General features: G+C 37.9%; 1 protein-coding gene across 3 annotated transcripts; it reads right to left on the bottom strand.

Moving 5' to 3' along the window:
- Positions 1 to 77,008: 77,008 nt before the first annotated feature.
- On the bottom strand, positions 77,009 to 197,024 carry SPRED1 (sprouty related EVH1 domain containing 1). Of its 3 annotated transcripts, none has more exons than XM_082841246.1 (7): positions 196,777 to 197,024; positions 147,586 to 147,760; positions 125,468 to 125,636; positions 123,060 to 123,109; positions 107,731 to 107,883; positions 84,972 to 85,073; positions 77,009 to 82,856 (listed from the first exon to the last, which is right to left on the bottom strand). In XM_082841246.1, exons 2-7 carry the CDS (start codon positions 147,727 to 147,729, stop codon positions 82,206 to 82,208), a joined length of 1,269 nt encoding a protein of 422 aa, XP_082697372.1. In that variant the 5' UTR covers positions 147,730 to 147,760; positions 196,777 to 197,024; the 3' UTR covers positions 77,009 to 82,205. The 3 variants fall into 3 exon arrangements, with proteins under 3 accessions (XP_082697372.1, XP_082697371.1, XP_082697370.1); XM_082841245.1 differs by lacking the exon at positions 196,777 to 197,024 and adding an exon at positions 195,903 to 196,613; XM_082841244.1 differs by lacking the exon at positions 196,777 to 197,024 and having other exon boundaries at positions 147,586 to 148,086.
- Positions 197,025 to 287,662: the final 90,638 nt, after the last annotated feature.

Here is a 287,662-nt window from a genome sequence, read left to right as displayed (position 1 = left end):
AAAAAAAAAAAAAAAAAAGAAAGAAAGAAATCAACAGACATACACAAGACTTGGAAAACATGATTTACAAATGTGATATAAGAATCACTGCTCCCCAAACCTTCAGAATATGAATTTTTTCAAGTTCATATATGTAATTTATAAAATTGACTTTATACTGTAACTGAAAGTAAGTTTCATCACTTTCAAAGACCGAAATCATAAAAAGTATGTTCTCTGACCACATTAGAATTAAACGAGGAATCAATAAGAAAAAAAGAAAACTAAAAAAGTCCCCAAATATTTGATGTTCAGAATTTAAGCAATGCACTTCTAAATAATCAGATTAAACTAGAATTAAACTAGGGATTAAATTAAACAACAAATGGATATAAGAAAATATTTTTGAACTGAATGGTGATAAAAAATACCACATCAACATGTGAAAGATGCAGGTAGACCCATTCTTAAAAGAAAATATATAGCATTAAATGCAAATATTAGAAATGATAAAAGATTGAAAATTAATTATCTAAGTATCAATCTCAAGAAGCCAAAAAGCAAACCAATTCAATTCAAAGAAACAAAAAGATAGAAATAGTAAAGAGTAGACATCAACGAAATGAGGGAAAATACAATAAAGAAATGAAGCCAAATTTGAGTCTTTTTGCAAGGATAATAGTATTGACAAACCTTTAGCCAAACTGATCAAGAAAAAATAAGTACAAAAGAAGAAGCAAATAACCAATATGAGGAATGAAAAGGGGGACATTGGTACTGGTCAGTACCAATGGACAGTAAGAGGATGTTATGAATAATTTTATGCCAATAAATTTGAAAATTTAGATGAAATTGATAAATTCCTTGAGAAACACAATTTAACAAAAATGATACAAGGAAAATTTTAAAATATGAAAAGTTCTACATCTATTAAAGAAATTGAATGACAAATTAGACATCACCCACAAAGAACACTCCAAGCCCAAAGTGTTTTCCTGATGAATTTCCCCAAACCCTTAAGAAAGAGATAACACCAACCTTATACAAACATTTCCAGAAACTAGAAAAACATGTAGTAGTTTGCAATGCTTTTTAAGAGAACATTACCTTAAAATGAACATCAATAAGGACATTATTAAAAAGAATTTATTGACCAATTCCTCTCATGAACAGATAGCTGCACTTACACAGTCACTCGAGTATGACAAAATCACCATTGTAGTTCAGTTCTTTACAATACATGGTGCTGGGTCAATGGGATATCCAATTCGTGCTACCTCATGCTATTATCAACACAAATAATCAATAAATAATCTATATTAAGGAATAGAAGAGAGTTTTATTCAAGCCAAGCTGAGGACTATAGCCAGGGAGCACAGATTCAAGAAGCACTTGAACTGTGTTCTGCCTGACTGCAAAACGGGGGAGGCTTATATAGGCAAAAACCACAAAGTTACAGAAGTTGTTTGTCAAGAAATAGTATTGGAGCTGGCAAGAAGTAAGGATGCTTGTTAAGCAAGGTTAGTTGATGTCCAAAATAGTTGCACAGTCACAGAGGGAGACCTTGAGACCATAAGGTTGCAGCTGGCAGCCTCTGGCAGATACTGTTTTGAAAATGAATGGTGGTATCCTTGAGTCTGATACAGCTCAGAAAATTCAAGTTCTCAGGGATGTAGGAACATGTCTGAAACCACATCCACAATGGCCACCAGGCTCCATTTTGGATGTCTGAACCCCAGTTACTCCATCTTAATTTTTAATTGATCTTAAATATGTCATCATTGAAATCTTTCCTTTAGAAAGCACTGATGATCAATTTTGGTCTCATGTCCCTTTCATTGCCAGAATGGCTAATAACCTGCTCCAAATCCATTGAGTTCCTCAGAGCTGGGGTAGATTTGCCCCCAGGAAATTCACATTGCAAGGAGGAAAAAGAAGAGTCTGTTACAAGCTTGGGTCACATTTGAGCCCAGATAGACTTCAGGGGTATGGTCTCAGGCAGGTCGCGTTTTGATTACAATCGAGGTTAGTTGATCCCTCAGGGATATAATTGAAACTGCACATCTCAGATTCGGACTCGAACCCATTTGCACTTCAGATGGGACTTGAATCCACAATCTCTGGCTTAGGAGGGGACTCAAACCCACAACCTCCCAGCTGAAATCACATACCTGGTCTCAGGACTTAATGAAGCTCAGGTTCTTTATGTCTCAGCACAGAAGGAATTCTCCAAGAGGCAAAGAAGACAGGCAAGAAGTAGATTAATATAGGATGCTTGTGAAGGATACAAGCGGACAGGCAAGGGGGCTCTAAGTGGGAAAGCAGGTTTATTTAGAGAGATACACGTTCCTTATGTGTCTGTCTCAAAAGTGGAAAGCAGCCCTGGGAGATACACACTCCACAGACAGAGTGTGGGCCCTCTCAAAGGTGTGGAGGTGGTTAGTTTTTATAGGGTGGGTAATTTCATAGGCTCATAATTGGGAGGATTATTCCAGCTATTTTGGGGAAGGGGCAGGGATTTCCAGGAATTGGGCCACCACCCACTTTTTGGCCTTTTATGGTTGGCCTCAGAACTGTCATGGCACCTCTGGGTGCGTCATTTAGATGCCCATATTTATATTACAATGAGCATAAAATGAGGCTCAAGGTCTACTGGAAGTCGAATCTTCCTCCATGTTGGGCCTAATTGGCTCTAACCAGTTTTTGTCATATCCTCAACAGCTGTGTCATTCTTTTCATGTGCCCTGCCCCTTCCCCCCAACCCTCATTCCCCCTTCAGAGATTTTACTCCTATAATTGTATGGGAAGCAGAGGGGCGATAGATGATCTGTTTCCTGTAGCTGCTTCAGTGTTGAGTAGGGGCATTGACCCTGCCTGTCAGGGAGTAAAAATCTCTGGATGCCTTATTTAGGGGCTCTAGCTGCAGGACAGCTCCTTGTTTTAAGTCAGTGTGGGCTAGAATCCTCACACAGCCATCCTCTTGATGTGGAACTGTTAACTGCTTCCATAGGCTTCTTATGAATCGTCTTGAAGATGAAGCACTTTTGCAACAGCATCAGAGTACAGTAATAACTGTCTATAAATAAGACTTAAAAGGCATGGTTAAATATCTGGTTACAGAGTAATCAATAAAGAAACTTGGTTACAATAACCAGAATTACACCTGATTATTTAATTTAATTACTTTTAATTTAACAGAGTTTGGGCTTGGTATAGTAACTTAAAGATATAATATTTGTTTATATAGGATTCTTGGCCTGAATTTCCTATCTCTGGTGATAAGGGTGTCCTTCTACTTCCAGATGCAGGGGGTGCACTTTTCACATGGGAGATATATTTCCTGCTTTCAGGGAGACAGAAAGGAGGGTGAGAGTGTCCCCCTTGCATTGGCTGTTTCTTAAGTAACTTTAATTCAAATAATCAATATGCCATTGAGGCACATTTTGTGGTTGCCTACCTAGGGGCCCAATAGTTTCCTCTTCTGAAACATCCCTGGAAGTTTCACGTATTAAAAGCTGAGCTGGTAACTGTGAAAAGAATGGGTTAGTAGAGTCTTCCATTTCTTTGAACCAGTTTTTAGTTCTGAAAACAGCTCAGTTTAGTTAAAGAGTTATATCTCATTTTAGGAGGTGGTGATACAGGTGTGTTCCCAAAGCTGGGACTATGGGGCAAGCAATCTGGTATTTAATAAGAGGACTTTCATAGAAATGAAAGAAAAACAAAGGTTAATCATTAAAGCAACTTATAAACCAGTTTCTGGGCCCAAGAGGCAGTCAATCAAGATTTCTAGATGTCAGGGTCAAAGCATCTTTTGCAGTTTGAAATGTCTCTAATGATGTCACCAGGTGTTCAAGTAAACTTTCTGAGTGGCTCATACAGAAACAAACATGAGGATTATTTAAATATGAGTTGTTGTGGCAATTTCTCTGAAGTTTGTATCAAGTCATTTAGCTTCAGGAAAAGGGCTTAGTTTGAGAATTCTGGAGAAATCAGGGAGAAAAAGATAAGTGTTTCAATTCTGCTTAAAAATGTTTAATTTACCAAATTGTTTTAAATCTTTAAAATTTTTTCCTTTTATCTGGAAAACAAATTATTAAAAATCAGTAGTATTTTAGACAAAATGATAAAAAAATTATAATCATATTTATCAGTTCATTCAATCCTATGTAATTCTTTTTTCATTTTATTTTTTATACAGGTTATTAGTTATCTATTTTATACATATTAGCGTATGTACGTCAATCCCAATCTCCCAATTCATCCCACTACCACCAGCCCCCCGCCATGTAATTAATTCTTTTTTAAAGGATTTTTTTTGTTTTTAAATATTTGTTTGTTTGGCTGCACCAGGTCTTAGTTGCAGCATACAGGATCTTCACTGCAGCATGTGGGTCTTTAGTTGTGGCTTGTAGCATCTCTAGTTGTGGCATGCGGGATCTAGTTCCCTGACCAGGGAACGAACCCCGGGCCCCTGCATTGGGAGCGTGGAGTCTTAACCACTGGACCACCAGGGAAGTCCCCCATGTAATTAATTCTTGCTCTGCTTGAGTCCAGTTTTTCCATTAGTTCCACTGACCTTGCCTGATGATTGAAGGTGTTAGGGGCAGTGATAATTTCAAGAGGTTTGCAAGGTTTGTTTTTCTCTTTTGGCCACACCGCATGGCATGTGGGATCTTAGTTCCCTGACCACGGAACAAACCCACGCCCCCTGCAGTGGAAGCGCAGAGTCCAAACCACTGGACCACCAGGGATGCCTCCACAAGGTTTTTCTTAACACTTTCACGATTCACCTCGTGAAGTGGGTGCCTTCCTCACTAGACATTATGAAAGGTATACCCCAAGTGGAAAACACATTTTTTAAACAGTTTTTTTGCTATTGTGAGGGCATCAGCCTCATGGCAAGAGGAGGCTTTCACACATCACATGAAAAAGGTGGTTTGCCAGGGAGCTGGGAAGAACCAAACAACCATCTTGGGTTTCCCACTGCGCTGTTTGTTTCCTTTATAGCTGTTGTTTACTCATCTTAAATTCTCTGATTCAGGAGCAGACTGTTGCCATGTTACAAGGACATCAGGATGGCAAAAGTCTGGCAATGAGAGATCAAATTTTTGCAGAAGCAGAATGGGCTTTATCCACATGTGTCACAATCTTTACAGATTCTTTTGTTTCTGCCTTTGTATGAAAGTCAGTTTGGGCATTTCCCTGATACTTGGGTTCAGTCCTCTTAGTGTGAGCTTCAATTTTGATGACAGATAACATTTTACCTCAGGACATACAAGGCTTCTAGAAATTTCACATAATATTCTGGAACATTTATATCTGTACAGACACAACATAAAGAAAGCTTAACATTGCTTCTTATCTGATAATGCTTCTTATGTAATTTAACAAATCAAATATACATGATTAGTTAAATGTCTCTCTTTTTGTAAGGAGAGAGGACATCCAAAGTTGTAAGTCAAAAGACTATTAGAATTTGATTTGGAGGAAGTTTGTCAAAAATACCAAAAAGATCTTAAAACACTTACTCAAATGGGGTCATAGGTCACTGCGAAACAATACTTATTCTCTAAACCAAGGTAATGAAAACGATTTCAAAGGCAAATACAGAAAGTTGCAACAGATTCCTTAAAAGGTTAAAGAAACTTTACAATCTTTTATCAAAGCCAGATAATTATTCCAAGAAGACTTTATCTTCTTAATAGACAGAGAAAATCAGATTCTAGTTTTGTACCACCCTTACATTTAATATTAAAACTCATTTACTTAATTAAATTCATTCCAATCTTAGCCAGTCCTGATCACATACAAAATTTTTTCTTAGGATTTCTTTTCCACAAGCTTTCTATAACTTCTTTTTTTACCTTCAGATTTTGTCCTATACTTTCCCTCTTTCTCTTTTCTCTTTTTTTCCTACCTCTCCTAGGACAAAATTATTTTCTTTTCCTTTAACAAGATGCATTTCCATTCCTTATGCTTTCTCTTACTGACAACATATATCCTACTTTACACATACAGTCATTTTTTAATCTTATTATTTCTAATAATTTTAGTACAATATTTCAATAAAGCACAAAATATATTTATTAATAGTCTCAAACATATTTAGTCTCTATAATAAGGGGTCAAAAGTAGATAAAAATAGACTTCTTAAGCAATTAATGTTTCAGTATTTTATCTCATTTAAAAATTATCTAGACATTCAATGAATTTCCATTATTTAATTTAACTTAACAAAACTCTAAGGTTTAAGTTACCAAAAGTTTTGAGGAAACTATTTTTAAATAGACATACCCCAAAACATAATTTTTCTTTTAGCTAAAAACTCTCATATCATTTGTATCTATTTCATTACTTATAAAAATTTTTATCATACCAAGTCATTTTTCTTGTTGACAAAATTTTGTAACAGAAATAAGATGAGGAAAGGTTTCCACACACTGTAAGTCCCCTCACTGGCAGGGAGATAGCCGAGACAAAGGGGAAGCTTTGGAGCCTCAGAGGAGAGCACAGCAACTGGTTTGCTTTGAGGAGGGCAAAGCACAGAGGGACCTGCACAATTGGTACCACCACCTGGCACTCCCCAACCTGAAATGTCCCTCCACTGGGATGGGCAGGGGCTGGGGGCTGAGGCTCAGGCTTCGGAGGTCAGACCTGGGGAAAGGACTGGGGTTGGCTGTGTGGAGACAGCCTGAGGGGGCAAGGGTGTGGTGTACCATAACCCAGGGAATACAGGAAGAAGCCTGGGCCCGCCAAAAAGGCAAGGCGCCATTGTTGGGAGGGGGTGTGAAAAGAGGGGAGGAACTGCCATAGGAACGTCTCTCTCCACTCAAGCTCTCAGGTGGCAGGGCACTGCCTACATGAACTTCAGGGGCGGAAGTGAGCTGCCACTACCATCTCAGACTCCAGAGGTGGGCGCAGACCGCTGCCACCACTGAGGGTCCCACAAAAGGGTGCCAACCGCTGCCCCTGCCTTCCTGGGAGTGTGTGTGGGCTGCGCACCTGCACACACCCTATCAAGGGGATAAAGGCCAGCACACACTGAGGAAAGAGATGGCAAGCATTCAAACCAAAAACAGCCTTCACACCAAAAACATATTATACCCACACAAGCTACACAGGGCCACTCCCACATATAAATAGCCCTCCAAGACTACAGTAGATAATTGTTTTTCCTTAGAGAAATATAAGCAAAGTGAAGAAGCAGAGGAACCACTCCCAGTTAAAAGACTGACAGAATTCCCCTGAAGGAACAAACAGTGAAACAGACCTCTTCAGTCTAATAGACACTGCGTTCAAAAGGAGGTAATGAAAATACTGAAGGAATTAAGAAAGGCTATCAACAGAAAAGCAGATTACTGTAAAAAGGAATTAGAAATTTTAAGGAGGAGTCAAGAAAAATTAGAAAATTAATTTGCCAAGACAATAACTGAGCTAAAGGCAATGAATAGTAGAATGAATAATACAGAAGAAAGAATAAGTATCTGGAAGAAAGAATAATGGAAATTACCCAGTCAAAATGGCAGACAGAAAACCAAATTAAAAAAATGAAAGCAATATAAAAGACCTATGGGCTAATATAAACTGGGTCAATCTATGCATAATAGGGAGTCCAGAAGGAGAAGAAAGAGAAAAGAGGACTGAAAATGTATTTGAAGAAATTATGGCTGAAAACTTCCCAAACCTAAAGAAGGAAACAGATATCCAGATACAGGAGGCACAAAGGGTCCCAAAAAAGATGAACCCAAACAGACCTATATCAAGACATATTATAATAAAAGGCAAAAGTTAAAGAGGATTCTGAAGGCAGCAAGAGAAAAACAAAGAGTTAATTACAAGGGAACCCCCATAAGGCTATCAGCTGATTTCTCTACAGGCAAGAAGGGAATGGCAAAATATACTCAAAGTCTTGAAAGGAAAAGGAAACTTCAACCTAGAATACTCTACCCAGCAAGATTACCATTTAGAATAAGAGAAGAAATAAAGAATTTCTCAGACAAGCAAAAATGAAAAGAATACAGCAATACTAAACCTATCCTAAAAGAAATATTGAAAGTGTTCTCTAAATAGTAAAGAAGATGATACAGGAAGGAGGAAATCATAATTGGAAAGTAAATCACTTAAATTAGCTAGTAAACAGATCAGGAAGAAAGAAAAAAAACTATTTATGAGTGATGATAAACATAAGGAACAGCAAAAGGACAAACATGAAGAAGTGAAATAGGACATCGAAATCATAAAAGGTGGGGAAGGAGAGTAAGAAAATGTAGAATTTTTTTTTTAGAATGTACCTGAGCCTATATTACTATCAGTCTAAAGTAAGCAGATATAGGAAGGGGTTAACATACTTGAAAAACAGGGCAACCACAAATCAAAAACATACAGTAGATTCACAAAGACCAAAAATAAGAGAACACAAGCATAAAATAGAAGGAAATCATCAAACCACAAAAAAAAAAAAAAAGAAAAAGGAACAAAGAAGAAACATCAAATCATCTGGAAAACAAGGTTTAAAATGGCAATAAATACATATGTATCAATAATTACCTTAAATGTCAATGGACTGAATACTCCAATCAAAAGACAGAGTGGGGACTTCCCTGGTGGGGCAGTGGTTAAGAATCCGCTGGCCAAGGCAGGAGACACGGGTTCAAGCCCTGGTCCAGGAAGATCCCACATGCCACAGAGCAACTAAGCCCATGTGCCACAACTACTGAGCCTGCGCTCTAGAGCCCATGAGCCACAACTACTGAGCCCACGTGCCACAACAACTGAAGCCCACGTGCCTAGAGCCCGTGCTGCCAACAAGAGAAGTCACCACAATGAGAAGCTTATGCACCGCAACGAGGAGTAGCCCCCGCTCACTGCAACCAGAGAAAAGACCGCGTGCAGCAACAAAGACCCAACGCAGCCAAAAATAAAATAAATAAATTTATATATTTTAAAAAAAGACATAGAGTGGCAGACAGGATAAAAAAACAAGAACCTACAATATGCTGCCTTCAAGAGATCCATCTTAGGGCAAAGGACACACATAGATTGAAAGTGAGGGGATGGAAAAAGATATTTCATGCAAACGGAAATGACAAGAAAGCAAGAGTTGCAGTACTCATATCAGACAAAAATAGACTTTAAAACAAAGGCCATAGGGCTTCCCTGGTGGCGCAGTGGTTGAGAGTCCGCCTGCCAATGCAGGGGACACAGGTTCGTGCCCCAGTCCGGGAGGATCCCACATGCCGCGGAGCAGCTGGGCCCATGAGCCATGGCTGCTGAGCCTGCACGTCTGGAGCCTGTGCTCTGCAATGGGAGAGGCCACAACAGTGAGAGGCCCGCATACCGCAAAAAAAAAAAAAAAAAAAAAGGCCATAAAGAAAGATAAAGTAGGACACTATGTAATGGTAAAAGGATCAATACAAGAGGATTTTACACCCATCAACATATATGCACCTAATATAGGAGCACCCAAATACATAAAACAAATGCTAACAGACATAAAGGGAGAAATTGATGGGAATACAATAATATTAGGACACTTTAACACCCCACTCACGTCAGTGGATAGATCTTCTAGACAGAAAATCAGTAAGGCAAAAGATCCTAAATGATACAATGGAACAGTTAGACTTAATTGATATTTTCAGGACATTACATCCAAAAGACCCAGAATACACATTCTTTTCAAGTGTACATGGAACATTCTCTAGGATTGACCACATACTAGGGCATAAGACTAACCTCAACAAATTTAAGAGTATAGAAATTATTTCAAGCATCTTCTCTGACCACAATGGCATGAAACTAGAAATCAACCACAGGAAAAGAAATGAGAAAAAAATGATGACATGGAGCCTAAACGACATGCTACTAAAAGAACGATGGGTCAACAAGGAAATAAAAAAGAAAATTTAAAAATACCTTGATAAAAATTACAATGAAGACTAAACCATACAAAATCTATGGGGTACAGCAAAAGCAGGTCTTCAAGGGATGTTCATAGCAATACAGGCCTTCCTCAAAAAACAAGAAAAATCTCAAATAAACAACCTAACATACCACCTAAAAGAATTACAAAAAGAAGAACAAACAAAACCTAAAGTCAGAAAAAGGAAAAAATAATAATAAAGATCAGGGAGGAAATACATAAAATAGAGATTAGAAAACAATAGAAAGAAAATCAATAAAACCGAGAGCTGGTTCTTTGAAAGTGTAAACAAAATTGACAAACCTCTGGCCAGGCTCACCAAGAAGAAAAGAGAGGGAACCCAAACAAACAAAATAAGAAATGAAAAAGGAGAAATCTCAACCGATACCACAGCAATACTAAAAAACCATAAGAGAATACTATGAACAACTATATGCCAAAAAATTTGACAACCTAGAAGAAATGGACAACTTTCTAGAAACATACAGCCCACCAAAACTGAATCAAGAAGGAATAGATAATTTGAACACCTTGATCACTAGAAGGGAAATATAATCTGTAATTAAAAAAAAAAAAAAACTCCCTACAAACAAAAGTCCAGGACCAGATGGCTTCACAGGCAAATTCTACCAAACATACAAAGAAGAACCTATACTGATCCTTCTCAAACTCTTCCAAAAGACTGAAGAGGAGGGAACACTCCCAAAGACATTCTATGAAGCCACCATCACCCTGATACCAAAACCAGACAAAGACACCATCAAAAAAAGAAAATTACAGGCCAACATCTTTGATGAATATAGATGCAAAAATTCTCAACAAAATATTAGCAAACTGAATCCAACAACACATAAAAAGATCATACACAATGACCAAGTGAGATTCATCACAAGTTCACAAGGATGGTTCAACATATGCAAATCAATCAATGCAATACACCACATCAACAAAGAAAAGTCAAAAATCACGTGATCATCTCAATAGATGCAGAAAAAGCATTTGACAAAATGTGACATCCATTCATGATAAAAACTCTTACCACAGTGGGTATCGAGGGAACATATCTCAACAGAATAAAAGCCATTTATGACAAACTCATAGCCAATATAATACGCAGCGATGAAAAGCTAAAAGCCTTCCCACTAAAATCTGCAATAAGACAAGGATGCCCACTCTCGGCACTTCTATTCAACATACCACTGGAAGTCCTAGCTCCAGCAATCAGACAAGAAAAAGAAATAAAAGTATCCAAATTGTAAGGGAAGAGGTAAAACTCTATATGCAAATGACATGATACTACTGATATATATATAGAAACCCTAAGGACTCCACACAAAACTACTAGATCTAATAAATGAATTCAGCAAAGTAGCAGGATACAAGATTGACATTCAGAAATCAGTTTCATTTCTTTACACTAACAATGAAATAACCGTAAAGAAATGTAAACAAACAATCCCTTTTAAAATCACACCAAAAAAAAAAATACCTAGGAATAAATCTGACCAAGGAGGTGAAAGACTTATACACTGAGAACTATAAAATATTAATAAAGGAAACTGAAGAGGATCCAAAGAAATGGAAAAATATCCCATGATCTTAGATTGGAATAATTCATATTGTTAAAATGGCAATACTACCCAAAGCAATCTACAGATTTAATGCAATCCCTATCAAATTACCCATGACATTTTCCACAGAACTAGAACAAATAATCCAAAAATTTATATGGAACCATAGAAGACCCAGAATTGCCAAAGCAATCCTGACAAAAAAAAACAAAGCAGGAGGCATAACTCTCCCAGACTTCAGACAATCCTACAAAATCTACAGTAATCAAAACAGCGTGGTATTGGTACAAAAACAGACATACGGATCAATGGAACAGAATAGCGAGCCCAGAAGTAAACCCACACACCTATGGTCAATTAATGTTCAATAAAGGAGGCAAAAATATAAAATCAGAAAAAGTCTCTTAAACAAGTGGTTCTGGGAAAGTTGGACAGCTGAATGTAAATCAATGAAATTTGAACACACCTCTCACCATGCACAAAAATAAACTCAAAAAGGCTTAAAGACTTAAACATAAGACATGGCACCGTAAAACTTCTAGAAGAGAGCATAGGCAAAACATTCTCTGACATAAATCATACCAGTGTTTTCTTAGGTCTCCCAAGGCAATAGAAATAAAAACAAAACTAAACAAAGGGGACCTAATCAAACTTACAAGCTTTTGCATAGCAAAGGAAGCATTAAAGAAAAATTAAAAGACAACCTATGGAATGGGAGAAAATATTTGCAAACAATGCAACCAACAAGGGCTTAATCTCCAAAATATACAAACAGCTCATACAACTCAACAACAAAAAAACAAACAACCCAATCGAAAAATGTGCAGAAGACCTTGATAGACATTTCTCCAAAGAAGACATACAAATGGCCAATAGACACATGAAAAGATGCTCAACATAACTAATTATTCAAAAATTGCAAATCAAAACTACCTCACACCAGTAAAAAGTCTACAAGTGGGACTTTCCTGGTGGTTCAGTGGTTAAGAATCCACCTGCCAATGCAGGGACATGGGTTCAATCCCTGGTCCGGGAGGATCCCACATGCTGCAGAGCAACTAAGCCCATGTGCCACAATTACTGAGCCCACATGTCACAACTACTGAAGCCCACATGCCTAGAGCCCATGCTCCACAGCAAGAGAAACCACCACAATGAGAAGCCCGCACACCACAATGAAGAGTAGCCACCGCTTGCCGCAACTGGAGAAAGCCCCCATGCAGCAACAAAGACCCAACACAACCAAGATAAAAAAATAAATAAATAAAATAAATTAATTTAAAAAGGCTACAAGTAACAAATGCTGGAGAGCGTGTGGAGAAAAGGGAACCCTCCTACACTTTTGGTGGGAATATAAATTGGTACTGCCACTATGGAGAACAGTATGGAGGTTCCTCAAAAAACTAAAAATACAATTACCCTATGATCCAGCAATCCCATTCCTGGGCATCTACCTGGACAAAACTACAATTCAAAAATATATATGCACCCCTATGTTCACAACAGCACTATTCACCATAGCCAAGACATGGAAACCACCTAAGTGTCCACTTACAGATGAATGGATAAAGAAGATGTGGTACATATATACAATGGAATACTACTCAGCCATAAAAAAGAATGAAATAATGCCATTTGCAGTGACATGGATAGACCTAGACATTATCATACTAAGTGAAGTAAGTCAGAAAGAGAAAGGCAAATACCATATCACTTATATGTGGAATCCAACATATGGCACAAATGAACCTACCTACAAAACAGAAACAGACTCGCAGACATAGAGAACAGACTTGTGGTTGCCAAGGATCGGGGGAGGGAGAGGGATGGAGTAGGAGTTTGGGGTTAGTAGATGCAAACTATTACATTTAGAATGGATAAACAAAAGGTCCTACTGTATAGCACAGGGAACTATATCCATTCTCCTGGGATAAACCATAATGGAAAAGAATATAAAAAAAGAATGTATATATGTGTATAAATGAGTCATTTTGCAGTACAGCAGAAATTAGGACAACATTGTAAATCAACTATATTTCAATAAAAAGTAAAAATAAAATCAATATTAATTTAATATTGAATATTTCCCAGATCATGTGAACCTGAAATTCCTTTGGGTAGTTTCCATTATATTTCTGAGAGAATTTATATAAGTGTTTAATTTTCTTTAAGCCAATTAAATATAGCCCTTTTACAAGTTAATTTTGGTAATGCCATCTGAAGGTAGAAACATAATATACATACATAGACATACATACATCCAGAAAGACACAGAGGTCTCAGTTTTCATTTTAAGACGTAGTCATGAATCAGGTATTACAATATAAAACTCACTAGTCTATACATAACAGATGGAATAAGTTAACTTTACTCATTTGAGTTTAAAAAGGCTTCGTTTCCTTTTTTTTTTTTCCTTTTAGTTTTAGGTTCCTCTGATTGAGCCAAGGTTGTAGTGTCAGGCAATATGGGCTGTGTTTACATTTCAAAGACATAAGATTTATAACTTTAAGGGAGAAAGAAAGAAAATGTAAGCTTTCTCTAGAAGGACTTTTGTTCCCTTAGGATCAGAATTTTGAAAAGACTTTTCATCAAGCTGGCTTTCTCACTGTGTATGCAAAAAACCAATTTTGGAATGTCAAAAGAGCCCCATTTTGGCCATTTAAGATCTAAGTTATTTTTTGGTAAATCTTCCCATTTGTCAAGTACTTGCAATTATTGGCTCCCCACATGTTGTACATAAAACCAGCCAGAGTTCCAGTGGGTGCCTGCCCATCCTGGAGCTGGTAGGCTTTAAAAGCACAAGTTTGCATTTTGTTTTAGTTTCATTTTACTACAAAGTCTGAACAATTTCTAAGGACAGTGTATTGGGTCAGAAGTGTGCTGCTTGTGAGCTTACCTTCTCAGGGTGGCACCTTTGGTTCACCTCTTTCGTGTCTTGGTTTTTCCTTCTGGCAGTCTAAAGCCACCATGTGGGCTTGAAGCACTGGATGACCAATCCTTATGTGTGTGTCCCTTGGTAAGCCATCAATTACTTAAGGTGTCATGATGGGGTTCCCTATAGGACCACTACACATCACAAGGATCAATCCTCAGACTCTTCTGCTAGGTTCTCAGTCACCTAAGAACACCTTGAGGCTGGAAGGAGCTAGTGTCCCTTCTCTTTGAAGCTGAATGAACTCAGTTTCTCATTTTGCTGTCAAACAGTTTAAGACGATATATAGATATAGATAAGTATTTCCAGTTTTAATCCAAATTAAAAAGAGGTCAGGGGCTTCCCCGGTGGCGCAGTGGTTGAGAGTCCGCCTGCCGATGCAGGGGACATGGGTTCGTGCCCCGGTCTGGGAGGATCCCACATGCTGCAGAGTGGCTGGGCCTATGGGCCGTAGCCGCTGGGCCTAAGCATCCGGAGCCTGTGCTCCGCAACGGGAGAGGCCACAGCAGTGAGGGGCCCGTGTACCGCAAAAAAAAAAAAAAAAAAAAAGAGGTCAGCCAGCCCAGTTCATTCCAAAATTCCCCCTAGGCTTTCCTTGCCTAGGAAATTCCCCCTAGGTCCCTTTCACCTAGGAAATGTACCAATAACCCTGACCCCTTAAGACTCCTAATCTTAAGATCTTAACAGCTTGAATAAAAGTCAGGGCCAACAACTTAAAATAAGGAGGTCCTGATATCAGGGGAGGAACTCACTGAATCACATGAACAGTTCTGTAAAGCCAGGGGGCTCAGGGCCCCAGGCTTGGTACCATATGCCAGTTCAAAGTAGATTCCAGGTAACCTCAGGTGGGTTTCTCTAATATCCTGCAGACTACACCAAGCAATATTGATGTAAATAATTAACAATCAATCTATATCACGGAATAAAAGACAGCTTCATGTGAGCCAGGCTGAGGACTATAGCCTGGGAGACACAGATTCAAGAAGCACTTGAATTGTGTTCCGCCTGACTACAAAACGGGGGAGGCCTATATAGGAAAAACCACAAAGTTATAGAAGTTGTTTGTCAAGAACTAGGGTTGGGGCTGGCAAGAAGTAAGGATGCTTGTTAAGCAAGGTTAGTTGGTGTCCAAAATGGTTGCACATTACAATGGGAGACCTTGAGACCATAAGGTTGCAGCTGGCAGCCTCTGGCAGATACTGTTTTGAAAATGAATGGTGGTATCCTTGAGTTTGATACAGTTCAGAAAATTCTCGTTCTCAGTGATGCAGGACCATGTCTGAAACCACATCCACAATGGCCCCCAGGCTCCATTTTGGATGTCTGAACCCCCGTTACTCCATTTTAATTTTTAATTGATCTTAAATACATCATCACTATACACAAAAATCAATTCCAGAAGGACTGTAGATGTAAATTACAAGATTAAACAAAGTTTCTAGAAGATAATATAAAATATATTCATGAAATCGGGATAGGCAGATATTACTTAGTCTATTAGTTAGGGCTTTTCTGTCCTATTTAAGAAAATTTTGCCTATTCCACAGGACATATAGATACTTTATATTATATTGACAACTTGGTCTTTATTAAAATTAAGTTCATAAAAAGATCCCATTAAGAAATTGAGAAGGCAAGCTAAACAAGTGACAGAAAATATCTACAATACATATATCTGACAAGGATTCATATTCAGATTATGTAAAGAAATCCTTCAAATCAATAAGAAAAAGTCAGACAAGTCAAAGGGGGAAAAACTGGACAAAAGACTTAAATAGCCACTTCACAAAAGAGTGGTAAATAACTATATGAAAGTGTTCAACCTCACTGCCATTAGAGAAATGCAAATTAAAATACTACTGAAGACTTCCCTCGTGGCACAGTGGTTAAGAATCCGCCTGCCAATGCAGGGTACATGGGTTCAATCCCTGGTCCAGGAAGATCCAACATGCTGCGGAGCAGCTAAGCCCATGCGCCACAACTACTGAGCCCATGTGCCACAACTATTGAAGACTGCGTGTCTAGAGCCCACGCTCCACAACAACAGAAGCCACCACAGTGAGAAGCCCGCACACCACAGCAAAGAGTAGCCCCTGCTCACCACAACTAGAGAAAGCCCAAGCGCAGCAAGGAAGACCCAACACAGCCAAAAATAAATAATAATAATAATACTGAGATACCACTGTATATATATATATATATAGACACACACACAGAGAATGGCTAAAATTACAAAAGAACACAATATCTAACATCACCAAGAATGTAAAACTAGATCTCTTACACGCTATCAATGGGAACATAAATTTAGGGGGAAAACTTAAGCATTGTTAATTAAAGCTGAACCTATACAATCCCTATGGCTCAGCACCAAAAGCCATGTACAAGAATGTTTACAGCAGCATTATTCATATCAGCCAAAGACTGGAAAGAATCCAAGTGTCTGTTTACAGTAGAATGGATAAATAAATTAAAGAGTAATCATGCAATGGAATGTTATATGCAATGAAAATGGACAAACCACTGCCACATACAACATTAATGAACCATAGAAACACATCATTAAGCAAAAGCATCCAGGCATAAAAGAGTTCTTTCTACCGCAAGAGTTCTTTAAATCTTTTAAAAAGACTTAAAAGCAGACAAATGGTGATAGAAGTCAAAATTGTGATCTTCTTTGGGAAGGGATAATGACTGGCAGAGGTACGAGGGAGGGGCTCTCTGGTGTTGGTAATGTTCTGTATCTTGAACAGATGTGTTCAATTTACAGACATTCATTGAGCTGTATACTTAGGAATTCTGTACTTGTCTGTATATATGTTTTACTTTATTTTTTTAAGTTTACTTTAGAAATAAATTAATAATGTACACTTAAAAATGGTTAAAATGGCAAATCTTTTATGTTGTACATATATATTGTCACAATAAAAAAATGAATAATGTAAAGTACTCAAAATAGTGTCTGTACACAGTAAGCACATAATAAATTGTATCAATTAGCTTGGGTTCAGTAGAGAACAGAGTTTGTGGAAAAGCTCAGGTGGTAAGACATTATTGGTAGGTCCAACCCTAGAGAAGCAAGAAGGATAGAAGAAGCAAGCGAGGCAGGAAAGTGGAGCGAATATAGGGTAGTGCATCACCAAGCTGGCCACAGCTTGGTAACAACAATTGCATTGCTCTGCCTTTTCACTGATGTGCTATGAAGCTACTGAATTTCTCAATCAGCCCTCTGGGTAAAAGATGAAGACTTTATCAGCTAGCTCATGTTTGTCTGTCAAAGTTTGCTCCAAGAGGAGGATGACTCCCCCACACATCCAGGTGTGCACCTCAGCAGCTATACTGAGTCCCCAGGGCAGAAAAATGCCAGGCACATGACATGGAAATAACACTACAGTGTGCCCACAAGTGGCCTGAAGATTTCAGAGCAGGCAAGGCAATGAGGCCTTCAGTCTGTAGGAGCAAGGGAGGCCACTTAAACAGCACAAGCTATTGCTAGGGCCACTCCGGTCAGAGCACAATGTACATGCATGGCTCTGGGTGATGCCTAAACTAAGTCCAATCAGTTGAGCACTTGCTTCACTCAGAGCCACTTGCACTCACTTGTAATGTATTAAATATCCTCCCTTCTTCCTTGACAGGAGAGATACAAGACTAATCTGTCAAGGTGGTAGACTCTGTAACTTCCTCAAAAGACTTTTAAATGATCAGCAAACCTGAGTATCCAATAGGCCATTTCAGCATCCTATCAGGACAGCTGCTTCTCAGAGGGCACATGGTAGGTAGCACCTCTAAACATTTTTGTGTTTCATCCATTGTCTCACCATCTTTGTCATAAAACGGATAACTTATTTCAAGACAATATTGTCATCGGTAAAACATTCTGTGAGCCCTCAGTTGGTGATGACAGCAGAGAAACTGTAGCCAGAAAAGGCAAAGTCTGATCCAGAAACAAAACCCTCTCTAAGTTGGAATATAACCAACCTTCCACCAGGTGCCTGGGTGGAATCCTTAAGGAAAAAACCATCTACAAGCCTTAGCTTCCTGCATGTTAGCATTCAGTAGTGCAATAAGGTACTCTATATATCTTCTCTCCTTTTCTACCTTACCTTCCTCTTCAATTATTCTTGCTTCCCTAGGATTGAACTTACTAATAACGTGTTAGTACCTAAGCTTTTGCCTCCAGCTGTGTTTTCTAGGGAACCCACACTAAGACAATTGATAGCATTAAGTGCTTCCTATGTACCTGCCACTGCTTTAAACACTTTACCAATTTACTAATTTTTAAAGTAAACTTTTAAAAGAAATTGAAAGCAAAACACATACATAATAAAGTACTGAATTCCTCAGCCTTGATGAAGGGAAACCCAAGTTGTTGGGTCAATGCATAACTCATCCTTGCTACCAGAGCTGCTCCATTCGTGGGCTCTTTAGGAAAGCACTGCGGTGGCTGAGGATAGGGTCTGGTTGACATCCATGGGATGGAACATCCTGTCCTCCTGATTGTTGAGTGTATCTTTGGTGCTAGACATGTTCCTATCAACCTTAAGATGAGACACAAAGATCCATTTCCATTGGGCCCACTCCCTTAGATCTAAACATTATCTCTCCCCCAGACCTCCTTTATCCCTAATTTTCCAGTCAAGACATTTGCTTTCCCAGGAGTCAATACCCATACCTCCAACATGCTGGACTGCAAGGAAAAACTGTTCTAAGACAGTCCCTGAGCTAGAGGAAAAGGAGGGTATTTACCAGATCATCTCCTTCTGTATCTTTCTCACTGGCCCCAAATTTCCTGCACGTAAGGTTGCATCATTTTTCCCCTTTGACACTCTATCTAGGTGCCAAATCCCATGTCCTGTGGTCTGGGTTTCCTCCAAGTGCAGAAGTACAGAAGGAGCCAGAAACTCCAGATGTTCATGGCTGGCTGGCCAAGAAACATGACAATGGCAAAGGAAGAGAACCTAGAACTCTAAGGGCAAGAAACATAGTTGGCCTCAGACAGAGGCCCAAGAGGAGTCATGCAGATGCAGTGGTAGCTGAGGTAAAGCAGGTAGCTACTAGTCCAGGAGGAAAGCCAAGAAGGCACATAAAATGTGTGTCCAACATACACATGGCCTAAAAGGCCATGCCTGATCTGGTTCTTGCTTACCTCTCCACGTTGTTCACTTCACTGGCCTCTGATCACTTTCTCTGTTGAGCTGCATCCCTCATTCCCAGAGTGTACTCAGTAACTATTTGTGGAATAGAAAGAAGAGAACAGAATAGAACCGAACCATGGTATCCACAGATACATTGTTTTGGATTCTGTGAATATTGTAAAATTTCTGGCCTTAATATAATCTATTATCAGGAGGTATTAACTTCTGTGGCAATTCCTAGATTTCATTCAGGTTAATTTTACCTTCAAGGCATCAGTAATAGTGCAGGAACATCATTAGACAGATTGGTTTGATTAGAGGAATGATGGTCCTTTACCCAGGGCCAACCATATAATGTGCATGTCCCAGTGCAAAATGAAAAAGTTAAAAAATTATGAATAATTTCAAGATGGTGGGAATTCCCTGGTGGTCCAGAGGTTAGGACTCCATGCTCTCACTGCCGAAGGCCTGGGTTCAATCCCTCGTTGGGGAACAAAGATCCCACAAGCTGCGTAGTGTGGCATTAAACCAAGCATGGAGCTCTGCTAAAAGTAGGTTCTGTGCAACTGCACAGGTCACATGCCCATGAAGCTGGCCCTCCTGAACCCACCAAAAGGCAGAGGAGTTTATGAATTCTAGTATTGAACTATCAGAGGCTGTACAGTAAAACTGTACTCTTCTGCATCAACCCCAAGATCCTGTCTGACTGGTCTTAGTACATACTGATATATTCATAAATGGTCTGTGTTCAAACTTATCTTCTTGACTAAGGGAACTATGTCTACCTTACTAGTTGCCAAGAATGGGTGGGTCCTCCCAGACTATATTACATGTGTAGGAAATCCAAGGCGAGTTTCTACTGGCATCATACAAACTGGAAAAAAACAGTCAGTAGCCATACACTCTTTTTTTTTTAATCAGCTCTTATACAAAGAGTTTTATGGTAAGATCTAGAAGAAAGCTCATCACTTTCTGCCCACATTGGACAGATTAAAATTCAGTCACATTAACCCCAACCTATCTTCAGGGAAGCTGGGAAATATAGTCTTCCCAAGTGCAAAGAAGAAAAAATAAATGGTTGGTGAAGCCACTGAATTTTTTCTATCACAATATTCTTCTAAAAGACTTATTACTCCAATTAGGAACATCTGGCTGGGAGTATCTGAATCCCCTTGATCCCACTTGCTGAATAGACATAACTCTCTCATTATTGTCTCTTGTCTGAAAGTTCTATTTTTTCTAGCATTGGAGACTGTAATACTGGACTTTGCTTTGCATCACCCTCTAGGTCTCAGAATTCTGTTGTTTAGAAATGTACTAAAAATAAAAATAAATCAGCAACAAAAACTCAACTCAGTTTGGCTTAACTAATTAGGTACATAATTCATTGGTTTACGTATCTAAAGTATCCAAAATCCACATAGTGTAGTCAGGGCTCCAGATCTACTTATCCATTTCTCTATGAATCCCTGAGTTCTGGCCCCATGGTTGGCTTCATCCTCGAGAAGACTCCCCTCATGGTCACAAGATGGGTGCCAGTAGCAATCAAAACTACATACTTCTTCATTTACATTCAAAGGCAAAGAAATGCTTGCTTCCTAACACCACTGGAAATAAAACTAGAACTTCATCTGATTGGTCATCCTCCAATTAATCAGGTATATTAGAGGTGGTTGCCTCCCTGACATCCATTCTCCATTCACTCTTCCTAACAAAACTTCAACTCAGTAGACATGCAAAGCCTTCCCCCATGCAACCATACACTTTAAAGTTAGCTGGTTACAGTCTTGGTCCAGAGGCAGGGTTATTTGTTTTAATTTTATCACATTCTCCTTGTGAGAATAAAAATGTGACCTAAATTCATCAATAAGACACAGCAGGGGGGATCTATCCAACAAGAGGATATGACATTTGTAAATATTTATGCACCCAATATAGGAGCACCTAAGTAGATAAGCAAATGTTAGCAATCCTAAAGGGAGAAATAGACAGCAATATAATAACATTAGGGGATTTTAATATCCCACTTTTATCAATGGATAGGTCATCCAAACAGAAAATCAATAAGGAAACTTTGGCCTTAAATGACACATTAGACCAGACATGTTAACAGACATGTATAGGACATTCCATCCAAAAGCAACAGAAAACACATTTTGCTCAAGCACACACGGAACATTCTCCAGGATAAATTATGTTAGGCCATAAAACAAGTCTTAATAAATATAAAAGATTGAAATCATATCAAGCATCTTTTCCAATCACAACAGTATGAAGCTAGAAATCACTTACAAGAAGAAAACTAAAAAAAACTCCCAGGTACGTGGAGATAAAATAACATGGTACTGAACAACAATGGGTCAAAGAAGAACTCAAAAGAGAAATCAAAGAATACCTTGAGACAAAGGAAGATGGAAATGCAACGTGCCAAAACTTAAGGGATGCAGCAAAAGCAGTTCTGAGAGGGAAACACATAGTGGTAAATGTCTAAATTAAGAAACAAGGTAGGTCTCAAATAAACAACCTAACTTTATACCTCAAGAAGCTAAGAAAAGAAGAACAAATGAAGCCCAAAGTTAGTCGAAGGAAGGAAATAATAAAGATCAGAAGAGATCAATGAAACAGAGACTAAAAGACAACAGAAAAGATCAAAGAAACTAAGAGCTTATTTTTTGAAAAGATAAACAAAATTTAGCTAGACTCACCAAGAAGAAAAGAGAGGACTCAAATAAAATCAGAAATGAAAGAGGAGAAACTACAACTGACACTACAGAAATACAAAGGAACACAAGAGACTACTACAAACAATTTTAATTATATGCCAACAAATTGGACAACCTAGAAGAAATGGATAAACTCCTAGAAATATACAACCTACGAATACTGAATTAGGAAGAAACAGAAAATCTGAACAGACTGATTACTAGTGATGAAACTGAACCAGTAATCAAAAACCTCCCAACAAACAAAAGTTCAGGATCAGATGGCTACACTGGTGAATTCAACCAAATATTTGAAGAGGAATTAATACCAATCCTTCCCAAACTCTTCCAAAAAATAAAAGAGGAGGGAACACTTCCAAACTCATTTTACAAGACCAGCATTACCCTGATACCAAAATCAGACAAGGACACTACCAAAAGGGAAAACAGGCCAATATCCCTGTTGAACAGAAATGCAAAAATCCTCAACAAGATATTAGCAAACCTAAATCAGCAATACTTTAAAAGAATCCTCTACCACAATCAAGTGGGATTTATTGCAGGAATGCAAGGCTTGTTTAACACCTGCAAATCAATCGATGTGATACACCACATTAACAAAATGAAGGATAAAAATCATATAATCATTTCAATAGATGCAGAAAAAGCATTTGACATATTTCAATATCTATTTATGATAAAAAAAAACTCAATAAAGTGGATATAGCTGGAATATACCTCAACATAATAAAGACCATATAAGACAAGCCCACAGTTGACATCACACTCAACAGTGAAAAGCTGAAAGCTTTTCCTCTAAGATCAGAAACAAGACAAGGTTGCCCATTCTCACCCCTTTTTTTCAACAAAGTATTAGAAGTCCTAGCCAGAGCACTTAGGCAAAAGAAATAAAAAGTATCCAAATCAGAAACAAAGAAGTAAAACTGTCTCTATTTACAGATGACTTAATATATGCAGAAAGCCCCAAAGACTCTACCAAAAAAAAAAAAAAAAAACTGTTAGAATAAATGAATTCAGTAAACTTGCAGGATACAAAATCTATATACAAAAGTCTGTTGTGTTTCTATACACTAATAACAAACTGGCAGTAAGAGAAATTAAGAAAACAATCCCATTTACAACTGCATTAAAAAGAAAAAAATACTTGAGAATAAATTTAATCAAGAAGATGAAAAACTTGTACACTGAAAACTATAAGACATTGATGAAAGAAATTGAAGAAGATGTCAATAATGGAAAGATATTCTGTGCTAATGGATTGGAAGAATTAATATTGTGAAAATGTCCATATTACCTAAATCAATCTACAGAGTCAATACAATCTCTTCCAAAATTCCAATGACATTTTTCACAAAAATAGAACAAACAATCCTAAGATTTGTATGGAACCACAAAAGATCCCAAATAGGCAAAGTAATCTTGAGAAAGAAAAACAAAGCTAAATTCATCACACTTCCTGATTTGAAACTTTACTACAAAGGTATATTAATCAAAACAGTATGGTATTGGCATAAAAACAAACACATAGATCAATGTAACAAAATAGAGACCCCACATATAAACCCACACAGCTATTATCAATTAATTTATGACAAAGGAACCAAGAATACACAATGGGGAAAGGATAGTCTCTTCAATAACTGTTGTTGGAAAAACTGGACAGCCACATGCAAAAGCATAAAAATGGACTCCTAACTTACACCATACACAAATATCAACACAAAACGGAACAAGAACTTTAACATAAAACTTGAAACGATAAAAATCCTAGAAGAAAAAATAGACGGTAAGCTCCTTAATGTCCTTGACACCTTGGCAATACTATAGATAGATACTTTTTATTGTATCTATCTTGACACAAAAAGCAAGAGCAAAAAAAGCAAGAATAAACAACAGGACTACATCAAACTAAAAATCTTCTGCATAGCAAAGCAAACCATCAACAAAATGAAAAGGCAACCTATGGAATGGGAGAAAATATTTGCAAATTGTGTAACTAATAAGGGGTTAATATCCTATATACACACACACACACACACACACACACACACACACATATATATATATATATATATATATATATAAGAGCTCTTACAACTCAGTAGCAAAAAACAATCCAATTAAAAAAATGGGCAGAGGATCTGGATATTTTTCAAAGAAGACATACAGATGGCCAACAGGCACATGAAAAGGTGCTAAACATCAATAATCATCAGAGAAGTGCAAATCAAACCACAATGAGATATCACTGCACCTACTAGAATGGTTGTCATTAAAAAGACAAGCAATAACAAGTGTTGGTAAGGATGTGGAGAAAAGGGAACCTTTGTGCACTGCTGGTGGGGTTGTAAATTGGTATGGCCACTGTAGAAAACAGTTTGGAGGTTCTTCAAATATTAAAAATAGAACAACCATATGATCCAACAATTCCACTTCTGGGTACTTATAAAGAAAACAAAAATACTAACTTGAAAAAATATCTGTATTCTGCACCGTCATGTTCATAACAGCATTATTTACAATAGCCTAGACATGGAAACAACATAAGTGTCCATCGATGGATGAAAAGATGAAGAAGTTGTGAGATATATATCTTGCAACAACATGGTTGGTTCTTGAAGTCATCATGTTAAGTGAAATAAGTCAGAGAGAGAAAGACAAATACTGTATGATCTCACTTATATGTGGAATCTAAAACAACAACAAAACCCCACCAAACTGAGAGAAAAATAGATCTGATTTGTAGTTACTAGAGGCAGGGGGTGGGGGTGGGGGAACTGGAGGAAGGTGGTCAAAAGATACAGACTTCCAGTTTAAGATAGATAAGCACTAGGTATGCAATGTACCACATGATAACTACAATACTGACGTATGATATACAGGATAGTTGTTAGGAGAGTAAATCCTCAGAGTTTTCCTCAAAAGGAGAATTTTTTTTCTTTTCTTTTTATTGTATCTATATGAGATGATGGATGTTAACTAAACCTACTGTGGTAATCATTTCACAATGCATGTAAATCAAACCATCATGTTGTCTACCTTAAACCTATATAGTAATATATGTCAATTATATAAATAAAACTGGAAAATTACGAAGAACAGAGTTGAAGAATTAACATTACTTTATTTCAAGATTTTCCATAAAGGTACAGTAATTAAGATAGCATTTTTTTAAACATTTTTATTTGAGTATAATTGCTTTCCAATGGTGTGCCAGTTTCTGCTGTACGACAAAGTGAATCAGCTACATGTATATATATATATATATATATCTCACAATATCCCTTCCCTCTTGCGCCTCCCTCTCACTCTCCCTATCCCACTCCTCTAGGTGGTCACAAAGCACCGAGCTGATCTCCCTGTGCTATGTGGCTGCTTCCCACTAGCTATCTATTTTACATTTGGTAGCATATATATGTCAGTGTTACTCTCTCACTTCCTCCCAGCTTACACGTCCCCCTCCCCATGTCCTCAAGTCCATTCTCTACATCTGCATCTTTATTCTTGTCCTGCCCCTAGGTTCTTCAGAACCTTTTTCTTTTCTTTAGATTCCATATATATGTTAATATAAGGTATTTTTCTCTTTCTCACTTCACTCTGTATGACAGACTCTAGGTCCATCCACCTCACTACAAAGAACTCAGTTTCGCTTCCTTTTATGAAGACAGCATGGTTTTATTGTAAAGACAGACAGATATATCAGTAGAACAGAGAAGAGTGTACATAAATAAACCTAAACACATATGGACATTTGCCTTTTGACCGAGGTACAAAGGCAATTCAATGGAGAAAGGATAGATTGATTTTACAAATGGTGCTGGAAAATTTAAATAATCATATGAAAAAGAAAAAAATAACTGATCTATATCTTTTATCATATACAAAATTTACTTTAAAATGGGTCAGAGGTCTAAATATAAATCCTAACAATATAAAGCTTTAGAAGTAAACATAGGAGAAAATCTTCATGACTTTAGTTTAGGCCAAGATTTCTGAGATATGATGCCAAATACATAATCCAAAAAGCGAAAATTTGATAAATTGCACTTCATCAAAATGAAAAATTTTGCTCTTCAAAACACACCATTAAGAGAATGAAAAGCAAGCCACAGACCGAGAAAATATTTTAAAGTCATACATGTAATAAAGGAATCCAGAATATGTAAAGAATTCAACTCAAAAAAAAACACAAAACCCATTTTTTTTGTGGGGAGGGCCACACTGCATGGCTTGCAGAATCATAGTTCCCCGACCAGGGATTGAACCCAGGCCCCCAGCAGTGGAAGAGCCAAGTTCTAACCACTGGACAGCCAGGGAAGCCCCCTCCATTTTTAAAAATAGACAAAAGATTTGAACAGATACCTCACCAAAGAAGACATATGGATTGCAAATAAGTACATAAAACTATGCTCAATATCATTTGTCATAAATGCAAATTAAAATCACAATGAAATACCACTACATACCTATGAGAATGGCTAATATTAATAAGATTGGCCATACCAAACATGGGGAAGATGTGGAGCAACTAGAAATCTCACATACCACCATTAGAAATATAAAATTGTTATAATCACTTTGGACTACAGTGTGACAGCTTCTTAAAATGTTAAATGTATACCCGCCATCTGATCCTCCATTCCACAACTAGGCATTTATTCAAGAGAAAAGCAAGCATATGTACTGACAAACATGCTAATATTTGTATGCTAATTATTTGTAATAGTCCCAAACTGGAAATAATCCAAATGTCTGTCAACATTTCAATGGAATGGATAAATGCATTGTGGTATTTCCATAAAATAGAATACTACTCAACAATAAAACAGATGGACTGCTAATACACACAACAATATGGATGAATCTCAAAATAATTATGAAGAGTAAAAGAAGCCAGACAAAAAAGAAATACATAGTATATTATTCCATGAAATTCTAGAAAATGAAAAGTAATCTATAGTGATTAAAAAGCATATGAGTGGTTGCCTGGAGACTGGTAAGGGTATTAGGGTGGGGTGAGATGGAGGATTACAAAGGATCAAAAGGAAATATTTAAAGGTTATAGATGTTTGTTACCTTGATTGCAATGTTGGTTTCACATAGGTCAACACTGATTAAATTGTACACCTTAAATATGTACCGTTTGTTATATGTCAATTATACACCAATCAAACTGTTTTTAAAAATGAATTTAAGTGACACAGGTATAGCATTACAGTCATCACCACCTCCCTTGTGCACCTGTAGACTTTTATAATATGGATAATCACCAACTCTTCTAAGCCTAGTCTAGATCTCATCATTCTTCTTAACATTGCTCCTTTTCTGAGCTCTGTCAGACTATCAGAAGAAACAGGGCATGTGAGATGGGAGAAAGAAGAGCTACTTATGTAATATTACAAATTCTCTTATGAAGCTTTATATGTAAGTAAGATGATCAATTCAGCTAAATAGTTTGCTCTTCCTTTTACTGAATAGTTTAGCCTATGTCACATTTAGAACTCTGTGCTGCAAGAAACAGAAACCCCAATCCAAACTGACTTAAGCTAAAATGGAGATGTGTTGGCTTAAGTAAAGTTATAGTTGAAGATTTTTGGGAATGGTTTTAACCAGAGGCTTCATAATGTTAACAAGGCCTTGGTTCTATTTCTCTACAATTCTCTCATCTCTACTCTCTCAGATGTAGGCTTTGTCCTCAGTCTGGTTTTTTGTATTTGGGTTGTATTTTGTGTTGTTGTTGGTTTTTTTTTGCTTCTTTGAACTACAAAGGAGGATTTCTTTCCATGATGCTCTCAGAAAAGGGAAAGTACCTGGAAGAGAACCTCTCAGCCATATCTCCTTGCTTCTCATCGGCCCAAACTGGGTTCTGTGCCCATCTGTGTACTAATCCCTGAGGCCAGATGAAGAGGGTGTGCTGAGTTAAGCTTATCAGAACCCAGCCCTGAAGCTGACAGTAAGGTGAGCATCCTTTGAGCACATGGGCTTTGGGGAGGTAGAAAGGGGTACCCAAACAACAACTGGGGAAGTGTTAGAGGAAGGTGAATAAATGTTGGGCAAACCAAACAGCAAAGATTCACCTTAATGGTGTCATATTTACTGTTCTATGTTAAATTATATTGCAAATATAGGATACACATATTAATACATGAAGGTCAGCATTACATGAGTAATATCATGTAAGCAATCGTGGATTTTTCCCCAGCTTTAGTGAGATATAATTGACATACAACATTGTGCAAGGTGTAACATTTAAGGTATACAATGTGTTGATTTAGTACGCTTAGATATTGAAAAATAATGACCAACACAGCTTTAATAAATGCCTGCATCACATCTCCTAATTACTATTTTTTCTTTGTGGTGAGAACATTTAAGATCTACTCTCAGAGGTGACATCACCAAGATAGTGACATAGGTCATTCCCAACTTCACTACCCCTCACAGGAAGAACAACTAAAAACTATTCATGGACTAGACACCACTGAGAAAAATCCTAGAACATGAAAGCACCCCCTGCACCACAGAGGCCAAGACAGACGGTATTAGAGGAGTAAAAGGAGCTGCTACACAAGGACCTCATTGCCCCTCCTGCAGCACTCCCCAAGAGGTCTCCACTGAGCCTCCCGGGAGAAAAGAGAGCCCAAGGTGGACATCCACCTTCCCCAGCATCGTAAGTCACTTCTTGGGAGTCCCGCTCCAGTCTCCCTTCAGGGAGATGGCAGGGGAACGCGCAGGGCTTGACTATGGGGAATCTGATTGTGATAAAGAAAGGGGATGGGGCTTGCAACAAACAGCAAACACTTGGATCTTGGCGGGCCAGCAGTAGTCCCAGCCAGCAGCTTTGCTCATCTGCAAAGCCAAGACAGTGGCACAGTCTGATCAGGGAACTCAGCAGGGTGAAGGTCTGCCTGATTTGGGATCTCAAACAGAGAGCCTTGCTGGTCCTGGAGCCTGGTCCTCCCCACAACAACCTGCCCAGGCAAGGGAGATGAGTTAGAGACTGGCCTGACCAGGAAGTCTGGTCAGAACACCTGGAAGCTACACAGCCCAGCAACACTAAAACAGATCCCTACAGGCAGAGCTGATCATCTGCAGAGCAAAGGCAATGGCACTGTTCAGCCAGGGAACTTGGAGAATGGGTCAGCTTCCGTCAAGACCACAAACAAAGAGCCTGGCCAAGCTTGGAGCCAGTTCCCCTACTCTCCCCAGGCAGGTGTGCTAATTCATAGCCCTGTCTACTGCTGAGTCCATTCCTGACCTCATTCGACCACAAACCCTGACTAGGAACTCCTGAGAAGCTGCTTGTATCAGTGAATTCTCAACAGAAACTTTTCAGGCCAGGAAAGAAGGGGATGATATATACAAAATATTGAAAAAAATGTGTCTGCCAAGAATTCTATATGCAAAAAAGCTATCCTTCAGAAATGAAGGAGGCAGAGAGACGTTCCCAAATAAACAAAAGTTGAGGGAGTTCATCACTACTAGACCTGCCTTACAAAAAATTGCTAAAGGGAGTTATTTGAGTGGAAGTTAAAGGACACTAATGAACATCACAAAAACACAAAAAGGTAGTATAAAACTCACTAGTGGGCTTCCCTGGTGGCGCAGTGGTTGAGAGTCCGCCTGCCGATTCAGGGGACACGGGTTCATGCCCCAGTCCGGGAAGATCCCACATGCCGCGGAGCAGCTAGGCCTGTGAGTCATGGCCGCAGAGCCTGTGCTCCGCAGCGGGAGAGGCCTGCATACCTCAAAAACAAACAAACAAAAAAAAAAACTACAAATCAATCAGTGTGATACATCACATTAACAAACTGAAGAATAAAAACCATATGATCATCTCAATAGATGCAGTAAAAGCTTTTGACAAAATTCAACATCCAGTTATGATAAAAACTCTCCAGAAAGTGGGCATAGAGGGAACCTACCTCAACATAATAAAGGCCATGTATGACAAACCCACAGCAAACATGATTCTCAATGATGAAAAACTGAAAACATTTCCTCTAAGATCAGGAGCAGGACAAGGATGTCCACTCTTGCCACTTTTATTCAACATAGTTTTGGAAGTCCTAGCTGCAGCAATCAGAGAAGAAAAAGAAATAAAAGAAATCCAGATTGGAAAAGAAGTAAAACTGTCACTGTTTGCAGATGACATGTTACTATATATAGACAATCCTAAAGATGCTACCAGAAAACTACTAGAGCTCATCAATGAATTTGGTAAAGTTGCAGGATATAAATTTAATACACAGGGACTTCCCTGGTGGTGCAGTGGTTAAGAACCCACCTGCCAATGCAGGGGACCCGGGTTTGATCCCTGGTCCAGAAGATCCCACATGCCGCGGAGTGACTAAACTCTTGTGCCACAACTACTGAGCCTGCACTCTAGAGCCCACGAGCCACAACTACTGAAGCCCGTGCGCCTACGGCCTGTGCTCCACAACAAGAGAAGCCAACGCAATGAGAAGTCTGTGCACTGCAAAGAGTAGCCCCCACTCGCTGCAACTAGAGAAAACCTGTGCAGCAATGAGGACCCAACATAGCCAAAAATAAATAAATAAATGTATTTTTAAACCCCCCCCAAATTAACACACAGAAATCTCTTGCATTTCTATACACTAAAATGAAAGATCAGAAAGAGAAATTAAGGAAGCAATCCCATTTACCATCTCATCAAAAAGAATAAAATACCTAGGAATAAACCTACCTAAGGAGGCAAAAGACCTGTACTCTGAAAACTGTAAGATGTTGATGAAAGAAATTGAAGATAACAAACAGATGGAAAGATGTACTATGTTCTTGGCTTGGAAGAATCAATATTGTCAAAATGACTATACTACACAAGGCAGTCTACAGATTCAATGCAATCTCTATCAAATTACCAATGGCATTTTTCACAGAACTAGAACAAAAAATTTTTGAATTTGTATGGAAACACAAAAGACCCCAAATAGCCAAAGCAATTCTGAAAAAGAAAAATGGAGCTTGAGGAATCAGGCTCCCTGACTTCAGACTATACTAAAAAGCTACAATAATAAAAACAGTATGATTGTGGCACAAATACAGAAATATAGATCAATGGAACAGGATAGAAAACCCAGAGATAAACCCATGCACTTATGGTCAATTATTTTATAACAAAGGAGGCAAGACTGTACAATGGAGGAGAGACAGTCTCTTCAATAAATAGTGCTGAGAAAACTGGACAGCTACAAGTAAAAAAATGAAATTAGAACATTCTTTAACACCATACACAAAAGTAAACTCAAAATGGATTAAAGACCTAAATGTAAGACCAGATACTATAAAACTCTTAGAGGAAAACATAGGTAGAATACTCTTTGACATAAATTGCAGCAATATCTTTTTTGATCCACCTCCTAGAGTAATGAAAATAAAAACAAACGAATGGGACCTAATTAAATTTAAAAGCTTTTGCACAGCAAAGGAAACCATAAACAAAATGAAAAGGCAATCCACAGAATGGGAGAAAGTATTTGCAAATAAAGTGACTGACAAGGGATTAATCTCCAAAATATACAAAAAACTCATGTAGCTCTCTCTATATATATATAGTAAAGAAAAAAAAAACCCAATCAAAAAATGGGCAGAAGATCTAGACAGACATTTCTCCAATACAAACATACAGATGGCCAAAAAGCATATGCAAAGATGCTCAACATCACTAATTATTAGAGAAATGCAAATGAAAACTATAATGAGGTATCACCTCACATTGGTCAGAATGGCCATCATTAGAAAGCGCACAAATGATAAATGCTGGAGAGGGTGTGGGGAAAAGGGAACCCTCCTACACTGTTGGTGGGAATGTAAATTGGTACAACTACTATGGAGAACAGTATGCAAGTCCCTTTAAAAACTAACTATAGAACAACCATATGATCCAGCAATCCCACTCCTGGGCATATATCTGGAGAAAACCATAATTCGAAAAGATACATGCACCCCAATGTTCATTGCAGCTCTATTAACAATAGTCAAGACATGGAAGCAACCTATATCTCCATTGAGAGAGGAGTGGATAAAGAAGATCTGGTACATATATACAATGGAATATTACTCAGCCATAAAACAAGAATGAAATAACACCATTTGTAGCAACACGGATGGACCTAGAGATTATCATACTAAGTGAAGTAAGTCAGACTAAGGCAAATATCATATGGTATCATTCATATGTGGGAGCTAAAAAAATGATACAAATGAACTTATTTACTAAACAGAAACAGACTCACAGACTTTGAAAACAAATGTATGGTTACCAAAGGAGAAACATGGGGGGAGGGATAAATTAGGAGTTGGATTAACATATACACACTACTATATGTAACATAGATAATCAACAAGGACCTACTGTATAGCACAGGTAACTCTACTCAGTATTCTGTAATAACCTATATGGGAAAAGAATCTGAAAAAGAATGGATATATGTATAACTGAGTCACTTAGCTGTACACCTGAAACAAATACAACATTGTAAATCAACTATATTCCAACATAAAATAAAAATTAAATTTAAAAAAAAGGATCTAGTTACTGTTCTTTTATTTCTTATATGATCAGAGCCTGAAATCCCACCTTTGAATAATCTTCTCCCACTGTCCGGAGATTCAAACACACAGTTACTGATAGGTAAGTGCCTTTTCTCGTTAATTAGTGCTTTTCTAACAGCAAAGATAGACTTTCCTCTTCTCTCTCACAACAGAAGCCAACGCCATTACACAAATTGCTCTATAGGACACAACTTTGTTTTTCAATCCCCAGTTAAACTAGTATAAATTAAACTCAACTCTCTGACAGAATATTTTTCTCAGCCTTATCAAGTTTAATTTTATCCAAATGTAAAAACGTCCACAAATATAGTTGTATGTCCAAGAGAGAGAAGTGGGTTCCAGAGAAAAATTCCTGGAGAGACATCCCTACACCATTATAATTTATATAGTGTATTTAACATGGTAGATATCACTGGGATGCATATAAAGACATGGGGGTGGGGGCAGAAGAGAATTATCTGAGTCATTAATTGTGGTGGTTTAAAACCTTGCCCACAGATTCTTTGACACCACTTCCACAGAGAGGTGGAGGCTGTACCTTTCCCTGCATGTGGGAGGGTGTGTGACTGCTGGACCAGTAGTGCACAGTGGAAGTGATGCTATAACTTAGGCTAGATCAAAGGCCACACAATTCATGACTCTTTTATTTGACAGTGGCCTTTGGTTCTCTGGTCTGCCATGTAAAAAGTTGAAGGCCAACATGCTATGAGAAAGCATAGTCTACCTGAAGAGGCCCTTGTGGGTGTTCTGGTCCCAAGCCTCAGCAGATATCCAGCAGACAGCCAGCATCAACTCCCAGCTTCTGAGTCATCTTAGCGGAGGCCCCAAATATTATAAGCAGAGATAAACCATCCGACTGTATTCTTTCTGAATTCTTTTTTTTGGCCGCGCTATGGCTTGTGGGATCTTAGTTCCCCAACCAAGGATCGAACCCGGGCCCTCAGCAGTAAAAGCACGGAGTCCTAACCACTGGACTGCCAGGGAATTCCCTCTTTCTGAATTCTTCACCCACAGAATCCATAAAAATGATGAAATATTTTAAGCTGCTAAGTTAGTTTGATAAACAGGATGGTAAAGGAATAAGCTTCTAAAGGGAAGATGTTTTCGGCTGGGGAAGAGAACGGGGAACACTGGATGCTGTTGCTGTTGTCTAGACATAAGGTGATAAAGCTGTGAATGAGTCTTGGGGCAGAAGGAATGAAGGTCAGGGACAGCTGGTGTACTTACTGAAAGGGGGGAAAAGATGCTCTTACCGCTGATAAAATATGAGGAAAAGGAAGAAAGAAGAATCACAGATCAAGTCATAACATTTTCTTAAACTAAAGAGCCCTTGGGATGACCTAATTACATCCATTTTCCAGGTGAACTGTCAGTCCCAGAGCAGCTGAGTGACTTGCCCAGTCTCAAGTGTGATTCCAGTCACTACCAGAGCTGAGCAGCTGTCATAAAATCCAAGCCTCTCCTCCTTGCTCCCACCTCCTCTGGGTGAAGACATGGTGATCACCATGGTGATCATGGTGTCCTCCACCATAGGCCAGAGTGATGGAGAAGGCCAAGAAGGCCCCAGAGCACAGCAGTATGGATAATAATCACTGATACACTAAAAGTAGATGAGATAATAGCCCAGGGAGGAGGGGAGGATGCAGGAAGTTCTATCTAACCACTCCACCCCTATCTCTAAGATAAAACCATCAGGATATTAGGGAGTGGAGCCTCTAATGGGAGGAGTGAAGGGACTATAAATATCCGAGAACTGGTAGGATTGGGGCCTCTGAGCCATCTGCTTGAAGAAAAGACATTCAGAGGCGCCTTGGAAGAGGATGAGGCCTGGCGAGGCTTGAACCATCAACCTGCCTTCTAGTTTGTCCAGCTTCATTCACCAGGAAAGATCAGGAGTTAAAAATCCAAGCTGGGGGGCTTCCCTGGTGGCGCAGTGGTTGAGAGTCCGCCTGCCGATGCAGGGTACGTGGGGTCGTGCTCCCGTCCGGGAGGATCCCACGTGCCGCGGAGCGGCTGCGCGTCCAGAGCCTGTGCTCCGCAACGGGAGAGGCCGCAACAGTGAGAGGCCCGCGTACCGTAAAAAAAAAAAAAAAAAAAAAAAAAAAAAAAAAATCCAAGCTGGGGCCTGTTGTCTGGGAACAAAGACAATGTCTAGAGCACCACGGGCTTTATATCCTGAGAAACAATGAAGGAGAAAAGGTAGAGACTGTAGGGGTCCCCTAATAGGCAGCCTCCTGACTCCGGGGCTTCTGACTCCTGAGAACAAGAAGGATGGTGATATTAACAAAAACTGGGAAATTTCCAGTGGGCAAGGCAGAGGGAAAGAAATAAAATGAAAGCCAAATTTGTATAGGCTCCCTTAAGAGCCTTGGGGGTCCCTGCCAGTTCCCTTCAAGCCAAGGGGAGAATGCAGCTAATCTCAGCCACCTGTGCCCCTATACCACCCCCAGCTGGAGTAATTCCAGCTTATCTACTTGCTGTTCTCACAGTTTACAGACCAAGCTAACATTTCTTTGAACAAAGATTTCTAACTTAAACATTTTTTGAGAACTACTACTGCGAGGCATCATCCCAGCTGCATTTTGGTTCCTAGCTTTTCTGTGTTCTACGATTAAAAATATGAAAACACAGGTATTTGACTTAATTCACCTGTGCTGGCCCAGAAAGCCTGCCACTCAGAACCATGTGGAGAGCTTGCTCCACAAAGACTTATCCAGACTCCATCCTCAGAGATTCTGATTCAGCAAAAGAGGTGGGACCTAGAAATATATATGCAAGGTTTTCAGATGATTCTACGGAAGAGTAAGGTTTGGAAACCACTCTTGTACTAAATATTTACGTATATTTTGAATTTAAACAATAGCATAAACCAGTTAACTTCCCCTTTTTCAGTTGTACTTTTAAAAATATTAATAAAAATGTTAAATATATTCCAAACGTGTGAGGGGAGGAGGGGAAGGTAAGGAGATTCAATGAGGTACCTTGCATTACGTGTCGGTTTTTTTCAGTTCTCCTCAAAATGTGCACGTATAAATCCTTCTCTTACCAATTGGTCATCACGTGCAACTTCTAACATCCACTGTTCCTGTAAGCCACCATTCACAGGGCAGGTATCTGTCATGTCTCCAGTCCTTTGCCTCCTCTGTTTTCTTCCAGTCTGAGCCACTGTTCCAGCAACCACGCCATCATGGAGCCTCATCCTTGCTACCGAAGCCAGTAACTGCGCCCGCGTGAGCCCGGCTTTTATAGGCTTTTCAGGTGTTGCAGATGATCAGCCAGATTGGGAACAGCCACCTAAGTGGTATTTTCAATAGCCTACCTTGCTTTTCTAAACAGTGGTGTGTCCCTTCCAGGTGAATGATATTAAAGGAAATAAACCTTATTCCTTTGGAAGACTTTGAAACAAATCGAGAAAAAACATCAATTTTACAATCTGAAATACATTTCTTCACACTGATATCAATGAAGACCTGCAAACATCTAAGCCGTGAATAAGTGCATCAGTTAAAATCTATTTCCCCATGCATAAAATAAGTGATAAGACCTTCTTATAGGTGGGTTTGTGAGGAAAGAGGGATTTGAGTTATGAGGTTTCCTACCCTGAGTTAGGAATCATGTGAACTCAATTCAAATTGATTAAAAGCACTTTGTTTAAATTTCACTGGATAGTTCTAATCTGTAACTGTAAAGCCGGCAGTGTCTGAGTTCAAAGTATTGTTTAAAAACAAAGACAAGCAAATGCTATCATGTACCGATTTAAATTCTGCCCAGGGAGCAGTAACTTCTGAAAATACCTTTTGGGAGGAGGAATGTTTCACACTTTATAGAGCAAAGTGAAACTTCTGGTTGGAAAGATATCATTAAGGGAATTTTTGTGTTCTTGGAGGCTTAACGTATCCAAACAAACATTTCTTATCCAGTTAGTGAGATGAAGAAGAAAAGACTGACTTTAGCAATAAATACACAATTTGACTCTCTCAACTGAAATAGCCACTGAATTCAGGAAGAGAAGAAAAGTGCAAGGATTTTTTTTTTAATATTTATTTATTTATGGCTGCATTGGGTCTTCGTTGCTGCGCGCGGGCTTTCTCTAGTCGCAGTGCGCAGGCTTCTCATTGTGGTGGCTTCTCTTGTTGCGGAGCACGGGCTCTAGGCACGCGGGCTTAGTACTTGTGGCTTGCGGGCTCTAGAGCACAGGCTTAGTAGTTGTGGCACACGGCCTTAGTTGCTCCACGGCATGTGGGATCTTCCCGGACCGGGGCTTGAACCCGTGTCCCCTGCATTGGCAGGTGGATTCTTAACCACTGCGCCACCAGGGAAGCCCGCAAGGATTTTTTTTTTTTAAGTTTCAGACTAGATAAAAAATATTTGGAGCCTGTGCTAGTGATGGGAAGGGTCTGATAGAATTTAGAGTAAGTTATAAAGATACATACTAATCAAACTCTAGAACTAAGACATGAATCAGATTACAGTATAACTGATAGTTGGTCATGATTAGCTACAGATTTAAAGCTGCAATCAGCTTTATTAGGAAATAAAGGTGCTTTTTCAGTCTTCATTTTAATAAATCCTATATATACCTCTCACCTGTTCCCAAACTCTGACGAGAAAGAAGGGGGTATTATATATGACCCTTAAAACTTCAGCATAGTATTTCAGCTTTTCCTTCAATTCCATGGACTACCCCCAATTCTCTAATAATTTATTTTTAGCTTAAGTTAGGTTCTGCTACTTGCAACCAACCAAAGCAAATGGAAACATCATTCCATAAATATTTATCTGAAACTTAATAAAATCAACGTTAAATTTAGGAGTATATGTTATAGAATAATATTTAGCTGCATTTAAAAGGAAAGAATGCCTCTATCCTGAGTCCTTTAGCTCCTACCTATGACTTCCAATACCCTTTAGCCCAAGTTTTATGGAAATCACACTGTTGACAGCAGGACTAATTTTCATCCCATTCTCATAAATCCTATTATTATTAACTTGGGATGCCAGGTTTTTCCTAAATTATAGCCAGTTCTATTCACTAGTGTTTCGTGGTTTATTTCAAATTGATTACAAGACAAATCTAATGATCATTAAACTAGAAGGGAACATAATAAAAATTTCTAAAAGTAGGTTAATTTTATCTGAAGTCTGAATGTGATATTTAAAGATGTACTTTTTTCTTTCCCCAAAGACATAGTATCAAATTATTCCTTGCTCTAATAAATTATTATGTAAAGCTATTTTTTAAGAACCAAGTAATTTTCATGTCATTCTAAAGTGCTTGCTAAAAAAATCAGATAACATTTAGTACTGTTGGAAATGAAGTAATCTCTCAAAACAGAATTAGTATCTTTATACCTGAAATAAGCAAAAGCATAAGTATGTCACAGGTGTCTCCTTAGTCCATTCTTTTTGTACAATTTGTGACAAATTTTCAAGGATTATATTTTCTTGAAATGATGAGATAGATGTTGGCCCTATTGCTTGGAACGATGAGGTCATACGATGTTGTTTGCTGCAAAGCAGGAGTCAGAAATAAGATGAAGAAGCATTGAAAGGACGTGGGTGTGAGATCACAGAAGAATTTGGGAGAGGTTTTTCAGTCATGTTATATACAGACTCTGTCAAGCTCAATTTTTCACCAGCAGAGAATGTTAAATTGCTGATTACCCGTGTAGATTTAGGAAGCACCAGGCAGACCCCATTATTCCAGCCCCCCCACCCAAAATCATCCTCACCCATTTGCTGATTTCTGGAATCCCACCAGACATCCTGTGTCAGTCATTAAGACACAGATGCCGCTCAGCTCTGGGATTCATAATGGTTTAGGAACTTGGTGTGGTTTTAATCCTAGCTCAGTCACATGCTAGGCTGCAGAGACTCCGCCTGCAGAAGTACACACCACACTCCTGATTATTTCATAAGGGCTCTTTGAAAGAGGAAGATCTTCCCAGCATTCTGCTCCATGGAGAAAGCTCAGACTCTCACAGGCCTCTTTGAGACCAGCCCTTTCAGATCACAACTTGGCCGCTCCCAGGAGGTCTGGGACCATCTCAAAGCCCTGGATCATGTCATTCCTAAACCAGTGTCAGATTTGTCCACTAATTCCACCCTCCTGATGCTTTAGGGCAACTTTATTTCAAAGGACCCTTAGCCAGGGTCCATCTCAACAGGGCTCCCTAACTTTGACTCTTTCAGGCTATAGAATTTAAGCTATCAGTTCCTTTCGCCCCAGGAGACCCTGGTCTCCTTATGCCAATTGTTCCACCTTCTTTCCTGGGGCTTTGCTTTCTAGTTCAGTCTGCTTCCCAGTTTTTGAGGAGCAACAACAGACTACATTATCTGGCCAAATGAGAGAACTGTATCAGAAGACAGACTCAGGGAGGGCTGTGTTACGACCTGGTTACAGAGTTTACTAGATAGTAGGGGATATGCTTTCTATTGTCACCACTGTCCTCCCTCTTTGGCAAGGTAGCAGTCAGAGTGGAACAGAAGATCAGGACAATGCAGGGCAACAGATGGTGGGTGCGGGAGGAGGGGGTCTTGGGGAATCGTGCCAACCTAGGCGTGGGGCATCTTGTCTAGGAAAAGCAGTGCCTGGCAATGATCTGAGAGCCACATGATGGACTAGAAGAGGAAAGAAACCCAAGGGGTGGTAGGAGGATGCTGGATATGTAGGAGCATGCCTGAGATATTCTAGCTCAAGGAGGGAACCATTTCCTCAGTGAGACTGGGCCAGAGACTACTGCTTAGTTGCAATGATTCATAGTCCTCCATTTAATTTTTTTTAAAAAAAAAAAACAAAAGCTAAGATGATTGGCTTATAAGACCAGAATGTTTTAAAATTTAGAGGAAGAATCACAGACTCCTATAGCAGAGCTGGCAGGGACTTTAGAGTTTACCTATTCTCCAGTAACTTCCTGTGTTAAACTTTTCTTTATACCATCCCTGACAGAGGCTCACATGGCCCCTCCTTGGAAGTCACTCCCTCCAACAGCAGCACATTTTGATTGTTAGATCAAATTGTCAGGCTAGTAGGCTCTCTATACGACTCCAAATGGATGGACTCCATGTCCCCACATCACTACTAATCACAGGTCTGCCCTCTAGATTGAAACAGTGTTACAGTCTAGGAGCAGGCATGGTCTATACCTACAGATTTATCCCCCAAGAAGGGGTGAAAAACAGAAATACTTTGTCATTAGACACAGTGTTTATCTCTTCAGGGATGATTTTCAAGTATTCAATGATTCTGAAGGGAGAGTATGCCAGGGGAAATAATATATTTTCCCTTTGAAACCAGGGTTGAGACAGGGTGTTATATACACAGAAGTACCTATTCATTATTTTATTCAATCAACACATATGAAGCACATGCGATGTGCAAGACTCTATGCTCAGATACAAAGGGGTCCAGCACTCGGGGGCTAGTCTACAAGTCGGAAAAATGTCTAGGGCCCCGGGGCCTCTAAGATACGTCCAAATTGCCTCAAGAGGTGAAAAGAAATCCTTAGTCCTCTTGCAGCATAAGGGCCTTGGAGCACAGATCAACAGAGATGTGCTCAGAAAGAGCTGGGGTTCTCAGGAGTGGACCACTGAGGTGGACCGTGTGCCCTGAATCCACACCTTTAATGTCTCTGTTCACCTGACCGCACTTGTGTTTTTTGGGGCAGAACATGGGAAGGATTAATCTAAAGAGAGCTGGCAACTAACATAAAAGAAAATGAAGAATGTCAATTACCTACTGTTTCCACGTTTCAGGGACGCTTTTTCATGTAAAGCCATGCAACATGGAACAAAAAGCCCTGAATGCAACTGATTTCAAAGAGATGCAGAACTTGCTGTGATTCTCTAACTCACACAAACACTCGGGAGCCACCAGCTGGCACGCGGCGCAGCCTCGCTGAACAAGAAGCAGAAATCGCTGCGGAGCCGCTAGGGGGTACCTCAGCTCCAGCGAGCAGAGAGAGACTCCCGCACACCCGACGAAGCCACAGCGATGTTGCCTCTTGCCTTAATTTTGTCCTTTAAAATTTTTAACCACGGATTTCTGCCTCTTCTCTTGAACATCCACTAACAGGAGAGCACTCAGTGCTGCGTTTATACATTAGAAACAACCATCGAAAATAAAAGGATATTAAATGAAACGAGCTAACTGAGGCCTCTGTGAAGGGAGGAAGTTTAGGGTCTCATCTCAATCTGTCCTTTTAATTGTCGTAATTTCCCATGAGCACGAAGTAAGAGATAAATGGGGCATAGACTATTCTGCATGTCGTTAGGGGGTGGAGATGCTCAGGCGGGGTGACGGGATCGTGGTGGAGGCAGTCACCGCCCAGCCCTGCTTCCCCACCCCGCCCAGAAGATGCCTTAAACGCAGCAAACTCCTCAGCCTGGCCAAGGGAATGTTTAGAGCTGAGAGCTGTTTCTATTAGCTGCGTCTCCATCAGTCCAAGAATGAGACCTGCCTCTCCTGTGTGGGACAAGTACTTAGCCGAGGACACCCAATACACAATGGACCCAACTTTTAGAAAATTCAAAATAAATGTGAGATCAGATGGAACCTATAAAACAACAAAATACAGACCTCTAGTCACATTGTAAAAGGGCTAACATTACAAAAGCACTATCACCTTTTAAAAGGATGACCTTGTTGTGGAATTTCATTTGAAAGAAATCTTAGTGCATTTAAAATAGGTGAAATTACAAAAATTTTAAAGCATACCTTTCACATACCTTATGGCATACTGAATTATCCTAGTAACAGGGAAAAAAGCATTATCTTTATAAGAAATCAGTGCCATTACCATTAATTTTTATTCTAAGTTTAGTTTTATGTGCTATGTAATTATCTTATAATGGTGGTATTCAAATATGAGATGTAAGACAATTTAAATTTAAGGAGGAAAATGCCAATCAGTTGTTTAAAAAATACGATGGACACGTTAAGGTCAGACTTAAAAGCAATGGGAACAAAATTCCTACTCAAACTGTTTTCTCCTTTGTTCCTAAATATTTAGCACTGCAACCATTTAGCTATTGAAATGCAAAGATTTCGATTGTATTGCTGAAGTGGAACTGAGATCTTTAAAAATATCATTTATGAAGGAAAAAAGAATTTGCATGAACCCTGCACTAATGAAAGCTATGGATATACACTTTTCAGGGAATGTTTGAGCCCCGGGTTAACAATCTCTGCTTTAGACTGGAGGTGACATGGACTTTGAGAAAAGATGAAATATATGGAAGCTGAAGGGCCCATCACCCCCCAAATTGCATCTGTTCCTCGTGGCCCCAAGCAGCCAGAGTGCCAAGCAGAGAATGCCTTTGGCAGAGAATCTGTAGGGTCCAAGCTTTGCACAGGAATGACCTAGAGAAGCGTCTTCACACAGGCTAAGCATCCAGCAGATGGGACTGCTTGTCTATCGTGGGCAGCGAGGGTCAAGTTGAGCAGCTGGGCCCCAAGTCTCCCGCCTCCTCTCCAACCCAAGCAGCTTCATCTGTTTCCATATTGGGCTTCTGAATATGATTGTATTTGAAGGAAAGTTTTCGCTGCTAAAAAATATGGATAAGAGGATTTAAAAGATTTTTTTTTTTTTGGATCATCAGTGGTTATTTTCCTATTTTTGCTTTCTGCATCTTCCAAATTTTCAACAATGAAAAAGTATTACGTGTGTAATTAAAATACACCAAATTTATATTAAAATAAAAGAATAAGCTTTGCCTACTTCTCCAAAAAAAAAAAAAAGTGCTGAAAACAGGCTTTCCGCCAGGATTGTAGCATTTTGAATGTGAGTTGCAGTTTTCAAACATAAAGCACAGCTGTTTTGTCTCTAACCCTGAAGCTGTGAAAAAGGGGAATGATTTTGAAAGCAGGAACAGGAAAAGACTATTGAGAAAAGTGGCTGCTATTTCTAGGCTGAAGTCTCCCTGGCAACACTGTTCTCAGAAGCTGTGCCTTCCTACGTGGTCTTATCGGGATTCATGAGTGATGAATCCAGAGGATTCACAAGACCCTAAGTCAGCAGAGACCAGGAGAGATTTGAGACAAAGCAGAGAGTCACGGCAGGCCAGAGAGATGTGACAGACAGACGGTGTACTGCAGTGGGTGCCTCTCGTGGTTACTGCAGCCCCGTGGTCCACAGAGATCTGCAAGAAGTTGGGAACAGAGAGGTTGCTGAGTTAGCAGCCAGGAAGGTAAGGATGAGGTTCCTGAGATGTGAGAGGGCTGAAGACAACAAGAACTATGGCTGAATAAAGAGTGTAGCTTCAAGCTACAAAGAGCAGCATGTGAGCTTAGTCAGCAATTGACCAGTACAGGAAAACTGCAGCATTACCAAAAAAAAAAAAAAAGAGAAAAAGGTAGGGAATGATTTAGAGGTGAGAAACTCTAAAGCAACCACCATCAAAGAAAAACTAAGCCCAGTGCAATTTTAGAACAAAGTACAAGAGGTAAAAAGAATAACCATAATTTTCCTGACTAGATCCAGAGATACCCCATTCAGTTGGATACAGCAATTCATGACTGTATGAATGCAATGAAACAGAGATACATTAGAGATTTAAAAAACAAAAACAAAAAACCTGCATCAGAAAAGGTCTAAAAACATGTATAATGGAAAATGGACAGAGCCAGTACAGAGAGATCCTGAGTCAGCTTCTCCATCAGCATACATCTAAAGCAATGGTTCTCCAAGTATGGTACCCAGCCCAGCAGCACCAACAGTACCTGGGAGCTTGTTGCAAATGCAAATTCCCAGATTCCACCTCAGACCTACTGAATCACAGGCTCTAGAAGTGAGGGCCAAGAATCTGTGCCTTAGCAAGCCCACAATGTTTTGATGCACACTAAATTTTGAGAACCATCGATACAGAGGCCTTGAAATCACCAGGAAAAGCTACCTATCGAACATAGTAAGGCAAAGCAAGGAACATCAAGAGAGGATGATGCCAGATGTAGCCAATCAGGAACTGAGATTCATCCTTAAGCTGCCCACCCGCCCCCACCCCATGGCCATAATGCTTATCAATCTCCCCACCCTCGTTCAAGTCACCACTGTCTGCTGCCTGGACTACTATCATAGCACCTGTCCAGATTTGGCCAGGGAAGTCCTGGCTTGAACCTGTGGTCCTGCTGTAATGAGAAGTCTCCCTTTCACTCTCAAAATCGTCCAGATTTTGAATTATGTGGTTTCCCCTGTAATTGTCTCCTGACCATTTTCCCTGTCTCCACTCTTGCCCAGCTCCAGTAGGTTCTCTTCCCAGAAGCTAAAAAATGTAAATCGTTCCTGTTACTCCTCTTTTACAAAACCCTTCAATGACTTTTCGCTGCTCTGAGATAAAATGCGAACGCCTCCCAGTGGCCCACAGCACCGATCCTGCCATCTTCGCCTCATTCCGTGTCCCTGCTTGCTTTCTTTGTGCCAGGTACAGTAGCCTCCCATCAATACCTTTACAAGCCAAGTTCATCGGCCCTCAAGGCCTCTGCTGGTCCTTCGTCCTGCATTGCTCTCAATCTCCATCCCTCTGCCAATGTCAGGTACTCTCCTGTTCTTATTTAATATCCCAAATGAGTTCTCAAATATTCTTTGAAGGTTTTGTTTTAATGACTACAATTTCCCATAGTATGGATGCAGCATAATTTATTTAACCATTCCCTAAAATTGTGGATTAAGATTGTTCCCCATTTTGTTGTTATTGTTAGTAAAGCTGTTATATGAATTAGTCACTGTTCTTGGTTGCAACCAACTCAAAACTACCTCAGGCCAAAAGGGAAATTTATTGGAATGATACTGGAGTTTCTCCACAAATAACATAAGGGTTAAACAATGAAACTGCAGAAAAGGCAGGATTAGCGGAAATAACTGGGACCAAGGACATAATTGTAATCAGAACACCATTGATAGATATAGAATGTACATGTATATGTCCACACAAACATATACATGTACATATATACACACATATGTATATTAAAACTTCCATTCATCTCTCCTTCCCTCTGTGTGCAGTATTACCCTTTCTCACTAGGAAAGACTCACTCCCCTTGGTGGGTAACACGGCTGCCAGTGTTCTCAAATCATGACTCTCAGCACCAGAGACAGATGTGGATTCATACTCCCAAAGTCAAAATTCTCCAAGGAAAGATTCTAATTGGCTCAACTTGGGTCAAGTGCCCTCCCTTGGGTCAATCAGCTATAAGAGCTTTTGTACAAACCCCATGGCTGCCGAGGAGGATGACACCCAGCAAAAGGGGGCTGTTTTTCTCAGAACAAGGGCAGAAAGATGCTAAGCAAACACAATTACAGACATCTACTGTAGATAAGCTATTTGTTTGTAAGGATAAGGGGGGTGGAATCTTTTCAATCACATGATATTTCTAAATTACTTAATGTGGACATAAAAGGAAATGGTTTTTAAAGCCCATAATTTCAATCTCTTAAAAGTCTTTCTTTTTTTATATTTCTTCCAAATATTTTCCCACATGTATAAATGTAACTGAGCAGGACCCCATGGGGCCTTCCCAGGACAGTCGGTCCCATGTCCTCTGCCTGCTTCTTGTTTGTAGAAAAGCTTTAACCTCCTAGGTCTTCCCCAAGTCCCAAAGAGCAAATTTATCAAAGAAGCGAGAAAATGCCAAAACAAAGGAAAACAGTCAAGCAAGACAAAACAATAATTGTTTAGCCATTAAACAACAGCAAGCACCTTTAGTTCCTCCTCAAGGGCTATAGATGATATTCTGAGCCATACCTTGAGCTGTTCTGCAGATACTGAAACCTCCACCAGGTGGAAGAAGTTAACACAAGCACGTAGACTCCCAGACCAGCTGGAACCAGAAGGTTGATTATGTTGACTCCTGATTACCTCACTTCTAACTAATCAGAAGAATGTCCTCGAGCTGATCACACACCCTGCAACCCTCTCCCTTAACCCTGTCATGAAAAACCTTTCCCTGAAAGCCACTGGGGAGTTCTGGTCTTTTGAGCCTGAGCCGCCCTTACTCTTTGCTTGGACTTGCAATAAATGCTGTACTTTCCTTCACCACAACCTGGTGTCAGTAGGTTGGATTTACTGTGTGCAGGTGACCAGACCTAAATTTGGTTGAGTAACATACATAGTTTTATATAATTGCATTCAAATTAAACGTAAAATCATAATTAAGGCTCGGGCCACTTACAATTTTGTCAAATATTTTTCTCATATTTCTGCATTGTCTTTCCTGTTTTTTCTTATCTCATTATAAAAATAATATTTGCTCACTGTACTACTACTACTACTACCATTAATAATAATGGCTAAAACTTGTATGGGACTTCCTGTGTGCCAGACACTGTCCTACACACATTATATATGTTAATGCATTGAATTTTGGCCCATCTGCCTGAGTCCTGACCTTATGAGGTAGGTGCAGTTATTATCATCATTTCTTTGGAAAAGGAAACTGAGGCACAGAGAGGTTGACATGTGCTAGCAAGTGGCAGAGCTGGGCTTCAATCCCAGGGAAACCAGCTCTAGACCCCCAATAGCAATACTTAGAGGAAGCAGGAAAAACAGCACTCGTGATCCTGACTCCCTGAGGCCACATCTACTTACATTTTGGTGTATCTTCCTCTCTTTTTTTTTTTTTTTTTTTTTTTGCGGTACGCGGGCCTCTCACTGTTGTGGCCTCTCCCGTTGCGGAGCATAGGCTCTGGACGCGCAGGCTCAGCGGCCATGGCTCACGGGCCCAGCTGCTCCGCGGCATGTGGGATCTTCCTGGACCGGGGCACAAACCCGTGTACCCTGCATCGGCAGGCGGACTCTCAACCACTGCGCCACCAGGGAAGCCCTCATCTTTTTTTTAAATTTGCATTTTGCTTCTGACACAGTTGAAATTATACCATAAAATGGATGGTAAATATTTGGCAGGTATCACACCATTCCCTACCCTGACCCCCATCCCACCCCAAACAACAACATCCCATGTCCACTTTTGTTCACACCATTCTTTCCCACTCAGCCCAGATGTGGCCTCAAAGTTTATCTGGAAAAAAACCACGAAAACAAAAACAGCCACTCACAATCAGTTCAAGTTGACACACAGCATAAAACTACATACAATTTCTATACTATTCATCCTTATGACTCCTACATTTCGCCAGGTTGTTAAAAACCTTTTAAAACATTAGTTTTAAGACAGAGTAACTTTTCCATTTCCTAAAGATAATCATTTAAGTTATTTACAATATTTTACTATAATGAATAGTACAGAGCTATTTTTATATAGTAGATAATGCTGTAATAACATAAATTTTATCCTTTTTTCCCTTAATATAGATTCCAATAGAGAGCATACATGTCAGACCATTTATATCACAACTTCCCCAATATGCAGTTTTTTCGTTTTCACTTATTTCTCAGACAGCTGCATTTGTTGTCGAGGGGTATGCAGGAAGGAGAGGTCTGGACTGATGTAATGGGGAGGGCAGATGCCTCTCCCTTACTCCTGATGTCACAGGTGGAACACTCCTGGCTCCTTTCCCATCCCTTCACTCACTTCCCCCGGGTGAGTGGAGCAGTGACTTATCTGTTCAGCAAGTTGAGCCTAAAAACCAGTCATGTTTGGGATTGTCTCATCCTTTCTGAGCCAAGCCTGCCTTCAGGAAGCGTCTGTTCTGCTCAGCCCCTCCAGGCTGGATGTTTACAAGACAGATACTGATGTCGGGGAGACATCTGTGGGTACAGCTATCTAGTCCTAGGGTTCAGTTAGGAAAGCCAGTAGTCCATAGAGATAAGGCACATCCTCCAATATGAACTATAGCAACAACATAAAGGAATATTTTGGCCCATCTCCCCAAGTTCTGATTATTTCTAAATCAGTGCAGAACTTGGGCAGATAAGATGTGTGCTATTTACCCCCAACCCTCAATAAGCTGCAATAGTTATAGGAATTTTCATGATATTTTCCAAACTCTAACATATTTTAAACTATTTTTGCACTTTTATATACAGTTGTGCTTTGTATAAGCTTACTCATTTACAACCATTTAGCTTCAAAATGTTGGCAGTTTTGCTACATTTTCATCGGGTATTTTGTTTTACAAGTGAAAATTCTGCAGCCAGCCTGGGTGCTGTTTCTCTGTAGGTAATTTTTCCCCTGCATAAACATTTTTAAATCATTGTTAAGCTTTTTAAGAGTTTTTTAAAATGTGGACCAATTTTAAAGTCTTTATTGAGTTTGTTACAATATTGCTTCTGTTTTATGTTTTGGCTTTTTGCCCGCAAGGCATGTGGGATCTTAGCTCCCTGACCAGGAATCACACCCAGACCCCCCTGCATTGGAAGGCGAAGTCTTAATCACTGGACTGCCAGGGAAGTTCTGTATTGTTAGTTTTTTTTAAAACATTCAGGTTATGCCTAAAGATGATTCTCTTTTCACTGATTTTGCCTGGAATGTGGTAAACTAGTTCCATGTACATATATTTATTTGTTTTTAATTTTTAAGCTTAGGAAATTTATCTTTGATCAAGTTTGTACTCCAATTGTCCTTGTTTTTTAATCTTTGTTTTTGTTTTGTGACCAGAAGCCTCTATTACTGCAGGAATAGATCTCTACTCCTGTCCTGTCAATCATCTTCTCTCTCATTTTCGTCTCTTTGTCCTCCCTTCATTTTCAAGAATCTTCTCAAATTTGTTTTCCATGCCTCTGATCCAACTTTTACCATGTTAACCCTGCTCCATCCTGCTTCTATTTTTGTGCTGGGCACATATGTGAACAGTAAATGTTTCCTGAGTAAATAACGAATGATTACTATGGAATTTTTACTTTCTCTGTTTGTTCTCTTTTCTCCTTTCATGTACTTCTTTTCATTTAGTGCCAGTGTTTTTTCATGTCAGCTACATTCTCTCTCTAGTTTTTGTTCCCATTTCATAGAGGCATGTCTTTCTGCAGTCTAGGGGCACACCAAATGATTTTCTCCTGGTTCGTATGATAAACCATTTTTCAGAGGTTTGTCCTTTCTCTGAATCTTGAGAATGATGCTTTCTTCCTCCCATTTTTCAGAGGTTTGTCCTTTCTCTGAATCTTTCTTCCTCTTATCGATACTTGGCAATACTTTTCTCCATGGGCCCACGTTACTCTCTCTTCTCATCCTAGAGTGAGGTGAGCTCCATTCAAATCTTGTGTTGGCTAATACATACATAGAATGCATGCTTTCCACCTGACCCCGCTCCAAGTGGGATGGTTTGAGTCACCTTCTCAGCTCTGATGTCCGTGTATGAGTTGATGCACACAGTTTTCAGCTAGTTCCCAGTTTCTAGCATTCACTTTAGATTTCATCTAATAGGGATATGCTGGAATGAAACAGGCTCTTGCCCTGCCCCATTGCATGACTCTCAGATGCTCTGAACAGATGGAGTTTATAAAGCACGACAGTCCCCATGCGCCGACAATGCTTCCTGACTGCTCCCACCGCAGCACTTTACTTGTGGGAATCAAACCTCCCAGGATGAAATTCGGTCCTCTCTTACTTCCTGCCCAGTTGTTTCCTGAAAGTGTTTTATTCTGCTGAATACAGAAAAAAGAGGTACAGATGGGAAACCGGGACAACACTGGCTGCTTCAAGGGAAAGTGCCAACACAGGAGAGGGAAGACTCCATTTTTTTTCATTTGGTTCAAATCGTCTAATTCTGAATGACAGACAAAAAGGTGGGTCCACCCATGTTTGTTCTGGTTGGGACAGCACGGACTAGATCACCAGTCATTTTTTCCAAATCAGCTTCTTGGGCTTTATAATTGTTGTAAAAATCTTTCAGATTCTGGCCCTGGGTTGACTAGTGGTCAACCAATGTTTGGGGATGGTTTTCAAAGTAGGCTTCTAAAGTCAGAAAGGCTTCCGTCTGCCCCCCGCTTCTCTACTCACCAGCTCTTTGACCTTTGGAAAGATGCTTTGTATCTCCAAGCCTGCTATCCTCATGTGTAAAATGGGGATGATATAGTATCCACTCTATCAGTATGTTGTCAGAAATAATTGGGTTAAGCATCTGTCATAGAGTAAATGCAGATACTCCTAGCACTGTTGTTTTTAGTGCTATTTTAAGTTTTCATTTTTATCTGCATAGGTATTAACAAATAATTTTTTTATTATGTAATTATTGAGTATTCATTTTATAACATTTGGAAAATATTGTCAAGCAAAAAGAAAAACAAAATTAAATCACCTAGACTCCTACCATCCAGAAGAACCACCTGGACATTTTGCATGTTTTTTCCATTTTCTTACCATGAGTGTGTGGTTGGGGGAGGTATGGGTGTGTGTGAAGAAAAGCAAGCTAATACTATTTTCTAACCTATTCTTTCACTGTTTTCCACAAACATGCTCCATGTTGCAAACTATTCTCTGACATTACTTCTGATGGCTGCATAATATGCCACTGTATGGATATGTCAAAATTTATTTTATTTAACCCATCATTGGACATTCAGAACTCTGAAAATTATTTTATTACTATCAACACAGAGATGGACATTCTAATAAATAAACTTTTTCTCTTCATCTATGTTCATTTTCTTAAATAAATTCCTGGAAGTGGAAGTGTTAGGTCAAATGATATTTCTTACATATTGCCAAATTGCCTGCTACAAAGTTCACAGCATTTGCCAGTTTGTACCACCTTCAACAGCACAAAAATGATAACTTTTTAAATGTAATTATTAGTGAGAAGGAACGTTTTAGTCAGTTTATTGGTAATTTAAGTTTCTTTTTCTTTTTTCTATGTGTTACCTACTTGTGATTTTCAAGTTTTTTAATGAAGCATTTGTTTCACTGACTTTTAAGGGAGCTCTTTATTTAATAAGCATTTTAATCCTTTATCAGTATTTCTTTATCTATGAAGAAATATATTTCTTTATTAAATGTTTAGTATAATTCACTGGTGATGTTATATTGACCTGTAGTTTTCTTTGTGGAAATATTTATAATTATGGATTCAATTTCCTCACTAGATATAGATTTTTAGATCTTCTCATTCTTTTTTTATCAGTTTTGGTAAATTATGTTTTTCTAGCAATTTGTGCACTTCATCTAAAATTTCAAATTATTTGCCAGAAAAACATTTATAATATCCTCTTTTATCTTTTTAATTTACATGTATTGATGTTCCTTTTTTTTTCATTCCTACCATTAGTAACTTGTGATATCTCTCTTTTTCCCTTGATTGCCAGGAGACTATCCATTTTCTTAGTCTCTTTGCTTTTACATGTGTGTGTTTGTATTGGTAGCGTACTGATTTACAAAAATTTTATTGTTATGTAAATCTATCTTTCTTTCTCTGTGATTACTCTTCCCTCTCATAATCAGATAAATATTATATGTATTTTCTTTCAGTTATTTTTAATTTCTTCGGTGGTTGTTATTATGTTAACATTTTTAAATAAAAATAATATAGGCACATATTTAAAGAAAATGTACCAAACAGTTAATTCAGAAAGGTATAATATGAAAAGTTCAGTTCTCTCTCTCTTCACCCCCATTCCCAGTCTCACTTCTCAGCGCTCCTATAATAAGTTCTATGCATACCTCCAGAATATATTTCTGCATGGGCCAGCATGTGTGTGTATGCACTACATATAATTATTTTAACACATTTTGGAACAGACAGTTCTAAACACTATACATATATTCCAAACATTCTATACATGTATTCACGTGTTGTTATTGTTAGATATTTGCTTTCAAGAATAATGATTAGGGCTTCCCTGGTGGCGCAGTAGTTGAGAGTCCGCCTGCCGATGCAGGGGACACGGATTCGTGCCCGGGTCCGGGAAGATCCCACATGCCGCGGAGCGGCTGGGCCCGTGAGCCATGGCCGCTGAGCCTGCGCGAACGGAGCATGTGCTCCGCAATGGCAGAGGCCACAACAGTGAAAGGGGCCTGCGTACCACTAAAAATAAAAAATAAATAATAATAATAATGATTATGTCCTTCTAAATTTGTGATTTTCAAACTTTAACATGTATCAGAATCACCTGCCAGGTTTATTAAAACACAGACTGCTGGTGCTACTCCCAGTTTCTGACTCACTAAGTTCTGGGGAGGGGCCCAATATTTTGCATTTTAACAAGTTCCTTAGTGTTGCTGATCTTGCTGGTCTGAGACCACTCTTTAAGGATCACTGCTCTCATTGATTGTTTCAAAGTCCCAGAGTAAAGCCCTCCATTCAAGCGTATTTAATGAAGAAGAATGGAACCCCATGAATGGGAGCAGTCACTGGTATGGCAGGACCCACTCAGGAATTCCGTCTTCTGGGGCTGCCAGCCAGCCCCTTTTCCACACAGACACCACTTTCAAAATTGACATCCTGTTGATTAATCAAGTGCTAATACGTTTCCAGAGAGACCTGAATTTAAGCCATTATTGTATGTGACCACATGTGTGTGGCTCACAGGACACGTGGCCCATCTTTAGAGGCTGCCTGTGTGCCAAGTGCAGTCCTCAGCCCTGCACCAGCATCACGCTTATTTGAGACATGGATTCCCGCTCCAGCCCTGAGAATCTGGAGCTCCTGGGATCTGCATTTTTAAAAAGCACCCAAGGCAATTTTTATGCACCCTTGCATTTTCTAACTCTGGTCTGGGGAATGGAGCAGATGTCAAGACCACTAGGGAAAAAGTTGTTAAGGAAGCCTCTGGAAGCAGGGCATGGCACAACAAAAAGGAAAAAAAAAACTGAAACAGGAGTGCCTCCCAGCGCCGAATGCCATTTATTAGTCACCTCCTGTATACCCAGCACTCTAACACTTCATCTGCATCGCCTCCTTTTAAAAGCTCACAATACTACAGTAAGAATGAGGATGCAGAGTTGAAGGAAGAAGAACAAGGAAGTGGTGGCACTGAGATTTGAACCCAATGCCTGTGTTCTTTTTCTATTCCATACCATACCCTTCACCATTTCACCTGAGTGAAGCAGGAGGTAGGTGAGGGTGCTCCCACACAGGTAGTGTCCTTTGAGTGGGGATGTGAGGATAGTGGCAGAATTTTTGCTGCTCCTTACATGGATGTGCCCGGTGATAAAGAGGATGGGAATGGCTGAGTCACTGGTGAATCTGGGGATACAGAGAGCCACCGTGAATGATAAGAGCTCAAGTAGAGTTTTCAGTCTGAAATGCTCAATTTGGCCATTGGCAATGCCTCATTTCTCAGACAACTATTCAGTCAACCATCCTGTGAGTCACCATCCCCAAAAAATGAGTGTGATTATGGAAACCCACCAGGCACCGAGAACAGGAAAGCACTGGGAGTCTGGGAAGGCCCCAGACTAACATTGCCAAGATCTCCTTCCTTCTGATTTTTAAATCCATGTGTGCTTCTTGGAAAATTTAATCCACATGTTTTGGGATCATTTACACTTAGCCCATCAAAATGTAGTTTTATTAGAGCCATTTGATGTCTAAGAAGCTCGATGTGCTTTCTCCTTCTTACTTTCTTGAATATAAAACTCTAAAAGCATTCTTTCCCACCCCTAGCCCCAACTTCTAAAGCTGGAATTTATATTTTGTCAATAAAAACTAGCCTAGAACCTGAAAACAGGCAACCTCAGGCCTAACCTAGCCTATGAAAAGTTACAAATATGTTCTCTCATTTCCCAGAAAAGGCCCCTAGCAGCTGTGGGAAGAAAGCCTACCATCCTGCAGATTCCACCTCCTCCACAGACAGCCTTCTGCCTGGCAGGGGAACACAAGATGTATTCCAGACCCTTGCTTTTAATTCAAAGAGAGCTTTGCCCACTTTTCTCAGGGTAGCATTCTGGAAGCCCAGTTTAGTGATTCATTCCAGTGAAATCCACAGGATACCAAACCATGGTGAAGAGACTCTAAACTGTTTCCATCTCACTCCCATGGAAGTATTTCTCTGAAAAGAGCATCCCAGCCTCTGCCAAATGCTAATCACCCAGAGCCTCTTCAGGGACACCTGAAATAGAAAATAGTGAGCATTATCCACAGCACAGTTCCAAGTAGGGAAAGAATAATTATATCCAAATCCATTGTTTGTTATTTATTTCATATGCTCTATTCCCCTTTTGCTTTGCTAGGTTGGTTGCAATTTGATACAGTTTTTCCAACTTGGGGCTACCATTAAATTACTTACTAGCTTCTAGACTTTGTTTTCTGTAGTCCTTCAGAAGCAAACCCCAATCCATCCAGGGTGAATTGCTCCCTGGCATGAGATTTCTTTTTTACTTTTCTTTTCTTTTTTTTTTTTTGGCCATGCTGTGCAGCATGCGCAATCTTAGTTCCCCCACCAGGGATCAAACTTGTGCCCCCTGCCGTGGAAGCATGGCGTCTTATCCACTGGACCACCAGGGAAGTCCCGAGATTTCATTTTAAGTTAAGAGGCATAAATTGATATAAAACAGTATGGCAATTCCTCAAGAAATTAAACATGGAATTACCATGCAATCTAGCCATTCTATTTCTGGATATATGTCCAAAAAATTACAGAGTCTTGAAAAGATATTTGTACATCAATGTTTACAGCTGCATTATTCACAGAAGCCAAATGGTGGAAGCAACTCCAAGTATCCATTGACAGATAAATAGATAAACAAAATATGGTATATATACACTTACAATGGAATGCTACAACACAGATGAACTTGAGGACATCATGCTAAGTGAAATAAACCATCCACAAAGGGGACAATTACTGTCTAATATCACTTACATGAGGTACCTAGAGTAGACAAATTCATACACACAGAAAGTAGAATGAGGTTGCCAGAGGCTGGAGGCGAAGGCGAAGGCGAATGGGGAGTTATTCTTTAATGGATAGAGAGTTTCAGTTTTGCAAGATGCAAAGAGTTCTGGAGATGGACAGTGCTGATGGTTGCACAATAATGTGAATGGACTTAATGCCACTGAATTATACTCTTTAAAATGGTTAGGATGGTAAATTTTATGTTATGTCTATTTTACCATGATTAAAAAAAAAAGGAATAGGTTGACCCCAAGCATGTGAAAAGTGGTAGACTTGAGGCTATTTTGCAACTCATCAGCATCCACCTTGGGAAGTTTAATCTTGTTTTGTCCTTGACCTTGGAATCGTTTTTGATTGGCTAAAAACACTAATGGATTCCATGGTCTTTTATTGTCTCTTAATTGCTATTATCTCTGCTTCTTAGCTTTAATATTAATGCAGAACTGGTAAGGTCTTATTGAGACACTGACTTTGAGAAGTAATCAGTTGAATAGTTCATTATTTCTCCCAAAGCCTGAGGGATAATAAAGCCTTCTAGAATAGGGTGACAGGGTGAAGCTAAGTATTAAATTATATCCCTCAAAACCCAAGAAAAATGGTCCAAAAATAAGTAAAATCAAGTGATAAATATAGGAATACAAACTCATGCTATACTCTTTAAAAGTGGTGACCAGAAAAGATATCCCATGCTCTTAGATTGGAAGAATTATTATTCTTAAGAAGGCAATACTACCCAAAGCAGTCTACAGAGTTAATGCAATCCCTACCAAATTACCCATGACATTTTTCACAGAACTAGAACAAATAATCCTAAAATTCAGAATTCTGATGTAGTGATTACAGTTTTAGCAATCAGTTAGGGCCATAGGACCACTGAGAATGGAAGGCATTCATAGTGGAGCAACAGAACAGGAGCCCAGGTCTCTGACACTGTGCAGTCCCCAAACTGTCCTGGATTGACAACCTCTACATTTCAACATATATGCAAATCCAACCATCATGCTGTACACCTTAAAGTTATACAGTGATCTATGTCAATTATTTCTCAATAAAACTGGAGAAAAAGGAAGGTAGCCGTAGACAATATGTAAAGAAACAAACATGCCTCTGTTCCAATAAAATTTTATTTACTTACTACATAATTTATGACTTTATGTATGTATTTACAGGTGGTGGGTGGGCCTGATTTGTTTGGCTTACAAGCTATAGTTTGCCAACCTCTGGTCTAGAAGAATTGAATTCTCTAGACTCTAAATCCTGTCCTCTGTTCTCTGGGCTAAGTTACAAATAAATTAAAAAAAAAAATGAACTCTGGAAGTCTCCACACTAATTGGCTTGTGATCAAAAATGGGATTCAAAAGGAAGAAATGCACCATCCATGAACCAGAGTCTGTCTGCCCCATCCATCTCTATCTGGATCTACAAATGATAGGGGTGGTGTTTTCAGATCACTCTGTTCTGTGACATAGATACCATTAACATAGCACATCCTAACTGTAAATACACATGACCTCTAAGTCAAGTTGGAAAGGGGGCAGGGGGAGGAAGGAAAGATGTTTCTCGGAAACTCTTTTCTTTTTTTTTTTTTTAAATTCAAACAGAAAGTCACAAAAATTATAATCATCCTCATCAGTTCACTCAGTCCCATGTAATTAATTTCTTTTTCATCTTGATCTTTTGTTGGCACTTGTATGAATTCATCAGTTTTCCATTAGAGTTCTGAAAATTCTTATTCATTCAGTTCAGCAGCATAGTCAGTTACCAGAAACCTGTACTTGTCAGAGTCTTTTCCATGAATTTGGAAACTCTTTTCAAAAGAAGACATTATCACACATTGTCCTGGACAGAATTGTTTTTAAGTCAGTCTTTTGGTTTTACATACTTCAGAAGAAATTTGATGCTCCAATTAATCTTGGTTAGTACATTAATCAACCAATATAAATAAAAGTTAGTAAAGATAATAATATCTAACATTTCATGAGCCTTAAGTTCCAGACAGGCATCCTGATACAACATGTAGTATCATATTGAATCTTGGCAAAATCTCAGTCTCCCAGAATGTATGGAGCAGCTATTTGAGGACCCTGGAAGGTAAATGGTAGCAGGTGGGATGAGGAAGAAAACCAGATTAAAATGACCACCATACTGGCGATGTTTACCACGTTTTTCCCTCTCTGGTATCCCCAGGGCCTGAACTCAAGGCAGTCTGGAACTCAGAAGTGGACATTGGTGTGAACAGAGTTCCAGGAAAAGACCTCTAGATCTGGATTTGGAGCAGAAAGGGAACTCCTAAAGCTCAGAGAGGATGCAGAGGTCCCCCTCCCTCTATTTCCCTTCTATTTTCCTATGTCTGCAATCCCACGGCAGCACCGCAGAGGCTGCAATTCAACTGGAGCCAGACTTTGAGAGATGGGAGCCTTCCTGTCCAGTGGGTGGAGCTGTGATCCCAAGACAGTGGGGCGAACCTGGCTGCCTGTGTTTTTATCTCTCTCTCCAATCTTCCACCTCTTGGCCCTGTGGACAACACAGTGGTGCAACTAAAGCCACAGCATTCTGGCCAGAGGACCAAAGAGGGGAGCCCAGGGAACCAAAAACTACAGGAAAATTGCAGAGAGGAATAAGCTCAGGAAAGTGAACCCATAAAGTTTTTTTGTGAACTACCGGGCTCACCTTCTTGTTCTTATGTGGGTCTGATCCTAATGGGCATACCAAAAGCTTGGAAAACTGAACTAACAATAGACCACTGCCCAGGTTGCAGACTGACTACTAGGTGGTGCACATGCCGGCAAGTGGGCAGGCCTGCCCATAAAGAAATAGCAGGAGGGAGTTTTTCCCATTATGGAACTGTTCTGTATCCTGACTGTGGTGGTAACACAAATCTGTGGCAGTATTAACATTCATAACACTGTACACCAAAAAGAAAGCCAACAACAACAAAAAGCAATTTTGCATGATAATTTAAAAAATAGAATCAACAACAACAAAGTAAGTCACAGTGAGACAGTGTACCTCTCACATTTCTTAGATGTGTCAGAATTGACTCACGCTAACTTAGGCAGAAAAGGGTTAAATCTGAAGACTATTGATTGGCTCACAGAATTGACAGGAAGGGCAAAGAACAAGGACTGGAAAAGTGATACTACAGAAGTCTCTGGTAGCACTGGGTGTTCAGTTCTGCCACAGACACTCATGTCTACCTGCTCCTTTGGCTGCCATAGAGATTCCCAGGATGGGCAGGGGGGCAACTGTAAACAGGAGAGGTGGTCAGATGTCAGGTGGCAAAAATAATTAAATAAAATACTATTGTTAGCCCCTTCTGCAGATAACTAGTTGAGCACAGTTTCTACAACTTCCTTGAGTTCATGCAATTTTACCAGGACTCAAAACTTGTGCTGCTAAAAACCACACAACAATGGCTGAGAATCTCTCCAACTGCAGGAGAGCTTTGTGGAAACAATGTTGCCTGCCTAAAAGCAAAGAGGAGAAGTAATTTGAAGCAGAAATTCCAACTTCCTCCTGGCTCTGCAATTCAAGGGAATGCTAACCCAGCTGTTTGTTTTTCTTTTTAACAGTTTGTTTTGTCTTTGAAATATAAACACTGAATTTTTTAGTATGTGCACTGCCTCTGATATATTCCCTAGAGCAGTAGCATTCGAGCTTTTTTGTTCACATACCCATCAGCAAATATTTTTGAGCATTGCCCCTAATAATATATGTAAGTTTATTTATAAGTTATATATACTACCATATTTATATATTGTGTGCATTCTAACCAACATCTTAAAAAACATGAAATAATATTTTAAAATAACATTTATTAAAACAATACAAAATCATTTTGTATTTCATTAAGACATTATTAATGTGAGCAATGGTACTGAATATACTTCGAATATCTGATCCTAAAGTCAGCTTTTATACTTGATTTAACGGAAGCTATATTTACAAAGATATGTAAATCCAAATGAAAGAAGTACATTATTGGCTATGTTTATTAAACTATGGTTCGTATTATTTAAACTTCATCTACCAGTTTACAAAAGGGTTTTTTTGGGGGGAGAGGAGGGAAATCTGGTTAGTAAATTTCCATTTCTCCTGCTGTTGGGCAAACAATTGGAAAATGTTGCATTTTTAACAAATGACTTCAAGACTCACTGAAAATTTTTTTTTAGCGAGAAAAATTTTAATAGGTTAGAAAACCATAAGAATTCTAGTTTTTAATGGCTGTGCAACTGCGAGATTTTAGAAGTGTTGACCTGATATCATTTGCAACAACAAAATCTTGAGATGATGGAAATATTTTTCAAACATTCCTTTTCAAAATTCTCCATAGCACAAATTTCTTTTGAAAGGTGGTTCTTTGCTTACTGTTAAATATCACCTTTTACCTTGTAGGAATAGATCAAGAATGCTAATTTAAAAAAATATATGCTAGCGAGCATGCTATCAGTATGGCATCAGAGAAAACATCAGCAAATTTTGTACACTTCACCTTTCATAAAGCAAATCTCATACTTCATATTTCCCTTTCAATGGAATTCTGCTTCCAGTTTTGGTGGACTAGGTTGTTTCAGAACTACTTCCCCATTTATAACAACTAGAAAAATTAAACAAAAAAATTTTTAAATGTGTTTGCTACACTGTTGATGGGAATGTAAGTTGGTGCAGCCACTATGGAAAACAGTATGGAGGTTCCTCAGAAAACTAAAAATAAAACTACCATATGACCCAGCAATCCCACTTCTGGGCATATATCCAGACAAAACTCTAATCCAAAAAGATAAATGCACCCCCATGTTCAGAGCAGCACTATTCACAATAGCCAAGACACGGAAACAACCTAAACGTCTATAGACAGATGAATGGATAAAGAAGATGTGGTACATATATACAATGGAATACTACTCAGCCATAAAAAAGTACAAAATAATGCCATTTGCAGCAACATGGATGCAACTAGAGATTATCATACTAAGTGAAGTAAGTCAGAAAGAGAAAGACAAATACCATATGATATCACTTATATGTGGAATCTAAAATATGACACAAAGGAACCTATCTACAAAACAGAAACAGACTCATGGTCACAGAGAACAGACTTGTGGTTGCCAAGGGGAAAGAGGCTGGTGGAGGGATGGAGTGGGAGGTTGGTGTTAGCAGATGTAAGCTCTTATATATAGAAGGGCTAAACAACAACAAGGTCCTACTATATAGCATGGAGAACTATATTCAGTATCCTATGATAAACCATAATGGAAAAGAATATTACGAAAAAGAATGTATTATATATAACTGAATCACTTTGTTGTACAGCAGAAATGAACACAACATTGTAAATCAACTATACTTCAATTAAAAAAAAATGTGTTTGGAAGTATTAGAGAGCTACTAAGGTGGTGGGAAATTGTGGACCAAGATCCAAGAGCGAGGTGAGCCCAGAGAGGTAAGCCCAGCATTTAGTGCTGCCTTTCCCCTCTAGGCAATTGCCAGTCTAAAAAATAATGGCTGAAAGCCTAAATAAGCTTTTAACAGATTTACAGGACTAGGGAAACAAAAATCAGAGAAGGAGCCCTGGTAGGTAGATAGATAACCAGATACAGAAATATAGATGTAAATGTATATCTCCGTATGCATATAGCTGTCCACTAGCTGTCCTGAGGCTGTCCACTGAGAAGGTCTGTGAGCAACACCTCAATAACAGTGAAGCACTTACTGCCTAGATCTTGATCTCTAAGTACCATCCTCCACTAATAGGTACTACAGCTTAGTGGAGAAATGGCAGGTTACAGGGAAAGTACAAGATGAGCCTGGAACATCTGTTGTGCCAGAAAGTAAAAAAGTGCTCAGAAATTGATGGGGACATGTCAAAGGCACAGAAGGTGGTGTGAAAGGGCTGACACTGGCCAAATCTGGGACAATAGAGTATCAAAATAAATGATGATAAGGTGTCATAACTCTTTGAAAAACCATGAGTCCACACTTAACATAATGAAATAAACAATAAACAAATGTGGGGAAGAGAAAGCTTCACCTTACGGTGGAATGTCAACAATGTAGAAAGGGATGTTAAAACCAGTGGGGGAAAGTCCGATGACTTTGATGAATGAATAAATAAATGGTAGTATACCACCACCACCACCAACACCAACAACAACAGAAGGACAATATTGGGGAAGCCAAACTACTTGAGTTCCTACTGACCAAGAACAGGACAATGGGAACATCAATAAAGATAATGATGTGTAAAGGATTAAAACATGTCAAATATGTTAAATCCAGGAGTCCCTGGATTTAAAAAATACTCAAAAAAATCTCATTCACTGCTTCTGAAGGATTCTAGAAACCACCTCACTATTTTGAAAACTGATAAGTGAAATGAAAGAATCAAGCATTTATCTTGCCTGTCCTGTATGACCTAGCTACCAAATAGTTGCTAAGAGAACTTCCCTTTTATGGAGAATCTCACTTCACAAATGAAGAAGGAACAAAGGAGTTAGAAAAGCATCATTTTGCGCCCCGCTAATGAATTAATGGTACCAGATAGAACACTGTTGGCTGATAATATCACAAAAAGAAAGAAAAACAACCACACATTACACATCTCCTAGCAGAAGCGTAACCCACCACCCATGAAGTCATCTCACCAAAAACAAACAGCAAAACAAAACCCTGCCTCTGACCAAGACTCTTGACTCAATTTCCAATTTACAGAAAATACCAAGAATAATATATACTGGGATATCTTACATCACCACAAAGATGTGATCAGTAAAATCCAGACTGTGGAAAAATACAAAACAACATTTCTTCAACAAAAAATTGCAAGGCAGAAAAAAGAAAAGAAATTAAAAGAAACTTAAGAGACATATCAACTAATCACAACACATGGACTTTATTTGGGTCCTGATTCAAACAAGCAAACTTAAAATTATGACACAAACAAGAAGACATGAACATCAACTTGGATATTTGTTGGTATTAAGGAATTACTATTAACTGTTTTTAACTGTTTGTGATAATAGTATTTCTTATATTTTTATAGGAGTCCTTATCTTTTAGAGACACATACTGAAACGTTTACAGATGAAATGATACAGATTCAACCCAATCCTTTTAGAATTTCCTTTAGAATACTTGATGTGGGGGAGAAAGTTAAGGTATATATAGGTAAGATTAGCTCTGAGCTGAAAATTGTTGAAGATGGGTATTTTGTATATTGAATGTTTATCTTATTCTTCTTATTCCGTCTACTTTGTATAGGTTTGAAATTTTTCATAAGAAAACTTTTTTTTCAAAATTAGCGTGCTGTCTCAAATACAAGGCCTCCACATATGCTGTTCGTGGGGCATCGACCAGGCTAAGAGGACAAATGGGGACAGAAGTTCAGCCCTGGCCTTTCTTGCCAAGCCATTTGCCTTGGAGGGCAGGGGCATCAGCAGGAAGAAGGAACGTGTATTTTTTTAATGTTTCACTTAGAAGCCATTTTGTATTCATAATGAGAAATCTTTTTTTTTTTTTTGGTCGCACTGCACCACATGTGGGATCTTAGTTCCCCAACCAGGGATCTAACAGGCGCCCCCTGCATTGGAAGAGCAAAGTCTTATTAACCACTGGACCACCAGGGAAGTCCCGAGAAATCATCCTTTTAAAAATTTGCATAAAGGCGACTATCAGAGGATTCTTGTTGGGGGTTGCATTCAAGAGCTAGGATCACTGAGCATAACCTCTAATTTGGAGAACTGCAATGGAGCTGTAAGAGCAGCTCAGATACCACCAGCAGAAGCAGGAAAAACCAGATGAGAGAGAACAGCACCAACCCCATTTTTCCAAGGAGCAGCAGCTGCATCAGGAGGAAAAGGGGACCTAGTTTGCACAAACTCACAGCCACTAGGAGGTGCAGAAGACTCACTGCAGCCTCAGTGACAGGAGGAGATAAAAGGCATTTAGTTCCAGTAAGTGCTTTGGATGAGGCTCAAAGCATCCACCTTGCAATTATCTTCAAGCCTGTGTCCCTAAGGTGCGGGTAGCCTCAGGAAACACAGGCCTACAGAACACAAGCGCACACACCACCCTGCCCCAAAGCATTCATAAATTCTTACAGTCCCAGGATGCTGGCTAATATCCCACGGGTGACTATTCATCGATTCTGGCCAGCTGTGTGAACCTGTATATCCCGAGGTTATTAGGCAACTAAACATGAGGAGTCCCTTTCAAAATGGTGATTGGCTTTGCTTCAGTCACTATGATTTCAATGGCTAAAAAATGTATTTAAATTGCAGGTGATCAGGTGCTTGGAAGGCAGCCTCATCACGTTGCAGCACACGCAGCATCCTTCTCCCCGCCCCCGCTTCCACTCAAGCACAGCCCTCGGCCTCCCACACATTCCCACAGCCGCGCGTGCACAGAGAGAAGAAATGCCGGTTCTCAGACGAGCCGCATGGGGAGGCTGACTCCTGGGTTTCCTCCCTGGTGATTTCCCGACTTGGCTTCTGCAGGAAGCAGAGCTGCTTTTCTCCCAGAGGAGGCCAAATGTCATAAGAGAGGAAAAGGCTGCTGGCAACAAAGGGGCCCCCGAATGAGAGAGCAGGGGAAAGGTTGGACCTAAGATCCTGCACAGATCATTTTACCGGAATGGAGAGAGAAAAATGAAGGTTTTTCTAAAGCTGATTCATGTACTCCAGACCCTTCTTGTCCTCATGCCTCTGCATTCCTTCCTGGATTCTGCCCCCCCGCCCCCGTGTATATCCCTTCATTGCTAGTTCTGGAAATCAGTGATAGGTTAGCATGGTGCTCATCCCATGTTGTCACCTAGCAACGTGATGTTCATAAATAGCCACAATCAGCTCTTCTCCAAAAACGGCTAAAACTTCTTTTAAAGACATCAGGAAAAATGCTTAGCTCTTTCCGAGCTGGTGTGAAATAGTCCCTTGTCTCAGCCCTCCTATTCCCAGTCTTCCTCTTCCCATTCTCAGTTTGACCTCCCAGCATGTTTACTGTTTATACTGTTTTTTTTTTCAAATGCACATTTCCTTCTACAGGGTCACATAACATCTGTTCATGTAAAAGCCTCCCAGTAGTTCTGTGGACTTTATTCGGCTCAAAAACAACCCAAAAGCCAAAAACATTCCTGCTTAATCCGCATCCCTTGCACTTTAGAATAATTCAAACTAAAAGTCGTAGCATACTAAGGCTGAGAAAGAACTACTTCAGGTAAGTTAAGATCTTACTAATCAGAAAAGAGTTTTACACTTTTATTTAAAAGTTTAAATATACAAGAACAAAAAGTGTCCCTTTAACTAGGCCAACATCTAGCAAACATTAATTAACTCAAAAATCCAACATACATATTTCGGTCATCTACTATAGTTCAAATACTGTTCCGGGTGATGACACAAAGATGAATAAGGTTATGTCATTTAAGGGTTCACAAGGTAGTGGGAAATGGTATGAAATTCTCATTGCAAATGGACTAAACAGCATTCAGGACAAGCCCCAGACTTTGAAGTGTTACCACTACAATTGTAGTTGTTAAAGACGGAGAGTCACAGATGAACAACCTTCATATAGAAATCATGAGGACCGAGCAAAATGCCAGCATTTTTTAGTAGAATGGAGTCTCAGGGTCATGGCTGGAGCAAGGGGATGCATGCTGGTGCCATGCACTGTACTGTGATGGGAGAACTGTGAAGTTTAGGAGGGAGAGGAGTCTTATTGGGGCTATGTTAAGTTTGAGATGTCTAGTAGATGTCCATTTCCATCAGTCAGGCAAAAAGCAGACACACACTCAAACTGGAGCACTGAGGAGAGTTGACTAAAGGGACTATTATAAGAGCAGGGGCAAGGAGACCAACAAGTGGTGGGGAAACTCCCTGGACAAGCCACAGCACAGAACAGTGACTGTGACCAGCTCCAGGACTAACAGGACAAGGGGAGGAAGGGCGGGCTTATCAGAAGCCAGAAAAGATAGTGGTAGCTGGTGAGCAGGCAAAGAGGAAGACAAGGCAATGCCTGCCCCACCTCCTCTCCTTCCTATCTATCACTGATGCCTCCCACTGGGAAAGACAGCTTGGTGATGCTGTGCATAATGGTCAGCCTTGCAGGGCTCAGTACAGATGGGAGGAGAGTGAAGCTGGAAGGGGAAATGGAAAATATCCAGCACCACATCCAAATGGAGAGGTTGACTTTTTTTTTTTTTTGGTTATGCAAGTTTGGGAGTTAGGGGAGAGGTTGAAATCAGAGATACAAATTTGGGAGCCCTTCAGTTAACAGATGGTAACTAGAGCCATGTTTCCGGCTGAGATCACTCAGAGAAGATAAAAGGGCCAAGGTCCAAGCCCAGGGACACAATTTAGTCGCTTAGCAGAGGAGGAGGATCTAGCAAAGGAGCCTGAAAAGGAGAACCAAGAGTCTACTCCTTTCTGCAATAACCAGAAAGGAGTATTCCTAGAGCTAAAGGAAAAAAGTTTCAAGAAAGAAGGAACGGTCGGTCTAGTGTCCTGAATGAAGCTGAGAGGTTGAGGAGTCTCTTTCATATAGAGATAAAAGGACAAGCACAAGTGTAATCATTCTGTTGAATAAGCAGGACTTTAAAGGTACAGCAAAAACAAACTTTAATCTCTTTCTCACAGTTGCCTTGATAATTCTTTTGAGTGGGCTGATTTTGTTTCACCAACATAGATGCAATTTAAGCCAGGCCCATGCTTTTTCTGGTCACTCTCAGATTAATGACTTATTCATGGCTTCCTGAATTTTCTTTCTGTTGGTTTTCAGACCTGGAAGGGCCCTTAGAGCTCAGGGACCAATGGGTGGATGCCCTCTGTCCATGTAGGACCTCCATACACAAACATGCAGAACCACTCCTGGGCACCAGGGGACACAGGTGTGTCTTATCTCATCTACAGCACTTCTCATTTCCCCTCCCAGTGTTCACTCTGCACTCGAGTTACCTGCAATGCCAAGTATGAAATGATCTCAGTGCCCCTCTAGGTGGTTATTGTCTACAAGGAAAACAGATCTAATAACTTGGAGTGTTCTGGTCCGGGGGTACTTGGGCCTCAGGGGAGGACCAGGGGAAGAGGGCAATGCTTAATACTATTCATTTATTTCAAAAATATTTATCGAGCTCTCACCTTGCTAGGTGCTAGAAATTCAAATGATGAACAAAAATAAACACAGCTCCTGATCTCATGGGAATTACAGTTTATGATTTATCAAACAATCGCACAAATAAATGTCAAGTGCGTGCAGGAAGCCACGAGAGAGTGTAACCAGTCAGGGAGTCCGGGGAAAGCTTTCCTGAGGAAATGATGCCAGGGCTTCTTGAAAGATGAATAGGAATTCATCAGGGGAGGAGACTTGTGGGAGCTGTCAGGTTTAGGAATGCCTGAGCAAAGGTCTTGTGGCGAGAGGGAGCTTGATCTGAAAGAAAGCCTGAATGTCTGGAGCCCTAGAGGCTAAGGGGGCTGTAGAGTGCACATGGCAGTATTAAGGGGCTGTGCTTTTGTCTTAGGGCCAATGGGGAGCCATGGAAGGGATCTGAGCAGGGGAGGCCCTCCCTCTGACTTGAAGAGTAGGGAAGGGACTGGGGGAGATGGGCCAGGGCACAGATGGATATGGGTGGAACAGACTAATGGTGATGAGAGGCAATGGCAGCTTGGACCAAGGAGGTGGTGCTGAGCAGTGGCCCTGGCAGGGGGAATGCAGGAGAGGGTGGGTCCAGAAGAGTGCTGAGTTTCTAGCTTGCAGACTGGTCAGATGGTGACGATGATCACTGATTCATGAAGCAAAGAAAGGGCAGAAGACCATAAACAATGTGAGGATCATTCTGTTCTTTATACCACCTCTCAATAGAACCTGCTATCAGCCATTTCTCTCCTTTGTGGACTATCATTAGTATGAAATAATCACCAATTCTGTTAAGGAGATAGCAAGCTACTGAATGCAGTGTTTCACTCTTCAATGTGGGCCACACTTCTCACAAAATGCATAGACATTTCCAAAGCACATTCACATCCAGCATTTTATTTTATCCTCACCAAAATCTCATCAGTTCCCCTACTCATCCTTATTTAAAGATCAGCGCTTTCACAATCTTGATCCAATTGTGGTGTGTATTTCTGGGCACATCATCAAAAACCTGCAGCTGCTAAATCCATTATGAAATCTTAGAATCTCAGAGGTTTAAGGGAACATTAGCTCTCAGTTACTTCTAAACCACTCATTTTGCTGAGGCTCAAAGAGCTAGCTAGAGGCAGAGTCAGGGTTATAGTCAAATAAAACAAACACAAAACAAGTAATACTCCCAATCACTGATAGTTACATTATTACTTTCTTATAGGGTTTTTATACACGGGAAACTCAAGACTCACCTAAAAGTGTCCCCATCACGCTCATGGGACAACCCAGTTCTGCTGACAAGCAGTCCTCATCAATCAGCGAAAGGTGTCGTGCTCCATACTATGTGATAGACTTTCTCAACTGCCTTCTCTCAGAAAGCTGCCCCAGCTCTGACAGAGGCCCCCAAAGCGGGAGACGGTGAATCAGAAATGCCTGCTCTAGCAGAGGCCCAGGGTAGTTCTTTGAAGGCGCACTAGGATATTGTCAGTTGGGTGGTTGCCTGGAACTCACTGGTTGGGGGATTTGAGGACAAGAGGACTGCTAAAGGGAGAGGAGATAATGAGTGGTGTGGTGGTACTAAAATAAACAAACCAGCAAACAAACCAAGCTTCACATATATAAAATCAACCCCCAAACTTTTCTATGAGTCTTTTCCCCTTCAAGCTTGCTCTTGATGTTTATTTGAATCTGATTTGTTCAGCAGGAAAATGCTGAAGGCAAGAAATGAGAGATTTCCAAACAGAGGGTTTGCCCCAAACTTAAATCCAGTCCCTCACCCTCAGGACTGCCTGCCTCTGTCTTGGGTCACTCTTCAACAAATGTCCCTTAAGAACTCTCAGTGCTAGGCATTGTGCGAGGGTCTGGGGACTTGATACAAACATGGAAAAGATACTCTCCCTCTGCTTAAGGGGATGACAGTCTAGCAGGGGGCAAAGACTCAGAACTAGATATCACCATACAAAGATAAGTGCTGGAGAAGTTACTAGGAAAGATTGTTGGGGAATGTTGGGGGAACCATCACAAAGGAGATGACATGAAGTTTTGAGGAGTACATATAATTTGAAAGGCACCCAAGGGCATTCCAGGAAGAGGAAATAGAGTGTGCAAAGGGCATAGAAACATGGAAGCGCTAGGGAGAAATTGTCAGGTGATGGCAGGAGATAAGGGACCAGAAGCAATCCACTGCAATGTAGTCTATATATGCTCAGGGTCTTGGCACATAGTAGAAGCTCATTTTGCTACAGTCACACTGAGGAAGAAGAAACTTCAAATTCTCAGTGGTTTGCAACAATGAAGGTGATTTGTCATTCATGTTACATATCAGCAATGAACCAGCTGGGGTTCAGCAGCTCTGTGGCTCTGAGGTTCTATCCCAGGTTGCAGGTGGACTGTGTGCAAACTCCACATCTTCCCATTCTAGGACTCAGGTAGAGCAGCAGCCCCTCTAGGAGGTGCACTATTCTCATGGCAGAGGGCATATCTCTAAAAGCTTCTGTTTAGAACCCACACTCACATCTCCATTGGCCCAAGCAAGCCAGGTGGCCAAGCCAAAGGAATGGGAAAGTATAATAGGAAGGCAATAACAAGGATGATGATGTAAAATTCTCTTCCAGGGGAGGGAACAGATGATTGGAAATGATACTGCAATGATTGAGAGGGAGCAAAGAAGAGGCTATTATAGTAATAGAAAGTAATGGCAGTGGTTCAGTTACGTACTGCTGCATAATAAATCATCCCCAAATGTAGTGGTTTAGGCACAACAGTCATTTTAGTATTGCTCATGGTTTCTGTGGGTCTAGAATTCAAGAAGGGCTCAGCTGGACGGTTCTGGTTTGGAAGTTTATAATGCACTTGCAATGGGAGTTTGGGGACGGAGGGATGGCTGGGACGGGAGACTGGATCTGTGCTCTCCCAAGGACTCTCCATGTCAGTTGGTTTGTGCATTCTCACAACATGGTGACTCCAGGGCACCCAGATTGCTTATATGATAACAGAAGGCTTCAAAGTTGAGTATTCCAGTCAACAGTTCAAAAGCTGCATCATCTTTTTTGATCTAGCTTGGGGAATCACACCAGAGTAGAGATCAACAAACCTTCTCTATAAAGGCCCAGAGAGGAAATGTTTTAGGCTTTGTGAGCCACACGGTCTCTGCCACAACTACTCATAACCACTCAACTTGGCCATTGTAGCATGAAAGCAGCTACAGTCAATTAAATGAGCATGGCTATGTTCCAAGAACACTTAATTTATGGACAATGAAATCTGAATTTCACATAATTTTCACGTGTTGTGAAATATTGCTCTCTTGATTTTTTTTTCAACCATTTAAAAATGTAAAGAACACTCTTAGCTTGCAGGCTGTATGAGAACAGGCATCAGGGCAGACTTGCACAGGCTACGGTTTACCAACCCCTGCTCTACCAGAGAGATATCTAGTTGGGTATGTCCACTGGCAGTCGGAAACACAAGTTTTATACTCATGAGAAATGTCTGAGCCAGAGTTATAGAGTTGGGTGTCACCTGCACAAGGGTGGCAGCTGAAGCCCCCCCAAACCAATGGGATTTCCCCAGAAATGGGCAGAGTGGGAAGTCAAGTTATCTCAGGGTGGAATCTTTGGGACTACAGCAATCATGGGGTGATTTGAGGAGACAATGAAGAAAGGCCAGAGGAGGATCAGAGCCCAGACGCCATTTCACCTTTTACCTCGACTCTAAATTTCAATCTTCTTGTCCTCACCTCCCTTCCCTTTTCCCAACCCTAATCCCCACCCCCAGGCACTACTCTCAAAGTCAGAGGTAGAGAACAAGGTATATAACACTTGAAATTGGAGATTTTTTCACCCTCCTTTCTGTCCATTCATTCATGCACAAAACAAAATAACTTTGTGAAATCATACGTCATTTAAATACTAGGTGTCATTACTGCATTTTAAAGATTTTCTTAAAGAAAGCTGGCATAATAGATTTTTATGAACCATAATAATTTACCAAATAGAGAAACAGACCAACAAATTTAACCATATGGGTTAGTATTTGAAAACATTATTATCTGCATCTTACTGACTGAGAAGGAAAATAAATTTCTCTAAAGGAGACACTAAATTGAAGCCTTTTGTAAAGAGACTGAAAGTTGCTTAACTACATTTTCTCCACTTCTTTAGTCTTTCAAGAATCTGTTTAGAATTTCTTCGGAGAAGAGACCCTAACCCTGGGTAAATAATTGAAGTAATGAATGTATTTTTTATTCAATGTTGGGGGGCGGGGAATGATAGATCTCTTGGCACATGAAAGGTCTGTGCAGGACGCGCAATAATATTCGATGAGCAAGGTATTAGAAGTGAGTTCAGATAATTTTGTGAATTGAGGCCAGGTTAAAAGTGACAGAAAAGCAGAAGTAGCATTGTCATGATGCAGCTCAAAAGAAGCAAGGCAAAAGCAACCCGATCACATGACAAGCTCTGAGAGGACAGATTTCTAACCGTGGTGAGGTGGGAACGTGTGGGTTGGTGGGGGGACCCTCAGGGACCTTTCTGTGATTCATTTATACAGTTTCCACATAGCCAATCATTCATTTATTTAGCAAATACTGAGCGAACTTCTAAGCAGAGATACAAGTCAAAATGAAGAGTACTCTGTAGGGCTGAAGTATAAACAACATTTAAATAGCATTCAGTCTTTGCCCAGTGGAAATTATACTTTGTTAGTGAAGATTCCTCATGTGCTTGAAAGGATGGCTCTGGGTTGCAAACATAAAATTTTCTATTGACCCCCCCTTCCTTTGAGATTAGTGAAGCTAGAAGCCCAGCCTAAGGAAACTGTAATTTCAAAGCCCTTTGCTTGTGGTGCCGACAGCCAATGATCAGGAGGTTGTCACCTTTATTTAAGAAAACAACTTAATGGGGTTTCCCTGGTGGCTCAGTGGTTGAGAGTCCGCCTGCCGATGCAGGGGACACAGGTTCATGTCCCAGTCCGGGAAGATCCCACATGCCACGGAGCGGCTGTGCCCGTGAGCCATGGCCGCTGAGCCTGCACGTCTGGAGTCTGTGCTCCACAACAGTGAGAGGCTCGTGTACCACAAAAAAAAAAAAAAAAAAAAGAAAGAAAACAACTTAATGAGTGTTTCTGTTTTGTAAATTAGGTCCTGGGGCCCAGTGTGGAGAACTATAGCTTCCAGTCTAATAATGTAAGGCTATCTCCTTGAAGGATAGGGGAAATCTTTGCATAATTCTGTTCTGCTATTTCAGAGGTTATCTTAGAATTTGTAGTATAAATATTTATGTCTGTCTTCATGTGATAACATTTCACGTATAATCTAAGGACTTTGCAATTCCATTTCTCTCCTCCTAACTTTTGTGCTATTGTCATACATTTTATTTCTACATCTGTTATATACCACACACTACATTGTTTTTATTATTAGTTACACCGTCAATATTCTTGTAAAAAGAATTAAATATGAGTAAAGCATTTATTTGATCATGTAGTTACTACTTCTGGTGCTCTTCATTCCTTTGTTTATACCCAGATTTCCATCTGGTATCATTTTCATTCTGGCTGAAAGACTTTTTGCATTTATTACAGTGTAGGTCTGCTAGTAATGAATTCTTTCAGCTTTCATATAACTGAACTCTCTTTATTTCAGCTTTGCTTTTGAAATATACTTTTGTTGGATATAGAATGCTGATCTTGTTTATTTGTCCTTGGTTATTGGATCCAATTTTGCCAAAAGTTTATCGACTTTATTAGCTTTTTCAAAACTAACTTTTGGCTCTATTTATCTTCTATATTGCATGTTTTCTAGTTTATTAAATTCCAACCTTATCTTCTGTAAAAATTTTATTAAACAGAAACCTCAGTTAAAGAGAGTCAGGAGACCAGAAGGGGGCACTCTCATGTCCTGTGGTGAGAGCAGAGCCCAACAAGAAGAATGAACCCTCTTCTTTCCAATGAAAAGGCATGGACTCTACCTCTTTCAACTTCCTTTTCCTCTCTGTAACATTGTTCTCCTTCCCTTGCCATGCAGGACATGCACGTGGCCAACCATCGTTCCAGACCCTGAATTACAATTCTCGGCTGATCCCAAATCAACTCATTTTTGCTGGAGAAATATCTGGCAGTCTATTTATCTCAGGTCAACTCTTCTTGTTCTCTTCCTTTATAAACTTTCTTCATCTTTATTATACTATTTTTCTAACTTTTCATATTGGCTTTTTAGTAGCTCATTAGTTTTAACACTTTCTTCTTTTCTAATATTAGAATTTAAAGCTATAAATTTCTCTCCAAGTATTGCTTTAGCTGCATCTTTCATGCTTTGATATTTATTTTTATTTTTGTTCTGGTCTAAAGAATCTTAAATTTTTATTTTAAGTAACCACAAGCTATTTAGAAGTGTGATTTTAATGTTCCTTATATATATTTTTTTCTAATTATCTTTCTGTTTCCTAACTTCATTGAGATCAGAGATCTGTTTTTGACCGAATTTGTTTTCTGGCCCAATATATAGTCAATTTTTATAAATTTTCTAAATGTGTTTGAAAACAAAGTATGTTCTGCAATTTGGGGGTACAATATGTATTCATTAGATGAAGCTTATTTATTATGTAATTAATCCTATGAGCCTCATAAAAGGTCAGGGCAAAATAATTTATATACTAATTTTATATCTCTAAACTTGATTGCTCCTCAAATCTATATTCATATATTTAAGTCCCTAGTCAACTTCTCCACTGCAAATAGTCACTGCAAATGTGATACAGCCACCCCACCCCCACCCCCAAGACTTGCTCCTTTCCCAGGCTTGTCTATATCAACATTTCTCCAGATTTAAGCCCCCAAATTATTCTCTTCTACTGATTCCCTTCTCCCACCCACCCCATTTAATCTATTAGGAAATCCTTTTGATGTCTCCTCCAAAACATATGTAAATTTTGTCCACTTCTTTTCATCCTTGCTATCTCCACCCTGATCCAAACAAGAGTAACTCACAAAGACTAACAGTCTCTCAGTTGGCCTTCCTCCTTTCTGTTTTGCCTCCCTCCTCCCCAATCAGTTCTCCGTACAGTTCTCAGAGTAATCTTTTAGAATTGTAAATTATAAAATGTCATCCCCCACTTAAAACCCTTCAATTATTTCCTCTCATACTTAAAATAAAAACTCCTTACCTTGGTTTAAAAAGCCTATGTGATCTGGCTTCTGACATTCTCCCCATGCTCACTCTGTTCCTGTTCTGCTCTTCTAGCTCATCCTGTAACCCATAAAGCTTGTTCCCAGCTCAGGGCCTGCATTAGACAGGATGGGGATAGGTTATGCTACTGTAAGACACAATCCCCAAATCACACAAAGTAACCCGAGGGGCTAGGTCATTCTCTAAGACAACTGTTGTCCATGAGAAGACTCAATAATTCAGGCTGCCTCAGTCTAGAGGTTCTACCATCTCAATATGTGGCCTTACCCATGATTGTTATGGTAGAGGAAGAGGGTACTAGAGGGTCTTCTATCAGCTTGGAAATTATTTATATTACTTCGTCTCACAGTTTGTTTTCCAGAACTTGTCCATAAGCCCACCCACCTGCAAGATAGTGGGGAAGTGTGTACTCCTGTGTGCCAAGAAGAAACAAGTCAGATATGAATACCAAAGTCTCTACCACAGGACTGTTCCCTCTTCCTGGGATGCGCTTTCCTCTAATTTTCACATGGCTGGCTCCCTATTGACACTTGGATTTCATCTCAAAAGCCACTTTCTTAGGCTGTCATTGGCCACCCAGGTACATAACTTTCAACTCTCTGATTTAGTTGTTTGTTCATTGAATACACTCTCTCCGACCTAGAATATAGGCTCCATGAAAGCTGGTAACTTGTCTGTCTTGCTCATCCTGGAATTGCCTTAATAAATATTTGTTGAATAATTTAATAATTACTCAAAAAAGTAAATCTGATCATGGCATCCTCCTCCCGTTAATGGATTTTTATAATCATCAGGATAAAGTTTAAACTTTCTGGTAAGACATATGAGTCTTCATAATATAATGTCTGATTACCTTTCATTCATCCCCAGGGACTGCCACTGGGGATATGGCAGTAAACTTAGAATCTTTAGCTTCATATCTTGGCGTGACTTTTTCCTGTACTCAGTGTTAGACAAAGTCACATAAACAGCCTAAGACAGCTAACAAAGTTCTGCTTCTTCAGATAGATACTTTTTTAAAGTTTAGGATTTATTTAGTGAGGATGGGGACAGATTAATGGTCTACTGATACAAACTGTACACAGAAAGTGATTCACTTTGTAATTGCTTTCACTGGCTAAAGTTGAATCGACACTAAAATGATTCAGGAAAATGCTTATCACTTAGCTAAATTATGCTTATCATTTAAATACTAAATTATGTCGCTGAAACAAAATAAAACAAAACAAACAACCCCAAAGCACCATGGACTTAAAGGTTTATTCCTTACTTGGGTGAAGTCCAGAGAAGTTCAGGTGGTCCTCCTCCATCATGTTACACCAGCTATACATGACTTCCAAGAAATCCTTAGCAGGGCAAGAGAAAAACGAGGCCCACTGGTCTTAATTGCCTTGCCCCAACACTTCACTACCCCTCAATTCATCTGGCTAGAATTAGTCTTATGGCCTCAACCCATCCCCAGGGGAAGCCTGGAGATGTAGAGAAGCACATGGATACTGGATCAGCACTAACAATCTCTGCTTTAATCAGTTCATCAGTTATTCCTTTGATCCTTTCTATCCACACTAAGAACACAATCAATCCATTCCCAAGTGAGACAACATAAAGTACCTTCTTAGTGTTGTATCCAGCTTAATGTCCTGGATCTCCAAATGACCTATGTATTTCTCTTCTTTGAGACATGTTTCTTCTCCATATATCTAGTAGTCAATTGATCTGCTCCTCCCTCTAACACATCCAATATACAATGCTGAAGCAAGAATGGGCTAATTAAAATAAAAACTCTCATTTGACAAGAGAAAGGAATAGTAGACATAAAGCAATAAATAAATCTATTAATCATTAAAAAAAATAGGCCACAGAGCAGCCAGATCATGAAATGTCTCTGTTCAGAACCTTCCAGTGGATTTTTATCACCCTCAGAATAAAATCTGAACTCCTCCCCCTGCCTTACAAGGCCCTGAGATCTGGTGCCTGGTACTCTGTGACTTTCCCTCCTTTCATGAGCTTCCTCACTCTGCCACCTCTAGTCACACTAGCCTCTTTGCTGTTACAAGCCAAACTCCTTCCTCTTCAGACCCTTTGCATTTGCTCTTCCTTCAACCTGGATAGTTCTTTTCCTACTTAAAATTTACATGGCCTTCCCTTACTACTCTACGTGAAATGGCACCTCCCAAACATCCTTTACATAGTTGGCATTGCCTGGAGATGTAACATTCAAAAGAGGAAGAAATCTGTACCACGATGGCTATTTCTGACATTGCTTTAGGGAAAAATGAGGTGTAAAAAGAAAACCTTTTGACTATGGGCTCACCTGATTATGGATTCCAAAGGTATCCACTAACAGACTTCTCTTTCGCCCAAACTCTCAGAAAACCACCATCACAAGAAACAATAGACAACAAGCTTATATTACTGAAAAAAAGGGAATGGGTGTAAGGAAAGGGGAATATAGTTTAAATTTATCATTTCTCTATGTTTGCACTCGATAGTTCAAGTTGCTCTTAACTCCCTCGTTGGTTCTAGGTGCTGAAGTATTCTTTCAAGTCACCACCATTCGATTCCTCAATCCCACACAGACCACTTCTTTTGTCTTAATCTGGGGATATCTCAACCTGAAGATCTCAATTTATCACCATTTTGTTGCAGTCTAGAGTACTTTCACCTTCCAGTCATATTTACCATCTTTTGTTAAAAATAAAGATGTTCAAGTGATTCAATGCCTAAGCCTCAACATCAGTAGTGTGAGATGACTTAAGGGAAAATGAGAAACTAAGATAATAACCAGGTTGCTGGCTTAGACTACTGGATGTACAGTGGTATCACCATCTAACAAGGCAGAGAAGAGAAAAAAGGTTTAAGGAATGGGGGAAATAAGTTTTGGACTTACTGAATTTGAGATGCATGCAAGAGATGCACTGTAGGAAGTTGGATGTATGGGTTTAAAGTACAGGCTGTGTTTCTATATAAGTTAATGACCTTAACACTAATATCTTAACCTCTTTGGACCTGTTTCTACATTTGTAAAATAAGGGTGTTATACTGATCTCTAAGGGGCCTTCCAGTCCTAAAATGTCAGTAAACTCAATTTTTTCAGTAATCTTAAATAATTTGGTTTGGATTCCTATTTCTTTCTTAGAACTTTGGGGTTTCATGCTATCCGTATATTTTACTTCGATAATTTAACAAGAACTATTAACTAGCTGGGAGCTTATACATTCATACAACCTTGTTTTCTCTTAAATTTTAAGAGAGAGTGAAACACTGTGGATTCCTCTACTGATGAAAGACACACATTTAAGCTTGCTGGTCATTCTTGGTAAGAATATAAAAATGAATTATAATACACTATTGAAATTTCTTCTCCATGAATTCTTCTCTTCATAGATTTGGAGAAGTTGGAGACATTATTCCTATAACAGGGGAGAAAAAAAAATTGAGAGCACAAAAGGGGTTTATGTTTGACAAGTAATATCCATAAGATCTCCTGTATCACATTTTTAAAAGAAAGTATCTTACAATTTGACAATGCAAAATTAGTAAGTAATGGAAATGAAAGCTAAACAGGTCTCAGTTTTATCATCCAGAAAGAATCTTACTTCAGTATTAGAAATTCTGGAATTCTTCCTGTCCTACTTCTTTCCAAACTGTACACAGACTCTTGGTTATTGTATTATTTCTAAGTTTGAGAAGTGGGGACAGTAAACTCATCAATCTGACACGTGTGTAAGTAGCAGCCCTGATACTAAATGCAACTCTGGTTTAAAGACAGGCTTTGTCTTTAAAGGCTTTGTACTTCACAGAATAATCATACTGTTCAACTTAAATAAAATTTCATTTTAACAGAACAATGATTATTCTATGAAGTACATCTGTGACTCTTATAACGAAACACAAAACTGCATTGTGACTAAAAGCATGGGCTTTGGAGTAAGACAATTTGGTTCAATCCCGATACCTCTAATGTGATCTTGGGGATAGTTTTTAACCTCTTGAAACCTAAACCTCTTCTTTAAGTAAAATGAGGATAATACTTACATTATATGGTTATTTGAGGACTGTAAGTGATCATTTAAAAACATAAAATAAAGACTGCTAGACAAAAGAAAACACCATTTCAACTATGATTTTGTTAGACTTTTATTATACATTTTTTTAGCCATTATTTTAAGGATACCTCTAAAACTGCAAATCTTAGAGTAGTTGGTTTTAAAGTTGACTCCAACTTCCATATTATTAATGCTGATGTTTTTTAAGGACTACTGTGTGCATGACACTATATTGACAGCCAAGCAGAAACCCTAGTTTCAATTTCTCTCGTGTAAAAACTATTCTACTTACTGTGGGTATTAACTTGATGTGAAGAACATAAAGTAAATTTCTGAAAACCTGTAAATAAACACATAAGACTAACATTTCATAATTCATGGTAAAGGTATAAACAGTTAATTCTTGATTTTTCAAATAAATACAACTGTAATATAAGTAATTCAAAAGTTATTCTGGTGTTGAAATACATTATGATTTTTGAGTACTGTCCTAATAATTTTTCATTTAGATTAATTTTGCTTATATTACAAGTTAAGTGAAACTCTGAAACTCTGACACCAAAAAAAAAAAAAAAAAGAGTAAGAGTAGTGGGTTAAAAATTTCCCACACATCATTTAAGGCAGTTAATCCAGACTTCGTTGTAACATGTTCCCAAACCAAATAATGTATCAGGTAACAAACTATAAAAAAAAATCTGGATACAATCAAGGGTGAATAAATAAGTCATTAAAATGAACTATACATGACCTTTTGGTTAAAAATACACCTTAAAAAATTATGATCAAAAGCTTCCATTTCTACTACTGCTGCCTTAGTAATTATTATCTCTTATGTGATAGTCTGTTATCTCTAGAAGAGTAAGAAAAAGTCCTTTTATATTTCATGATAGGTTTAATCAGGTAATTAAAACAAATTCTTATGATATCATCTGATATGTCCAATTACATGGGTATGATGTAACAAAAACAGTTACAAACTTATATATGCGTATTTACATTATATATCCAAAACTATCAAGCTAGTCAACTATATCTAAGGAGATACATTATGACATGAGTTAAACAATTTTTCATTGCTTATTGGAAAGAATGCAGTCAAGCTTTTAATGGAAATAATATACAAGTGAGGCACTTTTGAGGTCAAAAATAGAAAGCAAATGATACTACATACTGGCAATGTTCACAAAAAATCTCTATGTGTATCTTTAATACAAAGGCTTTTCAACTAGATTATTCTTGAAAAATTTCAAAACTAGCAACTTATGCAATTTAAGGAGCTTTCAGGAACAATGGCTAACATCAGTGTTTCAAAGCATATCAAAGTTTTATAACCACCTGGCTGCTAGGCAAACAGTACCTTAATAACTTAAAGCCTCCCCCACCTTATTTTTTGGTTTATATAAATTATCTCAGGTTGTGATTTCTTTGTTTTGACTTACTGCAAAACACCTTACGGTGCTATTATTGTGGAGTACAGACCAATTTTTTTTTTTTAAGTGTAACAATGATGCAAGTTTCTAGTGCTTCCCCTTATACTTAGAAATGTGATCTTGGAAATCAAATTAAGAATAAGAATATTTAGTTAAGAATCTATGTTTTCCAGGTAACTAAAGTTTTCAAAGTTTCATGTAGAAAAATGTTATACTTGTTTAATATATCTTTAGGCTAAAATAAAAAACCCAATCTTAAACACATATTCCAAAGTGTATCACAAAACCTAAAGTAAATTTCAACAAAATAAACATCCTTAAGATTCTTTAAATCTGGAGGAAAGTACGTATTTCCTGTATTTCTGAGACCTATAGGTATTAAGAAACATCTCTGTAGTGTTCCTTTAAGGGGGGGCTGGGGAGAGAAAAAGAAAAGACAAGACTTACCCAAGATATCAGATGGCACTATACACATGAATTGAAAGTGCATTTGTATTACTTCAAAAGTTCATTTTAGGCACTGCTGAATAACCAATGAAAATAGGTAGTTTTAAGTTTCCCCCTTTAAATTTTAACCCCTGCCCAACATTATCCCAGAGACACACACACTCTCTGAAGTTGTCATGATGAAATACAGTGATGTTTATTTTTTCTAAAAAATTCTCCCTGACTGGTAATGGGAGGAAAAGTAAGAATACCATTTTGGTAATGGCTTTTGCAAGTTGAAAGAATTGGTTCTATAAATGCTTCGGCACATTAAGTTTGATTGCCAGTTCCAAATATCGATAAATATTTTAAAACAGGATATGTAAGAAAAAAGTGCTTAAAATCTTTCAACAAGACACATTAGGGAAAAGATTGGTTTTACAGTTCCTTTGAGATATTTCTTATTCCTGCTTTCTCCATTTGGAGGTGGCCACCACTTAAATAGCCCTTTACTGGTAGTAATGATGAATGAATCCTGTCAGATCCCAATTGCCACCTCACGTATGGTCTATAAATCATCCAGTAGGTGGTGCTGAAGTTACATACCTCATATTTCTTCCGAAATCAAATGACTCCCCTGTCAACTCAGGAGACAAATCATTTAAGGATTATCAATTCTGAACAAGCCATCAGATGAAAAGTCTTTCTTGTCATGCCATCTAGATGATTTCATTTTCAATATTTACTATTACTTAAGCAGTTTTGTTTAGCCATTTGCTTCTACTACCAGATTAAAACCAAAGAGAAAGGTTTTAGAGGACAAGCCAATTGGCAGTGCCAAATCTGTATGCAGAACAAGAAAATGTTCCTGAATATACCTATAAACGTTTAAGAATGAGAAATTTAACCTAAGAATTCACATAAGAATTCTAATTTACTCAAGAGAAAATTTCCACATAGGGATTCAGGTAACATTATATTATCAGTTAGTCTTCTAGACTGATTTGGAACCTGGGTGTGTTAAACTATAAAGATCCAAGGTAAAATAAAAACCATTTCATGACCATAGCTTTTAATGAAGAAACTTGTTTAAAACTGTAAAGGAAAAATGGGGATGGGACGGAAAAATCTTAGCAGCAAAGTGGTTAAACAAATTGAAAATATTAATGCACAAACATTAAAATATTAAAGCATATATGTTGCATATAAAATACAGTACAGGACCAGGAGTTGCACTATACTGATTAGTGCTCAACAGAAGAAATGATTAAATTTGTTCTTCCCAGAAGTATATACACAGTTCATTTCCACAGCATTTTCCTATATAGCCAGCAAGTTATTTTCTTCAGTTGTTCACACCTGATCAAACCTGAATTATAAACTCAGCACTTACAAATACGAAAATTATTCACAAGGAAAACCAGTATTTCCATTTTACCAATAAAAAGTAATTTTGAAAGTTAACAGTCTATTCTAGGAAACCAAGTTTAGCTGAAAACTTCAGGGATGAAGATCATCTGGTGTAGCAGCTTCCAAATATATAAACAGTAAAAATAAGACTTAAAACTGCTGCTACGGTATCATGTTTTGGACTTAGCTCATCCAATTAATTTTTAGTACAAAACTAGAAATAACCTCTTCTTCATAACATCTATAGTTATCAATATATTTTTCTTCTTTTCAATGTGAAATAATACTTTAAGATGATCTATATACACAATGTTGTCAGTTCAAGCTGTCATATAAATATAAATGCTTTCTTAAAAAAAGTATTTTACAGACAGATAGTGTTATATACATTGTTCAGTTTGATCTGGGGCAAAAGAAGAAAGCTAACACAAGCTTAAGTGTGATATGTAAAAAGAATGATTACATAAATGACATTTAAAAACCTGCATAGAAAATGAGCTTCTAACAGTAGTGTGATTTTAATTTTTATCACTTCTGAAACTTCAAGCCATTAAAAAAAGGCACACTTCTCAACTTTTCCCTTTAAGGGAATGTTCTTAAGGAACCCCTTACTTGGTTAGAGTTTTAATGTAACACTTAAAAAAAAAAAAAAAAAAAAGACAATTTGACCCCAAAGTACTTCAAACAATTTGCTAGAACATTTATCCAACTACTTTGTAAATAAAACATCCAGTAAGACGATGCTCTGCAAAAGAAATAAATTTATACGTACAAGATATTTCATTCACAATACTGGATTAAATACTTTCTTGGGATAGTTTAGCACATCCTTTACATAAAATAATTTTGCTTTTGGCCAGTTTAAATAAAATAAAATGCAACTGAGAAAAGTTATCATTGTTATGTGATAATAAGCACTGAGAATTAAGCTAAAAAGTTAGTAACACAGCTGAACATATTCTGGTTTAGCAGAATGATAAGTGGAAATCTCAGGAGGAAACTGTTTTACTTACTCTAACTATCCAGTTACACTTTTCACCTTGTAAAACATTTGTAAATGCAATATAATTTTTTGAAGGAGGAAACTCTGAAAGAAAACAACTTGCTGGTTGAATACCACAAAAAACAAAACAACAACCCAAAACCTTACTTTTTTCTATAATGTTTACTCAGTCTCTTTTTATATAAAAATAAGTGTTATGTTCCCATCATAACATTAGACAATTACATCTGTGCTTTAAAAAAAAGTTGGTCACTCAAGGCTATTAGAATATTTTTTAAGGATTTTAGATTACCAGAATGTACAGATATAACTCAATATAAACTGTAGCCAAAGGGAAATGACAATGAAAATATCAAATCATTCACATGGAACCAAAATGTTATTAACTAGATAAGTAAAATATTCAAAATATAATGGAATGTGACAGTAGATATATGTACATCTACTTCAGAACTAGGAAGGGGAGGAAAAGTTTAATATGTAATAACTCGTACCTTATATTTAGTTAAATATAAACATTTGTTATTTATACATAAAACTGCTTTCAAAAAACAACTAATAAATGATTTAGTTGCACTTGTTTTACTTCTTACAGTTCCCAAGTGTTAACTTTTTTTAGATTGAAATCAACTGTCCCCTAGTGCACTTTAAGTTTATATCTTAATGAATTCAAACCTTTAAAAGTCCCATCACATAATGCATAAATATACAAAAATGCCAAAAAATTAACCCCTTTTAGTTGGATCATATTTATGCTCACTTTATATAGCCAATAACCAGAAATGGTTTCCTTTTGCAAATATTCTTTAGAACCTGCAACAAAACATGCCATGCACTCCAGGGAAAAAGTTAGGCATGGCTAGCATTTGTGAAATGCCAAGAACTGATGAGTTCTGCTTCCTCCACGTGTGGCCCCAATGATACCAGGCAAGATTTCATAATGCTTGCCAAAAGCTTCCACAAATCCAAGTTAGCTAATTCCTGGACACAAAGATTTTAAGCTCATTTTGGCACTGGATGCTTTCATCCAGCAGCTTTATGTTTCCCACCACAGCACCCACACGCCTCACCACAACGATGGCACATTCTCAAAGGGACGTAGCAGCACATACATGGTACAATGAAAGACAAAGCTACTAGGGCTAACCATCGTAAGCAGAACTTGTCATCGCTAGTGTCACATGAACAGGGATCAGAAAAATCTCCCTCTGAGTCTGACATACAATGATACAACATGCTCTCTGCACAGAGCATGCAACTAACTTGATATATGCATCTTTTAATAGGGTCTGGAGCATCCTGACATTTTCCCCTGCCATTTTCTTCATGATTAAACCTTTCTTGGCAGTATACGCAGCGAGAACGTTCACCATCTTCTTTTCTTCGTTTTGACTTCTTAAATTTTAATGAGGAAGGCTGTGTCTTAAATACCACAGAGTCTTTGAGTGAACTTAACTTAGTCTCATCCCCACAAGAGTACAGATAGTCTGATTTTTTACTGTCTGGTTTAGAAAACTGAATACTGGAGTCAGTATCATCTCTCTCCAAGTCACTTTTCCACATGTCAGGATGTCTGTAGTCTGCATAGCGACGTATTAAGATATCGCGAGGGTTTATTCTGACAATCTCATCCTCATCTTGAAAGCTGACATGTCGGATTGATTTCAAAGGGACCTAAAAAGGAAAGAGATGAAAATTGCAATAATGACTGTGAAGGTTAATTTTATGTGCCAACTTGGCTGGGCCACAGTGCCCAGATATTTGGCTAACATTATTTTACATGTTTAAGTGAAGATGTTTCTTGGACGAGATAAACATTTCAATGGGTAGACCATAAGTGTAGTAGATTATCCTCCATGATGTAGGTGGCTTTCATCCAATCAGTTGAAGGCTTTATTAGTACAAAGACTGACCTTGCTGGAACAAGAAAGAATTCTACCAGCAGTCTGCCTTTGGATACAGACTACAGCTCTTCCCTAGGTCTCAAGCCTGACAGCCTACCCTGCAGATTTTGAATATGTACCTCTACCATCACATGAGCCAATTCCTTAAAATAAGTCTCTTTCTCTTTATATATATATCTCTCTCTTGTTGGTTCTGTTTCTCTGGAGAACCCTGACTCATACAGATTTTAGCACCAAGGTGTAGGATGTTGTGCTAACAAACATCTAAAAATGTGGCAGTGCCTTTGGAACTGGGTAATGGGTAGGGGCTGAAAGAGTTTTGAGGTGCATGTTATAAAAAGGCTAGGTAGCTTTGAAGAGACTTGGTAGAAATAAGAACATTAAAGGTGCTTCTGGTGAGGGCTTGGATGGAAATGAGGAACATACTGTTGACACCAGAGGAAAGTTGATCCTTGTTATAAAGTGGCAAAGAATGCGGGTGAATTGTATTCTAGTCTCTTGTGGAAGGTAGAATTTGCGAGTGATGGACTTGGATATTTAGCACAAATTTACAAGCAAAGTGCTGAGGGTGCAGCCTAGTTCCTCCTTGCTGCTTATACTACAATATGAGAAGGAAGTGATTAATTGAAATAGTAATTTTTAAAACAAAAATGAACCAGAAGTTGAAGAGCAAGAAAATTCTCAGGAAGATGCTATCACTGATGGCCAAGGGGATGGGGCCACCTCCCTCATGAGCCCAGAGGAATTCTGCCTCAGGATGAATCAAACTTTGAGTTCACTTACACTTGAGTTAGATGAGACTTGGGACCTAGAGGTGATGTTAGAAAGGGTTAAGTTTTTTGGGGTGTTGTGATGGGGTGAATGTATTTTGCATGTGAGAAGAGGGACCAGAGGGTGGAACGTTATAGGCTGAATTGCGTCCCCCCAAATCCATATGTTGATGCCCCAATCCCAGTATGTCAGAATATGACTGCATTTGGAAATAGGGCCTTTTAAAAAGGTGATTAAAATATAAGGCCCTTAGGGTAGGCCTTAATCCAATTTGATTGGTATCCTTATAAGAAGAAGAAATTTGGACAGAAAGAGAGAGAGAGAGACCAGAGATGTGGGTGCACAGAGGAAAAAAAACACAGCCAGAAGGTGACCATTGGCAAGCCAAGGAGAAAGGCCACAGAAGAAACCAAATGCATCAACACCTTGAACTGGGACTTCCAGTTTCCAGAACTGTGAGCAAATAAATGTTTGTTGTTTAAGCCACTCTGTCTGTGGTATTTTGTTATGACAGCCCTGGCAAACTAATACAAAGACATACGTGTTCATAGGTTGGCTATACAAGTCTCTGAAAATGACTTAAAACACATCACACTCTCTCATCCTTCTGGGTAGCCTGTTTCCTTGAGGCCAGGGAGAAAAGTAAATTTTTCAGGCATAAATCAAAATGACGCTTCCCTTCACCCATATAAGTGGGCTTCTAGTAGTCACATTTATATCTTCTAGTGCCAGTCCCTGGACACAGTGACTACTTTATAAGTAAGCACATGAATCCACGTTGGGGCAGACTTCTATTCCCCATATATTTGGAATTGTGGCTAAAAAAACTCCACGTCTGGACTAAAGGTGGAGTGATGGATGCAGACCATTATATTACAACATACGATTCCTACTGGTGATAAGTATACTGACAATCCCCCAGACTCAAACCAGAAATTTGGAGGGAATTTAAGTAATGGGGTTTAGAAGTATATATAAACAAATGGAAAATTTATACACTAAAAAACAATTCTAGTACAACTCAACTATATGGAGAATTAGAAAGAATGGAAAATTTCACTTACATGTTAATTAGTTACATTCCAAATCAGAAGATAAAACTAAGATTACTTACCTTATTTTGGGACTTTAGGCTTCCACATTCCTTGGGTATTTGCCGCTGTACGTATTCTATACTTCTGCCCTGAATGTCTAGGCCTGGATGACTGAACATTATCTAAAATACAAACAATTTCTACTTAAGTGACAAAAGAATGCATTCCTTATTTTTAATAAAACTATATATAATGTGTATTCCAAAACTTCATAATCTATTAGCAGTAAGGGTTTTCAAAATGGTTTTAACAAAAAGCATTACTTGAGTCATCCTACTTATTATTTAAACTTAGGTCTTTCCTTATACATTTAAAATTTAATTTAAAAAGTAATACAGACTTCTGGTTTCTGTTTTGGCATATAAGGAGCTTGGAAGCTGCCATTCTGTTGTAACAACAAGTAAAAAAGCTGAACAACAACAAAAAATATCCACAACTCCTCTTAGGTCTATGGGAGAGGAGGACACAGGGCAAACCCCACCCCTAAGACTGCAGAGAGAGAGCAAAAAAAAGGGAGTCACTGCTTAGCAGAGCAGAGACTCATGAGTGAAAATCACCATGGAAACCAGTGCCAGGGTGGGGGGAAAAAAAAAAAAATCTCAACTGTAATTGACAAATTGCTGGAGGCTCAGGATGGACAACTCTGACAGTTAAAAAAACTCCTGGTTGGGGGTGGGGACAGTCATTGTGATGCCCCCAAACTCTTGTGAGTTTACCTCTAGGAGATCAACCAGGTTCCCACAATAAGTATCAGAAAAAGCCGTACATGCTTCCAGCAGGGGAATGGAGAAGGAACCATTACGAAATGTGCCAGAACACTCTGTTCTTAACAAGGCCTGTCCTCAGGAGAAACTAGTTAAGGAGGGTCTGACCTACTGCGGTATTATCAGAGTCTATTTGATCTGGAGGAGGGGATATACCCAACATTAGTCAACTCTAACCATCTGACACACCTAAAGGGAGAGAAAAAACGGATAAATAATTGTGATATTCACAATCCTGAGGGAAAGGCTCAGACTAAAAGACTGAGACCTAATCACAACCATAGAATACTTCCTCTTCCTATACACTTTACCACTACATCACTAAAGGCTTATTTACAGCAGTTCCTTTTACCCAGCACATCATGTCTAGCAATCAAGAAAAATGAGAAAAAAACATACCAAAAGACAAAAATACATTTTGAAATGACAGAACAAGCATCAGAACCAGATATGGCAGGGATATTGGAATCAGCAGACTAGGAATTTAAAACAACTATGATTAATATGCTAAGACTCCAATGTTTAAAGTAGATAGCATACAAGAACAAAAGTGCAATGCAAGCAGAGAAATAGAAATCCTAATGAAGAATAACTCCCCCTGCAAAAAAATCTAGAGATCAAAAGTACTAAGAATACCTGTGATGAGCTTAGTAGACTGGACACGGCTGAGGGAAAAAACCTCTGAGCTTGAGGATTAAGCAACAGAAATCTCCAAAATTGAAAGGAAAGATAACAAAGACTGAAAAAAAAAAAAAAAAAAAAAAGACTATTCAAGAACTGTGGGACAACTACAAAAGGTGTAACATACACAAAACAGAAAGAACAGATGAAGAAAGAGCGAAAGGAACAAAAGAAATATATGAAATAATAATGACTGAGAATTTACCCAAATTAATGTCAGATGTCCAATCACACATCCAAGAAGCTCAGAAAACAGCAAGCAGGAAAATGGAGGGAAGGAAAAAGGAGGGGAAAAAAAAAAAAAGCACCTAAGCATATCATTTTCAAACTATAAAAAATCAAAGATAAAAAAGTCCTGAAAGATGCCAGAGGAAAAAATATTTTACTTATAAAGGGTAATTACATCTGACTTCTTTGCAGAAACCATGCAAGCAAGAAGAGTGAAGTGAAATAGTTAAAGTGGTAAGAGAAAAAGTCTGCCAACCTAGAATTATGTACCCTGCAAAATTATCCTTCAGAAGTGAAGGAGACTGGTGGGAATGTATTGGTGCAACCACTGTGGAAAAGAGTATGGAGGTTTCTCAAAATACTAAAAATAGAACTACCATATGACCCAGCAATTCCACTTCTGGGTATATATCTGAAAGAAACATGAACACTAATTTGAAAAGATACATGCACCCCATTGCTTATAGCAGCATTATTTACAATTGCCAAGATATGGAAGCAACCTAAGTGTCCATCAACAGATGAATGGATAAGACGTGGTGTGTATAAACACACACACGCACACACACATACACAATGGAATATTACTCATCCATAAAAAGAATGAAATTTTCACATTTCCAACAACACAGATGGACTTGGAGGGTATTTCACTAAGTGAAGTCAGAGAAAGAAAAATACTCTATGATACCGCTTGCATGTGAAATCTAAAAAATACAACAAACTATTGAATATAACAAAAAAGAAACAGACTCTCAGATACAGAGAACAAATTAGTGGTTATCAGTGGGTAGAGGGAAGAGGGGAGGGGCAACATGGGGGTAGGGGATTAAGAGAGACAAGCTATCATGTAAAAGAAAAATTAAATCTAAAAATAAACATTAAAAAATGTGAAAGAAACATAAAGACTTTCTTAAGCAAAAAGAAAATGGAGGAAATTTGTTGCTGGTAGACCTGCCTTATAAGAAATGTTAACAGAGGTTCTTTAGAGAGAAGGAAAATAATATAGGTCAGAAACTTGGATCTACATGAGAATGCAAGAGCAGTTAAGAAGAAATAAGTGAAAATAAAATAAAACTTTTAATTTTCTCATTCTTAACTGAGCTAACAGAAGTTTGTTCAAAAAAATAGCAACAGTGGGGGACCTCCCCGGCGGTCCAGTGGTTAAGAATCCATGCTTCCGGACTTCCCTGGTGGCGCAGTGGTTGAGAGTCTGCCTGCCGATGCAGGGGACACGGGTTGGTGCCCCAGTCCGGGAGGATCCCACATGCCGTGGAGCGGCTGGGCCCGTGAGCCATGGTCAGGGAACTAAGGTCCTGCATGCCAAGCAGCGTGGCCAAAAACAAAAACAAACAGCAACAGTGTACTTGATCATGTATGATTATGTACATATTTACATACATATGCATATATATGTATATAAAATAAGATGACTGACAGCAATGATGCAAGTGGAAGGAGGAATTAGGATTATGGTTATTATAAAGTACTCCCACTCACTGTAAAGTGGTTTAGTGTTGTTAGAGTAAAAGTAAATGGCTGGAGAAAAACACAACACACTAATACTAACCAAAAGAAAGCAGGAGTTCCTATATTAATTTCAGACAGAGCAGACTTCAAAACAAGGAAAGTTATCAGTGATAAAGAAGGCATTATATAATGATAAAGGGGTTAATTCCCCAAGAAGACATAACAATCCTCATTGTGTATGTGTTTAACAACACAGCATCAAATTATGTGAGGCAAAAACTGATAGAACCTGAAGGAAATGGATACACCCATTATCATAGCTGGAGACTTCAACATCCCTCTCTATCAGAAATGAACAGACTGATGTCTTGAGAACCAAAAGTAACTTTACAATCTCTGCATCATACCTGGAATCCATCCTTCTTGGCTTCTTCTGGCTCACTACTGGATCTTCCGCATGAAGCAGACCCAATTTTCTGTGGGTCTGAAATTTCACCAGGGGTTTGCTTTACCATGTGTCCTAGGGTTCTGTCTGTTCATTTTTCTGGTGGTTGTTGTTTTTCTTTCTTCCTTTTTTTTCTGAGTTATGTGGCTGGGAGGGTCTTGGTACTCTGGCTGGGTGTTGGGCCTGAGCCTCCATGGTGGGAGTACTGAGTCCAGGACACTGGACAACCAGAAACCTCCCGGCCCCACATAATATCAATCAACAAGAGCTCTCTCAGAGATCTTCATCTCAACACTAAGACCCAGCTCCACCCAATGGCCAGCAAGCTCCAGTGCTGGATGCCCCATGCCAAACAACTAGCAAGACAGGAACACAACCCCACCCATGAGCAGAGAGGCTGCCTAAAGTCATACTAAGTTCATGGACACTCCAAAACACACAACGAGCTGCAGCCCTGCCCACCAGAAGGACAAGAAACAGCTCCACCCACCAGAACACAGGCACCAGTCCCCTCCACCAGGAAGCCTACACAAGCCACTGAACCAACCTCACCCACTGGGGCATACAGCAAAAAATAACAGGAAATATGAACCTGCAGCCTGTGAAAAGGAGACCCCAAACACAATAAATTAAACAAAATGAGAAAACAGAGAAATATGCAGCAGATGAAGGAGCAAGGTAAAAACCCACCAGACCAAACAACTGAAGAGGAAATAGGCAGCCTACCTGAAAAAAATTCAGAATAATGATAGTAAAGATGATTCAAAATCTTGGAAATAGAATAGAGAAAATACAAGAAATGTTTAACAAGGACCTAGAAGAACTAAAAAGCAAACAAAGAATGATGAACAACACAATAAGTAAAATTAAAAATACTCTAGAAGGAATCAATACCAGAATAACTGAGGCAGAAGAACGGATAAGTGACCTGGAATAGTGGAAATAACTACCACAGAGCAGAATAAAGAAAAAAGAATGAAAAGAATTGAGGACAGTCTCAGAGACCTCTGGGACAACAGTAAATGAACCAGTATTTGATTACAGGGGTCTCAGAAGAAGAGAAAAAGAAAGGGTCTGAGAAAATATTTGAAGACATTATAGTTGAAAACTTCAAACATGGGAAAGGAAAGAGTCAATCAAGTACAGGAAGTGCAGAGAGTCCCATACAGGATAAAGCCAAGGAGAAACATGAAAAGACACATATTAATCAAACTACCAAAAAATAAATTCAAAGAAAAAATATTAAAAGCAGCAAGGGAAAAGCAACAAATAACATACAAGGGAATCTCCATAAGATTAACAGCTGATCTTTCAGCAGAAACTCTCCAAGCCAGAAGGGAGTGGTAGGACATATTAAAGTGATGAAAGGGAAAAACCTACAACAAAGATTACTCTACACAGCAAGGATCTCATTCAGGTTCAACAGAGAAATTAAAACCTTTACAGACAAGCAAAAGTTAGGAGAATTCAGCACCACAAAACCAGCTTTACAAAAAATGCTAAAGGAACTTCTCTAGGCAGGAAACACAAGAGAAGGAAAAGACCTACAAAAACAAACCCAAAACAATTAAGAAAACGGTAACAGGAACATACATATTGATAATTAACTTCAATGTAAAGGATTAAATGTTCCCACCAAAAGACACAGACTAGCTGAATGAATACAAAAATAAGACCCACATGTATGCTGTCTACAAGAGACCACTTCAGACCTAGGGACACATACAGACTGAAAGTGAGGGGATGGAAAAAGGTATTCCATGCAAATGGAAATCAAAAGAAAGCTGACGTAGCAATACTCATATCAGACAAAACAGACTTTAAAATAAAGACTATTACAAGAGACAAAGAAGGACACTACATAATGATCAAGGGATCAATCCAAGAAGAAGATATAACAATTGTGAATATTTATGTACCCAACATAGGAGCACATCAATACATAAGGCAAATGCTAACAGCCATAAAAGGGGGAATCAACAGTAACAATAATAGTAGGGGACTTTTAACACCCACCCCACTTTCACCAAAGGACAGATCATCCAAAATGAAAATAAAAAAGGAGACACAAGCTTTAAAAGACACATTAGACCAGATAGACTTAATTGATATTTATAGGACATTCCATCCAAAAACAACAGAATACAGTTTCTACTTAACTGCTCATGGAACATTCTCCAGGATAGATCATATCTTGGTTCACAAATCAAGCCTCCGTAAATTTAAGAACACTGAAATAGTAAAAAGTATCTTTTCCAACCACAATGCTATGAGACGAGATATCAATTACAGGGAAAAAACTGTAAAAAATATAAACACATGGAGGCTAAACAATACTCTACTAAATAACCAAGAGATCACTGAAGAAATGAAAGAGGAAACCAAAAAATACCTAGAAACAAATGACAATGAAAACCAGATGGCCCAAAACCTATCGGATGCAGCAAAAGCAGTTCTAAGACAGACGTTTATAACAATACGATCCTACCTCAAGAAACAATAAAAATCTCAAATAAAAAACCTAAACTTACACCTAAAGCAATTAGAGAAAGAAGAACAAAAATCCCCCCGAAAGTTAGCAGAAGGAAAGAAATCATAAACATCAGATCAGAAATAAATGAAAAAGAAAAGAAGGAAACAATAGCAAAGATCAATAAAACTAAAAAAGCTGGTTCTTTGAGAAGATAAACAAAACTGATAAACCATTAGCCAGACTCATCAAGAAAAAAAGGGAGAAAAATCAAACCAACAGAATTAGAAATGCAAAAGGAGAAGTAACAACTGAAAGTGCAGAAATACAAAGGATCATGAGAGACTACCACAAGCAACTATATGCCAATAAAATGGACAACCTGGAAGAAATGAACAAATTCTTAGAAAAGCATAACCTTCTGAAGCTGAGCCAGGAAGAAATAGAAAATACGAAGAGACCAATCACAAGTACTGAAACTGAAACTGATTAAGAATCTTCCAACAAACAAAAGCCCAGGACCAGACAGCTTCACAGGTGAATTCTATTAAACATTTAGAGAAGAGCTAACACCCACCCTTCTCACACTCTTCCAAGACATAGCAGAGGGGGGAACACTCCCAAATTCATCCTACAAGGCCACAATCACCCTGATACCAAAACCAGACAAAGATGTCACAAAGAAAGAAAACTGCAGGCCAATATCACTGATGAACATAGATGCAAAAATCCTCAACAAAATACTAGCAAACAGAATCCAACAGCACGTTAAAAGGACCATACACCATGATCAAGTGGGGTTTATGACAGGAACGCAAGGATTCTTCAATATACGCAAATCGATCAATGTGATACACCATATTAACAAACTGAGGATAAAAACAGTATGATCATCTCAATAGATGCAGAAAAAGCTTTTGACAAAAATTCAAAACCCATTTATGATAAAAACTCTCCAGAAAGTGGGCATAGAGGGAACCTACCTCAACATAATAAAGGCTATATATGACAAACCCACAGCCAACATCATTCTCAATGGTGAAAAACTGAAACCATTTCCTCTAAGATCAGGAACAAGACAAGGTTGCCTACTCTCACCACTATTATTCAACATGGTTTCGGAAGTTTCAGCCACAGCAATCAGAGAAGAAAAAGAAATAAAAGGAATCAAAATTGGAAAAGAAGAAGTAAAACTGTCACTGTTTGCAGATGAAATGAAAGTATACACAGAGAATCCTAAAGATGCTACCAGAAAACTATCAGAGATAATCAATGGATTTGGTAAAGTAACAGGATACAAAATTAATGCACAGAAATCTCTTGCATACCTATAGACTAATGATGAAAAATCTGAAAAAGAAATTAAGGAAACAATCCCATTTACCACTGCAACAAAGAGAGTAAAATACCTAGGAATAAACCTACCTAAGGAGACAAAAGACCTGTATGCAGAAAACTGTAAGACACTGATGAAAGAAATTAAAGAGGATACAAACAGCTGGAGAGATATACCATGTTCTTGGATTGGAAGAATCAACCTTGTGAAAATGACTATACTACTACCCAAAGCAATCTACAGATTAAATGTAATCCCTAGCAAGCTACCAATGGCATTTTTCACCGAACTAGAACAAAAAATTTTACAATATGTATGGAAACACAAAAGACCCCAAACAGCCAAAGCAATCCTGAGAAAGAAAAATGGAGCTGGAGGAATCAGGCTCCCTGACTTCACACTATACTTCAAAGGTACAGTAATCAAGACAGTATGGTTGGTACTGGCTCAAAAACAGAAATATAGATCAACTGAACAGGATAGAAAGCCCAGAGAAATCCATGCACACATGGTCACCTTATCTTTGATAAAGGAGGCAAGGATAAACAATAGAGAAAAGACAGCCTCTTCAATAAGTGGTGCTGGTAAAACTGGACAGCTACATGTAAAAGAATGAAATTAGAACACTCCCTAACACCATACACAAAAATAAACTCAAAATGGATTAAAGACCTAAATGTAAGGCCAGACACTATAAAACTCTTAGAGGGAAACATAGGCAGAACACTCTATGACATAAATCACAGCAAGATCCTTTTTGACCCACCTCCTAGAGAAATGGAAGTAAAAACAGAAATGATCAAATGGGACCTAATGAAACTTAAAAGCTTTTGCACAGCAAAGGGAACCATAAACAAGACGAAAAGACAACCCTCAGAATGGGAGAAAATATTTGCAAATGAAGCAATTGACAAAGGATTAATCTCCAAAATATACAAGCAGCTCATGCAGCTCAATATCAAAAAAACAAACAACCCAATCCAAAAATGGGCAGACCTAAATAGACATTTCTCCAAAGAAGATACACAGATTGCCTGTAACAAACACATAAAAGGATGCTCAACATCACTAATCATTAGAGAAATGCAAATCAAAACCACAATGAGGTATCACCTCACACCGGTGAGAATGGCCATCATCCAAAAATCTCCAAACAATAAATGCTGGAGAGGGTGTGGAGAAATGGGAACCCTCTTGCACTGTTGGTGGGAATGTAAATTGATATAGCCACTAGAGAACAGTTTGGAGGTTCCTTAAAAAACTAAAAATAGAATTACCATATGATCCAGTAATCCCACTACTGGGCGTATACCCTGAGAAAACCATAATTCAAAAGGAGACACGTACCACAATGTTCATTGCAGCTCTATTTACAATAGCCAGGAAATGGAAGCAACCTAAGTGTCTGTCGACAGATGAATGGATAAAGAAGATGTGGCACATATATATAATGGAGAATTACTTGGCTATAAAAAGAAATGAAATTGAGTTATTTGCAGTGAGGTGGATGGACCTAGAGTCTGTCATACAGAGTGAAATAACTCAGAAAGAGAAAAACAAATACCGTATGCTAACACATATATATGGAACCTAAAAAAAAAAAGTGCTTCTCATGAACATAGGGGCAGGACAGGAATAAAGACACAGACATAGAGAATGGACTTGAGGACCTGGGGAGTGGGTAGGATAAGCTGGGATGAAGTAAAAGAGTAGCACTGACATATATACACTACCAAAGGTAAAACAGGTAGCTAGTGGGAAGCAGCTGCATAGCACAGGGAGATCAGCTCGGTGCTCTGACCACCTAGAGGTGTGGGATAGGGAGGGTGGGAGGGAGGTGTAAGAGGGAGGGGATATGGGGATATATGTATACATATAACTGATTCATTTTGTTATACAGCAGAAACTAACACAACATTGTAAAGCAATTATACTCCAATAAAGATGCTAAAAAACAATAAAGAAATGAACAGATTCAGCAAGCAGAGAATCAGTAAGGACACAGGTGAACTAAACAACACCTTCAATCAAGTGGATATAATTGACATCTGAAGACTACTTCATCCAACAGCAGCAGAATACACATTTTTGCAAGCTTACATGGAACCTTAAGCAAGATAGACCACATTCTTGAACATAAAACAAACCTTAACAAATTTAAAAGAGTAGAAATCATACAATGTCCATTTAGACTACGAAGGAATTAACGTATAAGTCAGTAACAGAAGGATATCTGGAAAATCACCAAATAAGTGGAAGTTAAACAACACACTTCTAAATAACGCACGGGTCAAAGAAGAAATATCAATAGAAATTAAAAATTATTTTGAAATAAATAGAAATGAAAACACAACTTATCAAATGTTGTGGGATACAGCAGTAGTAGTGCATAGAGGGAAATTTATAGCATTAAATATATTAGGAAAGAATATCTAAAATCAGTAATATAAGTTTCTACCTTAGAAAACTAGGAAAAGATTCAATCCACAGCAAGGAAAAGAAATAATAAGAATTAGAGTAGAAATCAATGAAACTGAAAACAGGAAATCAACAGAGAATATTAATTAAACCAAAAGCTGGTTCTTTAAAAAGATCCGCAAAACTGATAAGCCTCTAGTCAGGACAACTAAGAGAAAAAAAAAGAGGACACAAATCACTAACTATCAGAAAGGAAAGAGGAGGTATCACTACAGATTCCACGAACATTTAAAAGGATAATAAAGGAATGCTATGAACAACTCTACATCCACTAATCTGATAACCTAGATGAAATGTATCTATTCCTTGAAAGGCACAATCTGCCAAAACTCACACAAGAAGAAGAAAACAATCTGAATAGGTCTATATCTATTAAAGAAGTTGAATGGATAATTAATAACCTTCCAAAATAGAAAGCACACAGATCCAGCTGGGGTTTACTGGTGAATACTACAAAACTTTAAGTAAGAAATTACACCAATTCTCTCCAATCTCTTTCAGAAGATAGAAAACAGAAAATACTTCCTAACTCATTCCAAGAGGTCAGCATTATCTTAATCCTAAAACCAGACAAAAACATTACCAAAAAGGAAAACAAAAATACAGACATCTCAAATAAACACTGATGCAAAAATCCTCAACAAAATATTAGCTCATTGAATCCAACAATGTATAGAAAGAATTATACATCATGACAAAGTGGATTCAACCCCACTATGCAAGGCTGGTTTAACATTAAAATATCTACTAATGTAACACATCAAATCACATGATCTTATCGATATATTGTGAAAAAGTATTTGACAAAATCCAACACCCATTCATGATAAAAACTCTGTAAATTGGGAACAGTGGAGAACTTCTTCAACTTATAAAGAATATGTACAGAAACCCTGAAACTAATATAATTAATGGTGAGAAACTTTTAGTTTTCCCACTAAGATCAGGTACAAGGAGGCAAGGATGTCCCTTCTCTCACCATTCCTTTTCAACATCATACTGGAATTTCTAGCTAATGAAGTAAGACAAGAAAAAGACATAAACAGTATACAGATTGAGAAGAAATAAAGCTGTCCATGTTCACAGATGACATGATCATCTATATAGAAAATTTGAAAAAATCAACAAAATAACTCCTGCATCTAATAAATGATTTATAGTAAAGTTGCAGGATACAAGGCTTATACACAAAAGACAATCACTTTTCTATAAACCAACAATGAACAAGGGATTTCCCTGGTGGTCCAGGGGTTAAGACTCTGTGCTTCCACTGCAGGGGGCAAAGGTTTGATTCCTGGTCAGGGAACTAAGATTCCACATGCTATACGGTGCGGCAAAAACAAACAAACCAGAAGCGGAATTTGAAATTAAAAACCATTTACGTTAGCATCCCCTCAAATGAAATACTTAATGCATAAATCTAACAAAATACGTACAAGATCTGTATGAGGAAAACTATCAAACTCTGATGAATGAAATCAAAGAAATAAATACAGATAATCCATGTTTGTAAATTGGAAGATTCAAGGCTGTCACATGTCAGTTTTTCCCCAGCTGGCCTATAGATTCAATGCAATCCCAATTAATATCCCAGCAAGTTATTTTGTGGGTATTAACAAAATGGTTCTAAAGTTTACATAGACAGGCAAAAGACCCAGAATACCCAACACAGTACTGAGGGAGAATAAAAGTTAGAGGACTGACATTATCTGACTTCAAGATCTTCTATAAAGCTACACTAAGAAAGACGGTGTGGTACCAGCAAAAAAAAAAAATAGGTCAATGGAACAGAATAGATGACTTTGGTTATGGCAGTGACTTTTAAGATATATCAAAGATTCATGAAAGAAAGCATTGATAAGCTGGGCCTCATTAAAATTAAAAACATCTACTCTGAAAAATAAAATGTCAAGAGAATTGAGAAGACAAATCACAGAGTAAGAGAAAATATTGTAAAAGATACCTGATAAAGGACTGATACCTATAATGTACAAAAACCTCTTTTTTTCTTTATATGTGTCATATTTTTCATTCATAGGTTTCTTCTTTAGATTAAATATACAAAGAACTATTAAAAAAGCAACAATAAGAAAATAAACAACCTGATTTAAAAATGTGCCAAGGACCTCAACAGACACTTCCCCAAGGAAGATATACAGATGGCAAATCAGCATATTAAAAGATGCTCCACGCCATAAGTCACCAGGGAAATGCAAGTTAAAAATACGAGATACCACTACACACCCAGTAGCATGGCCAATATCCAGAACACTGACAACACCAAGTGCTGGGGAGGACACGGAGCAACAGGAAACCTCATTCATTACTGATGGGAATGCAAAATGGTACAGCCACTTGGGAAAACAATTTGGCAGTTTCTTATAAAACTAAGCATACTCTTCCCATATGATCCAGCAATTGTACTCCTTGGTATTTACCCGAGGGAATCAAAAACATGTCCACACAAAAACCTGCACACAAATGTTTACAGCAGCCTTATTTATAATTGCTAAAACTTGGAAGAAACTAAGTCTGTTTATCTATTCAGTAGGCTCAATGGATACACAAACAGTGGTATATCCAGACAATGGAATATTTCTCAGTATTGAAAAAAAAAAGACATGAAAAAACCTTACGTGCATATTACTAAGTGAAAGGTTACATACTGTATGATTTCAACTATATGACATTCTGGTAAAGATAAAACTATGGAGACAGTAAAAAGATCAGTGGTTGCCAGGATCTGTGTTTGGGAGAAGGGAGAGGTAAGGAGGGAAGAACAGGCAGAGAACAGAGGATTTTTAGGTCAGTGAAAAAAGTCTATATGATACTATAATGATGGACACATATCATTATATATTTGTCCAAATCCACAGAATGCACAACACCAAGAATGAACCCTACTGTAAACTATGCACTTTGGGTGATTATATGATGTATCAATGTAGGTTCACCAACTGTAACAAATGTACCACTCAGGTGGTACTTACCACTTTTTGGCCACATATTTAATTTACACACACATGCAAGTGTGCATACGTGTTTATACATATAGCTTTACCTAATTCTTTTAATGGCAGCTTAGTATTCCATTGAATGGATGACTTAATTTAACTAGTCTGATTTATATATATATATAGGCTTTTCCCCACCTTTTGCTGTTACAAACAATACTGCATAAATTATCCTTATACATATTTATCTTTAATACACATGTCCAAGTGTATCTGTATCAGAAATTGCTAAAAGTAAAAATGCTGGATTAAAAAGTTTGTATGCTTCAATTCAAAAAGCAATTTAAATGGATATATCCAACTCGAACCACCTACTCAGTATTAGTAGTGTCTTAAACAGGAAAGAAAGTTTAATAAAAATAGTTAATGACTAAAGAGGTTACTCATTCCTGGCCTTGTTTCCTGCAGTTTTGAATTTTACTTTCATTAGCACTTTAATCACATGGTAGGAACATAAAGAGAAACAGAAGTATTTCAATTTTAAGTATGTTGTAGGACTAAAGGACTGATGTGGGATGAAGTAAGATTTCTGGATTACTTTTTTTTTTTTTTAAAGATCTTTATTTTTGGCTGCATTGGGTCTTCACTGCTGCATGCAGGCTTTCTCCAGTGGCGGTGAGCTTGTGTTACTCTTCTTTGCAGTGCGCAGGCTTCTCATTGTGGTGGCTTCTCCTGTTGTGGAGCATAGGCTCTAGGTGCTTGGGCTTCAGTAGTTGTGGCTCGTGGGCTCTAGGGCACAGGCTGGATTACTTTTGCATGATTATAACCTCTCCAATGTTTTTTTTTTTTTAAATTTTTATTGGAGTATAATTGACTTACAATGTGTGTTAGTTTCACATGTACAGCAAAGTGAATCAGTTACACATATACATATATCCACTTTCTTTTTAAAGTGTATTTTTGACTCATTTTGGGTCTTTGTTGCTGTGCGCAGGCTCTCTTTAGTTGCGGCGAGCAGGGGCCACTCTTAATCGTGGTGTGTGGGCTTCTCACTGCGGTGGCCTCTCTTGTTACGGAGCACGGGTTCTGAGCGCGCAGGCTTCAGTAGTTGTGGCCTGTGGGCTCAGTAGTTGTGGCTCGCAAGCTCTAGAGCGCAGGCTCAGTGGTTGTGGTGCACAGGCTTAGCTGCTCTGAGGCATGTGGGATCTTCCTGGACCAGGGCTCGAACCTGTGTTCCCTGCATTGGCAGGCGGATTCTTAACCACTGTGCCACCAGGGAAGTCCCATATATCCACTCTTTTAAAAGATATATGATATCTTTTCATGAAGAAAATACAAAGCTTTATTGAGCACTATAGATGAGCTAAATAGAAGAATATATTATATATTCATGGAAAAGAAGGCTAAATTCTTCCCCAAACTAATATACAGATTCAGTGCAATTCAAATACAGACTGCAGATGGATTTTTCAACAAACTTGATAAGCTAATTCTAATTTTTTTTTTTTGGCCACACCCCATGGCATGTGGGATCCTAGTTCCCCAACCAGGGATTGAACCCACACCCCCTGCACTGGAAGGTGGAGTCTTAACCACTGGATCACTGGGGAAGTCCCAAGCTAATTCTAAATTCTGTGGAAGAGTAAACAGCTCCCCCACCTACCAACAAAAAAGAGAAGAAGAAAAAAGTGGTAGATGCACTTGCTCTACAGATATTAAGACTTGCTATAGAGTTAAAACATCCTATAGTAAAGAAGACAAGTGGCACTGGTGCCAGGACAAACAGACCAACAGATAAGAGAGACCAGAAACAGAAACCTGATATATGACAGATATGGCACTGCCTATCAGTAGGGGGAAGGATCCAATAAGTGGTGCTGTTAACAATCAGTAATCCATATGGAAAAAATAAAAGTGGAACAAAAATCAGTTTGTTTTACGAACAAAACTGCAAAACTTTTAGAATAAAATCAAGAGAAAAATCTTTCAGATAAGGGTGGGGAGGAGTTTTTAAAAACACCACCATGAAAAGAATGATAAATTCAATTGTATTAAATTCTGGAACATCTGTTCACCAAAACACCATAAAAAGAGTGAAAAACCACCATAAACTAGGAGATACTGGCCAAAAATAAAATTCAAAAAGAAGTGTCACTGAAAATTTTATTACTCAATAACAAGTTATATAAGAGTATATAGTTAAAATTAGTTTGTAATGGAATATTCAGCGTTATTTTTCTAACCTCTCAAATGCTCAAAATATCTCTCTTATAGTCACAGAACACATGAATCTTATAGACTAATTTGCCCAAGAGCCTTTTTATAGCACATCAATATCAAAGGCCCATTTCTGTACACCCTAAAGAAACTCTTGCACAAGAATAGCTGAGGGGCAAGAAAGTTTGTACTAGCAGTATGCCTAATATCAAAAATATGGAAACAACTAAAATATCTACTGGCAGAAGAAAAAGAAGTGGTAGAATTACCAAGAAAAGCATAAGAATGCTAATAAGCAAACACAGTCCAAGGTAAAGGTCACCTCTAGGATGAAGGCAAGGGAACAGGATTGGAGGTGCTCTTTTTTAAAAGTTTTTTGCTTTCTCAGGTATTCATTACATGTATTATTTTCTATGTATTAAATACATCATAAACCTTTGATTGTAAGACCATAATACATGTGGTCTTATTCATCTGCAGTGAAATGACCTCCAGGAACTTGAAAGTAAGCGAAATTGAGTAAAAGGACTATAATGGCCTCCAGGCCTATTAGATTTAACTAAAACCTGACTGAGAGCACTAGCAGTTTGAAAGAATGTACCTAATCCATCAAAAGGATTTAAGTAGTCCACGGAAGCATAGAAAATGAACCAAAGACAAACACTGACAATACCTGTTTAAGCACTGCTAGAGGGAAAAACCTAAACTAGTGTTAGGTGACAATTCTCCATGGGTCTCACTTCTGCAGATACAGTGAGTAGAGGTACTATCTGCCTTTGCTTCAGACTATCTTTTCAAAGATGTGTGAATAGGGAAACCCTTGAAAGATACAGTATCTCTCCTTTGAAGTTAGGTTTGTTTAGTTAACGAGTATAACAAAGACACTGTGTCCCTCCCTGGCAAAAGTCAGGCAGGATTATCGCCCATTATAAAAGACTGGGGTTCCCCAAAACTCAGGGTTCCAATATTGGGATGCAAACCCACTGAGTGTGCAATATTCACCTGAGCAGCTTAGCACCACCCCCATGGGACTTGGGAAGCAAGGGGAACTGACACAAACATGAAGCTCATGCTACTCTATTGTGCTGTGAGTAACAGTCCTTTGTCTCTGACCTAGCAGTCTTATGTCTTCTGGCAGCATTCATATAACTTGCTAGCTAGGGTTAAATCTCACACTCTTCATATTTCTTGACAGCAACGAAGTAGTCTAGTCCTTTTGGCAAGGCTATTCCTCTGATGTAGGATGCTTCCAAGGTGATGCTGTTAGCATTTATTCATCTATTCTTTCATTCAACAAATATTTACTGGGTGCTTACTCTATCTTAGGAACTTCTAGATTCCTGAACGTATCAGTGAACAAACAAAAAAAAGTACAAATAGGAGACAAATTATAATCAGGAAATAAGTGTTATTAAGAAAAGTAAAATAGCATAAGGATACAGTGATGGAAGGGTTGGTATTTCATTTAGAGTGCTCAGGGAAGGCTTCACAGAAGAGGTGACCTGAAGTAAGGAGCAAGCTCCAGGAACATCTGGAGGAAGAGTGTTCCAGATAAAAGGAAGAGCAGATGCAAAGCCCTTGAGGCATAGATATTCTTAATATACTTAAAACATAGGAGATCGAGGTATTAAGGAGCTTGTGAGTGAGAAAGAATAGAAAATAAATCTGGAGAAGCCACGAACAAAATCATGCACAGCTCTGTAAAACCTCTGTATGTTGTTCTAAATAGGATGTTAGACTTTTATAAAGTTTTGAACACATTTGATTTGTATCTTTTTAAAGGATCACTTTGGTTACTGTGTGAACAGATTATTAGAGTGGATGGGAAGGATAAGAGTGGAAGTAGGGAAATTAGAAGACTATAGCAGTAAGAAATGATGAACGTCTGAGAAATATACTTTGAATGTAGTGCTTACAGGATTGCTGATTGACCGCTGATATCTACAGTATGAGATTGAGAGAGGAACGAGTCAGGATAGCTTCAAGTTTCTGCCCTGAGCAAATGTATAAGTGATATACCATTTACTTATATGGGAAACACTGGCATTAGACTTAATTAGAGTGGAGGAAGGGGGATAATCCTAACTGAAGTTCCAATTATGGGAGGACCAGAGAGGCTGAATGAATACACGCTATTAGCCTGGTACTTGCCCAGGTCATTACGATAAGTCCCCACCAACGTACATAGCCTGAGAATATATGTTTCTTGCGACCTTAAGTAACCTAATTAATCATATCCATTGGTAGGGAACCTTTCACAATCTGTGTCTAACTTGAATATTTCAAACTATATTTATTTATTTGCTGTGGTATGGCTGTATTGGGACTTGCTGGAAGAATAATTCCCATATGATCCAGAAGGTTTTTTATTTTCTCTTTACCCCCTGCCTCCATATTCAAGTTTTTAAGATAAAAACAATTAAATTTTAGGTTTATCCAAGAATGCGAGGACACACGCTGCTGAATTGATCAAGTCTGAATTTCATTAACCTTCTACCTTCTTTTTAATAAATCTGCAGTTCTACCTAAACTTCTCTTCAGTCTAGAAAAATGAAGTAATTCCTCTTTCAGTGTAATTCCTGTGTCCTTGATAGTCTCCTTTGGGTCTTTATCAATTATTCTCTCTGTCCCAAATCTTTAACTTCTCACTTTCTTTAACCCTTCAAATTTTAAACATATTTATTTCCTTGGCCCTCCACCTTCTAGCTCCACCTGCTCTCTAAAGGAAGGCCTCTGTAGTCAAACTTTTGAAAGGAGCTCAGACAAAAAGAAAAAAGTTGTTTCTTCTACTGTCATGAATGCCTCCTAATCCCACTGAAACTATGCTAGGGGTATCAATTACCTTTACAGAGATGAATCCAGGATTCATCCAGGTCCTTTATTGGACCATGTAATTGCAATACATTAATTAACTACTCCTTCACTTACCCTTTTGAACCCTCCTTCTCAGGCTTCTGAGACATTATTGCCCTTTCCTAGTTCTCCTATCTGTGTGACTGTTCTTCTTCAACACCCTGTCTTTTAACATTTAGTGATCCTCAGGTTCCAGCTTTGAATACTATTCTTCTTACAAAGTAATTCAAACTTCTCTCATAGTTTTAATTTCCATCATTAGATAATGACTCCCAACTTTAAGTTCAGTCCATATCTCTCCCTGAGCCTCAGATTTAGAAACAATATTTGAAGAGACAATGGTGGAGAAATTTCTAAATCTGTTCAAAGATATCAGCCAGATTCAAAAAGCTCTATAAACCCAATAAAAAAACCTAGTACCTAGGCATAGCATAATAAAACAGCAAAAAGCCAAAGATAGACAGCATTTCTCAATAGCAGTGATGGAAACGTGTAGACAATGGTGTGACATCTTTTAAAGTGGTGAAAGAAAATAAATGATAACTTAGAATGTGACAGTCAGCAAAACATCCTTCAAATATGGAGGAAATAAAAGATGTTTCCAGAAAAACGATAACGAAGATTCACCAACAGCAATAAGCAGCCAATGACCCTACATGGTAGCATGGTAATAAACAAGGGATTAAAGAACAGCCAAAAGCATAAGTAGACAGATAAACTGAAATCAATGTTGACTGTTTAAAATATTATTTTGGGAGGTTATAAATACATACACACAGAATGAATTTCATGACAACAACAACACAAATGGTAAATGAAGAAGAGATAAATGGCATTAAGGTATTGTAGGATCCATGCATTTTCCAGAAGTGGTTTAAAAAACAATCAATTTAGGGTAGATTCTAAGGAGTTAACAATGCGTATTGTGACCTCTAGGATTACAATAAAAGCACTGAACTGTATTATTAATTATCTAATAAAAAAGAAAAATTAAGTAGTTAAATATACCTGAATAAGGCAAGTAGAGGAAATAATGAACAAAGAAAAATGGGGCAAACAGAAAACAAGTAAGATGGTAGATTTATACTATATCAATAATTGCAGTAAAAGTAAGGAGACAAAATACTCTAAAACACAAAAACACCCTGAGAAAAAAACGAAACCCAACTGCATATGGTTTAAAAGAGACATCTTATATATGACATATAAATGTTGAAAGTACAAGGATGGGAAAACACACACTGTGTAAACGTTAGCCAAAAGAAAATATCAGACATAGTAGACTTTTAGGCAGAAAGTATTACCAGAGATAAGGAAGAATATTTCGTAATGACAAGAGTCAATTCAACATAAAGGTATGACAATTATAAAATTACAAGCAATAGCCTCAAAATATATAAAGTAAATAACTGATGGAATTAAAACAAGATGATTCTACCATCAAAGTTGGAGATTTTTAAACATACCTTGCTCAGTTACTGACAAGCAGATTTTTTTAAAGTTAATAAGGATAACAAACCTGACCTAATATATAGAAAGAACACTACACACAACATCTAAGAATATGAAGTCTTTTCAAGTGCGCATGGCACACGGACCTTATGTTGAGTCATTAAATAAGCCTCAACAAATGTTAACGAATGAAATCATTCAGAGTATATTCTTAGAATATCTGCAATAAAAATAGAAAACCCCAAATGTTTAAAAATCAATCCATTTCTAAATAATAATGAAAATATGGCATATCATCATTTTGCCAATGACTAATGTCAGAAGCAGGGTAGTACACAGCAATTGACTGCACTATTCATTCAACTTCTAGTATGTTTGAAATTTTCCGTAAAAAAGGAATAAACCAAAATCCTGTAAAAAGACTTTCTAAAAAGAATTAGAAAATCAGCATAGTCCTGTATCTGTTAAAGAAATCGATCTGTAGCTCAAAATCATCTGATAAAGAAAATTCTGGGCTCAGATGGCTTCACCAGGAAATTCTACCAAACATTTAAGAAAAACAACAAATTTTAAACTTTTCCACAAACTGCAAGAAAGAAACACTGCCCAATTTGTTTCATGGAGTTAGCATACCTTGATTACAACACCTGCCTGGGATTTTATGGGAAAAGAAAATTATATGCCAATCTCTTCCATGAACAGACATAAAAATCCTAGATAAAATATTATTAAACCCAATTTTATGTGTGCATATGTTTATATGTGTATGTATAATGAGTATTATATAGCAACCAAAATGGGTTTATTCCAAGACTGCAAGGTTGCAAACCAATTATTACAATTTACCAATCAACAGAATCAACAAGGAAAAAAATTAGAATCATCTCAATTACTGCAGAAGCATGTCATAAAAAACTTAGTAATGTGGGAATAATAGATAGATACCTTAATCTGTTAAAAGGATCTATGAAAACATACAGCAAATATCATAGTTAATGATGAATGCAAGGAATATAGAAAGCTTTCCCCTGAGATAAGGAACAAAATAAGAAAGTCAATCCCCCCTGCACTAGAAGTCCTAGCCAGTGTGACAAGAAACAGACATTTAAAAAATTTACAGATTTTAAGTACAGAGTTAATAAATTAGTTTAACAATGTCTCTGGATATAAGGTCAATTTACAAAATATACTTATAATAATTAATAACTAAATAAACTTACAAAAATTAAATACCTAAGAATAAATCTAACAAAAGATAAATGAATGAATTTACCATTTCATGGATTAGAAGATTCAGTATTGTCAAGATGTTAACTTCCTCCAAATTAATTTATGAATGCAATACAATGTCAATCAAAATTCTAGGAGTTTTGTGGAAATTGATAAGCTGACTCTAAAATTTACATCGGTCCAAGAACAACAAGATCTTAAAGGACAAAGCTGGGGGACATAACTCCCAGATCCCAGAAATATTATGTAACTACTGTTATTTTAAAAGTGTGGTACCAGTATAAAAATAGACAAATAGGCTAAGGGAACAGAACAGAGAATAGAAATAGATTCACACACATACAGTCACATGACAAAGCTGAAAATGCAATGCACTTGTTTCAGAAAGCACAGATTTTTTACTATATGGTGCTGGATCACTGGCTATCCAGATTTGGGGGTTGTGGTGCAGGGAGGGAAGCCTTGACCTCAATCTTATACCACTTACAAAAATCAAACATGAAAGAAAAAATAATAAAGTTTCTAAAAGACAACATAAAATATCTTCATGGCTTGGTGAGGATACTCAAAGATTTCTTATACATGACACAAAAAGCACTAACCACAGAGGGAACGATCACTAAATCACTCTTCTATTAAAATTAAGAACTCTTATTCAGCAAAAGACATTATTAAGAGAGTAAAAAGACCACCAGAGAGAAGATATCTGCAATATATATATCCAACAAAGGACTTATTTCCAAAATAAACAAAAAGAAAATGGCTATAAATCAATAAGAAAAAGACAACTCAATATTAGATGTGCAAAATACTTGAATAGGTGCTTTACAAAACAGAATTTCTAAATGGTCAATAAACATATAAAAAAAGGTGCTCAACAGCAGTAGTAATCAGGAAAGTATAAACTAAAATCACAATAAAATACTACTTTACTTCCACTAAGTGACTAAATTTGGGGAAAAAAGGCGGAGGGGGGAAAGGGGGGGTGCAATACCAAGTATTCAGGAAAATTCCCACGACTAGTGGGAATGTAAACCTGGTACACTGCTTTGGATTTTTTTGTTTGTAAGTAAAAGTGACACTCCATAAAAATGCACTGTGTTTAACCTGTTGTTTCTTGTGTCTTCTGGCACATGAATGTGTACCCAGGTTTGCGAAACAACAAACAAGATTTAAGTCCAAGGTGGTTTGCAGGACATAAAACCCCGACAGTCTGGCTCTTGCTCTCTTTGCCCCTCTTTTTTCACCCTCCATGTTGTTTTCCCCCTAGATCATGCATACCTCTGCTCATACTGTTCCCGGCTATGGACTAAATGTTTGTGTCACCCCTGCCCCCCCCCAAATTATATGAAACCCAAACCCCCAATGTGATGCTATTTGGAGATGGGGTCTTCAGGAGGTAATTAGGTCATGAAGGGTGTGGTCCTGGTATGACAGGATTAGTGCCCTTTATAAGAGACACCAGAGAGCTTGCTCACTTGGGCGTTCTCTGGCACTGAGACAAAGCAGCTGTCTGTAATCCAAGAAGAGAGCCCTCACTAGGAATCAACCATGCTGGCACCCTAACCTTGGGACTTCCAAGCCTTCAGAACTGTGAGGAAAAAAACCTGTTATTTAATCCACCCAGTTTATGGTATTTTGTTATGGCAGACTATGCTGACTAAAATTCCCTCTGTTTAAAACATTCATCCCCTTGCTCCTCCTGTGTTTTCCCCCCCAATTTTCATCACCAACCCCACCCTCTTCAATTAGTTAACAATTTTTCTCATCCTTGAAAAGTTCAGGTGTATCTTAAGAAAAAACACAAACTCTCATCTTCCACAACGACTTCAATACCCCTATCCTGTGCTCCCAATCACTATGAGCACATATCTATTACGCCATCATAAACTTTCAGAACAGAAACTATGGTTTATGTTCCTTTGTATCCCTCTACTGGATAATGAAAATGTAACTAACACCTTTTCCCCTTTATCATCAAAAAATTTAAAGTCAAATTTATGACTCAATTATTAAACCTGTTTAGGACATTATGACATGTATGTATTGTCTCATTCCAGATTTGATTCATTATAAATCTTATTCTCCTGGGTTTCTGTTGTTCTTTGACTGGTAAAGGGCAGATGGTCCTAATGTTCTCATCTAACACATCCGATTTCTATAAATATGAATAATATATTGAAAAATATTTATTTTCTCACCTGATTGGCTTGGCTTTGCAGGTAGACTCTTCTGGCATTCAGATCTTCAAAGGGAGAAGGTCTTGAGCTTCTGTAAGGCTCACTGGTTATAACTGTCTCTTGCTGGAAGAGATGATCTTTCACTAGAGAACTGGAAGTATCCTCTTCAGCTGCCTAATGGGAACAATCCCCAAATCATTAGTTACCAGAATGTAAAAAACAACAACAAAATAAGATACCTTTACTCTAACAAAAATTTAGCAAATCAGTAAGTATATACCACGACCATCAATGTGTATGGCAATTCCCCAAACTCAAATGTGCGTTAGGAAGCCATGTCAAAATAAAATAATATGAATTTAAAAAAAAATCAACTTTATAAGCAAAATGGACTTTCTTAAAAAAAATAACATAGGAAGAATTAGAAGGCTATCCATGCCAAGTGAGAAAGATATCTAATTACAATAAAGCTGTTAATTATAACTAAAAGTGATATATGTACACAGAAAATGAAGAAATTATGAGGAAAAAATACAAATCAATAAAATTGTTACTTTGCAAGTTTTTTTTAAAGAACTTTTTTCTTTTTACACAGTACCAAGGATTGTGCTGTGTGATACGAGGGATCGAAGAAGGAAGACAGTAGTCCACGTAATTTTAAAAGTAATTGAATGAGTGAATTAATTAATTAGCCTGAACTTGCTGATTATTTAGAAGGATTCAAACCATATACAAGACTCAGTGAAGGAGATATGCTCAATCAATGACAGTCACTAACAAAATGCTTTTGGAATTTCATAAACAATATTTCTGTGAAATAAATGTTGAATAAGTGAAACTTAGCACATTACAAAACAGAAAGTCCTGAAAAGGTTTTGTTTCTTTTTTTTATTTTTTTAAGAAATGAGATAACTCTTTGCTATTATTTTTCCCGTTAGTATATAATTATTTGGGAAGAAAAAGTGACAGCCAACTAAAATTACAGAAATACCTTTACTGGCTCACTCTAAAGTAATTTAGAGTAATCATTATAGGGCTAATAATTTTAAAGGTAGAAACATTTACAAGCTTTTTTATAAAAAATAAAAAACATTAAAATTTGGTATTACTTCTAATATTAAGCAATAAAGTTCATAAAAGTTATTAAAATTTGGTATTACTTCTAATATTAAGCAATAAAGTTCATAAAAGTTATAGCTAAGATATTATAAATTTATAAATGCATGTTCTGGTCATTGCTCTGAAACAAAGAAGCTTTGTGACATTTAATTTTTCTGGAACTCAGTTTTTTCAATTAAATAATTATAATACCTATACTGTTTTATGACATGGATTGTCATAAGGATTTAGTGAGATGGTAATATATGTGAAAATGCTCTGAAAACTAAAAGCTGTTATTTTATCAGGAGGCAATTAAACTTTAAAAAACGTATCTGAGAGTCTATTGTCACTTAAAACTACATGTGTCAAACCCAGTTAATTGCTATTTTTAGCTAATTTTCCTAATAGTTATATCAATGTGTTATGACAGTTAATGCTAAGTTATTGGAAAGGAGGTGGCTAAATAATGGTATTCAGCAAACATTCTTTCAAAATTAATGATCAAAATTGGGGAGAGTAAAAAGAATTCAGGAAGCATATTTATTTGTTCCAGGGAGTTTTCAAAATAAATGACCCAAGTAATTGTCAAAAATCATAAGCAAACTGAACAGAAGAAAACAACAATAACAACAAGAAGGTTTAGAGAAAGGGCCTAGGTTGGAACCTTGTCTTATCCAACTTGGGTATGAAATTTAAGCAATTAACTTCTCTAAATCACAGCTCCTTTTTATTATAAACTGGGTATAGTATTTGTATTAAAAATCTCAGGGTTACTTGAGATACTCAAGAGATTAAAAACTATAAACAAGCATAAACTGTATTAGTAGTGATCATAAAGTAATTATGTTTTTAATGGTGACAACTATTTTGATCAGGTTGTCTTTACTGTATTCTAATCTAACTGAGAAGTCATTTAAGAATTGTAAAATATAATAAAGCTTACTTAAAAATCTGTATCTGAACAAATACAAAATGTTTACATGACCCAGTGTTTTACTGTACTGACTGAGGTTAATTCTACTTAAACAGTAATAAATTTCATTTTGATTAAAAATAAATACATTACTTTTTAAAGGGAAATATCAAAAGTATTGTTTCATTATTAAACAAATAAAATGTGTATAGTATTTGGGTAATAAATGATTTAGTTCAACTTAAAAATGCTTACTAAAATACCTGGAATTAACCTATTAATTAGAAATACTGGGCCTTCCCTGGTGGCGCAGTGGATGAGACTCTGCGCTCCCAATGCAAAGGGTCCAGGTTCAATCTAGATCCTACATGCATGCCGCAACTAAGAGTTCCCATGCCACAAAGAAGGAGCCCATGAGCCGCAACTAAGACATGGTGCCATCAAATAAATAAATAAATATTTTTTAAAAAAAGAAATATTTCATACTTCACAGTGAATTTATAACTATACACCTAAATGTGTCTCAGCTAATAAAATAACTAAAACATCTTTCAGGTGTCTGATATGATAAAAATAAACAAACCAACCCTCACCGTTTGAAAATGTAGAGTCTACAATCTATAATAAGGGACATATTATACATGAATTGTGAGAAACTAACATTTTTAGAGAATCCTAAACAGGAAAAGACCATTTTCCTACTACCTATGTCTCTTTCAGCAAGTTTAAATTTAGGTGTATATTAAGTTGACAAAGTATTAAAAAAAGTGGTGATAAGGAAAACGGTCATTCTCATTCACTGCTTATTCTATACACAGGAGGAAAATCCGGACCAACCATTTCTGAAAAGCAATTGTAGTAAAATGTATCAAAAGCTTTTAAAACATTCACACATTTTGACCACTTATTCAATCTAGTAAAGAAAAAAATTGTACTAAATGGAAAGAGCTTTAGGCACAAAATATTTTTCTCAGAATTTTTTTAATAGTAAAAATGAAGAAATAACCTTAATGCCCTAAATTAAGGGAATGGTTATGTAAATTATGGTATGCCCACTTAATGGAATGAGTGGTCATTTGAAATTAGGTTTATGAATAATACCTACTTTGTGGAGAAATGTTTAATGTTAAAAAATCAGTATATAAAATTTTATTTATAGTATTATAACCATAAAAAGATGAAAGGTTAAAAGGATATAAAATGAATGTTAATATTATTCCTTGATGGTATGATTATGAATGATTTTCCAATTTTTCTAGAGCTTATTTACGTTTATAAGGGCGATTTCTTTTAAAATCTAGGTATATACTTTCCCCCCTTCTTTTGATATAGAGTCATAATATTTAAAAATACAATACAATTATATTCTATCAAAATAGTCAAGTAATTCAACTGACTAATGAACCAGTCACTTGCTTTTTGGCATAAGTAGATTCCTCCCTCCACCCCCCCACCACTCTGTATTTGAGATAATAAACTGAGACATTGTTCAACCCTTGCCCTAAACCCTTCTGGATTCATGCAGAATATCTCTTTTGGTCAGTAAAATAAAATAATTTTCTAAACAAGCTAATCTTCTGAGTGTCTTTCAAATCCATTTTCTCTTCTCCATATCCACTTACCTACTCTCTTAATGCAAGCTCTCATTATCCTTTTTTGCCTCTCTTATTTTAGTAGGTTTCTAAGTGATCTCCTTGTTTCCAGTCTTGTGAAAAGGCTAAGCATGCAAATCTGTTGGTTTTTCTACTCAGAACCCTTCTAAGGTATCCAATTATCAAAGCTCTATTGGGGAACCCTGTACACACTGGAGAACAGAGGGCCGAGAATCATTATTGTCTGAGGAACGCTTTCAAGATACATAATTTACACAATCCATAGAAATGGGCTCTCTCACCCCAGAAGCACTGAGGTACAAGATAAAGTCCAATTTTATTTCACAGGAAAAAGAAACAGACAACAAATACATGAAAAGAAGATGATGGACTTCAATTAAAGACTTAAAAATGTGATGACAATTTTTTATACGGACTAGAAAATATGGAAAATATAATAATACTCAACACTGGCAAGGGTATGGAGAAACAGGATATTTTGCACTGTTGGTGGGAGTGCATTTTTTCTTTGAGAAAGTGATCGTATATACAGATACATACACACACAAATAATCATCGTAGCACTCTTTTTAACAAAAAAAGAAAAGGAGAAAACATCCTATGGCTGTATCAGCACAGGACTGGTTAAAAAATTATGGTATACATATATGATAGAATTCTAAAAGCCATTAAAAAGATCTGTATGCAGTACTCACAAGATATTGCTAAATGAAAAAAAGCTAGGGACAGAACTGTCAGTATGACATGATCCTATCTGTCAAATTGATAGGATGGATGAATAGGTATTTTAAAATTTTATCAGTTTAAGGAAGGATATACACCAAACCACTGATATTTCCCTTAGGAAATATTTTATATAAAGGACTATAGACATAATAATATAAAGGTAATAAAGTGAATATGTGTATACTTATCACCCAACTTAAGAAAGAGAAATAACCAAGACAACAAATGTTATATTATCAAGACAACAAATAATAGCATCCCCCACCTCTACCACTTGGATAGGTAAATATTATCTTTAAGTAGTTGTTTATTTTACAATTTCTTACTGTTCTTTACAGCTTCACCACATAAGTATTATTCCTAAACAATATTTAGTTCTAGATGCTTCTGAATTTTATTTGACTGATATCATGCTATTTGGGACATTTTGGAACTTGCTTTTTTTGCTCATTTTTTTCCATGAAACTTATTCATGTTGATATATGTAGCAATAGCTCACTCATTTTCACTTCTTTGTAGTGATGATAGCTAACACCTATTAAGCATTTTCTATGTAGCAGACATTGTCTCAAGTACTTTACATGGGTTAACTCATTTCATCCTCACAACAACACTTTGAGCTAGTTAGCATTATTATCTCTCTATTCCACAGGAAGAAACTAAAGCTCAAAGACATTATGTAACTTGCCTAAGATAAAACACTTAATTTTTTGCTCTTTCAAACAAGGGTGCTAAGAACATTCTTCTACAGGCCTCATGATACATATATAGAAGAATTTTTCTGGTACATATCCAGGGGTGGAAATGCTAGATTATAAGATACACGTATGCTCTGATTTATAAAATAAAAATTATTTTGCAAGGTGGTTTTAACAATTCATATACCCACAAGCAATGTTCTATATTCTCACTAAGACTAGGCATTATCACAACTTTCACTCTTATTTATGGATATGCTATTTAATTTCTATGATAATGGACTAGTCTTACTAAAAATTACATAGTGTTTTCTTTTCATGAACAAGAAATTTTGAGAATGAACAAAAGAACTAACAAATGAATGCATAGGTTTGTTACTTTACCATGGCTCCTACTCTACTGTTTCATCATCTCTTTTTGCTTCAGATGTACTGTTTCTCTCCAGTACTGTCTAACATTTCACACTTCTGATTCTTTGTACATGTCATTTCCTCTGCCCACAAAGACTATCTTCAATTTTTCCACTAGAAAAACTCCTTTTTAGAGTTTGGGATTAACATATACACACTACTATATATAAAACAGATAATCAACAAGGACCTACTATATAGCACAGGGAACTCTACTCAATATTCTGTAATAACCTATATGGGAAAAGAATCTGAAAAAGAATGAATGTATGTATATGTATAACTGAATCACTTTGCTGTACACCTGAAACTAACACAACGTAAATCAACCATACTCCAATATAAAATAAAAATTAAAAAAAAGAACTCCTTAACATCAGCTATAAACGCCTCAAAAAGTCTGTTAATCCACTCCAAAGTTACTCCCTCCTCTGAACTTCCTCAAAAATACTTATATCTATCACCTTATATTCTAAGTGTTCTTTTATTTGTATTTTTCCCGTGAGTCAGTAATGACTTTCCTTCTGTTTTATTCCTAGAGCTTAGAACTATACCTGACACACAATGAGTACCCTATAAATAATCAGTGATATGCAAATAACCACAAGTCAGATCACATTATATTAATATAGACCCTTGGGAGTAACTTTGGCAATAAAAAAAAATGTAGAAAAAGAACTCCTTAAACAACAATGAAAAGTCTTCACCCACAAAAGAAATAATTTTAATAACTGTTAAAAGTTCAAATTACACAAAAAATTCTTCACACACACACCCGTATGGAATAGCACCTATTATTATTTGACATGTATCTTTCTAGACTTTATATATATATATATATGTTTATAGTCTATGTATAATTTGATTCCATTTATATATTTAGGTCTATCCATGTAGTGCTTTCTTTTACCACAAAACATACCATGAACCTCTCCCTGTGTCAATATATATAAGGTGTACCCTGTGCTTTAAAATGGTTGCAAAGAAGTTCAATATTTGTATATGTTATGTATTCTGTAGGCAAAACTCGAATTAGGGGCATTTAAATAGCTTCCAATTTTTTGGTCATATACATTTCAACACACCTCCTTATAAATACATCTTGGTGCACTGGTAGTATTATTTCCTTAGGATTAATTCCCATTAATACTAGAGAGTATAAGCTACCCTCTAGCAAACTTATGTGCCCTTTGAAAACCTCTCAAGAAAGACTATTTCCTCACATCTCTACCCACACTGGGCCTTATCATTTAACTACCTCTGCCAAACTCATATAAGAAAAAAATTTTAATTGTTATTTTATAAAAAAGATTATTTGTACCATTTCCATTATTAAAATTAATAGTAGCCAAAACACTTTTTAAAACTTGGATCAGACTGAGTAAAAAGTATTCTGGCTTAGTCAAACTTGAATCTTTTTTACTGGATTAAAACTCTTTAAAGGTAACAATTACTATGGGAAAAGGGGTGTAATCTCAAGTTAGGTGGTGGAAAATGCCAAAAAATCTTCCACAAGAGCAGAAAATCTAATGTATGATACGCACAAAGGATGTACATACATTTGCATGAGCTCCAGCTTTTAAAAAGTTGTCTATAGCAGTAATATACATCCACATTCAATGCTTTTAATACTGCGCTGGCATTGGCTCATCTGTATTACCTAAAAAGTAAACCATGCCAATATTTCATGTACAGTGGAAATCTGTTCCACTCTCAGAGGCTAGTATAATAATTATTCTTCTATGGTTGCTCAGAGATTGTTTAGTTTTTTATTTCTCCAAGACTATTACAGCAATTTTGTGTGTAGAGGCAAAAGGATGCAGTATAAAGTAATAAAATAATTCTAGCTGTAGTTCTCTTTCAAAACATAAGTCTAGATGACAGCTGTAGAGAAAATAAATACAGATTTTGCTTTTCTCCTTCCTTTGTCCCTTCTCTCTATATTAATTCTGAGGCAGAGAAAACAGCATTGTTCTGTAAACTTTTTAAAAAGTATGATTCCCAATAAACAATACAGTGCGAAAAAACCTGATATCACAGTCTATCAGTTGTTCCAAACTTTCATTCTTGTAGTTGTATTATCACGAATCACAGGTTTGAACGTGTGACTGGGTCATATTCAACAAGAGAAATTTTAAATAATTATATTATTAGTTTACTTTAGCATGATGAAAAAATTTTATATGTTCTTTGATAAAGAAATCTTATATTCTAGCATTACATATGTTAAAAATGCTATCAAAGCTATTCTTTTGGTATTTAAAACTATACAGTCAAATTATGCAAACTTAGAAAGCACAGAAAAGGAAAAAAATGACTAACAATTCTACAAGCCCAACAAAATCACTATTTACACTTTGATGTAGCACCCAGTAGCAATGCATTTTATATTTGACCACCAATGTCTCCTATTCTGTTTGCTAGATTTCTTTAGTTACTTTTTATTAGTTTAAGAATAAACTAAACCTTGAATTTTCAATTTTGCATGTCTATGAGCTTTGTCTAAAAATACTAATAGCATATTTTGTTTAGGCAACCTGAACACAGTAATCAGTGATGAAATAATATGGAAGGCATACGAGAAAAGTACCAACATATAATGTCCAGCAAAAACAAAAGAGAAAAACAAGTCCTCCACCTTATTAATCAACAGAAACTACACTTTAAATGAAAAGTTAGTTTGGCTTAAATGTGGTATTAGGTCTTCAGGGATTGTTTATTGTCTGCAAATCTGTTTTTTAGTTAATAGGCAGGCAATAGTTGCATAGTTTCTGCTAACTATATAAATCTTTAGACAATCCTTTAATTGGTAAATCTATTTCTAGGATTTTATCCTAAGGTCACATTCAGAAGTACCAACAAAAATTAATGTACAAGACTGTGGAAAATAAAGTAAATGTTCAAAGAAACATGAATGGTTAAATAAACTGTAGTATAGTTACACAATATAATGGCAAAATTCAAAGACTCTGAAATCAGACTGCATGGGTTCAAATTTTATGATTTGTACTACTTAAATTCCAACCACCACTATCACTACCATTACCAATACAAACAAAAATCCTATCAAAAACACAATCCAAATGGAGAAGAGACTGATTCTGATGGTACTTTTAAAAAGAAGTATGTATTTGAATATAACATGCAAGAACAAAGGAAAACTTAAGCAGAAGAACCCAAAATCTTAATAGCAATTACCACTAGGTAGGGATAAATGATTCCTGATTTCTTCTTTATAATTTTCTAACTAACCAAATATCCTACATTAAGATTAGTTTAAGAGTCAAGGAAAAATTAAATAGTGACAAAATATTATGCAAAAAGATTATATAGAGTTTTTTTACTCCCTTATTAGATAATTAAACTCAATCTAAAATATATAAAGGTTACAGGAACTTAACTATAAGGTAGGATGGTGAGAGATCACAGTAATATAAAATCCATTTTGCTAGCTAAATAAAGTTCTATCCATTAACTTAGTTTTCAGATATAGAGCCTTATTAAAATGTTACTACCTCTGAAAATGAGTACATGAACAATTCATAGCACCCTTGACTAAAGCAAATGACTTTGAACAATAAATGTAAATCACAATCCTTTTAATCATTTGGCTCAAAAATGACCTTACTTAATTCTAAAAAAGAGTAAGTTAGTCAAGTATTTCTCAGTGGCGAAGAGAAAATATGATACCTTTTCACTTCAGATCAATTAGGTGTCACCTTTCTTCTGCCCCAAAGCATGGAATCTGAGATCTTTTCCTCTTATAATCACAAACCAATCGTGAGGTGAGTTTTATGGGTTTTGTTAGCAATCTAGCCTATCTGAACAATAAGAACTGTCATGACTAACAACTCTGGTTGGAAAAACACTGTAAAAATAATCTTAAAGCAAATGTAAGCTAACATTAAAAAAAAAAAAAAAACCCACCTAACCGGCTCATTAAAATACTTAAATAAAGAAACCAAATGAAAAGAACATTCATACCTTACTGCTGCTTGTTTTTTTTTTTTCTTTTAACTCCTTAATTTTGAAGATTTTTCTTCAAAAAACCTTTTGACCTATGGTCAAAATTGTACTAAACATCAGGGATAAAAGATGAGCAAGATATGATTTTAAATCCAAATAATGATGTTATGAAACCTTTCAAACACAAGTATGAAATAGAAAGGTAAATACATTTCTGATGATTTATGATACTGATAAAGATACTGAATTGCTGAAAGTTATCTACCAGCAAATAATCAAATGTTTAGCATAGTTATTGGAACAGAACAGGTGCTCAAATATTTACTGAATGAATTAATAAGTACTCAAAATGGAGAGGATTTCCACTCTGATATTTAAAGTCTTAAAGACATTTATGACCTAACTAACAGTCATTACTTCCTTGGGGTTAAAATAATTAGAGAATGGGTTATTCTTTTAAAGCCATTTTAGTTTTCCTTGCAAATAATCACTAATAAAGTAAACCTGACATAACCACTATTATAAACTACAGTCAACTTGCACTCAAGATAATTTCAAAATGTTTATGTATGTCAAGCCCATAGGTGGTTTACAAAACAATAATGTACTTTGTTCCTAATAAAGTGGTTAACTGAATTAGAATACTTTATAACCTCCAATACATTCCAAAATAAGAATGATGTATGTGAAAACTTTAGCATATCATGAAATAAATGGTACTAAAGTAAACTTAAGAGTTTTCTTTGGCAGTTTAATTCTGTAAGTTGATTCTTTTTTTAAAAATTTCACATTTTGCTAGCATCTCAGTATCCCCCAGCCCCTTTTGGTATAATTAAGGTTAATATATTATACATACATAATCGGGCTCAGAATTTTTTAAACTAATAAGAACTGTGTTTTTTTCTACCTGAACATACTTTTAGTTGTAAAGGGGCTATAAAACCAAGATATAATACAATCTTCTATTGAAAAATGGAATTTAACCTAAGCTAGATGTATCATCTAAAGAAGTTGAGAATGGGAGCAAGATAAAATGAACATGACTATAAATGTTAGCTTTCATTCTACTCATCTTCCTTTTCTGCTTATGTATTGGTTAGCTGTTGGTGCATAACCACCAATTACCACAAAACTGCAGCTTCAAAGAACATTTACTATCTCATAGTTTCTTTGAGTAAGAAATTTGGGAGCAACTTAGCTGAATGGTGTTCCTTAAGTACAGTTCCTCTCGTTGTGAGGACGCATGAACTGAACAGACAAATTATCTGCCCCACACACAACCAAAATACAATGGTAGGACAGGCAGAGGATAACTGTTATAAAACTTCTGGTTCAGAATAAGAGAAAATGGAGTCACTGATCCAAAGAAATTCTGTAATCAAGGTGGGAACACGTTAGAAGTTCCTTGAATATGGGAATAATTCTCCATAGCTCTTGGCTCTGCCCTTTGAGATTTTGGTTCTATTTCTGAGTTATCTTTCTGTTTTATGAAAGGAAGTCCATGTTTACATGTAAAATGTTTTTCAACCTGCTTCTTGCCGGTAAAATTCTGGGGATCCAAGGGGCCGCTCCTCAGACTGGTAATATTTCTACCAATTAACTCTTTTGAAAACTTTGTGGGTCTCTTGGGACTCTTACTGGGATTCACACTCTGTTAGACAAAAAGCACAGTCACAATTCTGAGACAAACTCTTCTCTACTTTAAATTTCTGCTGAGGACACCCTTAATCTGCTTTAAGCCCTCTTACTTTGATTGAAAGGTTCTCTGAGGCTCACATTACATCTTTCTGAGGTTTTAACAAAGGATTTTATAGTCACACCACTGGCTTCATCTTTAGACAAACCTATTCTGAGAGTGCCCAGGATATGATCTTTGCCTGGAAGCCATTTCCTAATTTTAGCATAGTTTGACATATTGAGAGGATGAGAATTTTCCAAACCACCAAGTCCTGGTTCTTTTTGTTTGCTTAGGAGCCCTTCCTGAGCCTATTTCTCCCATCCACTGCTTTACCATAACCAGAAGTAGTACATTTTCTACTTCACTTATTACTACAGGTGACAGTGTTGCTAAACTTTCTGCTACTATATAACAGTGATTTCCTTTCTTTCAGTTTCCAATATGGTGTTCTTCATTTTCATTTAAGACCTCATCAGCAGTCTCCTCAAAGGCTTAACTTTAAGCTTCTATCTACTGTCCCCAAGTTCAAATTATATGCCACATTTTGAAGTATTTGTTATGGCAGCACCACATTATTATGGGTAGCAAAATCTCTATTAGTAACCAATTACCCCAAACCTAGAGGCTTAAAATGAAATTTGTTATTTTACAGTTTCTGTAGGTCATGAATTCAGGAACAGCTTAATGAGGTGGTTCCACCTCACAGTCCCTAGGGAAGTTACAGTTAAAACATCAACCATGACTGCAGTCATCTGATGGCTCATTTGGGGGTGAATGACTTGCATCCAAGATGGCTCATTAACATGTTTATTGTCACAAAACTTCAGTTCCTCACCACAAGCACATCTCCATAGAGTTGCTTGAGTGTCCCCATGACATGGCAGTTGGCATCCTCCAGTACAGGGGATCTAAGAGAGCCAGAAAGAAGCTGCAATACCTTTTATGGCCTACCTTTGGAAGTCATACCCTTGTCATTTCTACCATATACTCCTTATTAAAAAACAACCCAGTAAGTATAGTGCCCACTCAAGGGGAGGAGAATAAGATTCCACCAAAAGGAATATAATTTAAGAATCTATTTTTAAAACACCACAGTAAGTAAAAACCAAGAACTAAAACTTGATATAAAAATTGCTCTTGGGCTTCCCTGGTGGCGCAGTGGTTGGGAGTCCGCCTGCCGATGCAGGGGACACGGGTTCGTGCCCTGGTCCAGGAGGATCCCACATGCTGCGGGGCGGCTGGGCCCGTACGCCATGGCCGCTGAGCCTGCGCGTCCGGAGACTGTGCTCTGCAACGGGAGAGGCCACAGCAGTGAGAGGCCCGTGTACCGCAAAAAAAAAAAAAAAAAAAAATTGCTCTTAGTGAAATTACACTTACATGGAAGCCTATTTTAGAGTCTCTAGTGACAATGCACATTTTCTATTTTATTATGAAAATAAAAACCAAGCAAGTGCTTCAGTGTATAATGAAGCTAAAATATAAATAACTCTTTTAGGTGTGTGTGTGTACGTGTGTACGTGTGTGTGTGTGTGTGTGGGGAGAGAGAGAGAGAGAGAGAGAGAGAGAGAGAGAGAGAGAGAGTGTGTGTGTGTGTGTGTGTGTGTGTGTGTGTGTGTGTGTGTGTGTGTAACCTGTTGGACTGGGGGCAGTGGAGAGACCTTACTATGAAGCAGAGATCCCAAGGAGCTAAAAACAGATTAACTACTTGTTGCTTTGGTTATACAATAATTCTCTTTACTAGCCATTGATGGCAATATGCACAAAGTCTTGCAAACAATTAAGTCCTGTAAAAGTTTTTCCTCTATACAGTGCTATATATAGAAATGAAGTAAAACCAAAGCAGAATGTTAAAAAATTCTTCTTAAAGTTGAATTTTAACCAAATTTACTCTCTTCACAGGGAGCAATTCAGAAAATGTTTCCCCATTTCCAGCTCCATATTCTCATTGATACCAGAACAGAACTTTAGGAAACACTTAACTATAAAAAGTATACTTATTTTGCATTTTATTATTTATTTCTTATACCTAATTAACTGAAACTGAGTTTTTAAAATAATAATTAACCATCAAGAAAATAAACAGATTCATATATTAAAACACAAATAAGAACTCTTAAATGTACAATAAGGATAATGGGTTAGGATACATCTATTGAAAACAAATTAGATAGACACAAAAAAGATTAAAAATTGTAAACTTGAAAAAACATTTAAGGTCACAAAATATCATTATGTATTTAAGTGAAAAAAAAAGCTACAGAATAATGATATCATAGTAACACATGTGTACCCATTTATTTGTCCAGAAAAAAACTCAGAGGCTATATTTAAAAATACGTATGGGACTTCCCTGGTGGTCCAGTGGCTACGACTCTGTGCTCCCAATGCAGGGGGCCCGGGTTCGATCCCTGGTCAGGGAACTAGATCCCACATGCTGCAACTAAGACTTTGCATGCCGCAACTAAAGATCCCCTGTGCCGCAACTAAAGATTCTGCATGCAGCAACAAAGATCCTACACGTGGCAACAAAGATCTTGCGTGCTGCAGCTAAGACCTGAAGCAACCAAATAAATAAATAAATATTTTTAAAAATATGTATGATGGCTATCATGGATGGTAGCATATCTATGTTTTATTTTTTGAACTTTACTATATTTCTCAAATTTTCAGAAATAAAAACCATTTTTATTTTCTGATTATAAATGTACATAAAACATTTTGCCATGTCCTTTAGGTGATGACTATTTTTACAGTAATATGAATAATTGATTATTAATACAAGGTATACATATAAATTTGGGTTCTTTCACTATTCTCCTAAAAGTATTAATACTTTAGGAAATTAAAAGTACTAAAAAGAAAGCCATATAGCTCAGAATCCCACAATTCAAAAGTAACAAATTTAACATTTTAGCTGAGTAACAATGGGTGACACCACCATATAATTATCTGTTTTTACTACTCAATACACTGCAAGTAAATTAATAATAAAATTTTTAGTGGTCGCATGACAAAGATACCTTAATTAATTCAACCATTTCCATTCCATTTAGATAGCTTATTTTTTATTATCAATATTTCATACACATACCCCCAAAAATCTGTGTATACAAATTTTTTGTGTATCTCTATTTCCTTAAATTGATTCACTGGATCAACAGGTATGAATATTTCTTTTTTTTTTTAAAGATTTTTTTTTTTATGTGGACCAATTTTAAAGCCTTTATTGAATTTGTTACCATACTGCTTCTGCTTTATGTTTTGGCTTTTTGGCCACAAGGTATGTGGGATCTTAGCTCCCCGACCAGGGATCAAACCTGAAACATTGGAAGGGGAAGTCTTAACCATTGGACCACCAGGGAAGTCCTGTTTCTCTTTTTAAGGCTTTTAAATACATTTTTACCAAACTGCTTTCTAAAAAGAATCTACCAATCTATATTTTCTAGCAGAGCATCAATCTGTCAACCTCATGGAAAGACACAGTCTGGGGTAATATTAATTTTTAAATCTTTGATAATTTCATAACTAATAAATGTTAATTTATACTACCTGCTGATTACTAGTGATATAAAACAGAAGGGTGTCCATATGCTTATTCATAATCTGAAATTACTTTTCTACGAATTTTTAATACAAGTACCTTGCCTATGCGGTGGGGTATCTGTGATGGTTAATTTTATGTCAACTTGGCTAGGCGATGGTGGCAAGTGGTTTGGTCAAACACCAGTCTAACTATTGTGAAGGTAATTTTCATATGTGACTAACATCTAAATCAGAGACTCAGAGTAAAGGAGATTATCCTCCATAAAGTGGGTGGACTCATTCTGGAAAGACTTAAAGAAAAGACTGACGTCCCCCAAGGAGGAAGGAAGTCTGCCTTGAGACTGCCTTCTGACTCAAGAGCAAAACATCAACTCCTGCCAGAACTTCTGGGATGCCTGCCTACCTGCTTACTCTGTGAATTTCGGACTGGCCAGTTCCCACAGTCACATGAGCCAATTCCTTAAACAAACAAACCGAACAAAACCAAGTCCTCTTTACACATATTAATAAATACATACATATATATGTGTATATATATATATACATACACACATTCTATTGGTTCTGTTTCCCTGTATTTCCTGACAAATACAGTGATCAGAAATTTCTTAAGAATTTATATGAATTGTTTATTTATTAAGGCTAGTGATTTCCTCCACAACCTTTATGTCTAGAAATTCCTTTTAATCCAAACTACTTACTTGTAAGTTGTCTTCTGCTCCTTCAGTTTCATTTTTAAATGCTGGGCATCCTAAGAAAACGGGTAAAAGTTAATTAAGCATAGAATTTTTGTTTTAGATTTTAGTATTGCTGACTCATTGATAATACCACTATGATACTGTAGAAGACTAATCAGAAATCATTCTGGACTGCCTGGCAACCAGTCAGATGTTGGTCACTCATACTTGCCCCTCTGTTAGAGAATAAAGCAATTGTTTTCCTCTTCTACAGGTAAATTTCCAGTTACTTACTTAAAGAGGTGGTTTCTGTGAAAGTACGCTATCTCTGGCAAGCCCTGCCTCTGATTTCTCTCAAATACTGAAACTGCCAGGAAAAGTATATGCACCACACTCTTCTGGTGTTTAGGTAATATCCACGTGATTTATTCAATTTTTCTAAGTACTCTGACCCAGGAAACGGTATTTAGTACCCCCAACTAGGATTTTAGTAGCTTTAGTAAGGCAAAAAAATGAGCCTTAATCCACTGTTGATAGTCAATAGCCAATTGTTGCTATTGACTTTTGTGTACCAATGCCTCTATATAAGTTTTCATGGCGTTCAAGAGTGCCTTTAGTTCCAATAAATTAATAAGGAAGGATTTACCTTAGCAAAGTATTCTGACTTTATGCTACCCTTGAGACATAGCTATCATGGAGATGAAGAGAAAGCTGCCCTATGGAAAGGGTGCATAGTTTATTCTTACTGTCATGGGAGGCTAAGTAAGAAAATGGGATTGCTGAAAACCTATACAGTGGCTGATAATAATGCTAACCAGTATGTTTTCAAAAATGTTCAAAAACAATGAGACAGGCTGAGTACTGTAGCCTATTCTACCTGGCTAGGTGTTTGTAAGCTTGTCATTAATTTTCTTTTAAAAGGTTAAAACCCAATCTATCTGATTCTAGTGAAAGAAGTATGTTCCTATGGGGGTATGAATGTGGGCATAAAAGTATTCAAAACTAAATATTCCAGCAACCATGGATAATGATTTTCTTTTTAAACCACTGGTTCTTCAACACTAACAAAATATTAGAATTAACTGGGAAACTTTAAAAAAATTATCCTGATGCCAGAACACAGTCTCAAACCAATAATGTCAGAATCTCTGAGGGGTGAGGCATTGGGCATCATAACTTTTTTATTTTTAAGTTTCTTGCAGTGGTTTGAGAACGACGACTACTACTCGAGAATCTGAAGATCCATATTCATCTTGCCCCTCCCTAAATTCATGATATATAATCATCTGACAATTCCTCACCACATGTGAAATGAACAGGAACTTAAAAAAAAAAGGAATGCCTCAGCACCACTCCCCAGGCAGTTTGATTCAAGTGAGCTGGAGTGGGGACCAATTATGCTATTTTTCAAAAGGCTCCCAGGTGATTCAAATGTGCAGGGAACAATGAGAACACTGATATAGGAAGAATTTATGGGTTCTTGTACTAAAAATGAGTGCTATCATTTCATGGAATTTCTTTCTGAATCAGAAATCAAAGATTGTTTGTTTACCAAATTCTAGTCTTTTAAAGTAGCTAAGTACATTATTTAACTTCAGTTTCACACACTTAGCAACACATATTTGTACTAAGCATTTCCATGTTCTTGCCTATGGTTTGTCTCGTAATTAGTTTATTTCTTCTGATTTTCCTACTAAAATGCCATCTTCAAAATATATGAGTCACAATGTCGTCAACACATTTTCATTCAGTTATGCTGTATTAAGAAGGTTATTTCTACTAATAGAGATAATGTTTCTTCTTAATTAGAAAAGCAAATCAAATCTTAGTTATGACTTCTTTGGGGGAAAGAAATGGGTTTTAACGTGATTTCTTTTTGTTTAATTAAGCACAGGCCAGTCTTACATGTAAATATTCTTTCTCCCTTTAAAACCTGCAAGCTTTAGAGTTAATGATCTTAACAGATTGGTAAGATATACAAAGGGATAGATTGGGTTGAGGTCTCTGCCAATCCTTATTAATGAAATCAGATAAAGCAGTAAGGAAGGTTTTGCCATAGAATAACTGGAGTTGACATATATTTGATTATTACAAATTTTCTCTTTATAATTACCAAAACAAGGATATGAGTAACATACTCACGAAGGATTTTCAAAGTTCTACCTGACTGCTGCCCTCTTCTTTGAGCTCTTATTTTTAAAACTTTTAAATTATCTGAAGTGTGCTCTTGATGGGCTCTTCAAGATAATACATGTAACTGGTATATACTGTGATGTGACAAACATAAAACAGATTAAGGAGCCCAGTATTTTATCTTCACCTACAGTCAGCTTTCAAAGCCTAATCTCATATCACAAAAGCTGACTTGCTTGAAGTCACTTCTACTATATATAACTGATAAACAAATTAAGAAAACAGTCAAAATAACCTACCTTGAGAAATATCCTCTATAGCTCTTCGAATGCCTCTATCAAAAGCCCTAGCATCAGCAGGACTTTGAAAGGTAAGACCAAATTTCTTGTCATCAATCTTCCAGTGGTGAAATGTTGGAGTGACCTTATTGTAAATGAGGTCTTTTTTAAGCATACATTCCAAAACCACCTGCCAAAAGTTAAATGCCAAAATTACTATACATATATCAAATGCATCTAATGTAGCTCTTAAATACAAAGGTAGGTGAGAAAAGAGCTGTTATATTTTAATAAAAGCACTCCCAACCCATTAATACAGAGGTCTTGCTACTTAATCTACTCACAAAGTCACTCAATACAGAAATTAAGATGGGATTAAAGAAGATTCTGGGAAGATGGCAGGAGGCAAGAAGCACCAGGAATCTGTTTCCCTACCTAGACGAAACTGACTGGCAGAATCTGTCTGCTGTGACTATGTTAGAACTCTATAGAGTCTGTTGAAAGCTTTTAACTTCTAGGGAAGACATGGACAGTAAATTGCAGTTAATTTTGTCTATTTCAGGTAGTAGCACAGTAGCAGCACCTCCTTCATCCCAACTCCCAGCCATAGGGCAGGGAGCCCTGCACATGCAAATTACAGAAGCCATGGTAGGTAAAAAGGACCTTATCCTCCAAGTATCAGGGATCGGTGCTCTCATCACTAATTGCTGCTTCTGATCACAGAGGTGCAGACAAGGAGGAGGGTAGCCATTTGCCACTGTTGTATCTTCCCTCATTGTTGCAAGTTCCTCTGCATCAGAATGAAGTGACTTCCAAGGTATTTAAAAAGCCAGCTCCCTTTTTTATCTGTCATTTACCACTTTTTCCCATGAAGGGAGCCAGACACTGAAGACTAGGACATTCAAAACTAACTACATATACAGGAAGAATTAGAAAGTGACTATGCATTTTCAGGGAAAGGCTGAGAAAAGACATGAAAAAACCTTAAATTTACACCTCAGGCTGATCCTTGGCACAGAGACAACCTACAACAATCAAAAAAACAAAAACAAAAACCAATAACAAAAATTAGGAAACTCCAAGGAAGGGAATAATCTGATTTCCATATTACCATATTCCAAGTTACCATATTATGATTTAAATGTCCAGTGTTCAACAGAAAAATCCCAAAGCATTCAAAGATTTTCCATATCTTATTTAGTTCTTTGAGCATCTTTACAACAGTTTTTTTTTTAATAAGTCTTTGTCTAATGATCTGCTGTTGGGTCTTTTCTGGGACATTTTCTGTTGATTTCTTTTTGTTTCTCTCAGTAGGTCATATAGCAAAGTATGACATAAAACAATGTATGAACAAAATGGAAATAACAATAAAGAGGTAGAAAATCTAAAAAGAAACTAAAAAATTCTGAAGCTGAAAAGTAAATAACTAAAATGAAAACTCCAATTAGAGGGATTCAAAAGCAGATTTGAGTAGGCACAAAAAATAAACAGTGAACTGGAAGATAGGACAACAGAAATTAGAGTCTGAGGAGCAGAAAGGAAAAAGACTGAAGAAACACAAACAGAGTCTAAGAGACCTACGGGCAGCATCAAGAGGACCAACATACACATCATGGGAACTAGAACAAGAAAGGGGCAGAGAGAATATGTGAAGAAAGAATGGTTGAAAACTCCCCAAATTTTATGAAAGTCATGAACATAAACATCCAAGAAGCTCAACAAACTTTGAGTAAGATGAACTCAACAGGCCACACAGAGACACAGAGATTCTTCAAATTAGCAAGAGAGAAGTGAATTATCACATGTAAGGAATCCTCAATAAGAACGTCAGCAGATTTCTCTTCAGAAACTTTGGAGGCTAGAAGATAGTGGGTGGACATATTCAAAGTGCTGAAAGAAAAAGCTGTCAACCAAGAATTCTATATTTGGCAAAAATATCCTTCAAAAGTAATGAAGAAATTAAGCCATTTCCAGATAAACAAAAGCTAAGGGAGTTTGTTTCCACTAGATCTGTCCTGCAAAAAATGCAAAAGGGAGACCTACACGGTGAAATAAAATGACATAAGAAAGTAAATTTAAGCCATATAAAGAAATAAAGGTATATACAAGGGCAATTATAAAAGCAATATTTTTAACATTGGTTTGAAACTCCACTTTATGTTTTCTATAAAATCTGAGACTATTACATTTAAAGAAAACAATGAATTATTAGTATAAAAGCTAAGTATTGCTGTAACTGTGGTGTATAACTCCAAATATTGTTTTCTACAAAATTTGAGAGACTAATACATTTAAAAGAAGTATTAATTTATGTTTCTGGGCAAACAGTGTATAAAGATGTAATTTATCAACAAATGAAAGGGGTGAGGTCAAAGCTGTAAAGAAACAGTTTTTGTATGTTATTGAAGTTAAGCTAGTTTAAATCCCAATTAGAGTGTTATAACTTTAGGATGTTAAGTGCAACCTCCATGGTAACCACAAAGAAAATAGCTATACAATATAAATAAAAGGAAATGAGAAAGGAATTTAAACATTTTGTTACGATCAACTAAACACAAAGGAAGATACGAATGCAGGAAATGAGGGAGAAAAGGCTACTAGGGACATACAAAGACAGCAAAATCACAGAAGTTCCTCCTTATCAGCAATTACTTTAAACGTAAATGGATTTAACTGTCCAACCAAATGACAGAGATTGGCAGAGCAAATAAAAGCACGACCAAAGACACAAACAGGTTGAAAGTGAAAGGATGGAAAAAAACATTCCATGCAAAGAGCAACCAAAAGGGATCAGGGGTGGCTATACTAATATCAGACAAAATAGACTTTAAATAAAAAAGGACATTATAATAAAAATATTATATATTAATAAATGGTTCAATAGGGCAAAAAGATACAACAATAAATATTTAGGTACTTAGTAACAGACCATCAAAATATATAAAGCAAAAATTGACACAACTGAAGGGAGAAACACAGTTCTACAGTAATAGTTGAAGATGTCAATACCTCACTCACATAATCAACAGAAGAACCAGACAGAATATAAAGATATAGAGAATTTAACATAGTAAACCAACTAGACCAAACAGACATATACAAAACACTCTACTCAGCAACAGAACACACATTTTTCTGAAGTGCACATGGGATATTTTTCAGGACAGACCATATGTGAGGCCACAAATTAATCTCAATATAATAAAAAATATGGATATCATACAAAGTATCTTTGGCCACAATAAGATGAAATTAAAAATCAATAACAAAAGGACAACTAGAAAATTAAAAAAATTTTGGGAATTAACCAACTGATCAAAGAAGAAATCACAAGGGAAATTACAAAATACTTAGAGAGCGAAAACACAACATATCAAAACTTATAGCACACAGTGAAAGCAGTACTAAGGGGAAAATTTAGAAACACCTGCATTAAAAAAAAAAGAAAGAAAAATCTTAAATCAACAACATAACTTTACAATTTAAGGAACTAGAAAAGAAGAACAAACTAAACTCAAATCTAGCAGAAGAAAGGAAATAATAATGATGAGGGCAGAAACAAATTAGAGAACAGAAAAATAATAGAGAAAATCAATGAATCCAACAGTTGGTTCTTCAAAAAGATTTTAATAAGTCCTTTAGCTAGAAGGACTAAGAAGAAAAAGAGAGAAGATGCAAATTGACACAAATTATAAAAATCAGAAATGAAAGTGGAGACATTACCATCAATTCTACAGAAATAAAAAGCATTATAAGAGAGTACTATGAACAATTGTACACCAACAAGTCAGATAACCTAGATTTAACAGACAAATTACTAGAAACATAAAACAGACCAAGACTAAATCAGAAATAAATAGAAAATTTGAATAGATATATAGCTAGTAAGTAGATTGGATCAGTAATTAAATGTCTCTCAATAAAGAAAAACCCTGGACCTGATGGCTTCACTGGTGAATTATATCAAACATTTAAAGAACTAATACCAATACTTCAAACTTTCCCAAAAGATTGAAGGAGTAAACACTTCCTAACTCATTCTATGAGGACAGCATTGTGCTGATACCAAAGCCAAAGACATTACAAGAAAACTATGTATCAATATCCTTTATGAATACTGATGCAAAAAATCCTCAACAAATGAATGCAAGGATGGTTAAACACATGAAAACTGATCAATGTAATATCCTACTTGAACAGAATAAAGGGGAAAAAAAATCCACATGATCATCGCAATTGATGCAGAAAAAGCATTTAACAAAATTCAACATCTTTTCATGATAAAAATACCTAACAAGAACTAGAAGGAAACTACCTCAACATATTTGACAACAGTGCCAAGACCATTCAGTGTAAGAAAGGAAAGTCTTTTCAACAAATGGTACTGGGAAACTGGATGTGCACAGGCAAAAGAATGAAGTTGGACCCTTATCTAACACCACAGGCAATAATTAACTCAAAATGTATCAAGGACCCTAAGAAGACCTAAAACGATAAAACTCCTAGAAGAAAACATAGGACAAAAAATGTCATATGTCAATGTCAATGTCATTTCATGACACTGGATTTGGCAATGTTTTATTGTATATGACACCAAAGGCACAGGTAACAAAAGAAAAAATAATGGTGCACTACTAATCACTTCTTTCCAACTCCACATGCAGTGACGTTATATTGACTGAAAACTGCCACGGTGGGAGTATGTTAAGCTATAAAGCATTTCCTCTCTCCAATCCCCCCGTCCTCCCCCACCAAAAGCTGACTGTTAAATTTTACCAGCCTGTCACTGAATATCTGTGATAGTTAAGTCTTGTTATTCTGAAATAAGTAACAAAGAAGGTAACAAAATAATGTCCTGCTTGCTTACAGGCAAAGTGTGTTAGCACCTGGCATTTAACAAAGATTTAACTATCTGTTGCAACAACCATTTTGCAATAATAATAATAAAATTCATAATTATATTAGGTTTTGGAATTCAAGAAGTTAAAATTGGCATTATGGATTACTGCAACATATTTACTGTATTCATAAACAGTGGGAAAGAGATATGTATTTTAGAAGACTGCTAAATTGCAATTGTTAAAAAAGAGAAGGACATAAAAAAATGGAGTTTGGTCCTACAGTCATTATTACATGAAAATGTCACTAAATTAATCTTTAATACATGAAAATATTGCTGAATTAGCTCCTCTCTGAAACTTCCCAAAGTTGTTTTCCAACTATTATCTGTTAGATAAATAAAATTTCAACGTGATCTATACTCATCTATACCACTTATTTACAAATGGCCATTTATTTTTTTATAGAGGTTCCAAAAACACATAGAAAAATAAATTTTTTAAATAAGCTTTAAAATACACTGAGGAAATGGTAAGGATAATGAACTAGTTTTTTTTTTTTTTTGCGGTACGCGGGCCTCTCACTGTTGTAGCCTTTCCCGTTGCGGAGCACAGGCTCCGGACGCGCAGGCTCAGCGGCCATGGCTCACGGGCCCAGCCGCTCCGCGGCATGTGGGATCCTCCCGGACCGGGGCACGAACCCGTGTCCCCTGCATCGGCAGGCAGACTCTCAACCACTGCGCCACCAGGGAAGCCCTGAACTAGTTCTTTGACTCATACAAGTACCTATGCAAGAATGTGTTCCACCTAAAAGTCATACAAATACTGAGGTTGCACATCATACACATCATGTTGGTACAAAAACAAAATGTCACCTAATTATGAAGTAGATGTCAATTTATGTCATTAACTTTTATCTACAAAGTAACATTAGGAAATAAAATATATCTTACTGTTCATAGTATGTATTTAACGTACCTTTAAAAATAATTATCATTTAGGAAAAGGCTACTATGGCAGTAGCTATTCTGAATTTAGGAATAGGTAATGAGAAAGAAAAGTGCAGGTAATCTACTGACATAACCACTCACCATCTTTGCAGATAATTTAAAAACTATGCTTCCTAGAACATTCTGCATCGCTCAGCATTTACAAAATTATCAAAGCCTCCATATCTAGGGCATAACAATTTCTCATCTAAGTCACACAATATATTAAAAAGTTGTTCTGCTTCTGACTTTAAGTAGCATTTAAAAAATAAATGCATTCTCATCACACTAAAGACAATATAAATCACACCTTTATTAAGTAATAGGGATAACAACTGTCCATCTCAAATTTTTAAAAAAGATCAATGAAATTAAAAAGGTGTTAAAAAAAAAGTAGTTAAAAGAATGTCTCATAAGGCTTCTACCTACCATGTGATCAATACTAAATCTGCATTCCAGAAAAAACAAAAATAATTTTAAGAGCTAGAAGGATTCTTAAAAGTTAGTGAATTATCCTGCCTCCCATTTCCACTGCCTCTTCTCAACTATATCAGAACAATGTGCTCTGACTTTAGTTCACTGCAGTTTTCACTGTATTAATTCTGTATCTTAAGATCACAGTAATATTAACAGTAACAGGCATACAGGAAGCAGATTCAAAGTTTACCATATCTATGATTGGAATAACTAGCAAACAAACTGTAGAAAATGGCAATTACATTTTTGCCAAGAGGTTACGATCAACCAATCCAGCACTGCCAGGTGAATTATTTATGCTGTTGGAAAAATAAGGTACCCTGATAAATTACTTCTGGCCAGTAGGGAGTTATATCTATTAATTACCAATAAAGTAAAGTAACAGGTGTTCTACAGGCCTGAAGTGGTTACATCTCTCCCAGAATACAAGACCTGCACTCACTCTTAGAACTTTTTTACAAGAGAAGATCTAGTACAAAATGAAATGAATAATTTTAATTTCTGTTAAGACTACCCTAAAAGCAACTGCCAGAAGCCATTAAAAGTATAACCGTAAAAATAGTCTGCAAACAGCTGTCAAACTTGAAACACATCTCTAGCTAGTTCTAATTATTAATTGACTATACTTCTTTCTGGGGTTAAGGAGTGATGTGAATTTCATCAGACCTCCATAGTAACCATGAAGGACATGTATAAATTAGAGAAAGATAAATTTGAAAGTAGACTAGTGGCGCTGTCCTTATTTCTACCCTAAAGAAGACAGGTTATATATTAAATTAATAAGCAGAAAAGATATTGAGTGTAAATAACAACTGTAAAGTGAATATTAAGTGTAAGAGTGACTCAACAAGAATAACTACAAAAGAATATGCTGCCAAAATAACTTGACATCAATAACCCCTAATGGATCCACTAAGCACGTGGCTAGTTAACGAAGAAATTAAAGAGTCATGTTTTATAATCAGTACTAGAATATTTTGAACTTTTGGATCATCTACAAGTATACTGGGATTAGAAAAGAATCACTATTTATTATAAACTATACAAAAGAATAATGGAAAAAAATTAACTAGAAAAAGCAACAACAAATTCAAAAGCACTTAAATGTTTTTATACTGACACCTCTAAAAGAAAAAATTTCAGACTTTTACATACCAATATACCTGACTAGGTTTGAGTAGAATATAGTCACTGCAAACAGACTGACTGGAACCACCTTGAGGAAGGGGACTATACCGAAGGGAGAATATTAAGGAGTATTTGGCAGAACAGCTTTGCATTTTAATATTATAGACTCTAAATAGGTCTAAGTTGCTTAAGACATACAAGTCTTTTCTAGCTAAATACTTTTGGAACCATGATTAATAAGAGCTTGAAGTCTTTTGAGATAGTGGTAACAAAAAGAACGAATATTCTTTGTCTTTCTTCTCAAAAGGTTAAATAGATATTATGAAAGAACAAACAGATGCACAGGTGAACTCTGAATTTAAGGAAAGCGAAACTACTATTAGCATAAATATATTAAAATCTATATAGACGAAGGGAGTCAGGGAACAGAAGTGGTTTCCTTACAGTACCAAGCTAAGAGTTAAAAGAGAAAAAGGAAAAGAAGAAAGGTGGTTAATGAGAATGGATATTCTTCACATGAGTAAAAAATTTCCAAAATAAAATAATTAAGATATGAATAACAGAAGGAACAGGAACAGTACACATACACTTCCCAAGAAGAAAAATGTTATTAAAGCGTAAGAGGAATTTTGGTATAGAAATTAATTAAGCTTGTGGGTTCTACAGCTTAGAATAGCTGCGTCCCATCTACTCTCCACCACTCATTACCCATCTGACTTGAGAAATAAGGCAATACATACAGAGAACTCAAATAGTGTCTGACAACAGAGTAGATATTCAATACATACTAGTAGCAGTGGTGATTTTGGTCACAAGGTGATGCCACTAGCCCATAATAGTACAGTTGCTATGAAAGCCTGAGAGGTCAGTATTTACTTTTTTGAGTATGGGACGGGGAGGAGTTTGAATGATAAATAAAGGTACTCAGGACCTCAAAGAGCTTATGAATAGATTCCGTGAAGCTTAAGTTATTTGATTCTAAAGACAGTGAAAACATACTCTCCAATGCTTTTCCTTCTTCTGAAAGAAATTCTAGGATATATTACAGAGAAAAAAAGTGGGCGAGGGGACACCACAGTTACTAAATAACTAAAACTTCTGAAGATATATTCCAAGTTATTTTGGGAAATATAGAGCAAATTACTGGACTGTTTGCCAGAAGAATTTAAAATAGACCAAGCCAAAAATGGGTATAAGTACATTTCTGTTTCACTAATAACAACTAATAATTTGGGAGAGCAAAGTTAAAAATGTACTTTCAAACTACTATGTAACTTTATTATAGATGCTACCTTACAAGTAGATAATTACATGTTTACAAAAAGTATTATCTAAGATGTAGTAATAGGTGGTAACTAGACAAATTACTTTAGTAACTTTCTGAAATACCTTTGAATCAAGGAAAAAACATTTCATTTTTGAAATAAAAACTCCATATTCAAGTTAAATTACTTGATAACCAAAATCAATAATTGGTATCTCAAATAGTTGCCTTGTATTACGAACTTTAGTTTTCTGGATGACATAAAAACTAGTATCCTTTATAAAGGACACCAGTGCATTCTATGAAATATGAAACTATATTGTTATCAAATAACACATTTTTACTAATTATCTAGTAATAAAAATTTGTGTTCAAAGCTGGATTCTGAGATGAAAAAGATTTTAGAAAAAATTTTAAAAGTAACAGAAGGAACAGTGGTAGTGTTTCTTCTCAAATAATAACAGTTCAGCTACCACAAAAGGAAGGGAGGGAGCCAATAGTTTAAAAATATGTCTATGTCGTGAAAGAAAGACTGAGGAACTGCTCCAGATTAAAGGAGCATAAAGACACATGACAGCTAAATGCTACATGATCTTGTACTGAGAGAACAAAAATGTTGTAAGAACATTATTAGAACAGTTGGTGAAACTGGAATATGGACTAAAGTACTACATTTATGTTAAATTTCCTAAATAGGATAATTATACCGTGACTACATAATCAAAACTGAAGGCAGAGCAAAGATTTAGAAAGTAATCAAGAGTACAGTGTGGGACTTCCCTGGTGGTCCAGTGGGTAAGACTCTGTGCTCCCAATGCAGGGGGCCCGGGTTCAATCCCTGGTTGGGGAACTAGATCCCACATGCATGCTGCAACTAAGAGTTCACATTCTGCAACTAAGAAGACTGCATGCTGCAAGTAAGAGTCCACATGCCACAAGGAAGGTCCCACGTACCGCAACTAAGACCCGGCACAGACAAAATAAATAAATAATAAAATAAATATTAAAAAACGAAGAATACAATACAATGTAAGGTTTTATGACCTCAAATTTGAAAATCTAAGTGAAATAGCAATTTCCTAGAAAAATTATAACTTACCAAAACTGATTGAAAATAGAAAACCATTAGAAACCTGTAACCATTAAAGAAACTGGATCAGTAGAAAATGATAGTGAAAGGCGACAAGATGAGGGAACAGGAGATGAGATACAAAACAGAGGAGGGAACTGTCACAATTAGGATACTGCTCTAACTCCTGGTGGCAAATTCTTAGGCACAGGCAATACGCCCCTGCTTCTTTACTTGGCTCTTTCCCAAGTCCCCACAGGCTGAATTGCTAGAATAAAACTAAATAAGCTTAAACAATTCTCTTCACCCTCAACTGGGTCTGCATAATTTGGAGAGGGGCACGTACAATTCTGATGGAATCAATCTCAGTGATCTAAGAATTTAAAAGCCATGAACCTTTATTAACTGACTTACACAGCAATATCTATGTAACAAAAAAACCATTTAGAAACACAAGAATATCCAAAAACATAATGATAGTTGTAGCTCTTCAGCCTTTAAATTGAAGCAAACACACACACAAAAAGGATACATAAGATTTGAATAATTTAGTAAATAAGGTTAAACTTTATAAATTCAAACCTTTATATTACAGTGAATTGAAGTCTTTCAAAAGGTTATGGATGTTGGAACAAGGAAGGATCTCAAATCAATAATTGAAGTTCCTACCTCAAGAAACTAGAAAAAGGAGAGCAAAATAAACCCAAAGCAAGATGAAGGAAGAAAATATCAAATAACAGAAATGAACAGAAATAGAAATTGAAAATAGATGGGGGGGAAACTCAATGAAACAAAGAGCTGGTCTAAAAAAAAAGCAACAAAATTGATAAATCTCTAGTAAGATTGACAAATTAAAAATGAATACACAAATCACCAATTTTAGGAATGAGACGGGATATTGCTAAAGATCCTTGTAGCCTTTAAAACAGTACTTGAGATACTAAAAACAACTTTACACTCAAATTAGACAGCTTAGAAGAAATGGACCAATTCTTTGAAAATCACATTATTATCAAAACTCAACCAAGATAAAATAGATAAACCTAAACAGTTCTGTAACCATTAAAGACGCTGATTTTGTAATTTAAAAGCTCTCAAAAAGAGATCACTCTTGGGAATTCCCTGGCAGTCCAGCAGTTAAGACTCCACACTTTCACTGACAAGGGCCTGGGGTTTGATCCCTGGTCAGGGAAGTAAGACCCCACAAGCTGCAGGGCGTGGCCAAAAAAGAAAAAAAAAAAAAGAGAGAGAGAGAGAGAGAGATCTCTATACTGAGATGGTTTCACTGGAGAATTCTACCAAATATTATCAGAGGAACTAACATCAACTTTACACAAACTCTTTCAGAAAACAGAAGAGGAGGGAATACTACCCAATTCATTTTATGAGGCCACCAATATCTTGATACCAACACCATACAAAGACAGTACCAAAAAAAGAGAAAACTACAGACCGGTATCTCTCATGAATTTAAACACAAAACTTCTCAAAAAATAGTAGCATATCAAACCCAACAATATACAAAAAGATTACACAGCATGACCAAGTGGGACTTATTCCAGGAATACAAGGCTGGGTCAACATTAAAAAAATCAATCAGTGTAATCTATATCAACAAGCTAAAGATGTGATCATATCAACTGATCATATCAAATTCCAACACCCATTCATAATAAAAAATTATCAGCAACTCAATAAAAATCATCTATAGGGACTTCCCTGGTGGCACAGTGGTTAAGAATCCACCTGCCAATGCAGGGGATACGGGTTCAATCCCTGGTACGAAAAGATCCCACATGCCGCGAAGCAACTAAGCCTGTGTGCTACAACTACTGAGCCTGCGCGCTAGAGCCCACGGGCCACAACTACTGAAGCCCGTGCACCTACTGAAGCCCGCGCACCTACAGCCCATGGTCTGCAACAAGAGAAGCCACCGCAATGAAAAGCCTACACACTGCAATGAAGAGTAGCCCCCGCTTGCCTCAACTAGAGAAAGCCTGCGCACAACAATGAAGACCCAACGCAGCCAAAAAACAAAAAAAAAAATCATCTATAAAAAACTCTATAGCTAACATCATACTCAAGGGTGAAAGACTGAATATGTTTCTGTTAAAATCTGAATGAGGCAAGGATGTCCACTATGACCATTCTTATTCAACACAGAACTTAAAGTTCTAGCCACTGCAATAAGGAAAAAAAAAAGAAATAAAAGGTATACAGATTGAAAAGGAAGAAATAAAGCTTTTCATATTTGTAGATGACGTGATTGTCTACATTAGAAAATCCCAGGGAATCTACCACAAAACCTCACAGTTCAGCAAGGTAACAGGATGCAAGATCAACACACGAAAATTAATTGAATTTCTATACACATACAATGAGCATGCACTAACCAAAATTATAAACACAATACTACCTACAATTGCTCCAAGAAAAATTAAACACTTAGGTATACGCTTAACAAAACGTATCTTTAGGAGCTATACATTGAAAATTATAAAATGCTAATGAAAGAATTCAAAGACCTAAACTGGAGACATACCACATTCATGGACTGGAAGATTCAACACAGTAAATATGTCAATTCTCCCCAATTGACCAACAGGTTTAATACAATTCTTGTCAAAATCCAGTAAAGATTTTTGTTGACATAGACAAGATCGTTCTAAAATTTATATGGAAAGGCACAAACCCTAGAATAGCTGAAATAATATTGAAAAAGAAGAATAAAATGGGAGAAATCACTTTACCCACTATTTGGACTTACAATACAGCTACAGTAAAACAGTATGTGATACCTATTGTGGGACAGACAGAGCAATGGAACAAAATGGAAAACCTACATAAAAATGCTTAACTGATTTTTTAAGAGTACAAAAGTAATTTAATGAAATGACAACTTTTTCAACAAGTGGTTCTGGAAAAAATTGGACATTGTAGGCAAAAGAACTGAACCTTGACTTAAGTATCACACCTTATATAAAAATTATTTAAAATGGACCACAGACTTAAATATAAAATATAAAACTATAAAACTTAAAATAGGATAAATCTTCAGGACGCAGGATTAGGGAAAGTGTTCACGAACTTGACACCTAAAATGTGATCCATGAAAGGAAGAACTGATAAAGTGAACTTCATCAATTTAAAACTCTGCTCTGCAAAATATCCCGTGAAGGTTAAAAAGACAATCTGTAGACTGGGAGAAAATATTTAGAAACCATATACCCTGAAAAGGACTAGTATCTAAAATTTAAAAAAAACCTTCAAAACTCAACAGCAAAAAAAACTAACAATCTAATGACAGAACAGGAAAAGGACACAAACAGATATTTCACCAAAGAAGATACAAATAAGCACATAAAAAGATATTCAACCTTAGCCATTAGGGAAATGGAAATTAAAACTACAACGAGCTACCACTACACACGTATCAACACGACTAAAATAAAAAATACTGACTACACAAATGCAGGCAAGAATCCCTAGAAACTGGATTGCTCATACACTGCTGGTGGAAATTTAACATGGTACAGCCACCCAGGAAGAAAGTCTAGCAGTTTCTTATGAAACTCAGCATAAAACTACCATACAACCCAGCAACTGTACTCTTGGTCATCTATCCCAGAGAAAAGTCAGCACCCAGATCTAGGACTTCCAAGTCTCCAGAACTGTGAGAAAATAAATTTCTGCTGTTTAAATCAGCCAGTCTGTTGTGTTTTGTTATGGCAGCCTGAGCAGACTGATACAAGAAGTCTAAATCATACCATCACAGTGTACACCTTAAACTTAAAAACAAAGAAGACTAGTACACAGAAGGCTCTCAAACAGCTGTTGATTAATTAAAAGAATAATATCAATCAACCAATCAACTAAAAGCATGCTACATTCAGATTATAATTTAGTAAGGAAATATTTAGAAAACTATTAAGTAAGGTCAATAATTTGAGATCAAAGATTTTGGGCTTTAGCTATTAGGGAGGCTATTACCCATTATAATAGTTTAGTGGCAATGGGAATGTAATGTAAAGGTTGTGAAATATATCACAATCAGGTATAAAAGGGAAAGATGAAGCCAAGATAATCATGATGAACCTGAGACTAGATCAACCAGTATAAATCAATAACTAAAGAATGAAATGTTAGTTCAAAACAACTGAATAATAAGTATTAAGCTGACATTTTCTAAAAAGAGGAAATAATAGCAACCAGGAAGGTAATATGGGTTACATTCTAAATCTTAATTTTCAGGAAACCGCTCACACACACACAAACACAGGAAACCACTAACATCCCCCCCGCCACACACAGAGCTATTTTTTGCTCCAAAAGAAAGAGAATAGAAATGCAGCAGGCAGGTTTTTTTCCCCTTCAAGGAATATTAGTAGTATTAAAGAATGAACTATTTTAAAACTGCTGGGAGAAAGTCACAAAATTCATGGTTGTACAGAAAAGTAATTAATAGTATAATTTATTATCTTTTCAATGGATTGACCCTAAAATGAACAGGTTATTCTAAACTAGATGAATGTTATTATTATTAGCATTTCTTTCAATTACAGTCCTTCACAGCAAAACTGGTTTGCCCAAGGTGCTTCCTCTAACTCAATTTTCCTATTTGTCCATCTGTGAGTTACCTGTGACAATAAAAGGGAAATTGTTTCTGCCATTATTATTTCCTCAGGACTAGCAAGCTGTATGTACACATTCTCTATTCCACATACAACTTGTAGTATACTATCTTTATAGTATTTAATTAATGTAAAAGAGGGGATAGCATTTCTCTAAGTTCAATGCATGCTTTTAGTGAACGATGAGTAACTCAGTAAGGCAACATCATGGAAGTGTTGTCTTTGGGAAACAGGTAGATAGATTCAAGGAAGTAAGGGTCAGATTATACGAGTTTATTGTGGTGAAATTAAGGAGATGAAATTGTATCTAGGAATTTTGGGGGAACTACTAAAGGAATATGAGACCCAAGCTTTAGAAAGTTCAGTATTGTAAGCAATATAAAAGTTAGAGAGAGGTGAAAATTGGGCCTTGAACAAATATTAGAAACCTTATCTGCAATAATACAGACAAGACTGAAGAGGGGTCGAGATGAAAAGGATGAAACAGAATCAAGAATAAAGAAGACCTGATTGAATAAATGGAGGAATCACTCATACCTAGGTTTATGACTATTTTTTTCTATCTATCTATCTATCTGTCTATCTATCTATCTATCTAGTTATGACTGTGTTGGGTCTTCGTTGCTGTGCGCAGGCTTTCTCTAGTTGTGGTGAGCAGGGGCTAGTCTTTGTTTCGGTGCGCAGGCTTCTCATTGCAGTGGCTTCTCTTGTTGTGGAGCACGGGCTCTAAGTGCGCAGGCTTCAGTAGCTGCGGCACACGGGCTTCAGTAGTTGTGGGTCACGGGCTCCAGAGTGGAAGTTCAGTAGTTGTGGCACATGGGCTTAGTTGCTCCATGGCATGTGGGATCTTCCGAGATCAGGGCTCAAGCCCATGTCCGCTGCAGTGGCAGGCAATCGGATTCTTACCCACTGTGCTACCGGGGAAGCCCTCCGACTATTATTGATGTATACTTTGATATCATTCACCAAATCCATGAAAAGTCCAAGATCTTATACAGTGTAGCATAAGAATTTAAGTAAGAATATAGATTTATCCTACTTTAAGCATACTCAAGATTTAAAAATCTGAACATATAAACTAAAATATAAGGCCTTGTTCATTATAGAAATCTTTATTCAAATGTTACCTAGATCTTCTCAGTAAGGCCTTCCTTGGTTATTCTATGTAAAACTTTAACTAACCTCCCCACAAAAAATCCCCTACACTCCTTTTTCCCCAGCACTTAATACTTTCTAATATTATGTCTAGCATAATATTCATTTACTTATTTATTTACGGTAGTATTTCTCTGGCCCTCACCACAATGTATGTTCCCTTAGGAACGGGGATTTCTGTCTTTGTTCATTTACATATCCCCAGTGCCTAGAACAGCAAGTATCTAGCAAATAGTAGATGCTCAATAAATATTTGTTGCATGAAAGACTCACCTTTAAACACTGAATTTTCCCTTTTAACAATGGGTATTCAACAAAGTTCCTTTAGTGTAAGGTAAGATTAAAACTCAGCAACAGGGGCTTCCCTGGTGGTGAAGTGGTTAAGAATCCGCCTGCCAATGCAGGGGACACGGGTTCAATCCCTGGTCCGGGAAGATCCCACATGCCATGGAGCAACTAAGCCCATGTGCCACAACTACTGACCCACATGCCACAACTACTGAAACCCGTGCTCCTAGAGCCCATGCTCCACAGCAAGAGAAGCCACCGCAATGAGAAGCCCGTGCACTGCAACAAAGAGTATCCCCCACTCGCCACAACTAGAGAAAGCCCGCACGCAGCAACGAAGATCCAATGCAGCCAAAAATAAATAAATAAAACAAATTTTTTAAAAAAACAACTCAGCAACATATTTTCCACTGAAATATCAATGAAAGAGTGGTTTAAATGACTGCCAAGGAAAATTCAGATTGGATTTAAAAAGAAAATAATAAAAGATACTAAATATAATAAAAGAATTAAAGAATAATAATAAAGATAATAAAAGAAGCCAGAAGGAATCTAGCGAAATGAGTGGCACAGATAATAGAGTAAGCATCAAACTGTACAGCAAGGGATGGGAAATAAAATAGAAATGACAGGAAATTGTAAAACTCCTCAAATGGAAAAGTTCTGGTAACAACCAGATCCAGGAAAGTAGCCTGCTGAAATGAAGACCAGAAGGTCAGGCCATGCAAAGAAAAGTAGCCAAGAATGATGATGAGGCTCAGATGTGGAAAAGTTGGCATTTAGAAGGAATTGCTAAGATCAGTAGATGAAAATAAAAGCTAAAGGATGGTGTTCTGAATGGTACAGAGTATCAGTAAAAAAATGTCTATATGTGGGTTATATAGTAACATTCTGTGAGGGGAACAAGGAACAACAAAAATGCTGACACTACCTCTACTCCCACTCCCACTTATTTCCCAACTCTGTGATATTATGGTGAACAGGAAAACCAGTATCTTTCAAGAGACAGAGCTGCTGAGTCCTAAGGGTAATGCCAGTTAACAGAATTGGTTTTTTAGTGGAGGAAGAGTACTGTAGAAGGACTGATGTTTCACAATAGAATAATTCACAGAGGCACAGTGGGAAAGGCTAAGCAGAAAATTGTTCTGTACTTTATAAAGTTCAATCCAAGGCAGAAAGATATTTCCCTGGTCTTTTGGGGTTTCCCATGGTGGAAAGGAGGATGAGTCTCATTTTTAATAAAGCTACTGCTATGTTATAATCATTTTATTTTCTTCTTTAAAAATACTCGAGTTTTGCTTTAGGCTCTAATAACTGTAAAGAAACTCCATTTTAGAAATGTATCTTTTTAAACAACAGAACTATTATCTCATAGGCATTTTAATTTTTATAAACCACTTTTATCCACAACCTAATTACTTATTAATCCAAAACAACAATTCCTTAATCTCTTTGGCAACTTCCTAAACTTGATATCTCCTGCTTTTTCCTTTCTTTGTTTCAATTATTATACTTATTATAAACTCTAAGTTTATAATGATAGCTATAAGTTTGCTTTGACATTGAACAGTGCCTTTTTCTATTTTCCACAGAACATCTTAAGTACAGAGGTTGTGGTTGTAAGTCTTACTGTATCTTTCTATGTAGCCCACTTGATTTTTGTCATCTCTTAGCACACAATATGCTTTAAAAAGCACAATAACATTAATTAGTAAATTTACAGTATTTTATTGTCCTACAATAAAAGCTTAAGAATGGCTAATTTAGATCCCCACAGTTATTAAAAACTTTGTTTAGTAGCAAATATTTTAGCAAAAATTTAATATCATTATTGAAAGTTTATTCAGGTACTTATAAAGACTTTAAAAGTATATTATAGTTCAGTATTTTAGATTTTCCTCACATACAATTCAACTAAAAATGATCAAATAATTTAACATATACATATGGTAAGATGACAAAATGTTTGCCTATAAAATAGCAATGTCACACCAATAGAGAAGAGCCACTACAGAAAAATGAATGCAAAAGAGAAAGTTTCTATCATGGGGATCTGAAGCGCTACAGTAAAGATTATTTATACAAATTAACAGTTAAGTTTTAGTTAGCATTTAAAAAAATGTGATCCAAGATAACACTAATTTATATTAAAGAATTAAAGGGAGAAATCAAAGCTATAAAGATTTAGAAGGAAATGGATGATACAACTCATACATATCAAGAAAAGGGGTTCTGAGAAGCTATCCCTGTCAAAGACCATTCCATACATCCCTAAGTATCTGGGAGAAAGTACTTTCATTATCTTGGGCTACAACACCAAAGCCTGGTGTTTTTTCAATTTCTCCTGAATTATCAATAAAGTATGAAAGCCAATTACATAAAGCAGTGCTTTCCAACTTATTTCTCAGGCATACTCAGAAAAATAACAATTATAAGGCAACCAGAAAAGAGAAGGAGCCTAGTGGTTAAGAGGCAAAGAGAATTGGAGGCTCCAGCCACTTTTACCTATTCATGGCACACAGCTTGGGAAACTCTAATTTAGATTAGCAACTTGGGAAATAAACTCTACCTTTGTAAGTATCACAAAAACAAGCAAGTTATAGGTAAGCATCAGAGGAAATAATTTCAGGTCACTCTGAATGAATGAATACTGAGCAAATTATACAAAATACCACCTTCTTGAAAAATCCTCATCAGCCTGCTCTTGATTTGTGCTCCCTTTCTTATCAAAAAAAAAAAAGAAAAAAAAAAGAGAAAAGAAAAAAAGAGTGAAATATAACCCTCTGGGAAGTGTAACAAGACATTTTTAGTACAAGTACTTGTAAATCTAAGACTGGAAAAATCTTCTACTAAATGCTTCGTTCACTCTTCAGAAAAGCCATCTTTCATCTTCACTACTGTAACTAGTATTTTGACTATTATAAGCCCTCTTTAAAATATTATCTAGGGCTTCCCTGGTGGCGCAGTGGTTGAGGGTCCGCCTGCCGATGCAGGAGACACGGGTTCGTGGCCCAGTCCGGGAGGATCCCACGTGCCGCGGAGTGGCTGGGTCCACGAGCCATGGCCGCTGGGCCTGCGCGTCCGGAGCATGTGCTCCCGCAGCGGGAGAGGCCACAGCAGTGAGATGCCCACATACCGCAAAAAAATATATATATATTATCTAGTATTTCTTTATTAGCTACACAAGTGGCTATAGGTACCTCATTACTAATTATCCATTCTTTCTTAAAGGACACAAGTTTTTTCCTGAGGTATGAGGGGTGGGTATCTCACTTCATTTCTAGAATTCATCCAAGGTAGAGGACTCTAAGATGTGACCCACAGACAAAATGGGTAGAGAACACAGTTTGTAGCACTATCTTTTACATGATTAACTATTACATAGGAACAATATTAAAGTTCAGTTTACTCATCAAGAAGGATATTAAAGAAAACTATCATTAACTTTGTAAACTTATAGATTCAACAGTCACAGTGTACACCTTTTTTATATTACTAGAACCCAGAAAAATGGATTAAAATAAAGCCAATCAATAAAAATATCTATAGAAATGGACATTAATGACCCCCAAATGCGGTGATAATGTAAAAGAATAATACTTCAATTCTGTAATTGCTTCAGAAGTATCTTACAAGTGTATTATGCAGCAGAAGGGGCCAATTAATCTGCTTATTTCAATGTCACTGTCCCATTTGTCTTGAGACTTCACAAGACTGCTACTTTCAATTTATGGCCATGCATTATTGCCTCTGCCTTTGATCATACAATTTCCCCATCACCTAAAATGCTTTATTATAACTATTCCCTACAAGAATTAAGACAATCCTCCAATTGAAAGTAATGTTTCCTTTATGTCTACACTGAGATATATTTATCATTCCTGTTTCACAAATAACAAGCTTCCTCGAGGAGAAATGGTTAAGTGAAACAATCGTTTTGATTCCTAGGTCAGTGCTTCTATCAAAAGAACCTATTTTCTTGTTAGTCTATTATGATTCTACACCTTAGGATTAAGTTAAGGCCCTTTTTTATGTCCCACATTAGGAAGTAAGTTTGTATTATGTCCAAATCCCAGGCTTACTCTCTCTAAGCTTATGTCAAAGCCACACTCTGAGCAACCACCTAAAACATTAATCTGAGCTTATCTCTGACCAGCCTCACTCCTAGTGATGCAGATTTGGTTCCTTATTTAATTTTCCTCAAGTAAACTGTCCATGCTCATCAATATAGCCAATAGAGTAGTCCCTTGGTATCCACAGGGGATTGGTTCCAGGACCTGGCCCCCAGCCCCCACTGATACTAAAATCTGCAGATGCTCAAGTCCTTATATAAAATGACATAGTATTTGCATATAACCCACACATCCTCCCTCCCATATACTTTAAGTCATCTCTAAATTATTTATAATACCTAATACAAAGTAAATGCTATGTAAATAGTTGGCAGCATAAGGAGAATTCAGGTTTTGCTTTTTAGAACTTTCTGTAATTTCTTTTCCAAATATTTTCCATCTGTGGTTGGTTGAATCCAGAGATGTGAAACCCATGGATACGTAGGGTCGACTGTGTTGTTTCACTCTGATATTTTTTTTCCCTCTTTTTCACATCTATGTCATCTTTTCCTTGTTCTTATGCTTTTTCTAGCAAGCTTTTTTTTCCTCCCTTTCTCCACCTTTGATTTCTTTCTTCTCTTTTTCCGTCTTTACTATTAAAAAATGCCTTAGATTGTCACTATTTTATTCAGTTTCTAAAATCTACAACTTCTTCTCCAACACTCGCCAATTATCAACAGCTCAGACAAAAAGCACTACACTCCAGGACAGGTCACCATAGGCTCTCTCTTAGAAGTCTACAAGCCATATTTTAAATAAGCATCAGTATATGTTAGCCACCATGTTATCCAAGGCCAGAACCACATTTAAATATTTAAACTTTTAGAGATGACATGTTAAATTTATCATATATGCTTCTGACTTCAAATGGGGTTTCCTAGTCCTAAAACCACATTCTGGTTAATTGAGATACACAGTAGTAAATCCTAAACTCACAAAAAATTAGAGTTAGAAGGCTTTCAAGACGATTTAGGAAAACTCTCCAGTTAACTGAGACAGAAACTGGAGCACAGACAAGTTAGGCAACTTTTAAAATTACTGAAATAATTCAATAGTAAAAAATATCCAGAAACCAAGAACCAAAATTAAAAGTAGTATAAAATGTTCATGTATAAAAGAATTATTCAACACTTAAAACACATTTTCAATAGAAATAATACTATAGATGCTGAATAAGCTCACAAACTAATCCACAGATATATAGTTAAAGGGAATAACAGTTATGTTCAAGAGTCTTGGATATTTTGGGCACTTTTATTCTCTTTTTGCTTCTAAGTTGTATGCTCTCTGCTTAATGCAGGAATGACATTAACATTACTCAGCTTTTTAGATATGATTTGCTTTTGGCTCACAAATGAAATAAAAGAGAAAGAGCTTTCTACACTAATTAAGAGAGAGTAGACGTCTAACATTATCAAAGGTTAGATTCAAATTTTTAAATATATGAATGTAAGAAAACACTTGTCTGAGTGGAAGATAGTAGAGTTAAAACCTAGGATGGCCACCAGGTAGTCATATGATGAGCCTAGATTGATAGGGGATGAAGAGAAACAATCTGAGAACACCAGAGTCTAGGATAGGGGCCAGCAAAATGTTTCTATAAGGGGCCAGATATTTACAGTCTCTGTTGCAACTACTCAACTCTGTCACTGCAGCCAGAGACAAAATGTAAACAGATCAGCTTGGCTATGTTCCAATAAAACTTTACTTATGGACACAGAAATTTGAATTTCATATAATTTTCATGTTCATAAAATTATTACTCTTTGATTTTTTCCAGTCATTTAAAAATGTAAAAACCATTCTTAACTCATGGGCTGTACAAAAACACATGACAGGCCTGGATGTGGCCTGTGGACTATAGTGCCAACCTCCAGTCTAGGCAACAGCGGGGAGAAGGGGAAGATGGTGCACCTGGGTTAATAACTAGGGGGACTATTCATGAATGTTCTTGCATTAAACCTAACAGAAAAGCAGCTCCCCTCTAACACATGCACATTAACGTCAGTCCCAGCTGCAAAGAAACAGGCATATTTTGCTGTCTTTAACTTTAAAAGAGCTACAGAAATAATCATTGATCCTGGACAAAAATAATTTTCATAAATAATAGTATACTAATCATAATTTTAAACAGAAAATTCATTCTATAGAATTTTAAAATTATAGCAATAGATGCATTATTCATTACCATTTTGTCCCTGAGTCGCTCTCCACGGATAAAAAAGTCAGCACAGCCATTCTCTTCCTGGTGAGGGACTTTGAAGACAGTGACGCAGCTTAGTCCACTCCCTCCAAGTGGTAACCATCCACCACTTGAGTCATCCCGGGTCATCACCACAGCTCGCACTCGTGCATAACTATTACTAAAATAGATGCAAAGATTAGAAGTTAGCTTTTCCATAAACAAAAAACAGCCAAGGTGTCAGTCTTGATTGAGAAACCAAAGACCACATCAATTAACGTGTAGTAACTAAAGTGTTTACTACTTCCATGACAGTCCACAGACAGTAACCTGATTGAAAAAGATCAAAAACCACAGAGTAACTGACTTAAAGGTTAACTTATTTTGAAGACCAATCTCACAATAAAAGACTACAGATCGATTCTTTCAATTCATCATTTGAGTAGTTCAAGCACATCTGATTGCCATGGAACACGTAACAAAGGATCCCAGAGACAAACACGGTCAAACTACAGTCTGCCATCACATTTATCTAATATATGTCCACCTCCTACAATATAATCAGGACAAATTACTGCTGTATCTTAGCACATTTAATTGTGACATCTGTATGTTTCTAACATATTTGAAATATAAGTAAATGCTGAAACAAACATGTTTATTAGCTCAGGCACATTTTTGATTATTTCTAACACCTGGGAATCTAAATCACAAAAATATATAAACATGTTTTATTTTAGTAAGTTATCAGATAAATTGGTCTTTCATGCCCTCTTTTTGGCAGACTATTCTTAAGAGAGACCATATTCTAATTCCATTTAGAATCATTTCCCAGTATTAGCCACAACTATTTTTTACATAAAATCTAAGTAATGTTTCATATACTAATGTTCTAGATAACTGACATCTCAGCATTTTAGTTGTAAAACTTTTAATAATTATTAATGAAATCCTTTCTAAAAGTGGTATACCTTGCTGACTTCTTAGAAAATTACACTGAATATAACTTAAACATGTCTTGGTTATTACTACTATCAACTGAGGTTCAATGTAACAATTATGTGCTACTTATTGTCTCTGCACATTCTAAGTGTTAAGTTGCCAGTTGTCATTTCTGTTGTCAGAGTGCTTGTGTGAGATCTACCCCTTGCTTTTTTTCTACTTTACTCTACACATAAGGCATATTGATATTAAATATAAAGTTCAACAAATTCTGACAAATTACACATCTGTACAACCAACATGATAATCAAGATACAGAACTCCAGAAAATTCCCTGAAGCCTCCCTCCCATCAAATAAGTAACCTAGGTAACATTGCTATCCCCGGTTTCTAATATATACATTAGTTTTGCCTGTTATGAGCATTCACATAAATGGAATCAAACAGAATCACGACTTGTACCCTTTTTGTCTCACTTCTTTCACTCATTACGCTGTTGTATTAGTACTTCATTCTTTTTTTACCACTAAGCAGAGTCCTCTCACTGAATAAATATATCACAATTCATTTATTCTTTCTTATGTTGATGGGCATTTGAAATGTTCCTAGCTGTTGGCTATTATGAATAAAGCTGTTATAAACATTCTTGTATAAGTCTTTTGTAGACGTATGTTTTCATTTCTCTTTAATAATTACCTAGGAATGGAATTGATGAGTCATAGGGTAGTAGGTTTACCTATATAAGAAACTAACAAACTGTTTTCCAAAGTGATTGGACCATTATACATTCCCATCAACAATGTATGATAGTTTCAGTTACTCCTCATCTGTGCCAACACTTGTTGTTTTCAGTTCTTTAAACTTTACTCATTGTAGTAAGTATATAAGTGGTAACCCATTGTGATTTTTATATCCATTTTCCATGATGGATGCATGATGTTGTGCATTTTTTTCATATGCTGATTGGTCACATTTATATGCCTTCTTTTTAAGTCTTTTTTTTCTTTTTTTCTCTGCCATACCGTGTGGCACACGGGATCTTAGTTCCCCAACCAGGAATCAAACCCATGCTCCCTGCAGTGTAAGTGCAGAGTCTTAACCACCGTACCGCCAGGGAAGTCCCAGTCTTTTATTTTTTATTGTGCTGTCTTTTATTATTGATTTTTAGAAGTTCTTCATATAGTCTCGACACAAGTCTTCGGCCAGACAGTTGTATACTTTTAAAGCTGCACTGTGTTGTTGGTAAGGAGTCTAAAGTCAAACTTTATTAAGTTGGATCCTAGCTCAGCAATGTACCTACATGTCCTTGAGAAAGTTACAATACCTACCTTTAATAAATGTAAACGATGCCTGACACATAAACACTATATAAGTGTTATTATAAGTTAATTATTACTACAACAAAGAATTTAAAATTGAAGTAGTTGTCATACTGGTAATTCAAAGCCAGGGAGGAGCTGGGAAAAAATAAAATTTACAAGGTCAAACAAAATCCTCTATTACTAGGGTCAAAATAATTCTTTGTATAGAAGTTCTGAAAGTCTTTAGATTTACAGACGACTATTCTGTCTAAGCTTTTTATTATTCAGTTGTTTAGAGGCTCTGATTCTTGCCTGGGGCCAATTCTTACCAATCTTCAGTTCAGAGACCTGACCAGAGGAGTTATGGGTGCATAAAAACTGGGCTGAGGTAGATATCAAATTGGAATCCTCCTTCCGGGAGGAGCTGGAACAAGTACCTCTACTATAAATAAACATGACATGCATCCCAAGAAGCTGGAGAAGATTACAGTGGAAACCATCTTGGAGGGATAGAAGTAATAGTAAATGAAGGTTATTTGGTTTATTAAGAGTTTAAGTCTAAGTATATACCAGAAACATGCCACATAACTTAGACATATTAGGCTCAGATTAAATATGTGTGAATTGAACTCATGCATGTAAAGCTCAGCACATTTGAAGTTCAGTGAAGTTACGAAGTCATTAAGGTAGAACTTCGGTCAAAACCAAAATTCAAGTTCCCCATAATTATTTAAGTGCTTATTTTACTCTAGGATCCTGACTCTTCCTTCTCACTTAATTACGTAGTAAATTAGAAAATTTAAGAATTTTATACTAGATTCTACAAGACTGGGGAGACCCAAGGAGGAAAATAACCCCATTTAGAAGCTCAGTGTATATTTTAACTTCAGAGTGCAGCAGCAGTTATCCTCTTCAGAGCATATGGACTCTTATTTTATCATCTTTGAATATTACTAATTCTCACAATTTGTATAATGCTTCTTAGGCATATTTTGTATTTTTAAAATATAAAACTGCTTAAGCAAGAGTATCAGAAAATACACGAAAACCCTAGTAATTTTAAAAGTTATTTTATGATGGTGATATTAGAATATTTTCCCTTCATTTTTCAGTTTATCCAAAAATTATTTTATAATTAATATTTATAAATTAAAAGTAATTTAAATAAATTAAAAACACATTTTAACTATACTTGGCTTTACTCAAAATACTGTAGAAACTTTAGAATGTTACTTTTAACAGTGCAGGAATATGTTTTAAACAAAAGTATCCCTAACGTAATTCTCCTCACCACTCCAATTTCTTTTTTTCTGTTTTATGAAAATACCACCTAGAAGAGATGTGTTGCCCTTTTAGGAAAATTGAATAAAATAAAGATTTCCTTACTGGAAGAATAAGGTTGCCTGATTCATTGTTCACCTTAATACAACAAAAGAGGTTTTAAAGCTGGCCAATAATTTATATAAACTGTTTGTTGAATCTCGTGTTTTCAACCATACCAAATATATAACTGCTTCCCTTAACTATTCAAGTCGATTCTTTAAACTTTAAGGTATTCTAGAAGCTTATGTAAATAAATTTGTACTCCCTATACCACAGCCTTCATTAGTTTAGAATTTAACAACTCAGCTTTCAACTTTAAGCTCTAAGACTAGAATACTTAATACAAAAATTTTCAAGTTGTTTAATGTGGGGTTTTTTTTGAAAGACCTTCCTTCCTGCCAAGGTTAAACTTTTCACCTGTGCTTTTAATCTCATAACTTCCTTGCCTTCAAATGTCTTCTTTCCCCAAATAAAAACAGTAACTCTTGTCTAAAAACATGCAACCACTCCCAAAGACATTAGTGGCAGCTCTTATAAACTTTGTTATACTCTGCTTTGTAGCATTATTAAAATCTGTAATTATAATCCCCTACTTAGATAAAAATGACTTAAGAGCAAGGAACGAAATCAGTCTCCTACTTAAAATAACAACAAATGTTTTTTTCCTGATCATGTGGACAATAGACGCCCATTCTAGTAAATGTGGAAAATAAAGAAAAATAGTATTTGCCATCATGGAATTAAAATTTAAGAATTTGTAGGATTTTTTACTCTCTCTGGGTATCATGTTTGCAATCTATTAGTCTCTGAGACAACAGCTATGTTTATATAATGACAATGTACTCTTATTGTCAAAAACTCAGCATTTCATTCTTGGTCTTCTTTAAAATAGCTGAAAGGCACTTGTTCCCAGTAATTTATCTAAAAAGTCAAAGAGGATGTGGAGAAAAGGGAACCCTTGTATACTGTTGGTAGGGATGTAAACTGGTGCAGCCACGATGGAAAACAGTATGGAGGTTCCTCAAAAAACTAAACATAGAACTACCATATAATCCAGCAATTCCACTCCTGGGTATATACCTGGAAAAAATGAAAACACTTATTCGAAAAGATACATGCAGCCCAATGTTCATAGCAGCACTGTTTACAACAGCCAAGACACAGAAGCAACCCAAGTGTGCCTGTCAACATATGACTGGATTAAGAAGATGTAGTATATACACAGTGTGTGTCTATATATAGAGAGAAGAAAGAAGAACAGAAAGAAAAGGGAAGAAAAACAAAGGAAAGGTATTTTAGATGCTACTGAAACTGTGATTAAAGCAGTTACCTACCTCCTATGAAGAAAATACATATATGGCTAAAAACTTATATTTGAACACAATTCTGGGGATTCACACTCCCCTCCAAGAGGTTCACAAACCTGAGATTAAGAACATTTAATTCCTAGGGCAAAGTTGCTCTGCAATAGGTTTTTAGGTCCTATAATTTACAAATTTATCAAGATGATAATTCCTTACAAATGTGTTATCTGAATGCTGGTTAAGAAGAGTTACATCACATTCTCTTAAGTAGATCACAAAATTATACTTTCAAGTGAATGAAATATGTTAAGTAATATTCAGAAAATGAAAATGAAACCAAAATAAGAGCAATTAAAGTAGAAAAGAGAGGCAGAAGAGGAGGTCAGAATCAGAGAGTTGAAAATGCTACACTACTTGGCTTTGAAGATGGAAGAAGGGTCGTGAGACAAGAATACGGGTTTCTAGAAGCCGGAAAAGGCAGGGAAATGAATTCTTCCCTAGATTTTCCAGGAAGAATGCAGCTCTACGAATAACTTGATTTTAGCCCATTGAGATCCATTTGGACTTCTGACCTTCAGACTACAATATAATAAATTTGTATTATTTTAAGCCACTAAGTTTGTAGTGATTTGTTACAGTAGCAACAGGAAACAATACAAAAGATGAGGGAAAAACCTTCTTGAGGATATGAAAGCAATCCATATACAGGAGGCAAAGATAACTATTTTCCATTTCTAACTACAACTGTACCAAAACAAAATAGCCCAAAATACCCTCAAAGAACAACAACAAAAAAGAGAAGATACTTAGAATTCCTTAAGATTTGTTCAGTACAATGAGAATTTATGATATTTTCCCATAGAGGGATATTTACAGTGACAAAACATCCTATGTTCTCTACAGTATATTTTAAGTAAACATTACCATCCAAAATGTTAAACATTATTACAGAGACTGGGTATAAAAAAAGGAAGCATTTAATAGAAGTAATTTATGATATAGCACCTCACAGTGTAAGTACTTACTTGCTTTCTAAGCTATAAAGAAGCAGATGATATTTAGAAGATAGCCACATTAGGACTATTCACTTATCCAGTAAGCATTTATTTATATGCTTCACACATAAACAAAATTTAAAAGTTATGGTTCTTCCCTATAGAAGCTCACAAGTTAGTGGGCAAAGATATATTAACACAAATTGGGAGTACAGGAGAGGAAATGACTAATATTCATATTTGATATGGATTTTGAACAGCAGTATATCAGGTAGAAAAAGGCAAAGGACACTCCATGGAGGGAGCATGACACAAGTATGTCATGTTTAAGGACGAATATTAAGTTCAAAAGAAGATGGCAGGCATAAGCAGGAGAAGGGTAAGAAATGAAATAATACTTAACTTACTGGACCTTACTGTATCAAGCCTTGCACACCACGAACAAAGTTAGTACTCTAATTTATCACAATAAAGAGACCACAGGGTGACAAAAGCAAGGGAGTAGAATACTCTGACTTGTGTTTTAACAGAACTTTACTGCATCAACCCCAATGAGATGGGTTATTTCTTCATTTTACAGATATGGAAAGTAGGAATTAGTTTAATTAGAAAGATAAAGGTCTTGAAATACTCCTTCTGTATTGGCAACTTTTTTTTTTTGGCTGAGTTGGGTCTTCATTGCTGCACGTGGGCTTTCTCTAGTTGTGGCGAGCAGGGGCTACTCTTTGTTGCGGTGCATGGGCTTCTCATTGCAGTGGATTCTCTTGTTGCGGAGCACAGGCTCTAGTCACGCAGGCTTCAGCAGTTGCAGCATGCGGCCTCAGTAGTTGCAGCACACAGGCTTCAGCAGTTGTGTCACTAGGCTCAGTAGTTGTGGCTCACTGGCTCTAGAGTGCAGGTTCAGTAGTTGTGGCGCACAGGCTTAGTTGCTCCGCGGCACGTGGGATCTTCCCAGACCAGGGCTCGAACCCATGTCCCCTGCATTGGCAGGCAGATTCTTAACCACTGTGCCCCAGGGAAGTCCCTGTACTGGCAACTTTTAAAACTATAACACTTATTATTTTCCATGCAGCAGTCATCAATCTAAAGCACCACATGGCAGTTAATAATACTGTGTTTAATAGCAAGTCAGATTTCCTAGATTCCAAAGGCAGTTGAATCATTTAAAAGTTAAAATCTTGAGCAAATTAAACTCTCTGTACCCTCATTTTCCTGATTTGTAAAATGGGGATAATAACTGCATCTACTGCAGGGTTTGAGAACTAAATGAGGAAATTATGCAAAGTGCTTATTAGCATTGTACCTGGCTCACAGTTAGGTACTCAATAAATGTTACCACTATATGGACTTGATATAATAAACTAACTCTATGATGTTACAATATCTGCATTCTGAAATGGCCTAAATTCGCCTCATTCTGTATTTATGATAGTTTTATATAACAAACTGAGGAGACAGCCCCCCATCAGAACTTTTTACTTTTAGTAAAAATTTTTAACCACAGCTAAGTATCAGCATCAGTTATCAAAATATTCCACAAACTGCTTACATGATGGAAACATTTACATCTAACCAAGTCATAGGCATCTGGGAAGTCTCCCACAAGAATGAAAACATAAAACTAAAATCTGAAGAATAAAGAGGTATTCACAAAATATTCCTTTAAAATCAACCATTCTAGTTTCTGCTAAACAGTATCATCAACCTGCCAAAGTAGTTTAAAATTTTAACACTTAGTATGTCCCTGCCTTCTGGCATGACTATTGTCCATGTCTTAGTATGTCCCCCAACTCCTTGACTACCAGCGCCGATCTTATGAAGTTTTCTAGTCTATGTCAGAAGAGCTGATATAAATAAAAGTATTCACCGTCAGTAAGAGATCAGAATGTAGAAGACACGGAACCAACATTAATACTAGAGTTCATAATGAGATAAAAACGTTAGAATAAAATATGGTAAGTTTTAGAATAAACTTGTAGTAGAAAAGGCTTAAGATCCAGAGGCCATTAAAAAATAAAAAGATAAATTCAACTATACAAAACACATTCCTGCATAGTAAAAAAATAACCCGTAAAGTTAAAAAAAAAAGTAGCAAATTGAGAAAAAATGTACAGCAATATGTATTAGCCTTCTATTGCTGCTATAACAAATTACTGAAAACTTAGTGGCATAAAACAACACAAATTTACACAGTTCTATGAGTTGGAAGTCCAAAGGGCTTCACAAGGCTAAAATCAAGGTGCTGGCACTGTTGCATTCCTTTTAGGAGGCTGTAGAAGAGAATGGGTTTCCTTGTCTTTTCCAAATCCTCCAAGTCATCCACATTCCCTAGTTTGTGGCCTTCTTCCATCTTCAAAGCCAGGAGTATTTTTTTCTCTCTGACCCTTCTGCTATAGTCACATCTCTCTCTGACTGTAGTCCCACAGTCAGGAAAGGTTCTCCAATTTTAAGGATTTGTGTGATTCAATTGGGCCCATCCAGATAATCCAGGATAATCACCCCATATCAAAGCTCATAACCTTAATCACCTCTGCAAAGTCCTAACATATTCACAGGTTCTGAGGATGAGGGCAAGGACATCTTTGAGGTATGGGTGTTTGGGGGAGGAGGATCAACACACTGTTCTAACAGAAAACAAGCACAGTATTTCCTTAAAAGTAACTTCAAAAACAATAAGAAAAAAAATCAACAACCCAGAATAAAATAGGCAAAGTTCATGAACAAAATTCACAGAAGAAAAATATAGGTGCCATGAAATACATAAATCAAAAACCCCTAACTTTATTCAAAATAAGAGGACTGCAAATTAAAGACCATTATTCATTTATCAGATAGGCAAATACCAAGAAATTAGTTAACACAGAAGTTGGTGAGGAGTACGGAAGTACGTTTGGAAGGTTATTTGGAAATATCTATCAAAACTTAAGATGTACATATTTTGTGACTCAGCAAATGCTACTTCTACCCATTTTCTTTTACATGTATGAAATTAAACCTTTATAAGCAAAGTTTAAAGAAAAATGTTGTTTTTAACAGAAAAAAAGGATGAAAGCAACCTCAAGAAGACTCAATAGGAAACTAGTAAAATTATGGAACACCTATTCAATGCAATATTATGTAGCCATGATAAAAATAAGGAAGCTCTTTACATTGATTGTCAAAGTAAGCTGATCTCTAAGTTCTATTAAGTTTTTTTTTAAAGGTACGTATGTATGTTTAGTATGCAACCATTTGTGGCAAAAAACACATTCACACATATGCTTGTATATGAATAGAATCTTTACATAATAAAACTGGTAACTGTTTCTCTAGCAAGGGGAAATAAGACAGAGGTACAAGGGTAATTTTCCTTTCATTAAATAACCTTTTATATTTTTTGAATTTTGTACCATGTGTATATATTACCCATTCAAAAATACATTTACCGAACTCTTATACATACACACACACTCCCTGAAGGGCTATGATCTCAAAACAGTATTTGTCTAACAGGAGCTAGCACTTGCCATTAACAGTACAATGATGACTATTTTGCAGAATGCAGATTGATCTGAACAGCCTTGTTCCCTCCCTGATGTCAAAAGCTGCTACACCCTGCACCCCTCCCATCAACCTGAGAGAGGCAATACCTCTGCTCTGTTTCCACCTGTTTACAATTTATAGTTCTCTCCAGTCATACACACACACTTGTTCAAACATAAGGACTGGCATCCCAGCTCTCTCCACATACTTCTAAGAACATCCCACAAATCATATCATATGCATGTATTCCTTTGAAAGATGTTGGGCTCATTTTACTACACTTAAAGTAGTTATTCTCATGTCCTAGGCATGTCCTAAGAGAGGAAGGACATAGGCATGTCTCATAGGCATGTCCTAAGAGAGGAAATATAAACTCAGAAGGTGGACAGTCAGGAGAAAGGATTCCAGAGTCCTCTCACACCTTAGAATAAGGTTTCAAGAAGGAAAGGTATGCTTGAGGGGTTCCTGGGTAGTAGGAGAAAAATGACTTCTACCCTTTGAAAGCAGACATGTTTAGCAGAGAGGTATTCCTACAGATGCCAAGGTGAACATGGACAATCTCTAAATTACAACAATTATCTAGTTTTATTTATTACTCTCCAGAAAGTCTTTCCTGATGCCTATCATTGGGCTAGATATCTTTTGTAAATGCTTCCATCATGTAAAGTGTGAGCAGGAGACTCAAATAATTGATATTTGATGGTTAGCTGTGGTTGATAATTCTTATTTAAAGCAAAAAGGAAACAGTGCTCTCTTTTTTCTGATTTAGGTTAGGTACGTTATATCCTCATGAGTATTGCTATGTAGTTGTATGAGAAGTTCCTTTTTACCAAGTAGGAAGAAGGCACAGTAGTTAATTACTCTAGTTTCTCAGGGTCTTTAGTAAATTTATTCTGCCTGATTTTATCTGTGCCACCAGAGATATTAATGAAAAAATTGTAGGTTTATGCCTGAGATGAAGTAATAATCTTTTGACTGTATCAGGGCAATGGCAAGAACATTCAGTGAGAGATCACTGTTCTCTCTGGTCAGGGAACAGACTCAGGGAAATTCAATTGACAGTACTGAAGAGGGAATTCTTTCACTGTCAATATGAGATGGCTTTCGCTAATGAAGCCAAAAGAATCCCTTACATTTAATACCTACAACTTCTGAATATGTTGCTAACCCCTTCTATATGGTTCTGTACATGTTACCTTATTTTTAGTAGAGGTGAAGGGCACTCACTTTTTTAAATGCACCTGCATGCAAGTATTTAGAGTGCAGCTTTGCCCATGCTAAGAATGCATATAACATCTTGGCATTTAATGGCAAGGAACAGAGTAATAACAAGGGTAAGCTGCCAACCCTGCAAATCTAGGATGCCAATTCTTCAGGGGTCAGGCCACAAGCCGAGGATGCTAAAGATATGGAATCAGTGGCAGGGACCCAGATTAATCAGCAAAATAATCTCCTGAGAAAAAGAAAGTATCTCCACATTCAATATTAAAAATCACCAACATCTGAGAGTACGGGTTATGGCTAATACTTGAAGATAAGTCCTATGAGTACCTCCATAAAATAGGCATTTAATAAATATGTGTACAACTGAATCCAGAAATATAAAATAAAATCCAATGAAGCAGCATGAAGACTTCTCAGCTCTTCCTATACCTATCAAGAGTGTTCAGTGGTTCTTACAATACCTATCAAGAGAAAAGTAGACAGCACGAGGTGGCTTGAACACTTAATCAAATGATAATCGAATCAAAATTTAGGAGCCTTCAGTGATGGAGGTACATAAATACACAATGTTAATAACACTATCCTATAGAGGGAAGTTTATAGAGTTCCTCTGAAAATGCCACATTAGTCTGGGAATAGAAAGTACAATGGTAAATAGCTAATCCTAACTGTGCAATTGTGGGACCTTTGAACATTTTTTTCCTTCCAAATTCAACATAAATGGATTCAGTTTTCACTGAAAATTTAATACCCTACAGCAGTGCTGTCCAATCGAAATACAACGCAAGCCAAATACGTAATCTTCAACTTTCAGTAGTTAGAGTAAAAAAGTAAAGAGGAGGATGGCCATGAAAATGGTAGAAAAGGAGCTCTAAGAGCCCATCCCACAACACAAATACTAAAAAAAGAAAAGAACAAAAATTCCCAGGCAACTTTGTCAGAACTCTAGAAAACAGCCAAAGGTTTACAGTGATGAAGCAAATCCTAAATCAAAAGGCAACTTTAAAGTGGTAGGAAAGCTTTGTGGCACTTTTACTTGCCAGTGGTCTAACCTCACTTCCCACCCCTGCCTCAGCAGTGGTCTTGTTTTTTTAAAATAAATTTATTTATTTATTTATTTTTGGCTGTGTTGGGTCTTCGTTGCTGCACGTGGGCTTTCTCTAGTTGCGGTGAGCAGGGGCTACTCTTCGTTGCAGTGTGTGGGCTTCTCACTGCGGTGGCTTCTCTTGTTGTGGAGCACGGGGTCCAGGCACACAGGCTTCAGTAGTTGGGGCACACAGGCTCAGTAGTTGTGGCACACGGGCTTAGCTGCTCTGCAGCAAGTGGGAACTTCCCAGACCAGGGCTCAAACCCATGTCCCCTGCATTAGCAGGCAGATTCTTAACCACTGCACCACCAGGGAAGTTCCATCAGCAATGGTCTTAAAGATGACAGTCTGCATTCTCAGTATGGGATCCTGGTCCCTGGTTCCAGAGAGAGCACAGCAGACCTTAGTCTCAAAGAATCCTGTCTGGAGCTATGTGAAGGACTGACACAAGGCGTTTGCATTCCTCAAACACATCGGAAGACAAATGAACGACCAGCTGCTGCTGGGGGCAAAATATCACAATGAGGCCAACAATAGATGTACCAAAAGCCTGGGAGGAAAAGCTGGGGAGACAGTTTTTCTAGGGAATTAAGAAGCCATATGCATACCCAGGGCAGAACACATGTTCATAAAAGTTCTGGGAAGACCCGAAGTTTTCATCTAGGCTCAGCACAAGCAGGAAGTAATGGGTAAGGCAAAGTTGTAAACGGCTTGTCTAAGCATTAAAGGAGTGCCATGATACAGAGATAATCTGCAAAGAACAGGAGAGTTTTCCTTCCTTCCTCCCTCCCTCCCTCTCTCTTTTTCTAAACTCCTGGTGTTTACGAAAATCTTTGTCAAAACACAAAAGGATCACAGGCAACAAGAACAGAGACTTCAGAGACCACACATGGCAAAGAATAAAGACTTTACAAAAATAGTTTAGAAAAACAACCTAACAACCACAGCCCACAGCCAGCAACAAAACAAACCCTGAAGAATGGGAAGAATACAAGTTCCAGAGTTATCACATTAAAATATTCAAACTTCTCAATTTTCAACAAAAATTTATGAAATATGAAGAGAAACATGAAAGTATGGCCCATTCACAGATGAAGTTAATCGAAGCTGTCCCTGATGAAGCAGAGATACTGGACTTACTACACAAACACTTTAAGTCAACTGTCTTAAATATACTCAAAGAGGTAAAGGAAACCAGGAAAACAATGTATGAGCAAATAGAAAATATCAATAAAGAAACAGAAATTACAAAAAGGAGCCAATATTACTCAGCTGTAAAAAGGAACAAAATTGGGTCATTTGTAGAGATGTGGATGGACCTAGAGACTGTCATACAGAGTGAAGTAAGTCAGAAAGAGAAAAACAAATATTGTATATTAACGCATATATGTGGAATCTAGAAAAATGGTACAGATGAACCAGTCTGCAAGGCAGAAATAGACACAGATGTAGAGAACAAACGTATGGACACCAAAGGGGGAAAGCGGAGGGGGGTTGTGTGATGAATTGGGAGATTGGGATTGACATCTATACACTGAAGTGTATAAAATGGATAACTAATAAGAACCTGCTATATAAAAAATAAAATAAAACAAAATTCAAAAAAAAATAGTAGCCAAATAGAAATTTGGGAGCTGGTAAGTACAGTACCTGAAATGAAAACTTCATTAAAAAGTTTCAATAGCAGATTTGAGCAAGCAGAAGAATCAGTGAGCTTAAAGATATGTCAACTGAAATGACCCAATCTGAGGTGCAGAAAGAAAAATGAATGAGAAAAAATGAGCAGAGCCTAAGAAATCTGTGGGATGCTATCAAATGTACCAATGTATGTGTAATGGGGGGGCTCAGGAGAGAAGAGAAAGGGGCAGAAAGAATATCTGAAGTGGCCAGAAAACTTTCCAAATTTGATAAAGATATAATAAATCTACACATCCAAGAAGTCAAACTCCAAAATGGATAAACAAAGAGATAGAAACTGGAGTTGTTGAAAGACAAAGAATCTTGAAAGCAGGGAAAGAAAAGCTACTCATCATATACAAGGGAATCTCAATAAGATTAACAGCCGACTTATAGCAAACAATGGAGGCCAGAGGCAGTGGGATGACATATTTCAGGTGCTGAAAGAAAAAAAAATGTCAACCAATCTATACATAGCAGAAGTACCCTTCAAAAATGAAAAAGAAATTAAGACATTCTCAGATAACTAAAGGGCTGAGGGAGTTTGCCTCTATCCTTTGGGATGAAATTAAAGGACACTAGATAGTAACTCAAAGCTATATGAAGAAATAAAGAACTCTGGTAAGGGTTATTACATAGGTAAATATAAAGCTATTATTGTATTTTTGGTTTTTAACTTCTCTTTTTGTCTACAGTAGTAATAAATCTGTATTAATGGGCCCATTAATGTATAAAGATGTAAACTGTGACAATAACAATATAAAAGGGAGTGGAGATGAATAGAAGCAGAGCTTTTATAGGCTATTAAAGCTAAGCTAGTATCAATTTAAACTATATCAACTTATATACTGTCTATAAGACACTGACTTTACATCCAAAACTACAAACAGGTTGAAAATGAACAGATGAGAACAGTATTCCATAAAGCAAGAGAGCTGGGATGAATATTATTATAAGAAACAGAGGTCATTATATATTGATAAAAGGGTCAATTCATGAAGAAGATGTAACACTTATAAACATATAAGAGTCCCAAACTATATGAAGTAAACACTGACAAAACTGAAGGGAGAAATAGACCTACAGTAATAGTTGGAGACTTTAATACCCACCATACTTTTAATAATGAATACAACATCATCTAATAAAAAAAGAATAAAGTACTGATGTGCTGCAACATGGTACCTCACAAATATGCTAAATGAAAAAAAAATGCCATACACAGAAGGTCACATACTGGCATGATTTCATTTATATGAAATACCTAAAATAGGCAAATCTATAGACAGAAAATAGATTGGTGGTTGCCAGGGGATTAGGGGTATGGTAAAGTTTTGAAAAACTGCTTAATGGATATGGGTTTGTTTTTTTTGGGGGGGTGGGGGGGGGGCTACACAGCTTGCGGGATCTTAATTCCCTGACCAGGGATTGAACCAGGGCTCTCAGCAGTGAAAGCACAGAGTCCTAACCACTGCACAGCCAGGGAATTCCCATGGGTCTGTGGTTTTTTTTAGGGTGATGAAAAGTTTTGGAACTACACAGAGGTGGGGGTTGCACAGCAATATGAATGTACTAAATGCCACTTAAGCTGTATGCTTTAAATGGTTAAATTTATGTTATATGTGAATTTCATCTCAACTTTTAAAAAGTGAACGCAGGTGGAATTAATGTTAATAGTATACTTTAATCCATTATATCCAACATATTTAAATAGATAATACAAAATAATCAATGAGTTATTTTATATTTTTTTCATACTAAGTCTTGGAAATTTCGTGCACATTTTACAAATACAGCATATGTCAATTCTGATTAGTGCTCAATAGTCATATGTAGCTAACAGCTACCATACTGGCCAGGGAATCTTATTAAAAGATTACAAAAATAAGTTGTCAGGTGAGCATATATTGAAAGAAGACATTCTTAAAATCTGGAATACTTACTTTCTATCTTACAACACTTGTAGGTAATCTCCAGTGCTTTCTCTTTTTTATAAATTGAAGTAGCCACCAAATAAATATATTTGCCAAGAAATAAATATATGCATAATCCTACCTTTGACCATATTTTCTCCCCTGGAATGGTCTTTACAGCTAGGTAAAAGACCACCACTTAACTCTCATCTTGTCCTTTAGAGACTATAAAGGCTTCTCCTTCTGGTGAATTCAATGTATTCATCACATATCTTTCAGGCAGTTATTAACCTTATGATTCCTCTAACACTATCTTCTATTATTTAACTTCCAATTCTCCAATTTATCACATCTTAAACTTCCCTGCCCACCTGTATGTAGTGCCTCGTATACAGCAAGAACTTAACATTCAACATCTTCCTGTTCCATCATAACTCTCTCCCTACTACAACTAATAAACAATATTTCATATGCAGGTAATGATGATACCAAAAGGACACGTGCAACATCCTCGTAGCAATTCAGGGGCTATTCTTTAGCTCCTTAATTGATAGTTCAGTTATGAGGGGATGAAACCCCATGCGTATGAAATCATGAATGCATGGAAACACTCCTGGCTTAAAAGCCCCACATTCCATACAAGAGTCAAAATATCTCGTAACAAACAGTCCATGGACATAGCTCCTTGAACTCCTGGCAAGGGATATACCCAAGTAAACAAATACACCACGTTCAGGGCAGAGCAAAGCTCTGGCTTTCCACCAGGTATATATATTTAGTTCATTCACAATCCTCTCCATGCAGATGCCGTTTACCAATCAGCAATGTTGCCTACTAACACAACTGACATTCTATCTTCATCAGGATTCCAGACGACCAGAGCTTAACCCAAAGTCATTTTCCATAAAGGAGAATAGATTTGGTTAGGTCTTTATTATGTAAAACAGAGTAACTGCTAAGTAGATGGGGACACATTTACATACATACATAAGGAGGTGCTCGCTCAATGTAATTCAGTTTATTAATATCAACAATCAGAATATGGATATTACCTAATTATATGTAACTTATTCATTGTAATAATATTCTGTTTAAGATTAAAGTTTCTTATGTATGTATTTGTAATAATGAGTTGTAAATATGAAAACATTGCTGCTTTCAACAAGTAAAATATCCTCCAACAACATCTCAACTAAAATGTCACTGACAGAGGCAGAAAGATATTCTAGTCACACCTTATTTAAAAAGTGGACTGCGACAGAACATTTAGAAATAGCATCAGTGTATCCGGAGTTGTGGGGACAGAGAGCAGGTGAGGAAGTTTATGAGAACTGCCAGCCAATTTGTGCTGGCAGAGTAGATTTTAAAAGTGGGAAGACAGGACATATGCTCCTCCGAATCAAGCCTTCTGAGAAGAAAGTCTGGCAGCTGCCAATTAACCACAGGAAAAGGGATCCCTTTGGGGATCAAAACAAAGACATTCTCTTGATAACATTTCTCCAGTTAGACTAAAATAACTAAGATTCAATTTCAGAACTAGTTTTTTTTCTTACAGTGAGATTTCTTTAACTCCTCAATTTTTCCATACCCAATTACATAGGTGGTAAGTGATAGAGCAAAGATTCAAACAAAGGTCTGAATATAAAGCCTATGCTTTTTATCACTGTTACAACCAAGCAAATGCATGGTTGATATAACTCACTGATATTCTGGTATTCACGTTTATATGTATTCACTTACTCAAAAATAAAATATTTTAATCTTTCTCCACAGTTCCAAGAAGCTGTTGGATTCTTATAAACTTAAAAAGTAATCTCTCTTGCATGTGTACATGCACACGCATGCACATGCACGCACACACACACACAGACACACACACCCCTGCCCGCATGTGGACATGACATACAAATGTCTATGTGGTACGTTTAGCAGGATCCCTGCTATTGAGTTGCTTGAAGTGTACTGACAAGGCTTCAAACCAAAAGGGTTTTAATTTTAAACAAAACTGACTTCATTTTCAAGTTGACTCTGGTTAAGCTTCCTTATTTATCTCCCCCCAACCCAATTAGCTCTAGGTATGCAAAATCCTTATAGTTGCAGCAGAGAATGCCTCTTCTTATAGCTCAAAAGTCGTGGAATTGAGTCTCATGTCTCTGATTTGTCTGCCCTGAACTAATCACACCCATGGAGGGTCAACCCACTCAAGCCAAAAGGCCTAAAAGTGAAGGAATGACTTCCCCCAAGAAAAGTACTTTTCCTTGGTACTTTTTAATTGCACCTTTTAACAGAAGAATAATCAAGGTATACTTGGCATACTAAAACAATAGATGACAATTACAATATTGAAGAAGGTAATATGGGCTTGAATTCAAGATAAGGTAAAAAATTAATCAAAATGGGCTACACATCATGAAAGTGGACATACAAGTATGCAATAAAAGTTATTCTTGCTTGAGCTGGAAGATTACTGAAGACAACAAAAATGAACTACACTAAATAGGAATGCTACTGGTGAAGGCCTTGCGTATTCAAAAGGGAACTATTCTAAGCTTCTGTGTAGGGAGGATGTAATTAAATTGATATCCAAGAGTAATTATATTGAAAAATACGATCAGGAAACCTTGGAATATTCAGGAAGCAGAGCGAGAAAGGCAGCTAGGAAGATGTTATTTGAATCCAAATGCTATTTCAATAATGAAACCTGGGGAAGGAGCAGTATCTTTACAGATAGAAGTTCAAGGTAGAATCCTCAATCCTCCTTTTAAACAAAACTCATAACAAATATTATGAAAATAAGGAGAGGATACAAAAAATACAGTAGTCAAAGATAACCTCCAATACTGTAAGCTTGTAAAGATTCAGTCCAGTGGTAGAACACAGTGTAAATGATGCAGAAAAGAATCTATCGTTATCTAGAATAAGAGTCGTCATCGATTGTGGTAAGAACACTCAAAGGAATTAACTAAAAAGCCATGGGGAGCATAAGTAATTCAACAGTCCCTAGCACATAATAGATATTTGATAAAAAATAAGATATATGGATGAATGGATTGGATGTCTTTTACAAGCCATATATCATATTAAACAGAAAGTATCCAAAGATGAATAAGACACAGTCCCTGTTCTCAAAGAAATCACAATACACTAACTTGAATAAGTAATAAGGGCAATAATTTTTTTAAATTACCATTAATTCTGGTAATGGAAGATTCAAAAATGAAACAGAAGCCTGTAAAAAAAAGAAAAGTAGAATATACTGAGACTGAGCTTTGGGAGAAATACTCCTCCTTTTAAGGAGGAAGAGAGGAGTCAGTGATAGGGGTCAGAGTACTTAAGATCGGTAGGAAAATTTGAGGAATACAGTGTAATGAAAACCAGGACAACGATTTGTCTTAAAATGCAAAAGAGAAGCCTAGTTTATTGGAAACATGATTTGAAAGCAAAAGTACTAATGGATTGATACAATAAATGTAGAACACTCATTTCTCCAGCAATAGAGAATAAAGTAATAATTCAGATTCTGCTAGTATCTTTTTGTTAAACAAATCATTTTAAGTAAGACTGTCTGTTAGAAAGGAATTAATAGCTATACATCAATGTTTGAATTTTCTATCTCTTCTTATTTCACAGAAGACTCAGCCTATAAAGATACCTCTAATAGTATCTTAGGTTTTAACGCAAAGGTCAAAAACAAACATAAATGAACAAAAATAGTAAAGTGCTTATAATACTTGTAGTGGTGGGGACTGTGGCCATCTAAAGCGAATATGTAACACTCCATTCTAGCAGCTGCCTTGCAGGAATGCAAGCTCAGTATTACGAGAATGTTTTGATCTTTTTAGAGAACCTGGAAATCCTGCCTATATGAAGTCCCCTGACTTAAATACTGGCTCATTTATATGTGGACCGGCTTCACCTGCAGTTTTCATCTTTTGTTTTAAATAAATAATGAATCTTTAGTTCAACCGAAATAAAAATTGTTTTTATCCACTTTAACCACTGCATTCATCTCTCTTTTTAACTAAAACACTATGCAATAAACATAGCATTTGGCATCTCCTACACAATGCGAGAAATACGAAACAGCAATTAACCAATTAGTACTTTATCCTTAATTCCCTAAACTAAATGTCACTTTAATACATTTTTTCATTTCAAAGTGCTGAATACACTTTGCTCTTAAACACGAAACACAAAACATGTAAAATCCCAACAAATTCATTTAATAATGACCACATGAGTGACCAGGAATCATGGCCAAACTTGCTCCAGATAAAAATTCCACTGGTTCAGAGGTTCTTAAACTCATGTCCAAGGGTTGGCTCATTCTGTGAGTATTATCTGGAGAACTTTAAAAAAACACAGGCTGCCAAGGTCTACTGGTCTACTCCCTTGATTCCTAACGGATGAGGCTTAGGAAAGCTGTATTTTAAATTTCTTAGAGTCCTGACGTGTAGCTGTATTTAGGAATAACTACTTATTCAGAATATTAATAAACTATAAAACTAATCTAATTTTGAATACATTAGAACTGAAAATCTGTCACTATAAATTCTACTTAGAATAATTTATTTCCTATCACTTCAGGCAATATAGTCAGACAGGTTACTCTAGTATTAGGCCTTAGATAATCTTAAAAATTAAAGTTCCAAAGGAAAGCACTAACTCAAGAATTCAACAGTCAGAACTAAAATAATGAGTTAAAATATCTTGGCAATCTAAAGTCCTTTAATAGCTCCTTAGCATGACTTACAAAACAACACCTCTCTGACTACCTCTCTCCAACCATAACAGCATTCTTTCCACGCTTTAAACAGTCTCCCTCTACCCCAGGTCCTCTGCACTTACTTGGAGACTCCCCTGAGATATTCTATTGGCTTCCTCCTTAAGCATTAGATAACATGAATCCTCCTCAAATTAGATTCACCCAATCTAAACTAGCCCCAACATCCAGCTTCCCTCCACCCATATCTATTACACTCTATTTCTTTTCCTGGTTTTCTTTTCCTCATAATGCTTATGACTATCTGAAATTATCTTATTTACTTCTTTCTTTCTTTTTTTTAAAGATTTTTTTTTCACATGGACCATTTTTAAAGTCTTTATTGAATTTGTGACATATTGCTTCTGTTTTATGTTTTGGTTTTTTGGCCCCGAGGGATGTGGAATCTTAGCTCCCCGACCAGGGATCGAACCCGAACCCCCTGCATTGGAAGGCAAAGTCTTAACCACTAGACTACCAGGGAAGTCTCTTATTTACTTATTTCTTTAGGTATTTATTTTCTGTCTCCTATTAATAGGACTTATGTTCCATGTGAGCAGGGACACTGTTTTCTTTGCTCACTAGAATGTTATCTGAGATACAGTAAGTGCTCAATATGTATGTAATTGTTGAATAAATGAACAGAAAAACATACAAAACCCCCCAATTTTACTTCTAACTTAAATGTGCACATTGATAAACCTCTATGAAGACAATAAAATGTTTTATACAATTTTTAGTACTAAGCAAGATTAAAATAGGAAATTTCCCTTAGCTTCCTCTACCTTCCTCCTCTGAGCTCCCTTCCTCCAGAAACGTCATTCCCCTGTACCCTTGTGGTCAAGTAATTTTGACTTGAGGCAGGTAAGCCTAAGAGCCTCCGAAACCAACTCTAATGACACTGAGAGTTGCAAGCAAGTACATTCTTACAATCCTAGCAAAACCCAAAAGATATAAAATTTGTCTCAACTATGTGTCATTCAGGGAAGACTACCTCAGATCTCAGAGTGATTTGTCTACCCAGGAAATAAGTACACTCTGGATCCAATGAGAGCTGAAGGATGAACAGAGGTAAATTAGAAAGAAGGGGAACAGTGAAGGAAGGGATAGAGTGGTTTTCTTGATAGAAGACTACTTTATGCAAAGGGCACTTTTTTCTTCAAGGAGTTCACCATCTAAATTGCATTATTAAATAGCATGAGAAACAATACAAATAGCAACATAATAATGTGCACTATAAATAAAAATACATAGAAACAGAGCAGGAGCAGAGTTTTAAATATAAATTTGATAAATTTAATAAAGTAGGATGATACTATTTTTACATAGTTTGCAGCCCAAGATTCAAATGCTGAAAAGGGAACTAATCTGGGAATGAAGAAACACTGTTTCAGAAAAACTTAACTACCTTGAACGATGCTTTAAAAAAATTTTTTTTAATTCAACATTAATTCTTGAAAATATTCTTGGTAAAGAAATATTAGAAAAATACTTCCCTAACATGGTAAAAGCTATTAAAAACTCAATGATTATTACACACCTCTAAGTGAAACACCTGAGATGCTTCTATTATAGCCAGTTATAGGACATTACTGAGGAAGTTAAAAAAATTAATATTGCAGTTATATGATTAAAGAGGAGTGAGGAAGGAAAAGAGAAATGAAATACAAATATTGATTTAAAAATTATCCTTATTTGTAGATCATATGATTGCTTATCTAAAAAAACACAAGCAGAGACTTCCCTGGTAGTCCAGGGGTAAAGAATCCACCTTCCAGTGCAGGGGACGTGGGTTCTATCCCTGGTCGGGGAACTAAGATCCCACATGCTGCGGGGCAACTAAGCCCACGCACCACAACTAGAGAGCCCGCGTGCCACAAACTACAGAGCCCACATGCCACAACTAGAGAGAAGCCTGAGCGCCACAACTACAGAGAAGCCAGCACACCACAACGAAGAGCTTGCATGCCACAATGAAAGATCCCGCATGCCACAATAAAGATCTCACGTGTCGCAAGTAAGACCCGACATAGCCCACCCCTCCAAAAAAACAAGCAAATTTGTTAGAAAAATAAGGAAGACTTTCTGTTTCCAGACCAGCCCATACGAAGCTTGGATGCCACCAATCTATGCTAACAACAAGTAAAAAGCTGAACAAACTTAAAAATCAACAACACTTCTTAGGTCCATAAGAGAAGTGAGGTCACAGGGCAAACCACTGCCCCCAAACTTGGAAAGCCAGGCAGATGAATACAGAGAATGACAATTTATTGGAACAGAAACACAAGAGCAGAGAGCTCTTTGGGAAACAGTGCTGGGGTAGGGGAACCTAAGCTATAAATGATGAATTGCTGGAGGCTCAGTGTGGACAATTCTGAGATTAAAAACTCCAAGGGGACCCAGTCATCGAAATGCCCCCCACTTTTGTGAGTTTTACCTCTTGGTACTCTACTAAGTTCTCACAGTAAATATCAGAGAAAAATCCCGTCATATTTCTAGAAGGGGGAAAGGAAGCATTCTGAAATACATGGAGCACACTGTTCTTAACAAAGTTTGCCCTTGGGAGAAATTATTTAACCAGAGTCTAACCTCCTAAAGTTGTATCAGAACCTAACTGACCTAAGGGAAGGTAAATAAATACCCAGCTACAGCCCACTCCAGCCATCTTGTCCTACCTAAGAGGGGTGAGGGAGAAACAAAGAAGCATTTGAGAAGTTCACAGTCCAGAGACATAGGATCACAAAAGTCTAAGTTCTGGAGACCAAATGTTCAGCAATGTTATTGTAATTAACAATACTGTATTATATACTTGAAGTTTGCTAACAGGGTACATTTTAACTGTTTTTACCACCAAAAAGAAAAAGGAAAGAAAAATAAAAAAGATAACTATATGCTGTGATAAATATGTTAATTACACTGACTGTGGTGATTATTTCATAATATATGTGAATATCAACACCAAACTGTACATCTTAAGTATAATCAATTTTTATTTGTCAATTATAACTCATTAAAGCTGGAGGAAAAGAAGACCTAATAATAGAACTATAAAACACTTCCTACCGCCCTCACATTTTACCACCGCATTATTAAAGGCCTATTTACAGCAGTTCCTTTCAGCCAATACATCATGTCTGGCTATCAAGAAAAAATTACAAGGCATACTAAAAGGTAACAAACACAATTTAAAGAGACAGAGCATCAGAACCAGACTCAGATATGACAGAGATGTTGGCATTATCAAACCAAGAATTTAAAACAACTGTGATTAATACGCTACACCATCAAGAGTAATCCCTAATGTAAACTATGGACTCTGAGTAATAATGATATATCATCAACATAGATTCATCAACTGTAACAACAAATGTACCATTCTAGTGGGGGATGTTGATGATGGTAGCAGATAGGCATGTGTTTGCACAGGCAGTATGTGGGAAATCTGTACCTTCCACTTAATTTTGCTGTGAACCTAAAACTTCTCTACAAAAATAAAGTCTGTTAAAAAAAAAAAAAAAGAAGTGCAGTGTAGCAGTTGGATATAAGAAATAATTAAAAAATTAACTGGCTTTCTTATTTACCAGTGAATTAAGAAATTACAATACAAAAAGAGCCAATCTACAATAAAAAATATAAAATTACTAAACTAAAATGTGTAGGATCAATATAAAGAAATCTGTAAAACTTTAATGAAGAGGATAAAGGACCTGAGTGAATAAAAGGACATTTTATTGTATGTTTTCTAAAGATGATAATTCTATGTAAATTCTGTTTATTTGTTGGAAATTCAGTTTAAAATATCAGTGGACTTTTTTGGGGAAAAAGAAGGTAACAAAAAAAAAGTGTCTAAGTATATTTAGAAGCCAAGAACATTTGAGTGATCTTTTAAAAACATAAGTCAGGTCACATGACTCTTGCTCAAAACCCTGCAAGAGCTACATATTTCATTCATGGTAACAGGCTAAGCCCTAAGACTCAGTTTTAGAGAAATAAAAAGATAAAATGTGAATAATACACCTTAAAAAAAAAAACCTGGAAAACTTCACAACATGATGTCATCACGGCTATCCCTTAGTAGCAGAGTTAGAGGTTACCTTTATTCTCTTCTTTTATAATCACAAAAACAATAAAAGTACCAAAATGAAACAAAGCAATTCAAGGTCTAATAATAAACATTTAATAGCAAACATTTACGTAGCTCTTACCATATGCCTAATCTATTTGGGACTTATCTTTAATTCTGATGATAACCCTGCAAAATGGTGCTATTCTATATTACAGATAAGGAAACTAAAGTTTCAAGAGGTTAAGTAACTTACGTCACTTGGAAGTGACTGAGCAAGGATTTAAAACCCATGCTGTTCTAGTTCTGCTCCACAACTTATAGCTGTGACTAGAAAGTAAAAAAAAAAGTCGATCTTTACCTCCAGCTTCATTTATGTAAAAGTAAGAATAATATTTGGAATAAATATTCTTTATCAGTTATATTTTCCATTTTTCTACAATTTTATAAGTCTAAATATAAGGTCAGAGCATCTACTTAAAAAAATGATTCCACAATCATGACTCCCCCTTCTGCAGAGAAACAAGTCTCAAATCTGTAATCCTAATTTCACAAAGTAAACATGTCCACCCTGACAACATACCCTTTATATAAAGCCCAATACCACTCCATCCCCTGACCCCAAAAATGTTCAGCAACCTAGTATACCTCATGGAAATCCACTAAAACTTAGGAGATGCTTTTCAATTATGAGCAACACTGGATTTAAATCAGCATCGTGGTCCTCATACACAGTAGTTTAAAAAACAAAACAAAAACAGCATGCCAGTAAGGCTCCTACTAACCTACAAGCCACGGTCCTCATGTGAAATTAAAAACAGGGAATGGTGAAATAAAACAACCATCGCCAAACTTTAATCATCAAGTTAAACAACCATCGCCAAATTTTAATCATCAAACAAGTTATAATCTATAAACTTTCATTTTAAAATCTGTAATAAGTAAAAGATTATAGTTAAGATATAGAGAATATATTTCCCATTAGTATTAGGAAATAGGCATAGATAAGAATTTTCAAGTGTTTCTAATATCCAAAAACTCAAACCAGTATAATACCACTTATCTATCTAGGTCAGCAGCTTTTATATCAGACACAGCTTGAGCAGAATAAGGAATGCTTAATGAACATATAGTAAAATCACACCTATTTCCAAAAAGATGTATACATGGGAACATGTATGATCTCAGTAATGCTGGCAAAAGCATCAAGGAGTGAAAGCTTTTTCATTCCACAGATAAAATTCATATAGATATTCCACAGATAAACTTAAAACAGCCACAAAAACATACTTTCTTTGCCCTATAAGAGCCCATAGCATCTACTAAAGAGGAAGGTATGTTGAAATGGGTAGGAACTTTACATTTAAAATTTTCAGGAACTTCCTATAAGTGAACATGAATTGAGTATGTGCGCTTTCCTTTAAACCAAAAGATTAACAGATGATTTTTTCATCATCCATACATCTCAAACTGTGAGGTACTTCTCCAAAGGTATGCATTTTATTTTTATACAGAAAAATGTGCATTTTTCAGAAGGTGGAAACTTCAAATCAGAGTGGTGTACTAAGTGTATAAAAATTAAAAAGCATAGAACTTTTAAGCAGTTATAAGGAACCTGAAAGACACAGACTAATACAACACACAACACAGGTTAAAGAAAAGATCCATTTTGAAAAGATCCACACTGATGATCATAATTCTTTTTAACTCAGTTTGAAAATAACAAGTTGAGAAACTCCGAACTTCACGAGACAGTCCATTCCATTATTAGCCAACTCACATCATTAGGAAGTTGTCTTTTTCATAAAACAAAAATTTACATCCCCACCCTTTAACCTCCATCTGGTTTTATTCTCAGGAATAAGAGAATCTAAGTTTACTCCAAATATTTTATGAGGTTTTTAATCATCTGGAGATAGCTAACATTTTTTGCTGATCAACTCTTCCCAAGCTCAACATGACAAGTTCCTATGACTCTTCCTCATCTAACCTAGTTTCGAAATATCTCACCATACTGGTAGATTATGAATTTGTCACAATGGCTATGTGTGTGTGGGAAAAGAATAAATAACAACTTTTTAGATATGGATGTTAGGTGATGGGCTAAGCTCACTCACTAGGCAAAGCTGTTCACTGCTTTCTCCTTCAATGTGCCATCCATTTTACAGCCACATTCCTGAATGATGGTCAAGAGTTCACATTCTAAGTAGTCCTTTTAGTTGTAAGAGATGCTAAATAATTTGCACTTACTCGTTCTTGTTTGGTTTTGCAAACAGTTGGTTTTGCTTACAAAACAAAATGTAGTTTGCTGGTCCACATACAGACTCATTAACTTCCTGAATACAGTGCCCAACCAAATGTCCTAAATAACTGAGGCTAAAATATCACATTTTTCATCTCATCTATTTTTAGATAAAATAGATTTAGTAGCCTAACTCAATTGTAATTACCATCACAAAAACAATAATGGATTTTTTAAAAACCTGGGACAAAGACAGTCGATTAACAGTGATTAACTTTGGATGATAAGAATCTACATGACCGTTACCTTCTTTGCATCTTTTACTTTTCTAAAAATTAAATAAACAACTCACCCACAAGCTAAATAAACTATTTCTTACCAAGATCCTGCTGACTAGCATGAGGATCTGAACTGTGCTTTCAGAGATGCTTTTTCATCTCCCTGTTGTTCCTATTAATGAAGGGATTCTGATTAAAATCCTTTTAAAATCCCTTTAAAAAGGCAAATCAGATATTTCTCTTCCAACTTACATTAGCTATATTTTAGGCATTACTGTTGATTACTGGTATCAATGATTCCTAAAACTAAAGAAGAGGATGACATCTCTAAATAAATTATTTCCCTTTACAGATACAGGGGAAAAAATCTACGGTGGAAAACACACAGAATTAACAGTCAAAAATCAAAGTTTCCACTGAGACTGATAAAATGCAACTGTAACATTTTGGGCAAACTATTTTATCATTCCAGGCCTTAATACCCTTATCCAAAAAACTTAAAGAGACAAGATGCTATTTAATCGAAATCCTTTCTCATTCTAAATTTCTTTGATTCCATGAACTATCCAAGACATGTAAAACTATCCCAGGTAGTCCATCATAAATATTTGTCAATTAATACTTAGTATTTATTTTACAGTATGAACTTTTAAAGTTTCTTTGCAACGAATTACTTACTTCTACTACTACTATTAATAGCTAACACTTCAGTACTTGCTATTTACACAGTTCAATGTTTTACATGGAGTACATTTAATCCTCACAATAGTCTTCCAAAACATATAATTATTATCCTCATTTTACAGACATGATTTACAAAAGTCCAAGATCACACAACTGGTAAGTGACAGAACTAGGCTTCCAATCTTGGCAGAATGAACTCAAAATCCCCCCATGGAGGTATACAGAATAAACTTGTTCATCAAACCCTCAACATGACAACTAACAGACACTCTGAAAGCGTGAATACATATATAACAGAAACAGTACTTCACACAGTAGGCAGTATAAAACTTGGATTTAAAACCACTTTATAATATTTATTAAACTTTATGATCTTAGGCAAATCACTTAAGTCTCTTTGCTTACATGGAATATGGGAAAAATAGTATCGACTCAAGAAGCTACTGTAAGAATTAAAAGCAACAACATAAAATGCTTACGTAAGTGTGCTTAGCAAACATATCATATATGGTTGCATAATATTACTAAATTAAGTGGCAATGTATTAAAAGGAGGCACATAAATACTATATATTAATCTAAATACTATATATTCATTTAGCATAATTTATATATAATATATAAATCAGCCATTTGGATTCATGGATAATGAATCAACTTATTTTATTTTTCTTCAGCTAAGACAGCAAAAGAGATGATTTATTGTACACATGTTACATTCTCAGCCACAACTGAGAACAGAACTAGTCCAGAATATCACAGGTCCAGGGCAAAGGACCAAAAGGGGACCGTTTTGATACGAGCAAGGTGGGTCTCTCGAAGGTGGGTGAAGCGATCATAATGGCCATGGATGTTCCAGATTCGTTGAGACATCTTCTAGACAGGAGGCAGGCAGTCTGACAATTTGTACCAGCTTGCCTGGCCCCTGGCTGCCCTTTGTTTCTGTTCCCGTGGCCTCCACGGGTACGAGTTTACTTGGACCTCTGCCTCACCTTTCTCCTTTTGCGCTTCAGCCTGCACATGCGTTTCTTTCTCCACTTTGCTCTCATGGGGCGGAGGTTTCTCAGAAGATGGCGCTAAGGCCGAGAGCCATGGATAATTAATCAATTTACAATAGCCATACCACCTACCTCAACCCCTTAACTATTGAGGGGAAAAAAAAATGCCACATAGTAAACATTCTCAGCACAATGTCCTGCCAAAACATATACTCAAATACTACCAATGTCTAGCATACTGCCTTAACCATAGCAAGAATATAATATTTTTGGGACTGTAATGACTATTTTATGTTTTGAAACAGCTATACCTATTATAATGTTTAATAATTTTCTTGAATATTACGAACTAAAGTGTGCCCTGTCCGTGCCAGGAAAGACAAATAACAGAATTAACGGAAAAGACAAATGTAAGGAAGGAATTACAGTGATATAGGAGAGTAAGTAGAAAGAACCCGGACTTTGTACAGAGAAGGCCTGAGTTTATGTCCCAACTATATCTCTTTTACCTGGCTGTTATGAACAAGACTTTTAACTTTCAGCTTAGTTTTCTTCATCTGTAAAATGGGGTTAGTACCACCAGCATCACCCTAATGCCAATAAGCACACCTACCACTCACATAATAGTTTCTAAATATAATTCTCCAATAAAAGAAACCAGAGTTCCTTGGATAAATAGGATGACTCTACAGCTGTGGCAGGGAAAATACGAAATGAGCCTAGAACATCTTGTGAAGCCAAAAAGGAAGTGCTCATCTGCAGGCAATTAAGCCGACCGCGCCCTTTTCCCCATGGGGGCCCCGTGTGCAATGGCTGCAAACAGCAGCCTCCTCGGTAGTGTATGCAGCCTGTTGCCTCTATGGGTTGCCCAAACGGACCTTGGAGACAGCCCTTTCCAGTGGCCATTCATGACTGGCATGCTGTCCCAGTCTAGGCTCCAGAAAGGTGTTCATGGTGCCTTTGGAAAGCCCCAGGGCACAGTGGCCAGGGTCCTCATTGGCCAAGTCATCGTGTCCATCCGCACCAAGCTGCAGAGCAAGGAGCATGTGATTGAGGCCTTCTGCAGGGCCAAGTTCAAGTTCCCTGGCTGCCAGAAGATCCATATCTCCAAGAAGTAGGGATTTACTAAGTTGACTGCAGATGAATTTGAAAACAGGGTAGCAGAAAAGTGGCTCATCCCGGATGGGTGTGGGGTCAAATACATGCCTAATTGTGGCCCCTGGACAAATGGTGGGCCCTGCATTCATGACAGCCTTAACAGTGTCCCCTCCTTGCTCATGCCCACCAATAAATCCTACTTCCCTGTCAAAAAACAAAAAAAAAATTTTTAAACAAACAAACAAAAGGAAAACAAAAAGGAAGTGCTCAAAAAATGAAGGAACATGTCAAAAGGCACAGAAGCCAACTTGATGGGGCTCCCAATGGCCAAATCTGGGACAACAGAGCATCAAAATAATGACAGCAATGGACTATTGTCCATACTAATAGAAATAAATAATAAATAAATAAATGGTGGGGAGAAGAGAAAGCTTATCTATAGAATTCCAATTAATAAAGGTGAAAGGAATAATGGAAACAAAATCACCAATTTGGTAAACATCACAATATTTGTTACAGACAAGACTCATAAACAGACATTAAAAATAGTGAGCAAATGTATAATAGGAAACAGGATATTTACATAATCTCAAAGTATCACCCCCCAGAAGATGCTTATTACACAAAGGATCTACCATTTGAGAAACTGGCAGGCATCATCTTAACCAAATGATCAAAGTTCATATAATCAGTATGGGATATATCACCATCACAGACCTCCTAAAGTATGAGGACACCTTCACTCTATAGTATTGTTGCCCAAAATGTTTAACTTCAATTTAATCAAGACCGAGCATCAAATGCAAACTGAAGAACATTCCATAAAATACCTGGCCAGTACTCTTCAAAAAAGTTTCAAAATTATGAAAGAAACACTGAAGAGCTATTCCAGATTAAAGGAGGCTAAGGAGACATGAATACTTAATACAATATGCAAAATTGGACTGTATCCTGAACTAGAAAAAGGACATTATGGAACTGATGAAACTTGAAGTAAGGTCAGTAGATAATATTACATCGATGTTAATTTCCTGATTCGGCTATGTAAGATACTAAAATTTTGGGAAGCCAGTTGAAGAATATATGGATATTCTTTGGATATTTTTTCCTACTTTTTTGTAGGAAAAAATTATTTTGTAGGTCTAAAATTATTTCAAAGTGAGATTATATAAACACACATGAATTTCTGAAGAAACACAGCAATGTGAGGAAGACTAGCTTATACTTGTTTTACCAATAACTGCCACATATCTTTGAGCAGCTCTTTAGTATATAATAGTGAAAAAATTCTCAAGATTATGTAGGCTGGTAAGAGGCAATGACAGACCTACATATTCATGTAATCCCTTCAGTGCTTCTACCTTGACATCTCTGCCCATAAAATCTCCAATTTTTAATACAAATAATTAAGAGGAAACAGAGAAAAATTACAGTAGGTTCACGACAAGTTATGTGAGGAGTTTGGAACCACAACTGTGTACTTCACCTAAAATGCCCCTTAGTCTTCCTATCAGAAATTTAGGCAGTCTGGACCATTTATCTGTCTTTGAACGACATATCTCATGCTCTTACACTAAAGCCTGACCCAACTGGGCTAAACAATTACAAATTACTCATTTCAAAGCTCTTGCTAGTCAGACATGTTTTTTAAAAAGAAAAGACTAAAATCATTCACATCCTATAAATAAACGTTAATATATAGAACTTTATAATATATAAAGTCTAAAGTTATAAAAAGACTGAGTTCACAGTAATCATCTACCCTTAGCTCTAAGTTGTTAAGACACTAAATCTTTTGCCTTTCTTACACAATCTATCCTACTTCAAAGTGAACTGAAAGACAAGACTATAGCTACTTTGTCAGATCACAAGACTACTGAACTATACACCAAGTTACACATAACATGTAAACATGTCTCTTCAAAATGAAGTAATTTTTACTTTCAATGTTTTTCCTCACTCTTCTGGGACAACTGTATTTTCCCCTAGCAGAGAATCAAGTCCTTCATTACCAAAGAACCAATCATGTATTTCTAAAAGCAGATTGAGAACTCTGTGAAGGCAAAGACCCAGATTTTACTCATCTACATCCCCAAAGCCTATAGGCTTAACACCTGGGATCTCAAAAAGGTTAGTTTCCAATCCTTTCTCTGGCATATAAGAAAGACTCAATAAACGTTTATTGTAGCTGTTTCATTCAGTATCAACACTAATGACTGTGCCAAACCTAAGAGCAATGTAAAATCCAGAAGAAGGACTAAATTTGACTAATAAGAAATGCTGCAACATTCTGATCTCCATCTGTTTGGCTGCTTCTATCAGCCTACCACTCCAACACACGTGTGATTGATCCTTTAGGGCCGACTGCACCGAAAACATTTAACTACCACTAAATGTGCAGCACACACATAACAGATTTGAATTAACAGACTTTTCTTTACTGAAACAGTTCTAAATACTATTTTTACAGAACCTAAACACTTTAACATCTGTGGTTTAGATAATACCCTACTTTGGCAAGATATATGGATAATTAGGTGTATATTATTGGGTCTAGAATTTTGTCATTCAACATTAAGCAAATAACTTCTCATCTATCACTACAATTAGAATTTTAAAATAACACTTCATCTTAACTCAGTACCTACAAGGTAAAACAAAAAACAAAACATCTACCAAGCATCTAGCAGATTACGAAGATGATTGGCTTAATAAATAAACTACCTCAAGAACAATACCTACAAATGTTAAAGGAAAAAATTTCATTCAGTACAAGAGATGTACATACAAAAGCCTATGTGGAGATGAGTATACATTCATGTCAACGCCAGAATTTTTTTTAACTACTTAATAGATTAAAAAGATTCTATTAAAAAAAAGAATTAACTTTAAATAAAATTATACAGTGAAATAAAGTACACTAAACTGTTTCACATTTTAATATTTAAAAAGAGAAAATGTGAATATTACCCTGAAATTATGAAATATATAGATTATGTCAAATTACAAATATACAAGATTATGTGAATATTACCCTGAAATTATGAAATATATAGGAGATTATGTCAAATTACTAGAGCCAAAAATGCTAGATATCATCTGAGCCATCTTACTAATTCTAGGAAACTCAGGTTTTCTAAGAAATTGCTTTTTAAAGGAAGAATATACAATGGACAATACACAATAATATAAGGAAAGAATAACCAACATTCACTATCACAAGCACATAAAGGCCAAGAAATTGATGGGGATAGGGGAAAAAGGAAAGAGGTGAATGCACAGATATGCATTTGGAGAGGTAAAATATCACAACATTTCAGAGGCTGGACTCTGCATCCCGACCTAACCAAGCTTGAATCCTAACAGTCATTTACTAACTAACCTCATCATGCCTCAATTTCCTCATCTATAAAATGGATGTAACAGTACCCAATAGAGTGGTTGTGGGATTTTAAGAATTTATTAATTCATATAAGCACTGAGAACAGTGTCTGGCACATAGTAAGCAATCAAAAAATTTTAGCAAATGTCATTATCTGCTATAAAAATACAGTTTTTATACCCATTCTCTTACATTGCCAGTAGGAGTACAAATTGGAACTATGCGGGGACACAGTTTGGCATTACCTTATAAACTTGAAAATTTACAACATAACTTAAATCCAACTATTTTACTCCTAAATATATATTAAAGAGAACCTTTAGCATATATGCATCAGAAGCATATTACAAACATGTTCACAGTGGTAATGTTCATGATAGGAAATAACTGAAAATAACTCAAATATCCTTAGACAACAGATTGTCTATATTGTGGTAATGTCACACAATGGAATCTTATACGTCAGGGCAAATGAACAAAAAACTATAGCAAAAAGAATGGACACATCTTACTATTACTGAGTGTAAAAAAAAATCAAGTTCAGGAGTTGATATTTACATAAGTATATTCCTTTTAGAGAGTTCAAATATATATGGTAAAGTTTTTTTAATAGGAAATAAATGGTAAATACACAACTCAGGATAGAGTAACCTCTAAGAAGAGATAAAAGGAATATAACAGAAGCACAATAGGTACATTTTAGTAATCATCACTGTCCTGATTCTTGGATTGTACTGTGAGTGGGTATTTGTCAATTAAATAAAAAAGTAAAATTACTAGACTACAGAGGTCCATATATAGACCAATGATGACACTATGAACCAAGATAATGATTAGTCTAATTCTGTGCACCAAAGGTTTTTTAAAAAAGAATTGAGAGTTAATTGTAACCTGCTTTGGAATGAAGGGTCAAATGACATAATTCATGTTTGACACGCAGCAAAATGCTTAATACACATTAGCTACTATCTAAAATGGTATAATTTATTACAGAATAAAACACATTTTAAGATTTAAAATCTCTTCTCACTCTAAACCAACCTCTTTCCCACCTCCTAAAGCAGAAACCATCCCTAAAAAAGACAGAGACCTGCTCAGCAAACTAGTGGCACAGCAGGGCTCCTGATTCCCTACCAATCCAATTCTCCTTCCACTAGATCAGTATGTCACAAACTCAATTTTGTTTTGATAGTCATGAACTTCATTACTTTTTTGCTTTATATGTGTACCATATATATTATCCAAAAAATGTTGTTCCTAAAAGGAAAGGTTTTAATCATAACAGCCAATTAAAAAAATACATATATCACAAGCCATAAATAGATGGTAACCATAAAATTTAATATAGTAAAAGCCAAACAGTATTGGCTTATCTACCAGAGACTGAGGTTGACATCACTCCTTCCTTATTAAAAAACAACAACAGGGCTTCCCTGGTGGCGCAGTGGTTGAGAGTCCGCCTGCCGATGCAGGGGACGCGGGTTCGTGCCCTGGTTTGGGAAGATCCCACATGCCGCGGAGCGGCTAGGCCCGTGAGCCATGGCCGCTGAGCCTGCGCGTCCGGAGCCTGTGCTCCGCAACGGGAGAGGCCACAACAGTAAGAGGCCCGCGTACCGCCAAAACAAAAAAACAACAAACATACAAAAAATAAAATTTAATTTAATTAAGATGCAAAACGTATTGAGAAAGGAGTAACTTGTCAATTTAATGCCACATCTGTGAAACAACTGAAATTACCTTACATACCAGGGGCAAGTTCCATACTTTGGAAAATGCTGCACTTCCTCTAGCTATCCCCCTATTTAAAAGATTAGAATTTTTTTCAGCAAACTGGCTAAGATTGAATAGAGACCATGTCATTGGTTTCAAAAATTTGCTGGGACTGAAGGGTTAGAAACACTCAGGATATGCACTCTCTGATAAAGGAATCATTAGCATGTGGCAATTTAAATTAAAATTTTAGTTCCTCAGTCCTTCAAGCCACATTTCAAGTACTCATAAGCCAAACAGCCACACAGGGGCATCATACTGGACAGCACAAACAGAACATTTTCTTCACCACAGAAACTTCTATTGGAAACACTGCTTTAGATTCTCAAAGAACTCCGATAAGGCCCAAATGGTAGCAAATGGAAATAAGGAAAATTTAAGCAGAGGAAAAAAAAAAGTATTTCAATAAAGTAATAGAAACATTTGGAAGGAACTGAGAGACAGTGAATTAAAACCTAGTGGTAAAAATATATTTTCTACAATTGCTTTATAATGATTTCCAAGGCTGGAGATGTACAGAAGCAGGCAGGAATCCCTCCCCAACTAAGATAGTAAGGTTATTACTTCAACCGAGGAAAAGACTTAAATACTTAGAAAATAAGGTAAGAGACTGCAGTCGTATCTGAAGGCATACTGGCAAATAGCGCTTATTGTGTACCAAACACTGCTTTAATATATGAGCTTATGAAAACTCTTATAATTACCTTACCTTCATTAATAAAGAAATAAGGAAAGCATGCTCAAATAATGGACAGAATATCAACAGTAACTATCTTTCAAAAACAGTGGGTCTTGTATAACCAATTCTCATTTACCATCCCCTGATCACTTTAAAGCGTTTAGGATCTCCCCCATCCCACTTCAGGTTCTCAACATTCTTGTGAACTTGTTTTACTGAAAACAATAATTTAAAAGGGCACTTTCCAGTGCATTTAATACACAGTTTGATTTTAACTATGTAGATATTTCGCAAAGCTTCTCGATATATAGGTTACATAACCTATGTAGATATTTTGCATTACTTCTCAATATGTAGGTTATATAATCTTTAATTTAGCTATATTCCTTAGATGTACAATCCCCTTCAGTTCCCCAAACAGGCCCAGACATTTCAATTCTGAGGTTTAGGTTCATTTTCCTCAGCTTTCCTCCTCTCCCTAAGGTTTTGCTAGAACCTTTTCTTTTTCTGCCTTCTGCCTTACCTCTCTTTTTTTCCCCCCAATCCTCTAGAAAACACTACCTTTCCCTGTGAGTAAATCAAAATTCATACATACATAAATCCATTTTTATACAATTTTCAGGCAAAAAGTAATTTATGGATGAGAAAAGATTACTGTCTTCATTAGCACAGATGCTTAGACACTAGAAGATTTGCTCTAAGTCACATAAGTAAATGGCAAAACTGAGACTAGAACCTGAGTTTTTCTTTCTTTTCTACACAGCTTTGCAGATTTCTTAGTGTGCCAATTAGCATAATTTTATTCTTTCTGACCCAGGTAATTCACTATCTATATAAATCGTATGATCTACATGAAGTTTTTAGAGAAACAACAAATTTTAAATTTCAAATCCTTCCTATATATTTCTTGCCTTTATAAAACTTTTAATGAGTGCAAAAAAGAAAATTTCTTCTATGAGTAATTTCCAGTTGTCTTCCAAGTTTTCTACAATGTGATTATATTGTTTTTGTACTTCAAAAAGTTTCTATTAATGTTTGCTGGATTCATACATTCCTACTTTTTGTTTGAAAATGGCAGCTGCTATAATTACAGTGCACAATCATGACTTACCCTTGAGCAACACCCTAATGTACCCAAAATGCTGCCTCTCACCACAGTACACATTCTCCCAGGAATGTGTCATACAAGTTAGAGACATATAATGCCATAGGATATAAATACGTAAAGACTGCATGGTTAAGAGTTCTTTTTTTCCTAATATAAATGACTAAAAACATTTCATATTGAAAATACAACTCTATTATTGATTAAAATGCAATATTCACATGATATCTTTGTGATAGTTTACTAGATTTCAAAATAATTATACAATCTTACAGGCTGCTTTGGGATACAGTCCCTTAACATTCGGGGCACTTCGGTGCCCCGAAAGAAATCTGAGAAGCAATGACGTAAGGCTTATTATCTATAATCTAGTTACAGCAATTCAAATCTGAATTCCCCTACAATGTCTCACAACTCAACCTTGAAATGCACTCCCCCTGAGAATCCTATACCTTTTCATATTATCTCCTTCATGAAATAATAAGCTGAACATAAATGTAAATCTTTGGTACCAATAAGGAGATACACCCTTAGAGGACAATATCCCATATAACACACTGTAGTTCAGAACTGGGTACTTTTAACTACAAGGGTCTTTACCAGCATTAACTTCTTACACAGAATAAAATATTCTGTAATATATAATTCTAGTCTACAGAATACAGAAGTCAGCCTATGTCATCACAGTAAGTCTAAGTTGTTTTACAAAAGGTTTTGTGTGTATGTGTATGAATGCATGTATGTATGTATGTACACTGTCAAACAGTATAAAGTATTTGTTACTGTTACAGTCGAGAGTTTAAAAGCTACTGTTTCAGGGTACAGGCTTTGGAGTCTTCACCAGCTATGTAATCTTTGCTAAGCTATTCAACTTTCCTAAGCCCCAGCTTCCTCATCTTTGTAAATGGTGGTAATAATAGTAATAACACTTAAAAGAGTTGTTATGAAGACTAATTCTATCAAATGATTTTAAGACAATGCTGGTAATAACTCAAATATTATCTATCATTTAATTACATACTGGGAGCTATGTAAAAAAACCCGCAAGGTACTAAAGAACAAAAATGGAATCTAAGAAATATGAGAATGTCATTTATAAATAATCCACAACAGAAAAAATACAAATTTTTGGAAGCAGCATTTCATAACCAGAATTTTTAAAAAGCCACTTATATTCTTTGACATAATTATTTCACTCCTGTAAATTCTTCCTAAGAAATTAATTGAACATAAAAAAAACAATTATATGCAGAAAGGATGCCCATTACAATGTTACTTATAAGAGCTGGACACCTGAAGTGTTCACTAAGAAGAAAACAGCTATGTAAACTTATGGTACAACCTGATGAACTATTATAGGCATTAAAATAATGATTACTGGGCTTCCCTGGTGGCGCAGTGGTTGAGAGTCCGCCTGCCGATGCAGGGGACATGGGTTCGTGCCCCGGTCCGGGAGGATCCCACATGCCGCAGAGCGGCTGGGCCCATGAGCCATGGCTGCTGAGCCTGCGCGTCCGGAGCCTGTGCTCCGCAACGGGAGAGGCCACGGCCGGTGAGAGGCCTGCATACCGCAAAAAAAAAAAAAAAAAAATAATAATAATAATAATAATGATTACTAAAAAACTATGTATAAGCATAGAAATTCTTTAAGTATATCCAGTGAAAATAAATATTCATACATACACTATTAAAACAAGTAAAATATATTTGTATGGAACTAGAAGCAACTGAAAACTATGTTGGGTTTTTAATTGATTTTGTTCTTTCTTTGATGTAATTATTGCTCCTTGTCCTCCCCAAAACAAAGAAAAGTCAGCATCTTGGTTCATTCAGGTTGCAATAACAAAATACGACAGACTGGGTAGCTAATAAACAACAGAAATTTATTTTTAACAGTTCTGGAGGCTGACAAGTTCAAGATCGAGGTGCCAGCATGGCTGGGTATGGGCCTTCTTCCTGGTTCATAGCTAGGGACTTTTCACATGGTGCAAGGGGCTAGGGATCTCTGTGGAACCTCCATCCTCATGATTTAAGCACCTCCTAAAGGCCCCACCTCATTATACCATTGTCTTTGGAGGTTAGGATTTCAACATGAGTTTGGTGGGGAAACAAACATTCAGACAGTAAGAGTCAGTTAAAAGGATTCAGCTCAGTTTTCCTCCTCCTAAGTACCTAGCTAAATCTATCTGAAACGACGTAAATGCAAAAATGGGACTAGAAGTTAGCCATAATCAAACGACTTTTATTTGATGTATGCTGGGGCCTAATACACATTACACAGTTTCAGACTCAACAATAATAGGGTCTATATAAAATCAGATACATTCTTTTTCTTTTGGCTGACTTAGAAGCTAAGTTTGGCTCTCTCCAGAAGTATCAAGATGAAAAACTGCTAAGGAAAACTAAGATGATTAGAGAGGTCACCTTGTCTTATTCATTCATCTCCTGTCTCTCCCCTTCCTTTTTGAAAAAATCATAATGCAGAGTTGAAGAATATCTTAATTTGATATGCTACTTATTAAAGTTATTTGCTATATTTTCTTAACCTTTACTAAGTTAATTAAGTTTGGATTTTTAGATCAAATAATTCTCAAGAGAAAAAGCATATACATTTTTCATCATCGTATTTTTAAGTTCCTGATTTACATTCATTCAAGATCTTGATTTGTAAACCAAGTTTCAGTAATTACGTATCTAAGGCTGTTATTTTTGAATTAACAAGTGATACAGTTTCAGAATAATAATTCTAAACATCAGGCTAAATCAAAATATAAACAAATTTTTCCTTTAGCTGTTGATGACTATAAAATGAACTAAACATAAGCTTACAGACCTTTAGCTGCCCAAATTAAAGTCGGCACTAAACCACAAGCAATGAACTTCTAGCTAGCAGATCTAGCCTATCTCACCTATTAACAGTGATCCTAGTTGATTATAGTTGCGAAAAATTAAATGTCTAAATCTTTAATAACCTGAAAAAAAAATTCCTCTCCCCTTCTCCCATGAAAGTAGATTTTTTTCCCTCCATATAATTTGAAACCTCCTTCCTTCGACTCTGAGAAAGATGGCTTTTCCCTGAAATTGATGGAGAGACATCAAATCTACTCATATGTACTTCAAAATGTGCTCAGGTATTAAAATTGCTTTAAAAATGTTCACAATATAGATTTAAATTATTTTTTTGCTTGTTGGAATGTTTAAATTTTAAGTTTTTCTGAAAAGCAGCTTTTTAACATTTAAACTGAAATACAATTTTTCCAGCAGATCAATAATCCTTTTTTAAAAGTAACCCTACCTTCAGGCTAAATGAAAATGAGCACTGATTATTTCATGAACATAGTACCTTTCTTCTCAAGAACTAAAAGTTATTTTTTAATATTCTCTTATCTCTAATCAAAAAATGTTATTGGGAGAGGAGGTTACGTGTTATCTTAACATGGCTCTGAAGTAGGGCCATGTTATCCTGGTTTTACAGATGGAGAACAAGCACAAAGACAGGTTACATGATTTGCCAAAGTCTTAATGGGACAGTCAGTAGTAACCACAGGATCATGTTAATTATGAACACCATGTTAATTGTAGAAATTTAATTAGTGAATTTTGTTTTGAAAAGGCCTTTCTAACCACATTAGGATTGGAGTACACAAAAAATACAAAACATTCTGTCAAAGACATATAATTTATTTGGATAAAGCCCTACAAAATCAGTCAACATCTTGATCAGCCTCTCAGAAAACAAAGTTCTTAATAAAATCCAAATCTGGATAATTTATTCATATGTCTGTCTTCCTCTCTATTTCCTAATTCCCAACACCCCTCATTCTTGGTAGGACCATTATTACATGAGATCCTATTCATTTCCAATACTCTCAAATCCTCCAGGCTAAGCCCTTCCCTTTTCTTATCCTCCTCCCCTTGACATACTCCTTTTCAATTTCCAATCCCAAAACCCTTACTCCTGTCTCTTTAAATTGCAGGGGCAGATGTCAGTATTCATACTCCCACTCTAAGCAGCTCATCCTACACACTTATAAAATACACTGGCGCTGGCTCAGGACTCCTCTCCACCTCAACTTCTGATACCAACCCAGCAACTTGAACAGCCACAGTGGTGACCTTTTAAAATATCCTAACAGATCCTGGTTCCTCTACTTTTAACAACCTGTTTCTACTTTAATCTTCCCTCATATGTTATCACTCTGGAGCCTGTGTTCTTAGATCAAAATCTATCTTTCGATTTTCCCCACTTCCACTCTACATGCTCTTTAACTTTACCAAAACTTGCAGTCCCTCAAAACCGCTGTCACTTCTACTTGTCTACCTATCACTTCAAACTTAGTTTTTTTCTTCAAAATCCAGTCTGGCCATTAAATATATGAGATATAGTGTAGTATAAATACAGTGCAATTTGAATCTCAGTTCTAACGCTTACTCCCTTGCGTGGCTGTGGGCAAGTTACTAAACCTCTCTTAAGTCTCAGTTATCTCATCTGTAAACTATGGATAACACTTGGCTCACATGGTCATTAGAAGGATTAAATCTACAACAGTATCTGACACAAGCAGTACAACAGTTGCAAGACTCCGCTTTCCTGGGCCTTGTTCTCCCAATTACCCACCTTTCCTTAAATCTCTTTTTCTCTTCCTCTCCACTACTGACATCATCTCATCCAACAAATAATCTCAACTATTAACAATTCCCCCTAAATTTATGTAATCTTACTTTTTGCTGTCTCCACTTCATCACTTCCCATTTTGTCTTCAATACTTTCTCTCCTACCTCTCAAGATTTTTCTTTTGTTGTCTCTTCTCACTCTCCCTTGAAAACACTCCTGATTCTCCCTATTCATTTTTCTATTACTATTTAATACTCTCCTTGGTCAATTTTCCACTTCAACTACAGGCATACTTGGGAGATACTGCAGGTTTGGTTGAGACCACTGAAATAACTTTTATGCTTGTTTGGGGTTTTTTCCCATCTTCTTGGAATGCCCTTCCTCTTTCCATTGCCCTCTTCTCTGGCTGACTCCTAAATGCCATCTCTTTTCTGAAGGCTTCCTTCACACAACTCCCACTAAGCCATCCACCAAAGGTAGAATTACTTTTTTCTTAAGCCTTGAAGAACTTCATAAGCAGAGCACTCACCACATTTCAGAGGGATCTAGTTCCCTTGCTGGATAGTGAAAGCAGTTATCAGGTTTTACTTACCTTTGTATCTCTGGGGCTAAAGAAAAGTCAAATGCCCAGTAGGCAGTCAAATGTCACTGAACTGAAATTCTTGAGGAAAATCCAGAAAAACTAAGAAATCCATATATATAATTCAGCAACTAAAATTCTGAAATGTTTTTACATATTCCTAAGGGGGCAAACCCAGAATTGATCCCTAATCCCAATCTCAGAATATCAATGTAATTCACAACAGAACAGTAAAAAATGTTTGGTGATTTTATGCCAAAGTTAATCATTAACATTCTGATGTGGTAAAAGTTACAATAACTTTGAAAAAGCAGCATTAAAGTCACATTTCACTAAATTCCATCTAAATTTCGGTAATGCAACTACTGGATACCAACACATTAACAAATACGGTGTATTTGTGAAAGTAATCTCTAACCAAGGGAATAGACAAACAAAATGTGTCTAATCATAAGAAACAGTACCATTATATACTACCAGGAGAACAATTACATTCTGCATTCCAAGTCATAATGGCCTTTATCTAAACTATACTCCCTGTTTTACAGATAACATTTAGAAATAAAATGATAAAACTGATAATAGATTAAAATTTAATTTCCAATTACTCTTAAATTTACCAATGCTTATTCTTCATACTCTAAATATAGAAAATGCCTTCCAAGGTAATTTTAAAATTTCAGATACAAAGTAATTTATGTAGTCAATCCTGTATTTATGAGCTACATGAATGATTAAATGTGGATTTCAGAAATACAAAGAAAATCACTTAGGATTCTTGAACTAAAAGCAACACTAAAAGTTGATAAAATCCAACACTCTCATTTTAAATCAGAAAAATTAAAAGTCTAAATCTTCTAGGAAGCAGAAAAATAATATAAATCCATATTTATGAACAATTATAAATCTATAAATTATGGACATTCACTTCCATATTATAAGCAGAGACTGAATGACAATCTGGCATTTAAGATTGTATCATTTCTCTTCCTTAATCTTCAAATGTGACAAACTACATTGATTTTCTCATGCTGACATTTTTGCAATCTCACGATAAACTCGGTTTTACTGTGAGGCTTTGTTGTTTTTAGTTCACTGAATTGGGTTTAATTTGCTACTTTTTGAAAATTCTCAGACAGTATCTCTCAATATTTCCTCTCCATTACCTCTTCTTTTGCAACCCTTAGCTGTAACTTGGACTTGTTCATCTTATCGTCCATGTTTCTAAATCTTCCTATTTTATAATCTCTATCTTTGGGTTCAGTCTTTAGGGCCTCAGTCATAGCGGGAGACTTTAGCTTTTTGTGCCATGGACCTCTTCGGCAGTCTGGTGAAGCCAATGGCCCCCTTTCTCAGAATATTAAAGGCTTAAAACAAACTACATAAAATTACAAAAGAAATCAATTATATTGAAATAATTATCAAAATATTTTTAATTTTGGTGCTTGCTTTGGCAGCACATATACTAAAATATTAATTTTGATATAGTAATGTTTTTGTACTAACATATTAAAATACAAGCTCTAGCAATGGCTTAATAACTATAATAATTTCAAACTAGTGATGACCATAAGTGCTATTTCAAGATATCTGTAACAACTGAACAGCAATTGTACTGTAAGAAAGAAAAAAATCTGATTTCTATTGGTGTTATGGGTTGAATTGAATCTCTCCAAAAAAGATGTTGGGTCCTAACCCCCAGTACCACAGAATGTGACCTTATTTGGAAAGAGGGTCACTGCAGATGTAATTAGTTAAGAGAAGGTCATACTGGAGTTGAGTGTGCTCCTAATCCAGTAGTGTCCTTATGAGAAGATGGGCATGACACACATGTGGTACTTTGTTACAGCAGTCCTAGGAAACTAATACAGTTGCTGTCACAAGTACCTCTGATGCTGCTATGCTTTGCTGGTAGTTAGAGATTAGTAAAAACACTCTGAATTCTAAGACTCTTATGTCTAAATCAATTTAACACCTCAGTCTGAGATCCATTACTAATAAACTATGCTTTAGCAAAAATAATGAACTATGTTTAAACAAAAATACACCAATAAGTTTGTCTGTTTTCCATTTCAAACCATTCTGAGTGCCACAAAAACAACATCTTGGGGATTTGTAGTAACTTTGGTACTGGACTCTAAAATGAGATGCAGCTATGACACACAACTTGAGATAAACAGCAAATTCAACTTAAATGTTAAAGAATGAAAAAATTCATTGTCTGAGTTAATTTGTTGCACTGAATAAATGTGAAATTATCCTTTAGTATTAGATTAACATAATTTGTATGAATAACCAAATGAGAAGACTTACTTTTGACACTTCTAGGCCAGTAAGTAAAGCATGAGGGCTGGTATCTTAATATATTCCTCCAGAACCACTCAAATTGATGTTTAAGCCCAATAGCCTTTTGTTTACTTATTCATCCAGAGACCATATTTATTTAAAAGAAAAAAAAAAGAGCACTACAAAGTTCTCCATCTGTGATGTATATATATTATCAAAGACACATGGCTATTAAATTAAGCTCAAAATGAGAAAGTCTTAAAAGATTATGAATGCACCAACTGTTTCCAAATTTATCTTGTTCCTTCAAAATTCATGCTTCTACGTCATAATACTACAAGATCTCTACTGGAAGTCTTTCATTTGCTTAAATATGTCAAAATCAACAATCTAATAAAATTGACCAATTAACAAATATGTATGTTACAAGTCTAGTGACTTGCATTGTGTCTATCACTGTATTACTTTAGGGTAATTTAGCACAAGGGCCCATAATGATGCTTAGTTCAAATTCCTTGATTTACAAGTGAGCAAACTGAGGGCCACAAAGGCTGTCACTTGCCCAGAATCACAGAATAAATTAGTGACAGTGAGGACAGAAATGCATCTCCCAACTCCAAGCCCAATGTTCTTTATATTATACCATACTGCATAAAAGTTGGTAAGAGTTAAATTATCTGCAGATGCCTTTTGTATGATCATTTTAATTCTGCTTATATTTAAAAACAGTCCAATTGCCCCAAAACAACCTAACAAGTTTTTTGAAAACTCAATTTTATTTTATTATCCATCCTTAAAAGTAGGAACATGATCCCACTTCCACCTTCAAAACTGGCAAAATTTTTTTCAAAGAGAACTGGACAGACATTTCAAGGCATAAGCACTCTCACACACTGTTTCTTTTCTAGAGGGCAATTTAGCAGAAAAAATAAAACAACTTAAAATTTGCATCTTTTACTCCACTCCTAGACTATTTCAAGGAAAAAGTAATAAATTTGGATGAAGACAGAACTCAGGATCAAATGCAGCATTGTTCAGAAACAAGAGACATAGTAGACTGATTAAAACTAATATATGTTATACAGTGAATATAATGTAGGCATTAAAAATTATGTTTTAGGAAATATTTAATGACACAGGAAAATGTTCACAATATATTAAGGTATGATAGTACCTACTATGCAATTCTACTCTGTTGAAGCTACATGTATATACATAAATTACATAATACATGTGTAAAGCATTTATCACATATTTTTATTCTTGGCACATAGTAAAAATCCAATAAATGAATATGATTCATCATCAACATCACAGAAAAGGTAAAGTTTGATTATATGTCAAATGTTAAGACTTATTAAATAAATAAATATTTGTTTAATAAATAATTACTTACTTTAAAGACCATTTTGTACATTATTTGAAATGAACTATTACTCTTGCATGGAGGAATTTTTTTTTTTTTAATGGCACTTTTAATGCAGTTCCAGTTCCTACTGAAGGTCAGAGAAGAAAAGCAGACTTTCACCAACCCTTCCCCAAGTTTGGCACTGCATAAGACAAAGTGTTATAGACTTCTAATATGATCCTTCAGTAATTCTTGATTAATTATATACCCACAGTCAACCTCTGAGAACTATTTCTCTCTCTACACAGAACTCTAATTTCAAATAAGCATGTACTAGAGGATTTCACAATGAGGCCTCTAGAGGCCTTACTGGATTTTACCACAATGGCTATCTAGAAAAGGTTAACAGTTTGCCAAGATATTGGTGATTTTCACTCTTTTTAAAGGTCGAAATCAGGTGGAAAAACATTCGAGTGTTAAGAACAGTCTCTACTTTAAGTAAATACCTTTTGATTGTGGATTTAAAAAAAGAGAGAAAAGCAAAAGGAAAAAATAAACATAAGGCCCAAATAAAATCCATATTACAGGGCAGTTTTAAACTATGCTAAGGCTTTAAGGGCATCTACAATAATACCTCTCTTGTTTCTTCATAATATGTATGATTGTATATAATAAATTGCCATTTCAAAACATTACTATATATATGAAAGACGAAATATGTAAGTTATCGGGATAAAGTCTACATTCCGAAGAAGTTCACTCTTTGTGATTTAGCTATTACACAAACAATGCGGGCTGTAATAAAACTGATTATCAGATGAACACATCACTTTCTAAAATAAAAAAAATTTTAAAGTAACACCTCCAAGAGTTTGTCCCCATGAAGAGTTAACATCTCATGGCAAAAAATTATACGCTAAAACATATTATTCTTGACCTACCAAAATTAACATAACAAAGCCCCTAGTAGGGAAAAATTTACTAATAAACCAGGATAAATTTGTGAAAACAGAATTCTAAAAGTCTGGGTGAGTGAGATAATTTCCAAACTGTCCCATACTAAATACATTAAAAAAAATTTTTTTTTAAAAGGCAATCCTACCAGTAAATATTGCCCTTAGGTGTTTCAAATATCAAAATCTTTGGACTTAAACCACCGGGAATATTTATTCATTTTTAGTGTAAAAGTGGTATCATCCACTGATAATCACTACACCGAAAAACCTGTACTCTCAATTTGTCCATGACAAGTATTTGAAAAAGAGCTCACTTAAAAACTGTATTTCACAGGTGTGTCAATTCACATTCCCATATTAGCGTTTCTAATTAGCTGCACCCAAAAAGGAGGTATTCAATATTTTACTTTAAATATAGTAATTAGTCCTCTCCCATCTCCAAAATAGAACTTGACATTTTAATCCAGGCTACTTTCTTAAAAGAAGACGGCAGCAAAAATTATCGTCATTCTGTTCGGATTTTTAGCAGTTTTTCTCCTAACTAAGCGCTGAGATACTTCTTGATCTCTCTCAAAGTAGGTCTAATCTGCGGAAGGCAGTGAGACAGTGTACTGCACTGTGAATGGACAGCCAGGTATTTTATGAATGGAGGCGATCACGTGATCCCAGCACCTCCCCGAACTGATATTTCCCACATAACTGTGTCAACATTCTGAGAACAGGGGTAGTTGTTTGTGTGGGCGTCTATTTTTGAATTTAACCTATAACTTCGAATTCTCCTTACTTTCTGAACTCAAAAATCTACATGAAGACAGACAGTTGAGCTTCGAATTTTTTCCTTGGGAAATCCTTTCAAGATGTCCAAGGTGATGGATGTTTAATTATTTTTTTATGAATGAAGAGTGTGCTATGCAAATGAGGGCGATTCACAAAAAGAGAGAGAACATGGCGGCCACTTCTGCTTCTAGACTGCACTGACACTGCAGCAATCCACCTTCTCCCACCCCCGCTCATCAGAAGAGTGTGTTGAGGGGTGGGGGGACGCTGCTTGGCATTTCTCAAGCTATTTTATGTTAAACAAGCCTAGGCCTTGGACTTTAAAGTTTTCTCAGAAAGGTCTGATCCGAGGAATGCACTTTACTTAAAGGAATGCGTCCTAGGACTAGTCCTAACTCACTTAACCATTTCCAACCCTCCGAAGATAAAACTTGAATTTAATTACAAGAAAACGGACACAAATATTCGCATGGAATTAAACCCCGTCTCAATAGGAAACTGTTGCCGCACCATTATTCCTCCAGTCAGCTGTTATGTTAAAGCAAAATATTTAAAAGGCAAAGTATTTCGTTTGGAAAACATAAGGACAGCCCAAATAAACGAAAACTTAAGCCGGGACGCTCTACAAGTTAATGAATGAAGTCATCAACATGTTCAGCAATGTAAACAGTGTTAAATCAACGTAAACGGTGTGTTTCAATATAGCTGAAAGATAAAAATTAGCCTATAAAATTCTTTTATGCTAATAAAGACAAATCCAGTATTCGCAAAGGCAAAATAGAATAGTTCAACATCTCCCACACTCCAGGTGTCCTTAATGCTATTAAATTATAAAAATGTTTCCCTGGCCCCATTTTTTACAAGAATCTTACAGGTCATAAGTTTAAAAAGGGCGGGGGGGGAGGGGGGAAGGCTTAATCGGTATTTAAGAGTCACTGACTCATCGAATTAAGATTCAAGAGCAGTTTGCTGCAAGAGGTGCTCCCACACATTAGTTTCCAAGTGAAATAGCTATAAAGGAGTATGGACGGATATTCAAGGTATGTTGACTGGTGTGCTAACGTGAAAAAGGACAGGTCAGAGGTCTTCCAGGCACTGGGGTTATTTCTACCCCGACTCCATCCATCTACATTATTCCATCTCATGGACATACAATTGCCATTCCAGCCCAACTCCAGCCCAACATTCAATACCTTCTCCCAGAAGAAAGCAACTAAATACTGGGGGTGGGGGTGGGGGTCGGGGGTTGCTGCCACTAAATAAAATGGCTAAGGAAATCAAATGTTTCCTCCAGAACAGAATGCACTCAACTCTCCAGGATTGCAAACACCCAAGTCTCCGAGGGGGTCTGGGGAGGTGCCGAGGAAGAATGGGGGGTGGGGGGGAAGTAATCTAGATCTGTGAGGTGCTTACTCGTTGTCAGAAGTCGCCGTCTCCTCGCTCATCTTTCCCTCACCGTGATCCGATCTGGAGATGGAGGAGCAACAGCAGGCGGAGGAGCAGCAGCAGCACCGAGGGGCAGGAGGCAGCGGCGGCCGGGGGGGCGCGGGGGCAGCGGCTCAGGGGCCTCACCATGGTGGATGCCTCACCCGGAACGGTGCCCCCCCAGCCGGGAACCCCGGCCACCCCCGCAGGGGGGTGGCGGCGACAACCTCCGCCGTGGCGACCCCAGCCTCTTCCCCCGCCTCAGCGCCCAACCAAGAGATCCGATGAGGCCGGGGAGGATTGGGAGCGAAGGAAAAAAGGAAGAGGGTTGTGAAGGCAGACTGGAGAGCGGCTCCTCCGGCCACTGGGGTGGAGCGCGGCGGGGTCCGGCCAGGAAGGAGCGAGCAGGCGGGCGGGCGGGCGGAGAACCCAGGAGCAGAGGCGGCGCTTCCCTCAGGGATGCGGCGAGGAGGAAGCAGGGCTCCGCTCGGTGGGGGCCGGCGGGGGGGTGCCGAGCCCAGGCTCCGGGCGGCGGCGGCGCGGTCCTGCCGGAGCCCACCCCACCATCTCCCGCCTCGCCGCCGGCTGCCCGCTCAGCCCCCGGCGGCGACCGGGCCGGTCCTTCGGGACTAGCAGAAGCGGGCGAGGGGCCTCACGGCGGCGGATTCCTCCAGACACGCTCCGGCCCGAACGACTCCAGAGGGGGGAGGAGGGGGCGGCGGGGCGCGTGTGAGGCAGGGGCGAGCGAACCAATCGTCCGCACCCGGGCCGGAGAAGAGCGGCGCGCCCGAGGGGCAGGGTCCCGAGAAGAGGCGGGAGAGCGAGGAGAGGGACCGCGAGCCCCCCACCAGCCAGTGCCCACCAGCAGCTCGGCGGGCCAGCTCCTCACGCTCGCCAGAGGGGAGCCGCTAGGGGGGCGGCGGAAGCGCTCACGCCGCCCGCTCCTTCCGCCGCCGCTGCCGCTGCCCGAACCGGGGGGCGCCCGCGGGAGAAGGAGGCGAAGTAGTCCCTGGTGATTTCTCCGGGACGCCGGCTTCCCGGAGGGCCAGAGCGGGTACGGACTGGGCTTGTCGAGCGGGGTGCCCGGACTGAGAGGGCGTGTGGGTAGGAGGACTAAAAGCTTCGGCCTCCGGACGAATCACTGCAACTCGAAGTCGTGTGCAGCATAGCAAGTTTCAGGAAAGTAGTTCCCTCCTCCCTTCATTTCCCAAATCGTTGTCGAGCCTCCGAGCGGGGAGAGGAGGAGGGAGGCGGAGGGATACGCAGGCACCGCGCTCATGTATGTGCGTGCGCGCGCTCCAAACTCTTGGCACGCCGCGAAAGGGGGCGGGGGTGGGAGCTGCACGGGGAGCAGCTCGGAAGGTTGCATTGTTGCGGCGCGATGCTCCCCGTTACTCGCTTTGGAATATCCGGGTTGTTTGAACGGAGAGGCTAGAATGACAGTGTGCTCCAGGAGAAAACTGGAGGCTGCTGTGTTCTGTGTGTGTGTGTTTTCCTTGCAAAGAATGGAATTGGCATGAGTTCATCTTTAGTTGGTGGGGGTTGGAGAGAGGGACTGTACAAAGAGAGCTCCGCCTGCTGTCCCTCTGGTTGCACTGCTGCAGTCTCCTAGCTGCGTGCACACAGGGGGGGGGGGGGGAAAGAGAGAGTGCGTGTGTGTGTGTGTGTGTGTGTGTGTGTGTGTGTGTGTGTGTTGGACAGCGAGAAAGAGTTTTAATACCTTGGATTCTTACCGCGCAAGAGGTATGCTGTGCGGGGCATTCATCTCTGAAAGCTAGACTGGTTGTTAATGGAGAACGACTTCCATTGAGCCCTGGGTAGGCGTGTTACATGAATCTGGCGCAGCCAGAAGCACAGGAAATAACTCCCGCTGCGAGTGAGGTTGCATAACTATAGCGCAGAAGATGCCTCTGTGGCACGCACGAACTGCTCTAAACGGAGGCGGGACGATTATTCAATAGGCAGCTGCAGCGTTTGCATTGTTAGAGGACAATGTATGCATTCAGTTCAAAAGGTTTTTGTACAGAAACCTGCTGGGGTTGCGGGCCGGAGTCTAGGGTCTGCGGGACCAGAAGACTCAGCTCCTGTCTCTGCAAATGCTATTATCTCTTCTCTACCTAGAAAGCCAGCCTATACATCATCAGGCCTGGCGGACTGAGTCACAAGTTTCTGACGCATCTCCCGAGATATCAGTCTAGCTCTGTGTGCAGTGCTTTCTCTTCATTCTCAGGTTTGTGAGACCTGAGAATGAGGGTTCCCGCTCCTGCCACCTTGAGGGGTAGAACAATTCCTGAGAAAGAAGAAAGTGGGAGAACTCCCGAACAAGCCAGCACTCCTCTTTTGCCATCTCCAGAAAGTTTCAGGATTGCTGTTCTCGGGAGCTCTACACTAGCTTGTTAACAGTGTTTTGGACATAGTAGGTGTTTAATAAATGTTTGAGGAATAAATGAAGGAGTTTAGTCAGTCTGCCCAAAAATCCGTACTGTTGATTTGCGAGGTTTCTTTTTGTAACTCTTGCTTCCTGCCTCGCAGCAGAATTATCCTTTTTGAGAGCAAGGAAGGGGCAGTGTTGGTGAAAGGAAGAGGTAAGGGGCTCCTCCATAGTCAGAGGTTACCTCTGAACCTGCGTTTTTGGTCTTGTTCCTGCAAAGAACTTGTAACTGGGAGTGTTGGTACTACCCTGCTCTCCTTCCAGTACTCACCACTTTGCCTGCTCAGATTTGAATCAAGTTCCATCAGTTGTAATTTGTGTTCTAGACAATTTGTGTTCCAGGCAAGTTACTTAAACTCTGTGCCTGTGTAAATGGGGATAATAGTACCTAACTCCTAGAAATGCTGTACTGATTAATGAGGTGATGATATACAGAAAGCACTTAGAACAGACTAGGAGCTCAATGTGTCACTCTTACCATGATTTGGTAAAACGGAGATAATAATAAACTCCATGACAAGGTGGTGGCAGTTGCTCTGAAGGTTCAATGTAAAGCATTCAGTAGCCTTGTTCATCCATTCAACAAATAACCATCAGTTTTCTTCCGTGTACCACTTTTGCTAGACACATGGCCTGGTCCCTAGTAAGCCATCAATAAATCATAGCTCTCAGAGTTATTATGGGTAAGTAAGTACAAGGAAAGTTGGGTCACTTGCAAAGGCCTCCTTTTCTTTTGAAGAAAATTCATATCTGTTTGAGGTTCAAGTGCATCAGGAAAAGTATCAATTACAAATTTTGAGAGAAGATATGAAAACCATCTTGGCTGTCATGTGCAAGGCACTGTGCTGGCTACTTGTACACATATTGCTTACCTAAAGGGACAAGGTATGATCAACAGCTCGAATTGATCCTTTCCAAATTGCTCCCAGTCCCGTGACCAAGACACAGTCATCATCCATTCACTGCCTTTGGTGTTCCCCAGGCCATTCTCAGGACAATTTTGTGCCCTTCTTTAAAGGGTGAATTTGTAGCTCTCTCCTCTCACCCAGTTGTTGAAGATCTTACCAACTTTAAAAGAAAAATTGTCTTTGAATGGCCAGAGCTCTTAGTCTTCTACCCTGAAACCATCAGAAATGGTCCTTCAATGAAGCTCAGAGCCCAGGGGTCTTCTAGTCTGACTTTCTATCAGCAGCTGCCCTGGTCTATCCCAGTGTCTGGACCTTAAGAGGTACAAGAGACATAACAACAATGCAATGTGTGTTATGCCTTATTTGGATCCTGAGTTAAACAAGTATTTTAAAATTTGAGGAGGAATCAGACTCCCTGACTTCAGACTACTACAAAGCTATAGTAATTAAGACAATATGGTACTGGCACAGAAACAGAAATATACATCAATGGAACAGGATAGAAAGCTCAGCGATAAACCCACACACCTATGGTCAACTAATCTATGACAAAGAAGGCAAGGATATACAATGGAGAAAAGCACCACTTCAGTAAGTGGTGCTGGGAAAACAGGACAGCTACATGTAAAAGAATGAAATTAGAATACTCCCTAACACCATACACAAAAATAAACTCAAAATGGATTAAAGACCTAAATGTAAGACTGGACACTATAAAACTCTTAGAGGAAAACATAGGAAGAACACTCTTTGACATAAATCACCGCAAGATCTTTTTTGACCCACCTCCTAGGGTAATGGAAATAAAAACAAAAATAAATAAATGGGACCTAATGAAACAAATAAAAACAAAAATAAATAAATGGGACCTAATGAAACTTAAAAGCTTTTGCACAGCAAAGGAAACTATAAACAAGAAGAAAAGGCAACCCTTAGAATGGGAGAAAATATTTGCACACAAATCAATGGACAAAGGATTAATCTCCAAAATATATAAACAGTTCATGCAGCTCAATGTCAAGAAAAGAAACAACCCCATCAAAAAATGGGCAGAAGACCTAAATAGACATTTCTCCAAAGAAGACATACATATGGCCAAAAGGGACATGAAAAGGTGCTCAACATCACTAGTTATTAGAGAAATGCAAAGCAAAACTACAATGAGGTATCATGTCACACTGGTTAGAATGGGCATCATCAGAAAATCTACAAATAAATGCTGGAGAGGGTGTGGAGAAAAGGGAACCCTCTTGCATTGTTGGTGGGAATGTAAATTGGTACAGCCACTATGAAGAACAGTATGGAGGTTCCTTAAAAAACTAAAAATAGAATTACCATATGACCCAGCAATCCCACTACTGGGCATATACCCAAAGAAAACCATAATTCAAAAAGACACATGCACCCCAATGTTCATTGCAGCACTATTTACAATAGCCAGGTCATGGAAGCAACCTAAATGCCCATTGACAGACGAATGGATAAAGAAGATGTGGTACATATATACAATGGAATATTTCTCAGCCATAAAAAGGAACAAATTGGGTCATTTGTAGAGACATGGATGGACCTAGAGACTGTTATATAGAGTGAAGTGAAAAGAAAAGAGAAAAATAAAAAGAAAGAAAAACAAATATCATATATTAACACAAATATGTGGAATTTAGAAAATTGGTACAGATGAACTGGTTTGCAAGGCAGAAATAGAGACACAGATGTAGAGAAAAAACATAGGGACACCACGGGGGGAAAGCAGGGTGGGAGGAGGTGGGATGAATTGGGAGATTGGGATCGACATATATACACTAATATGTATAAAATAGATAACTAATAAGAACCTGCTGTATAGCACAGGAAACTCTACTTCACTTTGCTGTACAGTAGAAACTAACACATTGTAAAACAACTATACCCCAATTAAAAAAAAATCTATCTTAAAAAAAAATAAAATTTGAGATAATTGGAGAAACGTACACTAAGTGGAAATTGATGATTATAAAAATTTGGTGTTGTAGTGTTGTGAAAGTCCTTATCTTTCAGAAATACATACTGAAATATTTACAAGTGAATGACATAATATCTAAGATATGCTTCAAAATAATCCAGTGGGGTCAGGAGTGGAGAGAAGTAGGTAGGGATTTAGATGAAACAAGATTGTTTATTCTGTACTATTTTATATATTTAAAAGTTTCCATAATAAAAAGTTTTTTTAAGTACACTGCAAGTACTGCTTTAATGCAGATTCCTAGGCGCCACTCCAGAGATTGTGATCAGCAGATCAGCAATGGGACCAAGAAATCTGCTTTTTCAGAAGCATGCTAGGTACTAGATCCTTCTTAGCCCTTCACAGGCTTCTCCTTCTTTCCTTGCAACTATTTGTGTCATCCCATCTCTGAACACATCCCTGAGAGCTCATTCCAGCAGAACACAAAAAAGTGCAGTCCAAAGTACATCTCAGACTAAGGTAGGTACTGGCCAAGGCCAAAGGGCTGGTTTAGCTAGGGAAGGTAGATCCAGTAAGACTTGATAAGCCACGTGAGAAGATATAGATCACAATTTCACCCAAGTTCCAACTTCATTCAGCTGGTATAGCTACCAGTGAGCACTAGTCAGGAAGGATTCTATGGCCATGTCAGGGGTCAGCAGGGCACGGGACACTTGTATTTGCTCAGTTGTGTTTTCTCAGGTGGGTCTTAGGAAAGAGGCTGGTCACAATTGCTGGTGCTCACAGGTGGCTCTCAGTACTATTGTCCTCAGCTTTAGGAATTAGCCACAGCCACTTAACCTGTTATAGATGATTAATTATCAAAAGCATGCAAGAACCAACAGCACAATTGGCAGCTAGTTGCCAATATAGGATGCCATGAAAATTAAGGTACAAATGTGTTCTGGGTTCTATGTGTGTGTCAGACCAGGGTTCATACGCATAGCAAAGGTAGCCTGTTTTCATGGAGTCACTGACAGACAGCATGTAGCACTCCAAGGCTTTCTCCCTCTTTCCAGACCACTTGGTCCATACTGATTATCTTTCTTATGTACTCAGAATTTGTCTTCAACAAATTCTTTTTTTTTTTTTTTGCCTTCACTGTTTTATACTTGTATTGATAATCCTCTCTCTCTCTCTCTCTCTCTCTCTTTTCCTAATCAACTTTTTTGAGTTCATGTTTAAGTGCCTTGAAGGCAGAGGCTGCATTTCATATTTTTTGCTGTTCTCTTTAGCAGTGGTTTCAAGTAATGGAGGCTTTTCAAATATTATGCAAAGGCCTTATGTATGTATGAAAATGATGCTGTGTTGACTGACACTGTGATGGAAATCAGGAGTCCCTTCTGGCTTCCTATTGTGACTTCAACACTGCTGCAGTTCAGCATTTCACACACTCTGTCCCTTGCACTAATAAGCTCTCAGCAGATATTTCTATTCTTGGAAAGCCAAAAGGAGACAGCCATGCCAACATTTGAGGTTCTAACAGTACATAAAATATATGTACACATTTCTATTTCTAAACTTACTCTTAACATTACCCCTTAGCAGATGTTATTAAAATTTTGTATTTTGTGTTTTAAAACTGTAGTTAATGTGTACCTAGATCAAAGGGTACTCTTACTTCATGCTGTACTTTGTTTAATGAATGTTTTGGGGTATTTTTGGGTTTTTTGTGCTTTTTTTTTTTAGTGTAACCAGTCTCTTGGCTAATGAGCTCTGCCTCTCAGTGGAATTACTAAATGGTAACCATGTTTCTAAATAGTTTCCTTGCCTCTGGCATGAGTCTGTTTCTCCATCACTAGGGTTTCTATGTTCTTCCAAACTAATACAAAGTATTAAAGGATAAGTATGCTATTTTATTTTTCTCCCAAAGGACCGCAATTGTTGCCCTGGTAGTATCCGGCGAGTGTGAAATCAGTTTACGTTTAATGCTATAACTGCCTTTTACAGGAAGTTTCCACAAGATTACAACCAGTACAAGGGAAATGAGCCGTCTGCGATTTCCTTTCTTTTCAGTATAATCTTAGCAGGGAGGATGCTTACCAGGCCCCACACTACTAAATAAAGCACTCCTCCCTTACCATCATTCTCCCAAATGGCTTTGGAATGCCCGTTCCTTGAAGGTTACACCCCGTTACAACAAAAATGAAGGATTGAATATGCGTTACATAACATTTCCAAGGTCATGTGCATGCAACACAAGTTCAGTACAACAAAAGAGTCTGAGCAGTTCCTTGGATTCTGTTTTAAATATGGCATTTCACTTCCCTTTTAGTGAGTAATAAATAATTAGCCATTGCATAGGGCTTTAAAACTTACAGTGTCCTTCAAGAACTTACCTTCCTAACACCCTTGCCCACTAGGTATTATCAACTCCAATTTACAGAGAGAATTAGAACCGAAGATCAGAGAGGTTAGGTGACTTGCCAGAGGTCACACGTTAGTGAGGATGTAGCTAGAGGTGAAACTCAAATTTTCTCCTTCATGGGACTTCTCTGGATGTTCAGTGGTTAAGACTCTGCACTTCCAATGCAGGGGATGCAGGTTCCATCCATGGTCGGGGAACTGAGATCCCACATGCCATCTGGCATGGCCAAAAACTTAAAAAAAAAAAAAAAAAATTCTCCTTCAAAAGGCCGCATATGTGTGTGTTTATGTGTATTATATGGATCTTTTCAAAGGCAGAATCCTTCGTGGGATATTCTTTCTATTTCAAGTCAGTATTACTGTAGATGATGACTTGGCAGGAGAACTCTCCTTTAGATAAAGGGAGTATTGAATTCCCTGGCTGTTTTATCAACTGCCTTCTGTGGGCGTCAGGTAGTAAATTCTCTTATACTATCAGTTCTCAGAATGTGATCTGAACACTTCTGGGGTCTCCTTTGCAGATTGGTAGCTAATTCTAGAGCCTTGATAGGAAGACTACTTCCATCAGAAGGCAAAAACATCTGATTGTCTTTTGGTGATCCCAGCAGCTTTGATGATCACGGAAGCTACTAGCCATACGTGGCTGTTTCAATTTAAATTAATTAAATTCAATAAGATTAAAAATTTACTGCTCAGTTACACTAGCTACATTTCAAGTACTCAATAGGCACAGATGGTTAGTGGCTACTATATTGGACAGTTCAGATAGAGAACATTTCTTTCATCACAGAAAGTTCTTTGGGGCACTTTCACATGCAGATATACTACCTGTAACCAACACAGGTAGTTATCTTGTTATTAATATAGACATCTAGCAATAATTATGTTCTCAAATATGTTATTATTGGTTTGAACTGAGGCACTGTATTCCCTCTTTTCATCTCAATATGTCTTCATTTACAGCAGAAACTAACACATTGTAAAGCAATTTTACTCTAATAAAAAAAAAGTCTTCATTGCCCTCAACTAAAGGTAAAAGGGAGGATAATTTCATAATTAAAGTCTTTGATAAACCCACAGAAGATCTCTATATTGGGATCTCTCTATATTGGGAAGATCTCTATACTGATTCACTGATCTATTTCTTTTATAAAAATGCTTTAAATGCTCATGTTTAATACCATAAATCCTTGCTACTCAAAGCAGCATAGCTCCACCTGGGAACTTGTTAGAATGCAGACTCTTGGGCTCCACCCCAGCCCTACTGTATCCTAATTTGCATTTTAACAAGATCCCCAGGTAATTCATCTGCACACTAAAGCTTAAGAAGTCCTGCTGAATACTTCCTTCTAATTATGGGTCTTTCCTAACCTTAACTAGGTCTGTTGTTCTTCAGGATTTTGTATAAAAGTAAAATATTCCTTTTATAAAAGTAAAATTTTCCCATTATTTCCAACCCTTTTACCTGGCCCCCCAAAGAGGATTTTTGTTCCTGTTTTCTTTTAGCCTCTTCTTTCTGGTCTAGGATTTAGACCGCCCAGCACCTTATCTCCGCTTCTATCTAGATTAAGCCTACTGTGCACTCTGAGTCCCTTGCAGTCCTGGGACTCTGCCAGAGGACTGACTGTGCCCTTGAGGTCTGCCCCTTTCCTCCCCCCATCCCTGTTTCCCTCTTTTCTCTCAAATCTTCCTACTTTCCTAAAAAACATTCTTTTTTTAGGCAAGTTGGGGTACTCTCTGTTTCTAAGCTGAAGGTCCTCTCCTTTCCCCACTCTGCAACATCACACTTTAATTGGAATTCATTACACTTTATTAGGCATGTGTGAACCCTGCTGGTTCTACACAACCCACTCAGGGAGCCTTAAAACTTTGCATTGTCCTAACTTCTATTTGCTCTACTATAATCTAAAAACAAACTTAAGACCCTGTGTTTACATATAACATTGGCCCTTCCAGCCCTCCATCTATGTTGGCAATGTGTGTGTGTGTGTGTGTGTTTGTGTACACACATATATAATATATAGTTTAATAGTTATAATTCAAAGAATATAGAAGTTTAGGCGATAGTGATAGAAAGAACGAGAGCTATAGAGGAAATGTCAGTCTTAGAGGGAAAAGATAGCAGTTACTTTTGTTATCTGCTTTGTATAACATCTTGTGTTATCTAAGTGTTTCCTTTTGGTTTTCCATGTCTTCCTAGATATATTATGAGATTTTGGAGAGCAGTAAAAAGGCTGTTGCAATGGTCTACATAAGAAAAAAATTAGGGCACTGGTCAGGGGCTAGAGAGAAGAGAATGGATACAAATAGCAATGCATGTTGGTTACAGAATATTCAGGACTACTTTAGGTTCTGGGAGCGAACCTGCTTTTCAGAAACTTACAGTCTAGCTAGGAAGACATGGAAAACCAAAAGGAAGCATTTAGCAAATACAAGATGTTATATGAACAAATGTCGTGGCAAGTAGTAAAAATAACTGCTGTTGTTTCCCTCTAATGACAATAATCTTATTAGCATCCCCAAATATATCCCTTTTGGAATCCTATGATAATATCTTTAGTATCTTTGTATGATAAAATCTAAAGTATACACCATGTGCTGTGTTTAAAAATTATTAGATACTGAAAACTTCAGTTCCAGTGACATCTGGCCAGTCCTTACATCACCAGAAAGAGATGCTTTCATTCTCCATAAGATTCAAAATCCTAAGAAGACACAGACTTTCCTTCATACTAGAGAATGCCACCCTCAGCTCTAAAGCTCTTTATCAGGAAGCCCTAAAACACTTCACACCCTTATTATCTTCTGGGTCTTAGCCAATCTTTGTTTATTTCAAGTTGGCTTCCTTGGTTGGGTCATCCCAGTTTTCCTTCTGGGTCCCCTGCCAAGCTGTGCCAAGTACTTTGAACAGTTTCTCTTTACTAACTTACTGTCCTGGCTTATTTGAAGTACATCCCCTGCTAGTTTCCATAGAGCTTTTAGAATTGATTTGGTAAAATGAAATTGTTTTCTATAGTCCTACACTATTCGGTCTAGTCTACATCTTAGAAATGAGTTACTCTTGACAGTCCCATGACATTATTGTTCATTACATATTTGTTTAATGTCTATATTTAGTTATTCATCGTTTCCAAGTTTTTATAAAACCTCAGTATTCATGTGTATCAAATTACTTTTGTATAATAACTTATAAAGTGAGCTCTCTGATAGGTCAGACAGCTGTCTCTGGAGCTCCTATCCATTCAAATGTATAAATGATGTTAGAAATTATGCCAAACTTTCACTCAAATTCATAAATTCTATATTTATGTATGATTCCAGTTTATTTTATACTTTTCACATATCTACAATGTCAAATTTCCTTGGAAATCACTTGAAATGTAACTCATTTAATTCTAACAATAATTGTTTCTTGGTTTTTTATTCTTTTTCATCACCTTCACTTCTGATATTGATCTTCTTTTATAAAACCAAAAGTACTCAGTAAAGGATAGAAAGAAGCTTCAGAAAAACTATCATCAGAAATCATTGGAGAGTGGTGTTACATCCACCTCTCAAAAGATCCATCTTTAATAAACACACAAAAGCTGTCTATACCAGAAGTATTAATTAATTGATTGATTATTTTATATGCCAGGCAAAGTACTAGAGATGAAATTAAAGCAGTACTTGATTTCAAAGAACCCATGTCTGGTGAAGATATAAGTTGGTAAATCACCATGGTAAGTGCTATTAAGTGTTACAAATAAAGTGCTACAGGAACAACTGGTTTTTGCTTCACTTAAAATAGAGGATTGACAGTAGGTGAGTACTTAGGAGAGAAAAAATTAGTGTTCTTCCTTTTGTGTAGGGAAAAATCAGTTCTTCCCTACTATGTTTCTCTCCTGTATGTCTCTGTTACTTTTACACAGAACACTTCACTTTTTTTTTTTTTTTTTTTGGTGGTACGCGGGCCTCTCACCGTTGTGGTCTCTCCCGTTGCGGAGCACAGGCTCCGGACACGCAGGCTCAGCGGCCATGGCTCACGGGCCCAGCCGCTCCACGGCGTGTGGGATCTTCCTGGACCGGGGCACGAACCCATGTCCTCTGCATCGGCAGGCGGACTCTGAACCACCACGCCACCAGGGAAGCCCAAACACTTCACTTTTGATTACCAAACATGTAGAGGTTTTTCCCCGCCCCCCACACCAAGCGACGCCAGGTGCATGTCCTACAATTTAACTCAATTCTGCCACCATCTACCTGGAGTTAGCATCAAATTTCATAGGTTAAGGCCTCAGTCCCATAAGACTGCCCCCCAACTTCATATGCCAGTTACAAGCCCAGGTTATCACCTAGGCTTCTGACCAATAGGCTATAGATGGGAGGTTCCAAAGGCCCCTCCTCAGGTTTAATTTGCTAGAGCGGCTCACCAAATTAGGGAAGTATTTACTCATGTTTACCAGTTTATTATAAAAGGATATGATAAAGGATAAAGATGAACCTCTAGATAGAAGCAATGTGTAGGGCAAGGTATGGGGAAAGGGGTAGAGATTCCATGTGTTCACCAGCCCAAAAGCTCTCTGAACCCCCTACTATTGGCATTTTATGGAGGCTTCCTCATATAGGCATGATCAATTATTAACTCAGTTTCTACTTCCCTCTCCCCTCTCTGGAAGATAAGGGATGGGGCCAAAAATTCTAAGCTTCTGATCATGGCTTGTCCCCCATCCAGAAGCCCACCCAGAGTCACCTTATTAGAACAAAAGATGCTCCCAGCTCTCTAATCACTTAGGAATTTACAAGAGTTTTAGGAGCTCTGTGTCAGGGATGGGGGTCAAAGACAAATACTAGAACAAGAGATGGTCCTAGTATTCTTTCTTTCTTTCTTTCTTTTTTAAACATCTTTATTGGAGTAATATTGCTTCCCAATGTTGTGTTAGTTTCTGCTATATAACAAAGTGAATCGGCTATATGTATACGTATATCCCCATATCCCTTCCCTATTGTGTCTCCCTCCCACCCTCCTTTTTAATTTTTTTTTTTTTTTGGCTGTGTTGGGTCTTCATTGCTGCACACGGGCTTTCTCTAGTTGTGGCGAGCAGGGGCTACTCTTCGTTGCGGTGCGTGGGCTTCTCATTGCAGTGGCTTCTCTTGTTGCAGAGCATGGGCTCCAGGCGCATGGACTTCTGTAGATGTGGCTCGCAGGCTCTACTCAGGAGAAGTAGTTGTGGTGCGTGGGCTTAGTTGCTGTGTGGCACATGGGATCTTCCCGGACCAGGGACTGAACCCATGTCCCCTGCATTGGCAGGCAGATTCTTACCCACTGCGCCACCAGGGAAGCCCCCTTCCACCCTCCTTATACCATCCCTCTAGGTGGTCGCAAAGCACCCAGCTGATCTCCCTGTGCCATGCAGCTGCTTCCCACTAGCTATCTATATTACATTTGGTAGTGTATATATGTCAATGTTACTCTCTCATTTTGTCCCAGCTTACCCTTTCCCCTCCCCATGTCCTCAAGTCCATTCTCTATGTCTGCGTCTTTATTCCTATCCTGCCCCTACGTTCTTCAGAACCATTTTTTTTAGATTCCATATATATGTGTTAGCATACGGTATTTGTTTTTCTCTTTCTGACTTAACTTTGCTCTGTATGACAGACTCTAGGTCCATCCACCTCACTACAAATAACTCAATTTTGTTTCTTTTTATGGCTGAGTAATATTCCACTGTATATATGTGCCACATCTTCTTTATCCATTCATCTGTCCATGGACATTTAGGTTGCTTCCATGTCCTGGCTATTGTAAATAGTGCTGCAATGAACATTGTGGTACATGACTCTTTGAATTATGGTTTTCTCAGGGTATATGCCCAGTAGTGGGATTGCTGGGTCATATGGTAGTTCTATTTTTAGATTTTTAAGGAACCGCCATACTGTTCTCCATAGTGGCTGTATCAACTTACATTCCCACCAACAATGCAAGAGGGCTCCCTTTTCTCCACGCCCTCTCCAGCATTTATTGTTTGTAGACTTTTTGATGATGGCCATTCTGACCCGTGTGAGGTGACACCTCATTGTAGTTTTGATTTGCGTTTCTCTAATGATTAGTGATGTTGAGCATCTTTTCATGTGTTTGTTGGCAATCTGTATATCTTCTGTGGAGAATGTCTATTTAGGTCTTCTGCCCATTTTTGTATTGGGTTGTTTGTTTTTTAATATTGAGCTGCATAAGCTGCTTGTATATATTGAAGATTAATCCTTTGTCAGTTTCTTTGTTTGCAAATATTTTCTCCCATTCTGAGGGTTGTCTTTTCGTCTTGTTTATGGTTTCCTTTGCTGTGCAAAAGCTTTTAAGTTTCATTAGGTCCCATTTGTTTATTTTTGTTTTTATTTCCATTTCTCTAGGAGGTGGGTCAAAAAGGATCTTGCAGTGATTTATGTCATAGAGTGTTCTGCCTATGTTTTCCTCTAAGAGTTTGATAGTTTCTGGCCTTACATTTAGGTCTTTACTCCATTTTGAGTTTATTTTTGTGTATGGTGTTAGGAAGTGTTCTAATTTCATTCTTTTACATGTAGCTGTCCAGTTTTCCCAGCACCACTTATTGAAGATGCTGTCTTTTCTCCACTGTGTACTCTTGCCTTCTTTATCAAAGAGAAGGTGACCATATGTGCATGAGTTTATCTCTGGGCTTTCTATCTTGTTCCATTGATCTATATTTCTGTTTTTGAGCCAGTACCATATTGCCTTGATTACTGTAGCTTTGTAGTATAGTCTGAAGTCAGAGCATCTGATTCCTTCAGCTCTGCTTTTTTTCCCTCAAGACTGCTATGGCTATTCAGGGTCTTTTGTGTCTCCATACAAATTTTAAGATTTTTTTGTTCTAGTTCTGTAAAAAATGTCATTGGTAATTTGATAGGGATTGCATTGAATCTGTAGATTGCTTTGGGTAGTATAGTCATTTTCACAATATTGATTCTTCCAATCGAAGAACATGGTATATCTCTCCATCTGTTTGTATCATCTTTAATTTCTTTCATTAGTGTCTTATAGTTTTCTGCATAAAGGTCTTTTGTCTCCTTAGGCAGGTTTATTCCTAGGTATTTTATTCTTTTTGTTGCAATGGTAAATGGGAGTGTCCTTATTTTCTCTTTCAGATTTTTCATCATTAGTGTATAGGAATGCAAGAAATTTCTACGCATTAATATTGTATCCTGCGACTTCACCAAATTCATTGATTAGCTCTAGTAGTTTTCTGGTAGCATCTTTAGGATTCTCTATGTATAGGATCATGTCCTATACAAACAGTGACAATTTTACTTCTTTTCCAATTTTGATTCCTTTTATTTCTTTTTCTTCTCTGATTGCTATGGCTAAAACTTCCAAAACTCTGTTGAATAATAGTGGTGAGAGTGGGCAAACTTGTCTTGTTCCTGATCTTAGAGGAAATGGTTTCAGTTTTTCACCATTGACAACAATGTTGGCTGTGGGTTTGTCATATATGGCCTTTATTATGTTGAGGTAGGTTCCCTCTATGCCCACTTTCTGGAGAGTTTTTATCATAATTGGGTGTTGAATTTTGTTGAAAGCTTTTTCTTCATCTATTGAGATGATCATATGGTTTTTATCCTTCAATTTGTTAATATGGTGTATCACATTGATTGATTTGCATATATTGAAGAATCCTTGCATTCCTGGGATAAACCCCACTTGATCATGGTGTACGATCCTTTTAATGTGCTGTTGGATTCTGTTTGCTAGTATTTTCTTGAGGAATTTTGCATCTATGTTCTTCAGAGATGTTGGCCTGTAGTTTTCTTTTTTTGTGACATCTTTGTCTGGTTTCAGTATCAGGGTGATGGTGGCCTCGTAGGATGCATTTGGGAGTATTCCTCCCTCTGCTATATCTTGGAAGAGTTTGAAAAGGATAGGTGTTAGGTCTTCTCTAAATGTTTGATAGAATTCACCTGTGAAGCCATCTGGTCCTGGGCTTTTGTTTGTTGGAAGATTCTTAATCACAGTTTCAATTTCAGTACTTGTGATTGGTCTCTTCATATTTTCTATTTCTTCCTGGTTCAGTCTCAGAAGGTTGTGCTTTTCTAAGAATTTATCCATTTCTTCCAGGTTGTCCATTTTATTGGCATATAGTTGCTTGTAGTAATCTCTCATGATCCTTTGTATTTCTGCAGTGTCAGTTGTTACTTCTTTTTCATTTCTAATTCTGTTGATCTGAGCATTCTCCGTTTTTTTCTTGATGGGTCTGGCTAATGGTTTATCAATTTTGTTTATCTTTTCAAAGAAACAGCTTTTAGTTTTATTGATCTTTGCTATTGTTTCCTTCATTTCTTTTTCATTTATTTCTGATGTGATCTTTATGATTTTTTTCCTTCTGCTAACTTTGGGGATTTTTGTTCTTCTTTCTCTAATTGCTTTAGGTGTAAGGTTAGGTTGTTTATCTGGGATTTTTCTTGTTTTTTGAGGTAGGATTGTATTGCTATAAACTTCCCTCTTAGAACTGCTTTTGCTGCATCCCAATGGTTTTGGGTCATCGTGTTTTCATTGTCATTTGTTTCTAGCTACTTTTTAATTTCCTATTTGATTTATTCAGTGATCTCTTAGTTGTTTAGTAGCATATTGTTTAGCCTCCATGTGTTTGTATTTTTACAGTTTTTTTCCTGTAATTGATATCTAGTCTCATAGCATTGTGGTTGGAAAAGATACTTGATACAATTTCAGTTTCTTAAATTCACCAAGGATTGATTTGTGACCCAAGATATGATTTATCCTGGAGAATGTTCCATAAGCACTTAAGAAGAAAGTGTATTCTGTTGTTTTTGGATGGAATGTCCTATAAATATCAATTAAGTCCATCTTGTTTAATGTGTCATTTAAAACTTGTGTTTCCTTATTTATTTTCATTTTGGATGATCTGTCCATTGGTGAAAGTGGGGTGTTCAAGTCCCCTACTATGATTGTGTTACTGTCGATTTCCCCTTTTATGGCTGTTAGCATTTGCCTTATGTATTGAGGTGCTCCTATGTTGGGTGCATAAGTATTTACAATTGTTATATCTTCTTCTTTGATTGATCCTTTGATCATTATGTAGTGTGCTTCTTTGTCTCTTGTAATAGTCTTTATTTTAAAGTCTATTTTGTCTGATATAAGTATTCCTACTCCAGCTTTCCTTTGATTTCCATTTGCATGGAGTATCTTTTTCCATCCCCTCACTTTCAGTCTGTATGTGTCCCTAGGTCTGAACTGCATCTCCTGTAGACAGCATATATACAGGTCTTGTTTTTGTATCCATTCAGCCAGTCTGTGTCTTCTGGTTGGAGCATTTAATCCATTTACATTTAAGGTAATATTCAATATGTATGTTCCTATTACCATTTTCTTAATTGTTTTGGGTTTGTTTTTGTAGGTCTTTTCCTTCTCTTGTTTTTCCTGCCTAGAGAAGTTCATTTAGCATTTGTTGTAAAGCTGGTTTGGTGGTGCTGAATTTTCTCAGCTTTTGCTTGTCTGTAAAGGTTTTAATTTCTCCATTGAGTCTGAATGAGATCCTTGTTGGGTAGAGTAATCTTGGTTGTAGGTTTTTCCCTTTCCTCACTTTAAATATGTCCTGCCACTCCCTTCTTGCTTGCAGAGTTTCTGCTGAAAGATCGGGTGTTAACCTTATTCCCTTGTATGTTATTTGTTGCTTTTCCCTTGCTGCTTTTAATATTTTTTCTTTGTATTTAATTTTTGATGGTTTGATTAATATGTGTCTTGGTGTGTTTCTCTTTGGGTTTATCCTGTATAGTACTCTCTGTGCTTCCTGGACTTGATTATTTCCTTTCCCATGTTAGGGAAGCTTTTGACTATAGTCTCTTCAAATATTTTCTCAGACCCTTTCTTTTCCTCTTTTTCTTCTGGGACCCCTATAATTCGAATGCTTGTGCGTTCAATGTTGTCCCAGAAGTCTCTGAGACTGTCCTCAATTCTTTTCATTTTTTTTTCCTTATTCTGCTCTGCGGTAGTTATTTCCAGCATCTTATCTTCCAGGTCACTTATCCGTTCTTCTGCCTCAGTTATTCTGCTATTGATTCCTTCGAGAGTATCTTTAGTTTCAGTAACTGTGTTGTTCATCACTGTTTTCTCTTTAGTTCTTCTAGATCCTTTTTAAATGTTTCTTGTATTTTCTCCATTCTGTTTCCGAGATTTTGGATCATCTATACTATCATTACTCTGAATTCTTTTTCAGGTAGGTTGCCTATTTCGCCTTCATTTTTTGTTGTTTCTTTTTTTTTTTTGATGTGTGGTGCTGTATTCCTGTCTTACTGGTTGTTTGACCTGAGACATCTAGCACTGGATTTTGAAGGCAGTTGGATAGAGCCAGGTCTTGGTGCTGAGATGAGAACCTCCGGTTGGCCTCACTCTGAGTAATATTCCCTGGGGTCTGAGGTTCTCTTTTAGTCTAGTAGTTTGGACTTGGAGCTTCCACCACAGGAGCTTGGGCCTGACCTCTGGCCTGGGAACCAAGATCCCAGAAGCTTCGTGGTGCAGAAAGAAAAGAAAAGGAAAGAAAAGGAAAGAAAAGAAAAGAAAAAAGAAAAGAAAAGAAAAGAAAAGAAAAGAAGAAGGAAGGAAGGAAGGAAGGAAAGAAAGGAAAGAAAGGAAAGAAAGAAAGAAAGAAAACAGCACAATGTCAAAGAATAAAATCAAAATAAAATTAGAGGGCTTCCCTGGTGGTGCAGTGGTTGAGAGTGCACCTGCCAATGCAGGGGACATGGGTTCGTGCCCCGGTCCGGGAAGATCCCACATGCCACGGAGCGGCTGGGCCCGTGAACCATGGCCGCTGAGCCTGCGTGTCCAGAGCCTATGCTCTGCAACGGGAGAGGCCACAACAGTGAGAGGCCCACGTACTGCAAAATAAATAAAATAAAATAAAATAAAATAAAATTAGATATAAAAGAGTCAACAACAATGAATCAACAAGGTAAAACAGGATCCCACTCTAAAAGAGGAAGAAAGAAGAAGAAAAAAAGCCTTGGCTATGGGCAGGGGTGGAACTTAAGCAGGGGCAGGGTTTAGGGTCGGGTGGGACCTAGGCAGGTGGGGGGCGGTGAAGTTTGTGTGTGGGGCGGGGCATAGGCTTAGGATCCGTGTAGCCACAAAAGGCCCTGGGGGCTTGGCCTAGGCTGGGCGACGTTCAAGCGTGGGGTGGGGCCTCTGCTTAGGACCTGCATAGAAGGGGAGAGGCAGCATGTAGAAAGGAGGGCCTTTGGAGTGTGGAGTTCCAGAGTTTGGAGGTAGGGCCCTGAGTGAGGGTGTGTGGGTGGGGTTTAGGCCCAGCGCCGTTGGAGGGGGTCTCCGAGTGTAGAGGTAGGGCCCTGGGGGGGGGTATGGGGGTGGGGCTTGGGTTCTGTGCAGCAGGAGGGAGGCTCCAACGGCAGAGGATTAGGCCCGGGAGCCCAACAGGCTTCCCGGTGCCTACGTGGACAGGGAAGGCACTGGCCGTGTTCCCGTCTATTCATTTGTGCCCCTCCCCCACCGTCTCCCCCAGGGTCTCCCCCGTAGCCACTAGACCCCTAAATGTGGGTGGGTCCCACTGAGTTTGTGAACTCCTCCCCTCCCCCAGCCACCCCTCAGGAGTGCTGGTCCTGGAAGTCCAGCCTTTAGTTTTTTCTCCCCCTTCCCTCCTTCCCACTCCCTCAGGACTGCGCAGCTGGAGGGGGCCTTGGTGGCCAGAGGATCAGGCCCGGGATCTCAGCAGGCTCCCAGGGGCCCAAGTGGGCAGGGGAAACCTGGCTACGCTCCCTTTTGACCCTCTGCCCTCCCAGTGGTTCCCCAATTTCCCCCTTCGGGTATGGGATCCCTTCCCCTCCCCCAGCCACCCCTCAGGGGAGCCAGTCCCGTCCCTCCTCCACTTCTCCTCCCTCTTCACTCCCCCCATGCCCCACGTCCTTCCTGGTCACTGGGGGTTCCTCCCCTCCCCTTAGGTGTCCATGGTCCCCCACCAGTGTCTGGTAGGTGCCCTAGTTGTGAGGAGATGCGAATTCCGCGTCCTCCTAGTACACCATCTTGACTCCACCCTGGTCCTAGTGTTCTTGCCATTTAGGAAATTACAAGAGTTTCAGGAGCTCTATGTCAGGGATGGGGGTCAGAGACAAATACTAGAACAAGAGATGGTCCTAGTGTTCTTATCATTTAAGAAATTACAAGGGTTTTATGCGCTCTGGGCCAGGAACCAGGGGCAGAGACCAATATATATCTAATATATATAGATCTATCTATCTATCTATCTATCTATCTTTTTTTCCCTATTCACATTGAGTTACTGTAAAACATTATCGTGAAGAAACATAGGCAAGAACAATGAACTGGAAAACGATCCTTGAAAATGTCATTACCCATGAGTTCAAGGAGAGTGTGAAAAGAAAAAAAAAAATGCTGATGGTTTTTATTTGTATAATTTCTACCTCCAAAGGGACAATTGGAGCTAAGAGAGAGTTGATAAATTGTTCTTTTTTGTACATTTTTATATAACAATAAGGTCAGAATGCTGAAGATGAAGGCCCATGAGGATAAAGCTCTTATAGCCACTCCCCAAACTTCAGCCTATTTAAATATTTCACCTCTTTCACTAATACCTACCTTCACTTTCCCTGGGAGAATGTCTGTTCGATACCACCCAGTAACCTAATAGATGTCTAGGTAGGGGGCTTGATTGCTTACAATTCTGTTTTCTGGGAGTTATTTATTGTATAGGTGATTTTGGTTTATTTCAGCAGTCTACTAATTAGTACCTAAATACTCTGAGAAAAGAATCTTTTACATAATGCACTTTGTGTTGATTCCCAACTCAACAACTGTCTGTGGCTGCTTTTTGTGTACTAAATGCCCAAGGCTGCTTCTCATGTCATCCACCCCAAGGTAGTTTTCACTGAGCCTTCCATTTCTCTCATCTCTTCTGAATGCATGCAAAAATTCTATACTGACATATTTTTTGTTTTATTTATTTTATTCCAAAAAATGTTCTTAGATTCCTACTGTATATCACATTAAGGAAATGGGGGCTTTACTTTCTAAGATTTCTTTTATCTTCTCAAAATGTCTAGTATTGTAGCCTCAACAGTGTTGACAGAAGTTACCTGTTGCCTCTCCAAAATTTGAAGGAAGCTCATGTGAAGGTGGGTCATCACGTACCTTGTGCAATTCAGAACTATAAATTTAAAAGGCACAAAATGATATCAAGATGAAGAAATCCCAAGACTTTATCAGCTACCTCAAATCAGATATATCAGAGTTGAACATTTATATGCCCTTTTCCATATATCACCCCAGTAATCCTCAAGTGCTACTAAACTGCCTTTTTTGGTTCAGTTTTAAATTAATCAAAACAAGTGCTCCTGTAAAAACTTAGAACTCTGTAGAAAAAAAGTACAGAGTAAAAGTGAGGACTCCAATCTCACTTGCCTAAAGGTGACCACTATTAACAGTTTAGAATATATAATTTCAGATCCTTTTCTATGTATTTACAGACATACACAAATAATGAACACAAGTTTTACATATTATTCTACTTCTTTTTTAACATGCCAAGTACATTTTCGACAGTAGAGTTCATTCTTGTAAATGATTATATGGTATTTTATAATGTGAGTATACTATTATTTATCTGTTTCTCTCTATAAATGGATATCAGTCATTGTTTGTAGATTTTGATTTTTCTGTTAGAAACAATGCTTTGATGAACATCTTTTTTTTTTTTTTTTTTTTTTTTGCGGTACGCGGGCCTCTCACTGTTGTGGTCTTTCCCGCTGCGGAGCACAGGCTCCGGACGCGCAGGCTCAGCGGCCATGGCTCACGGGCCCAGCCGCTCCACGGCACGTGGGATCTTCCCGGACCGGGGCACAAACCCGTGTCCCCTGCATCGGCAGGCGGACTTTCAACCACTGCGCCACCAGGGAAGCCCTAATGAACATCTTTGTACACTTATTTTGAGCTTAAAAGTGAAGAGTTCTCTTGGAAAGATTTCTATTAATGAAATTACAAGGTCAAAGAGAACGAATATTTTAAATAATGAAAAATAATACCAAATTGTCTTCCAAAAATGCTCTTCCATTTTTTTAATCAATTATTTTCTCACCAATAGTGTATGAGAGTACCCTTTTCTCTATACCCTCACTCAAAGTGGATATTAACAATCTCTTTTAGATTAGCTCAGTGCTTTGTGACCACCTAGAGGGGTGGGATAAGGAGGGTGGGAGGGAAGCGCAAGAAGGAGCACATATGGTGATATATGTATACATATAGCTGATTCACTTTGTTATACAGCAGAAACTGACACAACATTGCAAAGCAGTTATACTCCAATAAAGATGTTTAAAAAAAAAAACTCTTTTAATTTTTGCCAGTCTAGTACCACCCAACATGGTATCTTATTGCTGTTTTATTTTGCCTTTCTCTAATCATTAGGTTTAATTTTATTCATGTTTCTTCAGTGAATTTCCTAATCCAACTGTTTCTCATTAATTTCTATATGCCTCAGTTTCCTTAGCTGTTCCCCTTAGCTGAATATTGTTGTGAAGTAACTCTTATGAAAATACTCATTTATTAAACATTCTTCTGCATGGGTCACTATCTTTTCTAAGAAAAATAATAGATAAAAAAATAAAAATACAGCTGACTCTTGACAAACGCTGGGGTTAGGGACACCAACCCACTCAGTAGAAAACCTGTGTATAACTTCACAGTCGGGCCTCCATATTGAAAGTTCCGCATCCACAGATTCAATCAACCTGATTGTGTAGTACTGTAGTGTTTATTATTTTTAAAAATCCACTTATAAGTGGACTGACACAGTTCAAACCTGTGTTGTTCAAGGATCAACTAAGGCTTTTCAAAATTTTCATTCCTGTATTTGGTATTCTATTTTTGTTTATGTACTTTAAAAATTTGCTTTTTCTCCAGTCACATGGCAATACTGTATACATTGTATTTCAACTAGCAATAACAATACATATACTTCAGGGAGAAATTCAGTGGAACTACATATGTTCTATTACTATAAAATGTACCTTTGTCCATAGTGTTCCCCTAGCACAGTTTCCCCAGCACAAAGGTATTAAATAAAACCGGCATTATTTCAAAAAGTGTTATGAGACAGAAACGTAACTTTATCCTCTATATTAGACCGGTAATATAGCATAACCCTCTCAATAAATACATATGGGCAGATGTTCCTGGAATCTTACATAAAAGTGTGGTACTATGTATATGGCCCAGAATTGCCAAAGCGATCCTGACGAAAAAGAACAAAGCTGGGGCATAACCCTTCCAGACTTCAGACTATATTACAAAGCTACAGTAATCAAAACACTGTGGTATTGGCACAAAAACAGACTTAGAGATCAATGGAACAGAACAGAGAGCACAGAAATAAACCCACACACCTATGGTCAATTAATCTATAACAAAGGAAGCAATAATATAAAATGGAGAAAGCAAGTGGTGTTGGGAAAGCTGGACAGGCTCATGTAATTCAATGAAATTAGAACAATCTCTCACACCATATACAAAAATAAACTCAGAATGGTTTAAAGACCTAAGTATAAGACATGACACCATAAAACTCCTAGAAGAGAACATAGGCAAAACATTCTCAGACATAAATAGTAGTAATATTTTTTTGATCAGTCTCCCAAGGCAAAAGAAATAAAAGCAAAAATAAACAAATGGAACCCAATCAAACTCAAAAGCTTTTTCACAGCAAAGGAAATCATCAACAAAACAAAAAGACAACCTAAAGAATGAGAAAAAATATTTGCAAATGATGCAACCGACAAGGGCTTAATTTCCAAAATATACAAACAGCTCATACAACTCAATATAAAAACAAACAAACAAACAAACAACCTAATCAAAAAATTGGCAGAAAACCTAAATAGATATTTCTCCAAAGAATACATACACATGGCCAACGGGTATATGAACAGATGCTCAATTACATCACTAATTATTAGAGAAATGCAAATCAAAACCACAATGAAATATCACCTCACATCGGTCAGAATGGCCATCATCAAAAAGTCTACAAATAATAAATGCCAGAGAGGGTGTGGAGAAAAGGGAACCCTCCTATACTGTTAATGGGAATGTAAATTGATGCAGCCCCTATGGAAAACAGTACGGAGGTTCCTTAAAAAACTAAAAATAGAGCTACCATGTGATCCAGTAATCCCCCTCCAAGGCATATATCCAGAAAAGATGAAAACTCTAATTCAAAAAGATACATGCACCCCATTGTTCATAGCAGCATTATTTATAATAGCCAGGACATGGAAACAATCCAAGTGCCCATCAACAGGTGATTGGGGGCTTCACTGGTGGTGCCGTGGTTGAGAATCCATCTGCCAATGCAGGGGACACAGGTTCGAGCCCTAGTCCAGGAAGATCCCACATGCCACGGAGCAACTAAGCCTGTGCACCACAACTACTGAGCCTTTGCACCACAGCTACTGAAGCCCGCGTGCCTAGAGCCCGTGCTCCGCAACAAGAGAAGCCACCGCAATGAGAAGCCCACGCACCACAACAAAGATCCAATGCAGCCAAAAATAAATAAATTTTTAAAAAAAGTTATCCAAAAGATAAACTTAAAAAAACAAAAACAAAAAAACCCCAGGTGATTGGCATAAGAAGATGTGATGTATATATATACACACACAATGGAATATTACTCAGCCATAAAAAAGAATGAAATATTGCCATTTGTAGCAACATGAATGAAACTAGAGATTATTATACTGTGTGGTATCACTTATACATGGAATCTAAAAATAATACAAATGACTCTATATACAAAACAGAAACAGACTCACAGACAGAGAAAACAAACGATTACTAAAGGGGAGAGGGAGGGAGGGAGGGACGAAGAGGAGTATGGGATTAACAGATTAAAAACTACTATACATAAAATAGATAAGCAACAAGGATTTACTGTATAGCACAGGAAATTATATGCAATATCTTGTAATAACCTATTCTGGAATATAATCTGAAAAAAAAAAAACCCAACTGAGTCACTTTGCTGTTCACCGGAAATTAACACAATATTGTTAATCAACTATACTTCAATTTAAAAAAAAGTGTGATACATTCTTCCTTGGTAGAGGACATGAAGATAATCATAATAGCTAACGTATATTGGGTGCTTACTGCATGCCAGGCTCTGTTCCATGTGCTTCACATGTGTTAATACAAATTTCATCATGAGATAGGTAGTTATCATCTCCATTTTAGTTATGAGGAAATGAAACCACATAAGTTAAATAACTTGCTTGAGTAGGTCTTACAGCAAGAAAGTGGCAGAGCCTTGATTCAAACTCAGGCTAACTGGTTCAAGAGCCCTACTCACAGCCACACTGCTGGGCTTACATGAACAGTGTTTGGTTAAAATAGTAACATGGAAAAGGAACTATAAGAAGGAGGACATGGACAAGGAGAGAAAAGAAGGAAGTGAGGGGTAAGAGGACAAGAAAGAAAAAATAATAAAGCTGAAGGACAAAAAGAAGATGGAGATAGGAAAGAAAGAAATGGGGAAAATTGCCCTCTGACCCTCTCATGCCATCAACCCAGTGGCCAACTAAACAGGGCTCACATCAGCACCGATGAAATGCACTGCATTGTAGGCTTGGTGTTCCTCATGCTCTCTAGCCTTTGGCTCAGCCACTCTTTCCACCCACATCCAGACATACTTCTTTCATCTTGGGAACACTGTCCTGGCATCTCCCTTGCTGTGCTTCAAAGATTCACAAAAATTGTAGAGATGTGGATTCTTATAAAGAAAGATGGGATTGACTGTAGTCCATCATATGATTTGTGTTTTTAGGTGTAACACAAGCTGGTGGCCAAATATTTACAAAGTGTGCCCTTAAAAAATTCTAGAAAAAACATTGAGAAATTTGGATTTTGATTTCACGTTCTCCCTGATTCATTAGACTCAATCTTGAGCACAGTAGAAAAGATAATGGGGATTATTCTCTGACAGTGGTTCTCAACTAGGGGTGGTTTTCCCCCCGCCCAGAGAACATTTGGTGATGTCCAGACACATTTTTGGTTATCACAACTGGGATGGGGGCAGGGGAAGGGATTATACCACTGACATCTAGTGGGAAGAGGCCAGGGATGCTACTAAGAACAGCCCCTTGCATTGAAGAACTATCCAGCTCAAAATGTCAACAGTACCAATGTTGAGAGCCCCTGGTAGGTAAGGAAACACTACCCAGGTCAGGTTGAAATTCCTCTCTGGCGGCATGGGAATTTGTCCCCTAAGGAAAATACAGAGGTAATTGGAACTTTTCTTTCCAGCCAAACTCTATCTTTTCCTTCCAACTCCTTCCTGTCTGGCCTAAGGCCAGGTCATTCATGAAAAAAAAAAAAAAATTGCAAAACAGAAATAGTATAAAGGTCCAAGCCAAAATATTTGGGTGCAATTTCTTGCCAGAGTTTTCTACCTCAGGTCATGAAATATTTTGCAGAAGGATTTTGTGAATGATGTTATTTGGGTGTTTCTTTATAAAGCCATGGATTTAAATGAAACTGAGCAGGTATTGTTGGGATAATGATAGAAGAAAAGAAAGGAAAACCTTTATTGTACTGAATCTATCTAAGGAATAATTATTACTCAGTAATTAGTATTACCCAAATACTAGGATATTTGGATGAATATTCCTTATCTTAAGATAACGTACTTTACAGGTTTGATTAGTCCCTTTTTATGTGTTGATTAATGATAATGTGATATATTTATAGAGTCTAAGAAAATGAGTATTTAATAATATATTTGAGATTTACATGCTATACAAAATTTTATGTACCAGATACTCTGCTTAAACCTATGTACATTGTCTCATGTAAACCTCATATACCCATTTAGCAGATGTAGAAACTGAAGTCTCAAAAAGGTGAACTTATCTGCCCAAACTTACAGCTAGTAAGAAGTATATCAGAATTTGAATTCATGTTCTCTGACTCCGACCAAGTCTAGCATTATTTTACAACATGATTCTCCTTATCTCATTATACCTGCTCCCAAGATCATTCAAAGAATGAACTATAGCCCTATTGGTAATGTTTAAATACAGCATCAAATAAATCAATGTAAAAATTATATATATGTGTGTGTTTTATATATATATATATATATAATTGTATATATATGTATGTGTGTGTGTGTGTATATATATATATATATATATATATATGTTATGTTCATTATAAAACACTCCAAAATAAAATTTTAAAAATAAATGAGATAAAAAACAAGTGAAAGTAACAGTTATAAAATTGTATTCCTGTACCCCAATGGATCATCATTTGTATACTTCCTGGGGTTTTCTCACCACTTTGGAGACCACTAGAGCAATGGGGTCAGTTCTTCTTTGCTATATGTGTTAACTAAGAGACCTGGTCTATTAGTGCGTCTTCAGAGACTCCATTTAGAAATGACTTTTTGTCAGATCAATATTAGATACCAAACCCAGTTCAGATCTACATTTAAAACCAAGTGACACAACTTGAAAATAACAGGAGAATAGTACGTTCATTCATGAGAGAAGAACATGAAGAGTATGGCGGGAAGGGGACTTCTGCCCCATTATCATCACCAAGATAAAAGTACAGTGTGAACTGTTGGTGGAAATGTAAATTGGTGCAGCTGCTGTGGAAAATGGTCTGGAGGTTTCTCAAAAACTAAAAATAGAGCTACCATATGATCCAGCAATTCCACTCCTGAGTATATATCTGAAAAAAACAAAAACACTAATTTGAAAAGATACACGCACCCCAGTGTTCATAGCAGCTTATTTACAATAGCCAAGACATGGAAGTAAACTAAGTGTCTATCAACAGATAAATGGATAAAGAAAATGTCATATACACACACACACACACACACACACATATATATGTATAAACACACACATATACACAATGGAATACTACTTAGCCATAAAAAAGGAATGAAATTTTGCCATTTGTGGCAACATGGATGGACTTGGAGGGCATTTTGCTCAGTGAAATAAGTCAGACAGAGAAAGACAAATACTGAATGTTAGCACTTATAGGTGGAATCTAAAAAATACAACAAGCTAGTGAATATAACAAAAAAGAAGCAGGCTCACAGATACAGAGACCAAACTCGTGGATACCAGTGGGGAGAGGGAAGGAGGGAGAGGCAATATAGGAGCAGGGGACTAAGAGGTACAAAACTATTCGGCATAAAATAAGCTACAAGGATATTTTGAACAATACGGGGAATATAGCCCATATTTTATAATAACTATAAATGGAGTATAATCTTTAAAAATTGTGAATCACTATATTGTACACCTGTAAATTATATAATATTGTACATCAACTGTACTTCAATTAAAAGTATATATATATATATATATATATATATATATATATATATATATGGAGAGAGAGAGAGTGAGTATGGCAAAGCAGATCTACAGCACACAAGATCAAAAGCTTCCCAACACTTCATAACGAAGAACTTTATCTCAGAGTCCCAAGGAAATATGGTTATAGTTCTTCTCCAGTGCTTCTTCTATAATAATCACTCAATAAAGTACATACTAGGGTCAGTGAAAATGTAAAACTATTCTACTACAGAGGCAGGAAATCTTGGGGACATGAATTATATGCAAGAAGGCAAATTCTAAACATACCATTTAGTTACTTTATTTAATTTGACTTAAGATGTCACTAAAGCATCTATAATTTTCTCCACTTTCACTTCTTACCAATACCCATGCTTCTACACTTTGTGCACACAGAACTCTGTATTAGGCCTGGGATTAAGGTCAGGTGAACAAAACATCAAAATTTTAAATTATCACAGAGAAGTTTGTTTTTTAGCTTTCTTGGGATTGTGGAAATAATATCCATTCTGTCTTGTTTCTCCATGACTTACCTTCACATTTAGGCAAGACAAGACTTCATTTAATTCCCTGATGTCTGAGTGAAAATATTCCTTTGATCCCCACTCCAGGAAATCTCCCATCAGCAGAACATCTTCTTGTTTTCATGTCTGCTCTGGTTAAATTGCTTCCTGTCAAAGTATAATGTTCCTATCTGGCTATGCTGCAGGCGTCATAGTCCTTAGAATCTTCAACTTTTTAGAAATGAAACAGATATCAGAATATATTGGATATAATTTTTCATCTCAATTAATAGATGATTTAATGGCTACATGTCCTATTTAATTTTTAAAAATGGGGAATTTAATGTGAGAATTCTCAGGCATCTAATTACATAAAGGACAAAAATGCATTGGGCCTCAGGGTCGTGGATTTAAAAGTTGTTTCTGTCATTCTGCTGTACTTCTGTGTCTGCTTCTTTTTTCTGTCTATTGGCTATTTCTACCACTCATATCAAATTGAGGAAGCTGGCCACAAACCAGATGTAGGTTTGTAGACTCTCAATTGCATCAGTGTCGGCCACCAAAAGGAGGCTGATATTAATTTTTTGGTTCCAGTTCTGAAATTCCTTGTGAAAAAAACTAATATGGGCCCCACTGGATCAATCAACATTATCCATGGGCAGGGTTGGAGTTTATGAATTTGGTGATTAGTAGTGTGGTACCATTGTTACCATATAGATGATGGAGTTGAAGAGGGTATGTGGCAGAATAAAGTGTCTGTATCTACCATGAAATACTTTAATCCAAGCCTTACACGATGAAAATGTAAGATGATGAAAATGAGGCTCAGAAAAGTAGGTGGACCAAGGCTAGTAAGAGAGCTAGAAGTGGATTCCAGGTTTCCTGAGTGCCAGGCTTGTGTTCTCTTATTCAACAGACATTTACCAAGCATTCACTACGTGCCAGAACTGCTGCTTTCAGGTGCTCAGGGTGGTTACAACAGTGAACAGCCATGGAAGTTCTTGTCCTCACTCTACTGCTTCTTAGATCAAACAGATTGTCTTCTGATCACCCTTCTTCTAAGGAGCCTAGTTTGTTGTTTTTGTTTTTTTAAATCACTGCCCCTAATCTTCCTGATTGAAAACTCAAGAAAATATCCCATTCTCTCTGCCTCGTCATTGCTTTCCCACATGCCAACTGATTCTGATACTAGCTTTTCTAAAATCCACACAAAGAGTGATTGCTCTGAGACACACCCAGTCATAAGATACATATTTAACATACACAAGGCTTTCAAAGGGGTAGATGTTTTCATCATATAGCAGGCACATCGTAAGTAGAGAGAAAAAAACACCTTTAGCTAGTAGTTACAATGCCCCATTTACTACTTTTCCTCAAGGGAGGAACATTTATATGTACAATTGCAAATTCTTTGGGAATGCCAAGAAGGAAAGAATATATAGGAATAGACAGTACCTCGAGTCTTGGTCTGTAGTCAGACCACACTTTCCATTTGCCAGCTCTGTGACCTTCAGAAGTTCACTTAACTTCTCTGTGCCTTAGTTTTCTGATTTATAAAATAAGAACGGAGACTAGATAATCTCTATTGAAATTATTTATAATTTCTAATCTTACTATGTTCTGAAAAAGACTGGAGAAGACAATGAAAAATAAAATCCATTCCAGTTTCAAAATTCCACACTTTCACGATAGCAAGTGGTTTCCCTCTGCTTTGAAAAGGTGAAATAGTGCTTGCATTTTACCGTTTCTACACAGATCCTAAATGATCTAATTTATGTTAATTAAATCAGCCAGATTTATTTGAAAACAAGATGACTTTGTTTCCCAGTGCTAGCATTATAATGGATTGCTGCTGTGATTTTAAAAATATCTATTTAGGTAGCCAAAAACATCTCACACTGGTGTTACATGGAAAAATACCATCCCTCCAAATGGTTTCTTTTGCCCCTTCCCATGTTAGAAGGCTAAGATGTGGTATGAATATATAATTCATACCACAGAGTTCTCCACACATTTCATTCCATGAAAATCTAAGAAAAGAGCAATGGAGAGGAAAGGCATTTCATTTTTGTTCACTGGATGTCTCCAGTATGCCTACCTGATTAGTTTTTTTAGGCCTGCTTTAATTTCATTACCTGGACACACAGGTCAGTACATATTTTTTGGTCTGATATCAGAACATTCTCTTATTAAATGCTATTTAAAAAAATGATCTTGGATCCAGCATTTCCACACTGTCTTGCATTCCCTTGACTACTGGAGATGGCTGTGCCTTGATGGGCCCTGGAAGGGACAGCATGTGAAATGTGCCAGTTCCCAGAAACAGCATACAGTCTCTGTGGCCGGATTCTGGATAGGCATTCCTGGAAGCAACCACTCAGGAGTGCTACTTTTAGCAACAATAGCAGCTAAGATATGATGAACGAGTCAGAACATTGTGCTGTATCTTTTCTAAGTCTCTTGAATGAGCCACTGTTTGTGGGTGCTTACTGAGCTGATAGCTGAATACTAGTCTTCATGGAACATAACCGTTAGTGTTTTCCCACTCAAAAGTCACCACGGAGCAAACCTTCTGGAGTGTCATCTTGGCAATGGGCATCAAAAACCTTAAAAATACACATAACTTATCTGAGTAACTCTACCTCTTAAGAATTTGTCCTAAGGAAATAAGTGTGTAGTGCAGTGGCTGATACATAGGAAACGTGCAATAAATGTTAGCTGTTATGATAAAGAAAGTTATCACAGCATGATTTATAATGGTGGAAACTTAGATTGAACCTAAATACACAAGACAAGGAGATTGATGAAATAAATGGTATATGTCTATATAATATGCTACTTGGCAGCCTTTAAAAAGTATGTCAGCGGGTTCCAAATTTTGGTGTGCATCAGAATTGCCCAAGGAACCTGTTAAAAATAAAGTTTCTCAGGTCACATCTAAACTATTCTAAAAATAACTGGAAACTTCAATAGGTAAGACAGAAGTTAGGCTTCAATAGGTAAGACAGAAGTTAGTTTTATAGCAGGAATATTAATTTTGCTTAAAGTATTATTATTTGTGTCAAAGACTTGGAGACTTTTCTTAACCAGTCTATTGCACAAATAATACATCTGTTTTTAAAGGACCCATTTAAATCCTTCAGGTCATTGAAAACAGGCCTGACTTGAAGCTGTATCTCATTCAATGAAATTTTCTTTAAATGGGCATCACTATAAAATGTCCTTTCTCCAGTCCTCCAAATTACGTAATCCTCTCCTAGATAGATAGATAGATAGATAGATAGATAGATAGATAGATATCTCTTTAATAAATGAATAACATTTTCCTTCAAGAGCAACAGTCCATTTGGGGAAGAATTTCATACCTGGGACTCTCTTTGAGTCTGCCTTCTCTGTGTGTGTTTTCATAACATCTGTATTGGAATGAAAGGTAGTTTGGAAGGCTGTGGTTGAGTATGAAAGCATTTAAATATCACCTCTGAAGGTTGCTTCAGCCCCAAGATAAACAACTGTTTATCTGTAGTTCCTTTTTTGCTCATAGAAATACACACAGTAAGAAAATGGCCAACAGTGTTAAACTAATCAAACAAGGCCATTAGACTGAGGTGTCTTTCTTTTTTCTTTTTTGGTCTCACTGTGCATGTAACATCTTAGTTCTCCAACCAGGGATCGAACCCATGCCCCCTGCAGTGGAAGTGTGGAGTCTTAACCACTGGACTGCCAGGGAAGTCTCTGAGGTGACTTTAATGCTTTAGTAGCTCCTGTAAGCAAACCAAAACTTAAGCTGGAATGCCTCAAGGTTAAGAAAAGGAAACCTAAGGACGACCAACCACAAACAGCCAACTTGGCTTTCCCAAATAAGGCAAACACTTAAGTTACAGCCAATCAAATAATTTCTTTACTTTGCTTCTGCCTTTTCTCTAGACAAGTCTTTCCACTAGCTCTTTTGGTGAAGCATTCCTAACCACTTCCGGTTTGTCTCTGCCTGATTTGAATCAGTTTTTGCTCAAACTCTTAAAAATGTGATATGCCTCTGTTTATCTTGCAACAACGGGATGTGTTTTTTTCCTTGTGAACCATTACTTCAAAGATCAATATAATAGATTGTATTAACACTGGCAATTCCAAGGTATTCCTATTTTCGGAGATATTCCTTGCTGTTTATCATTATTGTTCCAAGCCATGGAGCTGACCCATCGGCTGACCCATCATCACTCAGTGAGTGCCGATAGTTTTAGGAAGAGTGTTAAAGCCCTAATTTCTTATTCCTTCCCACACAACAACTTCCCTAATAGCAGCATTTTACAATTATGTAACGCTTATCTGCACTAGGCACTGCTCTCACCACTTCACGGAGGTATTTACATATTTAGTTCTCACCCGTAAGGTGGTACACCATGATTCATCCCCGTTTTACAGATGAAGAAATCTCACCCCAGGAAGGTTGAGGCACTTGCTCAAGGTCATACAGTCACACACACATAATCCACAAGGCTTTGAACCCAAGCATTCTGAGAGTCTTTGCATGCAACCTCTAAGCCCCAGTCTTAGGTGTACTACCTACGGCTGACTTTTGCTTCCACTACTGGAGAACCTATGGGTGGAGGAGAGAATGCAAAGTGGTAGCAGCAAGTGCCTCAGGGCCAAAAAAAGAGTTCTGAAGGCTGTAAAGTGGAACTGTGAGAGGAGAAGGGTCAGAAATTCTGCTCCCTTGGAAAAGGTATTTCATTTTTCTGAACCTCAGTTTCCTATTCTGTAAAAAGCTGATGATAATACCACATTCATTGGGTCCCTCTAGTGAAATAAGATAATGGATGCACTTTATTCACAGAGAAACCTTAGCTGCCACCTACCCCCACCCCCAGTGAAAGGCAAACAAAGAAACTTGAGATCTTTGAATTAACTAAATTGAAAAGACAGAGCTCTGAGTAGACTTTCCTTAGGAATGGAAAACAAAACAAAGCAACAAAACAAAAACTTAAAAATATCTGGCATCTGTAAACATTAATTTCTGTAATTTCAAATGTTCTTCTTACTTCTCTCTTCATTTTTTTTTTAAAACTTTCTCTCCTCCCCTTCTTTCTCCTCCCTGTTCATTTTTCCCTTTGTTTCTTAGTAGAATACTTTTTGGAAACTTCCAGCTTTGATTCAGCTAAAAGGAAAGAAGAATAAGTTTCTACTGTGGCCAGAAATCTATGGAAAGCTGAGTACCCTGAGGGACACCCCAGCTGCAAAACAAAAGCACAAAAAAAGCTGGCTGAGCTGGGAGATGAATGTTCTAGAGGGAGGAAGAATGGGGATGATTAAAAATTGCAGATTCCTTCCAGTCTGGGATTGACTTTCCTAAGTTCTACTTTGCTTGTATAGTTGGTTTATTTTACTAGAAAGTGGTCCTTTGCGTAGACCATCTTATATTACCTTTTGTATTCCTGTAGAATCATTTAAGTTGTTTCAGGCACATGTGTCTCATTTGCCATCCAAATGCTGGTTGGAATAGCAAAATGCATCTTTTCCTTTGGTTCTAACTCTGTATGTAAACAGGAAAGAACTGTGCTTTGGTGTCAAAGAGCCCTGGGTTGAACTTCAGCTCCCTACTTATTAGATCACCTTGGGCAAATTATTTAACTTCTTTAACTTTCTTCATTTGGAAAGTGGGCATAAGAATAGTAACAGCCATGTAGATTTGTTTGAGATAATACATGTAAAGCACTAGCACAGGAGTGGAGCCCAAGAACTATTCATTATATGGTAGCTCCAATGATTATTTTTCAGTCTATTTTTCTTTCTCCCACAAATGCCTAAGTACTCAGTTTAGGAAGATTTTGTCAGATGAACTATATGAATGAAAAAAAAGATATACCATTAGTCAGGGCAAAAGATATATCATAATAAAAGGCTTACTTCTTTCCAGGGGTTTGAAGAGTTTTCATGTTCTATAAAACCAGAAGGGACTTCCCCGGTGGCTCAGTGGTTAAGAATCCACCTGCCAATGCAGGGGACACGGGTTCGATCACTGGCCTGGGAAGATCCCACATGCTGCAGAGCAACTAAGCCCGTGAGCCACAACTACTGAGTCTGTGCTATAGATCCTGTGAGCCACAACTACTGAGACTGCATGCCACAACTACTGAAGCCCGCACACCTAGAGCCCGTGCTCCACAGCAAGAGAAGCCACAGCAATGAGAAGCCTGCACACCACAACGAAGAGTAGCCCCCACTCGCCACAACTAGAGAAAGCCCACATGCAGCAACAAAGACCCAACGCAGCCAAAAATAAATAAATAAAATAGAAAACCAGAAAAAGAAACATAGAGACATGAAAGTAAATACAAAGTGATATCCTTCATAGTTGTTATCATGGTTAAGATATCTTATTTACACAAATAATTTTTCTTTTGGCCTCACCGTACGGCTTGTGGGATCTTAGTTCCCCAACCAGGGATGGAACCCGGGGCCCTAGCAGTGGAGGTGCAGAGTCCTAACCACTGGACCGGGAATTCCCTACATAAATAATTTTTGATTGTATTAACTATACTAGTAGAATGCCATATTATTTGATAAGTAAAAAAAACAAAACAAAACAGGGCTTGGTTTCCATGAAACTAAAAAAACTAATTTAAAACAGAACAATTCAGTTCAGTCTTAAAGATTAAAAGAATACTTAGATTCCTCCCCCTGAATTAGCAGGTTTTGGGGTGGATGAGGCTACCTAGCAGGTACCTTTCTGCCTCTAAGTGACTTGTTAATATTTTATATATTATGAAATAACAAGTCACTTAGAATTAAAATAACTATTTTTATGCATATGCCATGCATGAGGCACCTGGGATTAAAACATGAGCAAGCCACACCTGTAACCTTGGAAAATAAAGATGATTGCAAATGTATTAAGTTTACCTGGAAATTGTGCTTTTGAGGAATGTGGTTGTGCTTTTTTGTGCTTATTACAAGGCTAGAGCGGGATCAATCTGATCATTCCTACCGTATCCTGGTTGTAGGACTCTGTGTCCATATGTATTTCCCAGGTTGCTGGTTTACTAGGTTAGGCGGATCTTTATTTTCCATCTTGTGAATGACACTCAAAATTTATGCCCCAGAGTCAGAAGCTTGGGTGAGCCATTTGCTAGGGCCCTGAAAACCACCTTTCTCTGTCACACAAGCAGTTGTTGTAATCAAATTGGCTCCATGCCTAGAGCAAGCTGTGTGACTCAGTGACAGTTGCAATCAGAGCATGGAGTTGGAGACAAAGAAGTCACAGATCAGGAAATCACAGTGACGATGGCCAGTTGGGATTGGATGGTTTTATACGAGTGGAGATTTTTTTGTTAAAGAATTTTTTTCTTTAAATATCATTCATCAAAGACACATTTAATCCTGTTACTTTTGCATGAGATTTAAAAAAATTTTTGTCCTAGTAATACTCTGTTCAACACTGCAAGTGATTCTATACTAAGGGAGAGCTCCAAATATTGTAACAACCATTCAGCATTTCCAGTGATTTTAGATCCATGCTTGGTAAGGGTATATATGCCTACTCTCACTTCAATTAGATCCCCCCCCCCTTTTTTTTTTTTTTTTTTGCGGTACGCGGGCCTCTCACTGTTGTGGCCTCTCCTGTTGCGGAGCACAGGCTCCGGACGCGCAGGCTCAGCGGCCATGGCTCACGGGCCCAGCCGCTCCGCGGCATGTGGGATCTTCCCGGACCGGAGCACGAACCCGTGTCCCCTGCATCTGCAGGTGGACTCTCAACCACTGCGCCACCAGGGAAGCCCTAGATCCCCCTTTTTAAAAAAATATTTATTTAATTATTTGGCTGTGCTGGGTCTTAGTTGTGGCACTTGGGATCTAGTTCCCTGACCAGGCATCGAACCCGGGTCCCCTGCATTGGGAGTGCGGAGTCTTAACCACTGGACCATCAGGGAAGTTCCTAGATCCACTTTTTTTTTTTTTTTTTGCGGTACGCAGGCTTCTCACTGCTGTGGCCTCTCCTGTTGCGGAGCACAGGCTCCGGACGCGCAGGCTCAGCGGCCATGGCTCACGGGCCCAGCTGCTCCGCGGCATGTGGGATCTTCCCAGACCGGGGCACGAACCCGTGTCCCCTGCATCGGCAGGCGGACTCTCAACCACTGCGCCACCAGGGAAGCCCCTTAGATCCACTTTTTGAAGACACTTTGATTTTAACATCCACCCCAGGCTAGATCCAATTCAATCTAGGGAAGAGAGAATTAATTTCCAAGCAAATTCTTAAATCAGAAGTTCTCAAATGCTTTGAAATTCACAACATGTATAGTTTGTTGAAAAATGGTCAAGCATTTAACTTTTATATCTCTCAATCTAATTATTAATTATTATAAATGTACATGACAAATGATAATAAAGATATAAATTTGTAACTATTGGTCAGCTTTAAGGGGAAGGTGTAAAAAATTGAGGAAGGACAAATAAGGGTGGGAAGTTATGGTGGTCACAATTATTTATTATTTTTTTTCTTTTTATAATATCAGTTATATAGGTGGAGATACAAGGTGGAGATACTCTGGTGTCACCAGAGGCATCATCCTTAATTTTGGTTGGGTAGAACTGCTGTCCTACAGGGTAAGGATGAGTATAACTTGGAAACAATAACAGAGAAAGGTGCTGGATTCTGAAATTATACCTTCACATAAACTTCAAATATGGGACGTAGGGGAGCAACTCTTTCACACTGTACTTGATATGTTCTTGCTTTTACAGCACCTCAACATGGAATACTAGGATTCTGTATGAGGCAGATTGCAAAAGCCATTGAAAAAAGGCCTGGGGAATTGTGATACAATTTCAGATAGATGTAATTGAATGAAGATTAGCCTGCATCACCCCAACGTGAATAGATATTACTTGGGGAAAGAATTGGACAGACCACTGTGTGTGATTTAGTTGACCAAATTCCTGAAATGAACAGACTTGTATGTTTGGATCACGATGTATATGTGAGTAGATCTACATATATAGATCCACTATGTGTGATTGGATCACTATGTCAGGATCTCCCACCTCAAGAAATGTATACAATAATAAAACCATAATTCAAAAAGATACATGCATCCTTATGTTCATAGCAGCACTATTCACAATTGCCAAGACATGGAAACAACCTAAATGTCCATCAACAGATGAATGGATAAAGAAGATGTGGTACATATATGCAATGGAATACTACTCAGCCAAAAAAAATGAAATAATGCCATTTGCAGCAACATGGATGCAACTAGAGATTATCATACTAAGTGAAGTAAGTCAGAAAGAGAAAGACAAATACCATATGATATCACATATATGTGGAATCTGAAAGATGACACAAATGAACCTATCTACAAAACAGAAACAGACTCACAGACATAGAGAACAGACTTGTGGTTACCAAGGGGGAGAGGCTGGGGGAGGAAAGGATTGGGAGTTTGGGATTAGCAGATGCAAACTAGCATATATAAGATGGATAAACAACAAGGTCCTACTGTATAGCACAGGGAACTATATTCACTATCCTGTGATAAACCATAATGGAAAAGAATATAAAAAGGAATGTGTATATATATATATGTATGACTGAATCACTTTGCTGTACAGCAGAAGTTAACACAACATTGTAAATCAACAATATTTCAGTTAAAAGAAAGAAAGAAATGTATACAATAATAGATTTTAGTTTTCTTCTTTCCCCAAAGAATTTTGTTTTTGTAATGGGTCATTGTTTGAATATGGAAATTTTGTATTTTTTAGGAAAATACCTGTCTGCATGGAGCAATGTCTGTCTGTGGAAATAACTGTCATCAATATCATCTGCAGAATGGTCATTCAACAAATATTTGTTGAGGACCTATTATGTTCTAGGTGCTTCTCCTGGGTCTTGGGATACAATGATGAACGAAATAGAGATGCCTGACCTCATGGAATTTACATTTTAGTGTGAGATGACTGACAATAAATACCAAACTTGATAAAGAAGTATATAGTATGGAAAAATAAAGCAATACAGCAGCGTAAAGGGAATCAGGAGTGCTGGGGGGGAGAGTGTTGCAATCTTTAACAGAGTGATCAGGCTAGGCCTCATTGAGAAGGTAACATGTGAGCAAAGACTCAAAGGAAGTGAGAGTCCGACACGCAGCTTCTATAGGAAGAGCGTTTCTAGGAAGAGGGAACAGTGCAAAGGTCCTAAGGTCAGTATTTTTCACAAGGCTCTCTGTCTTCTTTATCCAAGGAGAATGGCATTCTACTCATGGAGAGGATATTGTATTCCACTTTATGGGACTGGGAGAGAGAGACACTTTTTCCCAGCTTTCTATTCAAGGTTCATAACCCCTAATGCCTCAAACATCTGTGATTTTTGGCTCAGAAAGTGACTATGACCAGTCTTGGCCATATTTTATGGCTCTCGCCTGCCTCCTTGAACATGTATAGCATAGGGAACCAACTCAATTACGGGTATTAATTTTTTTTTTCTGTTAGACTAAACAGCTTGGGAGGGAACAATTGTTGCTAACCATCTGTATTTGTCAACTATAAGATGAATGTACAGTAAGGATAACTGTTGTCTCCCCAGAAATTGAACTGGTGAATTTGACAGCATCATAACTACATAGTAAATGAATGGTATGGGACACACATACACACAGGCACACACACACACACACACACATTTTCACTATGTGACATTTTGCTCCAAAACCTATTCTCTGAAGATATAAGTGGCTTCCAGGTAAAATTTGAGAGATATAAATAAACATTTCTTTTTTTTTTTGAATTTTTGAATTTTATTATATTTTTTTATACAGCAGGTTCTTATTAGTTATCCATTTTATACATATTAGTGTATACATGTCAATTCCAATTAGGAAATTCATCACCCTGCCACTTTCCCCCGCTTGGTGTCCATACGTTTGTTCTCTACATCTGTGTCTCAATTTCTGCCCTGCAAACCGGTTCATCTGTACCATTTTTCTAGGTTCCACATAGATGCATTAATATACAATATATGTTTTTCTCTTTCTGACTTACTTCCCTCTGTATGACAGTCTCTAGATTCATCCACATCTCTACAAATGACCCAATTTCATTCCTTTTTATGGCTGAGAAATATTCCATTGTATAGGGCCCTGAAAACCACCTTTCTCTGTCACACATGTCACACATGTACCACATCTTTATCCATTCATCTGTCAATGGGCATTTAGGTGGCTTCATGACCTGGCTATTGTAAATAGGGCTGCAATGAACATTGGGGTGCATGTGTCTTTTTGAATTATAAATAAACATTTCATAACATCTTTAAAAAATAGAAAATGAAGGGAAAAAAAACCCTATTCTTTGGTATTCTTCAAAGTACATGTGTTGTACCTTATTGACCAAATAGTCAATAAGGAATTTTAGATGCAAGATATGCTCTTTCATACCATATGATAAACTCTAAAATAAACCATTTCTGTGGCATTGTGACAAACTGGGACCCTGCATATATAGCATGTACACACGTATATATGTGTATGCACGTATGCACATACACGTATAAGGTAAAAAAAAGAGATATTCATTCCAGTGTAGGAAATGTAAATAAAAGTAAAATAAATGCACACATATCCCTTACCCAGACAAAAATACATTATTAAGCCCACCACAGAGATCATTAACAAATGTTTATTAGGGACCTACTGTTGGTGGATACTGTGGCAAGGGCCTTGTTCCATTGTAGAACTTGTTCCAAACAGAATCAATTCTGCTTCTGGGGGAGCCCCATATAACAATAGCAACTGTAACCACCATCATGTGCTGAGTGCTTATTACTTCCAAGCAATGTGCCAAGTGCATGTACTTGCATTATTGTATTACTGCAATATTGCATCATTCAACCCTACTCAGTACTATTACTATCAACAGATGAGAAAAGAAGGGCTCAAAGAAGTTAAGAAACTTGTGCAAGACCTCAGAGCTAGTAAATTCTAGATCCAGGATTTGAAACCAGGTATTGTTTCTAAGGCCAATAGGCTTCACCCCTGAGGTATGTTGCTTGAAAAGGGTCTAAGAAATAGTGTGAGAATACTGGAATCAGAGGACACCCAGGCTTAAATCTTATTTCTGTCTCTTATGTGGCCACAGACAAGGTATTTAACCTTTGAGACTCAAAGGTTAGTAGTATAGACACTAATATCTATACTATAGTATCTATAGTACTATATTATCTATAAGTATCTATAGTTACTGATATCTATAGTACTAGTATCTAATGGTATAGATAATATTATCTTCTTTCCCAAATTGTCATAAGATTAGAGATAATGTGTGCCTGCCACATGGTCACTATTCAATAAATGACCGTTTGATTTAACTGTTATCTCTGAGTTTAATCAGCGTCATCAAGGAAGAATGCTGAATGCTATGTCTAACTCAGAGAGCACCTGACTTTTCCTTTTCTCATTAACCAGGGCTTCCGGTTGGCTACTTGATAACTTGTCCCTAGAATCAAATGTAACCATTTCTAAAGGAAAGAAGACCAGGGAGTACATGCTCCTTTTGCACAACTTGGAAAAGGAAGCCCATTTATTTAATTTACACCAGAGCTTTTGGTATAAAGTCTTCCTCTGGAGGAAACAGCTAACAAGTTAATATCCCAAAGAGAAAGAAACAATTTAGCCAATTCATGAACTAAGGCTGTAGTTAACAGTATACACTTTTAGCCAAAGAGAGTAATTTGTTAGCTTAATTAACACCAAGTTTACTAGAGAAAGTGCTGTTTAAGGATAAGTCAAACCATAAATTATAAAATTGAAATTCAGAGATTGGGATGCTCAGAGATGTTGGGATTTACATAGGGGACTCTGCAATAAAGACAGAAAATCAAGCCTGAAACAAGTTATTATCCTGAACTATAGAAGTATAAACAGGATCCTAATTAATGAGTATTATAGTAATTTTTTAAGGAAATAATATGGTAACAGAGCTGGAAGGGATTTTAGAGCTCATTTATTCACACTCCTCTTTCTTTTTGTTTTTTTAGGTGTGGAAACTGAAAAAAGAAAGGAAATGCTATGGTCAGTTCCATGCACTACAGTAAAATATGTCTCATCTTGATTTTCTCCTGGATGAGGTGATAGGGCTTAGTGAAAAGCATAGTTTATAAAGGTTCTTAAAGCCAGGGGCCATGCTAAGTTTAGATTTCGTTCTTGCTTATGTAATTTTCCTTGTGTTTTCAATTATTTATACAAATATATTATTTATATATGTCTGGAACTTGTGCTTTTAGCACTCAATAAGCAGGAATAATTTATACGACTACGGAGTGCTTCCTGTCCTTACCTTTCAGAGCCTGTTCTTTTGCATTGTTAATTAATTGTTATAGTTCAGCCTTGGGCAACTTCCTTTCCCAGCAGTCTTGTCATAATACATAACTAGCCAGAGAGAGCTGTGTTAGGATCTACCTTTATCTTCATACTCAGATTCTGAAATCCAGGTTAATGATCCTGTTAGCTATTTCCCTAGTACAGCCAACTACTGGGGAGGCGGGGCGGGGGCAGGGTGCGGTCATAGCATGACCCAGCAGATCACGTGTCTTCAGCAGAGGAGAACATACTGAAAGAGAAAACAGGCTGCCAGTCCTAAACTGAATTTGTCTCTGCTTCAAGTTTCTTCTTTACCTCTGCTCTTTTGTTGCTGTTATTTGGTTTTTTAAAAATCAAGTTTTGGGGCTTCCCTGGTGGCGCAGTGGTTGAGAGTCCGCCTGCCGACGCAAGGGACACGGGTTCGTGCCCCGGTCCGAGTAGATCCCACATGCCGCGGAGCGGCTGGGCCCGTGAGCCATGGCCGCCGAGCCTGCGCGTCCGGAGCCTGTGCTCCGCGAGAGGCCCGCGTACCGCAAAACAAACAAACAAACAAAATCAAGTTCTTGACATACTCTTTCCTCTACCCTCCCTCATCCCCTTTTTTCCTTCTGCTGCCTTGCATTGACCTCACGTACCTACATCATCCTGGCTCACGGCCACAGGTCTGGATTCTACCACCAGAAATGATTCCTGATTTTTGCCTCTTTCCCTACACTGCTCACTTGCCAGTGTCTGACCCGCCTCATCCACGGTTCTCACCTTGCCTTGGATTTATGAGGTTCTTGCTCCGTAACCCACAGGAATGAGTGACAATTGCTGAGAAGAGCCAATACGCAGGTACCCCGGATTGGCTCGGATGTCAAGAGGACTCGGCAGGTCTGGGGCTGGGCAAGGTGGCAGCACAGCCCCTGCTGTGCCCCTTTCCTTCACTGCCTCCTCAGCATTTTCCAGAGCAAATGGAAAGAGGTCCTTGGGTGTTTCTCCCTGAGCCTGAAGGATTAGCTCTCTAATCAGTTTTTGGAAGAGTAAATACAGTGAGATACACAAACTTTCCCTCCATGGAAAGGCAAGACAAAGGTGAGATAGGCTGTCTTTTTCTGCTACTGTCACTCAAAGGCATGAGGCCCTTGCTCAGGCCCTAGAGCAAGGTCTTTCCCAGATTCCATCTCTTTGATGGAATCACCAGGTAAACAGCCCACTCACAGGCCATTTAATCTGAAGGCAAGAAACTACCTTACCATACTCTTGGGTATTTGTGAGGATGTAGACCAAATACACCATTGAATTGACATGAGAGGATTACTGTGATATAAACAAAATAATTCTTAGGAAAAAGGGCCATTGAGTAAAATTTCTCTTTCCTTTTCTCAGCATTGTCAGCAATTTGTTTTCTACTTCACAGTCTGGTACACTGTGGTTAATCATAATATTAGGTGTCACAATACACTGAATGAAGGCTTGATGGGTGGATGAACGAGCATCTCAGTGAAAGATGTGAAACTCTCGAGACCTGAGATTGTTCATGCTGGGAACTCCTTTTGGTACCTTCTATACGTATCGGGAGCCCTGACAGCATCTTTAAAGGCTTAAGGAATTCACCTGGGGATGCACCTAGTTCCATGAGACTGACTGGCGGCAGCATCGGTTGCCTGGAGCCTCCTTTTGGGGGCTATTTGTTCTCTAGCACACTTCCGTGGATAGACGCCAGAAGGTTCTGGTGTACTATGGGGCCAACTAGGTGGCCAGGGAACTCCACCCAATCCTAGCTGATTAGGCCAAGTAGGCAGTAGTTAACTGTGTTAAAGGTGAAGGAGAGGATTCTGAGAAAGATACTATAAATGCCCCGGGGCAGAGAGTTGTCATAAATTCATCTGGCTTCAAAGTGTGTGTTAGCTCCATATTTAAAACATCTTAAATGTTCAGAGTGACTTGCCTTTATTGTAAACAACGCAAAAAGTACAGATGAATGACAGTACTGCCCCCACCTGTGTGACACCCTATTCCCACACCTCGAGTAAGCACAGCTAGGAGTTTCTTGTTTATCTTTTCAGGAGTGTTTAATGCATGGATAACTGGTATATCGAATGGGCTAGACTAAATGGGGTGAAATAAAAAAAAAGTAGCTTTCTTCTTCCCCTAAGCCAAGCCCTTCAAACTCACCCTACAGATCTTTCTGCACAGCCCTGGGACAATACATCAGGCAGACCCTGTAGCTTCTCCAAATACGTCTAGATGTTAAAAAACAGTCTGTTATTTTTAAATGTATTTAAAAGGGCAATCTGATCAAAATCAAAAGTTCCTTCTTATATCTAGTTTAAAATCTCTCACTCTTCCTGGGGCTTAGGCCTGAGCCTGGTTCAGAAACCTGCAGGGAGAAAGAGGAGTGTGCAATGCGGCTTTTCACCCTCCTGCACTGTGCTTTTCTACTCCTCTGGATCCGGCACTGAACCCTGCTGCCCTGGCCCCTCTAGCACCGGACTGCAGAGGTGGATCAGAGGTAGAGGACAGGCCTTGCTCAACATGTGCTTTGTAATCAGAAATCTAAGCCCTCCGGGTGGTGGATACCTAGCGCTGGCTTTTTTTTTACATGGGGTGGTTCTGTGAGTTTTTCAGAGACTCCCTCTGCCCAATCAGGGACTCTGCTCTCTGTTCTCTGAACTGTTCCTGTTGTGGGAGATGCTCTCTCTCAGCCTCACCTCTCACAACTCTCCTTCAAGAGCAGTCTTAAGATTCCTGTCCTTTCTCCAAAGGTTTCTGCTGGGGTTATCTTGCCCCAGCCGTCAGAGGTCTGGGGCAAGATCTTTCCAAGATGGCACTAGCCTGGCTAACTTCCAGATGGCTTAGCCCATGAGAAAATTTGGCACTGTTGCCCCAACAAACCCTGGAAAAATGGCCACTCCCACTGCAGCTCGCTGTCATTGCTCTGCTGTTACAGGTCATTCCAGGTAACCTTTGGCTTTTAGCCTTCTCAAGGCAGGAGGCAGGCACCCCATTCTGTGCCCCTGAGTTCCAGGGAACACAGATTAAGTGCACCCAAGAGCTCTCTCACCGCGTTCTGTTGCAAGAACAGCATGGAGGGATCCCTCTGAATTTTTACGGATTAGCAAGCAATAAGGTGGGGGAGATGCTTTTTTCACTCTGGTGAGCCTCCCATTCTTTCTTAGGTTTTCTCTTTCTTTCTCTCTTCTTGGCACTCCATTCAGCCTCCTCATGAGGGAGGGAACCCCATGGAACTGTAATGTCATCAGGCCAATGGCACAGCCTTTTCTTCCTCCCTCTGATCACCCTCTAACATCCTTTCCGAGACTGAAGGTGGGTGATGAGCTAAGAGTTGACGTAGAAGGTTTTGTTTACCTTTTAGCAAGTTCTGAATGAGTAATAATATATCTCTGTTTAAAATATGGGGGAACATGTTGCTTACTATTATTAATGGTGAAACCTCAGCCCAGATTCTGATACAACAGGAAGTACATTTAAGCAACACACACACATATACACACACACACATCTCTAAATACTATAGATCCTTTCTTAACCTCAAATGGAAGTATACCATGTTTATTGTTCTAGAGCTTGTTTTCTTAAGAATAAATCTTCGACAACTTGTATTGTCAGTACAATTCACTAGAGTATTGCATCACCGATTTCCAGATTTCTGTTATGACGAACAATACTAAAGCAGAGTCTTTGTATACTTTTGGGAGCATATCTGCAGAATAAATTCCTAGAAGAAGAATCACTTGGAATTCAAAGGTAAAATTTGAATATAGGGCTTCCCTGGTGGCGCAGTGGTTAAGAATCTGCCTGCCAATGCAGGGGACACAGGTTCGAGCCCTGGTCCGGGAAGGTCCCACATGTGTGGAGCAACTAAGCCCGTGAGCCACAACCACTGAGCCTGTGCTCTGCAACAAGAGAAGCCACTGCAATGAGAAGCCTGCGCACCGCAATAAAGAGTAGCCCCTGCTCGCCGCAACTAGAGAAAAGCCCGTGCACAGCAACAAAGGCCCAATGCAGCCAAAAATAAATAAATAAATTTATTAAAAAATTTTTTTGAATATATGTTGCCAATTTGCCAACCTTTTATCAGTTTTCACTCTATTAGATGTGGAATGCCAAATGTATGCATTATATATATATATATATATATATATATATATATATATACACACACACATATATATACATATATGTATGACTTTGGTTTATATTTCTTTAGTTATGAGCATGGTGGAACATCTTTCTGTACATTTATTGGTCTTTTGAATCTTTCTTCTGAGTTGCCTGTTCATTTCCTTTGAACATTTTTGTATTCATAATTTTCATACTGGTTTTTTAAAGAGGACCTGGTATGTTGAGGACATTTGCCTTGTTCTGACATGTGAAATGAAACATTGCCTCCTGTTCTTCTTTGATACATTGACCCTGTGTGTAGCTTTAATTTTTTCCTGTAAAGAAGTTTTCCAATTTTATGTAGTAATCTCATCAGTTTTTTCCTTTGTGGCATCTGGATTTCATGACATCCTTAGAAAGGCTCCAAAGTTCTAAAAATATTCACACATTTTGTGCTCGCTTCGGCAGCACATACACTAAAAATATTCACCCATTTTCTTCTAGTGTTTTCATAGCATCATATTTTTACATTTAAATTATTGATCCTTGTGGAATATATTTTGGGGTAAAGTGTGAGCATTTTTACATCTAACAAAGCAAACTTTTTACTTCCTAGACTTTTCTGACTTCTCTTTCTCTTATTCACATCACTGAATGAAAATCTAAGTTATACTCAGAGTCCTCTTTTAAACACAGAGCTTCTCACATAGTTAAACACAAAGGCAAATTAAAAAGGCAGAAACAGGACTTCCCTGGTGGTGCAGTGGTTAAGAATCTGACTGCACACGGGTTTGAGCCCTGGTCCGGAAAGATCCCACATGCCGCAGAGCAGCTAAGCCCGTGAGCCACAACTACTGAGCCCGCGTGCCACAACTACTGAAGCCCACGTGCCTAGAGCCTGTGCTCTGCAACAAGAGAAGCCCGCGCACCACAATGAAGAGTAGTCCCTGCTTGCCACAACTAGAGAAAGCCCGTGCACAACAACAAAGACCCAACGCAGGTGAAAAGAAAAAAAAGGCAAAAACATTTTTGCTTTAAATTCTGCCTACTGCCTACTTTCTAGGATTCTTAGCCTGACTTCTTTGGGCATTGGTCTCTTGGACTAGTGATTATTTTCATGGCAGTTACAATGTATTTTCAAATCCAGTGGTAAGAGAGGTAAGAATATTTGCTCCTCCCCATTTTTACAGTGGATGCCAGGAGAGGGGAGGTAACAGGCCCAAGGTCACAGAGCAATTCAGGGTGTTGAAATCCAAGGTTCCAAGCCATCTAGCCTGTTGTAGTAATCAACAGACCTCATGTACAAAGCACAGGTAGAAAGAATTCTTCTGATTGCATCATTCACTAAATTATATAATCCACAACAAAAGCAGCCAGAGGGCAGTGGACAGGGTAAAGCTTAGCTCATTGAAATGTGCAGATGTTTCAGTGAATTGGGAAAACGGCCTGCTCATAGAGATCATATATAATATTTGACAATGTGAGTCAGCCTTGGGCATTATTCAAGGTTAATCTTATCCCCTTAATGAAATAGCTGATTGTTTTGACTTGTTCTCCTCTGCCTGTTCCAAGTTGCCTGACAGAGTGTTACAGAGACAGTCTTGCTGGTCTGAAGCTCTATGCTCAAATGCTGAATTATGGAGTCCATTAAGAAATTCAGAAGATCTGTTTGGAGAGGCAGGAATCCAGTAAAGCTTCTAATTTTTCCATAATGACTGATGGATTTAGAGCACTCTTAGGGGGTGGCTGTATAATGCTAAGTGTTTAGTGTGTGCCAGCTTTGTCACCTTGCATGAACTCTGTAACTACCTTTTATTCCAACCTCATCTTCTCAGGCTGCCTCTGAGGGAAGGAGAATTTCTGACTTTGGAAGCTGGAAGAGACTAGAGAGAAGGTGGGCAGAAGAGGGGGGAGGCACCAAAGAAAACCTGCCTGTGTCTTAAGTATCTGGCAGATGCCCTGTTTTAGTTTCATAGGTCATTGGATTTCTTCCAGAAATGTTGTTTTGCAAAGGGTGTGTGGAGTAGTCTAGGCCCTCTGGTGAATAAGATACTCCTTTCCAGCAACAGGATATGGGAGAGTTCAGCCCCAGGAAGATCACTGTGTCCAAAATGGTGGGGAGAAGTCGGAAATGGTCTCTGTCTGACCAGCTGCTATTTTCTCTAAATTCAAGTGGCTCTGGGGATTGGCCCCAGCACCTCATAATACTGGGAGACTGTGTTTAATCCCAGGTGCCTGAAGTTCTTCAGTTAGTCTGTGGTTTGTGTGGTCAGTGCTGACAGCACCAGCTCAGTTGGAGTTACAGGCAGCGATTGTGCTTGTCACAGAAATGGTTCATTCCTTGATGTGCTTTCAAGTGCTGTGTCCTATGAATCCTGTTGGCAAGAAAACCATCCTCCACCCTAGCACTTAGGTAATAAATATGGCTTGAGAAGCAGCCAAAAATGCATATGTTTTCTGTGCTGTGAGATTCCTTCTTGAAAGGGAAAAGCTCTTCTGAATGTTATGCACAAAAGATTCTATTAATTAGAAGAACTTATAATGTTTCCCTATAGAATAAAGAAAAAAGAATAGCCTGTGTTGCTACTCCACTGGTTCCTTGGTTGGACAAAGTTTATTGCTCTTGCTTCTAGGAAAGAAACTGCCACTCTGACCCCTTGGTTGTCTCTCTTATCCTCGCACTGTGCACACACAACTATTCATTAATGTCAACAAGACATATGAGTGCATAACCAGTGGGGTGGAGGCAAGGGGACTAGATCCCAAAGTCAACATCTTTGCAATACAGTCCAAGATGAAAATGATTGAAGTCCCATTAGTCTTCAATGACTAACAGAAAACAAAGAGCATTCAGGACACAAGTTAAAGAAGAAGCAAAAGATTAAAAAATTTTTCCCCCTGGGCTTCCCTGGTGGCGCAGTGGTTGAGAGTCCACCTGCCGATGCAGGGGACACGGGTTCGTGCCCCGGTCCGGGAAGATCCCACATGCCGCGGAGCAGCTGGGCCTGTGAGCCATGGCCGCTAAGCCTGCGCGTCCGGAGCCTGTGCTCCGCAACGGGAGAGGCCACAACGGTGAGAGGCCCGCGTACCGCAAAAAGAAAAAAAAAAAATTTTTTCCCCCTGAGTTGTGTTCAGATATGCACCAGATTCTAAAACATTTGAAGTCAAACTTACCCCCAGTTTAGTAGGATAGGGTCATCAGAGCTCACTTGGAAACGGAATTTCTAGAAAGAATTTTAAGCTTCCAGGAAGCTGAAGGAGAAAAGAGCAGCCACCCAGGCAGAAACCAGGTGTTGAAGATTCTGAAACACACATGAGGGAATATAGTCAGAGGAGGAGATGTGTGTTGGATGATGGAGCTAGGAAGGTGCCTTCGTGTCCCTGAGGAGACAGAGGGATTTCTTAGCTCCTTTCTGCCTTGGTGAGTCTGTGGCTACACTGAGGAGGTTTCCTAAGAGGATTTAGTCTCAATTCTAAGAACAATGTCTTCAGACCCTCTTCTTATTTAGAGGAAAGGTGCACTCCTTTTATCCCTGTTTCATTGGCACCGTATAGTCTGTGTGCCCCTTCACATTTACACCCCACTCTTCTCCACACTGAGCCCTGTGAGTCTGATGTCTATGGACTAAACCACCTGGGCTCCCTTGCCTCTGGCTTCCTTCTGGGTTTGGCCGATGGGAGGCACTGGCAAAGGAGGAAGAGGGCAGCAGGAAAGAGAGGTGGACCTACCTATTCCCCATCATCCTTCCTGCCAGGCCTCTGGTTATCATTGGTCGTGTTCTTCTAGAAAAGGCCACCACTCCTGTTGGGACCCTTTCCTACAACACACATCTCACTGGGATCCAGCAAGCACTCCCTCCCCTGGCCTAGGGTTGCTGGTGGTGTCCTTCTCTTGCTAGCCCAGGGATGCTTCACCGTCCTTTGTTGATTTTCCTTGACTGCAATTATTCTTTTACACTCTTTGTTTTCTTCTAAAATGATGACGTTACCTCTGTCCATAACAGCAAGTCTGCTTAGAACAGATAGCAAGCAGCCAGCCCCTGATCTGGGTCCAAACAGTTATATCTTAGAGTGCTGTGGGTTCCGGTAGTCGTTCTCCCTTTGGAGATGTGGTTCCCAGGCCCCCGTGTTGAAGTGTCACTCTGAGCTGTGCTTTGCCTCCATCCTCTGGCCATGCTAGCTGTTAAGTGGCAACCTTGGCCTATCTGCTCTGACTCTTTCTTGCTTTGGATAATTTAAGTAAGTGCTTCCTATGAGGCAGGTCCTGTACCAAGCTCTTTACCTATATCCTTTATTTAATCTTCATCATGCATAGTCACCATCTTTATCCTCATTTCACAAAAGAGAAGACTGAAACTCAGAAAAAGTCCCTAAAGGTCACACAGCTGGGAAGAGCCGGGATTCAAATCCTGTTCTGCTCTAAACCAATAAGCTCTGCACTCGCTGATCCTCTGGTTCTCAGAGCTCACTATACATGCAGGCCGCATTTCTATGCACACTGGTGCTTCCCTTGTGTTTTCTCAACCATGGGGCCTTCTGGCTATTCAGATTGCTCACTAGGTTTAGAGTCCTGGCCCATCTCCTGGTCCTCACAGTTAGGAATGTGATCTCTGTCTGCTTCTGCAAGGGCTGCCATAACAAAACTCAACAGAGTGGGCAGCTTCAACAACAGACATTTGCATCTTACGGTTCTGGAGGCTGGGGAGTCCAACATCAAGGTGCTGGCTTGATAGGTTTCATTCTGAGGCTTCTTCTCTTGGTTTATAGGTGGTCACCATTTCTGTGTGTTCACGTGGCCTCTTTCTACGTGCATACACAGAGAGAGGTTTCTGTTGTCTGTTCTTCTTAGAGGGCACCAAGTCCAGAGGATTAGGGCATCATACCTAGGACCTCACTTAACCTTTATGACCTCCCTAAAGGCTATATCTACAGATACAGGGCTTCAACATATGAGTCTGGGGGAGATACAATTCAGACCATAATAGCCTCTCCCCCTTGGAACCTGGACTTAGCGTTGATTCCTGATCCATCATGTCAAAAAACAAAAGTCGGACCCTCTGTAGTAGGAAAAAAGTCCTTTTCTCTCATAATACAAGGTAATAACATTTTCTCAATTCTTACAAACAAGTGTAAACTTGTTAAAACAAATATGCCAGGATTCAGAAATATCTTTTAAATCGAACTCAGTTTAAACTATACACATACGAGGACCTTGACAGATTATTTACAATTAGAGCATCCTATCCAAACTTCAGGTAGAGCAACATCACATCATCCTAGTAAGACGTGGTCTGTGTCATACATAATCATTCTATGTTGAATTTACACATTTCTGAAGTGGCCAGGGTTTACTTCTACAACGTGAGGAGGGTGTGGAAATAAGAGCTGACAGTCATGGATAAAAATTGATTGGAGGTGTTTCATTAAGGGAAGGAAAAAAAGGAAAGCTGTGATGGGGGAGGGATGGGGGTGAATGAAATGTTTGTCCTTTGACAAGTATTTACTGTGACAAACCACAGGATTGAAAAAAAGCTGTCCCATAAGCAGTTCACCTCCCTTTTCTCTTCCTCTGCCTTTCTACTCCCTTAAGTCTGATTGGTTTCTTTGCTTCTGCTCAGTTCTACCTCTATAGAAGAACAGAGATTTGCTATCTACAGTGGTCTAAGTTGGCGTTAGCTAGTTCCTAAAGTAAAGATGGTACTTGGTGATGAAGACTCTGCAAATTTCAGGTTGTCTCAACTTCTAAATAACCAGCTAATCTGGTGGAAATACTGTAGCTCTCTAAAAGAGCAATTTATCACTTTGTCTGGTAAAACAAAATCAGTATATTTTTACACATAGAGAAAAAAGCTATAGAACATTATTTAGAACAATTTGCCATTTATATATTTCTTTAAGTTGGTGTGTGTAGTTATATGGTATGTGTCAACATAGATGAGTCTTTGTGTTTTGTTTTGTTATCATGTATATTATAGAAAGGAAATCTAAGTGACACTAGTGGTGCTGGCTGTTGGGGTGAGGACACACCTCAGAGCAGGCCGTCCAAACCATTTTTGTTTCTTCAAAGTTCTGGCTGTGTTTTGAACTGAGAGGGTAATAGAAAGAAGGAAAGAGTTTGGGGGTTCTGAACAGTAACAGATCTGGGGCCACTGGCTCCTGGGGTATGTGAGGCAAAAATCCTTCCTGAGACACACTGATAAGATATTTAATACACCGGTGTGTCCTCATATTACTGGTGTGGAAAATCCTGGTCTATCATCACTCTGATCTTTTCAGAAAGCAGAGTCTACAATCTGTCTCAGACACCCCTTTTCGTTTGCATTTCTCTCAATATCATACAGATCCCCATAACTCCAATCACTTAGGCTACGTCTAAGCCCATTGTCTTTTGTTCTATCTAGAGTGAAACTAAAAATCAGCTGGTCTGCAGAATGATTCTTAACACTGAAAACTTTCTCTTCCCTTTATTAAATATGCTGCCCCTCTTTGAATTATAAAAGGACAAAGAAAGAAAAAAAGAAAACAAAAAATGGGTGTGGCATTAGATGGAATGTCTTCAGAGAGTCCCTAATACCCTCTGAATTCTTTGACTTTTACCTCTTGTTTACCTTCTTGAATAAGGGGATATATGAACAAAAAACCAGAGCCTGCCATTTTTTTCCTCATGAGCAGAAGGGAGGGGTTTTGTGAATTAAAAAGTCAAATGCTAATGCCATGGGGAAATTATGACTTGGTATCACAAACGCAGTCAGTGTGGTTAGACTATAATGCATAGCTCCAATTTCTTTACACAAGCACGAAAGTATCACAGGGAAGCTACTTATGAGAAGTCTTTTTTTTTTCCTTCCTTTTCTTTTTTAATGAGAATGTGGGGGAAGAGTTTCAGCTCTTAGATGTTGGTCTTTATAACTTCCTTGTCGAAACTGTGAAGTTTTAAAGTTAATATTTTCCTTAGGGAATTTCCTTGACAAGCTAAACAGTTCTTGCCTTAATCTTCCAAGGTGGGAAACTCTTAAGAGGGGAGGTCCCTCGGCTGTACCTCTTCCTGGAACATCTCACCACCCCACTCTGGAACGTGGGACATTTGGGGCCTGTGGTAGGTGGGAATCCTGGGGAACACAAAGCCCATTGTGTCTCTTCTAAAACTTTGCTTTGTCTGTTCAGAAACTGTCTCAATTGAGCTGGCACCCCAGCACAGAGATGCCATGAGAATCCATGGAAATAAATACACTTGGCAGTAGATCCCAAGGATACTAGGATTAAGCATTTTACTCTTCAAAAACCAGAAGGGTCAAAACCTCACTCATTCACCTGTACCAGTAGGCACTTTGGATGGTGAATTTTATGTGTCAACTTGACTAGGCCATGGTATCCAGATATTTGCTCAAAAATTATTTCAGATGTTTCTGTAAAGATGCTTTTCAGATGAGATCAACATTTAAGTCTGTAGCTCTTGAGTAAAGCAGATCACCCTCCGTTATGTGGGTGGGCCTCATCCAATCAGTTGAAGGCCTTAATAGAAAAAAACACTAACCTTCCCAAAGAAGAGGGAATTCTGTCAATAGGTGGCCTTTGGACTCAAACAGCAACTCTACACTGGGCCTTTCCTACAGATTTTGGATTTGCCAAGCTTCCACAATTGTATGAACCAATTATTTAAAATCTCTTTCTCTCTCTGTCTCTCTCTCTCTCGTTGCAAGGCCTTTGCACATGTTGATCTCTCTGCCTGGAACACAACTCCCCCCAAGTACCCCCAACTCTGCTTAACTAATGCTTCCTCATCCTTCAGACTTCACTCAACATCACTCACTTAAGGAAGCCTTCCTGGTTCCCTGGATGAGGTTGATACGCTCTCAAAGCAGCATGTACCTTTCCTTTGTAGCACTTATCATTTGGTAACTCTACCTTTTTACTTTTATTTAGGTCATTATCAGATTCAAGCTTGTCTACCTGACTGTAGACTTCACCAGGGTGGGGACTGTATCTGCAGTTCCAATGCTTATGTGTTTGGCACATAGAAAATACCCGCCGCCCCCGGTATTTATTGAATACATGAGTGAATCCTAACCACTTGAACCCCTTATAAATGAAGTGTTATTTTCACAGATTAGTAGTTGAGGGGACTAAGGTTCATTAATATGCCCTTGGTCACACAGTGGTAAAACTGATATTCCACCCTAGGTCTGTTGACTCAGAGCCCATGCACCTTCCACCACACCAATCTGCCTTTCTCAGCAGCCTGCAGAAACCAAGGGCAAAATGATTTAAAGAAAACACTCCGATCTGTGAACTTCCCTTATTGCTTCATCTCTAAAAACACACCCCAATTCTTGACACCACTAAGAGAAATGAGAAATCTGTGTGTTTTAGATTGGAAACAAACAGAGTAATTGTCTGGAAATCGGGGTACCTATTGCCTCTCAATAATCAGCATCAGAGTGAAGCATATCACTTGAAGGTGAGAGTAAGCATGTGAAGAATTTCTTTAGTTCCAGATTTTAGAGAGTGAAAAAAATCGCATGAAGGAGAGAATCAGACAAAATGTATAATATCTTCATGCTTCATAAAAATGGAGATTAAAATCACATATCTCAAATTTTTACACAACTCAAAAGTGTTTTAGATATAATTCTAAAGGATCAAAGCAATTGATTTTAATTGGTTCCTGAATAGCAATACTAAACTCAGTCCTGGTTGTCAGGTAGATAATCCCATTTCATTTCAGAAACAATAGCTTAAGAATTGTGCAACCTTCCTTGGTTATCATGTAATAAGCAGACAGCTCAGACAGGGAGGCTTGCAAAAATCTAATCAAAACGGCCTTACAATACTGTCTCCTGAATTTCAGACCCACAGGGCAGTTTCACAGCCAAGTCTGAAAGACTTGAAAAAACAGGGTTAGATGGGAAGTGCTGACACAAGCCCGGCAGAGAGAATGGCCTCACTATATTGCTGCAACAATCTGAGGGGAAAAAAAAGAATATATTTTTGGTGTGCATTAATCTTTTTTTTTTAACATCTTTACTGGAGTATAATTGCTTTACAATGTTGTGTTAATTTCTGCTGTATAACAAAGTGAATCAGTTATATGTATACATATATCTCCATATCCCCTCCCTCTTGAGTCTCCCTCCCACCCTCCCTAGGTGTGCATTAATCTTCAAGCTGCTTCTACGTGACTTGAGAACATGTCCCCGAAACCGACATAATTTGGCCATGTAAATTGTGTGTACATTCCTAGTGAATAGGGCCCTTGATCACATTCCTACCAATTATGCTGTTCTCAAAAAGATCAGAACTAAGTCCTAACATGTTAAGAATGCTCAGGAGAAAAAAACCCAACAACAGTGGAGAATTTTGCTTCTCTATTATAAAAATAGAAGGAGGGACTTATGGCAACAGCAAGTTAAGACTTTTTCAGGCAGCTTCTACTGAGGCAAAGTAAACTGATAGACACATTATTAGGTGAGCTTAGGGTTAACTTGATGGCAAAGGACCTCAGGTACTCTAGGAAAAATCATTTTGGTAATACCTGTACTTCCACAGGACTTGGTTTTTCTCTCTTGGCATTTATCTTACTTTGGGCTGAATAACAGACATTTGCGTTTTTGCTTTATTCTCCATATCTGCACTCCCACCCCCAGTCCCCAGTTGAGTTGCTAGAGGACCAGAAAGATGTTTCATTCCTCTTTTAATTACACATAGTACTCAGTAAACTGCAGTGAACATAGCAAACGCAAAATACCCATTAACTGACTTCAATACTGTTTAGGAACTGGCGAACTGTACAATGTGAGATGTGGGCAGAGATGAATCCTGGCAGATAAAATAATGACAACACTTGAAATTGACAGAGCCACCTGAGCCTGAGATTCTCTGTGTGTTTTACTATTAGCCTCTTGAACACTAGTGCTCTTACCCTGGACCAGGTCACCTGTCAAACCAAACTGGCAGCATTGTTTTTCCTTTAAAGGAGCACTTAGAGCTGTGGGTAGCAGTGGTCACCATCTCTACAGTTCGGTAAACTTAATTTGAATCTCAGTTTTGCCTTTTCCTGGTTGTGTGACCTTGGGGAAATTTCTTCATCTCTTTAAGGGAAATGGTCTAGACAATTCCAAATTCCTGTGGCTGGCAGGTGTTCCATGTGATTGTAGCACGTATTTGTGTGGGCGAGCTGGGTTCATTGAAAGGCACCAGGATAAGACTATTTGGAAGCCATAATCCATCTCTTGGGCACAGCAGGGAGTATTGAGAAGAGTGAAGCTTGGAGTTTGGTCTACAACTTTGGCATTATTTGTTATCCCAATTTTATCTGGGAAAGTACAATAGAGACTAGCAATCCAGACTGCTATGTCTGGATCTGGAAACCCTTCTTATACCTCGAAGGTTTATGGCAATTCTGCACATGCACTGTCTATAATCCTGAAACTCTACTACTGAGGCTGCTGCTGGGAATTCCAGTGTTATCTCTACGCCCTCGAACTGTAAAAGAGCTGTGGAAACCCCCAGATGTTGCTTCCTCCATGTTGACCCATGATAGGAAATTACCATGCTATATACCCTTCTAGGCTTTTTAGGATTGGGGAAAGGGAATTAACTGACATTTCTGAGAAGTCCATGTGAGGCATTCTAAAAGTCTGAGGTTTCATATTAGATCCTGGCATCTCACATCCTAAGTTGTACCCTATGCAGTTTAGCATTCTGTATGTATTGACAGAGTTGATAAAGTGTCACCAGTGGCACTTTAGATGTGGCGGTTGCTCCTGGGAAGATATTATCCTCATTTTATAGACTTAAAAAGGAGACTTTGGAGTGAACCTTCTTGCCCAAGGCCATGTAAAGTGTGTATAGCAGAGGCAGGAGTCTCAGGATTTTAAGTCTAATTGGTTTGATGTTTCTGAAAAGTCTTTTTGGGATTGGAAAGTGAAGAAACTGCAACATGGCAGAGCCTTCCCATTTTTTACTCTTTCTGAAATGGGTGGCATCATCTGACTCTCTTAAAGTAAGTGTACTTTAAAAAAAAAAATAATGGGAATTGTTATTACAAAGGATGCAGCATTTTAACAACACTGCATGATTTAGTGAATCATTTCAGAGATTACTTACATAACAGGGATTTCCCTCCAGCCATACCAGTCATGGGATAGAGCTGGGATGTCCTACTGCAGCAAATTGATTTTCTGTTCCCCTTGCCCGTGCCCTGTGGGAACTACCAACTCAGTCCATCCTTCCCTCTGCTCAGACAGCAGAGGGGAATCCCTGGGGAATGAGTGCCCTAGGACCTGCAGGCTCTCCTACACATTTCATCTCTGTGTCTCGCAACGCCAGTGTTTCCTGACCCAGCCACTGGCCACAGACTGTATGCCAGTCTTGTCTGCCCCGTCTCCCATGCCTAAACATTCCATGTGCTAACACAGAATGCTTTTCTCTTTTTTATTTCCAGCAGATGTGGCCATTTTCTCTGCTACAGAAGGCGCGGAGGATGACTGACCCTCCGGGCAAGGTTCTCTCTTAGGGACTCTTCTCTTCTTGCCTCCCACGTCAGCTACTCCCGCCCAGCTCTCCTCCTGAGGAGTGAGGTCCCCAAGAACCACGCAGGTCTGGCCTCCTTTCTTTCCTTTGGGGAAGGGAGATGGGGGCAGGTGGCTTTTGCGACATTTGCTTGAAAGGGGAGGAATCCAGAATATCAGTACACAACATAAGGAAATTATTCAGATATATTTTTAACCTTAACTCTGGTTCCTTATGAGGTTTTTGTTCTGTTTTTAATTAACAGATTTTATTTTTTAGAAAAGTTTTAAGTTTACAGAAAATTGAGTAGCTAGTACAGAGAGTTGCCATATACCACCTCCCCTACTCTGTGAGGTTGGAAGTGCTCAGTTTTGCAATTCATGATTTGCTGAAAGAATAAATGCAATCTTGCAAGTAAGTACATTTCTAACCTGCTGAGGCATTGAAAGACATGCAGGGAAGTGAATAAAATCAGCATTCTAAGTAGATCTTTTATCATCTTGGCCCACAGGTTATTTACAAAAGCAAATTACTAAATGTCCTAATTGCAGAGCATTTTCAATTATTCAAATACAAAGTACAAGTAGTGAAGAATGTTTATTTTATAGCTTGACATCCTTTTTTTTTTTTTCATTTAAAGAGGTCTCATATAATTGAGTAGTATTCTAACAATAATTGGTAGAATAATTTCTAATTGCTTATCTCCTTTTTCAGTTGCTTCTTTTCGGGGTTCCCATTCTAGTGCAGCCCGTTTATCCAGAACCACAAATTGATTCTTAAAAGCTACCTGCGGTTGAAGTATGGAGCGGAGTGGGAGCTCCATTAACTGTGTATGGTTTCATCTTTCTGCAGCTAAATCCCTAAAGCCTTTAAAGGACCAGGGAGTTTGAAGTCTTCTCTAATGATCTAGTAATGGTTGAAAAAGCTTGTTGAAAAGGTTGTAAATATTTGTTGATTGATGGTCAACAGGGAAAAAAAAGGCTTTTACTCCTCCACAGTGGCTGAGAGGAGGGTGAGGGAGGAAGCTTTTATATACCCATTTGAGTTTGGCTTTTTAATTTCTCATGCTTTGAGGTCCTAGACATACACTTCAAGAACAGACCTCTTCTTTCACCTTCAAAAAGGGAAAAAGTTAGAATAAAACAGTGTTCTTAAGTTTTGCACTATAACCCAGAGAAATGTACGTAGATAGTTACCTAGTTGAACAAGGCTAAGCACAGCTCCTCATGAATAAGAACGAACTTTTAGTTTCAATCCACTGAAGGGAGATGGAGTAGGTGGAGTAGGCAGCTACCGATGTCGTGAGATGTGAACATTACCGAAAGACTTGCCTGCATAAAAATATCTTTCCCCTGGGTCTATCCTAGATACTTAAAGGCAGCCAGCTATTGGAACTGCTTGTCTGGATAAAGGCATTGCCTCCATTAGATGCCATTAAAATACATATCTATTCCTTGGGAAAGGTAAATGTTAACACATTAGGAAAGATTAGAGTGTATCTATGTGAACTTTTAATTCTGAGACAATTACAGTTTTGCATGCAGTTGGAAGAAATAATACAGAGAGATCCTGTATACCCTTCATCCATAACCTGCACAATAGCACAACCAGGAAATGGACATTGATACAATCTGCAGACCTTATTCAGATTTCTCCAGTCTCACATATACTTATTTGTGTATGTGTGTTTAGCTCTATACAATTTTATCACATGTATGGATTGGTGTAGCCATCACCATAGTCAAGATACAGAAGATACAAGAGGACACACTGGTCAGAATGGCCATCATTAAAAAATATACAAATAACAAATGCTGGAGAGGGTGTGGAGAAAAGGGAACCTTCCTATATTGTTGGTGGGAATGTAAATTGGTGCAGCCACTATGGAGAACAGTATGGAGGTTCCTCAAGAAACTAAAAATAGAGTTGCCATATGATCCAGCAATCCCACTCCTGGGTGTATATCTGGACAAAACCATAATTTGAAAAGATACATGCGCCCCTATGTTCATAGCAGCACTATTCACAATAGCCAAGACATGGAAACAACCTAAATGTCCATCAACAGATGAATGGATAAAGAAGATATGGTAATATATACAATGGAATACTAAGCCATAAAAAAGAATGAAAGAATGGATGGATCTACAGATTATCATACTAAGTGAAGTAAGTCAGACAGAGAAAGATAAATACCACATGATAACACATATATGGAATCTATTATAAAATATGACACGAACTTATCTATGAAACAGAAACAGACTTACAGACATAGAGAATAGACTGGTGGTTGCCAAGGGGGAGGGCAGTGAGGGAGGGATAGATTGGGAGTTTGGGATTAGCAGATACAAACTATTATATATAGGATGGATAAATGACAAGGTCCTACTGTGTAGCACAGGGAACTCTTCAATATCCTATGATAAACCATAATGGAAAAGAATATGAAAAAGAATGTATATATATGTGTAACTGAATCATTTTGCTGTACAGCAGAAATTAACACAACATTGTAAATCAACTATACTTTAATAAAATAAAATTTTTTAACATCTTTATTGGAGTATAATTGCTTTACAATGGTGTGTTAGTTTCTGCTTTATAACAAAGTGAATCAGTTATACATATACATATGTTCCCATAACTCTTCCCTCTTGGGTCTCCCTCCCTCCCACCCTCCCTATCTCACCCCTCTAGGTGGTCACAAACCACCGAGCTGATCTCCCTGTGCTATGCGGCTGCTTCCCACTAGCTATCTATTTTACATTTGGTAGTGTATCTATGTCCATGCCACTCTCTCACTTCGTCCCAGCTTACCCTTCCCCCTCCCCATATCCTCAAGTCCATTCTCTAGTAGGTCTGTGTCTTTATTCCCATCTTACCCCAAGAACCCCATGAAAGGTTCTTCATGACCTTTTTTTTTTCTTAGATTCCATATAAATGTGTTAGCATATGGTATTTGTTTTTCTCTTTCTGACTTACTTCACTCTGTATGACAGACTCTAGGTCCACCCACCTCACTACAAATAACTCAGTTTCATTTCTTTTTATGGCTGAGTAATATTCCATTGTATATATGTGCCACATCTTCTTTATCCATTCATCTGTTGATGGATACTTAGATTGCTTCCATGTCCTGGCTATCGTAAAGAGAGCTGCAATGAATATTTTGGTACATGACTCTTTTTGACTTATGGTTTTCTCAGGGTATATGCCCAGTAGTGGGATTTCTGGGTCGTATGGTAATTCTGTTTTTAGTTTTTTAAGGAACCTCCATACTGTTCTCCATAGTGGCTGTATCAATTTGCATTCTCACCAACAGGGCAAGAGTGTTCCCTTTTCTCCACACCCTCTCCAGCATTTATTGTTTCTAGATTTTTTTTTTTTTTTTTGCGGTACGCAGGCCTCTCACTGTTGTGGCCTCTCCCGTTGTGGAGCACAGGCTCCGGACGCGCAGGCTTAGCGGCCATGGCTCACCGGCCCAGCCGCTCCGCGGCATGTGGGATCTTCCCGGACTGGGGCACGAACCCGTGTCCCCTGCATCGGCAGGCGGACTCTCAACCACTGCGCCACCAGGGCAGCCCTGTTTCTAGATTTTTTTTGATGATGGCCATTCTGACCGGTGTGAGATGATATCTCATTGTAGTTTTGATTTGCATTTCTCTAATGATTAATGATGTTGAGCATTCTTTCATGTGTTTGTTGGCAGTCTGTATATCTTCTTTGGAGAAATGTCTATTTAGGTCTTCTGCCCATTTTTGGATTGGGTTGTTTGTTTTTTTGTTATTAAGCTGCATGAGCTGCTTGTAAATTTTGGAGATTAATCCTTTGTCAGTTGCTTCATTTGCAAATATTTTCTCCCATTCTGAGGGTTGTCTTTTGGTCTTGAATAAAATAAATTAAAAAAAAAACCTAAAAACACCCCCAAAAAACAAAAGAAGATAAAAGATCTGTCACAAGGTCCATTGGCAGCTCCAGAGCAAAGGTTTCCCATTAGAGGAGTCCTACACTGGGCAGAACTGGCCCAGCTGTAGTTCTCCTTCCTTGCTCAGTCATTATTGGGAACAGCCTATAGGGAGTGTGGTCTCAGCATAAACATTAGGACTGATTTAGAGCTGTGGCCGCTGGAGGCTGGAAGCCAACTCCATTCCTTGCAGAAGGTTCTTTCTTGACAGGAGATCTGATGGGCATATCGCTCTGACTGCCATGACCACCTTTTTTTGTCTTTTATGGTACTGACATTTTTGACCAGTGGTCTTCCCTCTCCTTTATTTTTAATAGTACATTCTTCATTTGGGGTTGGTCTGATGCTTAATCCAGTGTGTTTTTGTTTTGTTTTGTTTTTTTCACGGTACGCGGGCCTCTCACTGTTGCGGCCTCTCCTGCTGCGGAGCACAGGCTCCGGACGCGCAGGCTCAGCGGCCATGGCTCACGGGCCCAGCCGCTCTACAGCATGTGGGATCTTCCCGGACCGGGTCACGAACCCGCGTCCCCTGCATCGGCAGGCGGACTCTCAACAACTGCGCCACCAGGGAAGCCCAACCCAGTGTTTTTTAAACATTTTTTCACAGACCCTTTTATTGATGATTAGCATCCCTTTGAACTGCTACGCTATAGAACAAACTTTGGGAAACTGCTCAAGTAGATGTTGCTGTGGGACATGATCTTTCCCCCTCTTTTGTCTAGTGGTCACCTCTTCTTTTAGCGTGCACGCTCTCCAGTGTTTCAGGTGGTCATGCTCTCTTCCCACGACACGCCATGTGCCATGTATCTTTCTGCCACTATACCTACCAGACAGGCTGCCATCAACTGACTTGTCTATAACTCCTTTGAACTCATGTAGAATATGTTCAACCAATGAATGTATGGAGTACTGCACCATTTCCAAAGGGGAATATTTCTAGTAATTCTAATAATATTACCTAAATTTTATTTATATAGAACCAAAATATTAAGGGCAAATAATTTGGACAATTCAAAGAAACAAGAGGGGAGAATATAATACAAGATGAGAGAATATAGCATATCCTCTTACACTCTGGTATCAAAAGTCTTATTAATGAGAATTCTTTAAAAGTTTTGTTGTTGTTGTTATTTATTTTTTATTGAAGTGTAGTTGATTTAGTGTTTCAGATGTAAAGTGATTCAGTTATATATATATGTGTATATATATATATATATTGTTTTTCAGATTCTTTTCCATTATAGGTTATTATAAGATATTGAATATAGTTCCCTGAGCTATATACAGTAGGTCCTTGTTGTTTATCTTTAAGGCGTTTTTATAGCACATCTCTTAACGGATATAAATTTAGTCCTATGAAGATGCCATTTGGAGGCAGAAGCTCCAGTACTGTTGGTGAGACTTGAGTCCTGAGAATTTATATCCTGGATTCAGAATTGGAATGAAGCATATGAGTGTCCCGGGCAGACTAAAACTTTGGCACCCCTACAAATCAACTTTCTTTAAATATTTAAATATTTATGTGCAGGAGAGTCTGAGCACTACAGGGGGAAAGCGTAGAAGAAAGACGACTGGAAGCAGAGCTCGGCCTATTCTTTTAAGGTCCAAGCACTTTAGTGCCGTCCCTGAATTCACAATACACCATTCAGCAATCAGACACCCTGAAGTTAACTTGACCCACCTCCTTAGAAAATGGGCCTTAAACATTCCCCTTGGGAGGCCTCACACCGCATCCTAGCGCTTGCCTTATCCAAGTATTTCTTTAAGCCACATATTTCAATCTTCCTGAGAAAATTTCTTTAAGTACAATGTTCTCCCACTCATTACTGAGCAGCAAAGGTTGATTGCTCCCTAGTGTGTTGACTCCCTGGCTGGCAGTCCCTTCATGTGACTTTGATTGAACTTGGGGAATGGAGAGACATCACCTTGACACCTGAATTTCTACTTCTTATTTATCCTTTGTTATAGGTACAGATATTGATCTCCATTTTCATTTTAAGATAATTACCTACTGTAATACATGTATTGAGCTGTAAGATTTGTGTCCTTGATATACTTTGATAAAATAATTACCTACTGCCCCTTAAAACTTAGACTACCCATGGACAGAATGGATGGCTGATTATGGGATAAAATTTTAAAAAAATTTCAATTTTATATTGGAGTATAGTTGATTAGCAATGTTGTGTTAGTTTCAGGTGTACAGCAAAGTGATTCAGTTACAGATACGTGTACATGTATCTATTCTTTTTCAAATTCTTTTCCCATTTAGGCTATTACAGAATATTGAGCAGAGTTCCCTGTGCTACACAGTAGGTCCTTGTTGGTTATCAGTTTTAAATACACCAATGTGTACATGGTATATTTGTTGGAAAATGGAAAACTCTATTTGGTTAAAATACATTTTCTACTGACTTACCTCTAATTTTTAACTTATTTAACTGTAAAAGAAATATAAGTATTACTCATCATTGGGTAAAAGTAGAAAATTCAAATAAGCAAAAATAATAAAAATTAAAGTAATCCCAAAACATCTGCCAGAGGCTCTATAACACATTTTGGTGGATATCCTTCTGGGGTTTTCCTGGAAGAATATGCATATGAAAAATTTTATACATAAGAAAAATATATTTACAAAGACCAGATGGCTCTCTGTATTATGCTATATAACCTACTTTTTATATTTCATATTATCAAAGAATTTCTACACCAATAAATATATATTTAATTTATTGTTTTAAAGATTTGTATATTATCCCATTATGTGAATTCCTTGCCATCATTTCACTAACTGGATATACTCTACTGTATTTAACAATTCCCCTACTTTTAGATATTCAGATTATTTCTAAATTTTCATTATGATAAGTAACATGGTGGTAAACATCTACATTACACACATCTTTGGGTTCAATGATTTACCTGGCATATATTCCCAGAAGTCTAATCGGCAGGTCAAAAGATTTTCACTCTTTTAAGGCTTTTGCTAAGTAGTGCTGATTCTTGTTACTGTTTTTTTGCAGTCCAAGGATCTATGTCCCCAGAAGATCTTAATAACAAATAGTTAAACTGGAAGGAATAACTAATTAACCAATTAATCATGACCAGTAGAACAAATTGGCTTCAGGACTCTGAGAAGGGGGGTGAACAACCTAGAAGATCATGTAGTTTTTTATATGGAGAATATTAAAGAAACCTTCTTAGCAGACCAGAAGAACAGGGTGAGTAGCTATCATGGTAGTCTGTGTTGTTAAGTGTGGACAGAGCAGGAATGAGAACTAACAGGAGGGGTGTGTGTGTGTGTGTGTGTGTGTGTGTGTGTGTGTGTGTGCGCCCGCGTGTAAATGCATGGGGAGGAAGGGCAAAATACAAACTTTACTGTCTCATAGTTTTGCCTGCTGCATGTCTTGGAAGAGAACAAGTTTTCTGTACTAAACTGATCCTGGAGAACTATTGTGCACCTTTCTTAGAGAAGCCTGCTTCACTGTTATGATAATAGATGTCTGCAGGTTAGTTTTTCATACTCTGTGGACTGTAATGCCTTTATTTGCCACATTGTCCATGTTTGTTTGTTTTTCTTTGTTTTTTGGTGGTTAGGGGTGGATAAGTGTTGATAATAGGGAGCCCTGAACCTCTTACAGAAAAGTAAAGAACGTATAAACTTGAAAAACAGTCTTCTACTCTTCCTTAGCCATGCAATCACAGGTAAGTTATTGAGTATGTCAGCATCATAAATAGATTGTTATTTCAGCCAAGGAAAGAGTCAGCTCTCAGGGCAGGGAAATCAATCAGGGAGCCAGCTTTGTGGTATCAACAAGGATAAGGTGTCTTTTGGGGGAGAAAAAGAAGTTCAAACCCGATGCCAAATATGGGACTACTTACGTATTACCTAAATAGTAACTACTGATTCTGTTGCCCTGAATATCCAGTTAATCAGCAATGCAGAGGGCTGTTTGGACCCATGTTCACTATGCTCACGTCTTTACCATGTCTTGCTTTCTCAATTTGTAAAACAAATGACCTCTGGATTTCTGGTCATCTATTTAGAGACTTAAGTAAGACAGCCCCTTAAATTTAAAACACAGAAAAACTTGGTGTTAGTTCATTAGAAAAATAAAGGTTTGTGTCAGATTACATTTCCCCCCAAAATGGGTACAGTGGCATTTCTACTCTTACATGTTCCTTTAGAACCCGACTAGAGGTGAACCTTCCTCTCCTCTTGAACCTAGGTGCACTGGTGACTTCTCTGACCAGTAGAATATGACAGAAGTGATGCTGTGTGACTTCTGAAGCTGGGTGGTATGAAAGACACAGCTTCTGCCTGACTCTTTTTTGCAGGCACAATATTGTGAAGAAGCCCAGGTCATGTGAAGAGACCATGTATGTGTGTTCCAGTCAATAGCTCCTATTAAGTTCCCAGGGACAGCTGCCATTAATTGTGAGCAAATAATCTTCAGATGATTATAGCCTCCAGCCTTTAAGCCTTTTAGTGTCAGCCACCTAGGAACAGAGACGAACCATTCCCTCTGTGCCCTCTCCAAATTCCTGACCTACAGAATCCACAAGCATAATAAATGGTTGTCTTACTCCACTAAGTTTTCTGGTTTTGCTTTTTTTTTTAACTATTTTTACTTTTGTTCATACCACGTAGCTAGCAGGATCTTAGATCCCCCACCAGAGATCAAACCTGGGCCCCAGCAGTGAGAGTACAGAGTCCGAACCACTGGACCACCAGGGAATTTCCTCTGGTAATTTTTAATATAAGTAGAGTAACTAAAACAAAGTTATTGACCAAATTCAATACTGTAATCTGTCGATCACTCAACAGATAGGTATTGTGAAACTTTCTCAGATCAAAGTACTCTGCTAGACTTGTGAGTTTGCAAAAAACCCAAACAAAAACAAAAAAAGGTATTATTTTTCCTTGAAGAGTACAGAAATCTAGTAGAGGAATCCAAATATATAAGTACAAAAAGATGGCTAACAATGTGTGGTGAGTGCCAAATGAGATAATACACATACACTGAAAAGGAGCTGGGTAGAGTAGAGTCTGGGCTTTGTTATGCATCCCAGCATACAGCAAAGACTGAGCAAACTGTCCATTTGACCAGAGAAAAAGGCAAGTTAGGAATTGGAGGAAGAGGGTCAGGTACTTGGAGGGGAGAGATGAAGGTGTTTGAAGCCGATTGGAAAACATAGCGTTGAGTCTGGAGTACTGGGGTGTGGATCATAACAATTACAGCCTCAATCCCCTGTGTGTATAATAGTGTATACTTTACAAAGCACGTTCATAGACATTATCATGTTCTATCTTCACAAGGACTCCATGAAGTAGGCTATCTTATCTCTATTTTATGGCTAAGGAAATTTAAGCCCAGGGATCTAAAAACCACTTTGATTTTATTAGACCTTTCTGGCAGAGGTAACGGTGAATGGAAAGAAAAATAACGAGAACTAATGTTTAATGAGCACCTACTAAATGCCAGGCATTTTCCTTGGTATTTTCATAATTAACAACCTGAAATCTAATTTTATACCAACCTTGGAAGTAATTGTTATTATCCTGGTTAAATGAGAAAATTGAGGCATAGGGACATCAAGTAACTTTCTTAAGGTCATACAAGTAGTAAGTTAGGACCTAGGGATAGACATTTTAAAATATGATGGCAAGTTCAGCAAACCTCCTACATTCCTGTGGGATAGAGTCTCTCTGCTCCCCTCCACATAGTTGCAAACAAACCTCCCTTTCACACTTTCACAGAAACATCTAGATGTTGCCTGTCTAAAGCACTCAAGGCATTAATATGGGAATGACCAATGGGTTTAGTGCCTTCCAAAAAAAAAAAAAAAGAACTAGTTGTTAACCTCAAAGAATTTCTAGTTGGTAGAATGTGAGAGGGAAATCTGTCTCTTTCTCTCTAATAAGCTGGGGCACTGATGATATACCTAGTGGTTCAGCAGTGAACTAGGAATATGGCCTTGAACTAGCCACTTAAGTCCTCTGGGTCTGAGTTTCCTCGCCTGTAAAATAAACGGGTTGCTGGATGATCTTCAAGGTTCTTTCCAGATGGAATGTTTTATGATTCTATAAATCTAGAACTAAGATGTAAAATGGGGAATTCACTTTAAAAACTGTTATGTCACTTGGCCTTTTACCTTTCTTCACCTTGGCAAAGTGAGTCTGTTCTACTTACTGAGAGCAAAGAATCACTGCTGAGAAGAGTGGGTCTTGGTGTAATGATGTTTGAAGCGGAGGATCCTCTATCCAGCAGTGGTGCTTTCAGAATTGCCACCAGTATTTGGTAGATAATTGTAAACCTATGATTTCAAAGGTATTTATGTAAAACTGTTCTACATACCTTGCTATTCTAGGTTTTTCTCTGCTAAGTACAGGTCTATTTTTCAGTTGATGCTTTGGAGATGTTTCTGCTAGGTGAGATTGCTCTAAGAATAAGTTCCAACAATGTGTTCTCATCAAATGGCAGAGGGTTCTAATTGTATAAAACTAGCCACTAAAAAAATCTGTTGCAATTTGGATTTGATAAAGAGAAATTATGATGTTAATTGCTCTCTTCCACTTTCTCTCTCTGTTAATTTCCACTGATAATTGCCACTTCCTAGGGAATCACAGAATGGGGCGATGTTAGGTAGTTTGTCCTCCCTGTTTATATTAAACCATTTGTAGCAACAAATGAATATGCAGGAGCTGGTAGGCAAATAAATTTATGGCCTTAATTTTATTGCTTGGAGTGGGTTTATGTGTCCCAAAACTGCTCTTTAATTGCTATGTCCTTGTCTATTTTTGAAAACCTAGGCAGTTATAAGTTGTTACATAAGATCTAATGATAGGTAAACCTCCTACCTCCAGAAGTTGACTTATCACTTATATTCTCTTGCATTTATACCTAGGGAATGTCAAACAACTCAACACAAAAACATTTCTTGGTGGTTTTCAATTGCTTATGAAACAACGTATTAGTACAGAACTTCAAATATGCCACAATCAAGCAAACGATTGATAGATGCTTTATAAATCTCATGAAGCTTAGTTTCATTTTTGCCTTCTACTTTGTGCCTCAGTTCTTAAGGATGATGAGAGAATGCTGAGTTTCTTTTACAGGTCTCATTTCACATAGACAGCACTTGAGTGATAGTCTTTTGCCCCCAAGGAAAGAAAATTTAGTTTTAAGTATAATTATTTCAGAATGGTCCTCTGAATAACATGGATATTAATCGTTGCTCCCCAAAAGGATGAAGGATTGACCCAAACTTATGTATCCCACTTTATTTCCAAATACTCTCCACTTTGGTTCTCGTAGCCTGCTGTGGTTATCCCAAACCCCTTTGCCTAAAGTAACCACATGCTGGTTGTAAAAACATCTAAAGCCGTTGAGATCATGATTAACAAGACTGCCATTATTTGATGATGCTCAAATCTGACCTTTCTTAGTACTTAAATAAAATAATTTCCAAGGATGCAAAAAATATATGCTGAAATGACCAAAGCCAGCAACTGGATTCATCTCAAACAGGCTTCAGCTCCAGAAGCACATCTGCAAACCATAAACAACAGTGCTAGTATAGTATGTTTTAATATATTTTTTGGAAGAATGCAACAATCCCATTGCTGACTAGAAATGGTGACATTTCATAATTTCCCTGAATTTGGGATTGGTTGAGCTCCTCCAAGGTAGAGTGTCTTCTCAAACTTGCTTCTATTAATTATCATCATCACTGTTTTCCTTATTATGGTTGTTTCTAGTGGTTTGAATAGAAAGATGCTACACTTATTTCTAGGTGAGGAGCCTTATGCAGACCTGCATATAAGCAAAGGAAGTAGCATCTAGGCCACACACGTTTCCCAGCTCTTGCCACTAAATAGGATCATTGTTCTCCATCCAGGCTGCACATCATAAACACCTGTGGGGCTTAGAGAATATTACAGATTTCCAGGCTCTGCCCTGGATATTCTCATTCAGTAGTTCCCAGGTGGGATCCAAGCTCTACAGTTTAAAAATGTATCACAGGTAGTTCTGCTGCACGGTAATCATGAGGTCTTAAGTGTAGTAAAGTAATATCAAGAATCTTAATTTCTTGTCTGTTATAAACTTTGTAAAAGGAAGTTCCTACAAGTTAAACTTTAGAATAAGGTAGACATGGCACAAGTCTAGACTCTACCACTTACTGTGTGAACTTGGGTAAATTACTTACCTTCTCTGAACTTTACGATTTTCATCTGAAAAAATGGGGATAATAGTTTCCTAATGAAATGTTGTGAAAATTAAATAAAATACCGTATGTGCAGTGCTTCTCACCATGCCTGGCACTTAGTAAAGACGTAATACGGTATAGCTGTGATTTGATTTCTCTTTAGGTACACCTGTACCTGAGTGATCAAAATATACCATTAAAATATGAAACGCTATTTTATCTACCTATGACAGGAGGACTGGAGGACCTGGGAGGTCCTTTGTTCACATCAAAGCATTCAGAAATCAAAGATTAGTCCCTTTTCTGATGGAGGAAAATGGAAAAACAGAATCAGTCCTCTTCACTATGAGGGGAGATGCCCAAGAAGAAGTGTTCTCTGAAAAACAAGATGTAATAATGGCTACTGGTTATTGGCCAACTTCAACTAGAGAGAGAGCTGATTTCTTCCTACTGCCAACTCCCGCCCTGGGGGCAATAAGGCAGGTCTCTTCCCTATTCTCTTTTTTCTATGATTGTTATTCCTTCTTCCTTGCCTGGGTTTACTCCTTTTCATGCTCCCAAGATCACTTAAGACCCACATCCTCTTGTCTCTTTCGATCTGCCCAGCCTCAGTGTAGCTTGTTTCCACCTCTTGAAATTCTGTTGTCTCAGTTAATTCCTACACTCTATTTTATTATTTTGTGGTATTAATTATATATCTCCAGTGGACTCCAAATTTTCTGAGGGACAAGATATTCTTAGCCTGCATTTACACCTTTTTCCTCAGCCCAGCACACTAAGTCCTAGGCGTAAAGGATTGCATCATACAAACAAATCGAGTGCCAAAGAGGGTCATCTATATGTGAAGTAGAGAGCCAGTGAGGCTATCGTTAACCTTAGTCACCTATGGTTCGATTTTACCAGCTGTTCTTTGTTTTCCAACAGGGAGATGCGAAACACACAGATTTTTAACTATTTCATTGACTTCCTCATTGATCAATTCAGCTGTTTTTCTTCTTGAAATAGTGATTCTCAAAATTGTTTACATGCTAGAATCATCCGGGGAGCTTTAGAAGATCCTCATGTTCAGACTATACTCCAGACCAATTAAATCAGAATTTCTAGGAGTGAGGCCAAGCCATTGGGTTTTTTTGTTTGTTTGTTTTTTAAGCTCCCCAGGAGGATCCAATGTACCGCCAAGATTGAGAACCACTGTTTTAGGTCAAACTATGTAAAAGCTGATTGCTAGAACCCCAGATTGAAAACAGGTAATAAATGAACGAACAAGCAGGAATGGGATCTCCTAATGGACCCCCACCAGTCATGGGGACTCCTTCCTGATTTTGACTGTTATTTTCCTAAGCTGCTTTAAGGCACACTGCTCAGTGGACCTGAAACTACAGTTTGAGAACAATCATGTCCAAGAAGTGAAACTCCTTGCTCCTGTAGGTTTCGTCGTACCCGCTGTTAATAGCTCTTGGAGTGCCCAAACCACTGATCGGTACCCATTATTTAAATCTCAAATTGAATGTCATTTCTCAACAGAGGGCTTCTCTGACCACTCCCATACTCATCAATATTGAAGCACTAGTTATACTGTCTCAAACGTCCTGTTTTCCTTTATAACACCCATGATATATAGAGATCTGACTGATTATTTGCTTCATATACTGCCTCCCCTCCTCCTACCACAGGATTTTAAGCTTAGTGATGGAAGAGGCCATATCGGCTTTATTCTGCTGTAAAACTGGCACCACCACATTGCGTGTGGTAGGAACTTGGTATATACCTGCCGAAGGGATGAAAATCAGAGCGCTAGTTCTTTTTTTTTAACATCTTTATTGGAGTATAATTGCTTTACAATGGTGTGTTAGTTTCTGCTGTATAACAAAGTGAATCAGCTATATGTATACATATATCCCCATATCCCCTCCCTCTTGCGTCTCCCTCTCACCCTCCCTATCTCACCCCTCTAAGTTGGGGTGGGAGAATGGCAGAATCCTGGGCTCTCTGTGGAACATTCTATCAACAGTGAGATAATGCAGAGTGGTGGGCACCCTCAGGCATCCAATTTTGACCAGTGATTCTCCAAAATGACCTGCTCAGGAAAACCACTTGGATGTTTTGTTTAAAGTACAAATACCTACGCTTCATCTTCAATAGTATGAGGTCAGAATGAGCAATACGTTTTCCACCTGATTCTGATGCCCTGGGCCAGAGTTCACTGTTTAGAAACTACTACCTTAGGTGTTGCCCTGAAATGACTTTCAAAATCTCTGTCACACTCACTCTACAAAATATTTGACCAGTACTCAGCAAACTGTCAAGGTCATCAAATATAAGGAACGTCTGACAAACTGCCACAGACGCGAGAGGCCAAAGAGGCGTGACCCCAAAATGTAGTGTGGAGAGCTGGATGGGATCCTAGAACAGGAAAAGGACAGTGGGTAAAAACTGAAAAGATGGGAATCAGGTATGAACTTACAATAATATATCCATATTGATTCACTAATTGTAATAAACATACCATAGTAATGTAAAGTGTCTGTAACAGGGGAGACTGGGTGTGGGTATATGAGAACTCTCTGTACCATCGTCACATTTTTTCTGTAAATCTAAAGTTTTAAAAAAATAAATTTTATTAAAAAAAAATCTCTCTCAAATTTGCAGCCTGTAGCCTCCATAGCTCAGTTGTTCTTTTTGTTCTGTGATGGAATTGGGAAGGTGAGGTTGAAAGTTTTCTCTCGAGGAGAGACATTGCTTTACACAACAGCTCTGGAGAGAGAATGCCCCCAGTACTATCCACTCTGTTTAGTAATGTGGCTGGTTGAACTATGTTTTCTTAGAAATCAGTGTACTAAAGCCTGATAATAATATTAGAAATGTATTGATGTAGTACTTTTCCCAAATACTTGGGAAACTTAACCATGATGGCTATGATCAGTGCCCATGCTGACCACTCTGTGTCGCTCAGTACTGGCCATATTTTTACAGCTATTGATATTTTCAGAGACAATCAACATGGGAATATTGTATTAAGTAAAGCATTCATGACATTTGCTTTCGTGCTAAGAAAAGGTATATAGAATATATACCTTCAGTTATTCAGAGTTCCCTCATCTAGCAAACTCAACTAACCAGAGAGATAGAGCAAAGAAGGAAAAAATAAGCAAAAAGAGAACTCCATATACTAAATATGGGTATTATAAAAGCCATTGATCAGAAGTAAATATTTTTTTCCATTTACTGGAGAGTCCATTTACTCAGAATCTCTTTACTGTAACTTTAAACATAATCTAACTGTTTTGGGGAATCATGATTTATATACAATAAACACAAAAACATCAAAATCAGAGTTGCATAATACTTCTTGGTCTAAATAGTCCTTTATTTTAGTATCTATATTCTTCTATTCAACAGTTGATTGATAACATTTACATATGTTATATAATTTAACATTTATCATAAACATTGAGAAATCCAGGGAAGATATTGTTCCCATTTTACAGATGAGGAATGTATGTCAGTGAGGTTGAACAACTTGATGAAGTCACTGTGATTCTTAATCTAATAATCTTTCTGTTGCACTAGGTTGCCTTGTACAAATATAGAACAATCCTTAATAACCATAATCTGGAATCATCAAGCAAATGTTAAAGTTTAGCATACTTTGTTTAAAAATATAGAAAAATCTATAGTATTTTACTAAATTAATTTTACTAAAGAGACTACAGTATTTTACTATAGTCTGTTAATGGTGATTACATTAAAATAACAATGTTTGGGTACCTGAAGGAGTAAGTTTTTGTTATATGAAAAAGTCACTTATGTGAAATCTTCATTTAGTAGGAAGTCAAATGAAAAAGGAGTATACACAGAAAGATGCACATACACACACATGTATTTTTTTAAACTGGACTTTTCATCCCCTAGGAATTACCACCATTTCCTATATTCACATATTTCTTATGTGGTGTTGGCTATTTATTATTAAGTAATTTACAAGCCATTCTTCCTGCTCAAAATGGCCCAGGAAAGGAAGGAAAAGAGACGGCAGCGGTCGATTAAAACTAGAGAAGAATTTTTATCAGACAGATTGTATACACCCAAAGTGGAGACCTAAGACACTGAGGCTAACTTCTCCTCCACGAAAAGTGGTTTAAGGATCTTGGCTTGTGCTAACGTTCTGCTTGGCAATATATATGGTGGTACCATTACAATAGATTATATAATTTATGCCTTTGCAAATTCTAACCTTGTACTTTATCTACTTAATTCTCTAATCCTAGGATAGGATATTTGGCTGATAGGAATCAGTAGAAAAAGTAATTCTAGATGTGGCACATATATACAATGGAATATTACTCAGCCATAAAAAGGAATGAAATTGAGTTATTTGTAATGAGGTGGATGGACCTAGAGTCTGTCATACAGAGTGAAGTAAGTCAGAAAGAGAAAAACAAATACTGTATGCTAACGCATATATATGAATCTATAAAAATGGTACTGGGACTTCCCTGGTGGTGCAGTGGTTAAGAATCTGTCTGCCAGTGCGGGGGGGACACAGGTTTGAGCCCTGGTCTGGAAAGATCCCACAGGCTGTGAAGCAACTAAGCCCGTGCGCCACAACTGCTGAGCCTGTGGTCTAGAGCTCGCAAGCCACAACTACTGAAACTGCAAGCCACAATTACTGAAGCCCACGCGTCTAGAGCCTGTGCTCCGCAAAAAGAGAAGCCACCACAATGAGAAGCCCACGCACCGCAACAAAAAGTAGCTCCTACTCGCTGCAACTAGAGAAAGCCCAACACAGCCAAAAATAAATAAATAAATAAATTCATTTTTTTAAAAATGGTACTGATGAACCTAGTTGCAGGGCAGGAATAAAGACACAGACATAGAGAATGGACGTGAGGACACGGGGAGGAGGAAGGGTAAGCTGTGACAAAGTGAGAGAGTGGCATGGACATATATACACTACCAAACATAAAATAGATAGCTAGTGGGAAGCAGCCGCATAGCACAGGGAGATCAGCTCGGTGCTTTGTGACCACCTAGAGGGGTGGGATACGGAGGGTGGGAGGGAGACGCAAGAGGGAGGGGATATGGGGATATATGTATATGTATATGTATAGCTGATTCACTTTGTTATAAAGCAGAAACTAACACAACGTTGTAAAGCAATTATACTCCAATAAAGATGAAAAAAAGAAAAAGTAATTCTATGTGCTCCTTGTCCTCCACCCACAATCCCAAAAACGTGTGGAGAGACTGAAGAAGATTTTCTTTTTCAGATACTTATAGGGGTATTATAACCCCTGCAAGGATGGAAAGTGCAATTATTTTGCAACTACCATTCATTACCTTATACACTGATGAGATATATATATATATATTTTTTTTGCATAGCTGTGTTGGCTGTTGGTCTTTGACCTTCTAGCATTTGTTATTTCTTTCCCCTAAGATATTCCAATGTAGAAAAGCATTTATGAACATTATACCTCTGCAACCATGTTGATATTAAAAAAAGTAATCTCTCCAGATATTCATCTACTGTTTGATTCTTTATTTTGTTGCTCTCAAACGACTGCAGAGTTATTTTTCCTTCTCTCTTCCAAAGTTAGGAAAACTGATTTTGAGTCACTACGTTCTTTTATCCATTAATTTGTTAATTTATGTCCACCAATTCTTTGACACAATTTCTTGCAAATGTGGGGAGTCTAAACTCTCCCTTTAAATGGGGCCACAGGTAGGAACTTCCTTTTCACAAACAGAATGTGACAGAAGTCATGACTTGTGACTTCTGAGGCTATATCATAAAAAAATTTTTACATTTCCATTGGATCTCTCTTAGATTGCCCGCTCTGGGGGAGGCTAATTGACATATTGTAAGAGTATCCACAGAGCCTTAAAAGAGGCCGCCATGAGAAGGAACAGAGACTTCCTGCCAATGGCCACTGCAAACTTGCCAGCCACATGAAAGATCCACCATGGAAGTCCATCCTTCAGCCCCAGACAAGCCTTCACATAGTCGGAGCTCTGGCTGATGTCTTGTCAGTAACCCCATGAGAGACCTCCAGCCAGACCGCTCAGCTAAGCCACTCTCAAACTCCTGACCCATAGAAGGTCTATGAAGATATAATACATGATTATTGTTATTTTTAATGCACTAAGTTTTGGGGCAATGTGTTAAGTAGCAATAATACCTTTATCTTACCAAAACAAGATAACTGCTGTCTTTATTCATACGACAAATATTTACTGAGCATCTAATATGTGTCAAGCAGTCTGTTAGGTGCCAGGGATACTAAAGTGAATTGAAGAGACATAATTCCTCCCTTTAAAGAATATATAAACTTGTGATACATATAAATATCTAATAAATGCTTATATAATTATTTAACTACAGTAAATGTGAGAGGAAATAGCAGGGTTATGAACACTTACGATCTTCAACCTGAAGGTGAGGAAAGTTTTCCCTGAGGAACTGACATTGAAGCTCAGTGAATGCTTAGGAGTTAGGAGGTAACCAGGTAAAGAGTAAAGCGGAGGATGAAAAAGAGCTTTCCAGGCAGAAGGACAGTAGAGGTGAAGGCGCTTGTACAGTGGTCCACTAAGAAGTTTCTGTGCTAGAAACTACCGGGATACGTTTTTCCATTTATTCAATTTCTTCAAGGAAATATCCAAGTGCCTACTGTGCATCAGGCACTGTTGTAAGCACCGAGGATACTGTGGTGAACATATCAGACAGACATCCCTGCACTTACAGAGCTTGCATTCTAGTGGGTGAGAAAGACAACAGACAAAAATAAATGAGTAAAATATGTAATATGGACTTCCGGTTTCTGGTCCAGCAAGTCAAGAGCTTGGACGTTGTCTCTCTCCTCCACACCACAACAACAACAAAAAGCTAAACAAACTGACAACCAACAACTCTTCTTAGATCCATCAGAGAACTGAGGTCATAGGACAAACCACTGCTGTGAAAATTGGAGTAACAAACAGGTAGATACAGAGAATCAGAAGCCCAGGAGCAGAAAACCCCTTGGGAACCAGTGCCAGAGTTGGAAAACCTAGTTGACAAATTGCTGGAGGTTGGGTGTGGACAAGTGTGAGAGATAACAACTCCAGAGGGGCTCAGTCTTAGGGAAGCGCCCCACACTTTTGTGAGTGTCACCTCCAGGAGCCCTATCAGGTTCTCACAGTAAAGATCAGAGAAAAATCTCCTTGTGTTTCTGGCAGGGGAGGGGAAAGCAGCCATTGTGAAATATGCCCAGGGCATCCTGTTCTTTTCAAGGCCTGCCCTTAAGAGAAACTATTTTACCAGAGCCTGACCTGCCAGGTTTTACTAACTGACCTAAGGGAAGGGAAATACCCAGCTCCAGCATCCTTTAGCCTTCCTGTCTGTCCTAAGGGGCGGAAAAAAATCAGAAGCACCTGTGAAGGTCACAGTCCAGGGACACAAGCTCACTGAAAGACTGAGACCTAATCACAGGATTATAGAACACTTCCTCTCCCCCCACACCTGACCACCCTATCCACAGGGCTCCTTTATAATAACAACTGAAACAACTGTGCAGCTCAGATGATAGTTAAGACACTTCTAGGGGAACCCAAAGACAAGGGAGACAAAAATAAGAACACCAGAGGAATATTTAATCTCTGACACCCATAGCTACAGCAAACAATAAACACAGCCTAACCCCCAGCCAGATAAACAAAACAGATAACATGGCAGATGGTGATAAGTGCTGAGAAGAAAAATAAAGCAGGTAGAAGGGATAGGGTGTGTTGGTGGAGAGGGTGGGTTGTAGTTTTAAATAGGATGGTCAGGAAATGCCTCACTGAACAGGTGACATCTGTGCAAAGATCTGAAGGAGGCAAGGGAGTGAGTCATGGAGATAGCTAGGGAAGAGCAGAGGGAATTATAGTGAAAGGTCTTTAGGAGGGAGTGTGCCTGCTATGTTGGACAAACCACAGGAAAACCAGTGTGACTGGAGGGAAATCATAGGAAATAATGTCAGAGAGGGAAGGTTTGGGATGAAGTAGATTGTGCAAGACCTTGTAGACCATTGTAAAGACTGGGGTCTCTCTGGCTCCTAAGAGAACAGACAACAGGGGATCATGCGTTTTTGAAATAATTCAGGAGAGAGATAATGATGCCTTGGGTCAGGGAGGAAGTGGTAGAAAAGGTGAGAAGTCATTAGGTTCTAGACACATTTTGAAGACCGAGATGACAGATGTTGCTGATGGATCAAGGTGTAAGACAAAAGAAGAGTCAAGGTTGACTCCTTGGTCTAAACAAAAAGAGGAAGAAAGAGGGAAAAAAGATAATGCAGGAGAAGGAAAGAGGAGGGACTTCTGGAGCAATGTTCTTGGATATTTAAAAGGCTTGGGATCTAGTGAACAAGCGGAGAGTTCAGCCTTAGATAGGAACGTGGAGGGTTCATCCCTGGTAACAGGAGAGAAGGCAGCGTTTAGGGTGCAGATGCTGGTGGGTGGGTGAAGGTGTGGGTGGGAACTTGTGGAAGTTCTCTTCTGATTGTTTCTATTTTCTCAGTGAAATAGCAATCAAGGTCAAGGGCTGAGAAAGAAGATGGCAGAGGAGGTGCTGGAAGCTTGAGAAGAAAATACAGAACCATCTTCCTTGGATTAGGACTAGGGCAATGCACTATGATTGCTGGGCAGCACGAAGGGCACGCTTGAAATTAATAGTTGTGGATGTCATGAATTTAAAGGGAGACTGGTCAGCGTGGATGGATGTTTCTTCTAGCTCCATTCAGTTACTCTGATCAAGAGTAACATCTCTGGGGGCTTCTCTAGTGGTGCAGTGTTTAAGAATCCGCCTGCCAATGCAGGGGACACGAGTTCAAGCCCTGGGCCGGGAAGATCCCACATGCCACGGAGCAACTGAGCCCGTGCGCCACAACTACTGAGCCTGTACTCTAAAGCCCGTGCTCCACAATGAGAGAAGCCACCGCAATGAGAAGCCCGTGCACTGCCATGAAGACCCAATACATCCAAAAATAAAAACAAATAAATAAATTTTTTAAAAAAAGAGTAACATTTCTGCAAATGGTTTTGGGATAATAATAAGTGTCTAAATATCTCACAGGGGTTTAGTGTCATTGTTATGAAAAGTAATGACTACTGTATATTCTAGGGAAAAATCTGGTTATTTGAATTTTCTGGCAGTTTGGAATCTGAATACATTATATCAAGAATTTTTAAAAAGATATGAAAATGAAAAGCGATGTCGCTAAATAAAAATATCCTCATAGAAATCTCTGTCTTGATTGTACCTGTGATAACATTGCAGAATTTTTTTTTTTCACTCCTCTCAATTGCCTTTTTCTTGGATAGTGAAGTGACAAAGATAACATAATTAGATTCAGAATCTTTGGCAATGGCGATAGCAATGCCAATGTCAGTGTGTGATAATCCAGACTCACTCCATCTTTGATTGCTGCAAGACAGACTTACTTCTCTCTTGGTTACTTGTGTTTTCCAGTAGCTCAAACTTTTTTTGTTAACACAATAACGTTTTTTAATTTAATTAATTTATTTATTTAGGCTGCATTGGGTCGTCGTTGCTGCACGCGGGTTTTTTTCTCCAGTTGCGGCGAGCAGGGGCTACTCTTCATTGCGGCGTGCGGGCTTCTCATTGCAGTGGCTTCTCTTGTTGTGGAGCACAGGCTCTAGGCCCGCAGGCTTCAGTAGTTGTGGCATGTGGGGTCGGTAGTTGTGGCTCGCAGGCTCTAGAGCGCAGGCTCAGTAGTTGTGGTGCATGGGCTTAGTTGCTCCGTGGCATGTGGGATCTTCCTGGAGCAGGGATCGAACCTGTGTCCCCTGCATTGGCAGGTGGATTCTTAACCACTGTGCCACCAGGGAAGTCCTAGCTCAAACTTCTTATACTTGTCAATTTGCTTTACATTATTCACTTATTTTTTAAAATAACTGGTTATATAATCGATGTATGTTCACTGAATATAATTTGGAAAATATGGAAAGGTAGAGAGAAGAAAATAAAAATTATCTACTGTCTTACCACTGTGAGGTGAGGTGAATTTTAATCTAATATTCAAATTCATACATGTCTATTTAGAAAATTGGTTTCAAACTGTATATTATTTTATACTTAATATAAAAGTTAATATTTTAACTTAGTTTATTGTGAGCTTCTCCCATTCTATCACATAGTCTTTAAAAACAAAATTTTTAATGATTAAATAGTAGTGTATTGTGTAAATGTGCTATAATTTTTTTAAACAGTTCCTCCATTACTGCACATTTAATATGTTTATGAATTTTAGAAAACACTGTAGTGAGCATCCTTGAACACAAAGCTTTTTTGTAGTCCTGGTTATTTTCCTAAGGTAGATCCCTAGAAGAGGAATTATGGGATCAAAAGGTACAAACATTTTTAAAGTTCTATGTACATATTGCAGCTGCCCTCCTGGAAGATCGTGCTTATTTGCAGTCCCCCTGCAAGTGAACAAGGTGGTCGATTTTGCTTCATCTTTGAGAATTCTGTCTTCATAGCACCTATCCACACACTTTGCCTGTGATTGCTTCACTCCAGTTTGGTCTTAAATGAGCTATTCTGTTAAGCTCCTAAGCAGTATCCCTGACTACTCTCTTTCCCACCACTGAGCTATTCTCCATAGTGCTGCCAGACATAACTTTCCACACCACTGACCTTGTCACTTCCCTAATAAAAATCTCTGATCTTCCTCAGTCCCATGGGTTCCATGGCGGCACACAAGGACCCTCCCAGTCTGCCCCAGCCTCCCTTTTCAGCCTCATTGAGCACCCACCTCTAAGTACTCTGACAAAGCCACATAGAATGTCTTTTTACTTACAAAACATACAGTGCTCATTCGTGCCTCCAAGACTTGACACATTTTCACTCTGCGTGTTTCCTCCCTGAAACTCCAATTCTTCTTTCAAGACACTGGGCAAAAGTCCCCTTTGGTGATGCTGACTTCCCAGGGTGAGTTGTGCATGGCGCCCACATGGGCTGTAGTCCTGCAGCACCGCCCATATCTCACTACAGCCCTCATCACTGTGCCTGGTTTCCCTTGCTTTGCTTAACTTGACTTCCCCATTGAGTACCTCAAGGGGCTTGTCTTATTTATTTTTATCCTGTTCTTAGCCTATTACATAGTTGATGATCCATAAATATCTATTGACTCAACGGCTAAAAGCACAGGATTGGCTTGAGTATTCTGTCATTATCTAACTGGGAAGGGTTGGATTTCAGGGTGGAGTATGCCATCACTAACTAGTCCACAGTGGTCTCCGAAGCAGACTCTGATTGGCTAGCATCTAAACATATGGTCTGTACCACGCAGTCTTTGATCACAAGCTTCTGTTTCTTCTTCCATCTCTTCCTGTTATTGTCTTAATTGTATTCTATAGTCTACTCCCCCCAGTTCTTTCAGTCCATCCATCCTGTTTTGATTTCACACTTCTGACAAAGCTCAGAGCCATAAGCAGCTAATGGCTTCACTTCCCTACTTTCTTCTTTGTTCCTGCACTGTTCCCACAGAAGAGCCCAGCTATTAACATTCCCTGATCCTTTGTACAGGTGGCTGAGTGTTGGCTGGAGAAACACACAGAACTGTGTGGCCTAGAGCATCCTCCTTGTCAATTCTAGCCTATGTTTATGTATTTTCTCTGCTTCTGATTTATTTTTTACTTTACTGTTCTCATGTATGCCATGAAAGCAACTTTTCTGCTTTGTTGAACAAGGCAGAATATAAATACACAATGCAGATCAGTGCATAAGTGCATACACACATATTGCAGACTGCACGCTCTCCAAAGGCCACTGTGAGCTTCTTGCTGCTCACCTACGTACATATTGGTTTATTTTTTCATACAGCTCCTCAGGATTGCCATTCTAAACCTTTCCCATTCTTTCTTTTAGTGAATTGCTTCCAACATTTACTTAAAAAAATAGATACCATCTAAGGAGTTTTTCCTTAACTTCTACCTCTCCCATCCCAGCCTCTCTTTCAGGGCAGCCCAGCTGGACATGTGAGGGGTTCTGCCCCTATCATGGTGTGTGTGGGCTGCCTCTAACTGTACTTTGCAGTCTCGAGGCCCCTGCTGCTCTGCTTATAAACCTGCTCCAGTGGAGCTCAGTCCACAAACTCAGCTAACTACCTACCTCTCTGTCCTTATAATACAACTTAATTTCTGACTGTAAGCCCCATTCTGCCGATGTGGTTAAAAATATATTAACTTCTTTCCTTCTTAGGGCTTATGCCTTCTCCCCAGTGGAGCTTCTGAAGTAGGAAGGCTTGAGAATGGGGGGAGAATGAAGAGGGCAACCGTTGTTCACTTCGTCACTGCTCTGCCAGGTCACCGTTGAGAAGTGTTTCCACTCTCCTTGGCACGTGGGCATCACCCCTGAGCTTGCCTGGGATCCCGTATTTCTAGACAGATCACACAGCCCTCTGTCTCACAGGCTTTACCTCCTTCTGAGGGGCTGCAGGGCCCCATATCTCTGCTCTGGGAATCCACAGCCGGCTTTCTCTCTATTTCCTCCTCCTGCCCTGACTGTGGAAAACTCCAGTCTAGGGGAAATATGTCTCCCTTCATTTTCCTTCAAGAAACTTGTTCTTTAACCACAAATTCCCTAATTTCTCCTAAGAGCTTAAGAGTTTGGGAGAACAACAACAAAAAAAGCCAGAACTACAAGATGAAAAGACAACCCTCAGAATGGGAGAAAATATTTGCAAACGAATCAGTGGACAAAGGATTAATCTCCAAAATATATAAACAGTTCATGCAGCTCAATATTAAGAAAACAAACAACCCAATCCAAAAATGGGCAGAAGGGGCTTCCCTGGTGGCACAGTGGTTGAGAGTCCGCCTGCTGATGCAGGGGACACGGGTTCGTGCCCCGGTCCGGGAAGATCCCACATGCCGTGGAGCGGCTAGGTCCGTGAGCCATGGCCCCTGAGCCTGCGCGTCTGGAGCCTGTGCTCCGCAACTGGAGAGGCCACAACAGTAAGAGGCCCGCGTACCGCAAAAAACAAAAACAAAAACAAAACAAAACAAAACAAAAATGGGCAGAAGACCTAAATAGACATTTCTCCAAAGAAGACGTACAGATGGCCAGGAAGCACATGAAAAGATGCTCAACATCACTAATTATTAGAGAAATGCAAATCAAAACTACAATGAGGTATCACCTCACACCACTTAGAATGGGCTTCATCAGAAAATCTACAAACAACAAATGCTGGAGAGGGTGTGGAGAAAAGGGAACACTCTAGTACTGTTGGTGGGAATGTAAATTGATACAGCCACTATGGAGAACAGTATGGAGGTTCCTTAAAACACTAAAAATAGAATTACCATATGACCCAGCAATCCCACTACTGGGCATATACCCAGAGAAAACCATAATTCAAAAAGATGCATGCACCCCAATATTCACTGCAGCACTATGTACAATAGCCAGGTCATGGAAGCAACCTAAATGCCCATCGACAGATGAATGGATAAAGAAGATGTGGTACATATACACAATGGAATATTACTCAGCCATAAAAAGGAACGAAATTGGGTCATTTGTAGAGACATGGATGGATCCAGAGACTGTCATACAGAGTGAAGTAAGTCAGAAAGAGAAAAACAAATATCGTATATTAACGCATATATGTGTAACCTAGAAAAATGGTACACATGAACTGGTTTGCAGGGCAGAAGTAGAGACACAGATGCAGAGAACAAACATATGGACACCAAGGGAGGACAGTGGCAGGGGGTGGTGGTGGTGTGATGAATTGGGAGATTGGGATTGACATATATACACTAATATGTATAAGATGGATAATTAATAAGAACCTGCTGTATAAAAAAATAAATAAAATAAAATTCAAAAAAAAAAAGCCATGACTTTTGAGCAAGGAGAGAGCTGACTGAATACTTTAAATATCAGAAGGAAAAACTCGTAGAATAATATCTCAAATGGGATTCCCATCACAGTAAACAAAACAAAAGCAAACAAACAAACACCAGTCTTGGACTTTCCCAAACTCACCCCCATTCTCTTCACCACCATCAACCTTTCTGTATTCATTGCCTTCATTCTGTGTTAGTCACACCTTTAACTGCTTGCTCTCTGGGTTCTGTTGCTGCCATTCTACTGAAAATGCCCTCCTAATCACTAATCCAACTTTTTAAAGTATCTTCCTCCTTTCTTCCTAACTCCCTATTTTTTCTTCCAATCTCCCTCTCTCCCTCTGCATTACCTGACTATTCAGTGGCAGGCATTGTGCTACGCACTGGAAACACAAGAATGAATCAGATCCTTCTTATTTGTAAGGAATTTAGGATCAGGAGAGGCACATAGGTAATAAGCAACTACTTCACAAAAATCTGTTGCTTCTGTTTTTGATGCCAGGAAGGCCCTGGACCCTTCCTTGGTGATGTTCAGGGTTCTAACTCCTCTTTACATTTCCTTTCTCTCTTTTTCACTGGCTCCTATTAAATTTTCCACTTACCAAACTCCTTCCAAGAGTTTGCCCTGGGTTCTTTCTCCCTAGGCATGTTCCTTCAGAGAAATTCTTCCTGTCCATGTGGATGAATCCTAAAGCTGCATCTTTGGGTTGGCTGAACCAGTTCACTTAGATGTCTTGCCCTTCTCCTGTTAATGACATCACTGATGTCTTTCAGAGTCTAAGACTGTCACCACCTTGTCTCTGTTCTCAGTGTCCAGCCAATTGCCACATCCAAATGGCTCTTCCTCTTCAGGATCTCTCTCATTCAGCCTTTCCTTTCCTTGCTCACCCTATCACTTAACTGAAACCATTATAGCACTAAGAATTTTCTGCTTTGTTCTTCTTCGTGCCTCGAATGTGGGCCTCTCACCTAAACAATCACAGTATCCTGGAAATTTGTCTCCCTGTCCCAAATATTTTACATACTGGAATAAACTTTCAATCGTACCACATCTATAATCATTTCACAATATATACACAGAGTTGTTTTGAGTTGCATGGGTCTAGTTGTACGCAAATCTTTTTTCAGTAGTAAATGCTACAGTACTACACAGTTCCTGGTTGACTGGACCCACAGATGCTCACCCTCGAATGTGGAGGAAACAAACTGCTTATGCAAAGGGCCAACTGTAAGTTATACAAAGATTTTTGACCATGCAGGTGTTAGTGCCCCTAACTCCTGCATTTTTCAAGGATCAACTGTATATCAAATCATTATGTTGTACACCTTAAACTAATATAATGTTACATGAAAATGTAAGGCTCTTAGTACCAATTCCAACCTGGGGTGGGGAGAGATGATTCCCCACACCATCAAGCAATTCTCTGACGCAAGCTGGGTGTCCTACCATTCAATTCAATTCTGACATTATCTACCTGGAGATAGCATCAGGTCACACAGGTTATGGGCTCATTTTTACAAGACTGTTCTTCCCCACATTTCAGACTCCAGTTGAAAGTCCAAGTTGTCACCTGGGCCTCTGATTGACTTGCCTATAGATTGGAGATTCCAATGATCTTCTCAGATTTGAATAATTTGCTAGAGCCACCCGCAGAACTCAGAGCAATAGTCTACTCAATAGATTACAGGTTTCTTATATTGATAAAAGAACATATCTCAGGGACAGCCAGGTAAAAGAAATGCATAGGGCAAGGTGTGGGGAAAGGGCCTGGAGCTTCCATGGTGCAGAGCTGCCATGCCCTCTCCAGGCTCTCTACTCTCCCCAAATCCCCACCTTTTCCCCAACCTGGGAAGCTCTATGAACCCCATCCTTTGGGTTTTTATGGAGGCCTTATTACATAGGCATGGTTGATTAAGTCATTAGCCATTGGTGATTGATTCAACCTCCAGCCCCTCTCTCCTCCTCAGAGGTTGGCGGTGGAACTGAAAGTTTCAATCCGCTAATCACAGGGTTGGCAACCAGCCACCGGTCCTTCCTTCCCTGCGGTCCAAAAGTAACCTCAGAAACATCACAAAAGACACCTTTGTTGCTCTCACCACTTAGGAAATTCCAAGGGTTTTAGGATATCTGTGCCAGAAATGGGGATGAAGAAAGACTAAATATATATTTCTTACTATAAATCACAGTATCATAGAGTCATATCTCAATAAACCTGGAGGGAAAAAGTACCACATCTATCTTGTCATTGACTTGCCCCAAATCCTTCATTGTCTCTTCTTTGTCAAAGGATTAAGTTTTAATTCTTCACCCAGCATTCAGTGTCCCTATGATATAGTCCAAATATATGTTTCTAGCTTTATCTCAAGTACACCCTTGTGAATATCTGATACTGCAGCATATATTTATTGTCCCTCAGATACCAGATATATTGCCTAATTGCTTTCCCTGGTTATTTTACAGCTAAAGTATACCACTGCTCATTGTTACATGTGAAAATCTTTACCATCTTTAAAAGTTCTCAAAAGTTTTATTCTATGAAGCTGTTCAGTTGTCCCTAATAGATGTCATCTTTTCTGCCTTTGATTTCCCAGAATACTTTGTTTGAACCTCTTGCAGGGTTGTTATCTTACCGTTCCCTGTATTATGGCTATTTTCAACTTCTCTTATCTCCTTGCTAAACTTCAATCTCCTTAGAGATGGAGACTTTTCTTACTCATACTGTGGATTTAACAGTGCTTATCATTGTGCCTTCTATAAAGAGGGACCCAGTACCTATTCTTTCTTTGTTTTGAGTAACAGAACTCCTGTTTTTTCAGGGTGATAATGTGCCCAGCTAAAAATACTTACTCTCCAAATTCCCTTGCCAAATGGGTCAGTTCTGTACAAGGAGTTAAAAGCTGAGGCTTTCTGGCTTTCCGGATATAGGCACCACACTCCTTTCAGCTTTGTTCTTCTTTGCACCTGGAACATGGACCTGAAGGCCATTATTAGGCTAGTCTCACAGTCACTAGATAATAAGCTTCAGGGTGAAGAATAAATTGATTCTGTCATTCAGCAAATATTTACTGAACACCTACTATAGTGCCAGGCACTATTATAGATGTTGCAAAAAGCGGCAGAGCAGAGGGATAAAAAGAGTCTAGATCCCAGATGGCATCATTAAACATTGAAACAGCTTTAACTGCTTACCTCCAAACTTCATGAATACCCTTTTCTTTAAGCTACCTTTACTAAGTTTGTTTGTTTGTTTTTTAAATTTAGTTAGTTAGTTAGTTTTGGCTGCATTGGGTCTTTGTTGCTGTGCGTGGGCTTTCTCTAGTTGCAGCAAGCGGTGGCTTCTCTTGTTGTGGAGCACAGGCTCTAGGCTCACGGGCCTCAGTAGTTGTGGCACACGAGCTCAGTAGTTGTGGCTCACGGGCTGTAGAGCTCAGGCTCAGTAGTTGTGGTGCATGGGCTTAGTTGCTCTGTGGCATGTGGGATCTTCCTGGACCAGGGCTCGAACCCCGGTCCTCTGCATTGGCAGGAGGATTCTTAAACACTGTGCTACCAGGGAAGTTCCTTTACTAAGTTTTATTATTTTGTTTTATTTTTAGCTGAATGCATTTCTTATCCATGCAATGATGTTCAATTACATTTTCTATTGAAATAATCATATGGATTTTCTCCTTTACTCATTATCGTTATTTTCAAATCTTTATTAACATTGCATTCTTGTAATAAGCCCTACTTGATTGACATGTAGTTATTGTTATGATGATGATGATGATATATACATAGATTCAATTTGCTCGTATTTTATTTGTGATTTTTGCATTAGATCCATGAGAACCACTGGCCTGTAATTTTCCTTCCTTGTAATGTTTATGTCAAGTTTGGCATCAAACTTATGCTGGCCTTATAAAATAAGTTGGGACGTAGTCCTTCTTTTTCATTTTCAGAATGAGTTTGCAAGATTATTCTTATTTTCTTAAATGTTTGGAAGAATTTACCGATGAAGCATCTGGGCCAGGAGTTTTTAATTGTTTTAATTATGGATTCAGTTTCTTTAAAAGATACAGGACTATTGAGATTTTCTGGGTTTTTTAAGTCATTTTTTGTAAATTGTGTTTTTCAAGGAATTTGTCCATTTCATTTAAACTCAAATTTATTTATTATCTGTTTATTTATTATCTTTTTAATGTCTGTGACTTCGCAGTGAAGTTGCCATTTTTATAGTTGGTATTAGCAAGTTGTATTTTCTTTCTTTTTTTCCCTTGTTTAATCTTTCTTGGGGTTTATCAATTTTTAAATCTGTTTTCAAAGAATCATCTTTTTTTGCCTGTGTTAATTTTCTCTAGTGTATATTTGCTTTCTATCTTATTGATTTCTGCTCTTATTTCCTTTGGGTTTAATTTGATGTATTTTTTTCAGCCTAGTTTCTTGAGAAGGAAGCTTAAAGTTTTGATATTTAACCTTTCTTTCTTTTTAACATATGCATTTAAAGTTATATATTTCTTTCTCAGCACAGCTTTAGCTGCAGACCGCAAGTATTGATATTTCAAGTGTTCATTATCATTTAGTTAAAAATACGTTCAAATTTCCATTGTAATTTACTCTTTAATGCATGGATTATTTAGAAGTATATTGCTTAATTTAAAATATTTTGGGATATTTTAGTTACTTTTCTGTTATTATTTTTAGGTTAGTTCTACTATGGTCCAAGAATTTACTCTGTGTGATTGTATCCTTTGAAATTTGTTGATACTTTCCTTATGATCTATGTTAGCAAGTGTTCCATGTACATTTATAAAAACTGTTGTTGAGTATAGTGTTATATATGTATAAATTATATCATTTTTAATCATATTGTTAAAATGTCATACATCCTACTAATCTTTTTATCTGCCTATTTTATCAGTTACTGAAAGAGATATATTAAACTATTTAATTATCATTATAAATTTGACCATTTTGCTATATATATATATATATACATACATACACATACATTGAAGCTATGTTATTAAAAGCATAGAAATTTATGACTTCTGTTGAATTGACACTTGTATCATTATAAAATATCCCTCTTTATTTCTAGTCATACTTCTTGCCTTAGAGTCTTCTTAATCAGATATTATTATAGTTATATCAATTCTCTTTTGTGTAAAGTTGACACGGTATATCTTTTCTATCTTTTTACTTTAACCTTTCTTTGTTAAGGGCCTTCACATTTAAGGTGTGTCTCTCATCAAAGTCAGATTTGACTCTCAATTCTTCTGCCCTTTATTAGTTAAAGCTCAATTTCCTGACTATAAAATATATATATATATTTTATATATATATATATATATATAATATATATATATAATAGTTACTACTACAGTTGGTCCTCTGTATCCACAGCTGTGGAACTGTGGATATGGAGGGCTGACTACACTATACTATTTTATACAAGAAACTTGAGCATCTGTGGATTTTGGTATCCATGGGGGTCTTAGTATCAATCCCCTGCAAATACCAAGGGACAACTGTACCATTAACTATTGTATTTAATAGATAAACAATTGCACAATCTATCTTCTTATAGTTTTTTCCCATTTTTATTCCAAATAAATGCTATTCCAGTGTAGCCCTTATTATATGATAATGTCATTTATATTAAGATAGGAAGAAAACATTTCTCTACTTTTGTTTGAGTTTCTGGTCCCTCATTATGAAACTAAATCTGGGGAAAATATTCATGTAATTGTACACTTCCTTCTTTGTAACACTGCTTCATAAAGAAACATTAGGAAAGCCCCACTGGGACTTCTCTGGTGGTCCAGTGGTTAAGAATCCCTCGGCAATGCAGGGGATGCCCGTTTGATCCCTGGTCAGGGAACTAAGATCCCACATGCTGTGGGGCAACTAAGCCTGCATGCCACAACAGCTAAGCCCACGTGCCACAGCTACAGAGCCCATGTACTCTGGAGCCCACGTGCCACAACTAGAGAGAAGCCTATGAACCACAATGAAGAGACCGCGAGCCACAGCTAAGACACAGTGCAGCCAAAAATAAACAAATAAATAAGTAATTTTTAAAAAGATTAAAAAAAAAAAGAAAGTCCCACTATTTGAAGGAATTCCCTGGTGGTCCAGTGGTTAGGACTCTGTGCTTCCACTGCTGGGGAGCCCAGGTTCGATCCCTGGTTGGGGAACTAAAATCCTGTAAGCTGCAGCTGAAGGAAAACAAAAGTCTCACTATTTGACTTCCATGCGTTAGTAGGAGATATTCTGAAAATCTTCTATTTATGAAGACAAAAAAATTATAAGCTATGTGTAAGCAGAAAAGAAGTGATTCATTCAAGATTATCATTTACTTCAGTTTGAGTGTCTATTTACACTCCATTCATCCATCCATTCATTCAGTCATTAATTCATTTAACATATATTGAAGTTTCATCAAGTAGTAGGGACTGTGCTAGGAGGTTGGGGTACAAAAATGATTATGATAAAGTTTCTCCTTCTAAAAGAGAAGTAGGGAAGTCTAGCAAGTAAGAAAGATAAATATTAGGAAAATCTTATAGTATGTGATATATACAATGATAGCAGTATGTACAGGGTACTGTGAAAGTCTGTAGGAGAAAATGTAAACTTCCATCTGGAATACCCTCCTGCTTGTTTTTGTCTGTTTTGTGATGACTCAGATTTCCTAGCTGAAGGGATATTTGAATTGGGGCCTATGGAATGACTTGACATTAGAGGGTGAACCAAACAAGGTTTTATATATAAAAAAAGAAAGCACCGTAAGTATTTTAAGCAGAAAGGGATTAAACATAGGGGTTTATGTTCTTGTGAAATTACTGGAAGAGCTAGAAGAATGAGCTCTAGCCTGAGCCTCCAGTAATGCCTCACAAAATACCACCTATTATGGGACCTACTATCTTGCCACATTCAGGAGGTGGGAATTAAGAGATGTGCTGGACCTATTGATTTCAAAAACATAATACTGTGACTGAGACCCAGGCATCAGGAAGCTGGAATCAGGAAGCCATTGCTGCCAATAGTATCTGTGAAGCTGGAAACTGTACTGGAATGCAGAAATAGCCATATCTGCACAACTTTCCTTGCCCATAGAAAACAAACACTGCTGGAATATGGCTTCTCATTCATTTCCACCTGATCTTTGAGTAATTGCATCTGATTGATGTAAACTAATTCACCCTCCCCCACCCCCTGCCAAACTCTTGCTGTAGGGAAGGCTGGGAGATGTGATTTTTAGCTTTCTAGGCTTTGCTAAACAAAGGAAGGTACACTAGTTAGAGGTGGGAATAAATGCAGAATGTGGATCAATCATCGAACATACCAGGGGAGGGGAATGGCTAAGATGGAGAAGTAGGAAGACCCTGAGCTCATCTCTTCCCACAGGCACACCAAAATTACAACTATTTACAGAGGACTATCAATGAGAACAACTTGAAGACTAGCAGAAAAGATCTTCTACAACTAAAGATTTAAAGAAGGACCCACAACGGGACTTCCCCAGTTGCGCAGTGGTTAAGTATCCACCTGCCAGTGCAGGGGACAGGGTTCGAACCCCAGTCCAGGAAGATCCCACATGCCGCAGAGCAGCTAAGCCTGTGCGCCACAACTACTGAGCCTGCACTCTAGAGCCCGCGAGCCACAACTACTGAGCCTGCGTGCCACAACTACTCAAGCCTGCATGCCTAGAGCCTGTGCTCTGCAACAAGAGAAGCCACTGCAATGAGAAGACTGCACACCACAATGAAGAGTAGCCCCTGCTTGCTGTAACCAGAGAAAGCCCGTGTGCAGTAACGATGACCCAATGCAGCCATAAATAAATAAATAAATATTTCTAAAAATATAAAATAAAGAAGGACCCACAATGAGATGGGTAGGAGGGGCAGAGATACGGTATAGTTAAGACCCACTTCCCTGGGTGGGTAACCCACAAATGGGAGGATTATCACAACTGCAGAGGTTTTTCCCAAGGAGCAAAGCATCTGAGCCCCATATGGGGCTCCCTAGCCTGCAGTGGAAAGCTGAGCCCCCAGAATGTTTGGTTTTGAGTAACATATTTGAAGACATAATAGCCGAAAACTTCCCTAACCTGGGAAAGAAAACA

The sequence above is a fragment of the Leucopleurus acutus genome, assembly GCF_964270905.1.
Source record: "Leucopleurus acutus genome assembly, chromosome: 1".
NCBI classification, from domain to species: Eukaryota; Metazoa; Chordata; class Mammalia; order Artiodactyla; family Delphinidae; genus Leucopleurus; species Leucopleurus acutus.
The sequence above is the reverse complement of the archived record's forward strand: the minus strand, read 5'-3'. Positions and strand labels throughout refer to the sequence as shown.

Excerpts from the sequence above, each read along its gene's own strand:
- SPRED1 (XM_082841244.1), bottom strand. The coding sequence starts at position 147,798 with ATGGAAAAGCTAACTTCTAATCTTTGCATCTATTTTAGTAATAGTTAT. Across the intron at positions 123,110-125,467 it reads TATAGAGGATATTTCTCAAG|GATGCCCAGCATTTAAAAAT; the intron begins GTAGGTTATTTT and ends CCGTTTTCTTAG. Across the intron at positions 82,857-84,971 it reads GCCTAAAGTCCCAAAATAAG|GTCCCTTTGAAATCAATCCG; the intron begins GTAAGTAATCTT and ends TTTCCTTTTTAG.